Source organism: Mustelus asterias, chromosome 17 (assembly GCF_964213995.1).
Source record: "Mustelus asterias chromosome 17, sMusAst1.hap1.1, whole genome shotgun sequence".
Classification (NCBI taxonomy): domain Eukaryota; kingdom Metazoa; phylum Chordata; class Chondrichthyes; order Carcharhiniformes; family Triakidae; genus Mustelus; species Mustelus asterias.
In genome coordinates, this window is record NC_135817.1 from 18,133,396 (window position 1) to 18,368,364 (window position 234,969).

General features: G+C 48.5%; 1 protein-coding gene across 1 annotated transcript; it reads right to left on the bottom strand.

The window, feature by feature from the left end:
- Window positions 1–42,475: 42,475 nt before the first annotated feature.
- On the bottom strand, window positions 42,476–205,672 carry LOC144506365 (coagulation factor VII-like). Its single transcript, XM_078232378.1, has 8 exons — window positions 205,539–205,672; window positions 192,892–193,052; window positions 155,113–155,137; window positions 148,717–148,830; window positions 91,647–91,787; window positions 90,679–90,800; window positions 50,792–50,912; window positions 42,476–43,296 (listed from the first exon to the last, which is right to left on the bottom strand). The coding sequence occupies exons 1-8, from the start codon at window positions 205,606–205,608 to the stop codon at window positions 42,677–42,679; spliced, it is 1,374 nt and encodes a 457-aa protein (XP_078088504.1). The 5' UTR covers window positions 205,609–205,672; the 3' UTR covers window positions 42,476–42,676.
- Window positions 205,673–234,969: the final 29,297 nt, after the last annotated feature.

Consider the following 234,969-nt stretch of genomic DNA (forward strand, 5'->3'; position numbering starts at 1 on the left):
TGAACTAGATTCATTGAATCATCGTAGATTGCCTACAGTGTAGAAGGAGGCCATTTGGCCCATTGACTCTGCACTGACCACAATCCCACTCAGGCCCTATCCCCATAACCCTGCTAATCCCCCGACACTAGGGTCAACTTAGCATGGTCAATCAACCTAACCCACACATTTTAGGACTGTAGGAGGAAACCAGAGCACGCGGGGGAAACCCATGCAGACACAGGGAGAACATACAAACTGCACACAGACAATGGCCGAGGCTGGAATTGAACCTGGGTCCCTGGCGCTGTGAGGCAGCAGTGCTAACCACTGTGTCACTGTGCCGATTGAAAGGATGAAACATATATTGAAAATGTAGAGCATCAAAACATGGCAGGTAGAGGAAAATAACAAGGTGGGTGAAGTGGGGGTGATAGTTCAGGGCAGAGGAGAGGGTGAGAATAGAATGGGTGGGGAAGGTTTATTTTAGTTGACAGTGTCCTGAACTGGGTGAATGCAGAACAAATTTCCCTCAGACTCTCACTGGCTGAGGTGGAAAGTGTTACTATGGAGAGTGACTAGAGTCAGAGAGTCATAGAGGTTTACAGCATGGAAACAGCTCTTTGGCCCAACTTGTCTATGCTGCCCTTGTTTTTAAAAAAAAAATCCCAAAGCTAATCCCAGTTGCCCGCATTTGGCCCATATCCCTCTATACCCATCATACCCATGTAACTATCTAAATGCTTTTTAAAAGATAAAATTGTACCCGTCTCTACTACTACCTCTGGCAGCTTGTTCTAGACACTCACCACCCTCTGTGTGAAACATTGCCCCTCTGGACACTTTTGTATCTCTCCCCTCTCACCTTAAACCTATGCCCTCTAGTTTTGGACTCCCCTACCTCTGGGAAAAGACTATCTACCTTGTCTATGCCCCTCATTATTTTATAGACCTCTATAAGATCACCCCTCAGCCTCCTACGCTCCAGAGAAAAAAGTCCCAGTCTATTCAGCCTCTCCTTATAACTCAATCCATCAAGTCCCGGTAGCATCCTAGTAAATCTTTTCTGCACTCTTTCTAGTTTAATAATATCCTTTCTATAATAGGGTGACCAGAATTGCACACAGTATTCCAATGTCTTGTACAACTTTAACAAGACGTCCCAACTCCTGTATTCAATGTTCTGACCGATGAAACCAAGCATGCCGAATGCCTTCCTCACCACTCTGTCCACCTGTGACTCCACTTTCAAGGAGCTATGAACCTGTACCTCTAGATCTCTTTGTTCTGTAACTCTCTCCAATGCCCTACCATTAACTGAGTAAGTCCTGTCCTGGTTCAATCTACCAAAATGCATCACCTCGCATTTGTCTAAATTAAACTCCATTTGCCATTCGTCAGCCCACTGGCCCAATTGATCAAGATCCCGCTGCAATCGGAGATAACCTTCCTCACTGTCCACCATGCCACCAATCTTGGTGTCACCTGCAAACTTACTAACCATGCCCCCTATATTCTCATCCAAATCATTAATATAAATGACAAATAACAGTGGGCCCAGCACTGATCCCTGAGGCACACCGCTGGTCACAGGCCTCCAGTTTGAAAAACAACTCTCTACAATGACCCTCTGGCTTCTGTCAAGAAGCCAATTTTGTATCCATTTAGATACCTCACCCTGGATCCCGTGAGATTTAATTCACGGGATCCAGGGTCCCTAGACCCTGACTAGAGGAACAGTTCCTGCAGCCTGTTTCCATCTCTTCCTGAGGTGTGACATCAAGACAACAACTCTGCTGAGTGTCAGACCTGAAGTTTTTTCATAAAGGTTTGAATAACCTATGTCCGCAATAACTCAGAGAAAAATTAGATGAGAACATAGAACATAGAAAAGCTACAGCACAAACAGGCCCTTCGGCCCACAAGTTGCGCCGAACATGTCCCTACCTACTAGGCTTACCTATAACCCTCTATCTTACTAACTTCCATGAACTTATCCAAAAATCTCTTAAAAGACCCTATCGAATCCGCCTCCACCACCACTACCGGCAGCCGATTCCACGCACCCACCACTCTCTGAGTGAAAAACATACCCCTAACATCTCCTCTGTACCTACTCCCCAGCACCCTAAACCTGTGACCTCTTGTGGCAACCATTTCAGCCCTGGGTAAAAGCCTCTCAGAATCCACTCTATCAATACCTCTCAACATCTTATACACCTCTATCAGATCACCTCTCATCCTTCGCTTCTCCAAGGAGAAAAGACCCGCTCTCTCAACCTATCCTCATAAGGCATGCCACTCAATCCAGGCAACATCCTTGTAAATCTCCTCTGCACCCTTTCTATGGTTTCCACATCCTTTCTGTAATGAGGTGACAAAAACTGGGCACAGTACTCCAGGTGGGGTCTGACCAGGATCCTAAACAGCTGCAACATTATCTCCAGATTTCTAAACTCAATTCCTCCATTGAAGAAGGCCAGTATTCCATACGCCTTCTTAACCACAGCCTCTACCTGCGACGCTGCTTTGAGCGTCCTATGAACCCGAACCCCAAGATCCTTCTGATCTTCCACACTGCCAAGCGTCTTATCCTTATTATATTCTTTCATCCTATTCGACCTGCCAAAATGAACCACCACACACTTATCTGGGTTGAAGTCCATCTGCCACTTCTTGCATCTTATCTATGTCTCGTTGCAACTGCTGACATCCCTCTACACTATCCACAACACCACCAACCTTTGTGTCATCAGCAAACTTGCCAACCCATCCTTCCACTTCCTCATCCAGGTCATTTATAAAAATCACAAAGAGCAAGGGTCCCAGAACAGAACAGAAGTAATTTGAAATTTAGCTTTCCGGTGACAAAAAGATGTTGAGTTTTTTAAAAACACATTACTTATTTTCTCTCATTCTTCTGGTCCTCCTGCTTGACCGTGAGGGGCCCTCTGCAGGACAACCGCTCCCCTCCAGGGCTCAGCCCTGGAGCTGTCAATCTGCAACCTGTACCTGCGTGGCATTGGAAAACAGAGCTCTCAGGAGGGCCCTGACCTGCTGACCTCTGAACTGCTGGCCTGATCACTCTGCAAATTCAACAATTAGTCAACAAGAGCAGAGGGAACAGTAAACAGACGTGAAGGTTCATTAAACTCAGCAAATACTAGAGAAGAAAATACCACTCATCAACATGTAAGCACAGGTTGCCAGGACTGTACCCTCTTAAAATGGAGCCAGTTAAACTCAGACAGTAAACACAATGTTTGAGGCATTTACAGCCAATGGTTATGGGTAACAAATGAGTGAGCCAGGGCATCTAGGCCAGGAAATCCCACTGGTCCGCTTGAGGGATTGGGCCTGGTAGAAAGGGATAGGCATGTTGGGATGGTGGAAGAGAATTGCTGAACCAGGAGTCAAGTTCACGATCGATTCCTCAGCATTTATGAATCCTCACAAATAGATTTTGGTTGCTTTTCTGCAGTGGCCCTTTAAGGGCTGCTGATCAAGTCACTCAGCCATTGCTACAATTGAGAAGAGTGTATGCATTTGTTGCTGGTTTGGAAAGCAGATTCCCACCAACTTCACCAGCTCCCCCAGATTGGTCAGGATAGAACCACCGAAACATTATACTGCAGACAGAGGCCATTCAGCCAGTGTCTGCACTGGCCCAAAGAAAAAGGGAAAAAAAGACCTAGCCGCTCATTTTAATCCTATTTTTGAGCACCTGGCCAATAATTTTGCAGGTTCTAACACTTCAGATGCAGATCCAGGAACCTTTTAAATGAGTTGAGTATTTCAACCACCAACTTAGTGAATTCCAGATGCCCACCACCCTCTAGTGAAAGGTTTCTCCTCATGTCTCCTTTAATCCTTCTACCAATCATCTTCAATCTGTGCCCTGGTAACTGACCCCTCAGTTCGGGGAAACAGGTCTTTGCTGTCTACCCTATATCGAGACCTCACATAATACCTCAATTAGGTCACCCCTTAGCCTCCTCTGTTTGAAGGAAAACAATCCTAGCCTATCCAATCTCTCCTCATAGTTTAAGCCCTGGCAATGTTTTTATAAATCTCCTCTGCTCTCTCTCTACAGAAATTATGTGCTTCCTGTAGTGTGGTGACCAGAACTGTACACAATACTCTAGCAGTGGCCTAACCAATGTTTTATACGGTCCCAGCATTATATCCCTGTTTTTGTTTTTAGTACCTTGCCCAATAAAGGAATGCTTTCCATATGCTTTTTTGATGGCAGGGTGGCACAGCGATTAGCAATGCTGCCTCACGACGCCAGGGACCCAGGTTCAATTCCGACCTTGAGTCAGTGTGTGTGGAGATAGCAACTTCTCTCCGTATCTGTATGGATTTCCTCTGGGTGCTCCAGTTTCCTCTCGCAGTCCAAAAATGTGTAGGTTAGGGCGATTAGCCATGTTAAATGCAGAGGGTTACGGGGCTGGAGTGGGCCTGGCTAAAAGCTCTGTCAGAGAGTCAGTGCAGACTTGATGGGCCGAATGGCCTCCTGCACTGGAGAGATTCTATGGTTGAACACCTTGTCCATCTGTCCTGCCATTTTCAAGGACATATTTCTCGCTTCCTTAACCCCTGTCAATTTCTGCCTGTTTATTGAGTTTTCCCTTGCTTTGTTTATCCTCCCAAATGCATTTCCCTCACACTTTTCCAGATTGAATTCCATTTGCCACTTTTCTGCCATTTTACCAAACCACTGACACCAAAAAACAAAGAAAAAAACAAAGAAAAGTACAACACAGGAACAGGTCCTTCAGCCCTCCGAGCCTGCACTGACCATGCTGCTTGACTGAACTAAAACCCCCTATCCTTTGGGGGACAGGCACTGAGAGATGCAAGGACTAATTAAGATCAGTCAGCATAGCTTTGTGAGTGGAAAATCATGTCTCACAAATTTGATTGAGTTTTTTGAAGGGGTAACCAAGAAGGTAGATGAGGGCAGTGCAGCTGATGTTGCCTACATGGACTTTAGCAAGGCCTTTGACAAGGTACCGCATGGAAGGTTGTTGCATAAGGTTAAATCTCACGGGATCCAAGGTGAGGTATCGAAATGGATACAAAATTGGCTTCTTGACAGAAGCCAGAGGGTCGTTGTAGAGGTTGTTTCAAACTAGAAGCCTGTGACCAGCGGTGTGCCTCAGGGATCAGTGCTGGGTCCACTGTTATTTGTCATTTATATTAATGATTTGGATGAGAATATAGGAGGCATGGTTAGTAAGTTTGCAGATGACACCAAGATTGGTGGCATAGTGGACAGTGAAGAAAGTTATCTCCAACTGCAACGGGATGTTGATCAATTGGGCCAGTGGGCTGAAGAATGGCAGATGGAGTTTAATTTAGACAAATGCGAGGTGATGCATTTTGGTAGACTAAACCAGGGCAGGACTTACTCAGTTAATAGTAGGACGTTGGGGCGAATTACAGAATAAAGAGATCTAGGGGTACATGTTCATAACGCCTTGAAAGTGGAGTCACAGATGGACAGAGTGGTGAAGAAGGCATTCAGCATGCTTGGTTTCATCGGTCAGAACATTGAATACAGGAGTTGGGACGTCTTGTTGAAGTTGTATAAGACATTGGTAAGGCCACACTTGGAATACTGTGTACATAGAAATCATAGAAATCATAGAAACCCTACAGTGCAGAAGGAGGCCATTCGGCCCATCGAGTCTGCACCGACCACAATCCCACCCAGGCCCTACCCCCACATATTTACCCACTAATCCCTCTAACCTCCACATCCCAGTACTCAAAGGGGCAATTTTTAACCTGGCCAATCAACCTAACCCGCACATCTTTGGACTGTGGGAGGAAACCGGAGCACCCGGAGGAAACCCACGCAGACACGAGGAGAATGTGCAAACTCCACACAGACAGTGACCCGAGCCGGGAATCGAACTCGGGACCCTGGAGCTGTGAAGCAGCAGTGCTAACCACTGTGCTACCGTGCCGCCCTAGTTCTGGTCAGCCTATTATAGAAAGGATATTATTAAACTAGAAAGAGTGCAGAAAAGATTTACTAGGATGCTGCCAGGACTTGATGGTTTGAGTTATAAGGAGAGGCTGGATAGACTGGGACTTTTTTGTCTGGAGCGTAGGAGGCCGAGAGGTGATCTTATAGAGGTCTATAAAATAATGAGGGGCACAGATCAGCTAGATAGTCAATATCTTTTCCCAAAGGTAGGGGAGTCTAAAACTAGAGGGCATAGGTTTAAGGTGAGAGGGGAGAGATCCAAAAGTGTCCAGAGGGGCAATTTCTTCATACAGAGGGTGGTGGGTGTCTGAAACAAGCTGCCAGAGGTAGTAGTAGAGGCGGGTACAACTTTGTCTTTTAAAAAGCATTTAGATAGTTACATGGGTACGATGGGTGTCAAGGGATATGGGCCAAATGTGGGCAACTGGGATTAGCTTAGGGGTTTAAAAAAAAGGGCGGCATGGACAAGGTGGGCCAAAGGGCCTGTTTCCATGCTGTAAACCTCTATGACTCTATGATCAATCCCCTCCATTCCCATCCTATTTTAACCTACATATTGATTGGTCGACTCAAATTGGACGTGGAGGGCTTGAGGAAGAGTTCTTGGAATGCTGTCGGGATTGTTTCATTGAACAGTATGTTACAGAACCTACGGGAGAGTGAGCTATCTTGGATCTGGTACTGTGCAATGAGACAGGTAGGATTAAGGATCTTCTTGTGAAGGATCCTCTTGGGATGAGTGATCATAATATGGTGGAATTTCTGATACAGATGGAGGGTGAGAAAGTAGGGTCCCAAACCAGTGTCCTCTGCTTGAACAGAGGGGAGTACGATAGGATGAGGGTGGAATTGGCTAATGTAGACTGGGCGAGCAGACTGGTAGGTAGGACAGCTGAGGAACAGTGGAGGATTTTTAAGGAGATTTTTTTAAGTACTCAGCAAAAATATATTCCGGTGATAAAGAAGGACTGTCAGAAAAAGGATAACCGGACGTGGATAACGAAGGAAATAAAGGAGAGTATTAAAATAAAATCAGATGCGTACAGAGTTGCCAAAAATAGTGGAGAATTAGTGGATTGGGAAAGCTTTAAAGAAAAACAAAGAATGACTAAGAAAGCGATTAAGAAAGGAAAGATAGATTATGAAACTAAACTAGCTCAAAATATAAAAAATGATAGTAAAAGTTTTTAACAAGTATATAAAAAGGAATAGAGTGGCTAGAGTGAATGTTGGACCCTTGGAAGATGAGAGGGGGGATTTAATTGTGGAAAACGAGGAAATGGCTGAGACTTTAAATAAGTTCTTTGTGTCGGTCTTCACGGTGGAAGACACAAATAGTTTGCCGAATATTAGAGATCGAGAGTTGGTGGGAAGGGAGGTCCTTAATACAATTACTGTTACTAAGGAGGTGGTGCTTGGTAGACTAATAGGACTGAAGGTAGACAAGTCCCCGGGCCCGGATGGAATGCATCCCAGGGTACTGAAAGAAATGGCTGAGGTAATAGCAGATGCGTTAGTAGTAATTTATCAAAATTCGCTGGACTCTGGGGTAGTGCCGGCTGACTGGAAAACAGCTACTGTTACGCCGCTGTTTAAAAAAGGAAGTAGACAAAAGGCGGGTAACTACAGGCCGGTTAGCTTAACGTCCGTAGTTGGGAAGATGCTAGAGTCCATTACTAAAGAGGAAATAACAGAGCACCTGAATAAGAATGGTTCGATCAAGCAGACGCAGCATGGATTCATGAAGGGAAAGTCGTGTTTGACGAATCTACTGGACTTTTATGAAGATGTCACTAGTGCGGTTGACAGAGGGGAACCGGTGGATGTGGTGTTTTTAGATTTCCAGAAGGCGTTCGATAAGGTGCCTCACAAAAGGTTGCTGCAGAAGATTGGGGTACACGGAGTTAGGGGTAAGGTGTTGGCGTGGATTGGGGATTGGCTATCTAACAGGAAGCAGAGAGTTGGGATAAATGGGTGCTTTTCTGGTTGGCAGTTGGTGACCAGTGGCGTGCCGCAGGGATTGGTGCTGGGGCCTCAATTGTTTACCATTTACATAGATGATCTGGAGGAGGGGACTGAATCTAGGGTATTCAAGTTTGCTGATGACACGAAGGTGAGTGGGAAAGCGAATTGCGTGGAGGACGCGGAAAGTCTGCAGAGAGATTTGGATAGGCTGAGCGAGTGGGCGAGGATCTGGCAGATGGAATATAACGTTAGCAAATGTGAGGTTATTCACTTTGGAAGAAATAATAGTAAATTGGAATATTATTTAAATGGAGAAAAATTACAACGTGCAACTGTGCAGAGGGACCTGGGGGTCCTTGTGCACGAATCGCAAAAACTCAGTCTGCAGGTGCAGCAGGTGATCAAGAAGGCGAATGGAATGTTGGCCTTTATCGCGAGGGGGATAGAATATAAAAGCAGGGAGGTCTTGCTGCAACTGTACAAGGCACTGGTGAGGCCGCAACTGGAGTACTGTGTGCAGTTTTGGTCCCCTTATTTGCGAAAGGATATATTGGCCTTGGAGGGAGTGCAGAGAAGGTTCACCAGGTTGATACCGGAGATGAGGGGTGTAGCTTATGAGGAGAGATTGAACAGATTGGGTCTGTACTTGTTGGAGTTTAGAAGGATGAGGGGTGATCTTATAGAGACATATAAGATAATGAAGGGGCTGGATAGGGTAGAGGTGGAGAGATTCTTTCCACTTAGAAGGGAAACCAGAACAAGAGGGCACAGCCTCAAAATAAGGGGGGGTCGGTTCAGAACAGAGTTGAGGGGGAACTTCTTCTCTCAAAGGGTAGTGAATCTCTGGAATTCTCTGCCCATTGAAGTGGTGGGGGCTTCCTCGTTGAATATGTTTAAATCACGGGTAGATAGTTTTCTGATCGATAAGGGAATTAGGGGTTATGGGGAGCAGGCGGGTAAGTGGAACTGATTTGCTTCAGATCAGCCATGATCTTGTTGAATGGCGGGGCAGGCTCGAAGGGCCAGATGCCCTCCTCCTGCTCCTATTTCTTATGTTCTTATGTATTTGTCAAGAGGCTCCTTAAAAGTCACTATCGTATCTGCTTCCACAACCTCTCCTGGCAGTGAGTTCCAGGCACCTGAAACCGATGCGTCCGAGTAATTGACTCTTCCACCCTGGGAGAAAGCTTCTGACTATCCTCTCTGTCGGGGGCAGGATGCGCGGGCGGGGGTGGGAGGCGCGGTCGGGAGGCGGGAGGCGGGAGGCGGGGGCGGGAGGCGCGGGCGGGAGCAGGAGGCGGAGGCGCGGGCGGGAGGCGCGGGCGGGAGCAGGAGGCGCGGTCGGGAGGCGGGAGGCGGGAGGCGGGGGCGGGAGGCGCGGGCGGGAGCAGGAGGCGGAGGCGCGGGCGGGAGGCGCGGGCGGGAGGCGCGGGCGGGAGGCGCGGGCGGGAGCAGGAGGCGCGGTCAGGAGGCGGGAGGCGGGAGGCGGGGGCGGGAGGCGCGGGCGGGAGCAGGAGGCGGAGGCGCGGGCGGGAGGCGCGGGCGGGAGGCGCGGGCGGGAGGCGTGGGCGGGAGCAGGAGGCGGAGGCGGGGGCGGGAGGCGCGGTCGGGAGGCGGGGGCGGGAGCAGGAGGCGGGGGCGGGAGGCGCGGGCGGGAGGCGCGGGCGGGAGGCGCGGGCGGGAGGCGTGGGCGGGAGGCGCGGGCGGGGGCGGGAGGCGCGGGAGGCGCGGGCGGGGGCGGGAGGCGGGGGCGGGAGGCACGAGCGGGGGCGGGAGGCGCGGGCGGGAGGCGCGGGCGGGGGCGGGAGGCGCGGGCGGGAGGCGCGGGCGGGGGCGGGAGGCGGGGGCGGGAGGCACGAGCGGGGGCGGGAGGCGCGGGCGGGAGGCGCGGGCGGGAGGCGCGGGCGGGGGCGGGAGGCGCGGGAGGCGCGGGCGGGAGGCGGGGGCGAGAAGCGGGACGGGAGGCGTGGGATGGGGCGGGAGGCACGGGCGGGCCGGGAGGCGCGGGCGGGCCGGGAGGCGCGGGCGAGGCGGGAGGCGTGGTCGAGGCGGGAGGCGCGGTAGGCACGGGCGGGAGGCGCGGACGGGTGCGGGAGGCGTGGGCGGGGTGGGAGGTATGGGCGGGGCGGGAGGCGCGGACGGGTGCGGGGGCATGAGGCGCGGGACGAGCGGGCAGGGGCGGGAGGCGTGAGCGGGAGCGGGAGGGGGCAGGAGGCGCAGGTGGGAGGCGGGGGCGGGGGCGGGAGGTCGGTCCTGAACATTAACCCCTGATGCAGCCAGATTTCAATTGGCCAGAACATTATCCCCGAGCTTGATCACCCTCTTGTCGTCCCTGAACATTAACCCTGACCGAGCCATCCTCTCATCTTGCCTGATGATTAACAGCCGGCCCAGCTGCCCTCACATTTGCCCTGAACATTAACCTCTGGTCCAGTCGCCCTCCTGTCATCACTGAACAGCCGGCCCAGCCACATTTGCATCGTTGAATGTCTCTCTCACTCTCTCGCACTCACTCCACTCTCTTGCGCTCACTCCCTCTCTCTGTCTCTCACTGCCTCGCCCTCACACCCCCACGCTCTCTTTCTCTCACACTCGCCCCACACTCTCCCACTCGCCCCGCACTCTCCCACCCGCCCCGCACTCTCCCACACGCCCCGCACTCTCCCACACGCCCCGCACTCTCCCACTCGCCCCGCACTCTCCCACTCGCCCCGCACTCTCCCACTCGCCCCGCACTCTCCCACTCGCCCCGCACTCTCCCACCCGCCCCGCACTCTCCCACCCGCCCCGCACTCTCCCACACGCCCCGCACTCTCCCACTCGCCCCGCACTCTCCCACTCGCCCCGCACTCTCCCACTCGCCCCGCACTCTCCCACTCGCCCCGCACTCTCCCACTCGCCACGCACTCTCCCACTCGCCACGCACTCTCCCACTCGCCCCACACTCTCGGACTCTCCCACTCGCCCCGCACTCTCCCACTCGCCCCGCACTCTCCCACTCGCCCCGCACTCTCCCACTCGCCACGCACTCTCCCACTCGCCACGCACTCTCCCACTCGCCACGCACTCTCCCACTCGCCACGCACTCTCCCACTCGCCACGCACTCCCACTCGCCCCGCACTCTCCCACTCGCCCCGCACTCTCCCACTCGCCCCGCACTCTCCCACTCGCCCCGCACTCTCCCACTCGCCCCGCACTCTCCCACTCGCCCCGCACTCTCCCACTCGCCCCGCACTCTCCCACTCGCCCCGCACTCTCCCACTCGCCCCGCACTCTCCCACTCGCCCCGCACTCTCCCACTCGCCCCGCACTCTCCCACTCGCCCCGCACTCTCCCACTCGCCCCGCACTCTCCCACTCGCCCCGCACTCTCCCACTCGCCCCGCACTCTCCCACTCGCCCCGCACTCTCCCACTCGCCCCGCACTCTCCCACTCGCCCCGCACTCTCCCACTCGCCCCGCACTCTCCCACTCGCCCCGCACTCTCCCACTCGCCCCGCACTCTCCCACTCGCCCCGCACTCTCCCACTCGCCCCGCACTCTCCCACTCGCCCCGCACTCTCCCACTCGCCCCGCACTCTCCCACTCGCCCCGCACTCTCCCACTCGCCCCGCACTCTCCCACTCGCCCCGCACTCTCCCACTCGCCCCGCACTCTCCCACCCGCCACGCACTCTCCCACTCGCCCCGCACTCTCCCACTCGCCCCGCACTCTCCCACTCGCCCCACACTCTCCCACTCGCCCCACACTCTCCCACTCGCCCCACACTCTCCCACTCGCCCCACACTCTCCCACTCGCCGCACACTCTCCCACTCGCCCCACACTCTCCCACTCGTCCCACACTCTCCCACCCGTCCCGCACTCTCCCACTCGCCCCGCACTCTCCCACTCGCCCCGCACTCTCCCCCCCGCCCCGCACTCTCCCACTCGCCCCGCACTCTCCCCCCCGCCCCGCACTCTCCCCCCCGCCCCGCACTCTCCCACTCGCCCCGCACTCTCCCACTCTCGCACTCGCCCCACACTCTCCCACTCGCCCCACACTGTCCCACTCGCCCCACACTCTCGCACTCGCCCCACACTATCGCAATCTCCCACTTGCCCCAAACTCTCCCACTTGCCCCGCACTCTCCCACTCGCCCCGCACTCTCCCACTCTCGCACTCGCCCCACACTATCGCAATCTCCCACTTGCCCCAAACTCTCCCACTTGCCCCGCACTCTCCCACTCGCCCCACACTCTCGCACTCGCCCCACACTCTCCCACTCGCCCCACACTCTCCCACTCGCCCCACAATCTCCCACTCGCCCCACACTCTCCCACTCGCCCCACACTCTCCCACTCGCCCCACACTCTCCCACTCGCCCCACACTCTCGGACTCTCCCACTCGCCCCGCACTCTCCCACTCGCCCCGCACTCTCCCACTCGCCCCGCACTCTCCCACTCGCCCCGCACTCTCCCACTCGCCCCGCACTCTCCCACTCGCCCCGCACTCTCCCACTCGCCCCGCACTCTCCCACTCGCCCCGCACTCTCCCACTCGCCCCGCACTCTCCCACTCGCCCCGCACTCTCCCACTCGCCCCGCACTCTCCCACTCGCCCCGCACTCTCCCACCCGCCACGCACTCTCCCACTCGCCCCGCACTCTCCCACTCGCCCCGCACTCTCCCACTCGCCCCGCACTCTCCCACTCGCCCCGCACTCTCCCACTCGCCCCGCACTCTCCCACTCGCCCCGCACTCTCGCACTCGTCCCTCACTCTCGCACTCTCCCACTCGCCCCGCACTCTCCCACTCGCCCCGCACTCTCCCACTCGCCCCGCACTCTCCCACTCGCCCCGCACTCTCCCACTCGCCCCGCACTCTCCCACTCGCCCCGCACTCTCCCACTCGCCCCGCACTCTCCCACTCGCCCCGCACTCTCCCACTCGCCCCGCACTCTCCCACTCGCCCCGCACTCTCCCACTCGCCCCGCACTCTCCCACTCGCCCCGCACTCTCCCACTCGCCCCGCACTCTCCCACTCGCCCCGCACTCTCCCACTCGCCCCGCACTCTCCCACTCGCCCCGCACTCTCCCACTCGCCCCGCACTCTCCCACTCGTCCCGCACTCTCCCACTCGCCCCGCACTCTCCCACTCGCCCCGCACTCTCCCACTCGCCCCGCACTCTCCCACTCGCCCCGCACTCTCGCACTCGCCCCGCACTCTCCCACTCGCCCCGCACTCTCCCACTCGCCCCGCACTCTCCCACTCGCCCCGCACTCTCCCACTCGCCCCACACTCTCGCACTCGTCCCTCACTCTCGCACTCTCGCACTCGCCCCGCACTCTCGCACTCGCCCCGCACTCTCCCACTCGCCCCGCACTCTCCCACTCGCCCCGCACTCTCCCACTCGCCCCGCACTCTCCCACTCGCCCCGCACTCTCCCACTCGCCCCGCACTCTCCCACTCGCCCCGCACTCTCGCACTCGCCCCACACTCTCGCACTCGTCCCTCACTCTCGCACTCGTCGCCCCTCTCTCTCTTTCTCGCACTCGACCCCCTTTCTCTCCCGCACTCACCCCCCCCCCCCTCTCTCTCTCTCTCTTGCACTCCCCCACTGCGGGAGGCAATGGCCCAGAACGATTATCGCTGGACTTATTAATCCAGAAACTCAGATGATGTTCTGGGAGCCTGGGTTCGAATCCCGCCACGGCAGCTGGCGGAATTTGAATTCAAGAGAAAATATCTGGAATTCGGAATCTACTGATGACCATGAAACCATTGCCGATTGTCAGAAAAACCCATCTGGTTCACTAATGCCCTTCAGGGGATGGAAATTGCCATTGTTACCTGGTCTGGCCTGCATGTAACTCCAGAGCCACAGCAACGTGCTTGACTCTCAACTGTCCTCTGAAGTGGCCCACAGCAAGCTACTCAGTTCAAGGGCAACACGGGATGGGCACTAAATTCTGGCCAGCCAGCGATGCCCACATCTGATTCATTAAAAAAAACACCCCCTTTCTCTCTCACTGTCTCGCATTCACCTCCCCCCCCCCTCGCTCTCACACTCGACCCCCTCTCTTTCTCACTGTCTCGCACTCACCCCCCTCTCTCCCTCTCTCTCTTGCACTCACACCCCCCTCTCACCCCTTCTCCCAAACTCTCTCTCACTCTCTCACACTGACCCCTCTCCCATTCTCTCTCTCCCTCTCTCTCGCACAAAACCCCCTCCCTCTCGCATTCATCCTCCCCTCGTGCTCTCTCTTGCACTCACCCCTCCCTCCCACCCTCGAGTCTCGCCCTCGACCGCCGCTCTCGCCCTCGACCCCCACTCTCGCCCTCACCCCCCTCTCTCGCGCCTCGCTCCCGCCTCGCTCCCTCGCCTCGCGCCTCCCGCCCTCGCCCGTGGAATTGTGGCTGGGGGTTAATGTTCAGGGATGATGGGAATGTGGCTGGGCCGAGGTTAATTTTCAGGGACAATGGAAATGTGGCTGCACCAGGAATTAATGCTCAGGGGCGACAAGAGGGTGGTTTGGCTCGGGGATAATGTTCAGGGCCAATGGGAATGTGGCTGCACCAGGGGTTGCCTGGGCTTGCAAAATCTCACTAACTGTCCTAGCTGGAGACAATACACATCTCTTTAACATGTGCTTAACCCTTTCTCCACTCACATTGTCTGTACCTTTAACACTTGATTACCTGTAAAGACTCGCATTCCAACCATTATCTTGTAAATTGAGTTTGTGTCTATATATGCCCTGTTTGAACATAGAACAGTACAGCACAGAACAGGCCCATCGGTCCACGATGTTGTGCCGAGCTTTATCTGAAACCAAGATCAAGCTATCCCACTCCCTATCATCCTGGTGTGCTCCATGTGCTTATCCAATAACCGCTTAAATGTTCCTAAAGTGTCTGACTCCACTATCACTGCAGGCAGTCCATTCCACACCCCAACCACTCTCTGCGTAAAGAACCTACCCCTGATATTCTTCCTATATCTCCCACCACGAACCCTATAGTTATGCCCCCTTGTAATAGCTCCATCCACCCAAGGAAATAGTCTTTGAACGTTCACTCTATCTATCCCCTTCACATTTTATAAACCTCTATTAAGTCTCCCCTCAGCCTCCTCCGCTCCAGAGAGAACAGCCCTAGCTCCCTCAACCTTTCCTCATAAGACCTACCCTCCAAACCAGGCAGCATCCTGGTAAATCTCCTCTGCACTCTTTCCAGCGCTTCCACATCCTTCTTATAGTGAGGTGACCAGAACTGCACACAATATTCCAAATGTGGTCTCACCAAGGTCCTGTACAGTTGCAGCATAACTCCACGGCTCTTAAACTCCAACCCCCTGGTAATAAAAGCTAACACACTATAGGCCTTCTTCACAGCTCTATCCACTTGAGTGGCAACCTTTAGAGATCTGTGGATATGGACCCCATGATCTCTCTGTTCCTCCACAGTCTTCAGAACCCTACCTTTGACCCTGTAATCCACATTTAAATTAGTCCGACCAAAATGAATCACCTCACATTTATCAGGGTTAAACTCCATTTGCCATTTTTCAGCCCAGCTTTGCATCCTATCTATGTCTCTTTGCAGCCTACAACAGCCCTCCACCTCATCCACTACTCCACCAATCTTGGTGTCATCAGCAAATTTACTGATCCACCCTTCAGCCCCCTCTTCTAAGTCATTAATAAAAATCACAAAGAGCAGAGGACCAAGCACTGATACCTGTGGCACTCCGCTAGCAACCTGCCTCCAATCCGAAAATTTTCCATCCACCACCACCCTCTGTCTTCAATCAGACAGCCAGTTGCCTATCCAATCGGCCAACTTTCCCTCTATCCTACACCTCCTCACTTTCATCATAAGCCGACCATGGGGAACCTTATCAAACGCCTTACTAAAATCCATGTATATGACATCAACTGCCCTACCTTCATCAACACACTTAGTTACCTCCTCAAAAAATTCAATCAAATTTGTGAGGCACGACTTGCCCTTCACGAATCCGTGCTGACTATCCCGGATTAATCCGCATCTTTCTAAATGGTCGTAAATCCCATCCCTAAGGACCTTTTCCATCAATTAACCATCCACCGAAGTAAGACTAACCGGCCTATAATTACCAGGGTCATTTCTATTCCCTTTCTTAAACAGAGGAACAACATTCGCCATTCTCCAGTCCTCTGGCACCATTCCCGTGGACAGAGAGGAACTAAAGATCAAAGCCAAAGGCTCTGCAATCTCATCCCTTGCCTCCCAAAGAATCCTAGGATATCTTTCATCAGGCCCAGGGGACTTATCGAGCTTCAGTTTATTCAAAACTGCCAGGACATCCTCCCTCCGAACATCTATTTCCTCCAGCCTATTAGCCTGTAACACCTTCTCTTCCTCAAAAACATGGCCCCTCTCCTTGGTGAACACTGAAGAAAAGTATTCATTCATCACCTCGCCTATCTCTACTGACTCCATACACAAGTTCCCACTACTGTCCTTGACCGGCCCTAACCTCACCCTGGTCATTCTTTTATTCCTCACATAAGAGTAAAAAGCCTTGGGGTTTTCCTTGATCCGACCCGCCAAGGACTTCTCATGCCCCCTCCTAACTCTCCTAAGCCCCTTTTTCAGCTCGTTCCTTGCTAACTTGTAACCCTCAATTGAGCCAACTGAACCTTCTTTTCTCAACCTTACATATGCTTCCTTCTTCCTCTTGACAAGACATTCCACCTCTTTTGTGAACCATGGTTCCCTCACTTGGCCATTTCCTCCCTGCCTGACAGGGACATACCTATCAAGGACACCCAGTATTTGTTCCTTGAAAAAGTTCCACTTTTCATTAGTGCCTTTCCCTGACAGTTTCTGTTCCCAACTTATGCCCCCTAATTCTTGCCTAATCGCATCATAATTACCTCTCCCCCAATTATAAACCTTGCCCTGCCATACGGCCCTATCCCTCTCCATTGCAATAACAAAGGACACCGAATTGTGGTCACTATCTCCAAAGTGCTCTCCCACAACCAAATCTAACACTTGGCCCGGTTCATTTCCCATTATCAAATCCAATGTGGCCTCACCTCTTGTTGGCCTATCCACATATTGTGTCAGGAACCCCTACTGCACACACTGCACAAAAACTGCCCCATCCGAACTATTCGACCTACAAAGGTTCCAATCAATATTTGGAAAGTTAAAGTCCCCCATGACAACTACCCTGTGACCCCCACACATATCCATAATCTGCTTAGCAATTTCTTCCTCCACATCTCTATGACTATTTGGGGGCCTATAGTAAACTCCTAACAACCTGACCGCTCCTTTCCTATTTCTAACCTCAGCCCATATTACCTCAGTGTGCAGATCCCCCTCGAAGTGCCTTTCCGCAGCCGTTAAACTATCCTTGATTAACAATGCTACTCCTCCACCTCTTTTACCAGCTTCCCTACACTTACCGAAACATCTATACCCCGGAACGTCCAACAACCATTCCTGTCCTTGTTCTACCCACGTCTCCGTAATGGCCACAACATCGTAGTCCCAAGTAGCAATCCACGCCCCAAGTTCATCTACCTTGTTCCGGATGCTCCTTGCATTGATGTAGACACACTTCAACCCACCTTCCTGTCTACCGGTACCCACCCTTGACCCTGATACCTTCCCCAATACCTCAGTACCCTCAACCCTAACTTCTGGACTACAGTTTGTGAACAGAACTCCCACTCACCTGATGAAGGAGCAGCGCTCCGAAAGCTTGTGGCTTATTTTACCAAATAAACCTGTTGGACTTTAACCTGGTGTTGTGAGACTTCTTACTGTCCCAGGAGTTAATGTTCAGCGATGATGGGAATGTGGCTGGGCCTGCGGTTAATTTTCAGGGCTGATGGGAGCGCAGCTGGGCCGGAGTTTAATGTTCAGGGCTGATGGGAATGTCACTGGGCCTGTGGTTAATGTTCAGGGATGATGGGAGAGCGGGTGGTCCAGGGGTTAACGTTCAGGGACAATGAGAGCATGGCTGGGCCGTGGGTTATGGTTCAGTGCCACTGGGAGTGCAGGTGGGCCAGGGATTAATGCTCAAGGACGATGTGAAAGCGGCTGGACTGTGGGTTAATGTTCATGGACGATGGGAATGTTGCTGAGCTGGCAGTTAATGTTCAGGGATGATGGGAATGTGGCTGGGCCAGCAGTTAATGTTCAGGGCTGATGGGAATGTCGCTGGGCCAAGGGTTAATGTTCAGGGATGATGGGAGGGCGAGTGGTGCAGGGGTTGAAGTTCAGGGACGATGAGAGGGTGAATGGGCCGGGGTTAATGCTCAGCGACGATAAGAGCGCAGCTGGGCCGTGGGTTATGGTTCAGTGCCATTGGGAGCACAGGTGGGCCAGGGATTAATGCTCAGGGATGATGGGAAAGTGGCTGGACCGTGGGTTAATGTTCATGGACGATGGGAATGTTGCTTGGCCGGCAGTTAATGTGCAGGAATGATGGGAGGGCGGCTGGGCCGAGGGTTAATGTTCAGGGATGATGGGAATGTGGCTGTGCAAGGGGATAAGGTTCAGGAATGATGGGAATGTGGCTGCGCAAGGGGATAAGGTTCAGGAACGATGGGAGTGTGGTTGACCCACGAGTTAATATTCAAAGGTGATGGGAATTTGGCTGGGCCAGAGGTTAGGACTAAGGGATCATGGAAATGTGGCTGGGCCACGGGTTAATGTTCAGGGATGATGGGAATGTGGCAGGTCCAGGGGTTAATATTCAAGGATGATGGGAATTTGGCTGGGCCAGGGGCTCATATTCAAGGATGATGGGATGGCAGCTGGGCATGAGTTTAGGGTTCAGGGACGATGGGAATGTGGTTGGGCCGTGGGATAATGTTCAGGGATGATGGGAATATGACTGGGCCAGTGGTTAAGATTCAGTGCCGAAGGGAGCATGGCTGGGCCAGGGGTTAATTTTCAGGGATGATGGGAATGATGTTGGGCCAAGGATTATATTCAGGGACGATAGATGTGCGACCGGGCCAGGGGTTAATGTTCAGTGATCATGGGAATATGGCTGGGCTGGGGGTTTATGTTCAGTGACGATGGAAATGTGGCTGGCCCTGCGGTTAATGTTCAGGGACCATGGGAAGGTGGCTGGGCCAGGGGTTAATGTTCAGGGACCATGGGAAGGTGGCTGGGCCAGGGGTTAATGTTCAGGGACCATGGGAAGGTGGCTGGGCCAGGGGTTAATGTTCAGGAATGATGGGATGACGGGTGGACCAGGGGTTAATGTTCAAGGATGACGGGTGGGCAACTGGGTTGGGGGTTAAGGTTCAGTGCCGATGGGAATGTGGCTGGGCCAGGGGTTAATTTTTCAGGGACGATGGGAATGTGGCTGGGCCCGCGGTTAATGTGCATTAACTGGCTGGCTGAGCCGGGCGTTAATGTTCAGTGATGATCGACTGGGTGAAGGATTAATGTTCAGGAATGATGGGAATGTGGCTGGGCCAGGGGTTAATTTTTCAGGGACAGTGGGAATGTGGCTGTGCCAGGGGTTAATTTTTCAGGGACAGTGGGAATGTGGCTGGGTTAATGTTCAGTTTCGATGAGAGTCCAGTTGTGCCAGGGTTTAATGTCAGGGATGAGGGGCATGGCTGGGCCGAGGGTTAATGTTCAGGGATGATGGGAATGTGGCTGGGCCCGGGGTTAATGTTCAGGGATGATGGGAATGATGGGAATGTAGCTGGGCCAGGGGTTCAACTCAGGTTGATGGAAATGTGCCTGGGCCAGGGGTTCAGGGACAATTGGAAATGCAGCTGGGCCCGAGGTTAATGTTCAGGAACGATGTCTAGACTTGGGGTGAATATTCAGGGATGATGGGAAGGGGGCTGGATGAGGGTTTAATTTCCAGGGATGATGGGAATGAGGCTGGGCCGCAGGTTAATATTCAGGGACAATGGGAGGGCAGCTGGGCCGGCGGTTAATGTTCAGGGACGATGGGCGGTCGGCTGGGCCAGGGATTAAGGTTCCATGCTGCTGGGAGTCCGGCTGGGCCAGGGGTTAGTGCTCAGGGATGATGGGGAACATAGAAACAAAGAAGGTACGAGCACGAGGAGGCCATTTGAGCCTGCTCTGCCATTCATTAAGATCATGGCTGATCATCCAACTCAATAGTCTAAACCTGCTTTTTCCCCATAACCTTTGATCCCATTTGCCCCCAAGTGCTACGTCCAGCTGCCTCTTGAATGCTTTCAATGTTTTGGCATCAACTATTCTTTCGGCATCACCACTCTTTGAGTGAAGAAATGTCTCCTCACCTCCGTCCTAAATGGTCTACCCTGAATCCTCAGACTGTGACCCCTGGTTTTAGATTCCAACACTATCGGGAACATCCTCCCTGCATCTATCCAGTCTAGTCCTGTTAGAATTTTATAAGTCTCTATGAGATCCCCCCTCATTTGTTTGAACTCCAGCGAAAACAATCCTAACCTAGGTAGGAAAAGGGATGGGGATGTAAGGCAGAAATTCAGGGAGTTAGGGTGGAAGCTGAGGGCTAGAACAAACAAAGTTGTTATCTCTGGCTTGTTACCGTGCAACGTGATAGTGAGGAGAGGAATAGGGAGAGAGAGCAGTTGAACACGTGGTTACAGGGATGGTGCAGGAGGGAGGGATTCAGATACCTGGACAATTGGGGCTCTTTCTGGGGTAGGTGGGACCTCTACAAACAGGATGGTCTGCACTTGAACGAGAGATGTACCAATATCTTGGGGGGGAAATTTGCTAATGCTCTTCGGGAGGGTTTAAACTAATTCAGCAGGGGGGTGGGTACCTGAATTGTAGCTCCGGTGTACAGGAGGTTGAGAGTAGTGAGGTCATGGATGAGGTTTCAGAGTCGCAGGAGTGTACTGGCAGGCAGGAAGGCAGTTTGAAGTGTGCATACTTCAACGCAAGGAGCATCCGGAATAAGGTGGGTGAGCTTGCAGCATGGGTTGGTACCTGGGATTTCGATGTTGTGGCCATCTCGGAGACATGGATAGAGTAGGGACAGGAATGGTTGTTGCAGGTTCCAGGGTTTAGATGTTTCAGTAAGATCAGGGAAGGTGGTAAAAGAGGGGGAGGTGTGGCATTGTTAGTCAAGGACAGTATTACGGTGGCAGAAAGGACATTTGATGAGGACTCGTCTACTGAGGTAGTTTGGGCTGAGGTTAGAAACAGGAAAGGAGATGTCACCCTGTTGGGAGTTTTTTATAAACCTCCGAAAAGTTCCAGTGATGTAGAGGAAAAGATTGCAAAGATGATTCTGGATAGGAGCGAAAGTAACAGGGTAGTTGTAGTGGGGGACTTTAACTTTACAAATATTGACTGGAAAAGCTATAGTTCGAATACTTTAGAGGGGTCGGTTTTTGTCCAATGTGTGCAGGAGGGTTCCCTGACACAGTATGTAGATAGACCAACAAGAGGCGAGGCCACATTGGATTTGGTACTGGGTAATGAACCAGGCCAGGTGTTAGATTTGGAGGTAGGTGAGCACTTTGGTGACAGTGACCACAATTCGATTACGTTTACTTTAGCAATGGAAAAGGATAGGTATATACCGAAGGGCAAGAGTTATAGCTGGGGGAAAGGAAATTATGATGCGATTAGGCGAGATTTAGCTGGCATCGGTTGGGGAAGGAAACTGCAAGGGATGGGCACAATTGTAATGTGGAACTTGTTCAAGGAACAGCTACTACGTGTCCTTGATAAATATGTACCTGTCAGGCAGGGAGGAAGCAGTCGTGTGAGGGAACCGTGGTTTACTAAGGAGGTTGAATCTCTTGTGAAGAGGAAGAAGGAGACTTATGTTAAGATGAGACGTGAAGGCTCAGTTAGGGCGCTTGAGAGTTACAAGTTAGCCAGGAAGGACCTAAAGAAAGAGTTAAGAAGAGCCAGGAGGGGACAGGTAGGATCAAGGAAAACCCTAAAGCTTTCTATAGGTATGTCAGGAGTAAAAGAATGACTAGGGTAAGATTAGGGCCAGTCAAGGACAGGAGTGGGAAGTTGTGTGTGGAGTCTGAAGAGATAGGAGAGGCACTAAATGAATATTTTTCGTCGGTATTCACACTGGAGAGGGACAGTGTTGTTGAGGGGAGTACTGAGATGCAGGCTGTTGGACTGGATGGGATTGAGATTTATAAGGAGGAGGTGTTAGCAATTCTGGAAAGGGTAAAAATAGATAAATCCCCTGGGCCGGATGGGATTTATCCTAGGATTCTCTGGGAGGCTAGAGAGGAGATTGCAGAGCCTATGGCTTTGATCTTTGGGTCATCATTGTCTACAGGAACAGTGCCAGAAGACTGGAGGATAGCAAATGTTGTCCCCTTGTTCAAGAAGGGGAGTAGGGACAACCCTGGTAATTATAGACCAGTGAGCCTTACTTCTGTTGTGGGCAAAGTATTGGAAAGGATTATAAGAGATAGGATTTATAATCATCTAGAAAGGAATAATTTGATCAGGGATATCAGCACGATTTTGTGAAGGGTAGGTCGTGCCTCACAAACCATATTGAGTTAAGAACATAGAACAGTACAGCACAGAACAGGCCCTTCGGCCCACAATGTTGTGCCGAGCTTTATCTGAAACCAAGATCAAGCTATCCCACTCCCTATCATCCTGGTGTGCTCCATGTGCCTATCCAATAACCACTTAAATGTTCCTAAAGTGTCTGACTCCACTATCACTGCAGGTAGTCCATTCCACACCCCAACCACTCTCTGCGTACAGAACCTACCTCTGATATCCTTCCTGTATCTCCCACCATGAACCCTATAGTTATGCCCCCTTGTAATAGCTCCATCCACCCGAGGAAATAGTCTTTGAACGTTCACTCTATCTATCCCCTTCATCATTTTATAAACCTCTATTAAGTCTCCCCCTCAGCCTCCTCCGCTCCAGAGAGAACAGCCCTAGCTCCCTCAACCTTTCCTCATAAGACCTACCCTCCAAACCAGGCAGCATCCTGGTAAATCTCCTCTGCACTCTTTCCAGCGCTTCCACATCCTTCTTATAGTGAGGTGACCAGAACTGCACACAATATTCCAAATGTGGTCTCACCAAGGTCCTGTACAGTTGCAGCATAACTCCACGGCTCTTAAACTCCAACCCCCTGGTAATAAAAGCTAACACACTATAGGCCTTCTTCACAGCTCTATCCACTTGAGTGGCAACCTTTAGAGATCTGTGGATATGGACCCCATGATCTCTCTGTTCCTCCACAGTCTTCAGAACCCTACCTTTGACCCTGTAATCCACATTTAAATTAGTCCGACCAAAATGAATCACCTCACATTTATCAGGGTTAAACTCCATTTGCCATTTTTCAGCCCAGCTTTGCATCCTATCTATGTCTCTTTGCAGCCTACAACAGCCCTCCACCTCATCCACTACTCCACCAATCTTGGTGTCATCAGCAAATTTACTGATCCACCCTTCAGCCCCCTCCTCTAAGTCATTAATAAAAATCACAAAGAGCAGAGGACAAAGCACTGATCCCTGTGGCACTCCGCTAGCAACCTGCCTCCAATCTGAAAATTTTCCATCGACCACCACCCTCTGTCTTCGATCAGACAGCCAGTTACCTATCCAATCGACCAACTTTCTCTCTATCCCACACCTCCTCAGTTTCACCATAAGTTCTTTGAGAAGGTGACCAAAGAGGTGGATGAGGGTAAAGCGGTTGATGTGGTGTATATGGATTTCAGCAAAGCATTTGATAAGGTTCCCCATGGTAAGCTTTTGCAGAAAATACGGACACATGGGATTGAGGATGATTTAGTGGTTTGGATCAGGAATTGGCTAGCTGTAAGAAAACAAAGGGTGGTGGTTGATGGGAAATATTCATCCTGGAGTTCAGTTACTAGTGGTGTACCGCAAGGATCTGTTTTGGGGCCACTGCTGTTTGTCATTTTTATTAATGACTTGGATGAGGGCGTGGAAGGATGGATTAGTAAATTTGCGGATGACACTAAAGTCGGTGGAGTTGTAGACAGTGCGGAGGGAAGTGGCAGGTTACAGAGGGACATAGATAAGCTGCAGAGCTGGGCTGAGAGGTGGCAAATGGAGTTTAATGCGGAAAAGTGTGAGGTGATTCACTTTGGAAGGAGTAACAGGAATACAGAGTACTGGGCCAATGGTAAGCTACTTGGTAGTGTGGATGAACAGAGGGATCTGGGTGTCCATGTGCATAGATCCCTGAAAGTTGACACCCAGGTTGATAGGGTTGTTAAGAAGGCGTACAGTGTGTTAGCTTTTATTGGTAGAGGGATTGAGTTTCAGAGCCAGGAGGTCATGCTGCAACTGTACAAAACTCTGGTGCGGCCGCATTTGGAGTATTGCGTACAGTTCTAGTCGCCGTATTATAGGAAAGATGTGGAAGTGTTGGAAAGAGTGCAGAGGAGATTTTCCAGGATGTTGCCTGGTATGGTGGGAAAATCGTATGAGGAAAGGCTGAGGGGCTTGAGGTTGTTTTCGTTAGAGAGAAGAAGGTTAAGAGGTGACTTAATAGAGGCATACAAGATGATCAGAGGATTAGATAGAGTGGATAGTGAGAGCCTTTTTCCTCGGATGGTGTTGGCTAGCACGAGGGGACATAGCTTTAAATTGAGGGGTGATAGATATAGGACAGATGTTAGAGGTAGGTTCTTTACTCAGTGGCAGGGCGTGGAATGCCCTGCCTGCAACAGGAGTGGACTCGTCAACGTTGAGAGCGTTCAAGTGGTTATTGGATAAACATATGGATGATATTGGAATAGTGTAGATTAGAGGGGCTTTAGATTGGTACCACTGGTCGGCGCAACATCGAGGGCCGAAGGGCCTGTACTGCGCTGTAATGTTCTATGTTCTATCTCTCCTCATACATCAGTCCCGCCATCCCCGGAATCAGCCTGGTAAACCTTCGCTGCGCTCCCTCGAGAGCAAGAACTTCCTTCATCAGAAAAGGAGACCAAAACTGCACACAATACTATAGGTGTGGCCTCACCAAGGCCTGTATAATTGCAACAACACATCCCTGCTCCTGTATTCGAAACCTCTCGCAATGAAGGCCAAATACCATGTGCCTTCTTTACCGCCAGCTGCACCTGCATGCTTACCTTCAGTGACTGGTGCATAAGGACACCCAGGTCCCGCTGCACACTCCCCTGTCCCAATTTACAGCCATTCAGGTAGTAATCTGCCTTCTTGTTTTTGCTTCCAAAGTGAATAACATCACACTTATCCAAATTATACTGCATCTGCCACTGATTAGCCCACTCACCCAACCTGTCCAGATCATTCTGAAGGATCTCTGCATCCTCATCACAGTTCACCCTCCCACCCAACTTGGTATCATCTGCAAACTTTGAGATGTTACATTTTGTTCCCTCATCCAAATCATTAATATATATTGTGAATAGCTGGGGTCCCAGCACCGATCCCTGTGGCACCCCACTAGTTACTGGCTGCCAATTTGAAAAGCACCCATTAATTCCTACTCTTTGTTTCCTCTCTGCCAACCAGTTTTCTATCCATCTCAATACACCTCCTCCAATCCCATGCGCTTTAATCTTGCACGGTAATCTCTTGTGTGGGACTTTGTCAAATGCTTTCTGAAAATCCAAATATACCACATTTACTGGTTCCCCCTTGTCAACTCTACAAGTTACATCTTCAAAGAATTTCAACAGATTTGTCAAGGATGATTTCCCCTTCATAAATCCATGCTGACTCTGTCTGATCCTGCCACTGTTTTCTAAATGCTCTGCTATAAAGCCCTAGATAATGGATTCAAGAATTTTCCCCTCTATCAATGTTAAGTTTACTGGTCTATAATCCCCTGTTTTCTCTCTACCTCCCTTTTTGAATATTGGAGTGGCATTTATTACCCTCCAATCTGCAGGGACTGTTCCAGAGTCTATAGAATCCTGGAAGATGACCACCAATGCGCCCACTATTTCTAGAGCCACTTCCTTAAGTACTCTGGGACGTAGATTATCAGGCCCTGGGGATTTATCTGCCTTCAATCCCATCAACTTTCCAAGTACCATTTCTCTACTAATATTGATCTCCCTCAGTTCTTCCGTCTCACTTAATCTTGCATTTGCTAAAATTTCTGGCATCTGATTTTTGTCCTCGTTTGTGAAGACAGGACCAAAGTACATATTCAGTTGCTCCGCCATTTCTTTGTCCCCTATTATACATTCCCCCGTTTCTGTTTGTGGGGGAGCCTACATTTGTCTTCACCAATCCCTTTCTCTTCACATATCTATAGAAACTCTTAGTGTCAGTCTTTATGTTCCCTGCAAACTTACTTTCGTACCGTGTTTTCCCCTTCTTAATCAATCCCTTGGTCCTTATTTGCTGAATTCTAAACTGCTCCTAATCCTTAGACCTATTATTTTTCATGGCCAATCTGTATGCTTCTTGCTTAGATCAGATACTCTCTAATTTCCTTTGTAAGCCATGGATTGGTCGTCTTACCCATTTTGCTGTGGCTGGGCCATGGGTTAATGTTCAGGGACGATTTGAATGTGGCTGGGCCAGGGGTTAATGTTCACGGCTGATGGGAGTCCGGCTGGGCCAGGGGTCAATGTTCAAGGACAATGGGAATGTGGCTGGGCTGTGGGTTAATGTTCAGGGATGATGGGAGGGTGACTGGGCCAGGGGTTAATGTTCAGGGTTGATGGGAGTGTTGCTGGGCTAGTGTTTACGGTCAGGGTCGATGGGAATGTGGCTGGGCCTTGGGATAATGCTCAGGGACGATGGGAGGGTGGTTGGGCCGGTCGTGAATGTTCAGGGTTGATGGGAGTTTTGCTGGGCCGGTGTTTACGGTCAGGGTCGATGGGAATGTCGTTGGGACAGGGGCTAAATTTCAGGGATGATGGGAATGTGGCTGGGCCAGGGCTTAATGTTCAGGGATGGTGGGAGGTCGCCTAGGCCGGGGGTTAAGGTTCAGTGCCGATGGGAACCCGGCTGGGCCAGGGTTTAATGTCCAGGGATGATGGGAATGTGGCTGGGCCGTGGGTTAATGTTCAGGGCCGATGGGAGGGCGGCTGGGCCAGGGGTTAATCTTCAGGGACAATGGGAATGTGGCTGGGCCGTAGGTTAATGTTCAGTGATGATGGGAATATTTTCTGGGCCAGAGGTTAATGCTCAGGAATGATGGGAGGGCGGCTGGGCCAGGGGTTAATGTTCAAAGATGATGGGAGGGCGGCTGGGCCAGGCAGTAATGTTCAGGGACGATGGGAGGGTGCCTGGGCCGGGGGTTAATCTTCAGGGCCAATGGCAGGGTGGTTGGGCTAGGGATTAAAATTCAGGGCCGATGGGGTTCGGCTGGGCCGGAGGTTAATGTTCAGGGACAACTGGAATGCGGCTGGGCCTTGGGTTAATGCTCAGCGACAATGGAGGTTGGTTGGGTCGGGGGTTCATGTTCAGGACCGATGAGAATGTGGCTGGACCGGGTGCAAATATTCTGGGACGATGGGAATGTGTCTAGGCCAGGGGTTAAATTTCAGGGGTGATGGGAGGGCGGCTGGGCCAGAGGTTAATGTTAGTGAGATCATGTAGGTGCTGAATGAATTTGCGACTGTGTTTCTCTTCCTAATTTCTAATCGATATATAACTCGAAAAGACCTCTTTACATTTGATTTCTATGTTCACATTGATTTTGGGGCAAAAAAAAAGAGGCATTGACATTGAGAATTCTTGGGGTTCCCTGATGCACTTGCGAGGTTATTAGAGATTCTGTGCTTGGAAAGTTTGAGAACCCTGCACTAAAGTAGGCCACGATTCTCCCACCGCGACCCTCAACATTTCTGGCGGGTCGGGCCGGGAGATGCGCATGTCGGCCATTTCGCGGGTTCCCCGCCAGCTTTTAAACCCGCACGCATCTCCCAGCTGGAGAAAAATGGTGCCGCCGGGAACCCGCTGAAAACCAGCGGGCCACTGATTAGCATGAGTTTACATACCTTTAAATGCAGTTATTGGGATCCACACGGCAATCTCCACCCATGTCTGCATCTCCCACCTCTTTGACGTGATGTTTCCTCATAGCTCCCTGGGTGAGGTTCCGTCAGGGAGTTCCCCCCTCCTGGGCAGTGCTGTAGTGCAGTGTGGGAGGCAGCCTCAAGGACTCCTGCTCCCGCGCCGCAAACCACCACCTCCCCCACCCCCACCCTCAGGCAGCGCCGTAGCGCACTGGGGGAAGCAGCCTAGACGGCACCTGCTTCCCTCCCCCGGCCCCTGGGCAGCACCATCACACAATGTGAGAGGTAGCCTCGAGGGCTCCCGCTCTCTCCCGCCCCCCCCCCACCCCCGGCAGCGCTGTAGCGTAGTGTGGGAGGCAGCCTCGAGGGCTCCCGCTCTCTCCCGCCCCCCCCCACCCCCGGCAGCGCTGTAGCGTAGTGTGGGAGGCAGCCTCGAGGGCTCCCGCTCTCCCCCCCCCCCCCCCCCCACCAGTGCTGTAGCGTAGTGTGGGAGGCAGCCTCGAGGGCTCCCGTTCCCACCCACCTCCACAGCAATTTGCAGTCGCATTATCTTTCTGCGGGGTGTGGTCAGGCACTACACTGAGTGTTGGTGTTCCGGGGTGGGGGAGGAGTGCACCATGTGCTGACTGAGGCCTAACCGGATGAAGCAGCTGCTGCTCCAGGCCGGGGTGCAGAGGTTCAGACATGGACTGCATGGAATCTGCTGTCACTGGGCACATCGGGTGCTGATTTGCAGTCTGTCCCTGCCCTGTGACACGGACCAGCAACACATGCCTGTTACAGATGCTGCAGTTGAATATTAGTGAATAGCAATGGCTCAAGGGCGCGCATTGCCCACGTCGGCACACCGACCTGCATAATCTGTGCCAGCATTTGTCATGATGGGAATCTCACACAACCCTAATCGGGTCACGCATGGCACCATGGATTGTGTGGGGTTGCCAACTCCCACAAGTGGGGATTCTGGCCCAAGTGAGGGATTGGGGTGGTGCTGGGTCTCTGCAGCCAATGAGAATAATCCGTCATTCTATGCTCTTTCCAAACCCCACTGTGCAGATGGATCTCGGTTTGCTCGATCTGGAGCTGGCCATGTTGGTGGCAGCAGGGGCAGAAGAGGAAAAGGAGGAGGCGGACGGAGAGAGACAACCGCAAGAGCAGCCACTCCCAGTCCGTCAGAAGGAGGGCAGGGGGCTGCCACTGAGGGCTGCCGCTGAGGGCCAGGAGATGGGTGAGCAGGCTCGCAAGAGGGCGCACAGAAGGTGGAGGGTGCCGAGGGCAAGGAGGTATAGGCCCCACAATTCCTTCGAGGCCCTTAGAAATCTTAGAAACCCTACAGCACAGAAAGAGGCCATTCGGCCCATCGAGTCTGCACCGACCACAATTCCACCTAGGCCCTACCCCCATATCCACCCACTAATCCCTCTAACCTACGCATCCCAGGACACTAAGGGCAATTTTAGCATGGCCAATCAACCTAACCCGCACATCTTTGGACTGTGGGAGGAAACCGGAGCACCCGGAGGAAACCCATGCAGACACGAGGAGAATGTGCAAACACCACACAGACAGTGACCCAAGCCAGGAATCGAACCCAGGTCCCTGGAGCTGTGAAGCAGCAGTGCTAACCACTGTGCTACCATGCCGTCCTCTAGATGTGCCGTCACTGGCTGCACCTGTCCAAGACCACAATGCAACACATTTGCGAGGTGCTCTCACACCTGGCACCTCAGGGGAGCGGCGGCCACCCGCTCCCTGTGGACGTGAAGGTGACGGCAGCCCTCAATTTCTATGCCTCCGGATCATTCCAAGCTCCCAGTGGCGAGCTAGCTGCGATCTCCCAGGCCTTCATGCACAGATGTGTGCGGCAGGTCACAGATGCCCTGTATGCACCAAGGGTCTGGTGGATGTTGGGAAAGGTAGGGCAGGCACTCTGAAACATGTGGCTGAGTCTGCAAGGCTCAACAGACAGCACCTCTATGTTTGGGAGTCGAGAACACTTAGCTGCTGTGTGTGTGTGGGGGTCGGGGGGGGGGGGGGGGGGGGGGCGGTGAGTGGTGGGGGTAAAGAGAGTCAGAGACACATTAGTCACAGCATGATGTGCAATCAACAGTTTATTGTGCTCTTAACACAAATGATTCCCAAATCCTGACAAATGCTAACCTTCACCCATGCCCTCCAGTGAACTACAACTTTCTAACTTTGTGCGGTCTTCTCGGAGGTGGAGGTGTCCAGCTGTGATGCATGCCCCGTTGCCTGTGATGCCCTTGGCGGACGTCCCTGGGTGGCAGGGACCTGTAGGGCCCCGGCTGACTTGCGGATGGCACTGTTTCGGTGCCACCCTGTTCATCTCGCTGGCCCTGAGATGCCCCGGTGTGAGGAAGAGGGGGAATCGGAAGGTCTTTGGACGTCCAGGATCTCCTGGGTGGAAGACCCAGGCATGGGCTCAAGCCCTTCCTCCTCCCTTGGGGTGCCCAAAGATCCTGGGGGCACTCCATGGGACGCCAGGATAGCTGGATTGAACTCCAGAAGCTCCGGCGTCGCCTGGCTCTGCCAGTCCTGGAGGCCTGGATGCGTCTGCCCCATGATGTGTGATCCCTCAGCCCTGGCCCTTGGAGACTTGGCCAAGCTCCGGAGCCCCTCCACAACAGCATTCTGTGAGTGAGCCAGGCTCTGGAGCCCCTCAGCAGTGGCCCTCTGAGCCTGGGCTCAGTTGTCGAGGCTCACAGCCACGGCCTGCTGTGTCTCCAGAATGCCAGCGAGAGTCCCAGCCATGGCCAGCAGTGTCTCCCACATGCCCCTGACATTCATGGCCATCGAATGCTGTGCCTCCTGGATGCCAGAAACACACTCGCCCGTGGCCCATGAGGACAGACCCGAGCCAGACTTTCCACTGCGGTCGTCACTCTTGCAGTGTTGGCCTGGGTCTCACGCTGTATCAGCACCACCTCCTGCAACAGCCTTGCAGTCGCAGTATGGTTGCTGACAACCCTTCCACAACTTCCCAAGTTTCCTGATGCATCTCTACCAGCCTTGGGAGGAACAAATCCAGAGGCCCAGCAGCTGGCTTGGGGAAAGCTGAATCCTGGCCTCCGGCAGACCTCCGTGTGCCCGAGCCCTCGGATGTACCCGCTTCCACCCGATGTGCATCTACGGCTGTGATAAGCTCACCAGTTCGTGACCCAGAAGCCTCAACAATAAAGGTACGCACTAAAGGTACCAAAGGTGATCGTCTCTGTGTTAATAAGAACATAAGAACTAGGAGCAGGAGTAGGCCATCTGGCCCCTTGAGCCTGCCCCCGCCATTCAATAAGATCATGGCTGATCTTTTCGTGGACTCAACTCCACTTACCCGCCCACTCACCATAGCCCTGAATTCCTTTACTGTTCAAAAACTTATCTATCCTTGCCTTAAAAACATTCAATGAAGCAGCCTCAACTGCTTCACTGGGCAGGGTATTCCACAGATTCACAACCCTTTGTGTGAAGAAGTTCCTCCTCAACTCAGTCCTAAATCTGCTCCCCTTTATTTTGAGGCCATGCCCTCTAGTTCTAGTTTCACCTGCCAGTGGAAACAACTTCTCTGCTTCTGTCTTATCTATTCCCTTCATAATCTTATATGTTTCTATAAGATCTCGCCTCATTCTTTTGAATTCCAATGAGTATAGCCCCAGTCTACTCAGTCCCTCCTCAAAAGTCAATACTCTCAACTCCAGAATCAACCTAGTGAATCTCCTCTGCACCCCCTCCAGTGCCAGTATATCCTTTCTCAAGTAAGGAGACCAAAACTGTACACAGTACTCCAGGTGTAGCCTCACCAGCACCTTGTACAGCTGCAACATAACCTCACTGTTTTTAAGCTCCATCCCTCTCGCAATGAAGGACAAAATTCCATTTGCCTTCTTAATTACCTGCTGCACCTGCAAACCAACTCCTTGTGATTCTTGCACAAGGTCCCTCTGCACAGGAGCAAGCTGCAAATTTTTACCCTTTAAATAATAGTCCATTTTGCTGTTATTCCTACCAAAATGGATGACCTCACATTTACCAACATTGTACTCCATCTGCCAGACCCTCGCCCACTCACTTAGATTATCTATATCCCTTTGTAGACTTTCAGTGTCCTCTGCACACTTTTCTCTGCCACCCATCTTAGTGTCATCTGCGAACTTTGACACACCACACTTGGTCCCCAACTTCAAATCATCTATGTAAATCGTAAACAATTGCGGTCCCAACACTGATCCCTGAGGCACACCACTAGCCACTGATCGCCAACCAGAAAAACACCCATTTACCCCCGCTCTTTGCTTTCTGTTAGTTAACCAATCCTCTATCCATGCTAATACATTACCCGTAACACCATGCACTTTTATCTTATGTAGCAGTCTTTGGTGCGGCACCTTGTCAAATGCCTTCTGGAAATCCAGATACACCACATCCACAGGTTCCCCATTGTCCACTGCACATGTTGAGTTCTCAAAGAATTTCACCAAATTAGTCAAACATGACCTGCCCTTTATGAACCCATGCTGCGTCTTACAAATGGGACAATTTATATCCAGATGTCTCGCTATTCCTTCCTTGATGTTTTGAATTTTATATAAAAATTTTATATAAAAATTTTATATAAAAATTTATATAAAAATTCAAGCATTTTCCCCACTACAGAAGCTAAGCTAACTGGCCTATAGTTACCCATCTTTTGACTACCTCCTTTTTTAAACAGTGGTGTCGCATTTGCTGTTTCCCAATCTGCAGGAACCACCCCAGAGTCCAGCGAACTTTGGTAAATTACCACTAGTGCATTTGCTATTTCTCCCGCCATCTCTTTTAGTACCCTGGGATGCATTCCATCAGGGCCAGGAGACTTGTCTACCTTTAGCCCTATTAGCTTGCCCAACACTACCTCTTTCGTGATAGTTTTTAGGTTCTCACCTGCCATAGCCTTCCTGTCATCAATTTTTGGCTTGTTATTTGTGTCAGTGGATTATGTAGGACATGCCAGTGACACGTTAGTGGTGCTGCCCTCGGAGGATTCCTCAGTGTCTCCCTCCGAGGTTCCATCCAGGGGTCATATGCAGTTTGCTCCAGAACAGCGGGGGCGGTGGCAACACCCGAAGGGCTGGGTTCCTCTGGATCCAGAGCTGTAAAAAAGAACACACATTAGAGGGAGGGAGCAAAACATTCCATGCAGCATCACACTTACTTAGAGGACCAAGGTTGAGGGTGCGCTTCTGCTCACTTGATGCTGTACGCTGATCTGGTTATCGGTGACGATTCAGGATGGCCCATCACCCCCTACCAGCTCCAAGGCACGCTCCTCCATGCTAGTCAGCTGCCGCAGGTCAGGCACACCTCCACCAGTCTGTGTCGTTTCTCATGCGTTGCGGATTTTCTTTTACTGTGGCAATATAAGGCGGATATAAGGCAATATAAGCTTGTGTCATGGGCTTTGTGCTGACAGTTTTGGGGAAAGCGGTCACCGCTGAAGGGTGCTCGTTGAGGGGTGAAGGGAAGGGGTTAGATTCTGTTCCTGGGGGGTCACTTGTTGCATGCCCTTCAGATGCCTAAGCAGGGTTGGAGATCCGTGCCAAGCATGTGCGGTGTTCCTTGTGGGATGCTCACTCACCCTTGCTGCTCGCAGAAGGTCGTACATTTATTTGCGGCATTGCCTGCCAGAGCATGGTGTCAGGCTCCTGGCATTCACCGCTTCTGCCACCTCCTCCCATAATGCCATGGCAGATGCATCCCTTGGGTTAGGGCCCTGGTCAGGGAACAGACGACCACGCCTCTCCTCCACGGCATCTAGCAGGTGCTCCTGGTCTGCCTCCGAAAATCTGGGAGCAGGTTTCCGTGCAGCCATCGTTGTGGCATGACTGGCTGTGTATCCATTCCTGCAGCTTATATGCAGCTTTGGCTTATTAGGGGAGGCACAGTAAGAAGTCTCACAACACCAGGTTAAAGTCCAACAGGTTTATTTGGTAGCACAAGCTTTCGGAGTGTCACTCCTTCTTCAAGTGAGTGAGGAGTTGTGTTCACAAACAGGGCATATATAGACACAAACTCAATTTACAAGATAATGGTTGGAATGCGAATCTTTTCAGGTAATCAAGTCTTAAAGGTACAGACAATGTGAGTGCAGAGAGGGTTAAGCACAGGTTAAAGAGGTATGTATTGTCTCCAGCCAGGACAGTTAGTGAGATTTTGCAAGCCCAGTCAAGTGGGGGTTACAGATAGTGTGACATGAACCCAAGATCCCGGTTGAGGCCGTCCTCATGTGTGCGGAACATGGCTATCAGTTTCTTCTCAGTGATTCTGCGTTGTGTGTTGTGAAGGCCGCCTTGGACAACGTTTAGCAGGATATCAGAGGCGGAATGCCCGTGACTATTGAGGTGTTCCTCGACAGGAAGAGAACACTCCTGCCTGGTTCATTCATCCTTTGTCGTAGCATCTGCATGGTCTCCCCAATGTACCATGCCTCGGGACATCCTTTCCTGCAGCGTATCAGGTAGACAACGTTGGCCGAATCGCAAGAGGATGTATCATGTACCTGGTGGACAGTGTTCTCATGTGAGATGAAGGCATCTGTGTCGATGATCCGGCACGTCTTGCAGAGGTTGCTGTGGCAGGGTTGTGTGGTGTCGTGGTCACTGTTCTCCTGAAGGCTGGGTAGTTTGCTGCGGACAATGGTCTGTTTGAGGTTGTGTGGTTGTTTGAAGGCAAGAAGTGGGGTGTGGGGATGGCCTTGGCGAGATGTTCGTCTTCATCGATGACATGTTGAAGGCTCCGGAGAAGATGTCGTAGCATCTCCGCTCCGGGGAAGTACTGGACGACAAAGGGTACTCTGTCCGCCATGTCCCGTGTTTGTCTTCTGAGGAGGTCGGTGTAGTTTTTCGCTGTGGCACGTCAAAACTGTCGATCGATGAGTCGAGCACCATATCCTGTTCTTATGAGGGTGTCTTTCAGCGTCTGTAGGTGTCTGTTGTGATCCTCCTCATCTGAGCAGATTCTGTGTATACGGAGGACTTGTCTGTAGGGGATGACTTCTTTAATGTGTTTAGGGTGGAAGCTGGAGAAGTGGAGCATCGTGAGGTTATCTGTGGGCTTGCGGTACAGTGAAGTGCTGAGGTGACCGCCCTTAATGGAGATCCGTGTGTCCAAGAATGCAACCGATTCCGGAGAGTAGTCCACGGTGAGTCTGATGGTGAGATGGAACTTGTTGATGTCATCATATAGTTGTTTCAGTGAGTGTTCACCATGAGTCCAAAGGAAGAAAATGTCATTGATGTATCTAGTGTATAGCATCGGTTGAAGGTCCTGTGCGGTGAAGAGGTCTTGTTTGAACCTATGCATGAAGATGTTGGCATATTGAGGTACGAATTTGGTCCCCATGGCTGTTCCGTGTGTCTGGAAGAAGAACTGGTTGTTGAAAGTGAAGACGTTGTGGTCCAGGATGAAGCGGATGAGTTGTAAAATTGCATCTGGAGATTGGCAGTTGTCGGCGTTGAGTACTGAGGCAGTTGCAGCAATGCCGTCATCGTGGGGGTGCTGGTGTAGAGTCGAGTTGAGGGCAGCGGCCATCTGGAGGAGTCCAATTCGACTCGTTCCTCTTTGGTTGCTGCACCGTGGATCTCTGACGGCTATAACGGTTCATTGGCTGTTGGCCTCTTGGGGTTTGCCTGATGAATTCCTTGGTGACCACTGCGAGACTGATGGGGTCCATTTTGGTGGTGGGGCAGAAATTGAGCCCTCGGCTGAGAACTTCGATTTCGTCTGGTTGAAGGGTGTAGTCCCACAAGTTTAGAATGGACTTCCCTGCAATGGTACTGTTTTCTACTGTGGTACCAAGGGAGGGTAGTTCTTTGTTGCTGCTGGTGGTGATGCTGAGTTTCTCAAGTTCCCTGTTCTTGGTGTGCATGTAGATGGCATAGTTCTGTTATCTCGTCTGCTTGGCAGTGTTTCGCAGCTGGTCTGCATCCTGAGCGCACGTTGAGAATATGGATTCTATCTTGGTTTCCAGGTTGCAGCATCTGCTGTAGAGCTGGTGTATGAGGTGGTTCAGGAGTGTGAGAGAGATGCAATGGCAAAGTGTTCTCTTCCTGTCAGGGAACACTTGAGCAGTCACAGGTGTTCAGCCTCTGATCTTCGGGTAAGCGTTCTCCAAGGCAGCCTTCATGACACACAACGCAGAATCGCTGAGCAGAAACTGATAGCCAAGTTCCGCACACATGAGGATGGCCTCAACCGGGATCTTGGGTTCATTCACACTATCTATAACCCCCACGACTTGCCTGGGCTTGCAAAATCTCACTAACTGTCCTGGCTGGAGACAATACACATCTCTTTAACCTGTGCTTAACCCTCTCTCCACTCACATTGTCTGTACCTTTAAGATTTGATTACCTGTAAAGACTCGCATCCCAACCATTATCTTGTAAATTGAGTTTGTACTATATATGCCCTGTTTGTGAACACAACTCCTCACTCACCTGAAAGAGGAGTGACACTCAAAGCTTGTGCCACCAAATAACCTGTTGGACTTCAACCTGGTGTTTTGAGACTTCTTACTGTGCTTACCCCAGTCCAATGCCGGCACCTCCACATCATTATTAGGGGAGTGCAGGTGCAGTGAGTGTTGGCAGTCAAGGGCCCGTTGGCAACAAATACTTGAGAGATTTTGAGGGTTGCATTCAGTTGGGTATCATTTATCCCTCAGGATGCTGATTGGTTGCCATTCAATAGGCTTTGTCCAGGGGCCGCGCAATACTCAAGGCTCCCATTTAAGAGAGGGAGTGATCACAAGTGAGCACTTTGGAGATAGTGACCACAATTCGGTGTCTTTTGTTATTGCAATGGAGAGGGAGAGGGCCATGCAGCAGGGCAAGGTTTACAATTGGGGGAGAGGTAATTATGATGCAATCAGGCGGGAATTAGGAAGCATAGGATGGGAACAAAAATTGTCAGGCAAAGGCACTAATGAAAAGTGGAAATTTTTCAAGGAACAAATACTGCGTGTCCTTGATAGGTATGTCCCTGCCAGGCAGAGAGGAAATGGCCGAGTGAGGGAACCATGGTTCACAAAAGAGGTGGAATGTCTTGTCAAGAGGAAGAAGGAAGCATATGTAAGGTTGAGAAAACAAGGTTCAGTTGGCTCGATGGAGGGTTACAAGTTAGCAAGAAATGAGCTGAAAAAGGTGCTTAGGAGAGCTAGGAGGGGGCATGAGAAGTCCTTGGCGGGTCGGATCAAGGAAAACCCCAAGGCTTTTTACTCTTATGTGAGGAATAAAAGAATGACCAGGGTGAGGTTGGGGCCGGTCAAGGACGGCAGTGGGAATTTGTGCATGGAGTCAGAAGAGATAGGAGAGGTAATGAATGAATACTTTTCTTCGGTGTTCACCAAGGAGAGGGGCCATGTTTTTGAGGAAGAGAGGGTGTCACAGGCTGATAGGCTGGAGGAAGTAGATGTTCGGAAGGAAGATGTACGAGCAATTTTGAAGAAACTGAAAGTTGATAAGTCCCCTGGGCCTGATGAAATATATCCTAGGAGTCTTTGGGAGGCAAGGGATGAGATAGCAGAGCCTTTGGCATTGATCTTTGCGTCCTCACTGTCCACAGGGGTGGTCATGATGTGGTTCATCATCACCCCCCTGATCTTGCAGAATCTATCTGGAGACAATACACATCTCTTTAACCTGTGTTTAATGTTCCCTCCACCCACATTATCTGTACCTTAAAGACCTGGCTGGCTGTAGAGATTTGCATTCTAATTAGTATTCTGTAACTTGATTTCTGTGTCTCTGTGCACTGTTGGAGAACAGATATCCATTCCATCTGACGAAGGGGCAGCGCTCCGAAAGCTTATGGTATTTGCTACCAAATAAACCTGCTGGACTTTAACCTGGTGTTGTGAGACTTCTTACTGCACAGGGGTGGTGGCAGAGGACTGGAGAGTGGCGAATGTGGTTCCACTGTTTAAGAAAGGGAATAGAAATGACCCTGGTAATTATAGGCCGGTTAGACTTACTTCGGTGGTCGATAAGTTGATGGAAAAGGTCCTCAGGGATAGGATTTACAACCATTTAGAAAGATGCAGCTTAATCCGGGATAGTCAGCACAGATTTGTGAAGGGCAAGTCTTGCCTCACAAATTTGATAGAATTTTTTGAGGAGGTAACTAAGTATGTAGATGAAGGTAGTGCAGTTGATGTCATATACATGGATTTTAGTAAGGCGTTTGATAAAGTCCCCCATGGTCGGCTTATGAAGAAAGTAAGGATGTGTGGGATAGAGGGAAGTTTGGCCAATTGGATAGGTAACTGGCTATCTAACAGAAGACAGAGGGTGGTGGTGGATGGAAAATTTTCGGACTGGAAACCGGTTACCAGCGGAGTGCCACAGGGATCAGTGCTTGGTCCTCTGCTATTTGTCATTTTTATAAATGACTTGGAGGAGGGGGCTGAAGGGTGGATCAGTAAATTTGCTGATGACACCAAGATTGGTGGAGTAGTGGATGAGGTGGAGGGCTGTTGTAGGCTGCAAAGAGATATAGATAGGATGCAGAGCTGGGCTGAAAAATGGCAAATGGAGTTTAACCCTGACAAATGCGAGGTGATTCATTTTGGTAGGACAAATTTAAATGTGGATTACAGGGTCAAAGGTAGGGTTCTGAAGAATGTGGAGGAACAGAGAGATCATGGGGTTCATATCCATAGATCTCTGAAGGTTGCCACTCAAGTGGATAGAGCCATGAAGAAGGCCTATAGTGTGTTGGCGTTCATTAACGGGGGTATGAGTTTAAGAGCCGTGGGGTTATGCTGCAACTGTACAGGACCTTGGTGAGACCACATTTGGAATAGTGTGTGCAGTTCCGGTCACCTCACTATAAGAAGGATGTGGAGACACTGGAAAGAGTGCAAAGGAGATTTACCAGGATGCTGCCTGGTTTGGAGGGTAAGTCTTATGAGGAAAGGTTGAGGGAACTTGGGCTTTTCTCTTTGGTTCGGAGGAGGTTGAGAGGAGACTTGATAGAGGTTTATAAGATGATGAGGGGGATAGATAGAGTGAACGTTCAAAGACTATTTCCTCGGGTGAATGGAGTGGTAACTAGGGGGCATAACTATAGGGTTCATGGTGGGGGATATAGGAAGGATGTCCGGGGTAGGTTTTTTACTCAGAGAGTGGTTGGGGTGTGGAATGGACTGCCTGCAGTGATAGTGGAGTCAGAAACTTTAGGAACATTTAAGAAGCTATTGGATAGGCACATGGAGTACTTCGGGATGATAGGGAGGAAATAGCTTGATCTGGGTTTCAGACAAAGCTCGGCACAACAACGTGGGCCGAAGGGCCTGTTCTGTGCTGTACTGTTCTATGTTCTAAGCTGGGGTTATGCATGTCAGGACAACATTAGTTCTCTGCAGGACAGCCATGAGGACAGTATGTTCAAGGGCTGGAGGGATTGGGTACCTGCATTATCTGGATCCATGGGGGCATGAGGTGAGTGGGCAGCCATGTCGGTGTGTGGAGGGAGACGTGGTTTGTGGGAGCCAGCAATGAGGCCAGTGACATCTGTGTGGGGGAGTTGTGGGGGCCAGCGATGTCTGTGTGGGAGGGTTGTGGAGGCCAGCAAGTGTGTGGGGGTTTGTGGGGGCAATCGATGAGGCCAGCGGTGTCTGGCGGGGGGTGGGGTTGTGCGGGCCAGTGATGAGGCCAGGCGATTCGGGTGGGAAGCTGAACTGACAAAACAGTCGGGATTTAGAACAGTTTTCCCACCAATTCAGCACTTTTGGGAGAATTGCGGCCGTAATTTCTATACTAATTCTACACATACGTTCCAGCACATTCCTAATTCAGCAAGTTTGAATGAAAAGGCCCAGATGATGTGACATTGAAGAAAGAGGCCTCTTTGGACATAAAAGTACAATTTAGCATGGTTAATCCACATAACCTGTGCATTCTGCATTTGTTAACCACCTGTAATTGCCCTTGGCTTGCTTGCTGCCGTTTCAGAGGGCATTTGAGAGTTAACCACATTGCTGTCGATCTGGAGTCGCATGGAGTCTGGCCCAGATGAGTAAGAGTTTTAACAACAACAGGTTAAAGTCCAACAGGTATATTTGGTAGCATTTGGTGGCATTTGCTACCAAATAAACCTGTTGGACTTTAACCTGGTGTTGTTAAACTTCTTACTGTGTTTACCCCAGTCCAACGCCGGCATCTCCACACCAGGTAAGATGAACCAGTTGGGCTTTAACAACAATCGATGATAGTTTCAGGGTCACCATTACTCAGACTAGTTTTCAATTCCAGATGTATTAATTAATTTAAATTCCACCAGCAGCCATGATGAAATCTGAACCTAAATTGAGAGAGTATTACAAAAACAGAAAAAACTGGAAATGCTCAGCAGGTCTGGCAGCATCCATAGAGCGAGAAAACAGAATTAACGTTTTGGTTGTGCAATACCCTTCTTCAGAACTAAAGAGAGGGAAGAATGTGTTGGATATTATGTAAGAGGGGTAGAACAGTTGGAACAGTGATTAGTGGGAGCTGGGAGAGATTGCAACAAAGATAATAACAAAATGCAAGAACAAGTGACCGATGGCTAGTGGGGAAGGGATTTTTCATGGGAAGAAAATATGTTTGTGATATAAAATTGGTTAAGGTGGAGGAAAAGGGTCACAATCTATAGTTGTTGAACTGAGTCCCAAGGGTTGTAATGTGTTTTTATTTGTCAATGCATTCGACAAGCTCTCGAGATCAGAGGAACGCTGACATTAGACTTAGAACATAGAACAGTACAGCACAGAACAGGCCCTTCGGCCCATGATGTTGTGCCGAGCTTTATCTGCAACCAAGATCAAGCTATCCCACTCCCTATCATCCTGGTGTGCTCCATGTGCCTATCCAATAACCGCTTAAATGTTCCTAAAGTGTCTGACTCCACTATCACTGCAGGCAGTCCATTCCACACCCCAACCACTCTGAGTAAAGAACCTACCTCGGACATCCTTCCTATATCTCCCACCATGAACCCTATAGTTATGCCCCCTTGTAATAGCTCCATCCACCCAAGGAAATAGTCTTTGAACGTTCACTCTATCTATCCCCTTCATCATTTTATAAACCTCCATTAAGTCTCCCCTCAACCTCCTCCGCTCCAGAGAGAACAGCCCTAGCTCCCTCAACCTTTCCTCATAAGACCTGCCCTCCAAACCAGGCAGCATCCTGGTAAATCTCCTTTGCACTCTTTCCAGCGCTTCCACATCCTTCTTATAGTGAGGTGACCAGAACTGCACACAATATTCCAAATGTGGTCTCACCAAGGTCCTGTACAGTTGCAGCATAACCCCACGGCTCTTAAACTCCAACCCCCTGTTAATAAAAGCTAACACACTATAGGCCTTCTTCACAGCTCTATCCACTTGAGTGGCAACCTTCAGAGATCTGTGGATATGGACCCCATGATCTCTCTGTTCCTCCACAGTCTTCAGAGCCCTACCTTTGACCCTGTAATCCACATTTAAATTTGTCCTACCAAAATGAATCACCTCGCATTTATCAGGGTTAAACTCCATCTGCCATTTTTCAGCCCAGCATTGCATCCTATCTATGTCTCTTTGCAGTCTACAACAGCCCTCCACCTCATCCACTACTCCACCAATCTTGGTGTCATCAGCAAATTTACTGATCCACCCTTCAGCCCCCTCCTCTAAGTCATTAATAAAAATCACAAAGAGCAGAGGACCAAGCACTGATCCCTGTGGCACTCCGCTAGCAACCTGCCTCCTGTCCCAAAAGTTTCCATCCACCACCACCCTCTGTCTTCGATTAGATAGCCAATTAATTACCGATCCAATCGGCCAACTTTCCCTCTATCCCACACCTCCTTACTTTCATCATAAGCCGACCATGGGGGACCTTATCAAACGCCTTACCAAAATCCATGTATATGACATCAACTGCCCTTCCTTCATCAACACACTTCGTTACCTCCTCAAAAAATTCTATCAAATTTGTGAGGCACGACTTGCCCTTCACGAATCCGTGCTGACTATCCCGGATTAATCCGCATCTTTCTAAATGGTCGTAAATCCCATCCCTAAGGACCTTTTCCATCAACTTACCAACCACCGAAGTAAGACTAACCGGCCTATAATTACCAGGGTCATTTCTATTCCCTTTCTTAAACAGAGGAACAACATTCACCATTCTCCAGTCCTCTGGCACCATCCCCGTGGACAGTGAGGACCTACTATCTCTCATCGTTTCTATACAGAATGTAGTTGTGGCCAAAACGTTGTGATATCAAGAGCTATATCAATTAGATATAGCTCTTGGGGCTAAAGGGTTCAAGGGATATCGGGGAAGGGGGGGAGGGTAAATCAGGATATTGAATATCATGAATGGTGGAGCAGGCTTGAAGGGCTGAATGGCCTACTCCTGCTTCTATTTTCTATGCTCCTATCTGCCCCTTTGAGGGATATGTTCAGCATTAGGGTCAATGAGATTGAGGAATGTGTTGAGGATTTGGGTCAATGGAGGTTTAAACGCCACAAGGTTATCATTGGGTGTCATCTTTCTTCCTTTTAATCTGTGCTGTTATTAAAATCTGGGAAGAATATTCTACAAAAGTTATATGATTTGCCAGATTTGCTCAATTCAAATTTAGCGTGTCATAAGATCACATAGAAATATTGCAATCCTGTATTTCCCATCTGAAGATATTTAATTTGTTTCAAAATACAAATGTTTGATGATTCATGAATGTAGTTTATACATGAAAATTATTCGCCACTACATTTATAGATTCAGTGTGGCTTGCTAAAATATCTGGGCTGGTTGTTGAGCTGTTTTCATTCATAAAACGCCCCATCCATTCTAAGTACTTGTAAACTTTAGTGTAAATTCCATATTTGCCCTCACGGGCACATCCTTCCCCCCAGCTAACAATTCCTGTTAAAAACCAACTGCCCTTGTACTGGGTGACGTGAGGTCCTCCACTATCTCCTCTGCAGGAGTCTCTCATTTCCGTCAGGTAACCTGCACAGAACATGTTTTCAGTGATGATATTATCAGTAGTCTGACGGCACACTGATGTCCGAACCCGCGGTACTTGGAGTTTCTGCAGCGTTGAAGCAACTATCCCGTCTTCCAAGCGCCTCCCCCAGCCGCTCACGGTAGAGAATCGGATTTGTCTCAACTGGCGCAAAACAAAACTTGGCTCAGGTAAGCAGACAGGGACTGCATAATCATCGAGAACAACAGGAACATCCAGCTTCAGCAAGGCAATGTCATTGTCAATGGTGATTTTATTGTAGTTCTTGTGTATAATCATTCGCGACACATTCCTTCTTTGTTCGGTAAATTCTTCTTTCGTTAGTTTGTGCTCACCTTCAGGCAGAAAGTTAATGTTTCAACACATTTCACAGTTCCAATCAATCGATTTACAACATGGAGCCACAACTTGAAATTAACAATTTCTGTTCTTTAACCAATCATAACCCACCTACGGCCATAATGGATAGAATTCTCCAGCTATTCGCGAGAGGCAGATTCTCCGGTCCCGCCGACAGCTCAGCCCCTCCTGCAGGTTGCCCAATGACGGCAGCGAGAGCAGAAATTGCCACCACCAGCCAATGTCCAGAGAAACTCATCCAATGTAAATTCTGTTTGACAAAATAAACCAATCTAAAACCAGTCCAAACGCGTGTGGGTTAGGTTGATTGGCCATGCTAAATTTACCTTAGTATCTAGGGGCTAGCTAGGTCAAATGCATGGGGATTGGGCCTGGGTGGGATTGTGGTGGGCACAGACTCAATGGGCCAAATGGCCTCCTTCTGCACTGTAGAATTCTATGATTCTAACCCTGAACAAACAATCCCAAATAAACAATCCCAAACCAATCTAATCCTGAATATACAATCCCAAATCAATCTAATCCCATATACACAATCCCAAACCAATCTAATCCTGAATACACAATCCCTAAACAATCCCAAACCAATCTAATCCCATATACACAATCCCAAACCAATCTAATCCTGAATACACAATCCCAAATCAATCTAAAACCAATCTAATCCTGTATAAACAATCCCAAACCAATCTAATCTTGAATAATTGATCCCAAACCAATCTAATCCATATATAGAATCAAAGAACAACCATCCCTGCAGATTTTCTGACCCCTGGAAGCTCCCAAACACCAGGGAGTGACTGAGGATGTAGGAACTTCCAGGAAACTGTGCAAACACGTGCTTTTGATGCTCACACACCAACAGCACGTTGATGGAATGGAATCCCTTGTGGTTGATGAACATCAAGGGCTGCTGCCAGAGAGCCTGTTTAGCCACATGAGTGCAGTCTATTGCATCCTGTACTCTTGGGAACAAAGAATAAAGAACAATACAGCACAGGAACAGGCCCTTCGGCCCTCCAAGCCCATGCCGCTCCCTGGTCCAAACTAGACCATTCTTTTGTATCCCTCCATTCCCACTCCGTTCATGTGGCTATCTAGATAAGTCTTAAACGTTCCCAGTGTGCCCGCCTCCACCACCTTGCCCGGCAGCACATTCCAGGCCCCCACCACCCTCTGTGTAAAATACGTCCTTCTGATATCCGTGTTAAACCTCCCCCCCTCACCTTGAACCTATGACCCCTCGTGAACGTCACCACGACCTGGGAAAAAGCTTCTCACCGTTCTCCCTATCTATGCCTTTCATAATTTTATACACCTCTATTAGGTCACCCCTCATCCTCCGTCTTTCCAGTGAGAACAACCCCAGTTTACCCAATCTCTCCTCATAATCAAGCCCTTCCATACCAGGCAACATCCTGGCAAACCTCCTCTGCACTCTCTCTAAAGCCTCCACCTCCTTCTGGTAGTGTGGCGACCAGAACTGGGTGCAGTATTCCAAATGCGGCCGAACCAATGTTCTATACAACTGCAACATCAGACCCCAACTTTTATACTCTATGCCCCGTCCGATGGCAAGCATGCCATATGCCTTATTCACTACCTTCTCCACCTGTGACGTCACCTTCAAGGATCTGTGGACTTGCACACCCAGGTCCCTCTGCGTATCAACACATTTATCGTATAGCTCCCCCCTACGTTAGTTCTACCAAAATGCATCACTTCGCATTTATCTGGATTGAACTCCATCTGCCATTTCTTTGCCCAAATTTCCAGCCTATCTATATCCTTCTGTAGCCTCTGACAATGTTCCTCACTAGATGCAAGTCCAGCCATTTTTGTGTCGTCCGCAAACTTACTGATCACTCCAGTTACACCTTCTTCCAGATCGTTTATATAAATCACAAACAGTAGAGGTCCCAATACAGAGCCCTGCGGAACACCACTAGTCACAGGCATCCAGCCAGAAAAAGACCCTTCCACTACCACCCTCTGTCTTCTGTGACCAAGCCAGTTCTCCACCCATCTAGCCACCTCCCCCTTTATCCCATGAGATCCAACCTTTTGCACCAACCTACCATGAGGGACTTTGTCAAACGCTTTACTAAAGTCCATATAGACGACATCCACGGCCTTTCCCTCGTCAACCATTCTAGTCACTTCTTCAAAAAACTCCACCAGGGTACATAAGAACATAAGAAATAGGAGCAGGAGTAGGCCATCTAGCCCCTCGAGCCTGCCCCGCCATTCAATAAGATCATGGCTGATCTGACGTGGATCAGTACCACTTACCCGCCTGATCCCCATAACCCTTAATTCCCTTACCGATCAGGAATCCATCCATCCGCGCTTTAAACATATTCAGCGAGGTAGCCTCCACCACCTCAGTGGGCAGAGAATTCCAGAGATTCACCACCCTCAGGGAGAAGAAGTTCCTCCTCAACTCTGTCTTAAACCGACCCCCCTTTATTTTGAGGCTGTGTCCTCTAGTTTTAACTTCCTTACTAAGTGGAAAGAATCTCTCCGCCTCCACCCTATCCAGCCCCCGCATTATCTTATAAGTCTCCATAAGATCCCCCCTCATCCTTCTAAACTCCAACGAGTACAAACCCAATCTCCTCAGCCTCTCCTCATAATCCAAACCCTCCTCATAATCCAAGGGTAGTGAGGCATGACTTCCCTCTCACAAAACCATGCTGACTATCGTTAATGAGTTTATTCCTTTCTAAATGCGCATACATTCTATCTCTAAGAATTCTCTCCAACAACGTCCCTACCACGAACGTCAAGCTCACCAGCCTATAATTTCCCGGGTTATCCTTCCTACCCTTCTTAAATAACGGGACCACATTAGCTATCCTCCAATCCTCTGGGACCTCACCTGTGTCCAGTGACGAGACAAAGATTTGCGTCAGAGGCCCAGCGATTTCATCTCTCGTCTCCCTGAGCAGCCTTGGATAGATTCCATCAGGCCCTGGGGATTTGTCAGTCTTTATATTCCCTAAAAAACCTAACACTTCCTCCCTTGTAATGGAGATTTTCTCTAACGGGTCAACGCTCCCCTCCGACACACTCCCAGTCAACACATCCCTCTCCTTTGTGAATACCGACGCAAAGTATTCATTTAGGATCTCCCCTACTTCTTTGGGCTCTAAGCATAATTCCCCACTTTTGTCCTTGAGAGTCCAAATTTTTCCATGACAACCCTTTTGTTCCTAACGTATGAATAAAATGCCTTGGGATTCTCCTTAATCCTGTCTGCCAAGGACATTTCGTGACCCCTTTTTGCCCTTCTAATTCCTCGTTTGAGTTCTTTCCTACTTTCTTTAAACAATCCTTGAAGAATCACAAACCAATCTACTCCTGAATACTCAATCCCAAACCAATCTAATCCCGTATAAACAATCCCAAACCAACCTAATCCCATATAAACCATCCCAAACCAATCTAATCCCGAATAAACAATCACAACCGATCTAATCCTAATAAATGATCCCAAACCAATCTATTCCCAAATACACAATCCCAAACCAATCTATTCCTGAATACACAATCCCAAACCAATCTATTCCTGAATACAAAATCGTAAACAAATCTATTCCCGAATACACAATCGCAAACCAATCTATTCCCGAATACACAATCCCAAACCAATCTAATCCTGAGTACACAATCCCAAACCATTCTACTCCTGAATAAATAATCCCAAACCAATCTAATCCCAAATGCATCATCCTTAAACAATCCCAAACCAATCTACTCCTGAATACACAATCCCAAACCAAAATCATATAAACAATCCCAAACCGACCTAATCCCAAATAAACAATCCCAAACCAATCTAATCCCGAATAAATGATCCCAAACCAATTTATTCCCAAATACACAATCCCAAACCAATCTATTCCCGAATACACACAATCCCAAACCAATCTATTTCCAAATATATCATCCCAAACCAATCTAGTCCCGAATATACAACCCCAAACAAATCTATTCCAGAATACACACAATCCCAAATCAATCTATTCCCTAATATGTCATCCCAAACCAATCTATTCCCAAATACACTATCCCAAACCAATCTATTCCCGATTACACTATTCCAAACCAATCTATTCCAGGAATACACAATCCCAAACCAATCTATTCCTGAATACACAATCTAATCCTGAATACACAATCCCAAACCAATCTATTCCTGAATAAATAATCCCAAACCAATCTAATCCCAAATACATCATTCTTAAACAATCCCAAACCAATCTACTCCTGAATACACAATCCCAAACCAAAACCAGTATAAACAATCCCAAACCAACCTAATCCCAAACCAATTTAATCCCGAATAAACAATCACAAACCAATCTAATCCTGAATAAATGATCCCAAACCAATCTAGTCCCGAATACACAATCCCAAACAAATCTATTCCCGAATACACACAATCCCAAACCAATCTATTTCTGAATATATCGTCCGAAACCAATCTATTCCTGAATAAATTATCCCAAACCAATCTATTCCCAAATACACAATCCCAAACCGATCTATTCCCGAATACACAATCCCAAACCAATCTATTCATGAATTACAATCCCAAACCAAATATATTCCTGAACATAGCATTCCAATCCAATATATTCACGAATATACAATCCCATACCAATCTAATCCCGAATACACAATCCCAAACCAATCAGATCATAGAAACCCTACAGGGCAGAAGGAGGCCATTCAGCCCATCGAGTCTGCACTGACCACAATCCCACCCAGGCCCTACCCCCACATATTTACCCGCTAATCCCTCTAACCTACGCATTTTAAGATTCTAAGGGGCAATTTTTAACCTGGCCAATCAACCTAACCCGCACATCTTTGGACTGTGGGAGGAAACCGGAGGACCCGGAGGAAACCCACGCAGACATGGGGAGAATGTGCAAACTCCACACAGACAGTGACCCGAGCCGGGAATCGAACCTGGGAGCCTGGAGCTGTGAAGCAGCAGTGCTAACCACTGCGCTACCGTGCCGCCCTAATTCCTGATTACATTATCCCAAACCAATCTATTCCAGGAATACACAATCCGAAACCAATCTATTCCCGAATACACAATCCCAAACCAATCTATTCCCGAATACACAATCCCTAACCAATCTATTCACGAATATACAATCCCATACCAATCTAATCCCAAATACACAATCCCAAACCAATCTATTCCTGATTACACTATCCCAAACCAATCTATTCCTGAATTCACAATCCCAAATGAATCTATTCCCGAATATACAATCCCATACCAATCTAATCCCAAATACACAATCCCAAACCAATCTATTCCTGATTACACAATCCCAAACCAATCTATTCCTGAATACACAATCCCAAACCAATCTATTCCTGAATACACAGTCCCAAACCAATCTATTCCCGAATATACAATCCCATACCAATCTAATCCCAAATACACAATCCCAAACCAATCTATTCCCGAATACACAATCCCAAACCAATCTATTCCTGAATTCACAATCCCAAACCAATCTATTCCTGAATACACAATGCCAAACAAATCTAATCAAGAATATACCATCCCAAACCAATGTAATCCCGAATAAACAATCCCAAATCAATCTAATCCTGAAGAAAATATCCCAAACCAATCTATTCCAGAAATACACAATTCCAAACCAATCAATTCCCAAATACATAATCCCAAACCGATCCATTCCCAAATGCACAATGCCAAACCAATCTAATCCCGAACATACCATGCCAAACCAATCCATTCCCGAATATACAATCCCAAACCAATCTATTCCCGAATTCACAATCCCAAACCAATCTATTCCCGAATGCACAACCCCAAACCAATCTATTCCCAAAAACAGAATCCCAAACCAATCTATCCCTGAATATACAACCCCAAACCAATCTATTCCCAAAAACAGAATCCCAAACCAATCCATTCCTGAATACACAATCCCAAACCAATCTATTTCTGAATACACAATCCCAAACCAATCTATTCCAGGAATACACAATCCCAAACCAATCTATTCCCGAATACACAATCCCAAACCAATCTATTCCCGAAATCACAATCCCAAACCAATCTATTCCCGAATACACAATGCCAAACAAATCTAATCAAGAATATACCATCCCAAACCAATCTAATCCCGAATAAACAATCTCAAATCAATCTAATCCCAAAGAAAATATCCCAAACCAATCTATTCCCGAATACACAATTCCAAACCAATCTATTCCTGAATAAACAATCCCAAACCAACCTATTCCCGAATACACATCACAAACCGATCCATTCCCGAATACAATGCCAAACCAATCTAATCCCGAATATACCATCCCAAACCAATCCATTACCGAATACACAATGCCAAACCAATCTATTCCCGAATTCACAATCCCAAACCAATCTATTTCTGAATACACAATCCCAAACTAATCTATTCCCGAACACACAAACCCAAACCAATCCATTCCCGAATACACAACCCCAAACCAATCTATTCCCAAATAACAATCCCAAACCAATCTATTCCCAAATACACATTCCCAGACCAATCTGTTCCCGAATACACAATCCCAAACCAATCTATTCCCGAATACGCAATCCCAAACTAATCTATTCCTGAATACACAATCCCAAACCAATCTATTCGTGAATACACAATCCCAAACCAAATATATTCCTGAATACACAATCCCAAACCAAATATATTCCCGAATATAGCATTCCAATCCAATATATTCACGAATATACAATCCCATTCCAATCTAATCCCGAATACACAATCCCAAACCAATCTATTCCTGATTACACAATCCCAAACCAATCTATTGCAGGAATACACAATCCGAAACCAATTTATTCCCGAATACACAATCCCAAACCAATCTATTCCCGAATATACAATCCCAAACCAATCTATTCCCGAATACACAATGCCAAACAAATCTAATCAAGAATATACCATCCCAAAACAATCTAATCCCAAATCAATCTAATCCCAAAGAAAATATCCCAAAACAATCTAATCCCAAATACACAATCCCAAACCAATCTATTTCTGAATACACAATCCCAAACTAATCTATTCCAGAACATACAATCCCAGACCAATCTCTTCCCAAATAACAATCCCAAACCAATCTACTCCTGAATACACAACCCCAAACCAATCTATTCCCAAATACACAATTCCAAACCAATCTAATCCCGAATAAACAATCCCAAATCAATCTATCCCGAATACACAATACCAAATCAATCTATTCCCGAATACACAATCCCAAACCAATCTAATCCTGAATAAACAATCCCAATCTAATCCTGAATAAACAATCCCAGACTAATCTAATTCTGAATTACCAATCCCAAACCAATCTAATCCTGAATAAGCAGCAGTATAATTATTTTGGCTGTCATTGATAACATACCGGCTACGAGTTGGATATCCTCCATGTTTTTGCCATAGACACAGTGAGCAGCAGTGACAACCCATTGAGGACTGAGTAACACAGCACCACAATCCATTTCCTGCTTGTAATTCAGCAGCACCTGTGTATAAAGATAATGGACTGGGTGAAACGGTGCTTTTTGGAAAGACCCAATGGGGTCGAATCAGGCACGCATCACAAAGGGAGAAATGGGAATTTACTTCAATTGATCAGCATTAATCAATCACTAAAAACAGCCAACCCTGAGAAACAGCTCAGTGAGACAATTCTGGTTGACCTGCTACAGGAAGGCTGTTATTAAATTGGATAAGATGCAAAAAATATTTACAAGGATGTTACCAGAACTGATAGGTTTGAATTATAAGGAGAGGTTGGATCAGCTGGGACTTTTTTCCCGAGACCGTAGGAGGATGAGGGGTGACCTTATTGAGGTTTATAAAATCATGAGGGGCATAGATAAGGTGAATAGCCAAGGTCTTTTCCCCAGGGTAGGGGGAGTCCAAAACTAGAGGGCCTAGGTTTAAAGTGAGAGGTGAAAGATTTAAAAGGAACCTAAGGGGCAACTTTTTCCACAGAGGGTGGTGCGTATATGGAAGGAGCTGCCAGAGGCGGTGGTAGAGGCGGGGACAATTACAACATTTAAAAGACATTTGGACAGATACATGGATGGGAAGGGTTTAGAGGGATATGAGCCAAACACAGGCAAACGGGACTAGTTCCATTTAGGAAACCTGGTCAGTGTGGACAAATGGGGCCGAAAGGCCTGTTTCCTTGCTGTATAGCCCTATGACTATACTAAAATTATGTTTAACCTCTCGAACGTCTTGCATTATGATATAGTTTATTCTTAATAATGGCATATTCTTTCCACATTAACAGTATCATTTGAGGCCCTTCACTGCCATTGCTTTCTCATAGAATATACAGTGCAGAAGGAGGCCATTCGGCCCATTGAGCCTGCACCAACAACAAGCCCACCCTATCCCCGTAGCCCCACATATTTACCCTCCTCATCCCCCTGACACTAAGGGGCAATTTATCATGGCCAATCAACCTAACCCATACATCTTTAGACAGTGGGAGGAAACCGGAGCACCCAGAGGAAACCCACATAGACACGGGGAGAATGTGCAAACTCCACACCTGAGGCCAGAATCGAACCCGCGTCCCTGGCACTGTGACGCAGCAGTGCTAACTCATGCTATGCGAATACATATTAACCTCACGCTGCCCCTCATTCTCCACACCTTTAAATATCCCATTCAGTCTGATCCCCCTCTCCCGCTCACTCCCTGCATCCTTTAATATCCCACCCAGTCTACTCCCATTCTCCCCCCCATTCTCCACACCCTTGAATATGCCACCAAATCTAATCCCACTCTCCCCTCATTCCCTATACCCTTTAATATCCCACCCAATCTAATCCAACTCAACCCCTCATTCCCCAAATCCTTTAATATCCCACCAAGTCTAATCCCACTCTCCCCTCACCCTTGAATATCCTACTCAGTCTAATCCCACTCTCCCCCTCATTCCCCACACCCTTTAAGATCCCACCAACTCCGATCCCACTCTCCCCCTCACTCCCCACACCCTTTAATATCCCAACAGTCGAATCCCACTCTCCTCTCACCCTTTAGTATCCCACCCAGTCTAATCCCCATCTTCCCTCACTCCGCACACTCTTCAATATCCCATCCAGTCGAATCTCACTCTTACCCTCACTCTCTACACCCTTTAATATCCCATCCGGTCTAATCCCACTCTCTCCTCACCCTATAATATCTAACCTAGTCGAATCCCACTCTCTACCTCAGTCCTCACACGCTTTAACATCCCATCCAGTCTAATTCCCATCTCCCCGCACCCTTTAATATTTTACCCAGTCTGATCCCACTCTCCTCCTCACTCCCTACACCTTTCATATCCGAACCAGTCTAATCGCACTCGCCCCCTCACTTCCTACATTCTTTAATATCCCTCCAGTCAAATCCCCAACTCCCCCTCATTCCCCACACCCTTTAATATCGTACCCAGTCAAATCCCATTCTACCCCTCATTCCCCAAACCATTTAATATCCCACCCAATCGAATCCCATTCTCCACCTCATTCTCCATAAGCTTTAATATCCCACCCAGTCTAATCCCCATCTCCCTCACCCTTTAATATCCTACCCAATCTAATCCTACTCTCTCCCTCACTCCCGACACCCTTTACCCACCCAGTCTAATCCCACTCTCCCCCTCATTGCCCACACCCTTTAATATCCCACCAGTCTAATCCCACTCTTCCTTCACCCTTTAGTATCCCACTCAGTCTAATCCCCATCCCCCTTCACTCCCCACACCCTTTAATATCCCATCCAGTCAAATCCCACACTCCCCCTCACGCCCACACCCTTCAATATCGAACCCCGTCTAATACCCATCTCCACTCACCCTCTAAGATCCCACCCAGTCTAATCCCACTCTTCCCCTCACTACCGAAACCCTTTAAAATCCACCCAGTCTAAACCCCATTTCCCCCTCATTCCACACACCCTTTAATATCCCACCCAGTCTAATCCCACTCTCCCCCACACTCCACACACCCTTTAATAGCCCACCCAGTCGAATCCCACTCTCCCCTAACCCTTTAGTATCCCACCCAATCTAATCCCCATCTCCCCTCACTCCCCACACCCTTTAATATCCCATCCAATCGTATCTCACAATCCACCTTATTCCCCACACCCTTTAACATCCCAGCCAGTCTAATCCCCATTTGCCCTCACCCTTTAATATCGTACCCAGTCAAATCCCATTCTCCCTCTCATTCCCCAAACCCTTGAATATCTCACACAGTCGAATCCCATTCTCCACCTGGTTCTCCACAAACTTTAATTCCCACCCAGTCTAATCCCCATCTCCCCTCACCATTTAATATCCAACCCAGTCGAATCCCACTCTCCCCCTCACTCCCCACACCCTTCAGTATCCCACCCCATCTAATGCCCATCTCCAGTCACCCTGCAAGATTCCACCCGGTCTAATCCCCATCCAGTCTAATTCCCATCTAGTCTAAACCCACCCAGTCTAATTCCCATCTCCCCCTCACTCCACACACCCTTTAATATCCCACCCCGTCTAATCCCACTCTCCCCCTTATTCCCCTCACCCTTTAATATCCTACCCAGTCTAATCCCACTCACCCCCCATTCCCCAAATCGTTAATGTCCCACCCAGTTGAATCTTACTCTCCACCTTATTCCCCCCACCCTTTAATATCCCACCCAGTCTAATCCCCATTTCCCCTCAATCCCCACACCCTAATCCCACTCTCCACCTCAATCCCTAGACTCTTGAATATCCTACCGAGTCTAAACCACGTCCCCTCATGCTGTCATATCCCACCCAGTCTAATCCCGTGCCCAGTCAAATCCCACTCTCCCCCTCATTCCCCAAACCCTTGAATATCCCACACAGTCGAATCCCATTCTCCACAAGTTTGAATATCCCACCCAGTCTAATCCCCATCCCCCCTCACCCTTTAATATCCTACCCAGTCTAATCCCACTCTCTCCCTCACTCCCTACACCCTTTAATAACCCACCCAGTCGAATCCCACTCGCCCCTCACGCTGTAATATTCCACCCAGTCTAATCCCACTCTCCCCCTTACTCCCTCATCCTTTAATATCCTACCCAGTCTAATTCCACTCTACCCCCATTCCCCAAACTGTTAATATCCCACCCAGTCTAATCCCCATCCCCACTCACCCTTTAATATCCCACCCAGTCTAATTCCACTCTCCCCCTCATTCCCCACACCCTTTAATATCCCACCAGTCTAATCTCCATCTCCGCTCACTCCCCACACCCTTTGATATCCCATCCAGTTGAATCCCACTCTCCCCCTCACTGTCCTGACCCTTCAATATCCCACCCCATCCAATGCCCATCTCCACTCACTTTATAAGATCCCACCCAGTCTAATCCCACCCTCCCTCTCACTACTGACACCCATTAATTTTCCATCAAGTCTAATCCCAATCTACCCATCATTCCCTACAACCGTTAATATCCCACCCAGTCTAATTCCACTCTACCCCATACTCCCTACAACCGTTAATATCCCACTCTCCCCACACCCTTTAATATCCCACCCAGTCTACTCCCACTCTCCCCTCACGCTGTAATATCACATCCAGTCTAATTCCACTCTCCTCTTTATCCCCCACACCCTTAAATATCTCACCCAGTCAAATCCCACTCTCCCCCTTATTTCCCACACCTTTTAATATCTCACCCAGAATAATCCCAATCTCCTCTCACTCCACACAACCAGTTTAATTCCACCCTTCACCTCAATCCCTACACCCTTGAATATCCTACCCCATATAATCCTCATCTCCCGTCACGTTGTAATATCCCATCCAGTCTAATCTTCATCTTAACTCACTCCCCACAGCCTGTCTAATCCCACTCTCCACTTCAATCCCAAACCCTTTAATAGCCAGTCTAATCCCCATCTCCCCTCACCCTTTAATATCCCACTCAGTCTTATCTGCCTCTCCCCCTCACTCCCTACACTGTTCAATATCCCACCCAGTCTAATCCCCATCTGCCCCTCATTCCACAAACCCTTTAATATCCCACCCAGTTTAATCCCACTCTCTCCCTTATTCCCCACACCCTTCAATATCCTACCTAGTCTAATCCACATCTCCCCACACCCTGTCTAATCCTACTCTCCACCTCAATCTCTGCACCCTTTAATATCCCACCCAGTCTCATCCCCATTTACCCTCCTTTAGTATCCCACCCAGTCTAATCCCACTAATCCCCTCACTCCCCACACCCTTTAATATCCCACCCAGTCTAATCCCACTCTCTCCCTCATTGCACAAACCTTTTAATGTCTCACCCAGTTTAATCCCACTCTCTCCCTTATTCCCCACACCCTTCAATATCCTACCTAGTCTAATCCACATCTCCCCACACCCTGTCTAATCCTACTCTCCACCTCAATCTCTGCACCCTTTAATATCCCACCCAGTCTCATCCCCATTTACCCTCCTTTAGTATCCCACCCAGTCTAATCCCACTAATCCCCTCACTCCCCACACCCTTTAATATCCCACCCAGTCTAATCCCACTCTCTCCCTCATTGCACAAACCTTTTAATGTCCCACCTAGTTTAATCCCACTCTCCCCCTTATTCCCCATGCCCTTCAATATCCACCCAGTCTAATCCACATCTCCCCTCATTCCCCACACCCTGTCTTATCCTACTGTCCACCTCAATCACTACACCCATTAATATCCCATCCAGTTTCATCCCCATCTACCCTCCTTTTGTATCCCACCCAGTCTAATCCCATTAACCCCCTCACTCCCCACACCCTTTAATATCCCACCCAGTCGAATCCCACTCTCCTCTCACGCTGTAAGGTCCTACCCAGTCAAATCCTACCCTCCCCCTTGTTCCCCACACCCTTTAATATCCCACCCAGTCGGATCCCCATTTGCCCTCACCATTTAATATCCTACTCGGTCTAATCCCACTCACCCCTGATTTGCCAAACCTGTTAATATCCCATCCAGTCTAAACCCACTCTCCCTCTGATTCCCCACACCCTTTAATATCCCACCCAGTCAAATCCCCATTTCCCCTTTACTCCCCACACCCCGTCGAATCCCACTCTCTACCTCAATCCCTACAGCATTTAATATCCCACTCAGTCTAATCCCCATCTCCCCTCACCCTTCAATATCCCACCCAGTCTAATCCCACTCTCCCCGTCACTCCCCAGACCCTATAATATCCCGCCCAGTCAAATCCCACACTCCCCTCACGCTGTAATATCTTATCCAGTCTAATTCCAATCTCCCCCTTATTTCTCACACCCTTTAATATCCCACCCAGTCTAATCCCTAGCTCCCTTCGCTCCCGACACCCTGTCTAATACCACTCTCCCCCTCACCCTTTAATATCCCATCCAGTGTAATCCCCATTAGCCCTCACTTTAATATCCTACCCAGTCTAATCCCCATTTCCCCTCATTCCCTACACCCGTTAATATCCCATCCAGTCTAATCCCACTCTCCCCTTAATCCCCACATCCTTCAATATCCCATCCAGTCTAACCCCCATCTCCCCCTTCACTCCCTATATCCTTTAATATACCACCCAGTCTAAACCCCATCTTCCCATTATTCCCCACATCCATTAATATCCCACCCAGTCTAATCCCCATCTCCCCTCACTCCTTAATATCCCACCCACTCTAATCCCCATTTTCCCTCACTCCCGACACCCCATCTAATCCCAATCTCCATCTCAATCCCTACACCCTTTAATATCCCACCCAGTCTGAACCCCATCTCCCCTCACCCTTTAATATCCCACCCAGTCAACTCCCACTCTCCCCCTTATTCTCCACACCCTTTAATATCCCACCCAGTCTAATCCACATCTCCACTCACTTCCCACACCGTCAAATCCCACACTCCATGTCAAAAGCCCACCCAGTCGAATCCCCATTTCCCCTGACACTGAAATATACCACACAGTCTAATCGAACTCTCCCCCTTATTCCCCTCACCCTTTAATATCCCACCCAGACTAATCCCTATTTGCCCTCACCTTTAATATCCTACCCAGTCTTTTCCCACTCACCCCCTCATTCCCCAAATCCATTAATATCCCATCCAGTCTAATTCCACCCTCCCCCTTATTCCCCACACCCTTTAAGATCCCACACAGTCAAATCCCCATCCCCCCTCAGTCCCCAAACCCTGTCTAATCCCACTCTCCACCTCAATCCCTATACCATTTAATATCCTACCCAGTCTAATCCCCATCTCCTCACCCTTTAATATCCCACCAAGTCTAATCTCACTCTCGCCCTCACTCCCCACACGCTTTAATATCACACCCAGTCTAATCCCCATCTCTCCTCACTCCACACACCCTATGTAATCCCACTCTCCACCTCAATCCTTACACCATTTAATATCCCACCCAGTCTAATCCCACACTCCCCACACCCTTGAATATCCCACACATGCGAATCCCAATCTCACCTCACGCTGTAATATCCCATCCAGTCTAATCCCACTCTCCCTCTTATTCCCCACACCCTTTAATACCCACCCTGTCGAATCCCCATTTGCCCTCACCCTTTAATATCCCACCCAGTATAATCCCCATCACCCTTCACTCGCCAAACACTGTCTAATCCCACTCTCCCCCTCACTCCCCACACCATTTAATATCCCACCCAGTGAATCCCACTCTCCCCTCATGCTATAATATCGTACCCACTCTCATCCCACTCTCTCCTTTATTCCCCCCACCCTTGAATATCTCACTCAGTCAAATCTCCATTTGCCCTCACCGTTTAATATCCTACCCAGTCTAATCCTACTCACTTCCTCATTCCCCAAAGCCATTAATATCCCATCCAGTCTAATCCCATTCTCCCCCTTATTCCGCAAACCCTTGATTATCCCACCCAGTCGAATCCCCATCTCCCCACACCCTTTAATATCCCACCCAGTCTAATCCCACTCTCCCCCTTATTCTCCACACCTTTGCATATCCCACCTGGTCAAAATGAGGGGCCAAAACCCAATTTCCCCACATTCCACACACCGTTTAATATCCCACTCAAGTCTAATCCCACTCTCCCCCTCACTCCCTACAACCTTGAATATCCAACCAGTCGAATCCCACTCTCCCTCTTAGTCCACACACACTTTAATATCCGACCCAGTTTAATCCCCATCTCCCTTCACTCCCCACACCCTGTCCAATCCCACTCTCCACCTGGATCCCTACACACTTTAATATCCCGCCCAGTCTAACCTCATTCTCCCTCCCCACACCCTTTAAGATCCCAACCAGTCGAATCCCATTCTCCCCTCACACTGTAATTTCCCACGCAGTCCAATGCCACGCTGCCCCTTATTCCCCACACCCTTTAATATCCCACCCTGTCTAATCCCCATTTGCCCTCACCATTTAATATCCTACCCAGTCTAATCCTACTCACTTCCACATTCCCCAAAGCCATTAATATTCCATCCAGTATAATCCCATTCTCCCCCTTATTCCCCAAACCCTTGATTATCCCACCCAGTCAGGGGGACGTATTTTACACTGAGGGTGGTGGGGGCCTGGAATGCACTGCCAAGCAAGGTGATTGAGGCGGACACGCTGGGATCGTTTAAGACTTATCTAGGTAGCCACATGAACAGACTGGGAATAGAGGGATACAAAAGAATGGTCGAGTGGGCACATGAGTGGCGCAGGCTTGGAGGGCCGAAGGGCCTGTTCCTGTGCTGTATTGTTCTTTGTTCAGTCTAATCCCCATTCCCCCTCACTCCCCATACCAATCCCTACACCATTTACTATTTCACCCAGTCTAATCCCAATCTCCCCCTCACTCCCTGCACCTTTAATATCGCAGCCAATCTAATCCCATCTCCCCTCACTCCCCACATCCTGTCTAATCCCACTCTCCACCTCAATCCCTATACCCTTTAATATCCCACCCAGTCTAATCCCACTCTCCCCCTCACTCCGTAACCTTTAAGATCCTACCCAGTCGAATCCCACTCTCCTCCTTATTCCACACACTCTTTAATCTCCCACCCAATCTAATCCCCATCTCCCCTCACTCCCCACATCCTGTCCAACCCCACTCTGCAGCTTGACCCCTACACACTGCAATAGCCCAACCAGTCGCATCAGACTCTCTCCCCATTCTGTAACCCACCTATTCTAATCCCACTCTTCCCTTTCTTCCCCATTCTAATCCCACTTTCCCCCTTATTCCCCACACACTTTAATATCCCACGCAGGCTAATTCCCATCTGCCATCACTCCCCACACCCTGTCATATCCCACTCTTCACATCAATCCCAATACCCTTTTATATCCCACCCAGTCTAATCCCCATCTTCCATCACGCTGTAATATCCCAACCAGTCTAATCCCGCTCTCCCCCTTATTCCCAACACCGTTTAAGATCCCACCTAGTCAAATCCCCATTTGCCATCATACCTTAATATTCTACCCAGTCTCATCCCCATCTCCCCTCAGCCTTTAATGTCTCACCCAGTCTAACAGCCCCTCTCCCATCATTGTGTCACCTAGTCTATTCTCTCTCACTCCCGACACCCTTTAATATCCCACCCGGTCTAATCCCACTATTCCCCTCACTCCCTACACCCTTTAATAACCCACCCATTCAAATCCCACTTGTCCCTCACGCTTTAATATCCCACCCAGTCTAATCCCACTCTCCTCCTTATTCCCCAAACCCTTTAATATCCCACACAGTCTAATCCCCATCTCCCCTTCATTTCACACACCCTTTAGGGCGGCACGGTAGCATAGTGGTTAGCACTGCTGCGTCAAATCCCCATTTGCCTTCGTACTTGAATATCCTACCCAGTCTCATCCCCCCTCCCCACCCCCCTCATTCCGCGAACCCTTTAATATTCCACCCAGTCTAAACCCCATCTCCCCTCATTCCCCACACCCTGTCTAATCCCACTCTCCACCTCAATCCCTATAGCCATTAATATCCCACCCATTCTAATCCCATTCTCCCCCTCACTCCCCACACCCTTTAATATCCCACCCACTCGAATCCCACTCACCCCTCATGCTGTAATATCCCACCCACTCTAATCCCTATTTTCCCTCACCGCTTAATATCCTAACCAGTCTAATTGCAATCTCCCCCTCATTCCTAAACCCATTAATATCCCATCTAGTCTAATTCCACTCTCCACCTCAATCCCCACACTCTTTAATATCGTACCCAGTATCATCACACACTCTACTCACACTGTAAGATCCCACCCAGTCTAATCCCACCCTCCCCTTATTCCCCAAACCCTTTAATATCCCACCCAGTCTAATCCCACTCTACCCCTCATTGCATACACCCATTAATATCCCACCCAGTTTAATCCCACCCTCCCTTTATTCCCCAAACCCATTAATATCCCACCCAGTCTAATCCCACTCTCCCCTTTATTCCCTACACCATTTAACACCCACCCAGTCTAATCCCCATCTTCCCCTCATTCCACACACCCTTTAATATCCCACCCAGTCTAATCCCCATCTTCCCCTCATTCCACACACCCTTTAATATCCCACCTAGTCTAATCCCACTCTCCCCTTTATTCCCTACACCCTTAATATCCCACCCAGTCTAATCCCCATTTGTCCTCAACCTTTAATATCCTACTCAGTCTTATCCTACTCAGTCTTATCCCACTCCTCCCGCATACCCCAGACCCGTTAATATCCCGCCCCGTCTAATCCCACGCTGCCACTTATCCCCACACCCTTTAATAACCCACCCAGTCTAATCCTCACCTCCTCTCACTACCCACACCTTGTCTCACTCCACTCTCCGCCTCAATGCCTGCACCTTTAATATCCCACCCAGTTCAATCTCCATCACCCCGCTCCCATTAATGTGTCACCCAGTCTAATCCCACTCTCCCCTTATTCCCCACACCCTTTACTATTTCCACCCAGTCTAATCCTTTATCCTTTAATATCCTATGCAGTTTAATCCCACTAAACCCCTCATTCCCCAAACCCGTTGATATCCCACCCAGTCTAATCCCATCCTCCCCTTATTTCCCACACCTTTTAATATCCCATCCAGTCTAATCCCACTCTCCCCCTCATTACCCACACCCTTTAATATCCCATCCAGTCTAATCTCATCTGCCCACACCATTTAATATCCTACGCAGTCTAATCCCACTCTCCCCCCTCATTCCCCAAAACCGTTAATATCCCACCCAGTCTAAACACACTTTCCCCCTTATTCCCACACCCTTTAATATCGACCCAGTCATATCCCCATCTCCCCTCACTCCCCACACCCTGTCCAATCCCACACTGCAGTTCGATCCCTGCACACTGTAATAGCCCAAACAGTCGAATCCCATTCTCTTCTCATGCTGTAATATCCCACCTATTCTAATCCCATTTGCCTTTACCCTTTAATATCCTACGCAGTCTAATCCCATTATCCCCCTCAATCCCCTAATCCCCATCTCCCATCACGCTGTAATATGCCACCCAGTCTAATCCCGCACTCTGCGCCTTATTCCCCACATCCTTTAATAGCCCACCCACTCTAATCCCACTCTCCCCCTTATTCCCGACTCCATTTAAGATCCCAACAAACCAAATCCCCATTTGCCATCATACTTTAATATCAAACATAGAACAGTACAGCACAGAACAGGCCCTTTGGCCCACGATGTTGTGCCGAGCTTTGTCTGAAACCCAGATCAAGCTATTTCCTCCCTATCATCCCGAAGTACTCCATGTGCCTATCCAATAGCTTCTTAAATGTTCCTAAAGTTTCTGACTCCACTATCCCTGCAGGCAGTCCATTCCACACCCCAACCACTCTCTGAGTAAAAAACCTACCTCGGACATCCTTCCTATATCTCCCACCATGAACCCTATAGTTATGCCCCCTAGTTACCACTCCATTCACCCGAGGAAATAGTCTTTGAACGTTCACTCTATCTATCCCCCTCATCATCTTATAAAACTCTGTCAAGTCTCCTCTCAACCTCCTCCGCTCCAAGGAGAAAAGCCCAAGTTCCCTCAACCTTTCCTCATAAGAACTACCCTCCAAACCAGGCAGCATCATGGTAAATCTCCTTTGCACTCTTTCCAGTGTCTCCACATCCATCTTATAGTGAGGTGACCAGAACTGCACACAATATTCCAAATGTGGTCTCACCAAGGTCATGTACAGTTGCAGCATAACCCCACGGCTCTTAAACTCAAACCCCCTGTTAATGAACGCCAACACACTATAGTCCTTCTTCACGGCTCTATCCACTTGAGTGGCAACCTTCAGAGATTTATGGACATGAACCCCAAGATCTCTCTGTTCCTCCACATTCTTCAGAACCCTACCTTTGACCCTGTAATCCACATTTAAATTTGTCCTACCAAAATGAATCACCTCGCATTTGTCAGGGTTAAACTCCATTTGCCATTTTTCAGCCCAGCTCTGCATCCTATCTATATCTCTTTGCAGCCTACAACAGCCCTCCACCTCATCTACTACTCCACCAATCTTGGTGTCATCAGCAAATTTACTGATCCACCCTTCAGCCCCCTCCTCCAAGTCATTTATAAAAATGACAAATAGCAGAGGACCCAAGCACTGATCCCTGTGGCACTCTGCTGGTAACCGGTTTCCAGTCCGAAAAGTTTCCATCCACCACCACCCTCTGTCTTCTGTTAGATAGCCAGTTACCTATCCAATCGGCCAAACCTCCCTCTATCCCACACATCCTTACTTTCTTCATAAGCCGACCATGGGGGACTTTATCAAACGCCTTACTAAAATCCATGTATATGACATCAACTGCACTACCTTCATCTACATACTTAGTTACCTCCTCAAAAAATTCTATGAAATTTGTGAGGCAAGACTTGCCCTTCACAAATCCGCGCTGACTATCCCGGATTAAGCTGCATCTTTCTAAATGGTCGTAAATCCTATCCCTGAGGACCTTTTCCATCAACTTACCGACCATCGAAGTAAGACTAACCGGCCTAGAATTACCAGGGTCATTTCTATTCCCGTTCTTAAACAGAGGAACAACATTTGCAACTCTCCAGTCCTCTGGCACCACCCCTGTGGACAGTGAGGATGCAAAGATCAATGCCAAAGGCTCTGCTATCTCATCCCTTGCCTCCCAAAGACTCCTAGGATATATTTCATCAGGCCCAGGGGACTTATCAACTTTCAGTTTCTTCAAAATTGCTAGTACATCTTCCCTCCGAACATCTACTTCCTCCAGCCTATCAGCCTGTGACACCCTCTCTTCCTCAAAAACATGGCCCCTCTCCTTGGTGAACACTGAAGAAAAGTATTCATTCATCGCCTCTCCTATCTCTTCTGACTCCATGCACAAATTCCCACTGCCGTCCTTGACCGGCCCCAACCTCACCCTGGTCATTCTTTTATTCCTCACATAAGAGTAAAAAGCCTTGGGGTTTTCCTTGATCCGACCCGCCAAGGACTTCTCATGCCCCCTCCTAGCTCTCCTAAGCCCCTTTTTCAGCTCATTTCTTGCTAACTTGTAACCCTCCATCGAGCCAACTGAACCTTGTTTTCTCAACCTTACATATGCTTCCTTCTTCCTCTTGACAAGACATTCCACCTCTTTTGTGAACCATGGTTCCCTCACTCGGCCATTTCCTCTCTGCCTGGCAGGGACATACCTATCAAGGACACGCAATATCCTACCCAGTCTCATCCCACTATCCCCCCTCATTCCCCTAACCTGTTAATATCCCACCCAGCCTAATCCCCATCTCCCCTCAGCCTTTAATATCCCACCCTGTCTAATCCCACTCTTCCCCTCACTCCCTACACCCTTTAATATCCCACCCAGCCTAATCCCCATCTCCCCTCAGCCTTTAATATCCCACCCAGCCTAATCCCCATCTCCCCTCAGCCTTTAATATCCCACCCAGTCTAATCCCACTCTCCCCCTCACTCCCAACACCCTTTAATATCCCACCCAGTCGAATTCCACTCACCCCTCACGCTGTAATATCTCACCCAGTCTAATCCCACTCTCCTCCTCATTCCCCTCACCCTTTAATATCCCACCCAGTCTAATCCCTATTTGTCCTCACTGCTTAATATCCCATCCAGGCTAATCCCACTCTCCCCATTATTCCCCACACTTTTTAATATCCCACCCAATCTAATCCCTTTCTCCCCACACCCTGTCTAATCCCACTCACCACTTCAATTCCCATCGCTTTAATATTCCACCCAGTCTAACCCCCATCACCCCACACCCTTTAATATCCCACCCAGTCTAATCCCACTCTCCCTCTTATTCCTCATACCCTTTAATGTTTCCACCCAGTCTAACCCCCATTTGCCTTTATCCTTTAATATCCCACCCAGTCTAATCCGACTCTCTCCCTTATTCCCCACACCCTTTAATATCCCATCCAGTCTGATCCCACTCTCCCCCTTATTCCCTACACCCTTTAATATCCCATCCAGTTTAATCCGCATCTGCCCACACCATTTAATATCCTACGCAGTCTAATTTCCATCTTCCCCTCGTTCCACACACCCTTTAATATCCCACCCAGTCTGATCCCACTCCCCCTCACTCCCCACACCCTTTAATATCCCACCCAGTCTAATCCCACTCTCCCCTCACGCTTTAATATCTCACCCAGTCTCATCCCCATCTCCCCTCACCCTTTAGTATCCCACCCAGTATAATCCCACTCTCCACCTCACACCCTACATTTTCAATATCCCACCTAGTCAAATCCCACTCTCCCCTCATGCAATAATATCTGACCCAGTTGAATCCCCATTTGCCCTCACCGGTTAATATCCTACTCAGTCTAATCCCACTCACCCCTCATTTGCCAAACCCGTTAAGGTCCCACCCAGTCAAATCCAACCGTGCCCCTTATTTCCCACACCCTTTAATATCCCACCCAGTCTAATCTCCATTTGCCCTCACCCTTCAATACCCTACCCAGTCTAATCCCACTCTCCCCAGACCCATTAATAACACATCCAGTCTAATGACCTGGATAAGGGCGTAGAAGGATGGGTTAGTAGGATGACACTAAAGTAGGTGGAGTTGTGGACAGTGCGGAAGGTTGTTGCAGGTTACAGAGGGACATAGATAAGCTGCAGTGCTGGGCCTGGAGGTGGCAAATGGAGTTCAATGCGGAAAAGTGTGAGGTGATTCACTTTGGAAGGAGTAACAGGATTACAGAGTACTGAGCTAATGGTAAGATACTTGGTAGTGTGGATGAACAGAGAGATCTCGGTGTCCATGTGCATAGATCCCTGAAAGTTGGCACCCAGGTTGATAGGGTTGTTAAGAAGGCGTACGGAGTGTTAGCTTCTATTGGTAGAGGGATTGAGTTTCGGAGCCAGGAGGTCATGTTGCAACTGTACAAAACTCTGGTGTGGCTGCACTTTGGAGTATTGCGTACAGTTCTGGTCGCCGCATTATAGGAAGGATGTGGAAGCATTGGAAAGGGTGCAGAGGAGATTGACTAGGATGTTGCCTGGTATGGTGGGAAGGTCTTATGAGGAAAGGCTGAGGGACTTGAGGTTGTTTTCGTTAGAGAGAAAAAAGTTAAGAGGTGACCTAATTGAGGCATACAAGATGATCAGAGGATTAGATAGGGTGGATAGTGAGAGCCTTTTTCCTCGGATGGTGATAGCTAGCATGAGGGGACATAGCTTTAAATTGAGTGGTGATAGATATAGGACAGATGTCAGAGGTAGGTTCTTCACTCAGAGAGTAGTAAGGGCGTGGAATGCCCTGCCTGCAGCAATCGTGGACTTGCCAACATTAAGGGCATTTAAAGGGTCATTGGATAAACATATGGATGATATTGGAATAGTGTAGGTTAGATAGAAACATAGAAACCCGACAGTACAGAAAGAGGCCATTCGGCCCATCGAGTCTATGCCGACCACAATCCCACCCAGGCCCTACCCCCATATCTCTACATATTTTTACCCACTAATCCCTCTAACCTAAGCATCTCAGGACACTAAGGGCAATTTTTAGCATGGCCAATCAACCTAACCCGCACATCTTTGGACTGTGGGAGGAAACCGGAGCACCCGGAGGAAACCCACGCAGACACGAGGAGAATGTGCAAATTCCACACAGACCGTGACCCAAGCCTGGAATCGAACCCAGGTCCCTGGAGCTGTGAAGCAGCAGTGCTAACCACTGTGCTACCGTGCCGCCCGATGGGCTTTAGATTCGTTTCACAGGTCGGCGCAACATCGAGGGCCGAAGGGCCTGTACTGCGCTGTAATGTTCTATGTTCTAATCCCACTCTCCCCCTTATTCCCCACACCCTTTAATATCGCACACAGTCAAATCCCCATCTCCCCTCACTCTCCACATCCTGTCCAATCCCACTCTCCACCTCACACCCTATACTCTTCGATATCCCACCCAGTCAAATCCCACTAACCTCTCACACTGTAATCCCAGTAAATGGGTGTTTTTTTAGTTGGCGATCAGTGACTAGTGGTGTGCCTCAGGGATCAGTGTTGGGATTGCAATTGTTTACGATTTACATAGATGATTTGGAGTTGGGGGCCAAGTGTAGTGTGTCAAAATTCACAGATGGCACTAAGATGAGTAAGAAGTTTAACAACACCAGGTTAAAGTCCAACAGGTTTATTTGGTAGCAAAAGCCACACAAGCTTTCGGAGCTGCAAGCCCCTTCTTCAGGTGAGTGGGAATTCTGTTCACAAACAGAGCATATAAAGACAGAAACTCAATTTACATGAATAATGGTTGGAATGCGAATACTTACAACTAATCAAGTCTTTAAGAAACAAAACAGCATGAGTGGAGAGAGCATGGCTTTCACTGGCACTGGCACTCACTGGCTCTCTCCACTCATGCTGTTTTGTTTCTTAAAGACTTGATTAGTTGTAAGTATTCGCATTCCAACCATTATTCATGTAAATTGAGTTTCTGTCTCTATATGCTCTGTTTGTGAACAGAATTCCCACTCACCTGAAGAAGGGGCTTGCAGCTCCGAAAGCTTGTGTGGCTTTTGCTACCAAATAAACCTGTTGGACTTTAACCTGGTGTTGTTAAACTTCTTACTGTGTTTACCCCAGTCCAACGCCGGCATCTCCACATCATGACTAAGATGAGTGGCAGAGAAAAGTGTGCAGAGGATGTTGAAAGTCTGCAAAGGGATATAGATAGTCTAAGTGAGTGGGCGAGGGTCTGGCAGATGGAGTACAATGTTGGTAAATGTTAGGTCATCCATTTTGGTAGGAATAACAGCAAAATGGACTATTATTTAAATGGTAAAAAATTGCAGCATGCTGCTGTGCAGAGGGACCTGGTGCAGGAATCTCAAGGAGTTGGTTTGCAGGTGCAGCAGGTAATTAAGAAGGCAAATGGAATTTTGTCCTTTATTGCAAGAGGGATGGAGTTTAAAAACAGCGAGGTTATGTTGCAGCTGTATAAGATGCTGGTGAGGCCTCACTGTTGAATACTGTGTACAGTTTTGGTCTCCTTACTTGAGAAAGGATATACTGGCATTGGAGGGGGTGCAGAGGAGGTTCACTAGGTTGATTTCAGAGTTGAGAGGGTTGGTTTATGAGGAGAGACTGAGCAGATTGGGGCTCTACTCATTGGAATTCAGAAGAATGAGGGGAGATCTTATAGAAACATGTCAGGTTATGAAGGAAATAGATAAGATAGAAACAGAGAAGTTGTTTCCACTGGCGGGTGAAACTAGAACTAGGGGGCATAGCCTCAAAATAAGGGGAAGCAGATTTAGGACTGAGGTGAGGAGGAACTTCTTCACACAAAGGGTTGTGAATCTGTGGAACTCCCTGCCCAGTGAAGCAGTTGAGGCTGCTTCATTGAATGTTTTTAAGGCAAGGATAGATAAATTTTTGAACTATAAAGGAATTTAGGGTTATGGTGAGCGGGCGGGTAGAACATAGAACATAGAACATTACAGCGCAGAACAGGCCCTTCGGCCCACGATGTTGCACCGACCAGTTAAAAAAAAAACTGACTCTCCAACCTAAACCAATTTCTTTTCGTCCATGAACCTATCTACGGATCTCTTAAACGCCCCCAAACTAGGCGCATTTACTACTGATGCTGGCAGGGCATTCCAATCCCTCACCACCCTCTGGGTAAAGAACCTACCCCTGACATCGGTTCTATAACTACCCCCCCTCAATTTAAAGCCATGCCCCCTCGTGCTGGATTTCTCCATCAGAGGAAAAAGGCTATCACTATCCACCCTATCTAAACCTCTAATCATCTTATATGTTTCAATAAGATCCCCTCTTAGCCGCCGCCTTTCCAGCGAAAACAATCCCAAATCCCTCAGCCTCTCCTCATAGGATCTCCCCTCCATACCAGGCAACATCCTGGTAAACCTCCTCTGCACCCTCTCCAAAGCCTCCACATCCTTCCTGTAATGTGGGGACCAGAACTGCACACAGTACTCCAAGTGCGGCCGCACCAGAGTTGTGTACAGTTGCAACATAACGCTACGACTCCTAAATTCAATCCCCCTACCAATAAACGCCAAGACACCATATGCCTTCTTAACAACCTTATCTACTTGATTCCCAACTTTCAGGGATCTATGCACACATACACCTAGATCCCTCTGCTCCTCCACACTATTCAAAGTCCTCCCGTTAGCCCTATACTCAACACATCCGTTATTCCTACCAAAGTGAATTACCTCACACTTCTCCGCATTAAACTCCATCCGCCACCTCTCGGCCCAACTTTGCAACCTGTCTAAGTCTTCCTGCAAACTACGACACCCTTCCTCACTGTCTACCACACCACCGACTTTGGTGTCATCAGCAAATTTGCTAATCCACCCAACTATACCCTCATCCAGATCATTAATAAATATTACAAACAGCAGTGGCCCCAAAACAGATCCCTGAGGTACACCACTTGTAACCGCACTCCATGATGAATATTTATTATCAACCACCACCCTCTGTTTCCTATCCGCTAGCCAATTCCTGATCCAATTTCCTAGATCACCCCCAATCCCATACATCTGCATTTTCTGCAGAAGCCTACCATGGTGAACCTTATCAAACGCCTTACTAAAATCCATATATACCACGTCCACTGCCTTGCCCCCATCCACCTCCTTGGTCACTTTCTCAAAAAACTCAATAAGGTTAGTAAGGCACGACCTACCTGCCACAAAACCATGCTGACTATCACCTATCAATTCATTACTCTCCAAATAACTATAAATCCTATCCCTTATAATTTTTTCCAACATCTTGCCGACAACAGAAGTGAGACTCACCGGTCTATAATTCCCGGGGAAGTCTCTGTTCCCCTTCTTAAACAATGGGACAACATTCGCTAACCTCCAATCTTCTGGTACTATACCAGAGGCCAACGACGACCTGAAGATCAGAGCCAGAGGCTCTGCAATCACTTCTCTTGCCTCCCAGAGAATCCTTGGATAAATCCCATCCGGACCAGGGGATTTATCTATTTTCAGACCCTCCAGAATATCCTGCACATCCTCCTTATCACCTGTAATACTGTCTATTTTACTCCCTTGCAACCCAGTGTCCTCCTCAGCTATATTCATGTCCCCTTGCGTGAACACCGAAGAGAAATATTGGTTCAATGCTTCACCAATCTCCTCCGGTTCCACACATAACTTCCCTCTGCCATCTATAACTGGCCCTAAACTTGCCCTAACCAACCTTCTGTTCTTGACATACCTATAGAACGCCTTAGGATTCTCTTTAACCCTATCCGCCAAAGTCTTCTCATGTCCCCTTGGAGCTGAGTCCACGAAAAGATCAGCCATGATCTTATTGAATGGGGGAGCAGGCTTGCGGGGCCAGGTGGCCTTCTCCTGCTCCTAGGTTCTTATGTTCTTCTGTTCTTATGTCCTTATGTAAAATCCCAGTCTAAATCCCATTCTCCATCTCATTCCCCACACCATTTAATATCCCACCCAGTCGAATCCCACTCTCCCCTCACGCTGTAATATCCCGCCCAATCTAATCCCACACTCCTCCTTATTCCCCACACCCTTTAATATCCCACCCAGTCTAATCCCCACTCGCCCTCATCGTTTAATATCCTACCCAGTCTAATCCCACACTCCCTCTTATGCCCCACACCCTTTAATATCCCGTGAAGGCTAATCCCCACCTCCCATCACTCCCCACACCCTGTCTATCCCACTCTCCACCTCAATCCCTACATCCTTTTATATCCGTCACAGTCTAATCCCCATCTCCCACCACGCTGTAATATCCCAACCAGTCTAATCCCACACTCCCCGTTATTCTCCGCACCCTTGAATACCCCACCCAGTCTAATCCCCATCTCCACCTCATTACACATACCCTTTAATATCCCACCCAGTCTAATCCCACACTCCCCCTCACTCCCCACACCCTTTAATATCCCACACACGCAAATCCCACTCTCACCTCATGCTATAATATTCCACCCAGTCTAATTCCACTCTCCCCCTTATTCCCCACATCCTTTAATACCCACCCTTTCTTATCCCCATTTGCCCTCACCCTTTAATATGCCACCCAGTCTAATCCCCATCACCCCTCACTCCCCAAACCCTGTCTAATCCCCCTCTCCACCTCAATCCGTACACCATTTAATAGACCACCCAGTCTAATCCCCATCTCCCCTCACCCTTTAATTTCCCACACAGTCTAGTCCCACTCTCCCCCTCATTCCCCACACCATTTAATATCCCTTACAGTCTAATACCACTCTCCCCCTCACTCCCCACACCATTTAATATCCCACCCAGTCGAATCCCACTCTCCCCTCACGCTACAATATCCTACCCAGTCTAATCCCACTCTCTCCTTTATTCCCCACACCCTTTAATATGTCACTCAGTCAAATCTCCATTTGCCCTCACCGTTTAATATCCTGCCCAGTCTATTCCCACTCACCTCCTCATTCCCCAAACCCCTTAATATCCAATCCAGTCTAATCTCATTCTCCCCCTTATTCCCCCAACCCTTGAATATTCCACCCAGTCTAATCCCCATCCCCCCCGACTCCCCACACCCTGTCCAATCCCACTCTCCACCTCGCTCCCTACACGTTTAATATCGCAGCCAATCTAATCCCCATCTCCCCTCACTCCCCACATCCTGTCTAATTCCACTCTCCACCTCAATCCCTACACCCTTTACTATCCCGCTCAATCTAATCCCCATCTCCCCTCACCCTTGAATATCCCATCCACTCTAATACCACTCTCCCCCACACTCCCTGCACCCTTTAATATTCCACCCAGTCTAATCCCCATCACCCCCTGATTACACACACATTAATATCCAACCCAGTCTTATCCCACTCTCCCCCTCACTTCCCACACCCTTAAATATCCCACCAGGCGAATCCCACTCTCCCCTCGCCCTTTAGAGTGATGAGGTCCTGCAGCAGCAGTTTAGGGAGTTAGGTAGAAAGTTAAAAAGCAAGAATTCTAGGGTTGTAATCTCAGGATTGCTCCTTGTGCTAGTGAGGTTAGGAATAGGAAGATAGTGCAGCTCAACACGTGGCTAAACAGCTGGTGTAGGAGGGAGGGTTTCAGATATCTGGACCATTGGGGTCTCTTCCAGGGCAGATGGGACCTGTACAAGAAGGACGGGTTGCATCTAAACTGGAGGGGCACAAATATTCTGGCCGGGAGGTTTGCTAGTGTCACACGGGAGGATTTAAATTAGTTTGGCAGGGGGGAGGGAACCAAAGCAAAGGTGAATTAGCTGAAGGGGAATCAGAGAGTAGGGCCAGTAAGACTCAGAGAAACAGCAGGCAGGGTGGGATTGCTAATCAGAGAGGGTCTGGTGGACTGAAGTGTATTTGTTTCAATGCGAGAAGTGTAACAGATAAGGCAGATGAACTTAGAGCTTGGATTAGTACTAGGAACTATGATGTTGTTGCCATTACAGAGACTTGGTTAAGGGAAGGACAGGATTGGCAGCTTAACATTCCAGGATACAGATGTTTCAGGCGGGATAGAGGGGAATGTAAAAGGGGTGGGGGAGTTGCACTACTGGTTAAGGAGACTATCACAGCTGTACTCTGGGAGGACACCTCGGAGGGCTCATACAGCGAAGGGAATCGTGATGAGGTGACTGAGAGCGAGGAGGTTAGCCCGCAAATAGAGAAGGATTGCAGACAGTGTAAGAGGGAGAATAGACGGGTGATGGAGAAGGGGAGAGCTCAGACCAAAGGCTTGAGATGTGTCTATTTTAACGCCAGGAGTGTAGTGAATAAAGTGGATGAGTTTAGAGTGTGGATCGATGCTTGGAAGTGTGATGTGGTGGCCATTACGGAGACTTGGGGACAGGGACAGGACTGGATACTTCAGGTGCCGGGTTTCAGATGTTTCAGAAAGGACAGAGAGGGAGGCAAAAGAGGGGGGGGGAGTGGCACTGCTGATCAGGGATAGTGTCACAGCTGTAGTGAAGGTGGAAGCCGTGGAGGGATTGTCTACGGAGGATCTGTGGGTGGAAGTTCGGAGCGGGCAGGGGTCGATAACTTTGCTGGGTGTTTTCTACAGGCCACCCAATAGTAACAGGGATGTTGAGGAGCAGATAGGGAAACAGATCCTGGAGAGATGTAGGAATAACAGGGTTGTCGTGATGGGAGACTTTAGTTTCCCAAACATCGATTGGAATATCCCTAGAGTAAGGGGTTTGGATGGGGAGGAGTTTGTTAGGTGTGTTCAGGAGGGTTTCCTGACACAGCATGTGGATAAGCCTACAAGAGGAGAGGCTGTACTCGATCTGGTACTGGCTAATGAGCCTGGACAGGTGTCGGATCTCTCATTGGGGGGGCATCTTGGGGATAGTGATCATAACTCTATCTCCTTTACGCTAGCATTGGAAAGAGATAGGATCAGGCAAGCTAGGAAAGTGTTTATCTGGATTAAGGGGAAATGTGAAGCCATCAGGCAGGAGATTAGAGGCGTAAATTGGAAGGAGGCATTCTCGAGGAAAAGTACTGCAGTAAGGTGACAGACTTTCAAGGAATGTTTGTCTGGAGTTCTGCATGACAACGTTCCGATGAGACAGGGAGGTGTTGGTAGGTTGCGGGAACCGTGGTGCACGAAAGCTGCACTGAACCTAGTGAGAAAGAAAAGGAAAGTGTACAAAAGGTTCAGAGAGCTAGGCGACGATAGGGATCTAGATGAGTATACGGCTTGTAGGAAGGGACTTAAGAAAGAAATTAGGAGAGCCAGAAGGGGTCACGAGAAGGCCTTGGCAGGTGAGATTAAGGAGAACCCTAAGGCGTTCTATAAATGTGTGAAGAGTAAAAGGATGAGATGTGAAGGAATAGGACCTATAAAAGATGAAGGTGAGAAAGTCTGTACAGAACCCGAAGAAATAGCAGAGGTGTTTAATGAATATTTTACCTCGGTATTCACGGTGGAAAAAGACCTGGGTGGTTGTACTACTGGATTGAGGCGGACTGAAAAGATTGAGTATGTGGACATTAAGAAAGAGGATGTGTTGGAAATTTTGGATAGCATCAAGATAGATAAGTCGCCGGGTCCGGATGGGATGTACCCCAGGTTTCTGTGAGAGGCGAGGGAAGAGATTGCAGAGCCTCTGGCGATGATCTTTGCGTCGTCGATGGAGACGGGAGAGGTTCCGAAGGATTGGAGGATTGCAGATGTGGTTCCTATTTTCAAGAAGGGGAATAGGGATAGCCCAGGAAATTACCGACCGGTGAGTCTAACCTCAGTGGTTGGTAAGTTGATGGAGAAGATCCTGAGGGACAGGATTTATGAACATTTAGAGAAGTTTAGTATGCTCAAAAGTAGTCAGCACGACTTTGTCAAAGGCAAATCGTGCCTTACGAGCCTGGTGGAGTTCTTTCAAAATGTGACTAAACACATTGACCCAGGAAAAGCGGTAGATGTGGTTTACATGGACTTCAGCAAGGTGTTCGATAAGGTCCCCCATGCAAGACTTCTCGAGAAAGTGAGAGGGCATGGGATCCAAGGGGCTGCTGCCTTGTGGATTCAGAACTGGCTTGCCTGCAGAAGGCAGAGAGTGGTTGTAGACGGGTCTTTTTCTAAATGGAGGTTGATCACCAGTGGAGTGCCCCAGGGATCTGTTCTGGGACCCTTGCTGTTTGTCATTTTCATAAATGACCTGGATGAGGAAGTGGAGGGATGGGTTGGTAAGTTTGTCGACGACACGAAGGTTGGTGGTGTTGTGGATTGGTTGGAGGGATGTCAGAAGCTGCAGCGTGACATAGATAGGATGCAAGACTGGGCGGAGAAGTGGCAGATGGACTTCAACCCGGATAAACGTGTACTGGTCCATTTTGGCAGGTCAATTGGGATGAAGGAGTATAATATCAAGGGTAAGACTCTTAGCAGTGTAGAGGATCAGAAGGACCTTGGGGTCCGGGTCCATAGTACTCTTAAATCGGCCTCGCAAGTAGAGGAGGTAGTTAAGAAGACGTATGGTGTGCTGGCCTTCATCAATCGAGGGATTGAGTTTAAGAGTCGGGAGATAATGATGCAGCTTTATAAGACCCTCGTCAGACCCCACTTGGAGTACTGTGCTCAGTTCTGGTCGCCTCATTACAGGAGGGATGTGGAAATAATTGAAAGGGTGCAGAGAAGATTTACAAGGATGTTGCCTGGATTGGTTGGCATGCCTTGTGAGGATAGGTTGAGGGAGCTCGGTCTTTTCTCCTTGGAGAGACGAAGGATGAGAGGTGACCTGATAGAGGTGTACAAGATGTTGAGAGGTATAGATCGGGTGGATTCTTGGAGGCTTTTTCCCAGGGCTGAAATGGCTGCTACGAGAGGACACAGGTTTAAGGTGCTGGGGAGTAGGTACAGAGGAGATGTCAGGGGTAAGTTTTTCACTCAAAGGGTGGTGGGTGAGTGGAGTTGGCTGCCGTCAGTGGTGGTGGAGGCAAACTTGATAGGGTCTTTTAAGAGACTTCTGGATGAGTACATGGGACTTAATAGGATTGAGGGTTATAGGTAAGCCTATATATAAGCCTAGGTAGGTAGGGACATGACCGGTGCAACTTGTGGGCCGAAGGGCCTGCTTGTGCTGTATTTTTTCTATGTTCTAATACGGCTAGAGCTCAGGAATAGGAAAGGTGTAGTTACAATGTTGGGGGTTTACTGTAGGCCACCCAACTGCCAGCAGGAAATTGAGGAACCGATATGTAGGCACATTTTGGCAAGGTGGGTTGTTGTGGTGGGAGAGTTTAATTTTCCCTATATTGACTGGGACTCACTTAGTGCTAGAGGCATGGATGGGGCAGAGTTTGTAAGGAGCATCCAGGAGGGCTTCCTGAAACAATATGTAGATACCCCAACTGGGGAAGGGGCCATACTGGACCTGGTATTGGGGAATTAGCCTGTCAATGTTTCAGTAGGGGAGCAGTTCGGGAACAGTGACCACAATTCAGTAAGCTTTAAGGTACTGATGGATAAAGATAAGTATCGTGCTCAGGTTAAGGTGCTAAATTGGGGGAAGGCTAATTACAACAATATTAGGCAGGAACTGAAGAATGTAGATTGGGGGCAGATGTTTGAGGGCAAATCAACATTTGGCATGTGGGGGACTTTCAAGTGTAAGTTGATAGGGATTCAGGACTGACACATTCCTATAAGGATGAAGTATAAGTGTGGCAAGGTTTGGGAACCTTTGATAACGAGCGATATTGTGAGCCTAGTCAAAGAGAAAAAGGAAGCATTTGTCAAATCTAGTAGGCTGGGAACACACAAAGCAAGTGTGGAATACAAGGAAAGTAGAAAGAAACTTAAGCAAGGAGGAAGAAGGCTAAAAGGGGTCATGAAAAAGCATTGGCCAGCAGGATTAAGGAAAATCCCAAGGCTTTTTATACATATATAAAGAGCAAGAGGGTAGCCAGGGAAAGGGTTGGCCCACTCAAGGACAAGGGAGGGAATCTATGCATGGAGCCAGAGGAAATGGGCGAGGTATTAAATGAGTACTTTGCATCAGTATTCACCAAAGAGAGGGACTTGGTGGATGATGAGTCTGGGAAAGGATGTGGAGATAGTTTGAGTCATGTTGAGATCAAAAAGGAGGTGTGAAGAAGGGAAAGGGTTAATGTTTTTTTGTACTCAATGTATTTTGTGCCTAAAAGGTTGAACTTTGTACCTGGAATGTATCACAAACATAACTCTTCCTTATGGCTAGCCTCCCTTTTGTTTATATTGCTCCTGGTAGTAGTATAAGCCATTTGTTCATGTCTTTCATCTTTAACCTTTAGTAGTATAAACCATTTGTTCATGGTTCCCTCGCTTGTTTGTATCATTCTGATAAAACAGACAGTTAAATGTAGATGTAGGGTGGTAAGTCTTTCTTTCTCGTAGGCTTGTCTATGATTTAAACAGAGGAAGCAGCGACCGAATGCTAGAGTGCGAGAATGGCCGTTTGAAGGAGGACTCCCACTGGGACAGTTGCACTCAGTCACCTCAAAGGAAAAGCTGCGGGAAGAGCAGGGGACCAGAGGTGACACCTTGGCTTCGACTATCAGGAGAATTGTGCTTTACGACCCAAGGATACCAGATGGTCTCCAACCATGATCCAGAGACTATCAGAAGCTGTTAAAGGAACTATAATTTATGATCAAGGACTGTTAACTGGACTTTGCTTTATGGCTTGTATTGGGAACCCTGATGTATAAATATCCACGCTTCTTGTGTTCAGAGAGAACTTTGGCTTCCGCTTTCAAGGGGTCAAGTTCTCCCATAAGCTTGTGAGAATAAAGCCTGACTGTATTTTGACTCATACCAGCCTCGAGGTATATTTTCCGACTTCAAGGTGGTATTGGGGTTCTTGAGAAACATCAAAGTAGACAAGTGTCCAGGGCCTGATGGGATATACCCCAGAATACTGAGAGAGGCAAGGGAGGAAATTGCTAGGGCCTTGAGAGAAATCTTTGTATCCTCACTGGCTCCAGGGGAGGTCACAGCAAGAAGTTTAAGAACACCAGGTTAAAGTCCAACAGGTTTACTTGGTAGCAAAAGCCACACAAGTTTTCGGAGCTCCAAGCCCCTTCTTCAGGTGAGTGGGAATTCTGTTCACAAACAGGGCATATAAAGACACAGACTCAATTTACATGAATAATGGTTGGAATGCGAATACTTACAGCTAATCAAGTCTTTAAGACTTGTATACGGCATACGGCATGCTTGCCTTCATCGGCCGGGGTATTTAGTTTAAAAATTGGCAAGTCATGTTGCAGCTTTATAGAACCTTAGTTAGGCTGCACTTGGAATATAGTGTTCAATTCTGGTCACCACACTACCAGAAGGATGTGGAGGCTTTGTCTACAGGGGAGGTCCCAGATGATTGGAGAATAGCCAATGTTGTTCCTTTGTTTAAGAAGGGTAGCAAGAATAATCCAGGTAATTACAGACCGGTGAGCCTTACATCAGTGGTAGGGAATTTATTGGAGAGGATTCTTCGAGACAGGATTTATTCCCACTTGGAAATAAGTGGACGTGTTAGTGAGAGGCAACATGGTTTTGTGAAGGGGAGGTTGTGTCTCACTAACTTGATCGAGTTTTTCAATGAAGTGACAAAGATGATTGATGAGGGTAGGGCAGTGGATGTTGTCTCCGTGGACTTCAGTCAGGCCTTTGACAAGGTCCCTCATGGCAGACTGGTGCAGGAGGTGAAGTCGCATGGGATCAGAGGTGAACTGGCAAGGTGGATACAAAACTGGCTCGGTCAAAGAAGACAGAGGGTAGCAGTGGAAGGGTGCGTTTCTGAATGGAGGGCTGTGACAAGTGGTGTTCCTCAGGGATCAGTGCTGGGACCTTTGCTGTTTGTAATATATATAAATGATTTGGAGGAAAATGTAACTGGATTGATTAGTAAGTTTGCGGACGACACAAAGGTTGGTGGATTTGCGGATAGCGATGAGGACCATCAGAGGATACAGCAGGATTTCGATCAGTTGGAGACTTGGACAGATGGAGTTTAATCCGGACAAATGTGAGGTAATGCATTTTGGAAGGTCTGATACAGATAGGAAATATACAGTAAATGGCAGAACCCTTAAGAATATTGATAGGCAAAGGGATCTGGGTGTACAGGTACACACGTCACTGAAAGTGGCAATGCAGGTGGAGAAGGTAGTCAAGAAGGCATACGGCATGCTTGCCTTCATCGGCCGGGGTATTGAGTTTAAAAATTGGCAAGTCATGTTGCAGCTTTATAGAACCTTAGTTAGGCTGCACTTGGAATATAGTGTTCAATTCTGGTCGCCACACTACCAGAAGGATGTGGAGGCTTTGGAGAGGGTACAGAAAAGATTTACCAGGATGTTGCCTGGTATGGAGGGCATTAGCTATGAGGAGAGGTTGGAGAAACTTGGTTTGTTCTCACTGGAGCGACGGAGATTGAGGGGAGACCTGATAGAAGTCGACAAGATTATGAGAGGCATGGACAGAGTGGATTGTCAGAAGCTCTCTCCCAGGGTGGAAGAGTCAATTACTAGGGGGCGTAGGTTTAAGGTGCGAGGTTTAAAGGAGATGTACAAGGCAGATCTTTTACAGAGAGTAGTGGGTGCCTGGAACTCGTTGCCGGGGGAGGTAGTGGAAGCGGATACAGTCGTGGCTTTTAAGGGGTGTCTTGACAAGTACAGTCACTATGCTGGGGGTGTACTACAGACCACCCAACAGCCCACGGGAAGTGGAGGAAAGGATATGTCGGGAGATTCTGGATAGGTGCAGAAAACATAGGGTTGTTGTAGTGGGGGACTTTAATTTCCCTGACACAGACTGGAAAGTGCTTAGAGCTGGGGGACCGGACGGGGAGGAATTTGTAAAATGCGTACTGGAAGGTTCTTTGGAACAGTATGTAGATAGCCCGACTAGAGAGGGGGCTATACTGGACCTCGTTCTGGGAAATGAGCCCGGTCAGGTCGTCAAAGTTTCGGTAGGGGAACATGTGGCAAATAGTGACCACAACTCTTGTTAACTTTAGGATAGTAATGGACAAGGATGAGTGCTGTCCTACGGGCAGGGTGCTAAATTGGGGGAAGGCTGACTATAGCCGGATTAGGCAGGAATTGGTGGATGTTGATTGGGAGAGGATGTTCGAGGGTAAGTCCGCATCTGGCATGTGGGAGTCTTTTAAGGAACTATTGATAAGGCTGCAGGATAGGCATGTGCCTGTAAAAAGGAAAGATAGGAAAGGTAGGATTCGAGAGCCGTGGATAACCAGGGAAATTGAGGATCTGATTAAAATGAAAAGGGAGGCGTACGTTAAGTCCAGGCAACTAAAAACAGATGGAGCTCTGGAGGAATACAGAGAGAGTAGGAAAGATCTCAAACGGGGAGTTAGAAGGGCAAAAAGAGGTCACGAGATGTTCTTGGCAGGCAGGATTAAGGAGAATCCTAAGGCATTCTATTCATACGTTAGGAACAAAAGAGTTGTCAGGGAGAAAATCGGACCTCTCAGGGACAAAGGAGGGGAATTATCCTTAGAACCCAAGGGAATAGGGGAGATCCTAAATGAATACTTTGCATCGGTATTCACGAAGGAGAGGGGCGTGTTAACCGGGAGTGTCTCGGAGGGAGGTGTTGACCCGTTGGAGAAAATCTCCATTACAAGAGAGGAAGTGTTAGGTTTTTTAGGGAACATTAAAACTGACAAAGCCCCAGGGCCTGATGGCATCTATCCTCGACTGCTCAGGGAGACGAGAGGTGAAATTGCTGGGCCTCTGACGGAAATCTTTGTCGCTTCTTTGGACACGGGTGAGGTCCCTGAGGATTGGAGGATAGCGAATGTGGTCCCGTTGTTTAAGAAGGGTAGCAGGGATAACCCAGGAAATTATAGGCCGGTGAGTTTGACGTCCGTGGTAGGGAAGTTGTTGGAGAGGATTCTTAGAGACAGGATGTATGTGCATTTAGAACGGAACAATCTCATTAGTGACAGACAGCATGGTTTTGTAAGAGGGAGGTCGTGCCTTACAAATTTGGTGGAGTTTTTTGAGGAAGTGACAAAAACGGTTGATGAAGGAAGGGCCATGGATGTCGTCTATATGGATTTCAGTAAGGCATTTGACAAAGTCCCACATGGCAGGTTGGTTAAGAAGGTTAAGGCTCATGGGATACAAGGAGAAGTGGCTCGATGGGTGGAGAACTGGCTTGGCCATAGGAGACAGAGGGTAGTGGTCGAAGGGTCTTTTTCCGGCTGGAGGTCTGTGACCAGTGGTGTTCCGCAGGGCTCTGTACTCGGACCTCTGCTATTTGTGATATATATAAATGATTTGGAAGAAGGTGTAACTGGTGTAATCAGCAAGTTTGCGGATGACACGAAGATGGCTGGAATTGCGGATAGCGAAGAGCATTGTCGGGCAATACAGCAGGATATAGATAGGCTGGAAAATTGGGCGGAGAGGTGGCAGATGGAATTTAATCCGGATAAATGCGAAGTGATGCATTTTGGAAGAAATAATGTAGGGAGGAGTTATACAATAAATGGCAGAGTCATCAGGAGTATAGAAACACAGAGGGACCTAGGTGTGCAAGTCCACAAATCCTTGAAGGTGGCAACACAGGTGGAGAAGGTGGTGAAGAAGGCATATGGTATGCTTGCCTTTATAGGACGGGGTATAGAGTATAAAAGCTGGAGTCTGATGTTACAGCTGTATAGAACGCTGGTTAGGCCACATTTGGAGTACTGCGTCCAGTTCTGGTCGCCGCACTACCAGAAGGACGTGGAGGCATTGGAGAGAGTGCAGAGAAGGTTTACCAGGATGTTGCCTGGTATGGAGGGTCTTAGCTATGAGGAGAGATTGGGTAGACTGGGGTTGTTCTCCTTGGAAAGACGGAGAATGAGGGGAGATCTAATAGAGGTATACAAGATTATGAAGGGTATAGATAGGGTGAACAGTGGGAAGCTTTTTCCCAGGTCGGAGGTGACGATCACGAGGGGTCACGGGCTCAAGCTGAGAGGGGCGAAGTATAACTCAGACATCAGAGGGACGTTTTTTACACAGAGGGTGGTGGGGGCCTGGAATGCGCTGCCAAGTAGGGTGGTGGAGGCAGGCACGCTGACATCGTTTAAGACTTACCTGGATAGTCACATGAGCAGCCTGGGAATGGAGGGATACAAACGATTGGTCTAGTTGGACCAAGGAGCGGCACAGGCTTGGAGGGCCGAAGGGCCTGTTTCCTGTGCTGTACTGTTCTTTGTTCTTTGTACATGAATAGGATGGGAATAGAGGGATATGTTCCCCGGAAGGATGGGGGTTTTAGTTCAGTCAGGCAGCATGGTCGGTGCAGGCTTGGAGGGCCGAAGGGCCTGTTCACGTGCTGTACTTTTCTTTGGTCTTTGTTGTTTAATATCCCACGCAGTCTAATCCCACGAACCCCTCACTCCCCAAACCCGTTAATATCCCACCCAGTCTCATCCGACTCTCCCCCTTATTCCCCACATCCTTTAATATCCCATCCAGTCTAATTCCCATGTGCCCACACCATTTAATATCCTATGCAGTCTAATCCCACTCTCCCCCTTATTCCCCACACCCTTTAATATCCGACCCAGTCATATCCCCATCTCCCCTCACTCCCCACACCCTGTCCAATCCCACTCTGCAGGTCGATCCCTGCACACCGTAATAGCCCAAACAGTCAAATCCCACTCTTCCCTCATGCTGTAACATCCCACCTATTCTAATCCCACTCTCCCCTTTCTTCCCCACACCCTTTAACATCCCACCAAGTCTAATCCCAGTCTCCCCCTCATTCCTCAAATCCATTAATATCCCACCCAGTCTAATCCCACTCTTCCCCTTATTCCCCACACCCTTTAATATCCCACGCAGGCTGATACCCATCTGCCATCAGTCCCCACACCCTGTTTTATGCAGTCTCCACCTCAATCCCCACACCCTTTAATATCCCACCCAGTCTAATCCCCATCTCCCATCACGCTGTAATATCCCACCGAGTCTAATCCAGGACTCTACGCCTTATTCACCACACCCTTTAATATCCCACCCAGTCTAATCCCCATCTCCCATCATGCTGTAATATCCCACCGAGTCTAATCCCCATCTCCCATCACGCTGTAATATCCCACCGAGTCTAATCCAGGACTCTACATCTTATTCACCACACCCTTTAATATCCCACCCAGTCTAATCCCCATCTCCCATCACGCTGTAATATCCCACCGAGTCTAATCCAGGACTCTACGCCTTATTCACCACACCCTTTAATATCCCACCCAGTCTAATCCTGCTCTCCCCCTTATTCTGGACACCGTTTAAGATCCCATCTAGTCAAATCCCCATTTGCCATCAGACTTTAATATTCCACCCAGTCTAATCCCCATCTCCCCTTATTCTTCACACCCTGGCTAATCCCACTCTCCACCTCAATCCCTACACACATCAATATCCCACCCAGCCTAATCCCTATTTGCCCTCACCGCTTAATATCCCATCCAGTCTAATCCCACTCTCCACCTCAATCCCCACACGCTTTAATATCCCACCCAGTCTAATCCCACTCTCCCCTTATTCCACAAACCCTTTAATATCCCACCCAATACCACGCTCCCCTTTATTCCCTGCACCCTTTAATATCCCCCCAGTCTAATCCCCATTTCCTCTCATTCCACACACCCTTTAATATCCCACCCAGTCTCATCCCACTCTCCCCTTTATTCCCTACACCCTTAATATCCCACCCAGTCTAATCCCCACTGACCCTCAACCTTTAATATCCTACCCAGTCTTATCCCACTGCCCCCTCATACCCCAGACCCGTTAATATCCCACCCCGCCTAATCCCACACAGCCACTTATCCCCACTCCCTTTAGTAACCCACCCAGTCTAATCCTCACCTCCCCTCACTACCCACACCCTGTCTCATCCCACTCTCCACCTCAATTCCTGCACCTTTAATATCCCACCCAGTTCAATCTCTATCGTCCCTCTCCCATTAATGTGTCACCCAGTTTAAACCCACTCTCCCCCTCACTCAAAGAACAAAGAACAAAGAACTCCCGACACCCTTTAATATCCCACCCGGTCTAATCCCACTATTCCCCTCACTCCTTACACCCTTTACTATCCCACCCAGTCTAAGCCCCATCTCACTCTCATTCCACACACCTTTTAATATCCCACTCAGTCGGATCCCATTCCCCCTCACTCCCCACACCCTTGAATATCCCACCCAGTCTAATCCCCATCTCCCTCACACCCCACACCTGTCTAATTCCACTCTCCACCTCAATCCCTACACCATTTAATATCCCACCCAGTCTAATCCCACTCTCCCTCTTATGCCCCACACCCTTTAATATCCAAACCAGTGTAATCCCCATCTCCCCTCACCTTTTATTATTCCACCCATTCTGATCCCACTCTCCCCCTTATTCTCCACACCCTTGAATATCCCACCCAGTCTAAACCCCATCTCCCCCTCATTACACACACCCTTAAATATCCCACCCAGTCGAATCCCACATTTCCCCTCACTCCCCACACCCTTTAATATCCCACACAGGCAAATCCCACTCTCACCTCATGCTGTAATATCCCACCCAGTCTAATCAAACTCTCCCCCTTATTCCCCACACGCTTTAATACCCACCCTTTCTTATCCCCATTTGCCCTCACCCTTTAATATCCCACCCAGACTAATCCCCATCTCCCCTTACCCTTTAATATCCCACACAGTCTAATCCCACTCTCCCCCTCATTCCCCACACCGTTTAATATCCCACCCAGTCGGATCCTACTCTCCCCTCACGCTGTAATATCCCACCCAGTGTAATCCCACTCTCCCCCTTATTCCCCACACCCTTTAATATTCCACCAGTCGAATCCCCATTTGCCCTCACCGTTTAATATCCTGCCCTGTCTAATCTCATTCACCCCCTCATTCCCTAAACCCATTGATATCCCATCCAGTCTAATCCCGCTCTCCCCCTTAATCCCCAAACCCTTGAATATCCCACCCAGTCTAATCCCCATCTCCCTCACTCTTTATTATCCCACCCAGTCTAATCCCCATCTCCCTCACTCTTTATTATCCCACTCAGTCTAATCCCCATCTCCCTCACTCTTTATTATCCCACCCAGTCTAATCCCCATCTCCCTCACTCTTTATTATCCCACTCAGTCTAATCCCACACTCCCCCTTCTTCTCCACACCCTTTAATATCCCACCCAGTCTAAACCCCTTCTCCTCCTCATTTCACACACCCTTTAATATTCCACTCAGTCAAATCCCACTCTCCACCTCAATCCCTACACCCTTTAATATCCCATCCAGTCTAATCCAAATCTCCCCTCACGTTTAATTATCCCACCCAGTCAAATCCCACTCTCCCTCTTCTTCCCCACACCCTTTAATATCCCACACAGGCAAATCCCACTCACCTCACGCTGTAATATCCCACCCAGTCGCATCCCACTCTCCCCCTTATTCCCCACACCCTTTAATATCCCACCCAGTCTAATCCCCATCACCCCTCACTCCCCAAACCCTGTCTAATCCCACTCTCCACTTCAATCCCTACACCATTTAATAGGCCACCCAGTCTAATCCCCATCTCCCATCACCCTTTAATATCCCACACAATCTAATCCCACTCTCCCCCTCATCGTTTAATATCCCACCAGTCGAATCCCCATTTGCCCTCACCGTTTAATATCCTGCCCTGTCTAATCCCCATCTCCCCTCACCCTTTATTATCCCACCCAGTCTAATCCCACACTCGCCCTTATTTTCCACACCCTTGAATATCCCACCCAGTCTAAACCACTTCTCCCCCCCATTCCACACACCCTTTAATATCCCACCCAGTCTTATCCCCGTCTCCCCTCACTCCCCACACCCAGTCTAATTCCACTCTCCCCCTCATGCCCCACACCCTTTAATATCACAACCAGTTGAATCCCACTCTCCCCACACCCTTTAATATCCCACCCAGTCTAATCCCCATCTGCCCACACCCTATAATATCATGCGCAGTCTAATCCCACTCTCCCCGTCATTCCCCAAACCCATTAATATCCCACCCAGTCTAATCCCACTCTCCCCCTTATTCTCCACACCCTTTAATATCCCATGCAGGTTCATCCCCATCTCCCATCACACTGTAATATCCCACCCAGTCTAATCCCACTCTCCCCCTTAAATATCCCACCCAGTCCAATCCTCATTTGCCCTCACCCTTTCATATCCTACGCAGTCTAATCCCACACTCCCCCTCATTCCCCAAACCCACTGATATCCCACCCAGTCTAATCCCGCTTTCCCCCTTATTTCCCACACCCTTTAATCTCCTACCCAGTCTAATCCCCATCTCTCCTTACTCCCCACACCCTGTCCAGTCCCACTCTAAACTTCTATCCCTACATCCAAAGAGATCCAAAGAGCTTCTACCAATACATAAAGGGCAAAAGAGTAACTAGGGAGAGAATAGGGCCTCTTAAAGATCAACAAGGTCATCTATGTGTGGATCCACAAGAGATGGGTGAGATCCGAAATGAATATTTCTCAGTATTTACTGTTGAGAAAAGATGGATGTGAGGGAACTTGGGGAAATAAATAAAGTTTATTTATTAGTCACAAGTAAGGCTTACATTATATTGCAATTAAGTTACTGTGAAATTCCCCTAGTCGCCACACTCCGGTGCCTGTTCAGGTAAATGCACCTAACCAGCACGTCTTTCAGACCATGGGAGGAAACCAGAGCACCCGGAGGAAACCCACACAGACACGGGGAGAATGTGCAAACTCCACACAGACAGTGACCCAAGCCAGGAATCAAACCCAGGACCCTGGTGCTGTGAGGCAGCAGTGCTAACCACTGTGCCACCGTGCCACCAAATAGTGATGTCTTGAGGAGTGTACATATTACAGAGGAGGTGATGCTGGAAGTCTTAAAGCACATCAAGGTAGATAAATCCCTGGGACCTGATGAAGTGTATCCCAGGACATTGTGGAAGGCTAGGGAGGAAATTGCGGCTCCCCTAGCAGAGATATTTGAATCATCGTCAGTCACAGGTGAGGTGCCTGAAGATTGGAGGGTGGCAAATGTTGTGCCTTTGCTTAAAAAGGGCTGCAGGGAAAACCCTGGGAACTACAGGCCGGTGAGCGTCACATCTGTAATGGGTAAATTGTTGGAAGGTATTTTGAGAGACAGGATCTACAGGCATTTAGAAACACAAGGACTGATTTGGGAGAGTCAGCATGGCTTTGAGAGTGGAAAATCATATCTCACAAATCTGATTGAGTTTTTTGGAGGGGTAACCAAGAAGGTAGATGAGGGCAGTGCAGTTGATGTTGTCTACATGGACTTTAGCAAGGCTTTTGACAAGGTACCGCATGGAAGGTTGTTGCATAAGGTTAAATCTCACGGGATCCAGGGTGAGGTAGCTAAATGGTTACAAAATTGGCTTGGTGACAGAATGTGGAGATGCCGGCGTTGGACTGGGGTAAACACAGTAAGAAGTTTAACAACACCAGGTTAAAGTCCAACAGGTTTATTTGGTAGCAAAAGCCACACAAGCTTTCGAAGCTCTAAGCCCCTTCTTCAGGTGAGTGGGAATTCTGTTCACAAACAGAGTTTATAAAGACACAGACTCAATTTACATGAATAATGGTTGGAATGCGAATACTTACAACTAATCCAGTCTTTAAGAAACAAAACAATGGGAGTGGAGAGAGCATCAAGACAGGCTAAAAAGATGTGTATTGTCTCCAGACAAGACAGCCAGTGAAACTCTGCAGGTCCACGCAACTGTGGGCGTTACAAATAGTGTGACATGAACCCAATATCCCGGTTTAGGCCGTCCTCATGTGTGTGGAACTTGGCTATCAGTTTCTGCTCAGCGACTCTGCGCTGTCGTGTGTCGCGAAGGCCGCCTTGGAGAACGCTTACCCGAATATCAGAGGCCGAATGCCCGTGACCACTGAAGTGCTCCCCAACAGGAAGAGAACAGTCTTGCCTGGTGATTGTCGAGCGGTGTTCATTCATCCGTTGTCGCAGCGTCTGCATAGTTTCCCCAATGTACCATGCCTCGGGACATCCTTTCCTGCAGCGTATCAGGTAGACAACGTTGGCCGAGTTGCAAGAGTAGGTACCGTGTACCTGGTGGATGGTGTTCTCACGTGAGATGATCGCATCTGTGTCGATGATCCGGCACGTCTTGCAGAGGTTGCTGTGGCAGGGTTGTGTGGTGTCTTGGTCACTGTTCTCCTGAAGGCTGGGTAGTTTGCTGCGGACAATGGTCTGTTTGAGGTTGTGCGGTTGTTTGAAGGCAAGAAGTGGGGGTGTGGGGATGGCCTTGGCGAGTTTCACCAAACCTGCAGAGTTTCACTGGCTGTCTTGTCTGGAGACAATACACATCTTTTTAGCCTGTCTTGATGCTCTCTCCACTCCCATTGTTTTGTTTCTTAAAGACCTGATTAGTTGTAAGTATTCGCATTCCAACCATTATTCATGTAAATTGAGTCTGTGTCTTTATAAACTCTGTTTGTGAACAGAATTCCCACTCACCTGAAGAAGGGGCTTAGAGCTTCGAAAGCTTGTGTGGCTTTTGCTACCAAATAAACCTGTTGGACTTTAACCTGTTGGTGACAGAAGCCAGAGGGTGGTTGTAGAGGGTTGTTTTTCAAATTGGAGGCCTGTGACCAGCGGTGTGCCTCGGCATCGGAGCTGGGTCCACTGTTATTTGTCATTTATATTCATGCTTTGGATGAGAATATAGGAGGCATGATTAGTAAGTTTGCAGATGACACCAAGATTAGTAGCATAGTGGACAGTGAAGAAGGTTATCTCAGATTGCAACGGGATCTTGATCAATTGGGCCAATGGGCTGATGAATGGCAGATGGAGTTTAATTTAAATAAATGCGAGGTGATGCATTTTGGTAGATTGAACCAGGTCTGGACTTACTCAGTTAATGGTAGGGCGTTGGAGAGAGTTACAGAACCAAGAGATCTCGGGGTACAGGTATAGCTCCTTGAAAGTGGAGACACAGGTGGAAGAGTGGTGAAGAAGGCATTCAGCATGCTTGGTTTCATCGGTCAGAACATTGAATACAGGAGTTGTTGAAGGTGTACAAGACATTGGTAAGGCCACACTTGGAATACTGTGTACAGTTCTGGTCACCCTATTATAGGAAGGATATTATTAAACTAGAAAGAGTGCAGAAGAGATTTACTAGGATGCTACTGGGACTTGATGGTTTGAGTTATAAGGAGAGGCTGGATAGACTGGGACTTTTTTCTCTGGAGCGTAGAAGGCTGAGGGGTGATCTTATAGAGGTCTATAAAATAATGAGGGGCATAGATCAGCTAGATAGTCAATATCTTTTCCCAAAGGTAGGGGAGTCTAAAACTAGAGGGCATAGGTTTAAGGTGAAGGTCCAGAGGGGTAATTTTTTCACGCAAAGGGTGATGAGTGTCTGGAACAAGCTGCCAGAGGTAGTAGTAGAGGCAGGTACAATTTTGTCTTTCAAAAAGCATTTAGACAGTTACATGGGTAAATTGGGTACAGAGGGATATGGGCCAAATGTGGGCAATTGGGACTAAGGGGTTTAAAAAAACCGGGGCATGGACAAATAAGGCCTGTTACCATGCTGTAAACCTCTTTGACTCTATGAAATTGGTCTGATTGGTAAATTCGCAGATGACACAAAAATTGGTCGAGTTGCAGATAGTTAAGGGAATTGTCAGAGGATAGAACAAGATATAGACCGGTTTGAGACTTGGGCAGAGAAATGGCAGATGGAGTTTAATCTGGATAAGTGTGAGATAATGCATTTTGGAAGGTCCAATGCATATAGGAATTATACAATAAATGGTAGAATCCTTAGGAGTATCGACAGGCAGAGAGATCTGGGCGTACATGTCCACCGATCACCGAAAGTGGTAACACAGGTGGATAAGGTAGTCAAGAAAGCATACGGCATATTTGCCTTCATAGGTCAGGGCATTGAGTATAAAAAGGTGACAGGTCATGCTGAAGCTGTACAGGACCTTCATTAGGCCTCATTTAGAATATTGTGCACAATTCTGCTCGCCACACTACCAGAATGATGTGGATCCTTTGAGAAGGTACAAAAGAGGTTTACCAGGATGTTGCCTGGAGGGTATTAGCTATGAGGAGAGGTTGGATAAACTCAGTTTGTTCTCACTGGAACAACGGAGATTGAGGGGTGACCTGATAGAGGTTTACAAGATTATGAGTGGCATGGACAGAGTGAATAGTCAGATGCTCTTTCCTAGGGTAGAAAAGTCAATACTAGGGGACATAGGTTTAAGGTGCATGGGGAAAAATTTAGAGGAGATGTGCGAGGCAATTTTTTTTTTACACAGAAGGTGGTGAATGTCTGGAACACGCTGCCCGGGGAGGTGGTGGGAGCAGGTACAACAACGGCATTTAATGGGCAACTAGACAAATACATGAATAGGGTGGGAACGGAAAGATATGGACTCCATAAGTGCATACTGTTTTAGTTTAGTCAGGCATCATGATCGGCGCAGACTTAGAGGGTTAAAGGGCCTGTTCCTGTGCTGTACTTTTCTTTGATGTGGAGATGCTGCGTTGGACTGAGTTGGGCACAGTAAGAAGTCTCAGAACACCAGATTAAGGTCCAACAGGTTTATTTGGTACCACGAGCTTTCGGAGCGCTGCTCCTTCATCAGGTGAGTCACTTACCTGATGAAGGAGCAGTGCTCCGAAAGCTCATGATACCAAATAAACCTATTGGACTTTAACCTTGTGTTGTGAGACTTCTTACTGTACTTTTCTTTGTTCTTTGTTGTTCCAGGGTAAGCAGGGTAAGTAGCCAATCACATTGAAGAATTCTCACAGACAGGAAATTAGGAAATAAAGAACACTGGTTATCCTTCAGTTCCACCGAATGTCCAATTGGTTTCATTGGTTTCAAACACTCAATGCAGGCTATAGAGCTCTCGGTTACGGAACACGTGAATACAAGGCACAATTGAAATCAAATTAATCAAGCCAGTTATAAGGTAATTAGATAAATACCTAAAATATGTACTGTTCTGGGCAAAAGACAGTGAAATGGGATAATACCAGCTAAGAGAGACAGCACTGATAATGGGCTGAAGAAGTTGATATTTCTTGACTGAATGCAAGCTGCTAGGATTACTAATCAGGACTGGTGTTACATATGAAGGAACAGCACAGTACAATTATAATATATTGACAGCATTCATTCCTGTATACCTGCCATGGGTATTCTCCCTTCAAAGCGTCTGATCCACCGACAATCCTCCCCATTCTCTCAAATTCATCAGAATTGCTTCTATTTTTCATTAAAACGGGGACTTTTCCACATGGATAGGGCACTTTTAAAATAAAACTGATTATTTAGTCTTGAAACAAACTAACTTTTTAATCAATGTAATCTGTAAATTTCAATTCCCAATATACAGGAACTATTATGCCTGGCTGAAAATTCAAAGTTCCACCCCAACAAAATCAGGAGCAATAATTTTACCCTCTGACATAATGAGAGCATAAGAAGCTTTCAGAATTTATTACTGATTTATCAGTTGTGGAAAGAGGTGACATATTTCACACACCGATCTGCAGAAAGGACTGGAGATGAGAGATTTGTAAACAAATACTTCCTGTTGTGAGTGAATTCTAGGATTCCTGTTATCAGTGAATTCTAGGGTTCCTGTTGTCAGTGAATTATGGGATTCCTGTGTTGAGTGAATTCTCATATTTGTGTTCAGTGAATTATAGAATTCCGTTATCAGTGAATTATGGAATTCTGTTATCAGTGAATTATGGAATTCTGATGAGGATTCCTGTCATCAATGAATTCTCAGATTTCTGTGTTCACTGAATTCTCAGATTCCTATTATCAGTACTTTATTATTAGAGAATGATACCATGCCTGTTATCAGTGAATTCTGAGATTTCTGTTATCAGTGAATTCTTAGTTGTCTGTGTTCAGTGAATTCCAGGATTTCTGTGTCAATGAATTATAGGATTCTATTATCAGTGAATCATAAGGTTTCTGTTATCAGTAAATTGTAGGATTCTATTATCAGTGAATTAGTCCATCCTACCTCTGAGTTCTGGGTCCCTGCTCTCCGTTAGGAATATCCTTGACCTCTAAGTTTGGTACCATTTAACCTACGTGTTTTGTTGGTCAATTGTGAAGTAAATGCAATATTAGTAACCTTTAGCAATGCAAGATATTCCATCCTCGTCAAGTCCGTAGTCCTCTGTACAGCTGCATTGACGAGATGAATTAGCAACATCGGTGCAGAACTGCTCACAATGCCCATTCTCAAAGATACACTCAATTCTGCTAGTTTTTTCTAAATACAAGAGAAATCAGTGAGATTAACCAGTCTTGGAAATATAGATGTAGTTATATATCTGTTTGCATTATATAGAGGTCTATATGCACTAAATCAATGTCAATACTATGTATGATTATACAAATATATAAAACCTATATATTCGTTGTGCTATAAACTTACATATTCAATTTACAAATATATAGACACTTTCTATAGTTAAAATTGCTCTGCCCTGTTATCTGTTGATATAGCCTCTAGATCTTTTCTTGTTGACGTATTGGTGATTATCTTTCAAAATTCTGTAGACTATGAAATGATTCCTGCAGATTGGAAGGTGGCAAGTGAGGGAATGAGAAAACTGGGACATCCGTTATATAGAAAATGCTAGAATTTATCATCAGGAATGTGTTAACAGGATACTTGGAAAATAACAGTAGGATTGGGAAGTGTCAACATGGATTTCTGAAAGGGTAATCATGTTTAACAAACCTGTTGGAGATTTTTGAAGCTTTAACTAGCAGAACAGATGAGGGGAACTGGTGGATGTGGTATATTTAGATTCCCAAAAGTTTTTTGATAAGGTCTCACTCAGGGGTAAATAAATTTAGAGCACATGGGATTGGGGGAAATATACTGGTGTGGATTAAGAATTGATTAAAGGCCAGAAAACAGGTAGTACAATGAACAGTGGTGAACACTGCTGTCTCACAGCGCCAGGGACCCAGGTTCAACTCCAACCCTGGGTGAGTGTGTGGAGATTGCACGTTCTCTTCTGGGTGTCCAGTTTCCTCCCACAGTCCAAAGATGTGCAGTTGGATTGACCACGGTAAATTGTCCCTGAGTGTGCAAAGATATATAGGTTAGGGGGATTTGCGGGGTAAATGAGTGGGTTACAGGGATAGGACCTAGGAAAGATGTTCTGTTGGAGAGTCAGTGCAGTCTCAATGGACCAAATGGTCCCTTTCTGCACCGTAGGGATTCTATGAAAACAGAGAGTAGGAATAAATGGGTGATTTTCAGGTTGGCAGGCTGTGACTACTGGGAACCACAGTGCTTGGGCCCCAGCTATTCACAATCTATATCAATGATTTGGATGTGAGGATTAAAAATACTATTTCCAAGTTTTCAGATGACACAAAACTAGGTGGAAATGTGAGTTGCGAGGAAGATGCAAAAATGATTCAAGGGTAAAGGGAAGGCTTAGCAATGGGACAAAGATTTGGCAGATGGAATACAATGTAGAGAAATGGGAGGTGGGAAAACTGAAATAGAAATTATTCTTGAATGGCAAGAGACTGGGTAGTGTGGAACTTCAGATGAACTTGAGTGTCCTTGTTTCTGAGCCATTGAACAGCAAGCAATTGGGAAGCAAATGGTGTGTTGGCCTTTGTTATGAGAGGACTTGAGTACAGGAGCAAAGACCACTTAGATTGAGCCGTGGTGAGACTGCACCTGGAGTATTGAGTTCAGTTTTTGTCTCATTACCTAAGGAAACAGATACTTTCCTTAGTGTGAGTGCAACAAAGATTCACCAAATTAATTCCTGGGATGAGGGGATTACCCAGTGAGGAAACATTAAACAGACTGGGCCTTTATTCTCTGGGGTTTAGAAGAATGAGTGGTAACCTCATTTAAACTTCTTACAGAGCTTGACAGGGTAGGTGCAGGTAGGTTGTTCCCCCTGGTTGGGGGGGTTTAGAACCAGGGGACATAGAACAAAGAACAAAGAATAGTACAGCACAGGAAACAGGCCCTTCAGCCCTCCAAGCCTGTGCCGCTCATTGGTCCAACTAGACCATTCGTTTGTATCCCTCCATTCCCAGACTGCTCATGTGACTATCCAGGTAAGTCTTAAACGATGCCAGCGTGTCTGCCTCCACCACCCTACTTGGCAGCGCATTCCAGGCCCCCACCACTCTGTGTAAAAAACGTCCCTCTGATATCTGAGTTATACCTCGCCCCTCTCACCTTGAGCCCGTGACCCCTCGTGATCGTCACCTCCGACCTGGGAAAAAGCTTCTCACTGTTCACCCCATCTATACCCTTCATAATTTTGTACACCTCTATTAGGTCTCCCCTCATTCTCCGTCTTTCCAGGGAGAACAAGCCCAGTTTACCCAATCTCTCCTCATAGCTAAGACCCTCCATACCAGGCAACATCCTGGTAAACCTTCTCTGCACTCTCTCTAAAGCCTCCACGTCTTTCTGGTAGTGCGGCGACCAGAACTGGACGCAGTACTCCAAATGTGGCCTAACCAGCGTTCTATACAGCTGCATCATCAGACTCCAGCTTTTATACTCTATACCCTGTCTTATAAAGGCAAGTATACCATATGCCTTCTTCACCACCTTCTCCACCTGTGCTGCCACCTTCAAGGATTTGTGGACTTGCACACCTAGGTCCCTCTGTGTTTCTATACTCTTGATGGCTCTGCCATTTATTGTATGACTCTCCCTACATTAGTTCTTCCAAAATGCATCACTTTGCATTTATCTGGATTAAATTCCATCTGCCATTTCTCCACCCAATTCTCCAGCCTATCTATATCCTGCTGTATTGTCTGACAATGTTCATCGCTATCCGCAAGTCCAGCCATCTTCGTGTCATCTGCAAACTTGCTGATAACACCAGTTACACCTTCTTCCAAATCATTTATATATATCACAAATAGCAGTGGTCCCAGTACAGAGCCCTGCGGAACACCACTGGTCACAGACCTCCAGCCGGAAAAAGACCCTTCGACTGCTATCCTCTGTCTCCTGTGGCCAAGTAAGAGTTTTAACAACACCAGGTTAAAGTCCAACAGGTTTATTTGGTAGCAAATACCATTAGCAAATACCAAATAAACCTGTTGGACTTTAACCTGATGTTGTTAAATCTCTTACTGTGTTTACCCCAGTCCAACACCGGCATCTCCACATCCTGTGGCCAAGCCAGTTTTCTACCCATCGAGCCACCTCTCCTTGTATCCCATGAGCCTTAACCTTCTTAACCAACCTGCCATGAGGGACTTTGTCAAATGCCTTACTGAAATCCATATTGACGACATCCACAGCCCTTCCTTCGTCAACTGTTTTTGTCACTTCCTCAAAAAACTCCACCAAATTTGTAAGGCACGACCTCCCTCTTACAAAACCATGCTATCTGTCACTAATGAGATTGTTCCGTTCTAAATGCGCATACATCCTGTCTCTAAGAATCCTCTCCAACAACTTCCCTTCCACGGACGTCAAGCTCACTGGCCTATAATTACCCGGATTATCCCTGCTACCCTTCTTAAATAACGGTACCACATTTGCTATCCTCCAATCCTCAGGGACCTCACCTGTGTCCAATGAAGAGACAAAGATTTCCGTCAGAGGCCCAGCAATTATATCTCGTGTCTCCCTGAGCAGTCTAGGATAGATGCCATCAGGCCCTGGGGATTTGTCAGTTTTAATGTTACCTAAAAAACCTAACACCTCCTCCCTTGTAATGGAGATTCTCTCTAACGGGTCAACACCTCCCTCTGAGACACTCCCAGTCAACAAGTCCCTTTCCTTTGTGAATACCGATGCAAAGTATTCATTTAGGATCTCCCCTATTCCCTTGGGTTCTCAGCATAATTCCCCTCCTTGGTCCCCGAGAGGTCCGACTTTTTCCCTGACAACTCTTTTGTTCCTAACATATGAATAAAATGCCTTAGGATTCTCCTTAATCCTGTCTGCCAAGAACATTTCGTGACCTCTTTTTGCCCTTCTAACTCCCCGTTTGAGTTCTTTCCTACTCTCTCTGTATTCCTCCAGAGCTCCATCTGTTTTCAGTTGCCTGGACCTAACGTACGCCTCTCTTTTCTTTTTGATCAGATCCTCAATTTCCCTGGTTATCCACGGCTCTCGAACCCTACCTTTCCTATCCTTCCTTTTTACAGGCACATGCCTGTCCTGCAGCCTCATCAACTGTTCCTTAAAAGACTCCCACATGCCAGACCTGGACTTACCCCCGAACAGCCTCTCCCAATCAACGGCCACCAATTCCAACCTAATCCGGCTATAGTTAGCCTTCCCCCAATTTAGCACCCTACCCTTAGGACAACACTCGTCCTTGTCCATTACTATCCTAAAGTTAACAGAGTTGTGGTCACTATTGCCACATGTTCCCCAACCGAAACTTTGATGACCTGACCGGGCTCATTTCCCAGAACTGGATCCAGTATAGCCCTCTCTCTAGTTGGGCTATCTACATACTGTTCCAAAGAACCTTCCAGTACGCATTTTACAAATTCCTCCCCATCCAGACCCCCAGCCCTAAGCACTTTCCAGTCTATACCAGGGAAATTGAAGTCTCCCACTACAACAACCCTATTTTTTCTGCACAGGTCCAGTATCTCCTGACATATCCGTTCCTCCACTTCCCGTGGGCTGTTGGGGGGCCTGTAGTATACCCCCAGCATAGTGACTGCGCCCTTCCTGTTTCTGAGCTCCACCCACAGCGACTCATTACATGACCCCTCTAAATTGTCCACCCTCTGCACTGCTGTAATATGCTCCCTAACTAATACCGCTACTCCCCCCACCTTCTTTAGCCCCTCCTCTGTCTCGCCTAAAACACTTATACCCCGGAATATTCAGCTGCCAGTCCTGTCCTTTTTTTAACCATGTCTCCGTCACCGCAACCACATCCAAATTCCATGTAAGCATTAAAGCCCTAAGTTCGTCTGTCTTACCCGTTACGCTCCTCGCATTGAAGCAGATGCACTCCAGACCTCCAGGCCACTCAGGTCATCCTGCTCAAATGCTCTTCTTCTTAGCTAGCCTTGCCCTGGGCCCCAGCTGGACCCCAGCCTCAGTACTTACTGACCTACTGTTTTGATCCCCACCCCCCTGCCACACTAGTTTAAACCCTGCCGACTCCAACTTAGGGGCAGGTTGTTTAGGACTTTATCTAGTGGCTGTGGCGGCTCAATCACTGAGTTTGTTCAATACTAAGGTCGGTAGGTTTCTACATATTGAAAACATTGAGGGATACAGGATAATGCAGGAAAATGGTGTTAATGTAGAAGATCAGCCATGATCACATTGAATAGCAGAGTGGATTTGAAGGGCTGAATGGCCTCCTCCTGCTCCTATTTCTTATGTTATTATGTTCTTATGTTCACTGCTACCTGCAATGCATGTAGGTGTTACTGTAATAGGAATTAGAAGGACTGCTGGACTAATGTCAGGCTTTTAGTCATCACCCAGCCCTTGTGGCATATATTCCACATGAAACCAACCTGAGCTTTGTTTGTCTGCACTCCACAGGATCTCACAAGCTGGGTGGTGCTGAGCTGTGAGGTTCTGCCTTCTTTCTTGCTGGGTGTTGTCAACATATCTGTATATGCTTACCTCCATGTCTTCAGATGATGAGGAGCAACATGCAGTGATGAGAGGGTAGAAAAGGAATGTGTTGCTGGAGATTCCCTTCCTATGTTCAAATAACTTAGAATGGAACAAAGCACTGAGCAGGGCAACTGGGGACAAGCTATGGGAGAGAATGGTGGGATTGATTGTGTCAGAGGCTGTGAGGGATGACAGTGAAGCACAGCACAGGTGCAAGAAAGTTATTTATGACTTTAGGGTGAGTTATTTCAGTGATCTAGCAATGATCCCTCGGTGCGTCGCTCCCAATGGGTGAGATTTAACACTCCATTCTGGTGGGCGGGAATCCAACTCGGAATACAGGGATCATCAACTCCCAACCCTGCCTTTGAAAGCCACCCTATAATATATTTTGAAGCCAATTAACAGATCCTGGCAGGAAACCAGCCAAAGCAGAGAGAAACGGTGGGCAGTCCTTCCAATCAGGGATGTCTGGTGTCAGAGGGGCAGGCTCTAAACTGGAAATCAGTCATGGCCACCCATTCAAAGGCATCTGTGGCAACAGGATGATGGCACCTCCACCAGAAATCATCACTTGGAGGCCAAAGTTGTCACAAGATTGTTAAACCCATTGCAAAGAGTGGAAGGGACTTGCTGTTTGACACAATCCGCCAGTCTTTGGGATGCACGGCCTACATACCAAGCATTTTGATTTGATTTATTATTGTCACGTGTATTAACATACAGTGAAAAGTATTGTTTCTTGCGCGCTATACACACAAAACATACCGTTCATAGAGAAAGAATCGAGAGAGTGCAGAATGTAGTGTTACAGTCATAGCTGGGGTGTAGAGAAAGATCAACTTAATGCAAAATAAGTCCATTCAAAAGTCTGACAGCAGCAGGGAAGAAGCTGTTCTTGAGTCGGTTGGTACGTGACCTCAGACTTTTGTATCTTTTTCTCGAAGGAAGAAGGTGGAAGAGAGAATGTCTGGGGTGCGTGGGGTCCTTAATTATGCTGGCTGCTTTGCTGAGGCAGCGGGAAGTGTAGACAGAGTCAATGGATGGGGGGCTGGTTTGCTTGATGGATTGGGCTACATTCATGGCATTTTGTAGTTCCTTGCGGTCTTGGGCAGAGCAGGAGCTATACCAAGCTGTGATACAACCAGAAAGAATGCTTTCTATGGTGCATCTGTAAAGGTTGGTGAGAGTTGTAGCTGACATGCCAAATTTCCTGAGTCTGCTGAGGAAGTAGAGGCGTTGATGGGCTTTGACCCTGACACTGAAATTCAGAGAGCACATTTTTGATTTGTGTGATAGAACGTCTTTCAGGTTTGACAGCAGCTTTCTATTAGTGGTAAATACAACTTGTGTTGCTATTGCATAGAAGCAGTATGAAACAGCTAGTTTAACCTGTTGCTCACACATTTGAGATATCGTACCATTGTAGGGCCATCTGAGGCAGATCGGGCACTTCTCATGGCCAAAAATTATGGTGTTAGGTCATGAGTTTGAGTGATATACAGCAATGAGCAAGTTACAGACTGTACACCTCCCCCACCCCCAAAACCAGTCTGTGCTTGCAAAACTCAAGCACCATGTCCAATATTAGATATGAGTCCATGATTGGACAACATTTGTGAAATAAACCTCAGTGCGCTAAGAATTTCACTGACAACCAATTGTAAGTTTGTCAGTTGGGCTCACAGTCTGACGCAAGCGTGTGTACTTGGAAACTATGTATATTAATACATAGGGCTCTGTTTTTCACAGACAGAAAGAACATGTACCAGAAGACTGGAAGGTGGCAAATGTTGTGCCCTTATTTAAGAAGGGTTGCAAAGAAAACACTGGAATTTCCAGATCGGTAAGCCTAACATTGGTGGGGAGGAAGGTTACTCAAGAGGATTCTGAGGGATAAGATGTACAGCCATTTGGAAAGACAAGGTTTGATTAGGAGTAGTCAGCACAGCTTTATGCATGAGAGAATGACCAGGAAGGTTGATGAAGGCAGGGTGGTTGACATAGTCTATATGGATTTTGGTAAGGCCTTTGATAAATAGGCTGTTCTGGAAGATTATATCATATGGAATCCAGGGACAGCTGGCAAATTGGATATACAATTGGCTTGCTGGTAGGAAGCAGTGGGTTATGGTGAAAGGATGCTTGTCGGACTGGAGGCCTGTGACTAGTGGTATGCCTCAGGGGTCAGTTCTGGGCCCATTGTTGTTTGTTATCTATATCAATGATTTAGAACATAGAACATAGAACATAGAACATTACAGCGCAGAACAGGCCCTTCGGCCCACGATGTTGCACCGACCAGTTAAAAAAAAACTGTGACCCTCCAACCTGAACCAATTTCTTTTCGTCCATGAACCTATCTACGGATCTCTTAAACGCCCCCAAACTAGGCGCATTTACTACTGATGCTGGCAGGGCATTCCAATCCCTCACCACCCTCTGGGTAAAGAACCTACCCCTGACATCGGTTCTATAACTACCCCCCCTCAATTTAAAGCCATGCCCCCTCGTGCTGGATTTCTCCATCAGAGGAAAAAGGCTATCACTATCCACCCTATCTAAACCTCTAATCATCTTATATGTTTCAATAAGATCCCCTCTTAGCCGCCGCCTTTCCAGCGAAAACAATCCCAAATCCCTCAGCCTCTCCTCATAGGATCTCCCCTCCATACCAGGCAACATCCTGGTAAACCTCCTCTGCACCCTCTCCAAAGCCTCCACATCCTTCCTGTAATGTGGGGACCAGAACTGCACACAGTACTCCAAGTGCGGCCGCACCAGAGTTGTGTACAGTTGCAACATAACGCTACGACTCCTAAATTCAATCCCCCTACCAATAAACGCCAAGACACCATATGCCTTCTTAACAACCTTATCTACTTGATTCCCAACTTTCAGGGATCTATGCACACATACACCTAGATCCCTCTGCTCCTCCACACTATTCAAAGTCCTCCCGTTAGCCCTATACTCAACACATCTGTTATTCCTACCAAAGTGAATTACCTCACACTTCTCCGCATTAAACTCCATCCGCCACCTCTCGGCCCAACTTTGCAACCTGTCTAAGTCTTCCTGCAGACTACGACACCCTTCCTCACTGTCTACCACACCACCGACTTTGGTGTCATCAGCAAATTTGCTAATCCACCCAACTATACCCTCATCCAGATCATTAATAAATATTACAAACAGCAGTGGCCCCAAAACAGATCCCTGAGGTACACCACTTGTAACCGCACTCCATGATGAATATTTACTATCAACCACCACCCTCTGTTTCCTATCCGCTAGCCAATTCCTGATCCAATTTCCTAGATCACCCCCAATCCCATACATCTGCATTTTCTGCAGAAGCCTACCATGGTGAACCTTATCAAACGCCTTACTAAAATCCATATATACCACGTCCACTGCCTTGCCCCCATCCACCTCCTTGGTCACTTTCTCAAAAAACTCAATAAGGTTAGTAAGGCACGACCTACCTGCCACAAAACCATGCTGACTATCACCTATCAATTCATTACTCTCCAAATAACTATAAATCCTATCCCTTATAATTTTTTCCAACATCTTGCCGACAACAGAAGTGAGACTCACCGGTCTATAATTCCCGGGGAAGTCTCTGTTCCCCTTCTTAAACAATGGGACAACATTCGCTAACCTCCAATCTTCTGGTACTATACCAGAGGCCAACGACGACCTGAAGATCAGAGCCAGAGGCTCTGCAATCACTTCTCTTGCCTCCCAGAGAATCCTTGGATAAATCCCATCCGGACCAGGGGATTTATCTATTTTCAGACCCTCCAGAATATCCTGCACATCCTCCTTATCAACTGTAATACTGTCTATTCTACTCCCTTGCAACCCAGTGTCCTCCTCAGCTATATTCATGTCCCCTTGCGTGAACACCGAAGAGAAATATTGGTTCAATGCTTCACCAATCTCCTCCGGTTCCACACATAACTTCCCTCTGCCATCTATAACTGGCCCTAAACTTGCCCTAACCAACCTTCTGTTCTTGACATACCTATAGAACGCCTTAGGATTCTCTTTAACCCTATCCGCCAAAGTCTTCTCATGTCCCCTTTTAGCCCTTCTAAGCTCGCTCTTCAACTCCCTCTTAGCCAATCTAAAGCTTTCTAGTGCACTATCCGAGTGCTCACGTCTCATCCGAACATAAGCCTCCTTTTTCTTTTTAACCAACAAAGAAACTTTTTTGGTGCACCACGGTTCCCTAGCCCTACCAATTCCTCCTTGCCTGACAGGGACATACCTATCACAGACTCGCAGTAGCTGCTCCTTGAAAAAACTCCACATGTCGGACGTTCCCAGTCCCTGTAATCTCCTAGTCCAACCTATGTTTCCTAATTCTCTCCTAATAGCCTCATAATTACCCTTCCCCCAGCTAAAACCACTGGCCCGAGGTTCATGCCTATCCCTTTCCATCACTAAGGTGAACGTAACCGAATTGTGGTCACTATCACCAAAATGCACACCAACTTCCAAGTCTAGCACCTGGTCTGGCTCATTTCCCAGCACCAGATCCAATATAGCCTCACCTCTAGTTGGCCTGTCTACATACTGAGTCAAAAAACCTTCCTGCACGCTTTGAACAAAAACTGACCCCTCTAACGAGCTAGAGCTATAACAATTCCAGTCAATATTAGTCAAGTTAAAATCCCCCATAACAATTGCCCTATTACTTTCACTCCTAAGCAGGATTGACTCCGCAATCCTTTCCTCAACCTCTCTAGAACTTTTAGGAGGTCTATAAAAGACTCCCAACAGGGTGACCTCTCCTCTCCTATTTCTAATCTCCGCCCATACTACCTCAACAGATAAGTCCTCATCAAACCTCCTCTCTGACACTGTGATACAATCTCTGACCAATAATGCTACCCCTCCCCCTCTTCTACCTCCTTCCCTACTTCGACTAAAACATTTGAACCCCGGGACCTGCAGCATCCATTCCTGCCCCTGCTCTATCCATGTCTCTGAAATAGCCACAACATCGAAGTCCCAGGTACTGATCCACGCTGCAAGTTCACCCACTTTATTGCGAATACTCCTGGCATTGAAGTATACACATTTCAAACCCTGCTCCACCCCACCTCTGCAATGCCGTGCATTGCAGTCCCCATCCATGCATCCCTCACTTTCAGCCCCACTACTCAGGATCCCTCCCCCCCCCCGAATCAGTTTAAACCTCCCTGCATGGCCTTAGCAAATTTACCCCCCAGGATATTGGTCCCCTTCTGATTAAGGTGTAGACCATCCTTCTCATAGAGGTCACACCTTCCCCAGTACGAGCCCCAATTGCTTAAGTACCTGAACCCCTCCCTCCTGCACCATCCCCTCAGCCATGAATTCAAACCTTCCCTCTCCTTATTCCTCTCTAAACTATCCCGTGGTACAGGCAAGAGTCCAGAGATAACCACTCTGTCAGTCTTGGCCTTTAGTTTCCACCCCAACTCCATAAATCCCTGCCTAATATCCCCTTCCCCTATCCTCCCTATGTCGTGTGTCCCCACATGTACAATAACTTGTGGTTTATCTCCCTCCCCCCTAAGAGTCCTGAATACCCTGTCAGACACATCCCGGACCCCAGCCCCTGGTAGGCAACACACCAACCCTGAGTCCCTACCTTTAGTTCCGACCCTCCTATCTGTCCCCTTAATTGTGGAGTCCCCAATCACAAGGCCCAGTCTTTTACAGCCCCTAACCACCTGAGCTTTCTCACTCGGCTCACCCCCAGAGATCTGCTCTCTATGCTCAGTTGATTCCTCCTCAACTGTAGCCTCCAGCACCGAAAACCTATTATGGAGGGGAACCGCCCCAGGGGATTGTCTTCCCGATTGCTTCTTACCCCTCCTCCTGGCATTGACCCAAGCCTCATTTCTAGGAGTTACTATTTCTCTATAACTCCTATCAACTTCCACCTCCGCCTCCCGAATTATGCGGAGTTCCTCTACCTCCCCCTCCAGCTCCTTTACACGCTCCTCCAGAAGCTGCAATCTAATGCACTTCTTACAACTAAAATCTCCTGAAACACTACTGGATTTCCTCACCACATACATCCCACAGGAGATGCAGCATACTGCCTGAACTGCCATCCCTGAAGCCATTACCAGCAAGAAAAAAAGAAAACAAAAAACTTCCCCACACTTCCCCAACTGTCACTCTCCACTGCAGCCCGAGCAGCACTCCCTCACTGAGACACCAACTGTCACACTCTACTGCAGCCCGAGCAGCACTCCCTCACTGAGACAGCAACTGTCACACTCTACTGCAGCCCGAGCAGCACTCCCACAGTGAGACACCAACTGTCACACTCTACTGCAGCCCGAGCAGCACTCCCTCACGAGTGCTATTTGGGTGAGAATGTACAAGGCATGATCAATAAGTTTGCAGATGACACTAAAATAGGTGGTATTGTCGACAGTGAGGAAGGTTATCAAAAATTGCAGCAGGATCTTGATCAGCTGGGAAAGTGGGCTGAGAAATGGCAAATGGATGAGTGTGAGGTGTTGCATTTTGGAAAGTCAAATTAAGGTAGGACTTTCACGGTAAACGGTAGGACTTTAGGGAGTATTGTGGAACAGAGCGACCTTGGAGTTCAGGTACATGGTTCTTTAAAGGTAGAGTCACAGGCAGATAGGACAGTGAAGGCGGCTTTTGGCATGCTGGCCTTCATGGTTCAGGACACTGAGTACAGAAGTTGGGAAGTTATGTTGCAGTTGTACAGGATATTGGTGAGGATGCATCTGGAGTATTGTGTTCAGTCTTGGTCATCTTGCTATAGGAAAGATGTTATTAAACTCATCCCAAAGAGCAGAAAACATGCTAAGGGGAGGACGAGTCATCCATGGCTGACAAGGGAAGTCAAGGACAGCATAAAAGCAAAAGAAAAAGCAGACTTAGTGGCAAGGTTAATGGGGAGCCAGATGGTTGGGAAGCCTTTGAAAGCAAGCAGAGGACAACTAAAAAAGCAATAAGGCGGGAGAAGATGAAATATGGGTGTAAGCTAACGAGTAATATGAAAGATAGGAAGAATTGTTTTCAATATATAAAAGCCATTGGACCACTGGAAAATGAGGCTGGAGAAGTAATAATAGGAAACAAAGCAATGGCAGAGGAACTGAATAGTTACTTTGCATCAGTCTTCACGGTGCAAGACACCAGTGGGATGCCAGAACTCCAGGGAAGTCAGGGGGCGCAGGTGAGTGTAGGAGACTAAGGAGAAGGTTCTGGGGAAACTGAAAGGTCTGAAGGTGGATAAATCACCTGAACCATAGAGTCATAGAGGTTTACAGCATGGAAACAGGCCCTTTGTCCCAACTTGTCCATGCTATCCTTTTTCTGTAACTGTCTAAATGCTTTTTAAAAGACAAAATTGTATCCACCTCTACTACTACCTCTGGCAGCTTGTTCCAGATACTCACCACCCTCTGTGTTAAAAAGTGCCCCTCTGGACACTTTTGTATCTCTCCCCTCTCACCTTAAACCTATGCCCTCTAGTTTTAGACTCCCCTACCTTTGCGAAAAGATATTGACTATCTAGCTGGCCTGTGCCCCTCATTATTTTATAGACCTCTATAAGATCACCCCCCAGCCTTCTATGCTCCAGAGAAAAAAGTCCCAGTCTATCCAGTTTCTCCTTATAACTCAAACCATCAAGTCCGGGTAGCATCCTAGTAAATCTTTTCTGCACTCTTTCTCGTTTAATAATATCCTTTCTATAATAGGATGACCAGACCTGTACACAATATTCCAAGTGTGGCCTTACCAATGTCTTGTACAACTTCAACAAGATGTCCCAACTCTTGGACCAGATGGGCTTCACCCAGGGTTCTAAAAGAGATAGCTGAGGAAATTGTGGATGCATTGGTGGTGATCTTTCAGGAATCACTGGAGGCAGGGAGGATACCAGAGGACTGGAAAGCAGCTAATGTAACACCGCTGTTTAAGAAGGGAGGGGGGCAGCAGACAGAAAATTATAGGCCAGTTAGCCTGACTTCGGTCATTGGCAAGATTTTAGAGTCCATTATTAAAGGTGAGATCGCAGAGTACTTAGAATGCATGATAAAGTAGGACTAAGTCAGCACGGCTTCGTCAAGGGGAGGTCATGTCTGACAAATCTGTTAAAGTTCTTTGAGGAGGTAACAAGGAAGTTAGATAAAGGAGAGCCAGTGGACGTGATTTATTTAGATTTCCGGAAGACCTTTGACAAGGTGCCACATAGAAGATTGTTAAATAAGTTAAGTGCCCATGATATTAAGTGTAAGATCCTGCCATGGATAGAGGATTGGCTGACTGGCAGAAGGCAGAGAGTGGGGATAAAGGGAACAAAGAACAAAGAACAATACAGCACAGGAACAGGCCCTTCGGCCCTCCAAGCCCGCGCCGCTCCCTGATCCAAACTAGACCATTCTTTTGTATCCCTCCATTCCCACTCCATTCATGTGGCTATCTAGATAAGTCTGAAACGTTCCCAGTGTGTCCGCCTCCACCACCTTGCCCGGCGGCACATTCCAAGCCCCCACCACCCTCTGTGTAAAATACGTCCTTCTGATATCAGTGTTAAACCTCCCCCTCCCTCACCTTGAACCTATGACCCCTCGTGAACGTCACCACCGACCTGGGAAAAAGTTTCCCACCGTTCACCCTATCTATGTTTTTCATAATTTTATACACCTCTATTAGGTCACCCCTCATCCTCCATCTTTCCAGTGAGAACAACCCCAGTTTACCCAATCTCTCCTCATAACTAAGCCCTTCCATACCAGGGGTCTTTTTCAGACTAGTGGTGTGCCTTAGGGGTCAGTGCTGGGACCACAACTTTTCACAATCTGCATTAATGATTTGGAGGAAGGAACTGAAGGCACTGTTGCTAAGTTTGCAGATGATACAAAGATATGTAGAGGGACAGGTCGTATTGAGGAAGCAGGGGGGCTGCAGAAGGACTTGGACAGGTTAGGCGAGTGGGCAAAGAAGTGGCAGATGGAATACAATGTGGAGAAGTGTGAGGTTATGTACTTTGAAAGGAGGAATGGAGGCATAGACTATTTGCTTTAGGGAAAATGCTCAGGAAATCAGAAACACAAAGGGACTTGGGAGTCATTGTTCAAGGTTCTCTTAAGGTTAACGTGCAGGTTCAGTCAGCAATTAGGAAATGCAATGTTAGCATTCATGTCAAGAAGGCTAGAATACAAGAGCAGGGATGTGCTTCTGAGGCTGTATAAGGCTCTGGTCAGATCCCATTTGGAGCATTGTGAGCAGTTTTGGGCCCCATAGCTATCGAAGGATGTGCTGGCCTTGGAAAGGGGTAAGAAGTCTCACAACACCAGGTTAAAGTCCAACATGTTTATTTGGTAGCAAATACCATAAGCTTTCGGAGCACTGCTCCTTCGTCAGATGGAGTGGCAATCTGCTCTCAAACAGTGCAAACAGACAGAATCAAGTTGCAGAATACTGATTAGAATGCGAATCCTACAGCCAGCCAGGTCTTAAATGTACAGACAATGTGGGTGGAGGGAACATTAAACACAGGTTAAAGAGATGTGTATTGTCTCCAGACAGAACAGCTAGTGAGATTCTGCAAGTCCAGGAGGCAAGCTGTGGGGGTCACTGATAATGTGACATAAATCCAACATCCCGGTTTAGGCCGTCCTCATGTGTGCGGAACTTGGCTATCAGTTTCTGCTCAGCGACTCTGCGCTGTCGTGTGTTGTGAAGGCCGCCTTGGAGAACGCTTACCTGAAGATCCAAGGCTGAATGCCCGTGACTGCTGAAGTGCTCCCCCACAGGAAGAGAACAGTCTTGCCTGGTGATTGTCGAGCGGTGTTCATTCATCCGTTGTCGTAGCGTCTGCATGGTTTCCCCAATGTACCATGCCTCGGGATATCCTTTCCTGCAGCGTATCAGGTAGACAACGTTGGCCGAGTTGCAAGAGTAGGTACCGTGTACCTGGTAGATGGTGTTCTCAGGTGAGATGATGGCATCCGTGTTGATGATCCGGCACGTCTTGCAGAGGTTGCTGTGGCAGGGGTGTGTGGTGTCGTGGTCACTGTTCTCCTGAAGGCTGGGTAGTTTGCTGCGGACAATGCTCTGTTTGAGGTTGCGTGGTTGTTTGAAGGCAAGAAGTGGGGGTGTGGGGATAGCCTTGGCGAGATGTTCGTCTTCATCAATGACATGTTGAAGGCTCCGGAGGAGATGCCGTAGCTTCTCCGCTCCGGGGAAGTACTGGACGACGAAGGGTACTCTGTCCACCGTGTCCCGTGTTTGTCTTCTGAGGAGGTCGGTGCGGTTTTTCGCTGTGGCGCGTCGGAACTGTTGATCGATGACATAGGTAAGAGAAGGGACGGGGATTTAAAGCAGGAATTTCTGGAGCTGGGCTGGAAGCTGAGAGCCAAGACGAAACATGTGGTCATCTCTGGTACGTTGCCGGTACCACGTGATAGCGAGTTGAGGAACAGGGAGAGAGTGCAGTTAAATATGTGGTTGCAGGGATGGTGTAGGAGGGAGGGTTTCAGATACGTGGATAATTGGAACACGTTCTGGGGAAGGTGGGACCTGTACAAACAGGACGGGGTGCACCTGAACCAGAGGGGCACCAATATCCTGGGAGGGAAATTTGTTACGGCTCTTCAGGGGGGTTTAAACTAATTTGTCAGGGGAGTGGGAAAGGGAGTTGTAGTCCAGAAGTCAGTGAGGGTGGTGAGGTATTGGGGAAGGTATCAGGGTCAAGGGTGGGTACTGGTAGACAGGAAGGTGGGTTGAAGTGTGTCTACTTCAATGCAAGGAGCATCCGGAACAAGGTAGATGAACTTGGGGCGTGGATTGGTACTTGGGACTACGATGTTGTGGCCATTACGGAGACGTGGGTAGAACAAGGACAGGAATGGTTGGTGGACGTTCCGGGGTATAGATGTTTCACTAAGTGTAGGGAAGCTGGTAAAAGAGGTGGAGGAGTGGCATTGTTAATCAAGGATAGTTTAACGGCTGCGGAAAGGCACTTCGTGGGGGATCTGCACACTGAGGTAATATGGGCTGAAGTTAGAAATAGGAAAGGAGCGGTCACGTTGCTAGGAGTTTACTATAGGCCCCCAAATAGTAATAGAGATGTGGAGGAAGAAATTGCTAAGCAGATTATGGATATGTGTGGGGGTCACAGGGTAGTTGTCATGGGGGACTTTAACTTTCCAAATATTGATTGGAACCTTTGTAGGTCAAATAGTTTGGATGGGGCAGTTTTTGTGCAGTGTGTGCGGGAGGGTTTCCTGACACAATATGTGGATGGGCCGACTAGAGGTGAGGCCACATTGGATTTGGTACTGGGAAATGAACCGGGCCAAGTGTTAGATTTGGTTGTGGGAGAGCAATTTGGAGATAGTGACCACAATTCGGTGTCTTTTGTTATTGCAATGGAGAGGGATAGGGCCGTACGGCAGGGCAAGGTTTACAATTGGGGGAGGGGTAATTATGATGCGATTAGGCAAGAATTAGGGGGCATAAGTTGGGAACAGAAACTGTCAGAGAAAGGAACTAATGAAAAGTGGAACTTTTTCAAGGAACAAATACTGGATGTCCTTGATAGGTATGTTCCTGTCAGGCAGGGAGGAAATGGCCGAGTGAGGGAACCATGGTTCACGAAAGAGGTGGAATGTCTTGTGAAAAGGAAGAGGGAAGCTTATGTAGGGATGAGGAAACAAGGTTCAGATGGCTCGATTGAGGGTTACAAGTTAGCAAGGAATGAGCTGAAAAAGGGGCTTAGGAGAGCTAGGAGGGGACATGAGAAGTCCTTGGCGGGTTGGATCAAGGAAAACCCCAAGGCTTTTTACTCTTATGTGAGGAATAAAAGAATGACCAGGGTGAGGTTAGGGCCGGTCAAGGACAGTAGTGGGAACTTGTGTATGGAGTCAGTAGAGATAGGCGAGGTGATGAATGAATACTTTTCTTCAGTGTTCACCAAGGAGAGGGGCCATGTTTTTGAGGAAGAGAAGGTGTTACAGGCTAATAGGCTGGAGGAAATGGATGTTCGGAGGGAGGATGTCTTGGCAGTTTTGAATAAACTGAAGGTCGATAAGTCCCCTGGGCCTGATGAAATGTATCCTAGGATTCTGTGGGAGGCAAGGGATGAGATTGCAGAGCCTTTGGCGTTGATCTTTGGGTCCTCGCTGTCCACGGGGATGGTGCCAGAGGACTGGAGAATGGCGAATGTTGTTCCTCTGTTTAATAAAGGGAATAGAAATGACCCTGGTAATTATAGACCGGTTAGTCTTACTTCGGTGGTTGGTAAATTGATGGAAAGGGTCCTTAGGGATGGGATTTACGACCATTTAGAAAGATGCGGATTAATCCGAGATAGTCAGCACGGATTCGTGAAGGGCAAGTCGTGCCTCACAAATTTGATAGAATTTTTTGAGGAGGTAACTAAGTGTGTTGATGAAGGTAGGGCAGTTGATGTCATATACATGGATTTTAGTAAGGCGTTTGATAAGGTCCCCCATGGTCGGCTTATGATGAAAGCGAGGAGGTGTGGGATAGAGGGAAAGTTGGCCGATTGGATAGGTAACTGGCTGTCTGACCGAAGACAGAGGGTGGTGGTCGATGGAAAATTTTCGGATTGGAGGCAGGTTGCTAGCGGTGTGCCGCAGGGATCAGTGCTTGGTCTTCTGCTCTTTGTGATTTTTATTAATGACTTAGAGGAGGGGGCTGAAGGGTGGATCAGTAAATTTGCTGATGACACCAAGATTGGTGGAGTAGTGGATGAGGTGGAGGGCTGTTGTAGGCTGCAAAGAGACATAGATAGGATGCAAAACTGGGCTGAAAAATGGCAAATGGAGTTTAACCCTGATAAATGTGAGGTGATTCATTTTGGTAGGACAAATTTAAATGTGGATTACAGGGTCAAAGGTAGGGTTCTGAAGACTGTGGAGGAACAGAGAGATCTTGGGGTCCATATCCACAGATCTCTAAAGGTTGCCACTCAAGTGGATAGGGCTGTGAAGAAGGCCTATAGTGTGTTAGCTTTTATTAACAGGGGGTTGGAGTTTAAGAGCCGTGGGGTTATGCTGCAACTGTACAGGACCTTGGTGAGACCACATTTGGAATATTGTGTGCAGTTCTGGTCACCTCACTATAAGAAGGATGTGGAAGCGCTGGAAAGAGTGCAGAGGAGATTTACCAGGATGCTGCCTGGTTTGGAGGGTAGGTCATATGAGGAAAGGTTGAGGGAGCTAGGGCTGTTCTCTCTGGAGCGGAGGAGGCTGAGGGGAGACTTAATAGAGGTGTATAAAATGATGAAGGGGATAGATAGAGTGAACGTTCAAAGACTATTTCCTCGGGTGGATGGAGCATACAAGGGGGCATAACTGTAGGGTTCGTGGTGGGAGATACAGGACGGATATCAGAGGTAGGTTCTTTACGCAGAGAGTGGTTGGGGTGTGGAATGGACTGCCTGCAGTGATAGTGGAGTCAGACACTTTAGGAACATTTAAGCGGTTATTGGATAGGCACATGGAGCACACCAGCATGACAGGGAGTGGGATAGCTTGATCTCGGTTTCAGATAAAGCTCGGCACAACATCGTGGGCCGAAGGGCCTGTTCTGTGCTGTACTGTTCTATGTTCTTTGAGCGCCATATCCTGTTCTTATGAGGGCATCTTTCAGCGTCTGGAGGTGTCTGTTGCGATCCTCCTCATCCGAGCAACTGCCGTCAACTGCCAGTTTCCAGATGCAATTTTACAACTCATCCGCTTCATCCTGGACCACAACCAGTTCTTCATCCAGACACACGGAACAGCCATGGGGACCAAATTCGCACCTCAATATGCCAACATCTTCATGCACAGGTTCGAATCAGACCTCTTCACCGCACAGGACCTTCAACCGATGCTATACACTAGGTACATCGATGACATTTTCTTCCTTTGGACTCATGGTGAGCAATCACTGAAACAACTATATGATGACATCAACAAGTTCCATCCCACCATCAGACTCACCATGGACTACTCTCCGGAATCGGTTGCATTCTTGGACACACGCATCTCCATTAAGGACGGTCACCTCAGCACCTCACTGTACCGCAAGCCCACGGATAACCTCATGATGCTCCACTTCTCCAGCTTCCACCCTAAACACGTTAAAGAAGCCATCCCCTACGGACAAGCCCTCCGAATACACAGGATCTGCTCGGATGAGGAGGATCGCAACAGACACCTCCAGACGCTGAAAGATGCCCTCATAAGAACAGATATGGCGCTCGACTCATCGATCAACAGTTCCGACGCGCCACAGCGAAAAACCGCACCGATCTCCTCAGAAGGCAAACACGGGACACAGTGGACAGAGTACCCTTCGTCGTCCAGTACTTCCCCGGAGCGGAGAAGCTACGGCATCTCCTCCGGAGCCTTCAACATATCATTGATGAAGACGAACATCTCGCCAAGGCCATCCCCACACCCCCACTTCTTGCCTTCAAACAACCACACAACCTCAAACAGAGCATTGTCCGCAGCAAACTACCCAGCCTTCAGGAGAACAGTGACCACGACACCACACAACCCTGCCACAGCAACCTCTGCAAGACGTGCCGGATCATCAACACGGATGCCATCTTCTCACATGAGAACACCATCTACCAGGTACACGGTACCTACTCTTGCAACTCGGCCAACGTTGTCTACCTGATACGCTGCAGGAAAGGATGTCCCGAGGCATGGTACATTGGGGAAACCATGCAGACGCTACGACAACGGATGAATGAACACCGCTCGACAAACACCAGGCAAGACTGTTCTCTTCCTGTGGGGGAGCACTTCAGCAGTCACGGGCATTCAGCCTTGGATCTTCAGGTGAGCGTTCTCCACGGCGACCTTCACGACACACGACAGCGCAGAGTCGCTGAGCAGAAACTGATAGCCAAGTTCCGCACACATGAGGACGGCCTAAACCGGGATGTTGGATTTATGTCACATTATTTATGTGACATAAATTTATGTCACATTAACTGTCACCGCTCTGTGTTCCCACTCTTTAAACTGTCACCGCTCTGTGTTCCTGCTTTTTAACCTGTCACCGCTCTGTGTTCCCACTCTTTAAACTGTCACCGCTCTGTGTTCCCACTCTTTAAACTGTCACCGCTCTGTGTTCCCACTCTTTAAACTGTCACCGCTCTGTGTTCCCACTCTTTAAACTGTCACCGCTCTGTGTTCCTGCTTTTTAACCTGTCACCGCTCTGTGTTCCCACTCTTTAAACTGTCACCGCTCTGTGTTCCTGCTTTTTAAACTGTCACCGCTCTATGTTCCCACTCTTTAAACTGTCACCGCTCTGTGTTCCTGCTTTTTAAACTGTCGCCGCTCCGTGTTCCCACTCTTTAAACTGTCACCGCTCTGTGTTCCTGCTTTTTAAACTGTCACCGCTCTATGTTCCCACTCTTTAAACTGTCACCGCTCTGTGTTCCCACTCTTTAAACTGTCACCGCTCTGTGTTCCTGCTTTTTAAACTGTCACCGCTCTATGTTCCCACTCTTTAAACTGTCACCGCTCTGTGTTCCTGCTTTTTAAACTGTCGCCGCTCCGTGTTCCCACTCTTTCAACTGTCGCCGCTCTGTGTTCCCACTCTTTAAACTATCACCGCTCTGTGTTCCTGCTTTTTAAACTGTCACCGCTCTGTGTTCCTGCTTTTTAAATTGTCGCCACTCTGTGTTCCCACTCTTTAAACTGTCACCGCTCTTTATTCCTGCTTTTTAAACTGTCACCGCTCTGTGTTCCCACTCTTTAAACTGTCACCGCTCTTTATTCCTGCTTTTTAAACTGTCACCGCTCTGTGTTCCCACTCTTTAAATTGTCACCGCTCTTTATTCCTGCTTTTTAAATTGTCGCCACTCTGTGTTCCCACTCTTTAAACTGTCACCGCTCTTTATTCCTGCTTTTTAAACTGTCACCGCTCTGTGTTCCTGCTTTTTAAACTGTCACCGCTCTTTATTCCTGCTTTTTAAATTGTCGCCACTCTGTGTTCCCACTCTTTAAACTGTCACCGCTCTGTGTTCCCACTCTTTAAACTGTCACCGCTCTTTATTCCTGCTTTTTAAATTGTCGCCACTCTGTGTTCCCACTCTTTAAACTGTCACCGCTCTTTATTCCTGCTTTTTAAATTGTCGCCACTCTGTGTTCCCACTCTTTAAACTGTCACCGCTCTTTATTCCTGCTTTTTAAATTGTCGCCACTCTGTGTTCCCACTCTTTAAACTGTCACCGCTCTTTATTCCTGCTTTTTAAACTGTCACTGCTCTGTGTTCCTGCTTTTTAAACTGTCACCGCTCTGTGTTCCTGCTTTTGAAACTGTCACCGCTCTGTGTTCCTGCTTTTTAAACTTCTTCCCCAGTGCACTCTGAGGAAGGGGAAAAAGGGTTCAGTGTTCCATTGGAGCAATTCTTTTTCTTTGTAGCAGTAAGTTATATGGAGGGGATGGAAGTGAAGGCAGTGCAATGTACTTCCTGCAGAATGTTTGAGGTGAGGGACACCGTCAGTGTCCCTGCTGATTACACCTGTGGGAGGTGCACCCACCTGCAGCTCCTCCAAGACCGCGTTAGGGAGCTGGAGTTGGATGAGCTTAGGGTCATCAGGGAGGCAGAGAGGGCCATAGACACAAGCTTCAGGGATATAGTTGCTCCAGGGAATGAAAATAGATGGGTGACAGTGAGAGGGGCTGGGAGGAAGCAGTCGGTGCGGGGATCCCCTGTGGTCGTTCCCCTTAGCAACAAGTATTCCACTTTGGATACAGGTGAGGGGGACGACCTACCAGTGGTAAGCCGCAGTGACCAGATCGCCAGCGCTGAGTCCGTCCCTGTGGCTCAGAAGGGAAAGGGGGAGAGCGGTAGAGCTATAGTTATTGGGGACTCGTTTGTTAGAGGGATTGATAGGAGGTTCTGTGGCAACAAGAGAGACTCACGGATGGTATGTTGCCTCCCGGATGCCAGGGTCCGTGACATCTCCGACCGTGTCTTCAGGATTCTAAAGGCGGAGGAGGAACAGTCACAAGTCGGCACCAAAGACATAGGTAAGAGAGGGGACGGGGATTTAAAACAGGAATTCAGGGAGCTAGGGTGGAAGCTGAGAGCCAGGACAAAACAGGTTGTCATCTCTGGTATGTTGCCAGTGCCACGGGATAGCGAGTTGAGGAACAGGGAGAGAGTGCAGTTAAACACATGGATGCAGGGATGGTGTAGGAGGGAGGGTTTCAGCTATGTGGATAATTGGAACACTTTCTGGGGAAGGTGGGACCTGTACCAACAGGACGGGGTGCACCTGAACCAGAGGGGCACCAATATCCTGGGAGGGAAATTTGCTGCAGCTCTTCGGGGGGGGTTTAAACTAATTTGTCAGGGAGATGGGAAAAGGAGTTGTATTCCAGAGGTCAGTGAGTGTAGTGAGGTACTGGGAAGGGTATCATGGTCAAAGGCTCTTATTCGAGGAATTAAGGGCTATGGGGAGAGAGCGGGTAAATGGAGTTGAAATCAACCATGATTGAATGGTGGAGTGGACTCGATGGGCCGAATGGCCTTACTTCCGCTCCTATGTCTTATGGTCTTATGGTCTTATGGTCTTAAGGTGGGTACCAGCAGACAAGAAGGTGGGTTGAAGTGTGTCTACTTCAATGCAAGGAGCATCCGAAATAAGGTAGGTGAACTTGGGGCGTGGATTGGCACTTGGGACTACGATGTTATGGCCATTACGGAGACATGGGTAGAACAAGGACAGGAATGGTGTTGGAAGTTCCGGGGTATAGACGTTTCAGTAAGTGTAGGGTAGCTGGTAAAAGAGGTGGAGGAGTGGCACTGTTAATCAAGGAGTGTGTAACGGCTGCAGAAAGGCATTTCAAAGGGGATCTGCCTACAGAGGTAATATGGGCTGAGGTTAGGAATAGGAAAGGAGCGGTCACGTTGTTAGGAGTTTACTATAGGCCCCCAAATAGTAAGAGAGATGTGGAGGAAGAAATTGCTAAGCAGATTATGGATAGGTGTAGAGGTCACAGGGTAGTTGTCATGGGGGACTTTAACTTACCAAATATTGATTGGAGCCTTTATAGGTCGAATAGTTCGGATGGGGCAGTTTTTGTGCAGTGTGTGCAGGAGGGGTTCCTGACACAATATGTGGATAAGCCGACAAGAGGTGGGGCCACATTGGATTTGGTAGTGGGAAATGAACTGGGCCAAGTGTTGGATTTGGTTGTGGGAGAGCACTTTGGAGGTAGTGACAACAATTCGGTGTCTTTTGTTATTGCAATGGAGAGGGAGAGGGCCATGCGGCAGGGCATAGTTTACAATTGGGGGAGAGGTAATTATGATGCAATCAGGCGGGAATTAGGAAGCATAGGATGGGAACAAAAATTGTCAGGCAAAGGCACTAATGAAAAGTGGAACTTTTTCAAGGAACAAATACTGCGTGTCCTTGATAGGTATGTCCCTGCCAGGCAGAGAGGAAATGGCCGAGTGAGGGAACCATGGTTCACAAAAGAGGTGGAATGTCTTGTCAAGAGGAAGAAGGAAGCGTATGTAAGGTTGAGAAAACAAGGTTCAGTTGGCTCGATGGAGGGTTACAAGTTAGCAAGAAATGAGCTGAAAAAGGGGCTTAGGAGAGCTAGGAGGGGGCATGGGAAGTCCTTGGCGGGTCGGATCAAGGAAAACCCCAAGGCTTTTTACTCTTAGGTGAGGAATAAAAGAATGACCAGGGTGAGGTTGGGGCCGGTCAAGGACGGCAGTGGGAATTTGTGCATGGAGTCAGAAGAGATAGAACATAGAACATAGAACATTACAGCGCAGAACAGGCCCTTCGGCCCACGATGTTGCACCGACCAGTTAAAAAAAAACTGTGACCCTCCAACCTAAACCAATTTCTTTTCGTCCATGAACCTATCTACGGATCTCTTAAACGCCCCCAAACTAGGCGCATTTACTACTGATGCTGGCAGGGCATTCCAATCCCTCACCACCCTCTGGGTAAAGAACCTACCCCTGACATCGGTTCTATAACTACCCCCCCTCAATTTAAAGCCATGCCCCCTCGTGCTGGATTTCTCCATCAGAGGAAAAAGGCTATCACTATCCACCCTATCTAAACCTCTAATCATCTTATATGTTTCAATAAGATCCCCTCTTAGCCGCCGCCTTTCCAGCGAAAACAATCCCAAATCCCTCAGCCTCTCCTCATAGGATCTCCCCTCCATACCAGGCAACATCCTGGTAAACCTCCTCTGCACCCTCTCCAAAGCCTCCACATCCTTCCTGTAATGTGGGGACCAGAACTGCACACAGTACTCCAAGTGCGGCCGCACCAGAGTTGTGTACAGTTGCAACATAACGCTACGACTCCTAAATTCAATCCCCCTACCAATAAACGCCAAGACACCATATGCCTTCTTAACAACCTTATCTACTTGATTCCCAACTTTCAGGGATCTATGCACACATACACCTAGATCCCTCTGCTCCTCCACACTATTCAAAGTCCTCCCGTTAGCCCTATACTCAACACATCTGTTATTCCTACCAAAGTGAATTACCTCACACTTCTCCGCATTAAACTCCATCCGCCACCTCTCGGCCCAACTTTGCAACCTGTCTAAGTCTTCCTGCAAACTACGACACCCTTCCTCACTGTCTACCACACCACCGACTTTGGTGTCATCAGCAAATTTGCTAATCCACCCAACTATACCCTCATCCAGATCATTAATAAATATTACAAACAGCAGTGGCCCCAAAACAGATCCCTGAGGTACACCACTTGTAACCGCACTCCATGATGAATATTTACTATCAACCACCACCCTCTGTTTCCTATCCGCTAGCCAATTCCTGATCCAATTTCCTAGATCACCCCCAATCCCATACATCTGCATTTTCTGCAGAAGCCTACCATGGTGAACCTTATCAAACGCCTTACTAAAATCCATATATACCACGTCCACTGCCTTGCCCCCATCCACCTCCTTGGTCACTTTCTCAAAAAACTCAATAAGGTTAGTAAGGCACGACCTACCTGCCACAAAACCATGCTGACTATCACCTATCAATTCATTACTCTCCAAATAACTATAAATCCTATCCCTTATAATTTTTTCCAACATCTTGCCGACAACAGAAGTGAGACTCACCGGTCTATAATTCCCGGGGAAGTCTCTGTTCCCCTTCTTAAACAATGGGACAACATTCGCTAACCTCCAATCTTCTGGTACTATACCAGAGGCCAACGACGACCTGAAGATCAGAGCCAGAGGCTCTGCAATCACTTCTCTTGCCTCCCAGAGAATCCTTGGATAAATCCCATCCGGACCAGGGGATTTATCTATTTTCAGACCCTCCAGAATATCCTGCACATCCTCCTTATCAACTGTAATACTGTCTATTCTACTCCCTTGCAACCCAGTGTCCTCCTCAGCTATATTCATGTCCCCTTGCGTGAACACCGAAGAGAAATATTGGTTCAATGCTTCACCAATCTCCTCCGGTTCCACACATAACTTCCCTCTGCCATCTATAACTGGCCCTAAACTTGCCCTAACCAACCTTCTGTTCTTGACATACCTATAGAACGCCTTAGGATTCTCTTTAACCCTATCCGCCAAAGTCTTCTCATGTCCCCTTTTAGCCCTTCTAAGCTCGCTCTTCAACTCCCTCTTAGCCAATCTAAAGCTTTCTAGTGCACTACCCGAGTGCTCACGTCTCATCCGAACATAAGCCTCCTTTTTCTTTTTAACCAACAAAGAAACTTTTTTGGTGCACCACGGTTCCCTAGCCCTACCAATTCCTCCTTGCCTGACAGGGACATACCTATCACAGACTCGCAGTAGCTGCTCCTTGAAAAAACTCCACATGTCGGACGTTCCCAGTCCCTGTAATCTCCTAGTCCAACCTATGTTTCCTAATTCTCTCCTAATAGCCTCATAATTACCCTTCCCCCAGCTAAAACCACTGGCCCGAGGTTCATGCCTATCCCTTTCCATCACTAAGGTGAACGTAACCGAATTGTGGTCACTATCACCAAAATGCACACCAACTTCCAAGTCTAGCACCTGGTCTGGCTCATTTCCCAGCACCAGATCCAATATAGCCTCACCTCTAGTTGATAGGAGAGGTGATGAATGAATACTTTTCTTCAGTGTTCACCAAGGAGAGGGGCCATGTTTTTGAGGAAGAGAGGGTGTCACAGGCTGATAGGCTGGAGGAAGTAGATGTTTGGAGGGAAGATGTGTTAGCAATTTTGAAGAAACTGAAAGTTGATAAATCCCCTGGGCCTGATGAAATATATCCTAGGAGTCTTTGGGAGGCAAGGGATGAGATAGCAGAGCCTTTGGCATTGATCTTTGCGTCCTCACTGTCCACGGGGGTGGTGATAGAGGACTGGAGAGTGGCGAATGTGGTTCCTCTGTTTAAGAAAGGGAATAGAAATGACCCTGGTAATTACAGGCCGGTTAGTCTTACTTCGGTGGTCGGTAAGTTGATGGAAAAGGTCCTCAGGGATAGGATTTACGACCATTTAGAAAGATGCAGCTTAATCCGGGATAGTCAGCACGGATTTGTGAAGGGCAAGTCTTGCCTTACAAATTTGATAGAATTTTTTGAGGAGGTAACTAAGTATGTAGATGAAGGTAGTGCAGTTGATGTCATATACATGGATTTTAGTAAGGCGTTTGATAAAGTCCCCCATGGTCGGCTTATGAAGAAAGTAAGGATGTGTGGGATAGAGGGAAGTTTGGCCGATTGGATAGGTAACTGGCTATCTAACAGAAGACAGAGGGTGGTGGTGGATGGAAAATTTTCAGACTGGAAACCGGTTACCAGCGGAGTGCCACAGGGATCAGTGCTTGGTCCTCTGCTATTTGTCATTTTTATAAATGACTTGGAGGAGGGGGCTGAAGGGTGGATCAGTAAATTTGCTGATGACACCAAGATTGGTGGAGTAATGGATGAGGTGGAGGGCTGTTGTAGGCTGCAAAGAGATATAGATAGGATGCAGAGCTGGGCTGAAAAATGGCAAATGGAGTTTAACCCTGACAAATGCGAGGTGATTCATTTTGGTAGGACAAATTTAAATGTGGATTACAGGGTCAAAGGTAGGGTTCTGAAGAATGTGGAGGAACAGAGAGATCATGGGGTTCATATCCATAGATCTCTGAAGGTTGCCACTCAAGTGGATAGAGCCATGAAGAAGGCCTATAGTGTGTTGGCGTTCATTAACGGGGGTATGAGTTTAAGAGCCGTGGGGTTATGCTGCAACTGTACATGACCTTGGTGAGACCACATTTGGAATATTGTGTGCAGTTCTGGTCACCTCACTACAAGAAGGATGTGGAGACACTGGAAAGAGTGCAAAGGAGATTTACCAGGATGCTGCCTGGTTTGGAGGGTAGGTCTTATGAGGAAAGGTTGAGGGAACTTGGGCTTTTCTCTTTGGAGCGGAGGAGGTTGAGAGGAGACTTGATAGAGGTTTATAAGATGATGAGGGGGATAGATAGAGTGAACATTCAAAGACTATTTCCTCGGGTGAATGGAGTGGTAACGAGGTGGCATAACTATAGGGTTTATGGTGGGAGATATAGGAAGGATGTCCGAGGTAGGGTTTTTACTCAGAGAGTGGTTGGGGTGTGGAATGGACTGCCTGCAGGGATAGTGCAGTCAGAAACTTTAGGAACATTTAAGAAGCTATTGGATAGGCACATGGAGTACTTCGGGATGATAGGGAGGAAATAGCTTGATTTGGGTTTCAGACAAAGCTCGGCACAACATCGTGGGCCGAAGGGCCTGGTCTGTGCTGTACTGTTCTATGTTCTATCAGTAACCCCCACAGCTTGCCTCCTGGACTTGCAGAATCTCACTAGCTGTTCTGTCTGGAGACAATACACATCTCTTTAACCTGTGTTTAATGTTCCCTCCACCCACATTGTCTGTACATTTAAGACCTGGCTGGCTGTAGGATTCGCATTCTAATCAGTATTCTGCAACTTGATTCTGTCTGTTTGCACTGTTTGAGAGCAGATTTCCACTCCATCTGACGAAGGAGCAGTGCTCCGAAAGCTTATGGTATTTGCTACCAAATAAACGTGTTGGACTTTAACCTGGTGTTGTGGGACTTCTTACTGTGTTCACCCCAGTCCAACGCCGGCATCTCCACATCTTGGAAAGGGTCCAGAGGAGGTTCACAAGAATGATCCCTGGAATGAAGAGCTTGTCATATGAGGAACAGTTGAGGACTCTGGGTCTGTACTCGCTGGAGTTTAGAAGGATGAGGGGGGATCTTATTGAAACTTACAGAATACAGCGAGGCCTGGATAGAGTGGACATGGAGAGGATGTTTCCACTAGTAGGAAAAACTAGAACCAGAGGGCACAACCTCAGGCTAAAGGGACGATCCTTTAGAACAGAGATGAGGAGGAATTTCTTCAGCCAGAGAGTGGTGAATCTTTGGAACTCTTTGCCGTAGAAGGCTGTGGAGACCAGGTCATTGAGTGTCTTTAAGAGCGATAGATAGGCTCTTGATTAATAAGGGGATCAGGGGTTATGGGGAAAAGGCAGGAGAACGGGATGAGAAAAATGTCAGCCATGATTGAATGGCAGAGCTGACGCGATAGGCCGAGTGGCCTAATTCTGCTCCTATGTCTTATGGTCTGAACTGGAGAAAGTGCAGAAGAGATTTACAAGGATGTTGCCAGGACTCAAGGAACTGAGTTATATGGAGAGATTGGACAGGCTAGGACTTTTTTCTTTGGAGTGTAGAAGACTGATGGGTGATCTTATAGAGGTGTATAAGACCATGACAGACATGGATAGGGTGAATGCACTCAGTCTTTTTCCCAGAGTTGGGAATCGAGAACTAGAGGGCATAGGTTTAAGTTAAGAGGGGAAAGAATTTATGGGAACCTGAGGACCAACTTTTTTTTTTACACAGAGGGTGGTACATGTGTGGAATGATTCTGGAGGGAGTGGTTGAGGCAGGGACATTGACAACATATAAAAGGCATTTGGACTGATACATGGATAGGAAAGGTTTAGAGGGATATGGGCCAAATGCAGGCTAATGGGGTTAGCTTAGATGGGCTTTTTGGTCGGCATGGACCAGTTTGGGCCTAAGGGCCTGTCTCCATTCCATAGATTCTATGTATGTACACATATTGCATCTGTTTCAGCTAAACAAAATAAATGACAGTCAAATTTCAACAGTTAAGTGTCAGTCATCATCATTCTCCGTGGCAACATCTCTACCAATCAGAGTCAACATGCCAACAAATCAGCACTCTCATCTCATTCAGTTTAAATTTGTTGTCTTCCCTTGGATTGGTATTGTGAAATGCTCTGAGTGCAAGATGTAAAGCTTCAACAAATAATGTCTCCTTTTTCCAGCAATACGCAAGTCCTGTATCACTAAACAATGTTAAACCCATTGATCTTGCAGGTAGGAACTTGGTTTGAAATGTTGATGACGATTGTGCTAGTAGTGAGCCTGAGCAATGAGAAAAGAACATTTAAACACTGCAAACACATTCCCTTTAAGTTTTGAGGCAAAGTCTCAATTTCAACACTTTCATTCTCTTTGTGTCTCTGCAGAGGGAGGAGAGAATCAAATCACCAGCTGGGGAGGGAGACAGATCCAGGATGGCTCCACAGAAATGATGACTCCCTGCTCGTCCTCTGTGTGATAGGTGGGAGGTTGTCATGCCAACAGATGGGAAAAGGAGACCCGGTGGCCAGACAAAAGCCCTCTGGATAGAAGTCGCATTAGAGGTCAGCAGTCATGGGGCCATCCCTAAAATCATCCCTGTAATTCTGGAAAAAGCTCAATGACCCCCTGAGATTTCTCACCTGATGAAGGAGCAGTGCTCCGAAAGCTCATACCAAATAAACCTGTTGGACTTCAACCTGGTGTTGTGAGATTTCTTACTGAGCCCACCCAGTCCAACGCCGTCATCTCTACATCATGGCTACCACGACTCTGCAAACCACCGGCTCAAAGTGGAGAGGATCTCCAAGAAGGTAGCGCACTCACCTGATGACAGAGCAGTGCTCTGAAAGCTCGTGATACCAAATAAACCTGTTGGACTTTAACCTGGTGCTGTGAGACTTCTTACTCGGGTATTCAGGGAGTGGGTGGAGGTGAATGAGATGGAACAGGCCTTTGGTATTCAGAGAATGGCTGGAGGTGAATGAGCCCGGCCGGGTGGTCGATGTTTCAGTAGGGGAGCAGTTCGGGAACAGTGACCACAATTCAGTAAGCTTTAAGGTACTGATGAATAAAGATAAGTGTTGTCCTCAAGTTAAGGTGCTAAATTGGGGGAAGGCTAATTACAACAATATTAGGCAGGAACTGAAGAATGTAGATTGGGGGCAGATGTTTGAGGGCAAATCAACATCTGGCATGTGGGAGGCTTTCAAGTGTAAGTTGGTAGGGATTCAGGACCGGCACATTCCTGTAAGGATGAAGGATAAGTGTGGCAAGTTTTGGGAACCTTGGATAACGAGAGATATTGTGAGCCGAGTCAAAGAGAAAAAGGAAGCATTTGTTAAAGCTAGGAGGCTGGGAACACACGAAGCAAGTGTGGAATACAAGGAAAGTAGAAAGAAACTTAAGCAAGGAGTAAGGAGGGTTAAAAGGGGTAATGAAAAAGCATTGGCCAGCAGGATTAAGGAAAATCCCAAGGCTTTTTATACATATGTAAAGAGCAAGAGGGTAGCCAGGGAGAGGGTTGGCCCACTCAAGGACAAGAGAGGGAATCTATGCGTGGAGCCAGAGGAAATGGGCGAGGTATTAAATGAGTACTTTGCGCCAGTATTCACCAAAGAGAGGGACTTGGTGGATGATGAGACTGGGAAAGGATGTGTAGATAGTTTGAGTCATGTTGAGATCAAAAAGGAGGTGGTATTGGGGTTCTTGAGAAACATTAAGGTAGACAAGTCCCCAGGGCCTGATGGGATATACCCCAGAATACAGAGAGGCAAGGGAGGAAATTGCTGGGGCCTTGAGAGAAATCTTTGTATCTTCACTGGTTACAGGGGAGGTCACGATGTGGAGATGCCGGCGTTGGACTGGGGTAAACACAGCAAGAAGTCTCACAACACCAGGTTAAAGTCCAACAGGTTTATTTGGTAGCAAAAGCCACTAGCTTTCGGAGCGCTGCTCCTTCATCAGGTAAGTGGGAGTTCTGTTCACAAACAGGACATATAAAGACACAAACTCAATTTACAAAATAGAAACATAGAAAAACTACAGCACAAAACAGGCCCTTCGGCCCACAAGTTGTGCCGAACACATCCCTACCTTCTAGACCTACCTATAACCCTCCATCCTATTAAGCTCCATGTACTCATCCAGGAGTCTCTTAAAAGACCCCATTGAGTTCGCCTCCACCACCACTGACGGCAGTCGATTCCACTCGCTCACCACCCTCTGTGTGAAAAACTTACCCCTGACATCTCCCCTGTACCTACCCCCCAGCACCTTAAACCTGTGTCCTCTCGTAGCAGACATTTCCACCCTGGGAAAAAGCCTCTGAGAGTCCACCCGATCTATGCCTCTCAACATTTTATACACCTCTATTAGAACATAGAACATAGAAGGCCACAGCACAAACAGGCCCTTCGGCCCACAAGTTGCGCCGATCACATCCCCACCTCTAGGCCTATCTATAGCCCTCAATCCCATTAAATCCCATGTACTCATCCAGAAGTCTCTTAAAAGACCCCAACGAGTTTGCCTCCACCACCACCGACGTCAGCCGATTCCACTCACCCACCACCCTCTGAGTGAAAAACTTACCCCTGACATCTCCTCTGTACCTACCCCCCAGCACCTTAAACCTGTGTCCTCTCGTAGCAACCATTTCAGCCCTTGGAAATAGCCTCTGAGAGTCTACCCTATCCAGACCTCTCAACATCTTGTAAACCTCTATCAGGTCACCTCTCATCCTTCGTCTCTCCAGGGAGAAGAGACCAAGCTCCCTCAACCTATCCTCATAAGGCATGCCCCCCAATCCAGGCAACATCCTTGTAAATCTCCTCTGCACCCTTTCAATGGCTTCAACATCTTTCCTGTAATGAGGTGACCAGAACTGCGCGCAGTACTCCAAGTGGGGTCTAACCAGGGTCCTATAAAGCTGCAGCATTATCTCCCGACTCCTAAACTCAATCCCTCGATTAATGAAGGCCAGTACGCCTTCTTGACCGCATCCTCCACCTGCGAGGCTGATTTAAGAGTCCTATGGACCCGGACCCCAAGGTCCTTCTGATCCTCTACACTGCTAAGAATGGTACCCTTCATATTATACTGCTGCTTCATCCCATTGGATCTGCCAAAATGGATCACCACACACTTATCCGGGTTGAAGTCCATCTGCCACTTCTCCGCCCAGTCTTGCATTCTATCTATGTCTCGCTGCAACTTCTGACATCCCTCCAAACTATCCACAACACCACCTACCTTGGTGTCGTCAGCAAACTTACCAACCCATCCCTCCACTTCCTCATCCAGGTCATTTATGAAAATGACAAACAGCAAGGGTCCCAGAACAGATCCCTGGGGCACTCCACTGGTCACTGACCTCCATGCAGAGAAAGACCCCTCCACAGCCACTCTCTGCCTTCTGCAGGCAAGCCAGTTCTGGATCCACAAGGCAACAGCCCCTTGGATCCCATGCCCTCTCACTTTCTCAAGAAGTCTTGCATGGGGGACCTTATCGAACGCCTTGCTGAAGTCCATATAGACCACATCCACCGCTCTTCCTTCGTCAATGTGTTTGGTCACATTTTCAAAGAACTCAACCAGGCTCGTAAGGCACGACCTGCCCTTGACAAAGCCGTGCTGACTACTTTCGATCATACTAAACTTCTCTAGATGATCATAAATCCTGTCTCTCAGGATCCTCTCCATCAACCTACCAACCACTGAGGTTAGACTCACCGGTCGGTAATTTCCCGGGCTGTCCCTGTTCCCTTTCTTGAATATAGGGACCACATCTGCAATCCTCCAATCCTCCGGAACCTCTTCCGTCTCCATCGACGATGCAAAGATCATCGCCAAAGGCTCCGCAATCTCCTCCCTCGCCTCCCACAGTAACCTGGGGTACATCCCATCCGGTCCCGGCGACTTACCAACCTTGATGCCATTCAATAGTTCCAACACATCCTCTTTCTTTATGTCCACATGCTCGATCCTTTCTGTCCACCGCAAACCAGCAGTACAACCACCCAGATCCCTTTCCACCGTGAATACCGAGGTAAAGTATTCATTAAGCAGCTCCGCCATTTCAACGGTTCCGCACAAACTTTTCCCCCTTCACCTTTTAAGGGTCCTATGCCTTCACATCTCATCCTTTTACTCTTGACATATTTGTAGAAAGCCTTGGGATTCTCCTTAATCTTACCCGCCAAGGCCTTCTCATGACCCCTTCTCGCTCTCCTAATTTCCTTCTTAAGCTCCTTCCTACATCCCGTATACTCCTCTAAATCCTTAACACCTCCTAGCTCTCTGAACCTTCTGTACGCCTCTCTTTTCTTATTCACCAGGTTCATCACAACCTTCGTGCACCACGGTTCCCATACCCTACCAACACCCCCCTGTCTCATCGGAACGTTGTCATGCAGAGCTCCAGACAAACATTCCTTGAAAATCCTCCACTTTCCTTCGGTACTTTTCCCCAAGAATGCCTCCTTCCAATTTACCCGTCTAATTTCCTCCCTGATGACACTGTATTTCCCTTTACTCCAGAGAAACACTTTCCTAGCCTGCCTGATCCTATCTCTTTCCAATGCTATCGTGAAGGAGATAGAATTATGATCGCTATCCCCAAGATGCTCACCCACCGAGAGATCCTCCACCTGTCCAGGTTCATTAGCTAGCACCAGATCAAGTACAGCCTCTCCTCTAGTAGGCTTATCCACATACTGTGTCAGGAAACTCTCCTGGACACACCTAACAAACTCCTCTCCATCCAAACCCCTAGCCCTAGGGATATTCCAATCTATGTTTGGGAAATTAAAATCTCCCATCACGACAACTCTGTTATTCCTACATCTCTCCAGGATCTGTTTCCCCATCTGCTCCTCAACATCTCTGTTACTATTGGGCGGCCTATAGAAAACACCCAGCAACGTTACCGACCCCTTCCTGTTCCTAACCTCCACCCACAGAGACTCCGTAGTCAATCCCTCCACGGCGTCCACCTTCTCTACAGCCGTGACACTATCCCTGATCAACAGTGCCACTCCCCCCCCTCTCTTGCCTCCCTCCCTGTCCTTCCTGAAACATCTAAAACCCGGCACCTGAAGCACCCAGTCCTGTCCCTGAGACATCCAAGTCTCCGTAATGGCCACCACATCACAATTCGAAGCAGCAATCCACGCTCTAAGCTCATCCACTTTATTCACTATTAGGTCTCCTCTCATCCTTCGTCTCTCCAAGGAGAAAAGACCGAGCTCCCTCAGCCTATCCTCATAAGGCATGCCACTCAATCCAGGCAACATCCTTGTAAATCTCCTCTGCACCCTTTCAATCTTTTCCACATCCTTCCGATAGTGAGGCGACCAGAACTGAGCACAGTACTCCAAGTGGGGTCTGACGAGGGTCTTATATAGCTGCATCATTATCCCCGGACTCCTAAACTCAATCCCTCGATTGATAAAGGCCAGCACACCATACGCCTTCTTAACCACCTCCTCCACCTGCGGGGCCCATTTTAGAGTCCTATGGACCCGGACCCCAAGGTCCTTCTGATCCTCTACAGTACTAAGAGTCTTTCCCTTTATATTGTACTCCTTCATCACATTTGACCTACCAAAATGGACCACGATGCATTTATCTGGGTTGAAGTTCATCTGCCACTTCTCCGCCCAGTCTTGCATCCTATCTATGTCCCTCTGTAACTTCTGACATCCCTCCAGACTATCCACAACCCCACCAACCTTCGTGTCGTCGGCAAACTTACCAACCCATCCCTCCACTTCCTCATCCAGGTCATTTATGAAAATAATGGTTGGAATGCGAGTCTTTACAGGTAATCAAGTCTTAAAGGTACAGACAATGTCAGTGGAGAGAGGGTTAAGTACAGGTTAAAGAGATGTGTATTGTCTCTTTCTGGCTGGAGGTCTGTGACCAGTGGTGTTCCGCAGGGCTCTGTACTGGGACCTCTGCTATTTGTGATATATATAAATGATTTGGAAGAAGGTGTAACTGGTGTTATCAGCAAGTTTGCGGATGACACGAAGATGGCTGGACTTGCGGATAGCGATGAGCATTGTCGGGCAATACAGAAAGATATAGATAGGCTGGAAAATTGGGCGGAGAGGTGGCAGATGGAATTTAATCCGGATAAATGCAAAGTGATGCATTTTGGAAGAAATAATGTAGGGAGGAGTTATACAATAAATGGCAGGGCCATCAAGATTATAGGAACACAGAGGGACCTAGGTGTGCTAGTCCACAAATCCTTGAAGGTGGCAACACAGGTGGAGGAGGTGTTGAAGAAGGCATGGTATGCTTGCCTTTATAGGACGGGGTATAGAGTATAAAAGCTGGAGTCTGATGATGCAGCTGTATAGAATGCTGCTTACGCCACATTTGGAGTACTGCGTCCAGTTCTGGTCGTCGCACTAGCAGAAGGACGTGGAGGCATTAGAGAGAGTGCAGAGAAGGTTTACCAGGATGTTGCCTGGTATGGAGGGTCTTAGCTATGAGGAGAGATTGGGTAAACTGGGGTTGTTCTCCCTGGAAAGACGGAGAATGAGGGGAGATCTAATAGAGGTGTACAAGATTATGAAGGGGATAGATAGGGTGAACGGTGGGAAGCTTTTTCCCAGATCAGAAGTGACGATCACGAGCTCAAGGTGAGAGGGGCGAAGTATAACTCAGATATTAGAGGGATGTTTTTTTACACAGAGGGTGGTGGGGGCCTGGAATACGATGCCAAGTAGGGTGGTGGAGGCAGACACGCTGACATCGTTTAAGACTGACCTGGATAGTCACATGAGCAGCCTGGGAATGGAGGGATACAAACGATTGGTCTAGTTGGACCAAGGAGCGGCACAGGCTTGGAGGGCCGAAGGGCCTGTTTCCTGTGCTGTACTGTTCTTTGCCTCCAGTCTGGACAGTTAGTGAGATTTTGCAAGCCCAGGAAAGTCATGCGGGTTACAGATAGTGTGACATGAACCCAAGATCCCGGTTGAGGCCGTCCTCATTTGTGCAGAACTTGGCTATCAGTCTCTGCTCAGTGACTCTGCGTTGTCGTGTGTCGTGAAGGCCGCCTTGGAGACCGCTTACCCGAAAATCAGAGGCCGAATACCCGTGACCGCTGAAGTGTTCCCCAACAGGAAGAGAACACTCTCGCCTGGTGATTGTCGAGCGGTGTTCATTCATCCGTTGTCGTAGCGTCTGCATGGTCTCCCCAATGTACCATGCCTCGGGACATCCTTTCCTGCAGCATATCAGGTAGACAACGTTGGCCGAGTTGCAAGAGTATGTACCGTGTACCTGGTGGATGGTGTTCTCACGTGAGATGATGGTGAAGAAGGGAAAGGGTTAATGTTTTTTTTGTACTCAATGTATTTTGTACCTAAAAGGTTGAACTTTGTACCTGGAATGTATCACAAACATAACCCTTCCTTATGGCTAGTCTCCCCTTTGTTTATATTGCTCCTGGTAGTAGTATAAGCCATTTGTTCATGTCTTTCATCTTTTACTTTTAGTAGTATAAGCCATTTGTTCTTGGTTTCATCTTTTACTTTTAGTAGTATAAGCCATTTGTTCATGGTTCCCTCGCTTGTTTATATCATTCTGATAAAACAGACAGTTAAGTATAGATGTTAGGTGGTAAGTCTTTCTTTCCCGTAGGCTTGTCTATGATTTAAACAAAGGAAGCAGCTACCAAATGGTGGAGTGTGAGAATGGCCGTTTGAAGGAGGACTCCCACTGGGACAGCTGCAATCGCACACAGTCACTTCAAAGGAAAGACTGCGGGAAGAGCAGGGGACCAGAGGTGGCACCTTGACGTCGACTACCAGGAGAATTGTGCTTTATGACCCAAGGATATCAGATAGTCTCTAACCATGATCCAGAGACTATCAGAAGCTGTTAAAGGAACTATAATTTACGATCAAGGACTGTTAACTGGACTTTGCTTTATGGCTTGTATTGGGAACCCTGATGTATAAATATCCACACTTCTTGTGTTCAGAGAGAACTTTGGCTTCTGCTTTCAAGGGGTCAGGTTCTCCCTCAAGCTTGTGAGAATAAAGCCTGACTGTATTTTGACTCATACCAGCCTCAAGAGGTATATTTACCGACTTCATTTTGGTGCCGAAAGCCGGGAGACCCCCGGATCTGTTTGCGGGACTCTGTCTGCGGGCTCCGGTTGAATGGCCACAACCTGTGCACTGGAATAGAGTTCTGCACCTAATAGGGTGAGTCAAACTCCAGTGGAGTAAGCATATGTGATGAGGGAGTGTGAGTGTGAAAGACGTCTGAACTGAACATATACGGACGAGGAGGCATTTGTCTTTTATACCCAGCCTTAGACCAAAAGTTAAGAGGGGAAATCCCCCACGCTGAGGCCAGGATTTTGAAGTGGGTATAAAGACTGGAGAAAGGTTGCCTGAGATGTGATGTTCAGACGTGAGTGAGAAAGAAACTGTCTGTGTGAGAGAGAGACTGTCCAAGTGATCACCGGAGTAGAAGCCGACTTAATAGTGTAAGCGGTGGTACGGAGGGATTTGATCACCCCTGACAGGTATCACTGGACTCCGATAAGAGCAGCCTAGGAGTGGGAGAGTGAAAAGGGAGAGTAGAAGACTCCAGGTGGTGAGTATAAAACTTATCTATATTATGGCGGGATCACAAGGACAGTGGGGGCCCCCGGGCTCCCTGATAAATGAATATATGTCTGAGAGGGATAAACTTATTAAACAGATGAGAAAAGGAGGGTGGACCTGTTTCACCCACTAGACCAACAACGGGAATGGTTGGAAAAAGAAAAGAAAGACAGAACTAAGAAAATTGGAGTTCTCTTGGTTCACCAATTAACCGGATTAATTGAACAGGTCTCAGTCTCGGGTAAGAACTGGGCTGACGACAAAGCAAAAATCAAATTGTTGGAATCACGCATTAGTGAATTAGAAAAGAGAAACCAAAGTTTGGAGGACCCCGGCTGGGGATCCTTGCCTCCCTATAGGATGGCCATAAAACCCACAGCACCCGTAGGAGACTTCGACCCCGATGAGGAAGAGGTCTAGGATCTTGCTCCTATAACTCGGGGTGGGACATTGCAGAACCCCACTGCCCGATACCAACCCTTTACCCCAGGAGAAAGACAACAAGTTTTGGCTTCCCTGGGAAAGCTCCAGCCTTGGAGTAACAATAGCAGATTTTGGGCAGAACTGGATACCATTTGGGTTGGACACCAGTTACACTTGCGGGATATACACCAGTTGGTACGGGCCGCTTGCCCACAGGATAAGTGGAGACTAATGGGTGACGGAGCGGGCCAGGTTAACTCTGCCGACCAAGCTCGGTTGGATTACCGAGGCGGAAGGTGGACGTACACAACAGCGACAAACGCCGAGATCGAGGAAATGATTGAACCATTTACTCGGTTTAAGGCGGAAGTCCAACGAGTCTTCGGCAACACACCAACCAACTGGTCCAGGATTACCAATACTAAACAACAAAGGGGTGAAGGAGCCTCTGAATTTGGGGAACGACTCTTTAGAGTATATCAAGAATGTTCAGGAGTGCCCGACACTGCCCGAACAGATAGAGCCTTTTTACAAGCATTTAAAGATGGGCTGTCGCCAGCTCACCAAAAAATCCTTAAAATGGGAATTCTCAGTACCCGGGGCTATGATGAGTTAGTAGAATGGGCATCTGGAATTAAAGACGAATCAGATGAAAAACCCTACCCACGAATAAAACAGGAAACTGTTAGAACCATAGAAAATTACAGCTCAGAAACAGGCCTTTTGGCCCTTCTTGTCTGTGCTGAACCATTTTATGCCTCGTCCCACTGACCTGCACTTGGACCATATCCCTCCACACCCCTCTCATCCATGAACCCGTCCAAGTTTTTCTTAAATGTTAAAAGTGACCCCGCATTTACCACTTTATCCGGCAGCTCATTTCACACTCCCACCACTCTCTGCGTGAAGAAGCCCCCCCTAATATTCCCTTTAAACTTTTCTCCTTTCACCCTTAACCCATGCCCTCTGGTTTTTTTCTCCCCTAGCCTCAGCGGAAAAAGCCTGCTTGCATTCACTCTATCTATACCCATCAAAATCTTATACACCTCTATCAAATCTCCCCTCAATCTTCTACGCTCCAGGGAATAAAGTCCCAACCTATTCAATCTCTCTCTGTAACTCAGCTTCTCAAGTCCCGGCAACATCCTTGTGAACCTTCTCTGCACTCTTTCAATCTTATTTACATCCTTCCTGTAACTAGGTGACCAAAACTGTACACAATACTCCAAATTCGGCCTCACCAATGCCTTATATAACCTTGGTAAGAAGTCTCACAACACCAGGTTAAAGTCCAACAGGTTTATTTGGTAGCAAATACTATAAGCTTTCGGAGCAATGCTCCTTCGAGACGAAGGAGCATTGCTCCGAAAGCTTATGGTATTTGCTACCAAATAAACCTGTTGGACTTTAACCTGGTGTTGTGAGACTTCTTACTGTGCTTACCCCAGTCCAACGCCGGCATCTCCACATCATTATATAACCTTACCATAACACTCCAACTTTTATACTCGATACTCCGATTTATAAAGGCCAATGTACCAAAGGCACTCTTTACGACCCTATCCACCTGTGACGTCACTTTTAGGGAATTCTGTACCTGTATTCCCAGATCCCTCTGTTCAACTGCACTCTTCAGAGTCCTACCATTTACCGAGTACGTTCTTCTTTGGTGTGGTTTAGTGCAAATGGTAAAGGAATTAAACCAAATAAAACATGCCACAATTGTGGAAAGCCAGGCCACTTTGTTAGAGATTGTAGGGCTCCGAAGGGGGGTAGAAGGAAGGGCCTTACTTGCCAATTTTGCAGTAAGGATTGCCACACAGAGGCCACTTGTTGGAGCAAACACGGACGACCTAGTCAGGCTTCCCCCGCCGTCACGGAAGGGGTAAACGGACAAGGGGTAAACTGCACCCCTACGAGTTTGGGTAAGAAGGAGGGTAGAATCTACGTGTCTGCACTAGTAGGGGGCCGACAATGTGAAATGCTGGTGGACACGGGAGCCTCCATATCTATCACTGACCTACCCTTATCCATCACTAATAAAATGATTTATGTAAGAGGAATTAACGGACAGAAGACCCCTGCCTACTTAAGTGAAGTACAGTAAGAAGTTTAACAACACCAGGTTAAAGTCCAACAGGTTTATTTGGTAGCAAAAGCCACACAAGCTTTCGGAGCTCTAAGCCCCTTCTTCAGGTGAGTGGGAATTCTGTTCACAAACAGAGCTTATAAAGACACAGACTCAATTTACATGAATAATGGTTGGAATGCGAATACTTACAACTAATCAAGTCTTTAAGAAACAAAACAATGTGAGTGGAGAGAGCATCAAGACAAGCTAAAAAGATGTGTATTGTCTCCAGACAAGACAGCCAGTGAAACTCTGCAGGTCCACGCAACTGTGGGAGTTACAAATAGTGTGACATGAACCCAATATCCCGGTTGAGGCCATCCTCGTGTGTGCGGAACTTGGCTATCAGTTTCTGCTCAGCGACTCTGCGCTGTCGTGTGTCGCGAAGGCTGCCTTGGAGAACGCTTACCCGAATATCAGAGGCCGAATGCCCGTGACCGCTGAAGTGCTCCCCAACAGGAAGAGAACAGTCTTGCCTGGTGATTGTCGAGCGGTGTTCATTCATCCGTTGTCGCGACAGAGTTTCACTGGCTGTCTTGTCTGGAGACAATACACATCTTTTTAGCTTGTCTTGATGCTCTCTCCACTCACATTGTTTTGTTTCTTAAAGACTTGATTAGTTGTAAGTATTTGCATTCCAACCATTATTCATGTAAATTGAGTCTGTGTCTTTATAAGCTCTGTTTGTGAACAGAATTCCCACTCACCTGAAGAAGGGGCTTAGAGCTCCGAAAGCTTGTGTGGCTTTTGCTACCAAATAAACCTGTTGGACTTTAACCTGGTGTTGTTAAACTTCTTACTGTGTTTACCCCAGTCCAACGCCGGCATCTCCACATCATACTTAAGTGAAACCACCCTAGTAGAAATTAATAACCTGTATATCCCTATGCGATTTTATGTATGTAAAAATAATGAAGGAACTATTATGGGAAATGACCTGATGAAAGAATACGAAGTTTTAATAGATTGTGGGAAGGGCAAATTAATTTGGCCCCGTCCTGACGGGAGAAAGGACAGGGTAGGAACCTATGGAAACTATTTAGGAATCGTCCATGCCGCATCTGTAACAGGACGCGACTGGCAGTTAGAAGATAATAGATTTGGCGCCATCTGCGCCTCTGTCCCAGGGGTCTGGGCAAAAACTAAACTAGATACCGGGCTAATTAAGATTGACCCCATAATAGTGGAAGGTCCTGAGCATAAACCTCACCGACAATATCCGATTAAGCCCGAAGCCAAGAAGGCAGTAGAGGAAATTGTGAAGGGATTGGTGGAGAGGGGATCCTGTGGGAGGCTACTAGTACCACTAACTCCCCTACTTGGCCAGTGTCCAAACCGGATGGGAGTTACCGATTAACCATTGATCATACCGCTTTAAATAAAGTAACTCCTAAACTACATCCCATTGTGGCCAGCCCCTCCACTATCCTAAACGGATTGTCACCATCCCATGAGATTTTTACGGTATTAGACATTGCCAATGGGTTTTGGTCCATCCCGTTGGGTTTTGATTCACAGGATAAATTTGCTTTTACAGTAGGTGATAAGCAGTGTACATGGACTCGGCTCCCTCAGGGATTCCATAACAGCCCGGCCATATTTCACCGAGTAATGAGGAAGGTATTGGAACAAGTGGAGCTCCCGGAAGGCAGCACAATTTTACAGTATGTAGATGACATTTTGATAGCCTCTGAAACTAAAGTGGGACATCAGACAGCATTATATTCGGTCTTGAAGCACTTAAAAGATCGAGGATTAAAGGTAAACCCAAAAAAGGCCCAAATAGGAAAACTACAGGTACTATATTTGGGACATTTAATATCCAAAGGGACCAAGGAAATGCCCATAGACAGGAAAACGGCAATGCAACAAATGCCGAGGCCAGTAACTGTCCGAGGGGTAAGAAAGGTTTTAGGATTGTTTAATTACAGCCGCAACTTCATACCAGAATATGCTAAATTAGTTGAGCCAATCCAAAGGCTATTAAAAGGGGGGAAACCCGCTTTGGAAGCTGTGGAGTGGGGATTAGAACAGGAAGAGGCATATAGTAAATTAAAGGTAGGATTAATGTTGGCTCCGGGACTTGGGTTACCAGATGTTAGTAAGGATTTCCATATCTATTGTAACAATGAAGGAGGATTTTATTCGGCGGTAGTGACCCAAGTCCATGGGGATAAACAGCGGCCGGTGGGTTATTATTCCACCGCGGAGGGCCCCGTAGTAACTGGGTTACCCAGATGTATAGCTGCACTGGATTGTGCAGCTTGGGCAGTACAAGTCAGCGAGCCCATTGTAATGACAGGAAATATCGTCTTGCACACCAAACATACCTTGGTGGAAATGTTAAACACAGGGAAATTGCGATCTGTCTCGAATATGAGAAGGGCGAAGTGGGAGGCAGTACTTCTTTCCCCCACTAAGTCCATCGTCATTGTACGAGACATGAAAGAGAACCCCGCCGAAGGAATGTTAGGTGAAGGGAAACCACACACGTGTGGCAACGTAGATGAGGAGATAGAGGAAAATAGGATAAAGGATGTGCCCTTGGAGGCACCGAAGGAGACCCTGTTTGTGGATGGGTCACGGAAGTATGTAGACGGGTCACCGCGAACGGAATGGGCGGTGGTAAACGCGAGCTTGCAAGTGGTCCAAGCAGGAAGGATAGAGGGAGGTATGTCAGCACAAGTGGCCGAACTGGTAGCCCTGACCCAGGCTTTTACTGAGGCGGCAGGAAAAAGGGTCAACATTTACACCGACAGTAGATATGCATTTGGAATTGTGCATGACTATATGACCGTTTGGGGAAGGGGATTCGTTACAACAGGAGGCACTCCAGTTAAGCATGGACAGATAATTGAAGCCTTATTGGATGCCAGTGAGCTCCCATTGGAAGCCGCAACATTGAAGGTAAAGGCACACCAAAAGGAACCAGATAAGCAAATCCCTGAATGGTATATTTTTAAGGGAAACCAGGCGGCCGACAAAGCGACACAATCAGCTTAAGAAACAGAAGTGCAAGCCGTGTCGGCTGTCTCGGTTGAAGCTGAACCCCCGATAGATATCTCTCAGTTACATGCTGACACACCTGAAGAAGAGCACGTAAGGTGGAAAGCTCAAGGAGCTACGCCTGATGAAAAGGGTGTATGGAGACTACATGATAGAGTTCTAGCGCCAGAATGTATCCAGCACACCCTGATGCAGTTACATCATGGACTGGCACATGTGGGAAGGGATGTCATGATGACCAGTATAGGGAAAGAGTGGTGGTGGAAAGGAATGGGACGGGACATTGCACGATATTGTCATCGGTGTGTAACCTGTGCCCAGTATAATCCAGGGAGGCCTGTAAAAATTAGGATCGGGCACCAGCCTCACCCTAAGGGTCCCTGGGAACATCTACAAATTGATTTCACAGGACCACTTCCTCAGTCGCACGGGAAAACCTACTGCTTGGTGATAATTGACCAGTTCACCAGTGGGTAGAGGCGTTCCCGACTAAAAATTGTTCAGCTACTACTGTGGCAAGAATATTAGCTGAGGAAGTTATCCCAAGGTGGGGGGTACCGTTACAAATAGACTCTGATCAGGGCACTCACTTCACGGGAAGGGTAGTAAAAACCATTGTCAACTTATGGGGATAAAACAGAAATTTCACATACCCTACCATCCTCAAAGTTCGGGAATGGTGGAGCGTATGAATAGAACACTCAAGACCTCCCTCGCTAAGGCCATGCAGGACTCAGGAAAGGGATGGACCGAGGTGTTACCCATTATATTAATGAAGCTTAGAGCCACTACGAATCGAACCACTGGGTTAACACCATATGAGTTAATGACCGGAAGGGCTCTGCAACTGCCCGAGTCCATTATTACCGGTGGGGCGGATGTAGGCCCATTACGGGATAGAATTAGACGATATGTTTTAGAATTAAGCGCCCAACTGAAGGATATGCAAAAAGCACTAAGGGAAAACCAAGTTGCGAAGGATGAGCAAAATAACCTAGAACAGACCCCTGAGGTACCCCCGGCGGGCAGCAAGGTTATGGTGAAGACGTTACCTGGGAAACCTGGGTTCGCCCCCAAATGGAATGGCCCCTATGAGGTCATAATTAGTGGCGATACTTGTGCCTGTGTGGATATGCAGGGCAGGGGTGTCTGGAAACATTGGACTCAATTAAAAGAATATACCAGTGCCAAATGCAAAAAATTATGTAATGTGCTCAATTCACAGATACGCGAAACGGTTGACTTCCAAGCAAGCTGAACGGGTTCGCGGGTAGTGGCGCACGGGCGGTATAGCCTTTGGACCATTGTATAACAGTCGCGCGGGTTATTAGTTAAGTGATAGGATGGTTTTCTTGCTGCTTCTCACGACCCTTGCCCTGCTAGTTGCGGAGGGGAAGTACAGATGGAATTGTGTAGACTTGGGGGCAGAGCATCGCAAGCATCTCTAACGATGAGTCTGTCTATTGTAACCTTCCGACACATGGAATAGGTCCCTGGGAGGTTACCCGTAGGGACCACTGCTCGGGAATTCTTAACCATACCATGTTGCCAACTCTGTTGGAGGGGCAAGGTGATTGGGGTCTCCCATGAAATGTAACTTGGTGTATCTGGAATTTTCGGTGTTTGGCTGAGGAACTGGGATCAACCTGTACCCAGCATCAGCGGAAGGCTCGGGACGATGAGTACAGTAACACGAGATTTGGCCGATCCAACCGCTCATTGTACCAATCCTCTAAAATCAGGCCCCATCCTGTGAACACTTTCATATGTCTCACTTGTATGCATTATAGTCAAATTTGAGCAAGTGCTGGGTCTGCTCACACATTCCCACGCACGGAGGAAAGGGGGGAAGTCCTTTATTCCCTATCCCTTTGTCAACTCCGGAAATGGTGGAGTGGGTTTTGAATCAGAATGGAACCCAGAACGGGACAAGGAAAGTCGCATTTAAAACCCCATCAGGTACTACTATGCAAGGTACTTTCAATGTCAGCGACAGCGATGCTGTTTTGGGGTTAGGAGGCGGAGGATGCACTCTATCAGCCTTTATGAACCATTACCAGCCGAGCTATGATAGATCAGATTCCCCACCCCACTTCGTTGTGGAAAATCGACAAGGGGGATCTATCTGCCTGGTAAGGAATGGAACCATACCTGTGGGCCATAGCTACTGTACCCAGCAGATTAATGTCACCAGTGGTGCCTGGCTTTTGGTGCAACAGATTACAGTCCATTGCCCCACTGCTGATGTCCTGGTCAGCCTCTCCTCTACTTATATGAGCAGCATGACTGCATATAATGGCACCTGTTTTGTTTGCGGGAACAATGCCATGGCTTCCGTGGGATTGGGCAGGATCATGTTATTTGGCATATGTGGTACCCTATATTCACCATTACACCGACTTACAGGACCACCCCGAGATACACCTGCTTAGGACTAAGCGAGCCATTACTGAGACAGAACGGTTCTTCATGATAGCTTTCCCACTTTATGGGACAGCAAAAGCAGCTCAGGAACTTATACATATGGCCTCGACCTTAGAGAGAGTTGTGAATGAAACTAGAGACGGGTTTGAGGAGGTGAGCACTGCCATCTCTGAAGTATCAGCCGAAGTTGTAGCTATCCGCACTGTTGCTTTACAGAACCGATTAGCACTCGATTATGTATTGGCTGCTCAGGGAGGAGCGTGCGCTGTAATTGGATCTGAATGCTGCACATATATCCCAGATGGTTCGGAAAATATAACTCGTTTGGCAGATCATATCAAACGAGTGGCGATGACAATACAAGGTGAAGGGAGCCAATATCATAATTATAACCCTCCGGGATGGCTGGGGCAATGGTTTGGGTCATGGGGATCATACTTGATGCACGGGTTAATTGTATTAATTGTCATTGTTATCGCATGTTGTATTTGTATGGCATTATTGAACGCTTGTTGTAAAACGGTAACAGCCCGGATTATGCCAAGTGCAAGTGTGCAGGCAGAAAGGGCAGACTTCCTGACAAAGGGGGTAGGCCCATATGCTGGTAACATTTGGCTCTAAATTGGTCATGGGGTCATGTTTGCACTTGGCCTCTGACCAAAAGGGGGGATTGAAGAAGGGAAAGGGTTAATGTTTTTTTTGTACTCAATGTATTTTGTACCTAAAAGGTTGAACTTTGTACCTGGAATGTATCACAAACATAGCCCTTCCTTATGGCTAGTCTCCCCTTTGTTTATATTGCTCCTGGTAGTAGTATAAGCCATTTGTTCATGTCTTTCATCTTTTACTTTTAGTAGTATAAGCCATTTGTTCTTGGTTTCATCTGTTACTTTTAGTAGTATAAGCCATTTGTTCATGGTTCCCTCGCTTGTTTATATCATTCTGATAAAACAGACAGTTAAATATAGATGTTAGGTGGTAAGTCTTTCTTTCCTGTAGGCTTGTCTATGATTTAAACAAAGGAAGCAGCTACCAAATGGTAGAGTGCGAGAATGGCCGTTTGAAGGAGGGCTCCCACTGGGACAGCTGCAATCGCACACAGTCACTTCAAAGGAAAGACTGCGGGAAGAGCAGGGGACCAGAGGTGGCACCTTGACGTCGACTACCAGGAGAATTGTGCTTTATGACCCAAGGATATCAGATAGTCTCTAACCATGATCCAGAGACTATCAGAAGCTGTTAAAGGAACTATAATTTACGATCAAGGACTGTTAACTGGACTTTGCTTTATGGCTTGTATTGGGAACCCTGATGTATAAATATCCACGCTTCTTGTGTTCAGAGAGAACTTTGGCTTCTGCTTTCAAGGGGTCAGGTTCTCCCTCAAGCTTGTGAGAATAAAGCCTGACTGTATTTTGACTCATACCAGCCTCAAGAGGTATATTTACCGACTTCAATGGCATCCGTGTCGATGATCCGGCGCGTCTTGCAGAGGTTGCTGTGGCAGGGTTGTGTGGTGTCGTGGTCACTGTTCTCCTGAAGGCTGGGTAGTTTGCTGTGGACAATGGTCTGTTTGAGGTCGTGCGGTTGTTTGAAGGCAAGAAGTGGGGGTGTGGGGATGTGGGGATGGCCTTGGTGAGATGTTCATCTTCATCAATGGCATGTTGATGGCTCCGGAGAAGATGTCGTAGCTTCTCTGCTCCGGGGAAGTACTGGGCGACGAAGGGTACTCTGTCCACCGTGTCCCGTGTTTGTCTTCTGAGGAGGTCGGTGCGGTTTTTCGCTGTGGCGTGTCGGAACTGTCGATCGATGAGTCGATGAGGGCATCTTTCAGCGTCTGGAGGTGTCTGTTGCGATCCCCCTCATCTGAGCAGATCCTGTGTATACGGAGGGCTTGTCCGTAGGGGATGGCTTCTTTAACGTGTTTAGGGTGGAAGCTGGAGAAGTGGAGCATCGTGAGGTTATCCGTGGGCTTGCAGTACAGTGAAGTGCTGAGGTGACCGTCCTTGATGGAGATGCGTGTGTCCAAGAATGCAACCGATTCCGGAGAGTAGCCCATGGTGAGTCTGATGGTGGGATGGAACTTGTTGATGTCATCATATAGTTGTTTCAGTGATGCTTCACCATGTCATCAATGTATCTAGTGTATAGCATCGGTTGAAGGTCCTGCGCAGTGAAGAGGTCTTGTTCAAACCTGTGCATGAAGATGTTGGCATATTGAGGTGCGAATTTGGTCCCCATGGCTATTCCGTGTGTTTGGATGAAGAACTGGTTGTTGAAGGTGAAGACATTGTGGTCCAGGATGAAGCGGATGAGTTGTAAAATTGCATCTGGAAACTGGCAGTTGTCGGCGCTGAGCACTGAGGCTGTTGCAGCAATGCCGTCGTCGTGGGGGATGCTGGTGTAGAGTGCCGAGACATCTATTGTGACGAGGAGTGCTCCTGGTTCAACTGCTCCATGTGTGCTGAGTTTCTGTAGGAAGTCCATAGTGTTGCGACAAAAGCTGGGGGTTCTTTGTACAATGGGTTTCAGGGTGCCCTCGACGTAGCCGGAGAGGGTCTATTGCCCGATACGATGAGACAGCCGGGTGTGTTTGCCTTGTGTATCTTCGGGAGGCAGTAGAAATCTCCAACGCGGGGAGTACGTGGGATGAGAGCACGGAGGGTGCTCTGAAGGTCCAGATCAAAGGTCTCCTCATCACACTCCTCGTCACAATGGATGTCCCGGCACTCTACACCAGCATCCCCACGACGATGGCATTGCTGCAACTGCCTCAGTACTAAATGCCCACAACTTGGGCGGCACGGTAGCACAGTGGTTAGCACTGCTGCTTCACAGCTCCAGGGACCTGGGTTCGATTCCCGGCTTGGGTCACTGTCTGTGTGGAGTTTGCACATTCTCCTCGTGTCTGCGTGGGTTTCCTCCCACAGTCCAAAGATGTGCGGGTTAGGTTGATTGGCCATGCTAAAAATTGCCCCTTAGTGTCCTGGGATGTGTAGATTAGAGGGATTAGCCGGTAGGATATGGGGGTAGGGTCTGGGTGGGATTGTGGTCGGTGCAGACTCGATGGGCTGAATGGCCTCTTTCTGTACTGTAGGGTTTCTATGAGTCTATGAACTGCCAGTTTCCAGATGCAATTTTACAACTCATTCGCTTCATCCTGGACCACAAATGTCTTCACCTTCAACAACCAGTTCTTCATCCAGACACACGGAACAGCCATGGGGACCAAATTCGCACCTCAATATGCCAACATCTTCATGCACAGGTTCGAACAAGACTTCTTCACTGCACAGGACCTTCAACCGATGCTATACACTAGATACATCGATGACATTTTCTTCCTTTGGACTCATGGTGAACAATCACTGAAACAACTATATGATGACATCAACAAGTTCCATCCCACCATCAGACTCACCATTGAATACTCTCCGGAATCGGTTGCATTCTTGGACACACACATCTCCATCAAGGATGGTCACCTCAGCACCTCACTGTACCGCAAGCCCACGGATAATCTCACGAGGCTCCACTTCTCCAGCTTCCACCCTAAACACGTTAAAGAAGCCATCCCCTACGGACAAGCCCTCCGTATACACAGGATCTGCTCGGATGAGGAGGATCGCAACAGACACCTCCAGATGCTGAAAGATGCCCTCATAAGAACAGGATATGACGCTCGACTCATCGATCAACAGTTCTGACGCGCCACAGCGAAAAACCGCACCGACCTCCTCAGAAGACAAACACAGGACACGGCGGACAGAGTACCCTTCATCGTCCAGTACTTCCCCGGAGCGGAGAAGCTACGACATCTTCTCCGGAGCCTTCAACATATCATTGATGAAGACGAATATCTCGCCAAGGCCATCCCCACACCCCCACTTCTTGCCTTCAAACAACCGCACAACCTCAAACAGACCATTGCCGCAGCAAACTAGCCAGCCTTCAGGAGAACAGTGACCATGACACCACACAACCCTGCCACAGCAACCTCTGCAAGACGTGCCGGATCATCGACATGGATGCCATCATCTCATGTGAGAACACCACCCACCAGGTACATGGTACATACTCTTGCAACTCGGCCAATGTTGTCTACCTGATACGCTGCAGGATAGGATGTCCCGAGGCGTGGTACATTGGGGAGACCATGCAGACGCTACGACAACGGATGAATGAACACCGCTCGACAATCACCAGGCAAGAGTGTTCTCTTCCTGTGGGGGAGCACTTCAGCGGTCACGGGCATTCGGCCTCTGATCTTCAGGTAAGCGTTCTCCAAGGCGACCTTCACGACACACGACAACACAGAATTGCTGAGCAGAGACTGATAGCCAAGTTCCGCACACATGAGGACAGCCTCAACCGGGATCTTGGGTTCATGTCACACTATCTGTAACCCCCACGACTTGCCTGCGCTTGCAAAATCTCACTAACTGTCCTGGCTGGAGACAATACACATCTCTTTAACCTGTGCTTGGCCCTCTCTCTACTCACATTGTTTGTACCTTTAAGACTTGATTACCTGTAAAGACTCGCATTCCAACCATTATTTTGTAAATTGAGTTTGTGTCTTTATATGCCCTGTTTGTGAACAGAATTTCCACTTACCTGACGAAGGAGCAGCGCTCCGAAAGCTAGTGGCTTTTGCTACCAAATAAACCTGTTGGACTTTAACCTGGTGTTGTGAGACTTCTTACACAGGAGGTCCCAGAGGATTGGAAAACAACCAATGTTGTTCCTTTGTTTAAGAAGGGTAGCAAGAATAGTCCAGGTAATCACAGGCCGATGAGCCTTACATCAGTGGTAGATAATTATTGGAGAGAATTCTTCGAGACAGGATTTATTCCCACTTGGAAATAAGTGGACGTATTAGTGAGAGGCAACATGGTTTTGTGAAGGGCGGGGTGGGGGGCCGGGGGGGGGTCGTGTCTCATGAACTTGATCGAGTTTTTTGAGGAAGTGACGAAGATGATTGATGAAGGTAGGGCAGTTGATGTTGTTTACATGGACTTCAGTAAGGCCTTTGACAAGGTCCCTCATGGCAGACTGGTGCAGAAGGTGAAGTTGCATGGGATCGGAGGTGAGCTGGCAAGCGGATACAAAACTGGCTCGGTCAAAGAAGACAGAGGGTAGCAGTGGAAAGGTGCGTTTCTGAATGGAGGGCTGTGACAAGTGGCGTTCATCGGGGATCAGTGCTGGGACGGTTGCTATTTGTAATATATATAAATGATTTGGAGGAAAATGTAACTGGTTTGATTAGTGAGTTTGCGGATGACACAAAGGTTGGAGGATTTGCGGATAGCGATGAGGACCATCAGAGGATATAGCAGGATATAGATCAGTTGGAGACTTGGGCGGAGAGATGACAGATGGAGTTTAATCCAGACAAATGGGCGGTAATGCATTTTGGAAGGTCTAATACAGATAGGAAAGATACAGTAAATGGCAGAACCCTTAAGAGTATTGATAGGCAAAGGGATCTGGGTGTCGAGGTACACACGTCACAAAGTGGCAATGCAGGTGGAGAAGGTAGTCAAGAAGGCATACGGCATGCTTGCCTTCATTGGTCGAGGCATTGAGTTTAAAAATTGGCAAGTCATGTTGCAGCTTTATAGAACCTTAGTTAGGCCGCACTTGGAATATAGTGTTCAATTCTGGTCGCCACACTACCAGAAGGATGTGGAGGCTTTGGAGAGGGTACAGAAAAGATTTACCAGGATGTTGCCTGGTATGAAGGGCATTAGCTATGAGGAGAGGTTGGAGAAACTTGGTTTGTTCTCACTGGAACGATGGGGGTTGAGGGGCGACCTGATAGAAATCTACAAGATTATGAGAGGCATGGACAGAGTGGATAGTCAGAAGCTTTTTCCCAGGGTGATTGAGTCAATTACTCGGGGGCACAGGTTTAAGGTGCGAGGGGCAATGTTTAAAAGAGATGTACGAGGCAGATTTTGTACACAGAGAGTAGTGGGTGCCTGGAATTTGTAATCGGGGGAAGTAGTGGAAGCGGATGCGGTAGTGACTTTTAAGGGGCATCTGGACAAATACATAAATAGGATGGGAATAGAGGAAAATGGTCCCCGGAAGGGTAGGGGGTTTTAGTTAAGTCGGGCAGCATGGTCGTTGCAGGCTTGGAGGGCCGAAGGGCCTGTTCCTATGCTATAATTTTCTTTGTTTTTTGTGAGTGAGGTGGAGCAGGCTTCTGGTATTCAGAGCAAGTGCCACTTGATAGCACTGTTGATGACCCCTTCCATCACTTTACCGATGATTGAGAGTAGACTGATTGGACAGTAATTGGCTAGGTTGGATTTGGCCTGTTTCTTGTGTACAGGACATACCTTGGCAATTTTCCACATAAATGCCTGTCTTGTAATTGTACTGGAACAGTTGGCTCGGGATGTGGCAAGTTCTGGAGCACAGGTCTTTTTCGAAGAATTATATCTGTACTCCCAACATAGAACCATTTTAGAATCTCTACAGTGCAGAATGAGACCATTTGGCCCATCGAGTCTGCACCGACATCTCCAACAGAGCATCTTACCTAGGCCTTATCCCTGTCACCCCACGTTTAAGGGGACACCTCAAACAGGCAATTTAGCATGGCCAATCCACATAGCTTGCACATATTTAACCTTCCAAATATTGATTGGAACCTTTATAGGTCGAATAGTTCGGATGGGGCAGTTTTTGTACAGTGTGTGCAGGAGGGGTTCCTGACACAATATGTGGATAAGCCGACAAGAGGTGGGGCCACATTGGATTTGGTAATGGGAAATGAACCGGGCCAAGTGTTGGATTTGGTTGTGGGAGAGCACTTTGGAGATAGTGACCACAATTCGGTGTCTTTTGTTATTGCAATGGAGAGGGAGAGGGCCATACGGCAGGGCATAGTTTACAATTGGGGGAGAGGTAATTATGATGCAATCAGGTGGGAATTAGGAAGCATAGGATGGGAACAAAAATTGTCAGGCAAAGGCACTAATGATAAGTGGAACTTTTTCAAGGAACAAATACTGCGTGTCCTTGATAGGTATGTCCCTGCCAGGCAGAGAGGAAATGGCCGAGTGAGGGAACCATGGTTCACAAAAGAGGTGGAATGTCTTGTCAAGAGGAAGAAGGAAGCGTATGTAAGGTTGAGAAAACAAGGTTCAGTTGGCTCGATGGAGGGTTACAAGTTAGCAGGAAATGAGCTGAAAAAGAGGCTTAGGAGAGCTAGGAGGGGGCATGAGAAGTCCTTGGCGGGTCGGATCAAGGAAAACCCCAAGGCTTTTTACTCTTATGTGCGGAATAAAAGAATGACCAGGGTGAGGCTGGGGCCGGTCAAGGACAGTAGTGGGAATTTGTGCATGGAGTCAGAAGAGATAGGAGAGGTAATGAATGAATCCTTTTCTTCGGTGTTCACCAAGGAGAGGGGCCATGTTTTTGAGGAAGAGATGGTGTCACAGGCTGATAGGCTGGAGGAAGTAGATGTTCAGGGGGAAGATATACTAGCAATTTTGAAGAAACTGAAAGTTGATAAGTCCCCTGGGCCTGATGAAATATATCCTAGGAGTCTTTGGGAGGCAAGGGATGAGATAGCAGAGCCTTTGGCATTGATCTTTGCGTCCTCACTGTCCACGGGGGTGGTGCCAGAGGACTGGAGAGTGGCGAATGTGGTTCCACTGTTTAAGAAAGGGAATAGAAATGACCCTGGTAATTATAGGCCGGTTAGTCTTACTTCGGTGGTCGGTAAATTGATGGAAAAGGTCCTCAGGGATAGGATTTACGACCATTTAGAAAGATGCAGCTTAATCCGGGATAGTCAGCACGGATTTGTGAAGGGCAAGTCTTGCCTCACAAATTTGATAGAATTTTTTGAGGAGGTAACTAAGTGTGTAGATGAAGGTAGTGCAGTTGATGTCATATACATGGATTTTAGTAAGGCGTTTGATAAAGTCTCCCATGGTCGGCTTATGAAGAAAGTAAGGATGTGTGGGATAGAGGGAAGTTTGGCCAATTGGATAGGTAACTGGCTATCTAACAGAAGACAGAGGGTGGTGGTGGATGGAAAATTTTCAGACTGGAAACCGGTTACCAGCGGAGTGCCACAGGGATCAGTGCTTGGTCCTCTGCTCTTTGTAATTTTTATAAATGACTTGGAGGAGGGGGCTGAAGGGTGGATCAGTAAATTTGCTGATGACACCAAGATTGGTGGAGTAGTGGATGAGGTGGAGGGCTGTTGTAGGCTGCAAAGAGATATAGATAGGATGCAGAGCTGGACTGAAAAATGGCAAATGGAGTTTAACCCTGACAAATGCGAGGTGATTCATTTTGGTAGGACAAATTTAAATGTGGATTACAGGGTCAAAGGTAGGGTTCTGAAGAATGTGGAGGAACAGAGAGATCTTGGGGTTCATAATCGAGGGATTGAGTTTAGGAGTCGGGAGATAATGCTGCAGCTTTATAGGACCCTGGTTAGACCCCACTTGGAGTACTGCGCGCAGTTCTGGTCACCTCATTACAGGAAAGATGTTGAAGCCATTGAAAGGGTGCAGAGGAGATTTACAAGGATGTTGCCTGGATTGGGGGGCATGCCTTATGAGGATAGGTTGAGGGAGCTTGGTCTCTTCTCCCTGGAGAGACGAAGGATGAGAGGTGACCTGATAGAGGTTTACAAGATGTTGAGGGGTCTGGATAGGGTGGACTCTCAGAGGCTATTTCCAAGGGCTGAAATGGTTGCTACGAGAGGACACAGGTTTAAGGTGCTGGGGGGTAGGTACAGGGGGGATGTCAGGGGTAAGTTTTTCACTCAGAGGGTGGTGGGTGAGTGGAATCGGCTGACGTCGGTGGTGGTGGAGGCAAACTCGTTGGGGTCTTTTAAGAGACTTCTGGATGAGTACATGGGATTTAATGGGATTGAGGGCTATAGATAGGCCTAGAGGTGGGGATGTGATCGGCGCAACTTGTGGGCCGAAGGGCCTGTTTGTGCTGTGACTTTCTATGTTCTATGTTCTATGTTCTATATCGATAGATCTCTGAAGATTGCCACTCAAGTGGATAGAGCCGTGAAGAAGGCCTATAGTGTGTTGGCGTTCATTAACAGGGGGTTTGAGTTTAAGAGCCGTGGGGTTATGCTGCAACTGTACAGGACCTTGGTGAGACCACATTTGGAATATTGTGTGCAGTTCTGGTCACCTCTCTACAAGAAGGATGTGGAGACACTGGAAAGAGTGCAGAGGAGATTTACCAGGATGCTGCCTGGTTTGGAGGGTAGGTCTTATGAGGAAAGGTTGAGGGAACTTGGGCTTTTCTCTTTGGAGTGGAGGAGGTTGAGAGGAGACTTGACAGAGGTTTATAAGATGATGGGGGGATAGATAGAGTGAACGTTCAAAGACTATTTCCTCGGGTGAATGGAGCGGTAACTAGGGGGCATAACTATAGGGTTCATGGTGGGAGATATAGGAAGGATGTCCAAGGTAGGTTCTTTACTCAGAGAGTGGTTGGGGTGTGGAATGGACTGCCTGCAGGGATAGTGGAGTCAGAAACTTTAGGAACATTTAAGAAGCTATTGGATAGGCACATGGAGTACTTCGGGATGATAGCGAGGAAATAGCTTGATCTGGGTTTCAGACAAAGCTCAGCACAACATCGTGGGCCGAAGGGCCTGTTCTGTGCTGTACTGTTCTATGTTCTATATTCTATATTTGGACTGTGGAAGGAAACCGGAGCACCCGGAGGAAATCCACACAGAAACTGAGAGAACATGCAAACTCCACACAGTTACCCGAGGTTAGAATTGAACCCGGGTCCCGGTTATTATGAGGCAGCAGTGCTAACCACTGTGCAACCGTGCTGCTCTCTTCAACACTATTGCCAGAATATTGTCAGAGCACATTGCGTTACATCTACTGCCTTCAGCTGTTTCTTGATATCATATGGAGTGAATTGAATTGGCTGAAGACCGACATTTGTGATGCTGGGGACCTCGGGAGGAGGCCGAGATGGATCATCCACTCGGCACTTCTGTTGCAGATGCTTCAGCCTGATCTTTTGCACTGATGTGCTGGGCTCCTCCAACATTGAGGATGGGGATGTTTCTGGAGCCTCTTCATCCGGTGGCTCGGTAGCACAGTGGTTAGCACTGCTGCTTCACAGCTCCAGGGACCTGGGTTCGATTCCCGGCTTGGGTCACTGTCTGTGTGGAGTTTGCACATTCCCCCTGTGTCTGCGTGGGTTTCCTCCGGGTGCTCCGGTTTCCTCCCACAGTCCAAAGATGTGTGGGTTAGGTTGATTGGCCATGCCAAAATTGCCCCTTAGTGTCCTGGGATGCGTAGATTAGAGGGATTAGTGGGTAAAATATGTAGGGATATGGGGGTAGGGCCTGGGTGGGATTGTGGTCAGTGCAGACTCGATGGGCCGAATGGCCTATTTCTGTTCTGTAGGGTTTCTATGTTTCTTTCTATCCAGTGAGTTATTTAATTGTCCACCAGCATTTACAATTGCTTCTTCTTTCAAAGCAACCTGATTTGTGTTCCTCATTTTCATTGAGCTAAATCCCTGAGATAAACTCTGCTGGAATTGTACGGCACCGATTGTCCTGAAGGAAGTGTGGGTTTGATTCAATTCAGACTATTAGTCAAACAATAGGAAGATGCAAAGAAAAACTATTTCTCCAATTAGACTTACAAAAATGTGCACTTCAAGAACAAGATCCTCCAAAATGTACCAGCCACTTTCAGGTTCACACTTACCTGTTTCACAGTTCCAACCTTCAAAGTTCTCTGGACATGTGCACAGGTAACGTTGAAACAGATCCTGACACATTCCTCCATTTTGACAGGGATTGGATGCACATTGATCACCATCTGTATGCAATAAATGTTAAAATAAACCTATCATTACAAAAAATAACAACATTACTGACTCAGAGTATTTGGATATCCGACATTGAGAATTAAGCCTTGAGGCTTCAAATGTGATCAAAATGAGAGCTATGAAACTATATTTTGTTCAATTTTTCCCCCCTCTCAGCCCTAATCGGTGTTGAGACTTTGGGGGCGACTTTCTGGCCTTGCAGATTGCATTAATCCGGGAAAACAATGTGCGAGTCTAAAAATGGATTTCCCGCCTGGCACCAAATGGTTTGCAATCGTTTTGGTCACTTTCTACAAACCAGATCTCGTCCACAAAGGGCGTGAGGCTGATTAGCATATTCAATGTAGTATTTAAATATGTATAGCCCGTTCGACGCTAGTGGAAACCAGGTATGATGGTCATGCCAGGAGCTCGAGGGCTATTGAAGCCTTCGGGTGGTCAGGGTCATGGCTGGGCAATGCCCATCTGGCACACTAGCAGTGCCAGTTGGGCATTGCATGGTGGGCATTGCCAGGGTGCCAGGGGCAGTGCCAAGGGAGCAGGGGCTTTGATAAAGGAGTAGGGGCAATGACGGGGGAGGATAGGAGGCTATGATGGGGGGTCGTGAAGGGATGGGGCACAAAGGGGGTCATGAAGGGGATCCATTGAGAGGACCCCAATTCAACCTGTGATGGGGAGGGGGGTGGGGAAACATCATACTTCAGATGAAGTGGGGGAAGGGAGGGGTCTGTAGAGGGAGGGAGGGGGTTTTCCAATGCACTGAGAGATCACTTTGCAGCCAGACTCACTGGCATGTTTCGGCCGCTCAGAACCGGCACGCAGCTCACCACTCTCCCAAAAGAATGACTAAGTATGGGGCGATTGTGGTCCAATCCACATTGGGGAGACTGGCCTGGACCATTCTGGATTTTTCACCATTATGACACTTCGTCATTTTTTGGAAGATTCCACCCCTAAAGTCTGACTCCATTGGGAATAACTATGACGTCTTTCCTCTCCAGTGCTCCCTGCTCAAGCTCCATTCTTTGTTTCGTGCCTATTGCTTGGTCTACTTTATTTCAATTTCCATTGCGGAGACTCTGCAGTTATTGCTGAACTCACCCTCAATGGCTGCTGTTGGGACCCACCCAGGTCTCTGGCCTACTCCATGGCTACCTGAGTGTGCACTACCCTAGACTGGCGCTGAACCTTCTCCCTCAGTCTTCACTGAACAGGGTTCAATCAGTTCCTTCCAGTTTTCAACCCCCCGCCCCCACTGCTGTTAACAAACTGATCCCTTCTGTGACGCAGCTCTTCACTCTTCCTTGTTCTTGGGTTTCCTTCCTCCTGCTTCCCATCCTCTACTGGGCCATTGGATCTATCAGTAGGACTTGTTAGCACTAAGGATCTCCTGAGCAATAGTTTAGTGATAGTGATCTTAACTCAGGAGGCTGCTCCAGAGCTTCGAATACAAAATCTAGGCTGACACTCCAGCAGAGCACTGAGGGGGTATTGCTTTATCACAGAAAATGTCTTAGTTAATATATATATATTTGTTGGGATGTGAACATCATTGGAATCACTCGCTTTTATTGCCCATCCCTAAATGCCTTTGAGAAGGTGGTGGTGAGCTACCTTCTTGAATCTTTGTAGTTCATGTGGTGTAGGTACATCCATAGTGCTGTTTGGAAGGGAGTTCCAGGATTTTGACCCAGTGACAGTGAAGGAACGGCAATATATTTCCAAGTCACAAACATGAGTGACTTGGAGGGGAACTTTCAGGTGCAGATGTTCCCAGGTATCTGCTGCTCTTGTCCTTCTAGAAGGTAATGGTCGTGGGTTTGGAAAGTGCTGCCTTGCCTTAGTAAGTTCTTGCCATGCATCTTGTAAATGTAACACATGGTTGTCACTGTGTGTCGTAGTGGAGGGAATGAGTGTTTAATGTGGTTGAGGCAAGTGGAGAGTATTCCATTACACTCCTGACTTGTGCTTTGTAGATGTTGGAAAGGTGGTAGGGGATTGGGGGGTGGTGGGAGGGAGGTGGTGGTTTATACCTCACTGAAGTCTCCAAACTTTGCCATATTTTTCCAAATCAGCGGAATGATGGCCCTCATCACAAATCACAGTCTCTCCTCGAGCAACTAATTATCCTTCGAACACCTTACTTTATTGCTCTCCCTGTCTCTCCTTTCAAACCTTGCTCTCTAAGGCAACTACATTTGTCTGAACTTTCTCCCCAGGATATCATTGTTTCTTTTTGCTCTGATATCATACCTCAACTTCACTAATATCCTTGCCCCCATTAAAATCTTCACTGATATCCTCACCCCCCCACACCCCCCAGTCAAACCGTCACTGATATCCTCATCCCCTCAGTCAAACTGTCACCAATATCCTCACACCTCCACCCACCCCAGTCAACCGTCACAGATATCCTCAATCCTCACCCCCCCAATATCAAACCGTCACCAGTATCCTCACCAGCCCCAATCAAACTGTCACCGATATCCTCACCACACCCCCCAGTCAAACCATCACTGATATCCTCACACCCCCACCTGCCCCAGTCAAACTGTCACCGATATCCTCACCACACCCCCCGAGTCAAACTGTCACCGATATCCTCACCACAGCCCCCCCCCCCCCCAGTCAAACCGTCACTGATATCCTCACCACACCTCCCAGGTCAAACCGTCACCGATATCCTCACAGCTCCCCCCACCCCCCAAGTCAAACGGTCACCGATATCCTCCCCCCCCGCAGTCAAACCATCATCAATATCCTCACCCGCCCCAGTCAAACTGTCACCGATATCCTCACCACCCCCAAGTCAAACGGTCACCGATATCCTCCCCCACAGTCAAACCGTCACCAATATGCTCACGCCCTCCCCTAGTCAAACCGTCACCAGTAACCTCACCACCCCCTCCCCCCAGTCAATCCGTCAATGATATCCTCCCCGCCCCCCAGTCAAACCATCACGGATATCCTCCCCGTCCCCCAGTCAAACCATCACCGATATCCACCCCGCCCCCCAGTCAAACCGTCACCGATATCCTCCCCATCCCCCTGTCAAACCATCACCGATATCCTCCCCGTCCCCCAGTCAAACCATCACCGATATCCTCCCTGCCCCTCCCCCCATCAAACCGCCACCAATATCCTCACCCCCCACCCCCCCCGCCAAACAAAGAACAAAGAAAATTACAGCACAGGAACATGCCCTTCGGCCCTCCAAGCCTGCACCGACCACGCTGCCCGACTGAACTAAAACCCCCTACCCTTCCGGGGACCATATCCCTCTATTCCCTTCGTATTCATGCATTTGTCAAGACGCCCCTTAAAGTCACTACCGTATCCGCTTCCACTACCTCCCCCAGCAACGAATTCCAGGCACCCACTAGTCTCTGTAAAACATCTGCCACGTACATCTCCGTTAAACCTTGCCCCTCGCACCATAAACTTGTGGTCCTTGTAATTGACTCTTCCACCCTGGGAAAAAGCTTCTGACTATCCACTCTGTCCATGCCTCTCATAATCTTGTAGACTTCTATCAGGTCTCCCCTCAACCTCAGTCGCTCCAGTGAGAACAAACCAAGTTTCTCAATCTCTCCTCATAGCTAATGCCCTCCATACCAGGCAACATCCTGGTAAATCTTTTTTGTACCCTTTCCAAAGCCACCACATCCTTCTAGTAGTGTGGCGACCAGAATTGAACACGATATTCCAAGTACGGCCTAACTAAGGTTCTATAAAGCTGCAACATGACTTGCCAATTTTTAAACTCAATGCCCCGGCCGATGAAGGCAAGCATGCTGTATGCCTTCTTGACTACCTTCTCCACCTGCATTGCCACTTTCAGTGACCTGTGTACCTGTACACCCAGATCCCTTTGCCTATCAATACTTTTAAGGGCTCTGCCATTTACTGTATATTTCCTACCTGTATTAGATCTTCCAAAATGCATTACCTCACACTTGTCCGGATTAAACTCCATCTGCCATCTCTCTACCCAAGTCTCCAACTGATCTATATCCTGCTGTATCCTTTGATGGTCCTCATCGCTATCCGCAAATCTACCAAGTTTTGTTTCGTCCGCAAACTTACTAATCAATCCAGTTACATTTTCCTCCAAATCATTTATATATATTACAAACAGCAAAGGTCCCAGCACTGATCCCTGAGGAACGCCAGTTGTCACAGCCCTCCATTCAGAAACACACCCTTCTACTGCTACCCTCTGTCTTCTTTGACCGAGCCAGTTTTGTATCCACCTTGCCAGATCACCTCTGATCCCATATGACTTCACCTTCTGCACCAGTCTGCCATGAGGGACCTTGTCAAAGGCCTTATTGAAGTCCACGGAGACAACATCCACTGACGTACCCTCATCAATCATCTTTGTCACCTTCATCGAAAACTCGATCAAGTTCGTGAGACACGACCTCCCCTTCACAAAACCATGTTGCCTATCACTAATACGTCCACTTATTTCCAAGTGGGAATAAATCCTGTCTCGAAGAATCGTCTCCAATAATTTCCCCACCACTGATGTAAGGCTCACCAGCTTGTAATTTCCTGGATTATTCTTGCTACCCTTTTTAAACAAAGGAACAACATTGGCTATTCTCCAATCTGTCCAAAGATGTGCGGGTTAGGTTGATTGGCCATGCTAAAATTGCCCCTTAGTGTCCTAAGATGTGTAGGTTAGAGGGATTAGCGGGTGGATATGGGGGTAGGGCCTGGGTGGGATTGTGGTCGGTGCAGACTCGGTGGGCTGAATGGCCTCCTTCTGCACTGTAGGGTTTCTATGATTTCTATGATCTTCTGGGACCTCCCCTGTAGTCAGTGAGGACACAAAGATTTCTCTCAAGACCCCAGCAATTTCCTCCCTTGCCTCTCTCTGTATTCTAGGGTATATCCCATCAGGCCCTGGGGACTTGTCTACCTTAATGTTTCTCAAGAACCCCAATACCTCCTCCTTTTTGATCTCAACATGACTCAAACTATCTACACATCCTTTCCCAGACTCATCATCCACCAAGTCCTTCTCTTTGGTGAATACTGGCGCAAAGTACTCATTTAATACCTCGCCCATTTCCTCTGGCTCCACGCATAGATTCCCTCCCTTGTCCTTGAGTGGGCCAACCCTCTCCCTGGCTACTCTCTTGCTCTTTATATATGTATAAAAAGCCTTGGGATTTTCCCAAAGCTGGCCAATGCTTTTTCATGAGCTCTTTTAGCCCTCCTTACTCCTTGCTTAAGTTTCTTTCTACTTTCCTTGTATTCCACACTTGCTTTGTGTGTTCCCAGCCTCCTAGCTTTGACAAATGCTTCCTTTTTCTCTTTGACTAGGCTCACAATATCTCTCGTTATCCAAGGTTCCCAAAACTTGCCATACTTTTCCTTCATCCTTACAGGAATGTGCCGGTCCTGAATCCCTATCAACTTAAACTTGAAAGCCTCCCACATGCCAGATGTTGATTTGCCCTCAAACATCTGCCCCCAATCTACATTCCTCAGTTCCTGCCTAATAGTGCTGTAATTAGCCTTCCCCCAACCGTCACCGATATCCTCACCCCTCCCCAGTCAAACCATTACCAATATCCTAACCCCGCCCCCAGTCAAACCGTCACCGATATCCTCACCTCCCCAGTCAAACCGACACCGAGGTCCTCCCCCCCCCAGTCAAACTGTCACTGAGATCCTCCCCTCCCAGTCAAACAGTCATCAGTATCCTCCATTCAATCTGATTCTGGCTGATCTTGGGCATAAATGTCACTTTGCCACACTGATCAATCTGCTACATTCTTTTCCTCATATCCCTGAATTGCCCGAGATCAAAAATCTGTTTATCCTAGCCTGAAATACACTTGACGATGGGGCAGCTACAGCCCTCTGGGGTATAGAATTCCAAATAATCACAATCTTCTGAATGAAGAGGTTGGGCTAAGGTAGATTCTAGAACAGAACAAAGAAATATTTCGTGTAATGTTCTAAACATTGGTACAACTGACCTTAGGATTACTTTATGTAGAAACGTTGAGCAGAACAGTCACAGAAAAAGTAACTGAACCTTATCGTTCAGTACTTTACTCCGTGACATAGCTCGTGATGTTTCACTATTTCCGGAAAGAGCACAGATTTATCCAAGATACATAAAAACAAACACTACAATCGACATCCATCATAACAAGAGGTCGGACACAAGTTGGGCAAATACTAAGGAATATAATTTAACTCAGGAGCTATCTAACTATCCATTTAATTCAAGGCCATTCATCAAAACGTACCCCTGTAGACCTTCCAGAATTCTTCCTAGGGGAAAAAAATAAACATTGATTAATCAGCTTGAAACAATATTTACGTGAAGTACAGATAAATGGAGAAATATTAACTAAAAGTGGCCCTTTAAGCTAAGAATCAATGAACTGCTGGTATTTATTGCAATGGGATGTTATATAAAAGTATGGGTGTTTTTACTGAAGCTGTACTGGGTGAAACCACATCTGGAATATTGTGTTCAGTTTTGATCTTATTTGCAGAAAGATGTGTATTGCAGAGAGCCACCTGAGCAGTCCAAGCATCTAAATCATATTTACAGCAGTCCTATGGTATGCTCAATGAGGGAACATGTGGTGGTATGAGCAGTATTGTACTTTTTCTCAGAGTCTGAGGATGATGCACTGGAGTCATTAGTCACTAGTTAACTGGGTAGCCTTTATCCCCCAGCAACCATCCCTGCAGATTTTCTGACCCCTGGAAGCTCCCAAACACCAGGGAGTGACTGAGGATGTAGGAACTTCCAGGAAACTGTGCAAACACGTGCTTTTGATGCTCACACACCAACAGCACGTTGATGGAATGGAATCCCTTGTGGTTGATGAACATCAAGGGCTGCTGCCAGAGAGCCTGTTTAGCCACATGGGTGCAGTCTATTGCATCCTGTACTCTTGGGAACAAAGAACAAAGAACAATACAGCACAGGAACAGGCCCTTCGGCCCTCCAAGCCCACGCCGCTCCCTGGTCCAAACTAGACCATTCTTTTGTATCCCTCCATTCCCACTCCGTTCATGTGGCTATCTAGATAAGTCTTAAACGTTCCCAGTGTGCCCGCCTCCACCACCTTGCCCGGCAGCGCATTCCAGGCCCCCACCACCCTCTGTGTAAAATACGTCCTTCTGATATCCGTGTTAAACCTCCCCCCTCCCCCCCCCCCCTCGCCCCTCACCTTGAACCTATGACCCCTCGTGAACGACACCACGACCTGGGAAAAAGCTTCCCACCGTTCTCCCTATCTATGCCTTTCATAATTTTATACACCTCTATTAGGTCACCCCTCATCGTCCGTCTTTCCAGTGAGAACAACCCCAGTTTACCCAATCTCTCCTCATAACTAAGCCCTTCCATACCAGGCAACATCATGGTAAACCTCCTCTGCACTCTCTCTAAAGCCTCCATGTCCTTCTGGTAGTGTGGCGACCAGAACTGGGTGCAGTATTCCAAATGCGGCCGAACCAACGTTGTATACAACTGCAACATCAGACCCCAACTTTTATACTCTATGCCCCGTCCTATAAAGGCAAGCATGCCATATGCCTTCTTCACTACCTTCTCCACCTGTGACGTCACCTTCAAGGATCCGTGGACTTGCACACTCAGGTCCCTCTGCGTATCTACACCCTTTATGGTTCTGCCATTTATCGTATAGCTCCCCCCTACATTAGTTCTACCAAAATGCATCACTTCGCATTCATCTGGATTGAACTCCATCTGCCATTTCTTTGCCCAAATTTCCAGCCTATCTATATCCTTCTGTAGCCTCTGACAATGTTCCTCACTATCTGCAAGTCCAGCCATTTTCGTGTCGTCCGCAAACTTACTGATCACCCCAGTTACACCTTCTTCCAGATCGTTTATGTAAATCACAAACAGCAGAGGTCCCAATACAGAGCCCTGCGGAACACCACTAGTCACAGGCATCCAGCCGGAAAAAGACCCTTCCACTACCACCCTCTGTCTTCTGTGACCAAGCCAGTTCTCCACCCATCTAGCCACCTCCCCCTTTATCCCATGAGATCCAACCTTTTGCACCAACCTACCATGAGGGACTTTGTCAAACGCTTTACTAAAGTCCATATAGACGACATCCACGGCCCTTCCCTCGTCAACCATTCTAGTCACTTCTTCAAAAAACTCCACCAGGTTAGTGAGGCATGACCTCCCTCTCACAAAACCATGCTGACTATCGTTGAGTTTATTCCTTTCTAAATGCGCATACATCCCATCTCTAAGAATCTTCTCCAACAACTTCCCTACCACGGACGTCAAGCTCACCGACCTATAATTTCCCGGGTTATCCTTCCTGCCCTTCTTAAATAACGGGACCACATTAGCTATCCTCCAATCCTCTGGGACCTCACCTGCGTCCACTGACGAGACAAAGATTTGTGTCAGAGGCCCAGCGATTTCATCTCTCGTCTCCCTGAGCAGCCTTGGATAGATTCCATCAGGCCCTGGGGATTTGTCAGTCTTTATATTCCCTAAAAAACCTTACACTTCCTCCCTTGTAATGGAGATTTTTGCTAACGGATCAACACTCCCCTCCGAGACACTCCAGTCATCACATCCCTCTCCTTTGTGAATACCGACGCAAAGTATTCATTTAGGATCTCCCCTACTTCTTTGGGCTCGAAGCATAATTCCCCACTTTTGTCCCTGAGAGGTCCGATTTTTTCCCTGACAACCCTTTTGTTCCTAACGTATGAATAAAATGCCTTGGGATTCTCCTTAATCCTGTCTGCCAAGGACATTTCGTGACCCCTTTTTGCCCTTCTAATTCCTCGTTTGAGTTCTTTCCTACTTTCTTTGTATTCCTCCAGAGCTCCCTTTGTTTTTAGCTGCCTGGACCTAACGTACGCCTCTCTTTTCTTTTTGACCAATCCCTCAATTTCCCTGGTTATCCACAGTTCTCAAATCCTACCCTTCCTATCCTTCTTTTTTACAGGCACATGCCTCTCCTGCAGCCCTAACAACTGTTCCTTAAAAGACTCCCACATGCCAGATGTGGATTTACCCTCAAACAGCCTCTCCCAATCAACAGCTGCCAATTTCTGCCTAATCCCACTAAAGTTAGCCTTCCCCCAATCTAACACCTTACACTTGGGACCCCACTCATCCTTTTCCATCACTATCCTAAAGCTAACAGAATTGTGGTCACTATTTGCCACATGTTCCCCTACCGAAACTTTGAAGACCTGACCGGGCTCATTCCCCAGTACTAGGTCCAGTATAGCCCCCTCTCTAGTCGGGCTATCTACATATTGTTCCAAGGAACCTTTCTGGGAACCTTGAGAATACTCAGAGTGGCAAGAGAGGAAATTGCTGGGGCCTTGAGAGAAATCTTTGTATCCTCACTGGCTACAGGGGAGGTCATGATGTGGAGATGCCGGCGTTGGACTGGGGTGAACACAGTAAGAAGTCTCACAACACCAGGTGAAAGTCCAACAGGTTTATTTGGTAGCAAAACCATAAGCTTTCGGAGCGCTGCTCCTTCGTCATTTGGAGTGGAAATGTGCTCTCAAACAGTGCACAGAGACACAAAATCAAGTTACAGAATACTGATTAGAATGCGAATCCCTACAACCAGCCAGGTCTTAAAGATACAGACAATGTGGGTGGAGGGAGCATTAAGCACAGGTTAAAGAGATGTGTATTGTCTCCAGACAGGCCAGCCTGCAAGTTCAGGAGGCAAGCTGTGGGGGTTACTGATAATGTGACATAAATCCAACATCCCGGTTTAGGGCATCCTCATGTGTGCGGAACTTGGCTATCAGTTTCTGCTCAGCGACTCTGCACTGTCGTGTGTCGTGAAGGCCGCCTTGGAGAACGCTTACCTGAAGATCCGAGGCTGAATGCCCGTGACTGCTGAAGTGCTCCCTCACAGGAAGAGAACAGTCGTGCCTGGTGATTGTCGAGCGGTGTTCATTCATCCGTTGTCGTAGCGTCTGCATGGTTTCCCCAATTTAACATTGTACATTGGGGAAACCATGCAGACGCTACGACAACGGATGAATGAACACCACTCGACAATCATCCGGCAAGACTGTTCTCTTCCTGTGGGAGAGCACTTCAGCAGTCACGGGCATTCAGCCTCGGATCTTCTGGTAAGCGTTCTCCAAGGCGGCCTTCACGACACACGACAGCGCAGAGTCGCTGAGCAGAAACTGATAGCCAAGTTCCGCACACATGAGGACGGCCTAAACCGGGTTGTTGGATTTATGTCACATTATCAGTAACCCCCACAGCTTGCCTCCTGGATTGCAGGCTGTCCTGTCTGGAGACAATACACATCTCTTTAACCTGTGCTTAATGCTCCCTCCACCCACATTGTCTGTATCTTTAAGACCTGGCTAGCTGTAGGGATTCGCCTTCTAATCAGTATTCTGTAACTTGATTTTGTGTCTCTGTGCACTGTTTGAGAGCACATTTCCACTCCATCTGATGAAGGAGCAGCGCTCCGAAAGCTTATTGTATTTGCTACCAAATAAACCTGTTGGACTTTAACCTGGTGTTGTGAGACTTCTTACAGGGGAGGTCCCAGAGGATTGGAGAATAGCCAATGTTGCTCCTTTGTTTAAGAAGGGTAGCAAGAATAATCCAGGTAATTACAGGCCGGTGAGCCTTACATCAGTGGTAGGGAAATTATTGGAGAGGATTCTTCGAGACAGGATTTATTCCCACTTGGAAATAAATGGATGTATTAGTGAGAGGCAACATGGTTTTGTGAAGGGGAGGTCATGTCTCACTAACTTGATCAGGTTTTTCAAGGAAGTGACGAAGATGATTGATGAGGAGATAGGGCAGTGGATGCTGTCTACATGGACTTCAGTCAGGCCTTTGACAAGGTCCCTCATGGCAGACTGGTGCAGGAGGTGAAGTCGCATGGGATCAGAGGTGAGCTGGCAAGGTGGATACAAAACTGACTCAGTCAAAGAAGACAGCGGGTAGCAGTGGAAGGATGCGTTTCTGAATGGAGGGCTGTGACAAGTGGTGTTCCTCAGGGATCAGTGCTGGGACCTTTGCTATATATAAATGATTTGGAGGAAAATGTAACTGGATTGATTAGTAAGTTTGCGGACGACACAAAAGTTGGTGGATTTGCGGATAGCGATGAGGACCATCAGAGGATACAGCAGGATGTAGATCAGTTTGAGACTTGGGCGGAGAGATGGCAGATGGAGTTTAATCCAGACAAATGTGAGGTAATGCATTTTGGAAGGTCTAATATGTATAGGAAATATACAGTAAATGGCAAAACCCTGAGGAGTATTGATAGGCAAAGGGATCTGGGTGTACAGGTATACAGGTCCCTGAAAGTGGCAATGCAGGTGGAGAAGGTAGTCAAGAAGGCATACAGCATGCTTGCCTTCATCGGGCGGGGTATTGAGTTGAAAAATTGGCAAGTCATGTTGCCGCTTTATAGAACCATAGTTACACTGCACTTGGAATATAGTGTTCAATTCTGGTCGCCAGACTACCAGAAGGATGTGGAGGCTTTGGAGAGGGTACAGAAAAGATTTACCAGGATGTTGCCTGGTATGGAGGGCATTAGCTATGAGGAGAGGTTGGAGAAACTTGGTTTGTTCTCACTGGAGCGACGGAGGTTGAGGGGAGACCTGATAGAAGTCTACAGGATTATGAGAGGCAGGGACAGAGTGGATAGTCAGAAGCTTTTTCCCAGGGTGGAAGAGTCAATTACTAGGGGGCATAAGTTTAAGGTGCGAGGGGCAAGTTTTAAAAGAGATGTACGAGGCAGATTTTTTACACAGAGAGTGGTGGGTGCCTGGAACTCGTAATCGGGGGAGGTAGTGGAAGCGGATACGGTAGTGACTTTTAAGGGGTGTCTTGACAAGTACATGAATGAGATGGGAATAGAGGGATATGGTCCCCGGAAGGGTAGGGGGTTTTAGTTAAGTCGGGCAGCATGGTCGGTGCAGGCTTGGAGGGCCGAAGGGCCTGTTCCAGTGTTGCAATTTTCTTTGTTCTTTGAGATAGTGGTGAAGCCTGGCTATCCTCTTCCAAAGCAAAGTTCACAATGATGGACCCTCCTGTAAAGGATCACTTCCTGAATGCAGTGATGTGTTGCTGACTGTGAAATGCTGCACAGCTACCCAGTTGCTCCCTGGAAATGCTCAGAGGCAAAAAAATGAGCGTTGCCATCAAGTTCAGGGCAACTGGAAGTGGGAAGCCTCTGAACTCAGGTGGTGACAGGTCTTCTCGGAACACGGTCTTCTGGGCAGCACAGTGGCTAGCACTGCTGCCCCACAGCTCCAGGGACCTGGGTTCGATTCCCGGCTTGGGTGACTGTCTGTGCGGAGTTTGCACGTTCTCCCCGTGTCTGCGTGGGTTTTCTCCGGGTGCTCCGGTTTCCTCCCACAGTCCAAAGATGTGTGGGGTAGGTTAATTGGCCACGCTAAATTGCCCATTGTGTCCCGGGATGTGTAGGTTCGAGGGATTAACGGGGTAAATATGTGGGGTTGTGGGGATAGGGCCTGAGGTGGGATTGTTGTCGGTGCGGACTCAGTGGGCCGAATGGCTTCTTTCTGCACTGTAGGGATTCTATGGGTCTATATGGTATACGTGGCGGACAAGATCTCTCGACAATCACAGCATGATTCCGCCTGCCCCCATATCCTTTGATCCCCTTCACCCCAAGTGCTATATCTAACCGCTTCTTGAAAACACACAATGTTTTGGCCTCAACTACTCTATATGGTCGAGAATTCCACAGGTTGACCACTCTCTAGGTGAAGAAATTTCTCCTCATCTCTGTCCTAGACAGTTTTCCTGTATCCTCAGACTGTGACGCCTGGTTCTAGACACCCCCACCATTGGGAACGTCCTTCTTGCATCGACCTTATCTAGTCTTGCTAGAATTTTTATAGAATCCCTACAGTCAGAAGGATTCAGCCCATCGAATCTGCACTGACAACAATCCCACCCAGGTCCTATCCCTGTAACCTCACTTTTCTTACTCTGCTAGTCCCCCTGACACTAAGGGTCAATTTACCATGGCCAATCAACCTAATCCGCACATTTTTGGACTGTGGGAGGAACACAGTAAGAGTTTTAACAACACCAGGTTAAAGTCCAAGAGGTTTATTTGGTAGCAAATACCATTAGCTTTCGGAGCGCTGCTCCTTCGTCAGATGGAGTGGAAATCTGCTCTCAAGCAGGGCACAGAGACACAAAATCAAGTTACAGAATACTGATTAGAATGCGAATCCCTACAACCAACCAGATCTTAAAGATACAGATAATGTGAGTGGAGGGAGCATTAAACACAGGTTAAAGAGATGTGTATTGTCTCCAGACAGGACAGCCAGCAAGTCCAGGAGGCAAGCTGTGGGGGTGACTGATAATGTGACATAAATCCAACATCCCGGTTTAGGCCGTCCTCATGTGTGCGGAACTTGGCTATCAGTTTCTGCTCAGCGACTGTGTGTGTCGTGAAGGGGAGGAAGCCAGAGCACCCGGAGGAAACCCATGCCGACACAGGGAGAATGACAGACAGCGACCAGAGGCCGGAATTGAACCCAGGTCCCTGGTGCTGTGAGGCAGCAGTGCTAACCACTGTGCCACCGTGCCGCCCAAAAGTGAATCAAATGGGTTGTTATGGCAATCAATGATAGTTTGTAGATTCCAGATTTATTAATTGAATTTAAATTCCACCAGCTACCATGGTGAGATTTGAACCTGTGTCCTCTGAACATTATTCTCTGGATTACTAGTCCAGTGACATTACCATTACATCATTGACTTCCTTCATAATTTTATAGGTTTCTATGAGATCTTCTGAACTCCAGCAAATACAATCCTAACTGACTCAATCTCTCCCGCTATCCCAGGAATCAGTCTGGTAAACCTTCTCTGCACTCCCTCTAGAGCAAGAACATCCTTCCTCAGACCAAAACTGCACACAATATTCCAGGTGTGGCCTCACCAAAGTCCTGTATAATGACAGCAAAATATCCCTGCTCCTGCACTCGAATCCTCTCGCTATGAAGGCCAACATACCATCCGCCTTTTTTACTGCCTGCTGCACCTGCATACGTACCTACAGTGACTGGTGTACAAGGGTACCAGATCTCACTGCACATCGAAGTAGTCGAAGTAGGGAAGGAGGTAGAAGAGGGGGAGGGGTAGCATTATTGGTCAGAGATTGTATCACAGTGTCAGAGAGGAGGTTTGATGAGGACTTATCTGTTGAGGTAGTATGGGCGGAGATTAGAAATAGGAGAGGAGAGGTCACCCTGTTGGGAGTCTTTTATAGACCTCCTAAAAGTTCTAGAGAGGTTGAGGAAAGGATTGCGGAGTCAATCCTGCTTAGGAGTGAAAGTAATAGGGCAATTGTTATGGGGGATTTTAACTTGACTAATATTGACTGGAATTGTTATAGCTCTAGCTCGTTAGAGGGGTCAGTTTTTGTTCAAAGCGTGCAGGAAGGTTTTTTGACTCAGTATGTAGACAGGCCAACTAGAGGTGAGGCTATATTGGATCTGGTGCTGGGAAATGAGCCAGACCAGGTGCTAGACTTGGAAGTTGGTGTGCATTTTGGTGATAGTGACCACAATTCGGTTACGTTCACCTTAGTGATGGAAAGGGATAGGCATGAACCTCGGGCCAGTGGTTTTAGCTGGGGGAAGGGTAATTATGAGGCTATTAGGAGAGAATTAGGAAACATAGGTTGGACTAGGAGATTACAGGGACTGGGAACGTCCGACATGTGGAGTTTTTTCAAGGAGCAGCTACTGCGAGTCTGTGATAGGTATGTCCCTGTCAGGCAAGGAGGAATTGGTAGGGCTAGGGAACCGTGGTGCACCAAAAAAGTTTCTTTGTTGGTTAAAAAGAAAAAGGAGGCTTATGTTCGGATGAGACGTGAGCACTCGGGTAGTGCACTAGAAAGCTTTAGATTGGCTAAGAGGGAGTTGAAGAGCGAGCTTAGAAGGGCTAAAAGGGGACATGAGAAGACTTTGGCGGATAGGGTTAAAGAGAATCCTAAGGCGTTCTATAGGTATGTCAAGAACAGAAGGTTGGTTAGGGCAAGTTTAGGGCCAGTTATAGATGGCAGAGGTATATATGGATTTTAGTAAGGCGTTTGATAAGGTTCACCATGGTAGGCTTCTGCAGAAAATGCAGATGTATGGGATTGGGGGTGATCTAGGAAATTGGATCAGGAATTGGCTAGCGGATAGGAAACAGAGGGTGGTGGTTGATAGTAAATATTCATCATGGAGTGCGGTTACAAGTGGTGTACCTCAGGGATCTGTTTTGGGGCCACTGCTGTTTGTAATATTTATTAATGATCTGGATGAGGGTATAGTTGGGTGGATTAGCAAATTTGCTGATGACACCAAAGTCGGTGGTGTGGTAGACAGTGAGGAAGGGTGTCGTAGTTTGCAGGAAGACTTAGACAGGTTGCAAAGTTGGGCCGAGAGGTGGCGGATGGAGTTTAATGCGGAGAAGTGTGAGGTAATTCACTTTGGTAGGAATAACAGATGTGTTGAGTATAGGGCTAACGGGAGGACTTTGAATAGTGTGGAGGAGCAGAGGGATCTAGGTGTATGTGTGCATAGATCCCTGAAAGTTGGGAATCAAGTAGATAAGGTTGTTAAGAAGGCATATGGTGTCTTGGCGTTTATTGGTAGGGGGATTGAATTTAGGAGTCGTAGCGTTATGTTGCAACTGTACACAACTCTGGTGCGGCCGCACTTGGAGTACTGTGTGCAGTTCTGGTCCCCACATTACAGGAAGGATGTGGAGGCTTTGGAGAGGGTGCAGAGGAGGTTTACCAGGATGTTGCCTGGTATGGAGGGGAGATCCTATGAGGAGAGGCTGAGGGATTTGGGATTGTTTTCGCTGGAAAGGCGGCGGCTAAGAGGGGATCTTATTGAAACATATAAGATGATTAGAGGTTTAGATAGGGTGGATAGTGATAGCCTTTTTCCTCTGATGGAGAAATCCAGCACGAGGGGGCATGGCTTTAAATTGAGGGGGGGTAGTTATAGAACCGATGTCAGGGGTAGGTTCTTTACCCAGAGGGTGGTGAGGGATTGGAATGCCCTGCCAGCATCAGTAGTAAATGCGCCTAGTTTGGGGGCGTTTAAGAGATCCGTAGATAGGTTCATGGACGAAAAGAAATTGGTTTAGGTTGGAGGGTCACAGTTTTTTTTTTTAACTGGTCGGTGCAACATCGTGGGCCGAAGGGCCTGTTCTGCGCTGTAATGTTCTATGTTCTATGTTCTATGTTCTATCTCCCTCTCCTAATTTATAGGCATTCAGATAATAATCCGCCTTCCCGTTTTTGCTACCAAAGTGGATAACCTCACATTTATCCACATTATATTGCATCTACCATTCATTTGTCCACTCACTCAGCTTGTCCAAATCACACTGGAACATCTCTGCATCCTCCTCACAGCTCACTTTCCCACCCAGATTTGTCTCATCTGCAAATTCAGAGATATTACATTTAGTTCCCTCATCTAAATTCTTAATGTACATAGCTGGGATCCCACTAATCACTGCCTGCCATTTGGAAAAAGGCCCGTTTATTTCTACTTTTTGTTTCCTGTCCGCCAACTAGTTTTCCATCCATCTTAATATACTACCCTCAAACCCATGTGCTTTAATTTTACACACTAATCTATTATGTGGGACTTTGTCAAAAGCTTACTGAAAGTCCAAATAAACCACATCCACTGGCTCTCCCTCATCAAGTTTACTAGAATTCTCAAAGAATTCCAGTGGATTTGTCAAGCATGATTTCCCTGTCATAAATCCATGCTGACTCAGTTCGATCCTGCCACTGTTGTCCAAGTGCTCTGTGATTACGTTTTTTATAATAGACTGTAGAATTTTCCCCACTACCAATGGCAGGCTGACTGGTCTATAGAAACATACAGTCTCTACAGTGGAGAAGGAGGCCCATCAAGTCTGCACCAACTCTCCGAAGGAGTATCTTACCCAAGCCCTCCCCTCTGCCCTATCTCTGCAACCCCATGCATTTACCATGGTTAATCCACCTAACCTACACATCTTTGGATAGTGGGAGGAAACCGGAGCACCCGGAAGAAACCAATGCAGACATGGGGAGAATGTGCAAACTCCACATAAACTGTCACCCATGGCCTGAATCAAACCCAGGTCCCTATAGTTCCCTATTTTCTCTGTACCTCTATTTTTAAATAGTAGCATTACATTTGCTACCCTCCAATCCATAGGAACTGTTTCAGAGTTCATGGAATTTGGAAGATGACCACTAATGCATCCACTATTTCTCGGCCCACTTTCTGAACTACTCTGAGATGTAAATTATCAGGCCCCGTGAATTTATCCGCATTCAATTTCATCAATTTCCCCAACACCATTTCCCTCTAATATTGATTTCCTTCAGTTCCTCCCTCTCACTAAACCCTGTGTTCCCCAACATTTCTGGTACCTTATTTGTGTCCTCCTGTGTGAAGACAGACCAAAAGTATGTATTCAGTTGGTCAGTCATTTCTTTTCCCCTGTTTCTGACTATAAGGGACCTATATTTTTCTTCACCAATCTTTTTCTCTTCACATATCTCTAGAAACTTTTACAGTCAGTTTTTATGTTCCCCACAAGCTTACTCTCGTACTCCATTTTCCCCTTCTTATCAATCCCTTTGTCCGCCTTTACTTGATTCTAAACTGCTCCCAGTCCTCAGGTCTGCAATTTCTTTCTAGCCAATGTGTATGCCGCTCCCTTGGATCTAATACTATCCCTAATTTGCCTTGTAAACCACGGTTTGGGCACCATTCCCGTTTTACTTTTGCGCCAGACAAGAGTAAACAATTGTTGCAGTTCAGACATGTACTCTTTGAATGTTTGCCATTGCCTATCCACCATTATCCCTTAAGTAATGTTTCCCAATCCATCAAAGCCAACTTGCGCCTCATACCATCAGAGTCTCCTTTATTAAGATTCAGGACCCCAGTTTCAGAGTCAACTACGTCTCTCTACATCTTCATAGAACCCTACAGTACAGAGGGAGGCCATTAGGCCCATCGAGTCTGTACCGACCACATCCCACTCAGAGCCTATTCCCGTAAACCCACACATTTACCTTGCTGATCCCCCTGACACTAGGGTCAATTTAGCATGGCCAATCAACCTAACTCGCACGTCTTGGGACTGTGGGAGGAAACCAGAGCACCCGGAGTAAACCCACGCAGACACAGGGAGAAGGGGCAAACTCCACACCGACAGTGACCCGAGGCCGGAATTGAACCTGGGTCTCTGGTGCTGTGAGGCAGCAGTGCTAACCACTGTGCCACCCCATCATCTTGATGATGAAAAATTCTATTGTGTTATAGTCGCTCATCTCCAAGGGATCTCGCCCAGCTAGATAGCATATTATTCTTTTCTCATTGAGAATATGGAATACTTGCCTTTAATAACTGAGGCATTGAATACAAGACCAGGCAGGTTATGATGGAGCTGTATAAAATGTGGGTTAGGCTACAGCTGGAATACTGTATGCATTTCTGATCACCGTTCTGTAGAGAGGGTGCAGAGGAAATTCACCAGGATGCTGCTTGGGACGGAACGCTTCAGCTATCAAGAGAAACTGGATAGGCTGGGGTTGTTTACCGTGGAGCAGAGAAAGCTGAGGGGGGGTTCCGATTCAGGTGTATAAAATTATGAGGGGGCATAGATAGGCTTCTTTCAATCTCTTTGACTTCCTCTCACTCACACTGACTTCATTTTTTTTTATTTATTAGTGTCACAAGTAGTCTCACATTAACACTGCAATGAAGTTACTGTGAAAATCCCCTAGTCGCCACACTCTGGCGCCTGTTCAGGTACACTGAGGGAGAATTTAGCATGGCCAATGCACCTAATCAGCACATTGTTCACACTGTGGGAAGAAACCAGAGCATCCGGAGGAAACCCATGCAGATATGAGGAGAATGTGCAGATTTCGCACAGACTCAAGCCAGGAACCAAACCTGGGTCCCTGGCACTGTGAGGCAGCTTAGCTAACCACTGTGCTGCCATTCTATCTCCAGATTGTCTCTCCTCTCGTCCTGTTTTCTATCTCCCGACTGCCTCTCCTCTCGCGCTGTTTTCTATCTCCCGACTGTCTATGATGTTGTTGCTATTACAAGAGAGTTGGTTAAGGGAGGAACAGGATTGGCAGCTTAACATTCCAGGGTACAGAGGTTTCAGGCGGGATAGAGGGGGATGGAAAAAGGGGTGGGGGGGTTGCACTACTGGTTAAGGAGAATATCACAGCTGTACTGCGGGAGGACACCTCGGAGGGTTCATACAACGAGGCAATATGGGTAGAGCTCAGGAATAGGAAGGGTGCAGTCATAATGTTGGGGGTTTACTATAGGCCGTCCAGCAGCCAGCGCGAGATAGAGGAACAGATATGTCAGTACATTTTGGCAAGATGTAAAAGTAACAGCGTTGTGGTGGGAGATTTTAATTTCCCCTATATTGACTGGGACCCGCTTAGTGCTAGGGGCGTGGATGGGGCAGAGTTTGTAAGGAGCATCCAGGAGGGCTTCTTGAAACAGTATGTAGATAGTCCAACGAGGGAAGGAGCCATACTGGACCTGGTATTGGGAAATGAACCCGGCCAGGTGGTCGACATTTCAGTAGGGGAGCAGTCTGGGAACAGTGACCACAATTCAGTAAGCTTTAAGGTACTGATGGATAAAGATAAGTGTAGTCCTCAAGTTAAGGTGCTAAACTGGGGGAAGGCTAATTACAACAATATTAGGCAGGAACTGAAGAATGTAGATTGGGGGCAGATGTTCGAGGGCAAACCAATATCTGGCATGTGGGAGGCTTTCAAGTGCAAGTTGATAGGGATTCAGGACTGGCACATTCCGGGAAGGATGAAGGATAAGTATGGCAAGTTTTGGGAACCTTGGATAACGAGAGATATTGTGAGCCTAGTCAAAGAGAAAAAGGAAGCATTTGTCAAAACTAGGAGGCTGAGAATACACGAAGCAAGTGTGGAATACAAGGAAAGTAGAAAGAAACTTAAGCAAAAAGAGTAAGGAGGGCTAAAAGAGCTCATGAAAAAGCATTGGCCAGCAGGATTAAGGAAAATCCAAAGACTTTTTATACATATATAAAGAGCAAGAGAGTAGCCAGGGAGAGGGTTGGCCCACTCAAGGACAGGGGAGGGATCAATGCATGGAGCCAGAGGAAATGGGTGAGGTATTAAATGAGTACTTTGCGTCAGTATTCACCAAAGAGAAGGACTTGGTGGCTGATGAAAGTGGGAAAGGGTGTGTAGATAGTTTGAGTCATGTTGCATTATGATGCGATTAGGCAAGAATTAGGGGGCATAAGTTGGGAACAGAAACTGTCAGGGAAAGGCACTAATGAAAAGTGGAACTTTTTCAAGGAACAAATACTGGGTGTCCTTAGAAACATAGAAACCCTACAGTGCAGAAGGAGGCCATTCGGCCCATTGAGTCTGCACCGACCACAATCCCACCCAGGCCCTACCCCCACATATTTTACCCGCTAATCCCTCTAACTACACATCTCAGGGACAATTTTTTAACCTGGCCAATCAACCTAACCCGCACATCTTTGGACTGTGGGAGGAAACCGGAGCACCCGGAGGAAACCCACGCAGACACGAGGAGAATGTGCAAACTCCACACAGACAGTGACCCGAGCCAGGAATCGAACCCGGGACCCTGGAGCTGTGAAGCAGCAGTGCTAACCACTGTGCTACCGTGCCGCCCTTGATAGGTATGTCCCTGTCAGGCAGGGAGGAAATGGCCGAGTGAGGGAACCATGGTTCACGAAAGAGGTGGAATGTCTTGTGAAAAGGAAGAGGGAAGCATATGTAGGGATGAGGAAACAAGGTTCAGATGGCTCGATTGAGGGTTACAAGTTAGCAAGGAACGAGCTGAAAAAGGGGCTTAGGAGAGCTAGGAGGGGACATGAGAAGGCCTTGGCGGGTCGGATCAAGGAAAACCCCAAGGCTTTTTACTCTTATGTGAGGAATAAAAGAATGACCAGGGTGAGGTTAGGGTCGGTCAAGGACAGTAGTGGGAACTTGTGTATGGAGTCAGTAGAGATAGATGAGGTGATGAATGAATACTTTTCTTCAGTGTTCACCAAGGAGAGGGGCCATGTTTTTGAGGAAGAGGAGGTGTTACAGGCTAATAGGCTGGAGGAAATAGATGTTCGGAGGGAGGATGTCCTGGCAGTTTTGAATAAACTGAAGGTCGATAAGTCCCCTGGGCCTGATTAAATGTATCCTAGGATTCTTTGGGAGGCAAGGGATGAGATTGCAGAGCCTTTGGCTTTGATCTTTGGGTCCTCACTGTCCACGGGGATGGTGCCAGAGGACTGGAGAATGGTGAATGTGGTTCCTCTGTTTAAGAAAGGGAATAGAAATGACCCTGGTAATTATAGACCGGTTAGTCTTACTTCGGTGGTTGGTAAATTGATGGAAAAGGTCCTTAGGGATGGGATTTACGACCATTTAGAAAGATGCGGATTAATCCGGGATAGTCAGCACGGATTCGTGAAGGGCAAGTCGTGCCTCACAAATTTGATTGAATTTTTTGAGGAGGTAACTAAGTGTGTTGATGAAGGTAGGGCAGTTGATGTCATATACATGGATTTTAATAAGGCGTTTGATAGGGTCCCCCATGGTCGGCTTATGATGAAAGTGAGGAGGTGTGGGATAGTGGGAAAGTTGGCCGATTGGATAGGTAACTGGCTGTCTGATCGAAGACAGAGGGTGGTGGTGGATGGAAAATTTTCGGATTGGAGGCAGGTTGCTAGCGGAGTGCCACAGGGATCAGTGCTTGGTCCTCTGCTCTTCGTGATTTTTATTAATGACTTAGAGGAAGGGGCTGAAGGGTGGATCAGTAAATTTGCTGATGACACTAAGATTGGTGGAGTAGTGGATGAGGTGGAGGGCTGTTGTAGGCTGCAAAGAGACATAAATAGGATGCAAAGCTGGGCTGAAAAATGGCAAATGGAGTTTAACCCGGATAAATGTGAGGTGATTCATTTTGGTAGGACTAATTTAAATGTGGATTACAGGGTCAAAGGTAGGGTTCTGAAGACTGTGGAGGAACAGAGAGATCTTGGGGTCCATATCCACAGATCTCTAAAGGTTGCCACTCAATGGATAGAGCTGTGAAGAAGGCCTATAGTGTGTTAGCTTTTATTAACACGGGGTTGGAGTTTAAGAGCCGTGGGGTTATGCTGCAACTGTACAGGACCTTGGTGAGACCACATTTGGAATATTGTGTGCAGTTCTGGTCACCTCACTATAAGAAGGATGTGGAAGCGCTGGAAAGAGTGCAGAGGAGATTTACCAGGATGCTGCCTGGTTTGGAGGGTAGGTCTTATGAGGAAAGGTTGAGGGAGCTAGGGCTGTTCTCTCTGGAGCGGAGGAGGCTGAGGGGAGACTTAATAGAGGTTTATAAAATGATGAAGGGGATAGATAGAGTGAACGTTCAAAGACTATTTCCTCGGGTGGATGGAGCTATTACAAGGGGGCATAACTACAGGGTTCGTGGTGGGAGATATAGGAAGGATATCAGAGGTAGGTTCTTTGCGCAGAGAGTGGTTGGGGTGTGGAATGGACTACCTGCAGTGATAGTGGAGTCAGACACTTTAGGAACATTTAAGCGGTTATTGGATAGGCACATGGAGCACACCAGGATGATAGGGAGTGGGATAGCTTGATCTTGGTTTCAGATAAAGCTCGGCGCAACATCGTGGGCCGAAGGGCCTGTTCTGTGCTGTACTGTTCTATGTTCTATGTTGAGATCAAAAAGGAGGTGGTATTGGGGTTCTTGAGAAACATTAAGGTAGACAAGTCCCCAGGGCCTGATGGGATGTACTGCAAAATACTGAGAGTGGCAAGGGAGGAAATTGCTGGGGCCTTGAGAGGAATCTTTGTATCCTCACTGGCTACAGGAGAGGTCCCAGAAGATTGGAGAACAGCCAATATTGTTCCTTTGTTTAAGAAGGGTAGCAAGAATAATCCAGGTAATTACAGGCTGGTGAGCCTTACATCTGTGGTAGGGAAAATATTGGAGAGGATTTTCGAGACAGGACTTACTCCCACTTGGAAATAAGTGGACGTATTCACGAGAGGCAACATGGTTTTGTGAAGAGGAGGTCATGTCTCACTAACTTGATCGAGTTTTGAGAAAGTGACGAAGATGATTGGTGAGGGTAGGGATGTTGTCTACATGGACTTCAGTAAGGCCTTTGACAAGGTCCCTCATGGCAGACTAGTGCAGAAGCTGAAGTCGCATGGGATCAGAGGTGAGCTGGCAAGGTGGATACAGAACTGGATCAGTCATAGAAGACAGAGGGTAGCAGTGGAAGGGTGTGTTTCTGAATGGAGGGCTGTGACAAGTAGCGTTCCTCAGGGATCAGTGCTGGGACCTTTGCTGTTCATAATATGTCATAGAATCATAGAATCTACAGCACAGAAAGAGGCCATTCGGCCCATCGAGTCTGCACTGACCACAATCCCACCCAGGCCCTACCCCCATACCCCTACATATTTTACCCACTAATCCCTCTAACCTACGCAACTCAAGACACTAAGGGCAATTTTAGCATGGCCAGTCAACCTAACCCACACATCTTTGGACCGTGGGAGGAAACCGGAGCACCCGGAGGAAACCCACGCAGACACGAGGAGAATGTGCAAACTCCACACAGACAGTGACCCAAGCTGGGAATCGAACCCAGGTCCCTGGAGCTGTGAAGCAGCAGTGCTAACCACTGTGCTACCATGCCGCCCATATATATAAATGATTTGGAGGAAAATGTAACTGGTTTGATTAGTAAGTTTGCAGACGACACAAAGGTTGGTGGATTTGCGGATAGCGATGAGGACCATCAGAGGATACAGCAGGATATAGATCGGTTGGAGACTTGGGCGGAGAGATGGCAGATGGAGTTTAATCCAGACAAATGTGAGGTAATGGATTTTGAAAGGACTAATAAAGAAAGGAAATATATCGTAAATGGCAGAACACTTAAGAGTATTGATAGGCAGAGGGATCTGGGTGTAAAGGTAGAAGGGTCACTGCAAGTGGCAATGCAGGTGGAGAAGGCAGTCAAGAAGGCATATGGCATGCTTGCCTTCATCAGCCGGGGCACTGAGTTTAAAAATTGGCAAGTCATGTTACAGCTTTATAGAACCTTAGTTAGGCTGCACTTGGAATGTATTATTCAATTCTGGTCACTACACTACCAGAAGGATGTGGAGGCTTTGGAGAGGGTACAGAAAAGATTTACCAGGATGTTGCCTGGTATGGAGGGCATTAGCTATGAGGAGAGGTTGGAGAAACTTGGTTTGTTCTCACTGGAACGACGGAGGTTGAAGGACGAGCTGATAGAAGTCTACAAGATTATGAGAGGCATGGACAGAGTGGATATTCAGAAGCTTTTTCCCAGGGTGGAATAGTCAATTAATAGGGGGCACAGGTTTAAGGTGCAAGGGGCAAGGTTTAAAGGAGACGTACGAGGCAAGTTTTTTTACCCAGAGGGTGGTGGGTGCCTGGAACCCATTGCCGGGGGAGGTAGTGGAAGCAGATACGATAGTGAGTTTTAAGGGGCGTCTGGACAAATAGATGAATAGGATGGGAATAGAGGGATATGGTCCCCGGAAGGGGAGGGGATTTTAGTTCAGTCGGTGCAGGTTTGGAGGGCCGAATGACCTGTTCCTGTGCTGTAATTTTGTTTGTTCTTTGTCGCTCCTCTCGCGCTGTTTTTAATCTCCCGACTGTCTCTCCTCTCACGCTGTTTTCAATCTGACTGCCTCTCCTCTCGTGCTGTTTTCGATCTTCCGACTGCCTCTCCTCTCGTGCTGTTTTCGATCTTCCGACTGTCTCTCCTCTCGCGCTGTTTTCAGTCTCCTGACTGCCTCTCCTCTTGAACTGTTTTCTATCTCCGGCTGCCTCGCCTCATTCCTATTGCAGTCCCTCGTTGATTCAATTTGCAATGACACTGACAAAGGAGTGACTGAGAGATGCTGAACACAAGGATGTAGGCCCAGCTCTGTACAATAAAATTCGGTGTACACACCCCCCCGCAGTGTGAAAACTCATCACCTAACCACGTATCCCTCATGTCAGTATCTATCAGGGCTGCTTCAAGATCGAGAAAATGTGGCAAAGCTAAGGGGACATATAAGGGGAGACGGTGAACCACAACATGAGGAAGAGGAAACTCGTGTGTCCTTTGGCCCCTGGAAAAAATCAAGTGTTGCTGAAAGAATTGCCAAGACTTAAACCCTGATAGCCGGACTGTGGTGACGAGGGAATTTTCACAGTAACTTCATTGCAGTGTTAATGTAAGCCTACTTGTGATACTAATAAATAGAAAAAAGAATTCTGGACTAAATTACAGGAAATCACAGAACCATACAGTGCAAAAGAGATCCTTTGGCCTATCAAGTCTGCATTGACACATGAGAAACACCTGACCCATAGCCTTGAATGTCATGATGTGCCAAGTGCTTATCCAGATACTTCTTAAAGGATGCGAGGCAACCCCGCCTCTACCATCCTCCCAGGCAACACATTCCAGACCGTCACCACCCTCTGATTAAAAACCTTTTTCCTCACATCCCTCCAAACCTCCTACCCCTCACCTTGAACCTACGTCCCCTTGTGGTTGACTCTTCAACTAAGGGGAAAAGTGCTCCCTATCCACTCTGTCCAAGTCTCATAATCTTGTACACTTGACCAGGTCGCCCCACAGTCTTTTCTGCTCCAACAAAAACAACCCAAGCCTACGCAACCTTTCTTCATAATTTAAATGTTCCATCCCAGGCAGCATCCTGGTGAATCTCCACTGCACCCCTTCCAGTGCAATCACATCCTTCCGATAATGGGACTCGATGGGCCGAATGACCTCTTTCTGTACTGTAGGGTTTCTATGATTTCTATGATGATGAATGTGGCAACCACACTGCACACAGTACTCTAGCTGTGACCTCTATAAATTTCTACACAACTCCAACATGACCTCTCTACTTTTATAATCCATGCCTCGATTGATAAAGGCAAGTGTACTATATGCCTTTTACACCACCTTATTAACATGCCCTCTGCCTTCCGAGATCTGTGGACAAACACGCCAAGGTCCCTTTGTTCCACAGAACTTCCTAGTGTCACCCCGGACTGCCATATGCTGCACCCTATGGGCACACTTGTCTTAGTGAAGGCAAATGCTCAGGGGATGTTTCGGGGCAATTGCAGATGAAGGACAGCGACTGGGCTAATCCAAAGTGTGTTCTCAGTTGAGAAGTGAGATGGAAACTGCAGAGGAGATTTGAAAGGGAGGTGGAAGTGGCCTTGGGATAGGTGAAACAAACTGGGAATATATAAGATCAGTTGGCAAAAGAAAAGGTGAGTCAGTAATGGTTTATGTGGAGTGAGGTTCTCGTACATACAGCTTTCAATAGATCATCGTCTCCACTGGCACACAGGCATTTTGTTGAAATTGTTATAAGAAGTTTTTGGTCGGGAACATGGAAAGGTCATTGGGTTTAGTGTGTCAGTGGAAATTAAAAGGACATTATGCGAAGGGGAAATAAGGCAGCACCAGTAGTGGTGGTGACCCTAACGAGGGGATGTTATAATGTGGGAAAGAGGGACATGTACAAATTGCACTTTGTACAAAGGACACCACTGGAATGATTGCTGGGCAGAGTGGGGAGGGGCCCAGACAATCCTTGGAAATAGACCCCGGGCAAACACCCCTTATGAGGGATGAAGCCCTGAAACTTTTCTGGGATTTAGCCGGTAAGAAATAGGTCTTGCCGGCCCTCGGAACAATCCGGGCGGGGATTTGTGTATGTTTATCGGGGTGCTGTTAATTAGGGGTCACTAGTGCAGTCTGGTAGCAAACACTGGAGAATCCATTTCAATCACAAACCAGGATTTGTCCACAATAATGCAGACAGGAGTAAGTGGGGTTTGAATTGAGGCAAAACAGTGTCAGTGGATTCCCATCCGGGTTTGGCTATGTCAGACTAATGAAGGAAATATGGGATGGACATTTTCACAAGCTTAGGGGCCTTATTCAGTCCATAGGTTGGTGAGATCATTATGCAAGGGCCCGAGCAAGAAGTGGATACTGATCCTCTTCTGCAGTATAGTTTTGGTAAGCAGGGTAGACCCAGATTGGCAGTGGGGTGAGAACCCTGTGCCAACAAGTAACCGGGGTCTGGACATAGTTGTGGGAGGATTAATATCATACCAATCCACATCCTAGGACCAGAACACTCCAAGGATAATACCCCATTAAACCAGAGGTATAAGTGGTGGTATGGGGCATAATATTTATGATGTGGAGATGCCAGTGTTGGACTGGGGTAGGCACAGTAATAAGTCTCACAACACCAGGTTAAAGTCCAACATATTTATCTGGTAGCACGAGCTTGCAGAGTGCTGCCCCTTCATCAGGTGAATGAAGAGTTGGGTTCACAAACAGGGCATATATAGACACAGGAGGTTGAGGACAGCCTCAACCGGGATCTTGGGTTCATGTCACACTACCTGCAACTCCCACAACTTGCCTAGTCTTGCAAAATACTACTAACTATCCTGGCTTGAGACAATTCACACCTCTTTAACCTGTGCTTAACCCTCTCTCCACTCTCATTGTCAGCTAAGACTCACATTCCAAAGAACAAAGAACAATACAGCACAGGAACAGGCCCTTCAGCCCTCCAAGCCCACGCCCATCCCTGGTCCAAACTAGACCATTCTTTTGTATCTCTCCATTCCCACTCCGTTCATGTGGCTATCTAGATAAGTCCCAGTGTGTCCGCCTCCACCACCTTGCCCGGCAGCGCATTCCAGGCCCCCACCACTCTGTGTGTAAAATACGTCCTTTTGATATCCGTGTTAAACCTCCCCCCCCTCACCTTGAACCTATGACCCCTCGTGAACGTCACCACTGACCTGGGAAAAAGCTCCCCACCGTTCTCCCTATCTATGCCTTTCATAATTTTATACACCTCTATTAGGTCACCCCTCATCCTCCGTCTTTCCAGTGAGAACAACCCCAGTTTATCCAATCTCTCCTCATAACTAAGCCCTTCCATACCAGGCAGCATTCTGGTAAACCTCCTCTGCACTCTCTCTAAAGCCTCCACGTCCTTCCAGTAGTGTGGAGACCAAAACTGGGCGCAGTATTCCAAATGCGGCCGGACCAACGTTCTATACAACCGCAACATCAGGCCCCAACTTTTATACTCTATGCCCCGTCCTATAAAGGCAAGCATGCCATATGCCTTCTTCACTACCTTCTCCACCTGTGCCGTCACCTTCAAGGATCTATGGACTTGCACACCCAGGTCCCTCTGCGTATCTACACCCTTTATGGTTCTGCCATTTATCCTATAGCTCCCCCCTACGTTAGTTCTACCAAAATGCATCACTTCGCATTTATCAGGATTGAACTCCATCTGCCATTTCTTTGCCCAAATTTCCAGCCTATCTATATCCTTCTGTAGCCTCTGACAATGTTCCTCACTATCTGCAAGTCCAGCCATTTTCGTGTCGTCTGCAAACTTATTGATCACCCCAGTTACACCTTCTTCCAGATCGTTTATATAAATCACAAACAGCAGAGGTCCCAATACAGAGCCCTGCGGAACACCACTAGTCATGATGTGGAGATGCCGGCTTTGGACTGGGGTGAACACAGTAAGAAGTCTCACAACACCGGGTTAAAGTCCAACAGGTTTATTTGGTAGCAAATACCATCAGCTTTCGGAGCACTGCTCCTTCGTCAGATGGAGTGGAAATGTGCTCTCAAACAGGGCACAGACACAAAATCAAGTTGCAGAATACTGATTAGAATGTGAATCCCTAAAGCCAGCCTTTAAGACCTGGTGTTGTGGGACTTCTTACTGTGAACACCACTAGTCACAAGCATCCAGCCGGAAAAAGACCCTTCCACTACCACCCTCTGTCTTCTGTGACCAAGCCAGTTCTCCACCCATCTAGCCACCTCCCCCTTTATCCCATGAGATCCAACCTTTTGCACCAACCTACCATGAAGGACTTTGTCAAACGCTTTACTAAAGTCCATATAGACGACATCCACGGCCCTTCCCTCGTCAACCATTCTAGTCACTTCTTCAAAAAACTCCGCCAGGTTAGTGAGGCATGACCTCCCTCTCACAAAACCAATCATTATCTTGTAATTGAGCCTGTGTCTATATATGCTCTGTTTGTGAACCCAACTCTTCACTCACCTGATGAAGGGGCAGCACTTTGAAAGCTCATGCTACCACATAAACCTGTTGGACTTTAACCTGGTGTTATGAGACTTCTTACTGTGCATAATATTTAGTTGGGAGCGGACCCAATCCACCATCTGGCCCGTTCAGAAGCCGGACTCAACTGACCTGCTGACTACTGATGAGACAGGGAACACCTGATAGAAACTAGCCCAGCCACTATATTTAACATTGTAGTGTCAAACCATATGATCTTTTCAGTAATAGAACATAGAACATAGAAAGCCACAGCACAAACAGGCCCTTCGGCCCACAAGTTGCGCCGATCACATCCCCACCTCTAGGCCTATCTATAGCCCTCAATCCCATTAAATCCCATGTACTCATCCAGAAGTCTCTTAAAAGACCCCAACGAGTTTGCCTCCACCACCACCGACGTCAGCCGATTCCACTCACCCACCACCCTCTGAGTGAAAAACTTACCCCTGACATCCCCCCTGTACCTACCCCCCAGCACCTTAAACCTGTGTCCTCTCGTAGCAACCATTTCAGCCCTTGGAAATAGCCTCTGAGAGTCCACCCTATCCAGACCCCTCAACATCTTGTAAACCTCTATCAGGTCACCTCTCATCCTTCGTCTCTCCAGGGAGAAGAGACCAAGCTCCCTCAACCTATCCTCATAAGGCATGCCCCCCAATCCAGGCAACATCCTTGTAAATCTCCTCTGCACCCTTTCAATGGCTTCAACATCTTTCCTGTAATGAGGTGACCAGAACTGCGCGCAGTACTCCAAGTGGGGTCTAACCAGGGTCCTATAAAGCTGCAGCATTATCTCCCGACTCCTAAACTCAATCCCTCGATTAATGAAGGCCAGTACGCCATACGCCTTCTTGACCGCATCCTCCACCTGCGAGGCCGATTTAAGAGTCCTATGGACCCGGACCCCAAGGTCCTTCTGATCCTCTACACTGCTAAGAATGGTACCCTTCATTTTATACTGCTGCTCCATCCCATTGGATCTGCCAAAATGGATCACTACACACTTATCCGGGTTGAAGTCCATCTGCCACTTCTCCGCCCAGTCTTGCATTCTATCTATGTCTCGCTGCAACTTCTGACATCCCTCCAAACTATCCACAACACCACCTACCTTGGTGTCGTCAGCAAACTTACCAACCCATCCCTCCACTTCCTCATCCAGGTCATTTATGAAAATGACAAACAGCAAGGGTCCCAGAACAGATCCCTGGGGCACTCCACTGGTCACTGACCTCCATGCAGAGAAAGACCCCTCCACAGCCACTCTCTGCCTTCTGCAGGCAAGCCAGTTCTGGATCCACAAGGCATTGTAATAGGCATTGTGAATAAGTTTTGGGCAATACCGTTGGATGAGGAATCTCAGAATAGACTTGCTTTATAGAGTCATAGAGCAGTACAGCACAGAAACAGGCCCTTTGGCCCAACTGGTCCATGCCGACCATGGTGCCCTCCCAGTTGATCCCAATTGCTCACGTTTGGCCCATATCCCTCTAATCCTTTTCCATCCATGTACTTATCCAAATGCTTTTTAAATATTGCTACTGTACCTGCCTCAACCACTTTTTCTGGCAGCTCATTACATATATACACCACTTTCTGGATGAAGAAGTTGCCCCTCAGGTCCCTTTAAATCTCTCCCCTCTCACCTTAATCCTGTGCCCTCTCTAGTTTTCAATTCCCCTTCTCTGGGAAAAAGACTATAGGCCAAATTTTCCCTTTCCATCCGCCACAGGAATCGTAGTACACATGGATTTCATCATTACTCAGAATGGCTGCACAATGTGTGACAGATCCGGTAGAAGCGGCTGAGGGACTTCACTAGTGCATTCTGGGAGAAGTCAGACCAGCAACATTTACCAAGAAGTGGGAAGCAGAAGATCTGGTGTCAAGGAGTTAGTGTTTCCCTCCCTCCCTCCTCCTCTAACCAAAAAAAGGCCACTGTGAGAAGGTAAAGTGAAGTTTTATAATTTTTTTCAAATAATTTAATTGGTGCTTGAAATGTCGGTCAGTGGGGTTAAGTGTTGCACTTGTGAGATGTGGGAGATCCGTGACGCTTCCAGCATCTCGGACGACTATGTCTGCAGGAAGCGCACCCAATTGCAGCTCCTTACAGAATGCATGGATAGGTTGGAGCAGCAGTTGGATGCACTTAAGAGCATGAAGGAGGCGGGAAGTGTCATAGATAGGAGCTTTAGAGACATGGTCTCACCGAAGGTGCAGGCAGATAGATGGGTGACCGCCAGGAGGGGCAGGCAGTCAGTGCAGGAATCACCTGTGGTCATCCCTCTCTCTAACAAGTATACCATTTTGGATACTGTTGGGGGAGATGGGCTATCAGGGGATACCAGCAGCAGCAGCCAAAGCAGTGGTACCACGGCTGGCTCTGTTGTTAAGCAGGGAGGAACAAAGAGGACTAGAGTAATAGTTATAGGGAACTCTATAGTTAGAGGTGCAGATAGGCGTTTCTGTGGACATGACACAGACTCCAAGATGGTATGTTGCCTCCCTGGTGCCAGGGTCCAGGATATCTCTGAATGGACAGAAAGCATTCTGAAGGGAGAGGGTGAACAGCCAGAGGTCATGGTACATATTAGAACATAGAACATAGAAAGCCACAGCACAAACAGGCCCTTCGGCCCACAAGTTGCGCCGATCACATCCCCACCTCTAGGCCTATCTATAGCCCTCAATCCCATTAAATCCCATGTACTCATCCAGAAGTCTCTTAAAAGACCCCAACGAGTTTGCCTCCACCACCACCGACGTCAGCCGATTCCACTCACCCACCACCCTCTGAGTGAAAAACTTACCCCTGACATCCCCCCTGTACCTACCCCCCAGCACCTTAAACCTGTGTCCTCTCGTAGCAACCATTTCAGCCCTTGGAAATAGCCTCTGAGAGTCCACCCTATCCAGACCCCTCAACATCTTGTAAACCTCTATCAGGTCACCTCTCATCCTTCGTCTCTCCAGGGAGAAGAGACCAAGCTCCCTCAACCTATCCTCATAAGGCATGCCCCCCAATCCAGGCAACATCCTTGTAAATCTCCTCTGCACCCTTTCAATGGCTTCAACATCTTTCCTGTAATGAGGTGACCAGAACTGCGCGCAGTACTCCAAGTGGGGTCTAACCAGGGTCCTATAAAGCTGCAGCATTATCTCCCGACTCCTAAACTCAGTCCTCGATTAATGAAGGCTAGTACGCCATACGCCTTCTTGACCGCATCCTCCACCTGCGAGGCCGATTTAAGAGTCCTATGGACCCGGACCCCAAGGTCCTTCTGATCCTCTACACTGCTAAGAATGGTACCCTTCATTTTATACTGCTGCTCCATCCCATTGGATCTGCCAAAATGGATCACTACACACTTATCCGGGTTGAAGTCCATCTGCCACTTCTCCGCCCAGTCTTGCATCCTATCTATGTCTCGCTGCAACTTCTGACATCCCTCCAAACTATCCACAACACCACCTACCTTGGTGTCGTCAGCAAACTTACCAACCCATCCCTCCACTTCCTCATCCAGGTCATTTATGAAAATGACAAACAGCAAGGGTCCCAGAACAGATCCCTGGGGCACTCCACTGGTCACTGACCTCCATGCAGAGAAAGACCCCTCCACAGCCACTCTCTGCCTTCTGCAGGCAAGCCAGTTCTGGATCCACAAGGCAACAGCCCCTTGGATCCCATGCCCTCTCACTTTCTCAAGAAGTCTTGCATGGGGGACCTTATCGAACGCTTTGCTGAAGTCCATATAGACCACATCCACCGCTCTTCCTTCGTCAATGTGCTTGGTCACATTTTCAAAGAACTCAACCAGGCTCGTAAGGCACGACCTGCCCCTGACAAAGCCGTGCTGACTACTTTTGATCATACTAAACTTCTCTAGATGATCATAAATCCTGTCTCTCAGGATCCTCTCCATCAACTTACCAACCACTGAGGTTAGACTCACCGGTCGGTAATTAACGACATAGGTGTTAGAAGAGTGATGAGGTCCTGCAGCAGCAGTTTAGGGAGTTAGGTAGAAAGTTAAAAAGCAGGATCTCTAGGGTTGTAATCTCAGGATTGCTCCCTGTGCCACGTGCTAGTGAGGTTAGGAATAGGAAGATAGTGCAGCTCAACACGTGGCTAAACAGCTGGTGTAGGAGGGAGGGTTTCAGATATCTGGACCATTGGGGTCTCTTCCGGGGCACATGGGACCTGTACAAGAAGGGCGGGTTGCATCTAAACTGGAGGGGCACAAATATTCTGGCCGGGAGGTTTGCTAGTGTCACACGGGAGGATTTAAACTAGTTTGGCAGGGGGGTGGAACCCAAAGCAAAGGTGAATTAACTGAAGGGGAACGAGAGAGTAGGGCCAGTAAGACTCAGAGAAACAGCAGGCAGGGTGGGATTGCTAATCAGAGAGGGTCTGGTGGACTCAAGTGCACCTGTTTCAATGTGAGAAGTGTAATAGGTAAGGCAAATGAACTTAAGAGTTTGGATTAGTACCAGGAACTACGATGTAGTTGCCATTACAGAGACTTGGTTAAGAGAAGGACAGGATTGGCAGCTCAACATTCCAGGATACAGATGTTTCAGGCGGGATAGAGGGGGATGTAAAAGGGGTGGGGGAGTAGCACTACTGGATAAGGAGAATATCACAGCTGCACTGCGGCAGGACACCTCGGAGGGCTCATACAGCGAGGCAATATGGGTAGAGCTCAGGAATAGGAAAGTATAGTCACGTTGGGGTTTACTATAGCCCACCCAGCTGCCAGCGGGAGATTGAGGAACAGATATCATAGAATCATAGAAACCCTACAGTGCAGAAGGAGGCCATTCGGCCCATCGAGTCTGCACCGACCACAATCCCACCCAGGCCCTACCCCCACATATTTTACCCGCTAATCCCACTAACCTACGCATCTCAGGACTCTAAGGGGCAATTTTTAACCTGGCCAATCAACCTAACCCGCACATCTTTGGACTGTGGGAGGAAACCGGAGCACCCGGAGGAAACCCACGCAGACACGAGGAGAATGTGCAAACTCCACACAGACAGTGACCCGAGCCGGGAATCGAACCCGGGACCCTGGAGCTGTGAAGCAGCAGTGCTAACCACTGTGCTACCGTGCCGTAGCACGGTATGTAGGCAGATTTTGGCAAGGTGTAAATGTAACAGGGTTGTTGTGGTGGGAGATTTTAATTTCCCCTATATTGACTGGGACTCACTTAGTGCTAGGGGCGTGGATGGGGCAGAGTTTGTAAGGAGCATCCAGGAGGGCTTCCTAAAACAGTATGTAGATAGTCCAACAAGGGAAGGGGCCATACTGGACCTGGTATTGGGGAAAGAGCCCGGCCAGGTGGTCGATGTTTCAGTAGGGGAGCAGTTCAGGAACAGTGACCACAATTCAGTAAGCTTTAAGGTACTGATGGATAAAGATAAGTGTCGTGCTCAGGTTAAGGTGCTAAATTGGGGGAAGGCTAATTACAACAATATTAGGCAGGAACTGAAGAATGTAGATTGGGGGCAGATGTTTGAGGGCAAATCAACATCTGGCATGTGGGAGGCTTTCAAGTGTAAGTTGATAGGGATTCAGGTCCGGCACATTCCTGTAAGGATGAAGTATAAGTGTGGCAGTTTTGGGAACCTTGGATAACGAGAGATATTGTGAGCCTAGTCAAAGAGAAAAAGGAAGCATTTGTCAAAGCTAGGAGGCTGGGAACACACAAAGCAAGTGGAATACAAGGAAAGTAGAAAGAAACTTAAGCAAGGAGTCAGAAGAGCTAAAAGGGGTCATGAAAAAGCAATGGCTAGCAGGATTAAGGAAAATCCCAAGGCTTTTTACACATATATAAAGAGCAAAAGGGTAGCCAGGGAGAGGGTAGGCCCACTCAAGGACAAGGGAGGAAATCCGTGTGTGGAGCCAGAGGAAATGGGCAAGGTATTAAATGAGTACTTTGCGTCAGTATTCACCAAAGAGAAGGACTTGGTGGATGATGAGTCTGGGAAAGGATGTGTAGATAGTTTGAGACATGTTGAGATCAAAAAGGAGGTGGTATTGGGGTTCTTGAGAAACATCAAGGTAGACAAGTCTCCAGGGCCTGATGGGATACACCCCAGAATACTGAGAGGCAAGAGAGTAAATTGCTGGGGCCTTGAGAGAAATCTTTGTATCCTCACTGGCTACAGGGGAGGTCCCAGAGGATTGGAGAATAGCCAATATTGTTCCTTTGTTTAAGAAGGGTAGCAAGAATAATCCAGGTAATTACAGGCCAGTGAGCCTTACGTCAGTGGTAGGGAAATTATTGGAGAGGATTCTTCAAGACATGATTTATTCCCACTTGGAAATAAGTGGACGTATTCGTGAGAGGCAACATGGTTTTGCAAAGGGGAGGTTGTGTCTCACGAACTTGATCGAGTTTTTCGAGGAAGTGACAAAGATGATTGATGAGGGTAGGGCAGTGGATGTTGTCTACATGGACTTCAGTAAGGCCTTTGACAAGGTTCCTCATGGCAGACTGGTGCAGAAGGTGAAGTCGCATGGGATCAAGGGTGAGCTGGCAAGGTGGATACAAAACTGACTCGGTCAAAGAAGACAGAGGGTAGCAGTGGAAAGGTGCATTTCTGAATGGAGGGCTGTGACAAGTGGTGTTAGAACAAAGAACAATACAGCACAGGAACAGGTCCTTCAGCACTCCAAGCCTGCGGCGCTCATGTGCCCACCAGACCATTCTTTTGTATCCCTCTATTCCCAGACTGTTCATGTGGTTATCTAGATAAGTCTTAAACGATCCCAGCGTGTCCGCCTCAACCACCTTGCTTGGTAGTGCATTCCAGGCCCCACCACCCTCTGTGTAAAATACGTCCCCCTGACATCTGTGTTGAACCTTGCCCCCCTCACCTTGAACCCGTGACCCCTTGTGTTCGTCACCTCTGACCTGGGAAAAAGCTTCCCACTGTTCACTCTATCTATGCCCTTCATAATTTTATACACCTCTGGTAGGTCGCCCCTCATCCTCCGTCTTACCAGGGAGAACAACGCCAGTTTACCCAATCTCTCCTCATAGCTAAGACCCTCCATACCAGGCAACATCCTGGTAAACCTTCTTTGTACTCTCTCCAAAGCCTCCACGTCCTTCTGGTAGTGTGGTGACCAGAACTGGACGCAGTATTCCAAATGTGGCCTAACCATCGTTCTATACAGCTGCAACATCATATGCCAACTTTTATATTCTATGCCCCGTCCAATAAAGGCAAGCATGCCATATGCCTTCTTCACCACCCTCTCCACATGTGCTGTCACCTTTAAGGATCTGTGGACTTGTACACCCAGGTCCCTCTGTGTGTCTATACTCCTGATGGTTCTGCCATTTATTGTATAGCTCCCCCTTACATTAGATCTACCGAAATGCATCACTTCGCATTTGTCTGGATTAAATTCCATCTGCCATTTCTCTGCCCAATTTTCCAGCCTATCTATATCCTGCTGTATTCTCTGACAATGTTCATCACTATCCGCAACTCCAGCAATCTTCGTGTCGTCTGCAAACTTACTGATCACACCAGCTACATCTTCCTCCAAATCATTTATATATATCACAAACAGCAGAGGTCCCAGTACAGAGCCCTGTGGAACTCCACTAGTCACAGACCTCCAACCGGAAAAAGACCCCTCCACTGCTACCCTCTGTCTTCTATGGCTAAGCCAGTTCTCCACCCATCTAGCGAGCTCACCTTTTATCCCGTGAGATTTAACCTTTTGCACCAGCCTGCCATGAGGGACCTTGTCAAACGCTTTACTAAAATCCATAATGATGACATCCACGGCCCTTCCCTCGTCAATCGTTTTTGTCACCTCCTCAAAAAACTCAACCAAATTTGTGAGGCATGACCTCCCTCGTACAAAACCATGCTGTCTATCGCTATTGAGATTATTCAGTTCTAAATGCGCATATATCCTATCTCTAAGAATCTTCTCCAACAACTTCCCTACCACGGACGTCAAGCTCACCGGCCTATAATTACCCAGGTTATCCTTTCTGTTAGAGGCCCAGCAATTGCATCTCTCGCCTCCCTGAGGAGTCTAGGATAGATGCCATCCGGCCCTGGGGATTTGTCTGTCTTAATGTTTCCTAAAAAACCTCACACTTCCTCCCTTGTAATTGAGATTTTTTCTAACGGGTCAACACATGTCTCTAAGACACTACCAGTCAACATGTCCCTCTCCTTTGTGAATACTGATGCAAAGTATTCATTTAGGATCTCACCTACTTCCTTTGGTTCTAAGCATAATTCCCCCGCCTTTGTCCTGGAGAGGTCCGATTCTTTCCGTAACAACCCTCTTGTTCCTAACGTATGTATAAAATGCCTTAGGATTCTTCTTAATCCTGTCTGCCAAGGACATTTCGTGACCCTTTTTGCCCTTCTAAGTCCCTGTTTGAGTTCTTTTCTACTATCTCTGTATTCCTCCAGTGCTCCATCTGTGTTTAGCTGCCTGGACCTCATGTATGCCTCTTTTTTCTTTTTGATCAGTTCCTCAGGGGTCTGGTTCCTCAGGGATCAGTGCTGGGACCTTTGCTGTTTGTAATATATATATAAATGATTTGGAGGAAAATGTAACTGGATTGATTAGTAAGTTTGCAGACGACACAAAGGTTGGTGGATTTGCGGATAGCGATGAGGACCATCAGAGGATATACAGCAGGATATAGATTAGTTTGAGACTTGGGCGGAGAGATGACAGATGGAGTTTAATCCGGACAAATGTGAGGTAATGCATTTTGGAAGGTCTAATACAGATAGGAAATATACAGTAAATGGCAGAACCCTTAGGAGTATTGATAGGCAAAGGGATCTGGGTGTACAGGTACACAGGTCACTGAAAGTGGCAACGCAGGTGGAGAAGGTAGTCAAGAAGGCATACAGCATGCTTGCTTTCATGTGCCGGGGTATTGAGTTGAAAAATTGGCAAGTCATGTTGTTGCTTTATAGGACCTTAGTTAGGCCGCACTTGGAATATAGTGTTCAATTCTGGTCGCCACACTACCAGAAGGATGTGGAGGCTTTGGAAAGGGTACAGAAAAGATTTACCAGGATGTTGCCTGGTATGGAGGGCATTAGCTATGAGGAGAGGTTGGAGAAACTTGGTTTGTTCTCACTGGAGCGACTGAGGTTGAGGGGAGACCTGATAGAAGTCTACAAGATTATGAGAGGCATGGACAGAGTGGATAGTCAGAAGCTTTTCCCAGGGTGGAAGAGTCAATTTCTAGGAGGCATAGGTTTAAGGTGCGAGGGGCAAGTTTTAAAAGAGATGTATGAGGTAGATTTTCTTTTACAGAGAGTGGTGGGTGCCGGGGGAGGTAGTGGAAGCGGATACGGTAGTAGAACATAGAACATAGAACATTACAGCGCAGAACAGGCCCTTCGGCCCACGATGTTGCACCGACCAGTTAAAAAAAAACTGTGACCCTCCAACCTAAACCAATTTCTTTTCGTCCCTGAACCTATCTACGGATCTCTTAAACGCCCCCAAACTAGGCGCATTTACTACTGATGCTGGCAGGGCATTCCAATCCCTCACCACCCTCTGGGTAAAGAACCTACCCCTGACATCGGTTCTATAACTACCCCCCCTCAATTTAAAGCCATGCCCCCTCGTGCTGGATTTCTCCATCAGAGGAAAAAGGCTATCACTATCCACCCTATCTAAACCTCTAATCATCTTATATGTTTCAATAAGATCCCCTCTTAGCCGCCGCCTTTCCAGCGAAAACAATCCCAAATCCCTCAGCCTCTCCTCATAGGATCTCCCCTCCATACCAGGCAACATCCTGGTAAACCTCCTCTGCACCCTCTCCAAAGCCTCCACATCCTTCCTGTAATGTGGGGACCAGAACTGCACACAGTACTCCAAGTGCGGCCGCACCAGAGTTGTGTACAGTTGCAACATAACGCTACGACTCCTAAATTCAATCCCCCTACCAATAAACGCCAAGACACCATATGCCTTCTTAACAACCTTATCTACTTGATTCCCAACTTTCAGGGATCTATGCACACATACACCTAGATCCCTCTGCTCCTCCACACTATTCAAAGTCCTCCCGTTAGCCCTATACTCAACACATCTGTTATTCCTACCAAAGTGAATTACCTCACACTTCTCCGCATTAAACTCCATCCGCCACCTCTCGGCCCAACTTTGCAACCTGTCTAAGTCTTCCTGCAAACTACTTTTAAGGGGCTTCTTGACAAGTACATGAATGAGATGGGAATAGAGGGATATGGTCCCCGGAAACGTAGGGGGTTTTCGTTAAGTCGGGCAGCATGGTCGGTGCAGGCTTGGAGGGCCAAAGGGCTTGTTCCTGTGCTGTAATTTTCTTTGTTCTTTGTAGTGTAGGGCAGACATGGACATAGGCAGTAAGGTGACTCAACACAAAGACAATCTGCCTCAGGAACTGCTAAACAAGACATGGTAGTGCTGTTGTACATTCTTGGGTTGTTGGAGGCAGATGGTCTCAGCACCAGTCTGAAGAAAGCTGATTTGATTTGATTTAATTTATTGTCACACGTATTAACATACAGTGAAAAGTATTGTTTCCTGCGTGCTATACAGACAAAGCATACCGTTCATTGAGAAGGAAACGAGAGAGTGCAGAATGTAGTGTTACAGACATAGCTGTGGTGTAGCGAAAGATCAACTTAATGCAAGGTAAGTCCATTCAAAAGTCAGATTGCAGCAGGGAAGAAGCTGTTGTTGAGTCGGTTGGTACGTGACCTCAGACTTTTATATCATTTTCCCGACGGAAGAAGGTGGAAGAGAGAATGTCTGGGGTGCTTGGGGGTCCTTAATTATGCTGGCTGCTTTGCTGAGGCAGCGGGAAGTGTAGACAGTCAATGGATGGGAAGCTGGTTTGCTGGATTGGGATACATTCACGACCTTTTTGTTCCTTGCGATCTTGGGCAGAGCAGGAGCCATACTAAGTTGTGATACAATCAGAAAGAATGCTTTCTATAGTGCATCTGTAAAAGTTTATGAGATATGCCAAATTTCCTTAGTCTTCTGAGAATGTAGTCTTCTGAGAAAGCTCAGTTCGGAAAACAACAAGCACAGTATCTGGGCTTTGAAATATGGCAGGGTAAATGGGTAGAAAAGAAGCTCCAGAAAGAATGCCTAGACCTGCAGACATACTAGAGGTTGGACAAGTTTTGAGATTGTTGAATTATTGCTGAACCTTCATGGAAGGCCTTGCTAACTGGTCACGGCTATACAGGAGTTCATTAAAGGGGAGGGAAGACATCACAGCATCATATAGAAAGGGATGAGGAACAAGAGGTAGAATACACAGCCTTAAAATTGGCTGAGTGCCACCCTGGGATTGCCATAAATGGGGAAAGTCTTTCACGCATACACCCAATGAGGGAAAGGTTTACAGTGCCGTGTTGGCATAGAAACACGGGGGACGGTAATTTTCAACAAAACAATCACCTGTAGCAAGTGGGATGCCTTAATATGTAGCAGCAATCGATTGTGTTTCCTGGGCAGTGAAGGTCTGTGAGCCCATAGTAATGACGGCAGAGCTGGTATTGCATACAAAATACAATATAGTGCAAATACTCAACACTGGGAGATGAAGAAGTGTCTCAGACAGCAGGCAGACTGGGATGCCATGCACATTCCAAAGGACTAATCAGTTCATAGAGTCCCTACAGTGCAAAAGGAAGCTATTCAGCCCATTGAGTCTGCACCGACAACAATCCCATCCAGGCCCTATCCCCGTAACCCCACATATTTACCCTGTTAATCCCTCTAACCTATGCATCCCGGGACACTAAGGGGCAATTTAGCATGGCCAACGCACCTAACCCACATATCTTTGGACTGTGGAAGGACACCAGAGCACCCAGAAACCCACGCAGACAGTGACCCAAGCCAGGAATCGAACCCAGGTCCCTGGAGTTGTGAGGCAGCAGTGCTAACCACTGTGCCACCATGCTGCCCATTTTGTTGGAATCCGCCTCCCTAGAGCCAATCCACAAGGACATAATGGGGTTCCGTGTACGGAATGGGCTGTAGTCAATGATCAGAAACAGGTCCTGGCCTGGCAGACAATCTATCAGCTTAGGTGACAGAATTGAAAGCGTTAAAGGAAGCTCTCTGTATGGCCAAGGTAAAAGAGATAAGGGTTATACTGACAAGTCTGTTTTTTGACAGATTAAAGGTTTGGAGTGTGGCCCTGTATTGGAACATCACTGATTAAAGCATTTCATGGAGATCTCTACTGCCTCCCAAAGATACACAAGGCAAACACACCCGGCCGTCCCATCGTTTCAGGCAATGGAACCCTGTGCGAGAACCTCTCCGGCTATGTCAAGGGCATCTTGAAATCCATTGTACAAAAAACCCCCAGCTTTTATCGCGACACTACGGACTTCCTACAGAAACTCAGTGCACATGGAGCAGTTGAACCAGGAGCACTCCTCGTCACAATGGATGTCTCGGCACTCTGCACCAGCATCCCCCATGACGATGGCATTGCTGCAACGGCCTCAGTACTCAATACCGTCAACTGCCAGTTTCCAAATGCAATTTTACAACTCATCCGCTTCATCCTGGACCACAATGTCTTCACCTTCAACAACCAGTTCTTCATCCAGACACACGGAACAGCCATGGGGACCAAATTTGCACCTCAATATGCCAACATCTTCATGCACAGGTTCGAACAAGACTTCTTCACCGCACAGGACCTTCAACCGAGGCTATGCACTAGATACATCGATGATATTTTCTTCCTTTGGAGTCATGGTGAGCAATCACTGAAACAACTATATGATGACATCAACAAGTTCCATCCCACCATCAGACTCACCATGGACTACTCTCCGGAATCGGTTGCATTCTTGGACACACACATCTCCATCAAGGACGGTCACCTCAGCACCTCACTGTACCGCAAGCCCACGGATAACCTCATGATGCGCCACTTCTCCAGCTTCCACCCTAAACACGTTAAAGAAGCCATCCCCTTTGGACAAGCCCTCCGAATACACAGGATCTGCTCGGATGAGGAGGATCGCAACAGACACCTCCAGACGCTGAAAGATGCCCTCATAAGAACAGGATATGGCGCTCGACTCATCGATCAACAGTTCCGACGCGCCACAGCGAAAAACCGCACCGACCTCCTCAGAAAACAAACACGGGACATGGTGGACAGAGTATCCTTCGTCGTCCAGTACTTCCCCGGAGCGGAGAAGCTACGGCATCTCCTCTGGAGCCTTCAGCATGTCATTGATGAAGACGAACATCTCGCCAAGGCCATCCCCACACCCCCACTTCTTGCCTTCAAACAACCACGCAACCTCAAACAGACCATTGTCCGCAGCAAACTACCCAGCCTTCAGGAGAACAGTGACCACGACACCACACAACCCTGCCACAGCAACCTCTGCAAGATGTGCCAGATCATCGACACGGATGCCATCATCTCACGTGAGAACACCATCTACCAGGTACACGGTACCTACTCTTGCAACTCGGCCAACATTGTCTACCTGATACGCTGCAGGAAAGGATGTCACGAGGCATGGTACATTGGGGAAACCATGCAGACGCTACGACAACGGATGAATGAACACCGCTCGACAATCACCAGGCAAGACTGTTCTCTTCCTGTGGGGGAACACTTCAGCAGTCACGGGCATTCAGCCTCTGATCTTCAGGTAAGCGTTCTCCAAGGCGGCCTTCACGACACGACAGCGCAGAGTCGCTGAGCAGAAACTGATAGCCAAGTTCCGCTCACATGAGGACGGCCTAAACCGGGATGTTGGATTTATGTCACATTATCAGTAACCCCCACAGCTTGCCTCCTGGACTTGCAGAATCTCACTTGCTGTTCTGTCTGGAGACAATACACATCTCTTTAACCTGTGTTTAATGCTCCCTCCACCCACATTGTCTGTACCTTTAAGACCTGGCTGGGTGTAGGGATTCACATTCTAATTAGTATTCTGTAACTTGATTTTGTGTCTCTGTGCACTGTTTGAGAGCACATTTCCACTCCATCTGACGAAGGAGCAGCGCTCCGAAAGCTTATGGTATTTGCTACCAAATAAACCTGCTGGACTTTAACCTGGTGTTGTGAGACTTCTTACTGTAAAGCATTTCAAGCCAGAGCTTTGCCATACTTTGTCTTAGGTGCTAACATTCCTGCTATTTGCCCCAGAAAGCTTATCATTGGCCAGCCCAGAGAAGGAAGAATTCCTTTGAGTTGCTGCATTGGAATGGTTGGCACTTCCCCGCACAAATCCAAAGAAACAAAGGCAGGTTTTTTTTTTCCATTTTGTTAATAAAGGCATAAGTCTGTAATATGTCGAATGCATGAAATCACAACATCTTAAGTTCAATAGTACAATCTTGTTGGGATCTTTGACCAGTTAGCCTGTTAGTCTGATTGGACCATTGTGTGCTTGTTAAGAGTTGGGCTTTGATGGATTGTCAGGCACATCTCACTCTGTGAGGGGTAAAGGGTTCAAACTGAGCACAGGGGTATGATGAACTAAAATGATTCAGATAACAGACAATGGTGTGGGGGAGTGAATAGATCCAGATTAGATTGGAGTGCTATGGTGGAAGGATGTGCAAATTACAGACTGGGAGGGATTCAGACTAGGGTGTGAGGGAGGCACTGGTGTCAGTGAGGCTGTCAAGGAGAAGCATTGACACTTACAGTTCTCTTCTTATCTTCAAACACTTCCCTCGCTTCTTCATATGAGCAGATCTCCTCTTGACACTCTCGCTGGACGGAACCCCTTTTCAACTCTTCCAGACCCGCATTAGCACGTCTCTCTCTGTGAAGCAGACTATTGGCTTCAGTCTCCTGCAGGAAGACTAGATGGGACAGATCTCAATAGATACAACAAATTGAACATCTGCTGCATTGGACTACTTTGCGCAATACAGCAATTCAGTGTTGGATAATTCTATAAATATAGCAATGCATCTACCATTCTCACATTGCTAAGAGTGACCACTGAACTGTTCTTCAGGAGATGAAGTCCCGTCTTCACATTGAGGACACCTGCCATTGTCTTGTGCAGCCTACTACCATGTCAAGTAGGATAGACTGAGAACAGATCTAGCAGCTCAAAACTGGGCATCCATGAGATATTGTAGGCCTTCGGTAGCAGCAGTATTTTTTCAGCAATAATCTGTAACCTCTCCTTATCTATTATAATTCTCTGCCAATACTGTCCTTTACCATTGTCATCAAGCCAGTGGACCAACCCTGTTTCAATGAGGAAGAACAGAAGGGCATGCCAGGAGCAGCACCAGCACACCTAAAAACGAGCTGCCAATCTGGTGAATCTACAACACAGGAATACAGACTTGCTTACCAGTAGCAGCAGCATTGTTATTGAAAGTGCTAATCGATTCTACAACCAATGGATCAAATGAAAACTCTGCAGTCCTGCCATGTGCAGTCATGAATGGTGGTGAATAATTAGACAACGAATGAGAAGGGGAGACTACACAGATATTTCCATCCTCAGGGATGCAGGAGTCCAGCACATCATTGTAAAATATAAGGCTAAAGCATTCACAATTATAGAAAATCATAGAATCATAGAAACCCTACAGTACAGAAAGAGGCCATTTGGCCCATCGACTCTGCACCGACCACAATCCCACCCAGGCCCTAGCCCAATATCCCTACATATTTTACCCACTAATCCCTCTAATCTACGCATCCCAGGACACTAAGGGGCAATTTTAGCATGGCCAATCAACCTAACCCGCACATCTTTGGACTGTGCACCAGAGCACCCGGAGGAAACCCACGCAGACACGAGGAGAATGTGCAAACTCCACACAGACAGTGACCCAAGCCGGGAATCGAACCCAGGTCCCTGGAGCTGTGAAGCAGCAGTGCTAACCACTGTGCTACCGTGCCGCCCCAATGACCTTCAGCCAGAAGCACTGAGTGGATGATCCATCTCAGCCTCCTCTGGAGGTCCCCAGCATCACAGATGCCAGTCTTCAGCCAATTTGATTCACTCTACATGATATCAAGAAACGGCTGAAGGCACTGGATACAAAAAAGTTTTAATGCTGAAGACTTGTATTCCAGATGCAACCATACACTTGGCTAAACTGTTCCAGCTGTGAGACTGGTGATTAGAGATTGGGAGTGGGTAAGGGATTTGAAAACAAGGATGAGAATTTTACAATCAAGATGTTACTTCACAGCGAGCCAATGTAGGTCAGAGAGCACAGGTGGTGGTGGGGGAATGGGACTTGGTGCAAGTCAAGACACAGGCAGCAAGGTTTTGGATGACCTCAAGTTACAAACGGTAGAATGTGCAAGAGCAGCCAGCTGTGCATTGGAATCAGCGAGTTTAAACGTAACAACGGCACAGAAGAGGATTTCAGCAGTAGACGAACTGAGGCAGAAGTGAAGACAGACGATGTGAATGACAGTTTTAGAGATGGCATGAATATGAAGTTGGAAATCCACCTCAGGATACAATATGATACCAAGGTTGTGAGCAGACTCGCTTCACGTTGGTGCGGTACGGTGGCACATTGGTTAGCACTGCTGCCTCACAGCGCCAGGGTCCCGGGATCAATTCCCGGCTTGGGTCACTGTGTGTGTGGAGTTTGCACATTCTCCCCGTGTTTGCGTGGGTTTCCTCTGGGTGCTCTGCTTTCCTCTCACAGTCCAAAGATATGCAGGTTAGGTGGATTGGCCATGCTAAATTGCCCCTTAGTGTCAGAGGGACTAGCTAGGGTAAATGCATGAGATTATGAGGATAGGGCGTGGGTGGAATTGTGGTTGGTGCAGACTCAATGGACCGAATGGCCTCCTTCTGCACTGTAGGATTCTATGATTCTATGTCAGACTGTTACCAGGGAGAGGTTTGGAGTGGAGGCAAAAATCATACAATGATATTGATCTCACTACCATTCAATCTATCCATAGTGCTAACCCTCCTGTTCAGGGATCCGAACTAAATCACTTTTCCAAGATTCACTGCAGGATTATTCATTGCAGAATATGTCACGAGCGAATTTGCTAGATTTTTGCTTTCTGAATGTGTAAGTGAATATGAACGTGTATTCCTCTGGGACTCCCTTTCAGTTCTTTGAAAAGTTTAACCAACTCTTCCGATTGTCTCTATCAGAATAAAGATCCTCCCATGGTTTCACCTTCACCTATTATTAAAGGGCGGCACAGTGGTTAGCACTGCTGCCTCACAGAGCCAGGGACCTGGGTTCAATTCCCGATATGGATCACTGTCTGTGCGGAGTCTGCATGCCCCCCACACCCCACCGTGTCTGTGTGGATTTCCTGTGGGTGCTCCGGTTTCCTCCCACAGTCTGAAAGACATGCTGGCTAGGTGCATTAGCCATGCTAAATTCTCCCTCAGTGTACCCGAACAGGCGCCGGAGTGTGGTGACGAGGGGATTTTCACAGTAACTTAATTGCAGTGGTATTGTAAGTCTACTTGTGACACTAATAGATAAACAAAGAATAAAGAACAGTACAGCACAGGAAACAGGCCCTTTGGCCCTCCAAGCCTGTGCCGCTCCTTGATCCAACTAGACCAATCGTTTGTATCCCTCCATTCCCAGGCTGCTCATGTGACTATCCAGGTAAGTCTTAAACGATGTCAGCGTGTCTGCCTCCACCACCCTACTTGGCAGCGCATTCCAGGTCCCCACCACCCTCTGTAAAAAACATCCCTCTAATATCTGAGTTATACTTCGCCCCTCTCACCTTGAGCCTGTGACCCCTCGTGATCGTCACTTCCGATCTGGGAAAAAGTTTCCCACCATTCACCCTATCTATCCCCTTCATAATCTTGTACACCTCTATTAGATCTCCCCTCATTCTCCGTCTTTTCAGGGAGAACAACCCCAGTTTACCCAATCTCTCCTCATAGCTAGGACCCTCCATACCAGGCAACATCCTGGTAAACCTTCTCTGCACTCTCTCTAACGCCTCCACGTCCTTCTGGTAGTGCGGCGACCAGAACTGGACGCAGTACTCCAAATGTGGCCTAACCAGCGTTCTATACAGCTGCATCATCAGACTCCAGCTTTTATACTCTATACCCTGTCCTATAAAGGCAAGCATACCATATGCCTTCTTCACCACCTTCTCCACCTGTGTTGCCACCTTCAAGGATTTGTGGACTTGCACACCTCGGTCCCACTGTGTTTCTATACTCTTGATGGCTCTGCCATTTATTGTATAACTCCTCCCTACATTATTTCTTCCAAAATGCATCACTTCGCACTTATCCGGATTAAATTCCATCTGCCACCTCTCCGCCCAATTTTCCAGCCTATCTATATCCTGCTGTATTGCCTGACAATGTTCATCGCTATCCGCATGTCCAGCCATCTTCGTGTCATCCACAAACTTGCTGATTACACCAGTTACACCTTCTTCCAAATCATTTATATATATCAGAAATAGCAGAGGTCCCAGTACAGAGCCCTGCGGAACACTACTGGTCACAGACCTCCAGCCGGAAAAAGACTCTTCGACCACTACCCTCTGTCTCCTATGGCCAATGGTAGTCATGATGTGGAGACGCCGGCGTTGGACTGGGGTAAACACAGTAAGAGTTTTAACCTGGTGTTGTTAAAACTCTTCGTATGGCCAAGCCAGTTCTCCACCCATCTAGCCACATCTCCTTGTATCCCATGAGCCATAACCTTCTTAACCAACCTGCCATGTGGGACTTTGTCAAATGCCTTACTGAAATCCAGATAAATCCATACGGCTCTTCCTTCGTCAACCGTTTTTGTCACTTCCTCAAAAAACTCCACCAAATTTGTAAGGCACGACCTCCCTCTTACAAAACCATGCTGTCTGTCACTAATGAGATTGTTCCGTTCTAAATGCACATACATCCTGTCTCTAAGAATCCTCTCCAACAACTTCCCTACCACGGATGTCAAGCTCACTGGCCTATAATTACCCGGGTTATCCCTGCTACCCTTCTTAAACAACGGGACCACATTCGCTATCCTCCAATCCTCAGGGACCTCACCTGTGTCCAAAGAAGCGACAAAGATTTCCATCAGAGGCCCAGCAATTTCATCTCTTGTCTCCCTGAGCAGTCTAGGATAGATGCCATCAGGCCCTGGGGCTTTGTCAGTTTTAATGTTCCCTAAAAAACCTAACACTTCCTTCCTTGTAATGGAGATTTTCTCTAACGGGTCAACACCTCCTTCCGAGACACTCCCGGTCAACACGTCCCTCTCCTTCGTGAATACCGATGCAAAGTATTCATTTAGGATCTCCCCTATTCCCTTGGGTTCTAAGCATTATTCCCCTCCTTTGTCCCTGAGAGGTCTGATTTTCTCCCCAACAACGTTGTTCCGAACGTATGAATAGAATGCCTTAGGATTCTCCTTAATCCTGCCGGCCAAGAACATCTCATGACCTCTTTTTGCCCTACTAACTCCCCGTTTGAGTTGTTTCCTACTCTCTCTGTATTCCTCCAGAGCTCCATCTGATTTCTGTTGCCTGAACTTCACGTACGCCTCCCTTTTCATTTTAATCAGATCCTCAATTTCCCTGGTTATCCACGGCTCGCGAATTCTACCTTTCAACTTCTCTGCTTCATTTGAAAGGGACAGGGATTGCAAGGCTATCATTTCTAATCGAGGCCACTTTATCAATTTATCACAACATCCTTTAATAATAAGGATTAAGGATCGGCCATGGGATAATCTTTATGCTGGTTGAGACAATCAGAAGAGTTGATTAAACTTTCAAAGTACTGAAACCCAAGCTACATCCGATGACAGTTAACAAAACTATAATAGAACTGAAAATATGCCATGGAAAATGATGAAGCTGAAGGAATTCATCCTGGTGAAAATGAATATTGTACGGAATAAAATAGCTCTTGCTGGTTCCACAATTCATTCTCTAGGATTGTTAAACTTATTTTTTTTCCCTCAGTTCTCATTAAGATTGCTGCGAGTTTAAAATTTATTTTTAAAAAACAACTAAAATGGAGAAGATGAGTATCACACTCAGGGTGGGGGAATGAGGAGGTTCTGAAACCAAAAGAGAATATGCTGGAAAATCTCAGCACGTCTGGCAGCATCTATAAGGAGAGAAAAGAGGTTCTGATCTCTGACACTCTCAATGATGTCATGTAGTAAAGCTGGTACGCAGTGTGCAACTACAGACTTCTCTGCATTCAACTTTATCTGTCCATTTCACAGATTCTTCCTGTCATCCTGAAGTCTGCTACATGTTGGACAATCATGAATTTTATTTCACTGAATATCAAATAGACTATTTTCAAAATCATTTGATGTCACATTTTGGACAAGGGGCTATCCTCATTAAGGTTTATTGCATTTACCAGTTTGCTTCATTGGCAAACTGCTATGTTGTGGCTGTTATATTGTCATCAATAGATCAGGCTTATTTACAAAGAAAAGGTATTTATTGATAAGAGAAACTTTGGGATAGGAGGTTTATGCAGCATGAAAGTTGCCCTGGGACAAAGCTCAGTTCTACATGTTTTACAACATGGTTCCAGAAGTAAAATACCTGAGAAGACCATCTCTCTCTCTCTCCAATGTGATTCCCACTCAGTTCCCATTGGTCCTTTGCTTCACTTCTGCTGTACTGTCTTAAAGTGACAGACACTACATATACAACACAAATGTTGAAACGTTTATTTAAATATTTATCAAAATAAAGCAGGAGGTCATGTGGTGCAGCAGTAGCACCCTTGCCTCTGAGCCAGAAGCTCCGGGTTCGAGTCCCATCCCAGGATTTGATGGCCAAGGAAGTTCATAACAAGGCCAAACAGGTTGTGTTAACTGACAAATCCTTCCAAACACACCAAAGGCTCACCAGGAGAGACTCCTGGCCAGCTTTGCTTGATGTGGAGTGGTGCCCTCAAGCTATAAGCCACTGGAAACAGACTGGCAACCTGTTCCGGGAATTACTAGCTATTGAAAAAGACAACAGTCTGCTTTAGTGCATTACTAGATGCAAGAAGAGAATTGAAAGAGAAAAGAATTGGAATGGAATGGAAAAAAACATAAAAGATTCTGAATTCTAGACAACACCATTTTGAAAAGCAACCCAGCACTGTTACTGATGAAATTACGTTGACCTGAATTGTTAATTCTCCTCCCTCAACAAATATTGTCTCACCCGTTGAATATTTCTAGAATTTTGTACATTTATTCCTCCACTACTATTCTGTTTTTTTCTATTCCTCATCCACTAAGAGGGAGTTGAAGAGCGAGCTTAGAAGGGCTAAAAGGGGACATGAGAAGACTTTGGCGGATAGGGTTAAAGAGAATCCTAAGGCGTTCTATAGGTATGTCAAGAACAGAAGGTTGGTTAGGGCAAGTTTAGGGCCAGTTATAGATGGCAGAGGGAAGTTATGTGTGGAACCGGAGGAGATTGGTGAAGCATTGAACCAATATTTCTCTTCGGTGTTCACGCAAGGGGACATGAATATAGCTGAGGAGGACACTGGGTTGCAAGGGAGTAGAATAGACAGTATTACAGTTGATAAGGAGGATGTGCAGGATATTCTGGAGGGTCTGAAAATAGATAAATCCCCTGGTCCGGATGGGATTTATCCAAGGATTCTCTGGGAGGCAAGAGAAGTGATTGCAGAGCCTCTGGCTCTGATCTTCAGGTCGTCGTTGGCCTCTGGTATAGTACCAGAAGATTGGAGGTTAGCGAATGTTGTCCCATTGTTTAAGAAGGGGAACAGAGACTTCCCCGGGAATTATAGACCGGTGAGTCTCACTTCTGTTGTCGGCAAGATGTTGGAAAAAATTATAAGGGATAGGATTTATAGTTATTTGGAGAGTAATGAATTGATAGGTGATAGTCAGCATGGTTTTGTGGCAGGTAGGTCGTGCCTTACTAACCTTATTGAGTTTTTTGAGAAAGTGACCAAGGAGGTGGATGGGGGCAAGGCAGTGGACGTGGTATATATGGATTTTAGTAAGGCGTTTGATAAGGTTCACCATGGTAGGCTTCTGCAGAAAATGCAGATGTATGGGATTGGGGGTGATCTAGGAAATTGGATCAGGAATTGGCTAGCGGATAGGAAACAGAGGGTGGTGGTTGATAGTAAATATTCATCATGGAGTGCGGTTACAAGTGGTGTACCTCAGGGATCTGTTTTGGGGCCACTGCTGTTTGTAATATTTATTAATGATCTGGATGAGGGTATAGTTGGGTGGATTAGCAAATTTGCTGATGACACCAAAGTCGGTGGTGTGGTGGACAGTGAGGAAGGGTGTCGTAGTTTGCAGGAAGACTTAGACAGGTTGCAAAGTTGGGCCGAGAGGTGGCGGATGGAGTTTAATGCGGAGAAGTGTGAGGTAATTCACTTTGGTAGGAATAACAGATGTGTTGAGTATAGGGCTAACGGGAGGACTTTGAATAGTGTGGAGGAGCAGAGGGATCTAGGTGTATGTGTGCATAGATCCCTGAAAGTTGGGAATCAAGTAGATAAGGTTGTTAAGAAGGCATATGGTGTCTTGGCGTTTATTGGTAGGGGGATTGAATTTAGGAGTCGTAGCGTTATGTTGCAACTGTACACAACTCTGGTGCGGCCGCACTTGGAGTACTGTGTGCAGTTCTGGTCCCCACATTACAGGAAGGATGTGGAGGCTTTGGAGAGGGTGCAGAGGAGGTTTACCAGGATGTTGCCTGGTATGGAGGGGAGATCCTATGAGGAGAGGCTGAGGGATTTGGGATTGTTTTCGCTGGAAAGGCGGCGGCTAAGAGGGGATCTTATTGAAACATATAAGATGATTAGAGGTTTAGATAGGGTGGATAGTGATAGCCTTTTTCCTCTGATGGAGAAATCCAGCACGAGGGGGCATGGCTTTAAATTGAGGGGGGGTAGTTATAGAACCGATGTCAGGGGTAGGTTCTTTACCCAGAGGGTGGTGAGGGATTGGAATGCCCTGCCAGCATCAGTAGTAAATGCGCCTAGTTTGGGGGCGTTTAAGAGATCCGTAGATAGGTTCATGGACGAAAAGAAATTGGTTTAGGTTGGAGGGTCACAGTTTTTTTTTTTAACTGGTCGGTGCAACATCGTGGGCCGAAGGGCCTGTTCTGCGCTGTAATGTTCTATGTTCTATGTTCTACTTGTGTATCCATAACGCCACTGATCCCTTAATCACATGGGTTTTAAGATTTTTAACAAACCCACTAAGTGGTACTTTGTCAAGCAACCTTTGAAAGTCCATGTACACAACATCAACTGCAAAACCCTCATCAACCCTGTTACTTCATCTAAGAACTCAATCAAATTTCTCGAACACAATTTACCTCTAATAAATTTGCATTGATTCTCATTATTTAGTCAATACATTTTTACAAAATAAGTGTAGATATTTTCAAGGCTACTTCTAAAATAAAAATAAAATCTGATCCTTAAATGGACCGTTAAAATGGCTGATTCTGTTAATGACCCCTGAATGAAAGGAGTCATCTGGCGGTATCGGGGGAACTCACACATCATTATCCCTGAAGAGCCACTCTGAAGAATAACCTGCAGGCTGCACAGACTAAATTCAAAGAAAGCTATACAAAGGCCATCTACATTTCATAACCTATGCTGGACATTTACAGTAGGCATGTCTGCTAAGACAATGGACCCTGCAACCATTCTTTGCAATTTTTAATGATTGAGATATTTAACAATCTAAGGGACACATATAAGGTGTCCTTCCTCAAGGATCGTGTGTGGAGGTGGAAGTCATGACATGGGCCTCTGGTTTGTGGAACCAGTAATATTGCCTTGCTGAATTGCTCAAGACTCAGTCTTTTTTTAATTCATTTGTTGGACATGAACATCACTGGCTGACCAGCATTTATTGCCCATCCCTTCTTGCCCTTGGAGGGTAGGTGAGAGTCAACCACATTGCTGTGGTTCTGGAGTCACATTTAAGGCAGACCAGGTAAGGACAGCAGATTTCCTTCTCCAAATGTTTGCTGTTTACCATCGAACTGCAGTTTATATCTCTGAAAGAAGGGTGTAACATACAGAATCTTCTAGTGCTCGAGCAATGAGCATATGTAAGGGGGATTGGACAATCGGCAATTTTCAGCCTTACTTCCTTCAGTGACATTGGTTGTATTTGATTCAGACCAAGTGACTTTTCTAATTTGACGATTCTTTAACTATCTTCTCTTGATCTAATTGTATCCTGATCAATATAGAACATAGAAAAACTACAGCACAAACAGGCCCTTCGGCCCACAAGTTGCGCCGGTCATGTCCCTACCTACCTAGGCCTATAACCCTCAATCCTATTAAGTCCCATGTACTCATCCAGAAGTCTCTTAAAAGACCCTATCGGGTTTGCCTCCACCACCATTGACAGCAGCCGATTCCACTCATCCACCACCCTCTGAGTGAAAAACTTACCCCTGACATCTCCTCTGTACCTACTCCCCAGCACCTTAAACTTGTGTCCTCTCGTAGCAGCCATTTCAGCCCTGGGAAAAAGCCTCTGCGAATCCACCCGATCTATACTTCTCAACATCTTGCACACCTCTATCAGGTCACCTCTCATCCTTCATCTCTCCGAGAAAAGACCGAGCTCCCTCAACCTATCCTCATAAGGCATGCCACCCAATCCAGGCAACATCCTTGTAAATCTTCTCTGCACCCTTTCAATAATTTCTACATCCTTCCTGTAATGAGACAACCAGAACTGAGCTCAGTACTCCAAGTGGGGTCTGACGAGGGTCTTATAAAGCTGCATCATTATCTCCCAACTCCTGAACTCAATCCCTCAATTGATGAAAGCCAGCACACCATACGCCTTCTTAACCACCTCCTCTACCTGCAAAGCCGATTTAAGAGTCCTATGGACCCGGACCCCAAGGTCCTTCTGATCCTCTACACTGCTAAGAGTCTTACCCTTGATATTATACTCCTTCATCCCATTTGACCTGCCAAAATGTACCACTACACATTTATTCAGGTTGAAGTCCATCTGCCACTTCTCCGCCCAGTCTTGCATCCTATCTATGTCACGCTGCAGCTTCTGACATCCCTCCAAACTATCCACAACACCACCAACCTTCGTGTCGTCGGCAAACTTACCAACCCATCCCTCCACTTCCTCATCCAGGTCATTTATGAAAATGACAAACAGCAAGGGTCCCAGAACAGATCCCTGGGGCACTCCAAAGAACAATACAGCACAGGAACAGGCCCTTCGGCCCTCCAAGCCCGTGCCGCTCCCTGGTCCAAACTAGACCATTCTTTTGTATCCCTCCATTCCCACTCCGTTCATATGGCTATCTAGATAAGTCTTAAACGTTCCCAGTGTGTCCGCCTCCACCACCTTGCCTGGCAGCGCATTCCAGGCCCCCACCACCCTCTGTGTAAAATATGTCCTTCTGATATCTGTGTTAAACCTCCCCCCCTTCACCTTGAACCTATGACCCCTCGTGAACGTCACCACCGACCTGGGGAAAAGCTTGCCACAGTTCACCCTATCTATGCCTTTCATAATTTTATACACCTCTATTAAGTCTCCCCTCATCCTCCGTCTTTCCAGGGAGAACAACCCCAGTTTACCCAATCTCTCCTCATAACTAAGCCCCTCCATACCAGGCAATATCCTGGTAAACCTCCTCTGTACTCTCCCCAAAGCCTCTACGTCCTTCTGGTAGTGTGGCGACCAGAACTGGATGCAGTATTCCAAATGCGGCCGAACCAACGTTCTATACATCTGCAACATCGGACCCCAACTTTTATACTCTATGCCCCGTCCTATAAAGGCAAGCATGCCATATGCCTTCTTCACCACCTTCTCCACCAGTGACTTCACCTTCAAGGATCTGTGGACTTGCACATCCAGGTCCCTCTGCGTATCTACACCCTTTATGGTTCTGCCATTTATCGTATAGCTCCTCCCTACATTGTTTCTATCACTGGCGACCGACCTCCATTCAGAAAAATATTGCAATAGCTTCCTGTTTTATTGTTAAATTAGCAGCATCCTCTTCTCTGATGAAGACAGAAGCAAAGTAGTTACTTAGTACATCCACCATACAGTCTCCCTCCACAGGAAGATTTTTTTGTCTCTAATTGGCCACAACCTTCATTTTTATAGAATATTTTCTATTCTCTATTTTCCCTCATTTCCCCTCCTTTAGACAACCTCTATGTTCAACTTGGTTTTCTACTGTATTATGAAACTTATACTTGACACAAGTCCCATCTTTTGGTCTTACTTCAATCTCTGTGAGCACAATACCACCCCTGTGCCAAATTTGCTTGGAGTAGGGACAGATAAAATGTATGAGCATTCTACACACTTTCTGCACGACCCTTCCCCCGCCCCCCCCCTCCAATTCTGACATATCGTGGATGAGGTACTGGCCACTTAAAGGCCTCAGCCCACCTTGGCCTCAATTCTTAGGGTGGCGGAGAGGAGGGTAATCTAGCCCTTGATTTCTTTGCCCCCTCCCTTACTGAGGGCTTTCAGCCTGGCCAGGCGATTTTCACCTTCCTCTCTCACCCCCATACTGCTGACTTACCCCTGCACACTGTAGTGACGGACATTGTTAAGGGGTGCTGGGTGCAGCACTGACACTGGCTACTCTTTGCAATGGTGCTACTGGGACACCAGAGCTGTCGACCATCTGATTGGCCAGCAATTCTTGGAGACGGGATTTCCCTTTCAGGTGGGGATGGAAGTCTCACCTCAGGGGAACTCATGTCCCAACTGGAGGCAAACACTGCCGGGCCATGTATGGGACTGGGATAGAGCAGAAAATTAACCCACTTATGCATTCGCTCTTTATCTTTAATGATCCCAGGAGTTATAGCTTTAGGTTTCTCTCCTTTCATCCTCATGAGAATGTGCCTAATCTGTACCCAAACCACCTCCTTTTTAAAACCCTCTCCATTGTTCAATTCATTTTGTGTGATTTTAATCCAAATTCACCAATTCCGTTTTTAACACACATTAGTTCTCCTCTCCTGTAGTTAAGCACTATTTGCTTGATTGCACCTTGTCCTTTTCCATAAATGTTCGAAGCCTGAAATGTTATAACATTCTTTCCATATCAACCCCACCCAACACATTCCCAATTTTGAAGGTCGACTCTCCTCTAAGTCTTCTCAATTTCTTCAAACTTTCCCAAATGCCTGGGACAGCCTAGAAAACTGGCAACAACTTCACTGGCTATCAGAAGAGGCAACAACTTCACTGGCTTTCAGAAGAGGCGAATGATTGCAGCTGAGACACCAGCAATGATTCACACTGGGTTAAAATGGATATTGACAATTATCTGCTGAATCCAAGGCTTTGAATGTAATAACATACCTGCAGAGTGTGTAACAGAGAACAGCTGAAGAACACAGGAAGCAACCACACTGATGTGAAAAGTAGCCATGTTCAGATTGACAAAGTTTTCTTTGCTGAAGATCAGACTACAAAAATAAACAGAAATCTACTGGCCAAAGTACAGAGGGGAGGCTTTGCACAAGGGCACACTGACCTGTTGCACATTTAACCTGAGCAGGAGTTGACAGAAAGGTTATGTTGCAGTTGTATAAAGTGCTGGTGAGGCCACACCTGGAGTAATGTGTACAGTTTTGGTCTCCTTACTTGAGAAAGGATATACTGACACTGGAGGGGGTACAGAGGAGGTTGATTCCGGAGTTGAGAGGATTGGCTTATGAGGAGAGACTGAGTAGACTGGGGCTATACTCATTGGAATTCACAAGAATGAGGGGCGATCTTATAGAAACATATAAGATTATGAAGGGAATGGATAGGATAGAAGCAGGGAAGTTGTTTCCACTGGCAGGTGAAATTAGAACTCGGGGGGGCATGGCCTCAAAGGGAGAAGCAGATTTAGGATTGAGTTGAGGAGGAACTTCTTCACCCAAAGGATTGTGAATCTATGAAATTCCCTGCCTAGTGAAGCAATTGAATGTTTTTAAGGCAAGGATAGATACATTTTTGAACAGTAAAGGAATTAAGGGTTTGGTGAGTGGGCGGGTAAGAACATAAGAACTAGGAGCAGGATGTGGCCGCACCAACACTCTATACAATTGCAGCAAAACATCCTTATACTCAAATCCTCGCGCTATGAAGGCCAACATACCATTTGCTTTATTTACTGCCCGTACCTGCGAGCTTACTTTCAGTGACTGATGCACATAAGAACTCTGAGCAGGAGTAGGCCATCTGGCCCCTCGAGCCTGCTCTGCCCATTCAATAAGATCATGGCATCTTTTCATGGACTCAGCTCCATTTACCTGCCCACCCACCATAGCCCTTAATTCCTTTACTGTTCAAAAATGTATCTATCCTTGCCTTAAAAATATTCAATGAGGCAGCCTCAACTGCTTCACTGGGCAGGGAATTCCACAGATTCACAACCCTTTGTGTGAAGAAGTTCCTCCTCAACTCCGTCCTAAATCTGCTCCCCCTTATTTTGAGGCCATGCCCCCCGAGTTCTAGTTTCACCTGCCAGTGGAAACAACTTCCCTGCTTCTATTCCCTTCATAATTTTATATGTTTCTATAAGATCGCCTCTCATTCTTCTGAATTCCAATGAGTATAGCCCCAGTCTACTCAGTCTCTGCTCATAAGCCAACCCTGTCAACTCCGGATCAACCAGTGAATCTCCTCTGCACCCTCTTCAGTGCCAGTATATCCTTTCTCAAGTAAGGAGACCAAAACTGTACACAGTACTCCAGGTGTGGCCTCACCAGCACCTTGTACAGCTGCAACATAACATCACTGTTTTTAAACTCCATCCCTCCAGCAATGAAGAACAAAATTCCATTTGCCTTCTTAATTACCTGCTGCACCTGCAAACCAACTCCTTGTGATTCTTGCCCAAGGACACCCAGGTCCCTTTGCACAGCAGCATGCTGCAATTTTTTACCATTTAATAATCCGTTTTGCTGTTATGGTTTTGTTCCGACCAAAATGGATGACCTCACATTTACCAACATTATACTCCATCTGCCAGACCCTTGCCCACTCACTTAAACTATCCCTTTGCAGACTTTCAGCGTCTTCTGCACACTTTGCTCTGCCATTCATCTTAGTGTCATTTGCGAATTTTGACACACTACACTTGGTCCCCAACTCCAAATCATCTATGTAAATCGTAAACAATCGCAGTCCCAACACTGATCCCTGAGGCACACCACTAGTCACTGATCACTAACCAGAAAAACACCCATTTATCTCCACTCTTTGCTTTCCGTCAGTTAACCAATCCTCTATCCATGCTAATACATTACCTCTAACACCGTGCACCTTTATCTTATGCAGCAGTCTTTGGTGTGGTACCTTGTCAAATGTCTTCTGGAAATCCAGATATACCACATCCACATCTTAAGTGGCGCTGAGTCCACAAAAAGATCAGCCATGATCTTATTGAATGGCTGAGCAGGCTTGAGAGGCCAGATGGCCTACTCCTGCTCCGAGTTCTTATGTGCACCAGTCGCTGAAAGTAAGCTCGCAGGTACAGGCAGTAAGGAAGGCAAATGGTATGTTGGCCTTCATAGCGCGAGGATTTGAGTATCGGAATAGGGATGTTTTGTTGCAATTGTATAGAGCGTTGGTGCGGCCACATTTGAAACATTGTGCGCAGTCTTGGTGTCCTCATCTGAGGAAGGATGTTCTTGCTATAGAGAAAGTGCAGCGAAGGTTTACCAGGCTGATCCCTGGGATGGCAAGTTTGTCATATGAGGAGAGACGAGGGGCTATTCTCCCATCCCGCAGCACTGCAAAATCAGCGCAGGGGGCTGGGAGATTTCAATGATGCCTGATCCATGGGATGCATACTTGGCATCCGGTCCCAAGCACATCTCCCAGCACTGGATTTCCGGTGCCTTCAGCTCCGCACCAGAAATTGGTGTGGAGCTGCATAATACATTCAGGGGGCAATGTGAATATTAGTTGAATGTAATTAGCAGGCCCGGGACTGAAGTTTCTGGGCCTGCTAGCCTCTCCCACCCTGCCAGAGTGTTTCACTCCAGTGCAGATTACACTAGCTCCCTACTTTCAGGGAGCTAGTGGCTCAATCCCACTGGAGTGAAAGGGGGCAATAAGGATGTGGTGAACCACTGTAGTTGTCTGTTTATGTGATAGTTATGTGATATGCCTGGACACGCCCCTGCTGCAATCCGGGGCTCCGCCCTCCTCGGGATATAAAGGTGGTTGCTCTCTGCCCCTTTTGCCTCAGTTCGGATTAGCTATCGGTTTGGGACTGCTCCAGTTCTTCGTTAATAAAAGCCTGTTGTTTCACAACAACGAGTCTTTGCGTAAATCAATGGTGCATCAATTTTATTAACAAAAAAATTTTGGGATGGAGCAACTCCTGAAACTTGACAAATTAGGGGAGGGGGTGGAAATGGGGTGAGATGTGCGGGTTAGGTTGATTGGCCATGCTAAAAAAATTGCCCCTTAGTGTCCTGAGATGCGTAGGTTAGAGGGATTAGTGGGTAAAATATGTGGGGATATGGGGGTAGGGCCTGGGTGGGATTGTGGTCGGTGCAGACTCGATGGGCCGAATGGCCTCTTTCTGTAGAGTAGCGATTCTAAATTGGACTTGGATCTGCAGGCTGTTGGGGCCTCAAACTCTTTTGATCACTGGCTGCGCTGTTTTGAGACCTTCATCGCCTCCTCCTCCGTCGTCGTAACCGACATCGACAAACTACACGTGCTCCACGCCCGCGTCTTCGCACTGATCCGAGATGCGGAAACTTACCAGGAGGCAATCGATCTCCTCAAGAGCCAGTACAACCGGCAGTCGAATGAGGTCTACGCCAGAAATCTGCTGGCCTCTCGCAGACAGCAGCCCGGGGAATCGACTGAGCAATTCCTGCGCGACCTGCGTGCACTCGGCAGAGCCTGCAACTGCAAGGTCATTTCAGCCGCCCAAAACGCCGACGACCTGATCAGAGATGCCTTTGTCGCGGGCATCAGGTCGACCTATATCCGGCAGCGTCTGCTGGAACAAGGTGGGCTGGACCTGAAGAAAACTGTGGAGCTTGCCGGCTCGCTGGAGGTGGCTTTCCGGAACCTCGAGGCCTACACCCCCGACCATGAGGGCGCACCGTGGACACCACGACCGCAGCCATCGCTGTACCTGGGAGGGCCGCAAACCTACGCCACGCCCCATCCCAATGCCGAACTGACCACTGCGGCAGTCTCCGGGACCCGAGATGCTACTTCTGCGGTCTGGAGAAGCACCCACGACGACACTGCCCGGCAAAAGACGCGATCTGCTCTGGCTGCGGTAAGAAGGGTCATTACATACAACATAGAACAGTACAGCACAGAACAGGCCCTTCGGCCCACGATGTTGTGCCGAGCTTTATCTGAAACCAAGATCAAGCTATCCCACTCCCTATCATCCTGGTGTGCTCCATGTGCCTATCCAATGACCGCTTAAATGTTTCTAAAGTGTCTGACTCCACTATCACTGCAGGTAGTCCATTCCACACCCCAACCACTCTCTGATTACCTGAAAGTTTGCAGGGCAAAATCGGCCCCCAGGCCGCGGGAGGCACTGCCTTCGACGCCATCGGCCGTGTGCGATCCACGGGTGCCACCATTTTGGACGCCATCGGCTGTGTGCGACCCACGGAGGCCGCCACCTTGGACGCCATCAGCCACGTGCGACCCACGGGAGCCGCCATCTTGGGTGATGTCAGCCGAGTCACGGGGGCCGCCATTTTGGGAACCGTCCACCACATTGCCTAATCCGACAGTGGCCTCAGTCATGTTGGACCAGTCCAGGCCTCACCAACTCGCCTGGTCGATGATGGACATCAAGGTAAACGGCCACACTACTAACTGCTTATTTGACAGTGGGAGTACAGAGAGTTTTATCCACCCTAACACGGTGAGGCGCTACACACTGCCAGTACTACCAATGCAGCAATCAATCTCCATGGCTTCGACGTCCCGGTCGGTGAATGTCCTCGGCTACGGTGTAGCAACTCTGGCTGTATGGGGCACGGTGTACGAGAAGTGCAGGCTCCTCGTGCTGCCACAGCTCTGCGCTGCCGTACTACTGGGGCTAGATTTCATGTGTCACCTTGGGAGCGTCACTATGGTGTATAATGGGCCTTTTCCCCCAATCTCCGTCCAAAGTCCACAGCTAACAGACCAGCCACCGCACACCACCTGTGGTCTCTCAACCCTTCAAGTCGCCCCTCCCTCGCTCTTTGAACACCTCACCCCTGACTGCAAGCCCATTGCCACCAAAAGCAGACGGTACAGCGCTGGAGATAGAGCGTTTATCAAGTCCGAGGCGCGACGCCTCCTGGGGGAGGGGATCATTGAGGTCGGTACCAGCCCCTGGAGAGCCCAAGTGGTGGTTGTTAAGACTGGGGAGAAACTTCGCATGGTTATTGACTACAGTCAGACCATCAACCGATACACGCAGCTGGACGCGTATCCCCTTCCCCGCATCTCTGACATGGTCAATCAGATTGCACAATATCGGGTGTTCTCCACCATTGATTTGAAGTCTGCATACCACCAGCTCCCTATCCACCCAGAAGACCGCCAATACACAGCCTTCGAGGCGGATGGCCGTGTCTATCACTTCCTTCGGGTCCCCTTTGGGGTCACAGTTTTCCAGCTTGAGATGGACCGAATGGTGCACCAGAACGGGTTGCTGGCCACCTTCCCGTACCTGGATAACATCACCATCTGCAGCCACGATCAGCAGGACCACGACGCCAACCTCCAAAAATTCCTCCACACTGCGGCACTCCTCAACCTGACCTATAATAAGGAGAAGTGCGTATTCCGCACGTGCCGCCTCGCCATCCTTGGTTGTGTTGTGGAGAACGGGGTCATCGGCCCCCACCCCAACCGCATGCGTCCCCTCCTGGAACTTCCCCTCCCCACCACCCTCAAAGCGCTGAGGAGATGCCTAGGCTTCTTCTTATACTATGCCCAGTGGGTCCCTAATTATGCGGACAAAGCCCGTCTGCTCATCAAATCCACATCTTTACCCCGAGCGGCGGAGGCTCGGCTGGCCTTTGACTGCATCAAAGCGGATATCGCGAAGGCCACGATGCACGCCGTAGACGAATCCATCCCATTCCAGGTGGAGAGCGATGCATCTGACTTTGCCCTAGCCGCCACCCTTAACCAGGCGGGCAGACCCATGGGCCTTCTTCTCGCGCACTCTCCAGGACCCTGAAATTCGACACTCTGTCGAAAAAGAGGCACAAGCCATTGTGGAGGCTGTGTGGCACTGGCACCACTACTTAGCTGGCAAACGGTTCACCCTGCTCACGGACCAACGGTCCGTCGCCTTTATGTTCAGTAACGCGCAGCAGGGCAAAATCAAGAACGATAAGATTTTGGGGTGGAGGATCGAGCTCTCCACCTACAATTACGACATTTTATACCGGCCTGGGAAGCTCAATGAGCCCCCAGACGCCCTGTCCTGGGGGACCTGTGCCAGCGCGAACCTAGACCGGTTACAGACTCTCTACGATGACCTCTGCCACCCAGGGGTTACCAGGTTCTTCCACTTCATCAAGGCCCGGAACCTGCCCTATTCCATCGAGGAAGTCAGGTCTGTAACCAGGCACTGCCAAGTCTGCGCGGAGTGCAAGCCGCACTTCTATCGGCCAGACAGAGCGCACCTCATCAAAGCCACCCGCCCTTTCGAATGCCTGAGCGTTGACTTCAAAGGCCCCCTCCCCTCCTCGGACCGCAACATATACTTCCTCAACGTCGTTGATGAGTATTCGTGGTTCCCCTTTGTTATTCCCTGCCCGGATATGACCTCGGCCACGGTCGTCAGGGCCCTGCACAGCCTCTTCACCCTGTTTGGTTTCCCCCGCTATATTCATAGCGACCGGGGTTCCATTTTATGAGTGACGAGCTGCGCCAGTACCTACTCTCCAAAGGCATAGCCTCGAGTAGGACCACCAGCTACAACCCCAGGGGGAACGGACAGGTGGAGAGGGAGAATGCAACAGTCTGAAAGGCCGTTTTATTAGCTCTCCGGTCTAAGGGTCTTCCAGTCTCCCACTGGCAAGAGATCCACCCTGATACGCTACACTCAATTAGGTCACTACTGTGCACGGCTACCAACACCACCCCTCATGAACGAATGTTTGTTTTCCCCAGGAAGTCCTCCTCGAGGACCTCACTACCGTTGTGGCTGACGTCCCCAGGCCCTGTCCTGCTCCGGAAGCACGTGCGGACCCATAAATTGGACCCCCTGGTTGAAACGGTCCGGCTCCTCCACGCCAACCCCCAATACGCCTATGTGGCGTATCACGACGGGTGGGAGGACATGGTCTCCATTCGCGATCTGGCCCCCGCAGGTACTACGTCCCACTGCCCCTCATTCCCAGCTCCAAATGTTGTCCATGATGCACCAGAGTTGCAGCGTGCTCATTTAGCCCCCATGTACGGCACGCCTGAGCCCCAGGAGCAGCCTCCACACACCCGGCAGTCTGAAGGCGCTACGGACGGCTTCACCGGTTATGGACTGGCGTCTGACTCATCACCGCGGCCTCCTGAACCGGCACCACGGCCGACATTGCGACGGTCACAGCGGCAGATCAAGCCCCGAGAGACTGAACTTGTAACTTGAATCAATAACTTGTGACTGTCGTTCCACCACCTCGCCCCCGCCGAACACTTTTTTAAACAGGGGGTGAATGTGGTGAACCACTGTAGTTGTCTGTTTGTGTGATAGTTGTGTGATATGCCTGGATACGCTCCTGCTGCCTCAATCCGGGGCTCCGCCCTCCTCGGGGTATAAAGGTGGCTGCTCTCCGCCCCTTTTGCCTCAGTTCGGATTAGCCATCAGTTTGGGAGTGCTCCAGTTCTTTGTTAATAAAAGCCTGTTGTTTCGCAACAACTAGTCTTTGCGTAATCAATGGTGCATTAAAGGGGCGGGGCACACGGGGAGATTGGTGGGGATGGGGAGTCCCACTGCCACTCTGCCTAGGAATTGGTCGAGGAAGGAGAGAGGCTAGCAATCGGGGTGGCTGGGGAGGTATGGGTCATCCAGGAGAGTGGTCAAACTGCTGTGGGGTTGGAACTGTGGGAGGGGGGTGGGTCTGGAGAGATCAGGGTGGGCCACAAGTCGGGGGGGGGGGGCTCGGGGGCCAATATTTCAGAGGTTGGCCAGCGATCGAGCTGGCCAAAGAGGGAGGCTGTCAGTGCGGGGCCACTGTGCTTGCGCCAATTTGTCAGTGCTGAGATCGGCGCATGCGCAGTGGCTCACTCAGCGCGCTGATTTAAGCCTCTCCAGCAGGAATAAGCCCAGTCCATGAAATTTAATTCAGCTTGGTGGCCTCTGCAGTGTACAGCGTGTGGGAGATTCTTGTCTGAACTCCCACTGAAAAAAAGTGTGAATACTCCAGTTTTCATGGAAATTCGACACTTACAATTTTTGGGGGAGAATTCCGCCCACTAAATCCGTTAGGATAATATCCACTGGAGTTTAGAAGAGTGAAAAGAGATCTTATAGAAAGTTAGAAAATTCTAACAGGGTTGGAAATGGTAGATTCAGAAAGAATGTTCCCAATGGGGCGGGGGGGGGGGGGGGGGGGGGGGGGGGGTGGCGGGGAGGTGGCGGTGGGCAGTCCTGAACTAGGAGTCATAGTTTGAGGATAAGGGGTAAACCTTTTAGCACTGAGGTGAGGAGAAATTTCTTCATCCAGAGGGTGGTGAATGTATGAAATTAACTACACAGAAAGTAGTTGAGGCCAATACATTGTCTGATTTCAAGAAGAAATTAGATCTAGCTCTTGGGGCTGAAGCGATCAAGGGATATGAGGAGAAGGGGGATCAGAATATTGAATTCGATGGTCAGCCATGATCAAAATGAATGGTGGAGCAGGCTTGAAGGGCCGAATGGACTACTCCTGTTTCTAGTTTTTATGCTTCTATACTTCTCTGCTTTTGTAATCTATGCCTCGATTGATAAAGGCAAGTGTCCCATATGCCTTTTTCACCACCCTACTAACATGCCCTTCCACCTTCAGAGATTTGTGGACAAACATATTATCTAGTAATCTAGATTGGAAAAGTGATTTCACATGTAGGCCAGACAAGGTAAGGACGGCAGATTTCCTTCCCTAAAGGACATTAGTGAAGCAGATGGATTTTTACAAAAATCAACAATGGCTTCATAATCATCATTAGACTTGTAATTGGGACAGTGTGTGGTGTTGCATATTTCAAATCAAGGTAGGACTTTCACAGTGAATGGTAAGATCTTAGGGAGTATTGTGGAACAGAGGGACCTTGGAGTCGCGGTGCATGGTTCTCTAAAGGTGGAGCCACAGTTAGATAGGGCAGTGAAGAAGGCTTTTGGCATGCTGGCCTTCATCAGTCAGGACACTGAGTATAGAAGCAAGGAAGTTATGTTGCAGTTGTACAGGATGTTGGTGGGGCCCCAACTGGTGCATTGTGTTCAGTTTTGGTCGCCTTGATATAGGAAAGATGTTCTTAAACTGGAGAGAGTGCAGAAGAGATTTACAAGGATGTTGCCAGGACTCATGGGACTGAGTTATAGGGAGAGATTGGATAGTCTCGGACTTTTTTCTTTGGAGCATAGGAGACTGAGGGGTGCCCTTATAGAGGTGTGTAAGACTATGAGAAGAATGGATAAGGTGAATGCACTCAGTCTTTTTCCCCAGAGTTGGGGAATTGAGAATTTGAGGGCATAGGTTTATGTTAAGAGGGGAAACAATTAATGGGAACCTGAGGAGCAACTTTTTTTTTTACATAAAGGGTGGTAGGTATGTGGAATGAGCTTCCGGAGGAAGTGGTTGAGGCAGGGACATTGACAACATTTAAAAGGCATTTGAACAGATACATGGATAGGAAAGTTTTGGAGGTATATGAGCCAAATAGGCTTAGCTTAGATGGGCATCTTGGTTGGCATGGACCACTTTGGGCTGAAGAGCCTGTCTCCGTCCCGTAGATTCTATGAATTGTAAATTTGCCGTGATGGGATTCGAACCCAGATCCCCAGAGCAGTAGCCTGGCTGTCTAGATTAATAGTCCAGTGACAATAACACTGCGCCACTGCCTCCTTAACTGTTCCAAACCCCAAGAAATTCCTGAGATTCGGGGAGGGTACACATGTGGGAAAACCACGAGAGATTAAAGGTGACATTCCAGGTTGTTTCCCTCTTTGAGGAACAGAACAAGGCTGGTGAGTTAAGGATGGAAAATGCATATGTTTAACCTGTAAGTTTCAGTGGAAAATAATTGTGTCAGATTCTGAAACTATTCAGTCCCTTAGACAGTGCGCATTTGTCACTTTGAGACCAGCTGGGGAGGGTGGTGGTTGGTAAAAGGTGGGAGGATATAACCCACACAATCTGAGAATAATGAGAAGTAAAAATACGCAAAATTCTGTGGATGCTGGAATCTGAAACAAGAGCAGAGGATGCTGGAAAAACGCAGCAGGTCTGGAAGCTTCTATCAAGAGAGAAATGTTACTGGCAAACCTGCTGAGTTTTCCAGCATCCTCCAAGAATAATGATGACTGGCCCACACAGTCACGAAAAAGGTACTCCCTGTGACAAAATGTATGACAGGCCCCACAAACCCTAGATGGAGAACAAACGAAGGGAAGGAGACCATCACCTTATGGACCAAACTTATCCCATGTAGCTCTGATGGTCATCAAAGTTGTAAAGCAGGAGGACCCACAGTTGATGTTACAGTGGGCAGATCCACAGTGTGCACTTACACTCAGAACTGTAACACACGTTCGGCTTGCCTTAGGACAAGTGAACCGGATTGTCCGGAGTACAGGGAGAGACTAAAAATGGTTTGGTATTAATTCCAACAAGAAAGATGCTGTGTCATAACGTACATCATGCTAAAATTAACAGGGGTGGCAGTTCTAGGGTAGGTGGGTCCTGTACAAGCTGGACAGGTTGCTCATGAACTAGAACTATAAGATATAGGAGCATAATTAGGCCATTCAGTCCATCAAGTCTTCTCACCATTCGACCATGACTGATATCTTCCTCCACCCCATTGTCCTGCCTTTTCCTCGTAACCTTTGATTCCCTTACCAATCAAGAACTATCTATCTCTGTCTAAAATACACTCAAAGGCCTGGCCTCCACAGCCTTCTGTGGCAAACCGTTCGACAGATTCACCACCTTCTGGCTGAAGGAATTCCTCCTCATCTCAACCCCGAGGGTCGTCCCTTTACTCTGAGGCTGTACCTTTAGATCTTAGTCTCTCCTACTAATGGAAACATCATCTTCACGTCCACTCTATCCAGGCTTTTAAGTATTCTGTAAGTTTCAATGAGATCCCCCCTCATCCTTCTAAACTCCATTGTACAGACCCAGAGGCCTCAAACGCTTCTCATATGTCAAGCCTTTCATTCCTGGGATCATTTCCAAGGCCAGCACATCCTTCCTTAGATATGGGGCCCAAAACTGCTCACAATATTCCAAATTTGGTCTGACCAGAGCCTTATAAAGCCTCCGCATTAAATCCCTGCTTTTGTATTCTAGTCCCCTCAAAATGAATGCTAACATTGCATTCGCTTTCCTAACTATCAAGTCAACCTGCAAGTTAACCTTAAGAGAATCTTGAACAAGGACTCCCAAGTCCCTTTGCACTTCTGATTTCTGAATTCTCTCCCCATTTAGAAAATAGTCTATGCCTCCATTCCTCCTTCCAAAGTGCATAACCTCACACTTTCCCATGTTGCATTCCATCTGCAACTTTTTTGCCCATTCTCCTAGCCTGTCCAAGTCCTTCTACAACCACCCTGCCTCCTCAATACTACCTGTCCTTCCACCTATTTTTGTATCATCTGCAAACTGAGTCACAATGCCCTCAGTTCTTTCATCTCGATCATTGATGTATAAATGATCGACCCCTGAAGCACACCATTAGTCACTGACTGCCATCTGAAAAGGACCCCTTTAACTGAAGGTGGACAAGTCCCCAGGTCCGGATGGAATGCATCCCAGGGTATTGAAAGAAATGTCAGAGGTAATAGTGGATGCGTTAGTGATTATTTATCAAAACTCGTTGCATTCTGGGGTAGTGCCGGTTGATTGGAAAACGGCTAATGTTACGCCGCTGTTTAAAAAAGGAAGGAGACAAAAGGCAGGTAACTATAGGCCGGTCGGCTTAACGTCTGTAGTAGGGAAAATGCTGGAATCCATTATTAAAGAGGAGATAGCAGGGCATCTGGATAGAAATGGTTCGATCAATCAGACGCAGCATGGATTCATGAGGGGAAAGTCGTGCTTGACGAACATGTTGGATTTTTATGAAGATGTGACTAGGGCGGTTGATGGAGGAGAACCGGTGGATGCGGTGTTTTTGGATTTCCAAAAGGCGTTTGATAAGGTGCCCCATAAAAGGCTGCTGAAGAAGATTAGGGCACACGGAGTTGGGGGTAGTGTGTTAAAGTGGATTGGGGACTGGCTATCCGACAGGAAGCAAAGAGTCGGAATAAATGGGTGTTTTTCCGGTTGGAGGAAGGTAACTAGTGGCGTGCCGCAGGGATCGGTACTCGGGCCGCAACTGTTTACCATTTATATAGATGATCTGGAGGAGGGGACGGAGTGTAGGGTAACGAAGTTTGCAGACGACACAAAGATAAGTGGAAAAGTGAATTGTGTGGAGGACGGAGAAGATCTGCAGAGAGATTTGGACAGGCTGAGTGAGTGGGCGAGGATATGGCAAATGGAGTATAACGTTGATAAATGCGAGGTTATACACTTTGGAGGAAATAATAACAAATGGGATTACTATCTCAATGGAAACAAATTAAAACATGCTACCGTGCAAAGGGACCTGGGGGTCCTTGTGCATGAGACGCAAAAGCCCAGTCTGCAGGTACAACAGGTGATCAAGAAGGCAAATGGGATGTTGGCCTATATCGCGAGGGGGATAGAATATAAAAGCAGGGATGTCTTGATGCACCTGTCCAGGGCATTGGTGAGGCCGCAGCTGGAATACTGTGTGCAGTATTGGTCCCCTTATATGAGGAAGGATATATTGGCATTGGAGGGAGTGCAGAGAAGGTTCACCAGGTTGATACCGGAGATGAGGGGTTTGGATTATGAGGAGAGGCTGAGGAGATTGGGTTTGTACTCGTTGGAGTTTAGAAGGATGAGGGGGGATCTTATGGAGACTTATAAGATAATGCGGGGGCTGGATAGGGTGGAGGCGGAGAGATTCTTTCCACTTAGTAAGGAAGTTAAAACTAGAGGACACAGCCTCAAAATAAAGGGGGGTCGGTTTAAGACAGAGTTGAGGAGGAACTTCTTCTCCCAGAGGGTGGTGAATCTCTGGAATTCTCTGCCCACTGAGGTGGTGGAGGCTACCTCGCTGAATATGTTTAAAGCGCGGATGGATGGATTCCTGATCGGTAAGGGAATTAAGGGTTATGGGGATCAGGCGGGTAAGTGGTACTGATCCACGTCAGATCAGCCATGATCTTATTGAATGGCGGGGCAGGCTCGAGGGGCTAGATGGCCTACTCCTGCTCCTATTTCTTATGTTCTTATGTAACACCACTCTCTCCTTCTGCCAGTCAGCCAACCTTCTATCCATGCTAGTACCTTGCCTTTAAACGCCCTATCTTATTAAGGAGCTTCCTATGTGGCACCTTGTCAAAGGTTTTCTGGAAATCCAAGTAGATAATATCCACCTGCTTTCCTTTGTCTAACCTGCTTGTTACCTCCTCAAAGAATTCGAACAGATTTGTCAGGCATGATCTCCCCTTGACAAAACTGCTGACTTCACCCTATTTTACCATGCACTTCCAAGTACTCTAAAATCTCATCCTTAATAATGTATTCTAAAATCTTACTAATGACTGAGATTAGGCTAACTGGCCTGTAATTTCCTGTCTTTTGCCTCCCTTCCTTCTTAGACAGGGGTGTTACATGAGCAATTTTCTAGTCCTCTGGGACCCTCCCTGATTCCAATGATTTCTGAAAGATCACCACTAATGCCTCCACTATCTCTTCAGCTATCTCTTTCAGAACTTTGGGTTGTGGTCCATCTGGTCTAGGTGATTTCTTCACCTTCAGACCTTTCAGCTTCCCTAGCACCTTGCTGTTTGTTGTATTTGTTAATGACTTGGATGTGAGTAGAAGGTATAATTAAGTAATTTTGTAGATGACACAAAAATTGGGATACAGGTCCATAGATCACTGAAGGCGGCAGCATAAGTAGATAGCGTGGTGAAGAAGGCATACGGAATGCTTGCCTTCATTAGGCGGGGTATAGAATATATGAGTAGGGAGGTCTTGGTACAACTTTATAAAACATTGGTTAGGCCACAGATGGAATATTGTGCAGTTCTGGTCGCCACACAATCAGAAGGACATGATTGCACTGGAGAAGATGCAGGAGATTCACCAGGATGTTGTGCAGGATTGAATGTTTCAGCTATGAGGAGAGATTGGATAGGTTAAATTTGTTTTCCCTGGAGCAGAGGGAAATATAGAATGTGCTGCCCGAGAGGGTGGTGGAGGCAGATACTCTCACAGCATTTAAGAAGCATCTGGATGAGCACTTAAATCGCCGAGGCATAGTAGGCTATGGACTAAGTGCTGGTAAATGGGATTCATATAGATTGGTATTTGATGGTCAGCATAGACATGATGGGCCAAAGGGGTTGTTTCTATGCTGCATGACTCTATGACATTACCAAGTTGGTGCATGCAAAAACAACAAATCTGAATTGGGCATGAAATAAGGTGGAGAACTAAATCACTGAAAACAAATTTATATTCTGTACAGAAATACAGCCAGAAAAGGTGATGGCCTAGTAGTGTTATCACTAGACTATTAATCCATAAACAGCTAACGTTCTGGGGACCCGTGTTCGAATCCTGCCACGGTAGATGGTGGAATTTGAATTCAATAAAAAAATCTGAAATTAAGAACCTACTGATGACCATGAAACAATTGTTGATTGTCAGAAAACCCCATCTGGTTCATTAATGTCCTTTAGGGAAGGAAATCTGCCATCCTTACCTGGTCTGGCCTACGTGCAACTCCAGAGCCACAGCAGTGTGGTTGACAATGATAGGGTCTGGGTAGGATTGTTGCGGTGCAGGCTTGATGGGCCGAACAGCTTCCTTCTGTAGGGATTCTATGATTCTATGACTCTCAACTGCCCTCGGGCGATGTAGGGGGGCTAATTAGGCTAATAAACATATGACCATAGATTTAGGAGCACGAACACGACACTGCCTTCAGAAAGAATGATCCTGGATTACGGGAACATGAGAGAGCCAGGGCTGTTGTCATTGAAGGCAGCTCTGCATAATTAACAAATATTAAATTAAGTGCGGGGTTAAGTGCTGCACTTGTGAGATGTGGGAGATCCGTGACGCTTCCTACATCTCGGACGACTACATCTAGTGACCACAATATGGTCGAATTTCTGATTCAGATGGAAGAGGAGAAAGTTTGGTCCCAAACCAGTGTCCTCTGTTTGAACAGAGGGAAATATGATAGGATGAGGGATGAATTGGCTAAGGTAGACTGGGAGAGCAGGCTGGCAGGTAGGATAGCTGAGGAACAGTGGAGGATTTTTAAGGAGATACTTTTCAGTTCTCAGCAAAAATATATTCCAGCAAAAAACAAGGATTGTAAGAAAAGGGAGAACCAGCCGTGGATAACGAAGGAAATAAAGGAGAGTATTAAAATAAAAACAGCTGCGTACAGAGTGGCCAAAAATAGTGGAGAAACAAGTGATTGGGAAAAATTTAAGAAACAACAAAGAGAGACTAAGAAAGCGATAAAGAAAGGAAGGATAGACTATGAAGCTAGGCTAGCAATTAATATAAAAAATGATAGTAAAAGTTTTTATAAATATATAAAAAGGAATAGAGTGGCTAGAGTGAATGTTGGACCCTTGGAGGACGAGAGGGGGGAGTTAATAGTGGGAAATGAGGATATGGCTGAGTCTTTAAATAAGTTTTTTGTGTCGGTCTTCACGGTGGAGGACACAAATAGTTTGCCAAATATTAACGATAGAGGGTTGGCAGCAGGAGAAATACTTAATACAATTAATGTTACCAGAGAGGCAGTGCTGGGTAGACTAATGGGACTGAAGGTGGACAAGTCCCCGGGTCCGGATGGAATGCACCCCAGGGTATTGAAAGAAATGTCAGAGGTAATAGTGGATGCGTTAGTGATTATTTATCAAAACTCGTTGCATTCTGGGGTAGTGCCGGTTGATTGGAAAACGGCTAATGTTACGCCGCTGTTTAAAAAAGGAAGGAGACAAAAGGCGGGTAACTATAGGCCGGTCAGCTTAACGTCTGTAGTAGGGAAAATGCTGGAATCCATTATTAAAGAGGAGATAGCAGGGCATCTGGATAGAAATGGTTCGATCAATCAGACGCAGCATGGATTCATGAGGGGAAAGTCGTGCTTGACGAACATGTTGGATTTTTATGAAGATGTGACTAGGGCGGTTGATGGAGGAGAACCGGTGGATGCGATGTTTTTGGATTTCCAAAAGGCGTTTGATAAGGTGCCCCATAAAAGGCTACTGAAGAAGATTAGGGCACACGGAGTTGGGGGTAGTGTGTTAAAGTGGATTGGGGACTGGCTATCCGACAGGAAGCAAAGAGTCGGAATAAATGGGTGTTTTTCCGGTTGGAGGAAGGTAACTAGTGGCGTGCCGCAGGGATCGGTACTCGGGCCGCAACTATTTACCATTTATATAGATGATCTGGAGGAGGGGACGGAGTGTAGGGTAACGAAGTTTGCAGACGACACAAAGATAAGTGGAAAAGTGAATCGTGTGGAGGACGGAGAAGATCTGCAGAGAGATTTGGACAGGCTGAGTGAGTGGGCGAGGATATGGCAAATGGAGTATAACGTTGAGAAATGCGAGGTTATACACTTTGGAAGAAATAATAACAAATGGGATTACTATCTCAATGGAAACAAATTAAAACATGCTACCGTGCAAAGGGACCTGGGGGTCCTTGTGCATGAGACGCAAAAGCCCAGTCTGCAGGTACAACAGGTGATCAAGAAGGCAAATGGGATGTTGGCCTATATTGCGAAGGGGATAGAATATAAAAGCAGGGATGTCTTGATGCACCTGTACAGGGCATTGGTGAGGCCGCAGCTGGAATACTGTGTGCAGTATTGGTCCCCTTATATGAGGAAGGATATATTGGCATTGGAGGGAGTGCAGAGAAGGTTCACCAGGTTGATACCTGAGATGAGGGGTTTGGATTATGAGGAGAGGCTGAGGAGATTGGGTTTGTACTCGTTGGAGTTTAGAAGGATGAGGGGGGATCTTATGGAGACTTATAAGATAATGCGGGGGCTGGATAGGGTGGAGGCGGAGAGATTCTTTCCACTTAGTAAGGAAGTTAAAACTAGAGGACACAGCCTCAAAATAAAGGGGGGTCGGTTTAAGACAGAGTTGAGGAGGAACTTCTTCTCCCAGAGGGTGGTGAATCTCTGGAATTCTCTGCCCACTGAGGTGGTGGAGGCTACCTCGCTGAATATGTTTAAAGCGCGGATGGATGGATTCCTGATCGGTAAGGGAATTAAGGGTTATGGGGATCAGGCGGGTAAGTGGTACTGATCCACGTCAGATCAGCCATGATCTTATTGAATGGCGGGGCAGGCTCGAGGGGCTAGATGGCCTACTCCTGCTCCTATTTCTTATGTTCTTATGTTCTTATCTGCAAGAAGTGCACCCAATTGCAGCTCCTCACAGGCCGCATGGATAGATTGGAGCAGCAGTTGGATACACTTAGGAGCATGAAGGTGGCGGAAAGTGTCATAGATAGGAGCTTTGGGGATGTGGTCACACCCAAGGTGCAGCCAGATAGATGGGTGACCACTAGAAGGGGCAGGCAGTCAGTGCTGGAATCCCTGTCGTCGTCCCCCTCTCTAAAAAGTATACCGTTTTGGATACTGTTGGGGGAGATGGCCTATCAGGGGATAACAGCAGCAGCAGCCAGAGCAGTGGCACAACGGCTGGCTCTGTTGTTAAGCAGGGAGGGACAAAAAGCACTAGAGCAATAGTTATAGGGAACTCTATAGTTAGGGGTGCCGATAGGTGCTTCCGTGGACATGAAAGAGACTCTAGGATGGTATGTTACCTCTCTGGTGCCAGGGTCCAGGATGTCTCTGAATCAGCAGAAAGCATTCTGAAGGGAGAGGGTGAACAGCCAGAGGTCGTGGTAAATATTGGTACTAACGACATAGGTAAGAAGAGTGATGAGGTCCTGCAGCAGCAGTTTAGGGAGCTAGGTAGAAAGTTAAAAAGCAGGACCTCTAGGGTTGTAATCTCAGGATTGCTCCCTGTGCTAGTGAGGTTAGGAATAGGAAGATAGTGCAGCTCAACATATGGCTAAACAGCTGGTGTTGGAGGGAGGGTTTCAGATATCTGGACCATTGGGGTCTCTTCAGGGGATGTGGGACCTGTACAAGGACAGGTTGCATCTAAACTGGAAAGGCATAAATATTCTGGCTGGGAGGTTTGCTAGTGTCACACAGGAGGATTTAAACTCGTTTGACAGCGGGGTGGGAACCAAAGCAAAGGTGAATTAACTGAAGGGGAACCAGAGAATAGGGCCAGTAAGACTCAGAGAAACAGCAGGCAGGGTGTGGTTGCTAATCAAAGAGGTTCTGGTGGACCCAAGTGCATTTGTTTCAATGCGAGAAGTGTAACAGGTAAGGCAGATGAACTTAGATCTTGGATTAATACTTGGAACTATGATGTTGTTGCTATTACAGAGACTTGGTTAAGAGAAGGACAGGATTGGCAGCTTAACATTCCAGGATACAGATGTTTCAGGTGGGATAGAGGGGAATGTAAAAGGGGTGGGGGAGTTGCACTACTGGTTAAGAAGAATATCACAACTACTGCGGAAGGACGAATCGGAGGGTTCATACAGCGAGGCAATATGGGTAGAGCTCAGGAATAGGAAGGGTGTAGTCACAATGTTGGGGGTTTACTACAGGCCACCTAACAGCCAGTGGGAGATAAAGGAACAGATATGTAGGCAGATTTTGGCAAAGTGTAAAAGTAACAGGGTTGTTGTGGTGGGAGATTTTAACTTCCCCTATATTGACTGGGACTCACTTAGTGCTAGGGGCGAGGATGGGGCAGAGTTTGTAAGGAGCATCCAGGAGGGCTTCTGGAAACAGTATGTAGATAGTCCAACTGGGGAAGGAGCCATACTGGACCCGTTATTGGGGAATGAGTCCGGCCAGGTGGTCGACATTTCAGTAGGGGAGCAGAATGGGAACAGTGACCACAATTCAGTAAGCTTTAAGGTACTGATGAATAAAGATAAGCGTAGTCCTCAAGTTAAGGTGCTAAACTGGGGGAAGACTAATTCCAACAATATGGGCGGCACGGTAGCACAGTGGCTAGCACTGCTGCTTCACAGCTCCAGGGTCCCAGGTTCGATTCCCGGCTCGGGTCACTGTCTGTGTGGAGTTTGCACATTCTCCTCGTGTCTGCGTGGGTTTCCTCTGGGTGCTCCGGTTTCCTCCCACAGTCCAAAGATGTGCGGGTTAGGTTGATTGGCCATGCTAAAAAAATTGCCCTTAGTGTCCTGAGATGTGTAGGTTAGAGGGATTAGTGGGTAAATATATAGGCATATGGGGGTAGGGCCTGGGTGGGATTGTGGTCGGTGCAGACTCGATGGGCCGAATGGCCTCTTTCTGTACTGTAGGGTTTCTATGATAATGATAACAATGTTATAATAAATGAAATCCCATTAGGTCATGATATGTATTGCTACTGGCTGGAGTTAATGACAGGATAGTTATTGACTGATTTGTAATAATGCCCACCGGAAAAGTGGGCAATATGATTTTGGGAATGTATAATTGCCTTCAAAGGGGCATTGTACCTCAGACTGATATCCGGCTGCCCACATTCTATACCTTGAGTACAGGGCTTCCTCATATCATTCTCACGTTCGATTGTTTGGTTAAATAAAGTCACTGTCCACGGGGATAGTGCCTGAGGACTGGAGAGTGGTGAATGTTGTTCCTCTGTTGAAGAAAGGAAATAGGAATGACCCTGGTAATTATAGGCCGGTTAGTCATACTTCGGTGGTCGGTAAGTTAATGGAAAAGGTCCTGAGGGATAGGATTTACGACCATAGAAAGATGCAGCTTAATCCGGGATAGTCAACACGGATTCGTGAAGGGTAAGTCTTGCCTCACAAATTTGATTGAATTTTTTGAGGAGGTAACTAAGTGTGTCGATGAAGGTAGAGCAGTTGATGTCATGTACATGGATTTTAGTAAGGCGTTTGATAAGGTCCCCCATGGTCGGCTCATGAAGAGAGTAAGGAGGTGTGGGATAGAGGGAAATTTGGCCGATTGGATAAGTATCTCATAGAAGACAGAGGGTGGTGGTGGATGGAAAATTTTCAGACTGGAGACTAGTTACCAGCGGTGTACCACAAGGATCAGTGCTGGGTCCTCTGCTAACTGTGATTTTTATAAATGACTTGGAGGGGGCTGAAGGGTGAATCAGTAAATTTGCGGATGACACCAAGATTGGTGGAGTAGTTGATGAGGTGGAGGGCTGTTGTAGGCTGCAAAGAGACATTGATAGGATGCAGAGCTGGGCCAAAAAATGGCAGATGGAGTTTAACCCTGATAAGTGCGAGGTGATTCATTTTGGTAGGACAAATTTGAATGCGGATTACAGGGTCAAAGGTAGGGTTCTGAGGAATGGGGAGGAACAGAGAGATCTTGAGGTTCATATCCACAGTTCTCTGAAGGTTGCCACTCAAGCGGATAGAGCCGTGAAGAAGGCCTATCGTGTGCTAGCGTTTATTAACGGGGGGTTTGAGTTTAAGAGCCGTGGGGTTATGCTGCAACTGTACAGGACCTTGGTGAGACCACATTTGGAATATTGTGTGCAGTTCTGGTCACCTCACTACAAGAAGGATGTGGAAGCACTGGAAAGAGTGCAAAGGAGATTTACCAGGATGCTGCCTGGTTTGGAGGGTAGGTCTTATGAGGAAAGGTTGAGGGAGCTAGGGCTTTTCTCTTTAGAGTGCAGGAGGTTGAGAGGCGACTTAATAGAGGTTTATAAGATGATGAGGGGGATAGATAGAGTGGACGTTCAGAGACTATTTCCTCCGGTGAATGTAGCTGTTACTTGGGGGCATAACTATAAGGTTCGTGGTGGAAGATATAGGGGGGATGTACGAGGTAGGTTCTTTACTCGGAGAGTGGTTGGGGTGTGGAATGGACTGCCTGCTGTGATAGTGGAGTCAGACACTTTAGGAACATTTAAGCGGTTATTGGATGGGCACATGGAGCACACCAGGATGATAGGGAGTGGGATAGCTTGATCTTGGTTTCGGAAAAGGTTTAGCACAACATCGTGGGCCGAAGGGCCTGTATTGTGCTGTACTGTTCTATGTTCTATGTCTTCAACATGAGTACACTGTATTTTGAGACTTTGAGCTTCAGTAGCTCTTCAAAGCCTTGAGAGGAAGCTCCCGTCTACAATTTGGCGCTGCGGGGCAGGGTGATGTCACTGGCTTCAGACGGCAGGACAGGACTCCGAAGTGGGGCTGAGTATGTTTTTATATTGACCACCCCAATTAGTTAGAGGCGCCACTGTCAGGCCATCAGGACTGTAAGTTGACTCACCTGAATCACTGCGAGGGGTTGTGGGTAGTGTGACTGAGGGCTGGTGCAGAGTCCAAAGATATGCAGGTTAGGCTGATTGGCCATGCTAAATTGTCCCTAGTGTCAGGGGGATTAGCAGGGTAAGTGTGTGGGGTTATGGGAATAAGGCCTTGGTGGGATTGTGGTTGGTGCAGACTCGATGGGCCGAAGGGCCGTTTTCTGCACTGTAGGGATTCTATGATTCTAAGACATGAGGAGTTTGGGGTGCTTGATACGGAGGGGCGGGGTGAAAAGGACCCCGGATTGTTCCGGGAGCAGAGAGAGAGAGCCATGCCCAGGGGGAGAGGAATGGGTGGACTTAGAGCAGGACTCAAGGGGCTAAGAGAGAAAATGGGGCTGAGACCCGGAGTGAGTGCAGGGGGGCCAAGGGTGGAGGCCCCGACGGGCAGACGGCTGCAGTGAGGGACAGAGAGAGAGGGGGACAGAGAGAGAGAGAGGGACAGAGAGAGGGAGAGAGAGGGACAGAGAGAGGGAGAGAGAGGGACAGAGAGAGGGAGAGAGAGGGACAGAGAGAGAGAGAGAGAGAGGGGCAGGGAGAGAGAGTGAGAGGGGCAGGGAGAGAGAGAGGGGCAGGGAGAGAGAGAGGGGCAGGGAGAGAGAGAGGGGCAGGGAGAGAGAGAGAGGGGCAGGGAGAGAGAGAGAGAGAGAGAGGGCAGGGAGAGAGAGAGAGGGGCAGGGAGAGAGAGAGAGAGGGGCAGGGAGAGAGAGGGAGAGAGAGAGAGGGGCAGGGAGAGACAGAGAGAGAGAGAGAGGGGCAGGGAGAGACAGAGAGAGAGAGAGGGGCAGGGAGAGAGAGAGAGAGAGAGGCAGGGAGAGAGAGAGTGAGGGGCAGGGAGAGAGAGAGAGAGAGAGAGAGAGAGGGGCAGGGAGAGAGAGAGAGAGAGCGAGAGGGGCAGGATGAGAGAGATGGCAACTGTACAGAAGGGATGGGTTACACCTCAACTGGAAGGGAGCAAATATCCTGGCTGGGAGTTTTGCTAGAGTATTTCGGCAGGATTTAAACTAGTGTGGCAGGGCGGTGGGGAACAAAACAGGAGGTCAGTAAATACTGAGGCTGGGGTTGAGCTGGGGGCCAGGGCAAGGCTAGCTAAGAAGAGGAGCACTCTGGAGGAGGATGACCTGACTGGGCCTGGAGGTCTGGAGTGCATCTGCTTCAATGCGAGGAGCGTAACGGGTAAAACAGACGAACCGAGGGCCTTAATGCTCATGCGGATTTTGGATGTGGTTGCGGTGACGGAAACTTGGTTAAAAGGACAGGACTGGCAGCTGAATATTCCGGGGTATAAGTGTTTTAGGCGAGACAGAGGATGGGCTAAAAAAGGTGGGGGCGTAGCGATATTAGTTAAGGAGCATATTACCGCGGTGCAGAGGGTAGACAACTTAGAGGGGTCATGTACTGAGTCGCTGTGGGTGGAACTCAGAAACAGGAAGGGTGCAGTCACTATGCTGGGGGTGTACTACAGACCACCCAACAGCCCACGGGAAGTGGAGGAAAGGATATGTCAGGAGATTCTGGATAGGTGCAGAAAAAATAGGGTTGTTGTAGTGGGGGACTTTAATTTCCCTGGCACAGACTGGAAAGTGCTTAGAGCTGGGGGTCCGGACGGGGAGGAATTTGTAAAATGCGTACTGGAAGGTTCTTTGGAACAGTATGTAGATAGCCCGACTAGAGAGGGGGCTATACTGGACCTAGTTCTGGGAAATGAGCCCGGTCAGGTCGTCAAAGTTTCGGTAGGGGAACATGTGGCAAATAGTGACCACAACTCTTGTTAACTTTAGGATAGTAATGGACAAGGATGAGTGCTGTCCTACGGGCAGGGTGCTAAATTGGGGGAAGGCTGACTATAGCCGGATTAGGCAGGAATTGGTGGATGTTGATTGGGAGAGGATGTTCGAGGGCAAGTCCGCGTCTGGCATGTGGGAGTCTTTTAAGGAACTATTGATAAGGCTGCAGGATAGGCATGTGCCTGTAAAAAGGAAAGATAGGAAAGGTAGGATTCGAGAGCCGTGGATAACCAGGGAAATTGAGGATCTGATTAAAATGAAAAGGGAGGCGTACGTTAAGTCCAGGCAACTGAAAACAGATGGAGCTCTGGAGGAATACAGAGAGAGTAGGAAAGAACTCAAACGGGGAGTTAGAAGGGCAAAAAGAGGTCACGAGATGTTCTTGGCAGGCAGGATTAAGGAGAATCCTAAGGCATTCTATTCATACGTTAGGAACAAAAGAGTTGTCAGGGAGAAAATCGGACCTCTCAGGGACAAAGTTATGCTTAGAACCCAAGGGAATAGGGGAGATCCTAAATGAATACTTTGCATCGGTATTCACGAAGGAGAGGGGCGTGTTAACCGGGAGTGTCTCGGAGGGAGGTGTTGACCCGTTAGAGAAAATCTCCATTACAAGAGAGGAAGTGTTAGGTTTTTTAGGGAACATTAAAACTGACAAAGCCCAAGGGCCTGATGGCATCTATCCTCGACGGCTCAGGGAGACGAGAGATGAAATTGCTGGGCCTCCGACGGAAATCTTTGTCGCTTCTTTGGACACAGGTGAGGTCCCTGAGGATTGGAGGATAGTGAATGTGGTCCCGTTGTTTAAGAAGGGTAGCAGGGATAACCCAGGAAATTATAGGTCGGTGAGCTTGACGTCCATGGTAGGGAAGTTGTTGGGAGAGGATTCTTAGAGACAGGATGTATGTGCATTTAGAACGGAATAATCTCATCAGTGACAGACAGCATGGTTTTGTAAGAGGGAGGTCGTGCCTTACAAATTTGGTGGAGTTTTTTGAGGAAGTGACAAAAACGGTTGATGAAGGAAGGGCCGTGGATGTCGTCTATATGGATTTCAGTAAGGCATTTGACAAAGTCCCACATGGCAGGTTGGTTAAGAAGGTTAAGGCTCATGGGATACAAGGAGGAGTGGCTAGATGGGTGGAGAACTGGCTTGGCCATAGGAGACAGAGGGTAGTGGTCGAAGAGTCTTTTTCCGGCTGGAGGTCTGTGACCAGTGGTGTTCCGCAGGGCTCTGTACTGGGACCTCTGCTATTTGTGATATATATAAATGATTTGGAAGACGGTGTAACTGGTGTAATCAGCAAGTTTGCGGATGACACGAAGATGGCTGGACTTGCGGATAGCGAAGAGCATTGTCGGGCAATACAGCAGGATATAAATAGGCTGGAAAATTGGGCGGAGAGGTGGCAGATGGAGTTTAATCCGGATAAATGCGAAGTGATGCATTTTGGAAGAAATAATGTAGGGAGGAGTTATACAATAAATGGCAGAGTCATCAGGGGTATAGAAACACAGAGGGACCTCGGTGTGCAAGTCCACAAATCCTTGAAGGTGGCAACACAGGTGGAGAAGGTGGTGAAGAAGGCATATGGTATGCTTGCCTTTATAGGACGGGGTATAGAGTATAAAAGCTGGAGTCTGATGATGCAGCTGTATAGAACGCTGGTTAGGCCACATTTGAGGTACTGCGTCCAGTTCTGGTCGCCGCACTACCAGAAGGACGTGGAGGCGTTAGAGAGAGTGCAGAGAAGGTTTACCAGGATGTTGCCTGGTATGGAGGGTCTTAGCTATGAGGAGAGATTGGGTAGACTGGGGTTGTTCTCCTTGGAAAGACGGAGAATGAGGGGAGATCTAATAGAGGTGTACAAGATTATGAAGGGTATAGATAGGGTGAACAGTGGGAAGCTTTTTCCCAGGTCGGAGGTGACGATCACGAGGGGTCACGGGCTCAGGCTGAGAGGGGCGAAGTATAACTCAGATATCAGAGGGACGTTTTTTACAGAGGGTGGTGGGGGCCTGGAATGCGCTGCCAAGTAGGGTGGTGGAGGCAGGCACGCTGACATCGTTTAAGACTTTCCTGGATAGTCACATGAGCAGCCTGGGAATGGAGGGATACAAACGATTGGTCTAGTTGGACCAAGGAGCGGCACAGGCTTGGAGGGCCGAACGGCCTGTTTCCTGTGCTGTACTGTTCTTTGTTCGTTCTTTGAGAGAGAGAGGGGCAGGGAGAGAGAGGGGCAGGGAGCGAGAGAGAGAGAGAAAAAGAGGGGCAGGGAGAGAGAGAGAGAGGGGCAGGGAGAGAGAGAGAGAGAGAGAGAGAGGCAGGGAGAGAGAGAGAGAGGGGGGCAGGGAGAGAGAGAGAGAGAGAGAGAGGGGCAGGGAGAAAGAGAGAGAGAGGGACAGAGAGAGAGAGAGAGAGCGCGGGGGTGAGGGGGAGAGGGAGAGCGAGCGGGGGGTGAGGGGGAGAGGGAGAGCGAGCGGGGGGTGAGGGGGAGAGGGAGAGCGAGCGACGGGTGAGGGGGAGAGGGAGAGCGAGCGCGGGGGAGAGGGGAGGGCGCGCGGGGGTGAGTGGGAGAGGGGGGAGAGGGGGAGAGGGGGGGAGAGGGGGGGAGAGGGGGGGAGAGGGGGGGAGAGGGGGGGGGAGGGGGAGAGGGGGGAGAGGGGGGAGAGGGGGGAGAGGGGGGAGAGGGGGGAAGAGGGGGGGGAAGAGGGGGGGAAGAGGGGGGGCAAGCGCGCGGGGGCGTGGGGGAGGGCGCGAGGGGGCGCGGGGGCAAGCGCGCGTGGGGGCGAGGGGGAGGGCGCGCGTGGGGGCGAGGGGGAGGGGGCGAGGGGGAGGGCGCGCGGGGGCGAGGGGGAGAGCGCGCGGGGGCGAGGGGGAGGGCGCGCGGGGGCGAGGGGGAGGGCGCGCGGGGGCGAGGGGGAGGGCGCGGGGCGAGGGGGGGAGGGCGCGCGGGGGCGAGGGGGAGGGCGCGCGGGGGCGAGGGGGAGGGCGCGCGGGGGCGAGGGGGAGGGCGCGCGGGGGCGAGGGGGAGGGCGCGCGGGGGCGAGGGGGAGGGCGCGCGGGGGCGAGGGGGAGGGCGCGCGGGGGCGAGGGGGAGGGCGCGCGGGGGCGAGGGGGAGGGCGCGCGGGGGCGAGGGGGAGGGCGCGCGGGGGCGAGGGGGAGGGCGCGCGGGGGCGAGGGGGAGGGCGCGCGGGGGCGAGGGGGAGGGCGCGCGGGGGCGAGGGGGAGGGCGCGCGGGGGCGAGGGGGAGGGCGCGCGGGGGCGAGGGGGAGGGCGCGCGGGGGCGAGGGGGAGGGCGCGCGGGGGCGAGGGGAGGGCGCGCGGGGGCGAGGGGGAGGGCGCGCGGGGGCGATGGGGAGGGCGCGCGGGGGCGAAGGGGAGGGCGCGCGGGGGCGAAGGGGAGGGCGCGCGGGGGCGAGGGGGAGGGCGCGCGGGGGCGAGGGGGAGGGCGCGCGGGGGCGAGGGGGAGGGCGCGCGGGGGCGAAGGGGAAGGCGCGCGGGGGCGAAGGGGAGGGCGCGCGGGGGCGAAGGGGAGGGCGCGCGGGGGCGAGGGGGAGGGCGCAGAGGTGAGGCGGAGGGCGCAGGGTTGAGGCGGAGGGCGCGCGGGGTGAGGCGGAGGGCGCGCGGGGTGAGGCGGAGGGCGCGCGGGGTGAGGCGGAGGGCACGCGGGGTGAGGCGGAGGGCGCGCGGGCCGAGGGGGAGGGCGCGCGATGTGAGGCGGAACGTGCGCGGGGGTGAGGGGCAGTGCGCGCGGGGCGAGGCGGAGGGCGCGCGGGGCGAGGCGGAGGGCGCGCGGGGCGAGGCGGAGGGCGCGCGGGGCGAGGCGGTGGGCGCGCGGGGCGAGGCGGAGGGCGCGCGGGGCGAGGCGGAGGGCGCGCGGGGCGAGGCGGAGGGCGCGCGGGGCGAGGCGGAGGGCGCGCGGGGCGAGGCGGAGGGCGCGCGGGGCGAGGCGGAGGGCGCGCGGGGCGAGGCGGAGGGCGCGCGGGGCGAGGCGGAGGGCGCGCGGGGCGAGGCGGAGGGCGCGCGGGGCGAGGGGGAGCGGGCGCGGGGGAGGGGGAGCGGGCGCGGGGGGAGGGGGAGCGGGCGCGCGGGGAGGGGGAGCGGGCGCGGGGGGAGGGGGAGCGGGCGCGGGGGAGGGGGAGCTGGCGCGGGGGGAGGGGGAGCGGGCGCGGGGGGAGGGGGAGCTGGCGCGGGGGGAGGGGGAGCGGGCGCGGGGGGAGGGGGAGCGGGCGCGGGGGGAGGGGGAGCGGGCGCGGGGGGAGGGGAAGCGGGCGCGGGGGGAGGTGGAGCGGGCGCGGGGGGAGGGGGAGCGGGCGCGGGGGGAGGGGGAGCGGGCGCGGGTGGAGGGGGAGCGGGCGCCGGGGGAGGGGAAGCCGGGGGAGGGGGAGCGGGCGCTGGGGGAGGGGGAGCGGGCGCGGGGGGAGGGGGCGCGGGGGGAGGGGGCGCGGGCGCGGGGGGAGTGGGCGCGGGGGGAGTGGGAGCGGGCGCGGGGGGAGGGGGAGCGGGCGCGGGGGGAGGGGGAGCGGGCGCGGGGGGAGGGGGCGCGGGGGGAGGGGGAGCGGGGGGAGGGGGAGCGGGCGCGGGGGGAGGGGGAGCGGGCGCGGGGGGAGGGGGAGCGGGCGCGGGGGGAGGGGGAGCGGGCGCGGGGGGAGGGGGAGCGGGCGCTGGGGGAGGGGGAGCGGGCGCGGGGGGAGGGGGAGCGGGCGCGGGGGGAGGGGGAGCGGGGGGAGGGGGAGCGGGCGCGGGGGGAGGGGGAGCGGGCGCGGGGGGAGGGGGAGCGGGCGCGGGGGGAGCGGGCGCAGGGGGAGGGGGAGCGGGCGCGGGGGGAGGGGGAGCGGGCGCGGGGGGAGGGGGAGCGGGCGCGGGGGGAGGGGGAGCGGGCGCGGGGGGAGGGGGAGCGGGCGCGGGGGGAGGGGGAGCGGGCGCGGGGGGAGGGGGAGCGGGGGAGGGCGAGGGGGAGCGGGGGGAGGGGGAGCGGGCGCGGGGGGAGCGGGCGCGGGGGGAGGGGGAGCGGGCGCGGGGGGAGGGGGAGCGGGCGCGGGGGAAGGGGGAGCGGGCGCGGGGGGAGGGGGAGCGGGCGCGGGGGGAGGGGGAGCGGGCGCGGGGGAGGGGGAGCGGGCGCGGGGGGAGGGGGAGCGGGCGCGGGGGGAGGGGGAGCGGGCGCGGGGGGAGGGGGAGCGGGCGCGGGGGGAGGGGGAGCGGGCGCGGGGGGAGGGGGAGCGGGCGCGGGGGGAGGGGGAGCGGGCGCGGGGGGAGGGGGAGCGGGCGCGGGGGGAGGGGGAGCGGGCCCGGGGGGAGGGGGAGCGGGGGGAGGGGGAGCGGGGGGAGGGTGAGCGGGCGCGGGGGGAGGGGGAGCGGGCGCGGGGGAGGGGGAGCGGGCGCGGGGGAGGGGGAGCGGGCGCGGGGGGAGGGGGAGCGGGCGCGGGGGGAGGGGGAGCGGGCGCGGGGGGAGGGGGAGCGGGCGCGGGGGGAGGGGGAGCGGGCGCGGGGGGAGGGGGAGCGGGCGCGGGGGGAGGAGGAGCGGGCGCGGGGGGAGGGGGAGCGGGCGCGGGGGGAGGGGGAGCGGGTGCGGGGGGAGGGTGAGCGGGCGCGGGGGGAGGGGGAGCGGGCGCGGGGGGAGGGGGAGCGGGCGCGGGGGGAGGGGGAGCGGGCGCGGGGGGAGGGGGAGCGGGCGCGGGGGGAGCGGGCGCAGGGGGAGGGGGAGCGGGCGCGGGGGGAGGGGGAGCGGGCGCGGGGGGAGGGGGAGCGGGCGCGGGGGGAGGGGGAGCGGGCGCGGGGGGAGGGGGAGCGGGCGCGGGGGGAGGGGGAGCGGGCGCGGGGGGAGGGGGAGCGGGGGGAGGGCGAGGGGGAGCGGGGGGAGGGGGAGCGGGCGCGGGGGGAGCGGGCGCGGGGGGAGGGGGAGCGGGCGCGGGGGAGGGGGAGCGGGCGCGGGGGAGGGGGAGCGGGCGCGGGGGAGGGGGAGCGGGCGCGGGGGGAGGGGGAGCGGGCGCGGGGGGAGGGGGAGCGGGCGCGGGGGGAGGGGGAGCGGGCGCGGGGGGAGGGGGAGCGGGCGCGGGAGGAGGGGGAGCGGGCGCGGGGGGAGGGGGAGCGGGCGCGGGGGGAGGGGGAGCGGGCGCGGGGGGAGGGGGAGCGGGCGCGGGGGGAGGGGGAGCGGGCGCGGGGGGAGGGGGAGCGGGCGCGGGGGGAGGGGGTGCGGGCGCGGGGGAAGGGGGAGCGGGCGCGGGGGGAGGGGGAGCGGGCGCGGGGGGAGGGGGAGCGGGCGCGGGGGGAGGGGGAGCGGG

Coding starts and splice junctions, on each gene's coding strand:
- LOC144506365 (XM_078232378.1), bottom strand. CDS start 205,608: ATGGCTACTTTTCACATCAGTGTGGTTGCTTCCTGTGTTCTTCAGCTG. Junction 155,138..192,891: donor TTGAAGATAAGAAGAGAACT/GTAAGTGTCAAT, acceptor TTTTTCCCCTAG/GAAGAATTCTGGAAGGTCTA. Junction 43,297..50,791: donor GGATATCCAACTCGTAGCCG/GTATGTTATCAA, acceptor TTCTGCCTGAAG/GTGAGCACAAACTAACGAAA.